General features: G+C 44.2%; 6 protein-coding genes, 1 long non-coding RNA gene and 1 pseudogene across 23 annotated transcripts; 4 read left to right on the forward strand and 4 right to left on the reverse strand.

The window, feature by feature from the left end:
• Positions 1 to 86169: 86169 nt before the first annotated feature.
• Cdonl1 (cell adhesion associated, oncogene regulated like 1) lies at positions 86170 to 91757 on the reverse strand. The gene is made up of 2 exons (XM_017596183.1): positions 91749 to 91757; positions 86170 to 87195 (listed from the first exon to the last, which is right to left on the reverse strand). The coding sequence occupies exons 1-2, from the start codon at positions 91755 to 91757 to the stop codon at positions 86170 to 86172; spliced, it is 1035 nt and encodes a 344-aa protein (XP_017451672.1).
• Cdon (cell adhesion associated, oncogene regulated) lies at positions 86671 to 173201 on the forward strand. Of its 7 annotated transcripts, XM_063266036.1 has the most exons (21): positions 86966 to 95019; positions 95439 to 95558; positions 117721 to 117853; positions 118300 to 118572; positions 120003 to 120149; positions 120977 to 121120; positions 122120 to 122410; positions 122969 to 123238; positions 128535 to 128888; positions 134513 to 134802; positions 135634 to 135808; positions 137861 to 137992; positions 141868 to 142071; positions 142789 to 142970; positions 143427 to 143532; positions 148111 to 148233; positions 151379 to 151600; positions 153503 to 153783; positions 156489 to 156568; positions 168778 to 169037; positions 169665 to 173201. In XM_063266036.1, exons 3-21 carry the CDS (start codon positions 117781 to 117783, stop codon positions 169826 to 169828), a joined length of 3771 nt encoding a protein of 1256 aa, XP_063122106.1. In that variant the 5' UTR covers positions 86966 to 95019; positions 95439 to 95558; positions 117721 to 117780; the 3' UTR covers positions 169829 to 173201. The 7 variants fall into 7 exon arrangements, 6 of the variants coding, with proteins under 6 accessions (XP_006242853.1, XP_006242855.1, XP_063122106.1 ...); XM_006242791.5 differs by lacking the exons at positions 86966 to 95019; positions 95439 to 95558 and adding an exon at positions 86671 to 86943; XM_006242792.5 differs by having other exon boundaries at positions 86966 to 95558.
• LOC102548010 (uncharacterized) lies at positions 156575 to 167162 on the forward strand. Its single transcript, XR_356173.3, has 2 exons — positions 156575 to 163943; positions 167014 to 167162. It is a non-coding gene; the product is annotated as an uncharacterized LOC102548010 (long non-coding RNA).
• A 1288-nt stretch (positions 173202 to 174489) lies between the features above and the next one.
• On the reverse strand, positions 174490 to 183680 carry Vsig10l2 (V-set and immunoglobulin domain containing 10 like 2). The gene is made up of 12 exons (XM_039082297.1): positions 183602 to 183680; positions 182212 to 182562; positions 181674 to 181949; positions 179851 to 180126; positions 179112 to 179360; positions 178280 to 178540; positions 176574 to 176864; positions 175950 to 176246; positions 175192 to 175314; positions 174918 to 174942; positions 174712 to 174764; positions 174490 to 174587 (listed from the first exon to the last, which is right to left on the reverse strand). Exons 1-12 carry the CDS (start codon positions 183678 to 183680, stop codon positions 174490 to 174492), a joined length of 2379 nt encoding a protein of 792 aa, XP_038938225.1.
• A 10740-nt stretch (positions 183681 to 194420) lies between these two features.
• Positions 194421 to 195547, forward strand: Eno1-ps15 (enolase 1, pseudogene 15; annotated as a pseudogene).
• Positions 195548 to 205795: 10248 nt separating this feature from the next.
• On the reverse strand, positions 205796 to 222385 carry Ddx25 (DEAD-box helicase 25). 5 transcript variants are annotated; one of them, XM_063266048.1, is made up of 12 exons: positions 222367 to 222385; positions 221106 to 221172; positions 220809 to 220853; positions 220195 to 220330; positions 217836 to 217928; positions 217589 to 217691; positions 216047 to 216161; positions 215077 to 215254; positions 210483 to 210720; positions 209376 to 209538; positions 207249 to 207437; positions 205796 to 205998 (listed from the first exon to the last, which is right to left on the reverse strand). In XM_063266048.1, exons 5-12 carry the CDS (start codon positions 217895 to 217897, stop codon positions 205937 to 205939), a joined length of 1110 nt encoding a protein of 369 aa, XP_063122118.1. In that variant the 5' UTR covers positions 217898 to 217928; positions 220195 to 220330; positions 220809 to 220853; positions 221106 to 221172; positions 222367 to 222385; the 3' UTR covers positions 205796 to 205936.
• On the forward strand, positions 221944 to 230277 carry Pus3 (pseudouridine synthase 3). 6 transcript variants are annotated; one of them, XM_017595618.3, is made up of 5 exons: positions 221944 to 222291; positions 222720 to 222951; positions 228083 to 228490; positions 228596 to 229161; positions 229557 to 230277. In XM_017595618.3, the coding sequence occupies exons 3-5, from the start codon at positions 228116 to 228118 to the stop codon at positions 230053 to 230055; spliced, it is 1440 nt and encodes a 479-aa protein (XP_017451107.1). In that variant the 5' UTR covers positions 221944 to 222291; positions 222720 to 222951; positions 228083 to 228115; the 3' UTR covers positions 230056 to 230277. The 6 variants fall into 6 exon arrangements, with proteins under 6 accessions (XP_017451107.1, XP_063121494.1, XP_017451108.1 ...); XM_063265424.1 differs by having other exon boundaries at positions 221963 to 222094; XM_017595619.3 differs by having other exon boundaries at positions 221990 to 222193.
• Hyls1 (HYLS1, centriolar and ciliogenesis associated) lies at positions 224255 to 233323 on the reverse strand. 2 transcript variants are annotated; one of them, NM_001398961.1, is made up of 4 exons: positions 233103 to 233323; positions 231572 to 231622; positions 227402 to 227520; positions 224255 to 225518 (listed from the first exon to the last, which is right to left on the reverse strand). In NM_001398961.1, the coding sequence occupies exons 3-4, from the start codon at positions 227413 to 227415 to the stop codon at positions 224591 to 224593; spliced, it is 942 nt and encodes a 313-aa protein (NP_001385890.1). In that variant the 5' UTR covers positions 227416 to 227520; positions 231572 to 231622; positions 233103 to 233323; the 3' UTR covers positions 224255 to 224590. The 2 variants fall into 2 exon arrangements, with proteins under 2 accessions (NP_001385890.1, NP_001385891.1); NM_001398962.1 differs by lacking the exon at positions 233103 to 233323 and adding an exon at positions 232774 to 233072.
• Between the last annotated feature and the right edge of the window lie 47383 nt (positions 233324 to 280706).

Genomic DNA, 280706 nt, shown 5'->3' on the forward strand with positions numbered 1-280706 from the left:
CCAGCCTGCCCTCACTGGTGTGGCTGGAGAGAAAGGGTTTGGGTCTATTCTCATCCCCAGAAAGACCCTGCTTTCTCCTTCTTCCTCTCAGATGGCTAGAAAGTCTCTGCCAGGGACTAACTGTGGGGTCTGGGTGCATGTTCCAGAAATATGTTAGATTGGAATTGTTTGTCCTTTGTCGGGGTCTCTGACAGCTACAATCTCTCCAAGTTAGTCCCTGGCAGGGACTTTCTAGCCATCTGAGAGGGGGAGGGAGGGAGGATGGTCTTTCTGGGACGTCATGAAGTATGAGCCAGGTGGTAAAGGACAAAGACGCAAGCTTAGAAAACCTTTTACTAATTATTATTCGCAATAATCTTATTTATTTTTATTTTTATATTATGGAAAACCTGAGACCTTGAGGAAGAAGAGTGAACCCCCGGGTGGTTCTTGGGGTGAAGGGCAGAGCTAGATCAGAACCTCAACTTTTGACTCCAAGCTTTTTTTCATAGGGCATTTCTCTTTTGAGGAACGTCCCCATTTCCCCAGAGGGCTGTGAGACAGCAGCTGCTCCAGTAGTGCTGTGTGTCCCCAGAGCTCCAGCCCAGGGGTTCACTGAGGGTGAATGTTAGTGATCCCTTTATGTGAACCCTGGACTGCATAGGGGTACACTAGACATGCCCCGGGAAGGGTACCACTACAGGCAGCCTCTGGGAGTATTTATCACTCTTGCCGGCAGGTCCTGCTCTCTGTTTTGTTTGTATGGTGTAGGTTTGGGTATTTTTGAGACAAGGCCTTATGGAAACCAGGCTGACTTCCTGATCCTTCTGCTCCCGCTTCCCAAGAGCTGGCGCTGCGCTCGTGCGCCTCTATGCTGGCAGCCTTCTCTATCTTAAACATGCTTTGCTTTAAATAACTTTTCATTCTCATTTTATTCCGTCAGTTTGGGTGTTTTGCCTACATGGATGTCTTTGTACCACATGTACTCCTGGGATCCTTGGAGAGCAGAAAAATGTGTTAGAGACTCTGGAATTGGAGTTATAGATGGTTGTGAGCCACCATGTAGATGCTGGGAATCAAACCTGGGTCCTCTGGTAGAGCAGCCACTGCTTTTATCTGTTGAGCTTGCTCTTCAGCCCCTTAAACATGCTTTTTTCCACATTTATTTATTTATTTTGTATGTATGTATGCATGTATATACATGTATGTTGGGGGAAGACATGCCCCCACGCCTAAGTGGAGATCAGAGGATAATAGATCAGACTGAAGTTGTGAGGTTTAAATGTAAGGGCTTTCGCCACTGAGCCATCTGTCTGGCCCCTTCAACAGGCTTTTACCATGTATTCCATTCCTGAACCACAGCTATTCCAACGAGGAGCATGCTCAAGGCCAGACAGTGTGCTGGTCAGAAGCAACTATTTCATTTTTCTCTCTTAAGAATTTGAAATAATAAAAACAGAAGCAAACACTTACTGAAGCTTGGTGCTTCTTCTTCTTCTTCTTCTTCTTCTTCTTCTTCTTCTTCTTCTTCTTCTTCTTCTTCTTCTTCTTCTCCTTCTTCTCCTCCTCCTCCTCCTCCTCCTCCACCTCCTCCTCCTCCTGTTCCTCCTCCTCCTCCTCCTCTTCTTCTCTTCTTCTTCTTTTGGCATTAGTCTATGTTACAATGATCACATTTCATGTGTGCTCTTGGGAATGGCCTTCTGCCCCTTGTAGACTAAAGCACTTTGGCCAGAAGTGATGAAAGAGGGAACTATTTAAGCACAGGACCCCAAAGAAGCCCCAGTCAAGAAAGGCTGGATGACTCCCAGGAGGGAAAAGTGATGTTCCCGCTCTGCTAAGGCAGAGATGAGACCTCTCAGAGAGAGAATTAGAAATTGAGGCTATCCAAAAGGATGTTACCAGGGGAAGACAGGGAAGCCACTGACAACAGCTCCTTAACTCTATCTTCCTTTAGGAAAAATTCTCAAATATTGTGGGGTAACTCCATTTTTAGAAGCCCTCTGTGTCACGAGTCAGCTCCCTGATAAGCATTGTAATGAAAGAAATGCATATCTGATGGGGAAAGGGCCAGCCAGCATGACCTTTACTATAACTAGCATTGTTCTCTTCTTGGGAGAGAGAGAGAGAGAGAGAGAGAGAGAGAGAGAGAGAGAGAGAGAGAGAGAGGAGAAGGAGGAGGAGGAGGAGGAGGAGGAGGAGGAGGGGAGGAGAGGAGAGGAGAGTATTTGGGAAGAATGTGGAGGTTACAAGGAATCATTAAATAGTTGCAAGTTCCAGGGATCAAAGGCACATCCAGCTGTAAGTTAGTTCTAGGATGCATGGTCAGAAGGAGACTAGGGATTCATGTATATTCCCATACTGGCTCCAAGAAGAGATAGCAGTTCCAGCTCAGGACTCCCAGGACTCTCCATCTGGAAGACAGAAGTGTATCTTGCAACAAAGCTCCATCTGCCCACCAGATGAGCAGTACCTGTAAAAACTTCCCACATCAAGCCTTGTGGGATTAATGCCTCTCCCAGAGCCTGCTGGGAAAATCTTCCCAGGACTGCACTTTCCAAAGGGCCCAGAGACTCCTTTGGGACAGGGAATGGGGAATGTGATGCTGTCTGCAGATGTCCTGGGAAGGTCAGAGGGAACAAGGTAGGCAATTATGTCATAAAAGCAATTCACAAACCTGTCAGTAGATATTGTTTAGGTGTTTAGTATTAGTGGCGACCTCCAAACACTTGCCAGGGCCTCCAGGATGCCAGGCCTTGAAAAGACACAACTTCATCTCTTCTTTCCACTCTGTACAGTATGAATTTCTTTCCTCATTTTACAGAGGAAGGAACTGCAGCTCCCAGAGGTTATGTTTTCAATGATCACAGGGCTGCCACCAAACCTGCCACTTCCTATCCGAGTGAAACAGAACAACCTTCCAGATATCAGGAATGGATAAAAGGAAACGGGGCTCAGAGAGAAGAAGCGAGCATTAGATTCAGTCCTGGTTCCTGGAACTGGACTAATGAGGGCAGAGAAGCTCAGCATACAGAGTTGCTGCAAGCACCCCGAGTATCTTTTTCAATAAGCACGCCAAAGCTTGACTTTCCAAAAATGCATGCCATGCCTTTGAAAGCGGGCCCCTTGGAAAGCTGTGTTCTCTCAGAGCCGCTCTTTGGCAATGGCCTTCAGGGCTCGAAGCACATTCCTTTGAAAAATCTTCAGTTGTAGCAAATCTTTCTTTTCATCCTCCGAGGCAGAGCTGATTGTTGGGCCAGGTTCCAGGAGTCATTGAAGATTTGGGTGAGTCATCAAATTGAGTTGTCTCCTTTGGGGTCCAGATGAGGTATGACCCTAAGGCAAAGGCATGGGGAGGAACACTGTGGGGTACTTGGGGACTGACTTGAGAGATGAGCCCAAGAGCCCTGGAGCAACTGAAATGATGAGACCCTGCAGGGCGAGGTGAGGAAGGCCACGAGCAAGATCTAAGGGTTCTTCATAGGGAGAGACTCGATCAAACTCAATCAGGGCATAAGTGGAAACACACACGGTCCCATAAAGTGGCCTGGGAAGGATGCCACATTAATAAAAGGGGAAAATGTAGAAGAATGTGTGAGTGAGAGGGGAGCTGTTGAGAAAATGCAAGTGCCTATAAACTCCATTCTGCAGCCCCCACCCAGCCATAGCCCTGGCTCCAACTTGTTTTCATTAGGACTTGAGAAAAAGCTTAAAGGAAACCAGCCTGCCCTGAAGGCTGCAGAGGATGGAGCTAGACTCTCGGCTTATGTCTGGTATTCGTTGACCATCCATATCGGTGCCTGTGGAAGACTCCCTTCCACATGCCTCCATGTCTGACTGCCACTTGGTTGTCATTGGACAGCCCATTCTCCTGCCCCAAAAGAGAAAAGACTAGAGTGGACTTGGTGGCAGCGAGGATGAGAATTCCTACCCTGGGCCATTTGGAAACATGGTTTCTGTCATAGGAGTCATTTCCCCCTACAGATCCCTAAATTGGCCTTGGGTTCCAACTGTAGCCAGAGGGTTAGCTCCCAGGTGGGACTTTGTAATAGTCAATAATCAGGAAGTAAGTATTCACCACAATTCATAGGGAAGAAGGAAATCTAGCTTACACCCTGGAGGGTCTCCCAGGTTGTGTTGGAGAGACAGTAATGAGAGGTGGGGGCTGGGGTAGAGACTGATGATAATCGCTGGACTTGCCACTGGGAGGGTTGGGATTCCTATGGGAATGGGAGAAGACACTTAAGCTTGGGGACCCTGAGCTCTAGAGGCAGGCCTTGGTGGAGGGTATTCACTAACACAAGTATTTTCAACAAATGTATGTGGGACAGTTGCTGGAAGCCTAGTGTTGATAACCCAGGAATCTATAAAATTACCTTCTAAAGGTTCCTGAAAGCCCAGCTATGCTTCTATCCCTGGGCCTGGCTGACATGTGTGAAAACAGAGACTCTTGGTCCCTGGGGTCCTTTCCAATGGGAAAAGTTTGGCTTTATGTTATGAGACGATGCTGAAACTCGTCCGCTCCCCCCAGCTGCTGGAGCTCTGGTTAGATGAAGAACCAGCTAAGCATCTTTGCTGAGGAATCTATGCCGAGGCTCAAGGAACAGGAAGCAGCTGAATGGCCTCTAGTTAATACTGCAATCTGAACAACCCTAAAAGGAGGCTCAGCTGGGGACCTGACAGGGTCTGCATTGTTCAGCCGACAGCTGAGAGCAGCTGCAGGACTCCCCTGGGTCTCCTTGGGCACTGGGGATTGTGACTAACCTTCAGCCCAGGACTGCAGACTTCCGGAAGAGATCAGCCAAGTGCCAGTCTGTCTGGAGTGTAACTGACTTGGGCAATAATCACCGGCTAGTGACAGTCAAGGACATAGGACTTTGGGAGCTCATCTTGTTATGTGTAGAAAGGAGGTCCCAAGGAATTGTCATTGAAGGTTGGGGAAAAGGAGCCAGAATGGAGGGGTGTCTTAGGTGGAAGTGAGGCTCAAGGTCCTCTTCACATCTTCTGAGGAGCCGACTAGGGGTCCTCGCTTCCTGCATAAGCTCCATATGGTATTGATTGTACAATGGCAAACCACTGCCCTCTGAGTTGGAAAACTGCCTCTTCCCAAGAGGAAACTGAATCAGAGGATCAAGGTTTGTATCGAGAAGTGACTCTGAAGGTCATCCAGTTTATCGGCCTCACCCCTTTTATCACTTATAATGAATGAGAAAGTGAAGACTCAGAAAAACGAGGTTGTCCCAGTAACACAGTGAGCGAGGGGGTCAAGCAGGACCCTCAAGTTTAGTCTCCTGACTCATAACCACAGACATTTTTTTCACCACAACTGACTCTCAAATCCACAGTGCTCCTTTGCCTCTCCCGTTACATCTCATTTGCATATTGATCACTTCCTGCTGAAATCTACTTACTCTTAATTCTTGCTCTTTGGCCAGTCAAACGGAGTAAACCACCCCTCTTCTTAGTAGCAGGCCCAGAACTTAAAACCCAAGTCTCCAGACTTGAAGACAGTTGTCAGTCCTAGCCACATGAGGCTGCTCAGTTCAGCTTTCTAGAGGCTGGCGTGGAAAGGACAAAGGGCAAGCATGGGGTAATATAGTATGAGCTGACGTGTTTTCATTTGATAAACGGGGCTAAAAAGCTTGTAACATTCTTGTGAGAACTATCGAATGTAAAAGTGCTAGACATCATAAGGAATGAGGTCGGCAAATCTCAGCTGTTACAGTTGTTGGGGAATTTGAAAGGATGGGCTGAGTTTGAAGGCTGGGATATGTTATGGTGGAGACACTGCTGGGGAAACTTACTATTGGATAAATCTCTGCTCCTTCTCCGGTGTGTTCACATTTTACTGTGGGAACGGAATGAAGTAGGATGAAACCCAAGACCCAGGTTGGAAGCTCAGCTTCAGGGTAAAGAGACTTAACATGAGGATCTCCAGTCTCTGGTTCTGCTTTGAGCACCCCAGCCTTTCCTGGAGGGTGCCCCTTATAGCACAAGTAAAACTTGCTATTGTGTCAACTGAACAAAGTCCCTCAGAACTGTCTATGGGAGAAGGGACAGGGAAGAGAAGGGGAGAGTCTACCAAAGCCACTTGCAAAGAGACAGTGAGCCTCACAGTATTCTCCTGGAGCCCTGACGATACTGTTCTCCTCCTGACTTTGAGGGATCCTCTGGCTCAGGCCCTGGTGGAGAGGGTGCAGCCTGAGGTATCTAGAAGAAGAAGGGTTTGGGGAAGGAGGCTTTTGTTGTTGTGATCCAGCCCAGAGCAGCAGCATTTCATAGGTAAGAACCCCGCTGTGCAGGCTGAGGTCATTTCTGGCAGGGCTCAGCGCTCAGTGCAGACGCCAGCAGGTCTGTTTTAATATGTGCAGCAGCCGCATTCCTAAGCAGGGTGGGTAAACCCTTCTGGACAAGACTGCTTTCCATCAGAAATCATGCCAATTCACCCGGATCAGATATTTTAGAGAGAGTTGGATTTCTTTTTCTTTTTAAATAAAAATTCAAAGAATGACTAAATGCAGGGAGCAGGGGGTAGGGACCTGGGGTCACAGATGAGAACAGGACAAAGATAAAGACAGAAGGCGCTAAGAAAGAGCCCTATTTTGGAACGAGCTGTTTAGACCTTTCTTGGGCTGGGTGAGTTTTCTTACTGTCATCTGCTCATGCATCCACTCAGTGCCACTTCTACTCTCTGTGCCATAAGCTATGCTAAGAACATAAAGAACTTGTACTGGCTACTCGTCTTTGTGTGCTAAATTACTATAGTGCATTACTAGTGCACATGTGTGCGCGTTCACACGAGTGCATGCATGTGTGCACTGAACGTAGAGCCTTGCATATTCGATCACTGAGCTTATTTTTTTGAGACAGGTCCTTATTAAGCAGCCCACATTGGTCTCTAGTTTGCAACTCTCATGAGGTGCAGATGTTCACCACCATGCCCTGTTTAACACACAGTGTTTTAAACCACACTCAGATATTATCAATTTCTGTGGCCCAGGAGTCTCGGTACAACTTAGCTAGATCCTCTGCCTTAGGATTTCTCACAATGCTCTAATCAAAGCTTTGGCCAGAGCTGCTGTCAGCTCTGAGGCCTCACTTGGGGAAAGACCCACTTCTGACGTCCTATGGTTATCTGCAGGATTTGGTCTTTGAGGGGCTTCAGTTCTTAGTTTGCTGCCCTCTGCCCTGGCTCCATGGGCCTCTCTACTGTGGCAGCTTGCGCCATTGAAACAGTCAAGGTGAGAATGGCAGTGGGAGAGTGTAAGACAGAAAGACAGACCGAAGTTAGGGCTGCATACTGCCTGATGATGAACCTATATTTGTCATACCTAGCTGACTAAGTTGCAGGTTCCACCCACACTCAAAGAGGTGGATACACAAAGGTGTAAATGCCCAGAGATAGAGACAGTCAAAGACCATTTTAGAGGCTACCTGTTCCTTAGGAACTCAGGAAACTGCCATAATGGAAATTAAAGGGTAGTAGTATATAGGATAATAGGATATACTACATATTACTATCCTATATACTAATATACTACATGTTACTCCATAATAATGGAAATTAAAGGGTAGTAGTATATTAATAATAATAGGAAATGTAATACATTGATTACTAACAGTGTCGGGAACTGTATGACTCCATATACATATAGATATAAGCATATGCATATATGCGTACATTGCATCTATATGCATGCTCTAGCCTTTATGTGCATGATTCTCCTCTTTCTAAGGAGGGGAATCTTGATGCTGAGCATTTAATTGTTCGCCCTTCAACTTGTCAGACATCAAAGGATTCTGCCTTTGTCTTGTGACTCCCAGATGAATGGCAATGAGACTTGGAAAATGCTGTAATGGTTCCTCTGCTAGGGGCTTTCAGAAGGCTTCTCGGAGGCATAGATTTGGAAGACTACTGTATGTACCAGCAGCAGACCCCGAGAAGGGAGGCAGGGGATGGAAGTGACACAATCCTTTGCTCTTGAGGAGCCCTTGAAGTTTAAGTGGGGACCAGCCCCAAGAAGAAGTCTTGGCACTTGCCGGGGCCAGCAGCAAGTGCAAAGGGAACAGCTGTTCCAGAGTGCTCTGAGAGGAGCCAGGAAGCCGGTGGCTGTTTAGATTAGTTTTCTAATTGGCCGAGTGTTAGCAAAGCCTCTTGTGTATACAATGGGGATAGTTAATCTTGTCTATTTGTATATCCACTCATGTTCTGTCACTCGCTGATCATAGCTGTCTGCCTCTCTCTGTCTGGTTTCCACCAAGGGAGGGTGTCAGTCCGTGGGTCTCTGACTTTCTTCAAAGTGTTTGAAGTGGGCTACAGAAGGAACCCTAGAAAGAGGGAGCAGCTCAACCACCCCTCAGGCTCACCTTATGTTTACCAAGCAACCGCTTCTCTCACCTCCAGATGTCCTCATCATCTTTCCGGCAGTGGCCCTCCTTCCAGCACACCCCCTTCCATCACTGGAACCCATACACTGGCATAAATTGGCCCTCCATGTCATGTCATAGTTTCAGGAAAAACCTTAAAACTAGGCTCCAAGCTTCCAAAAGGTCAACCCAATTTAAAAGTTGACTTGTCCAGTATTGCTCGGCCCATAAGTTGCTGCTGAGCCAAGACTTGAATGAAGGTGGGCCCAGTGATTGCTTTTCTGCATTGACTGTTGGTCTGGCATGGACGGCTCTCCTCTCCCCAGCATTCTGCGCCTTATTTCCCATGCAAGCTTCCCTTCACTACCAGGCTAATTCAGCCTCCTTGTGGCTTACCTTTTCTAGCTTTTCTTTTTTTTTTTTTTTTTTTTTTTCTTTTTTTTGGTTCTTTTTTTCGGAGCTGGGGACCGAACCCAGGGCCTTGCGCTTCCTAGGTAAGCGCTCTACCACTGTGCTAAATCCCCAGCCCCCTTTTCTAGCTTTTCAATACTTGTCTAGACCCTGCCTTAACTCTATAGAAGGTTTGAGGGAATGAGGACAGGTTTCCTGCTCCCCAGATACCCTGGGTCTGGTAGCTTCCTCTCCAATGAGACTGTAGAAATCTTTAGAAGAGGAGGCATAGTCTTCCGTCATCCCCAGGGACAGAGGAAATGCTTGTGGTTTAAAGGATAATAATGAGAGAATAGATGAAGGCAAGGCTGGGGGTTTGTAGAGATACTCATGTCTTTAGGAAGCCATAGTAAGCCCTGTAGATCTGAGGACCTCCTGCTTGTATCATTCTTTATTCTTCCCTGTCTTCTGAGACACTCCCTTCCCTCAAAGCCTCTAGGCCTTCAGCTGACTGCCATGGTTTCCTCTCCCTTCTTAACTCGAGCCTTCTGATTAGTACACCTCTTTGTGAGCCTTCTGATTAGTACACCTCTTTGTGAGCCTTCTGATTAGTACACCTCTTTGTGAGCCTTCTGATTAGTACACCTCTTTGTGAGCCTTCTGATTAGTACACCTCTTTGTGAGCCTTCTGGTTAGTACACCTCTTTGTAATCTCCCCAGTCTCAGCGGGTCGGGTATGCACAGTTTTGTAGGTAGGAAGGGAGACACTCATGAAAATGACTGAGGAGGAGAGGACAAAGAAAAGAGCTACTGCTCAATAATGCTCAACAGAAGGGGCTAATTCGAGCAGATGTTTATTTTGGGAGTAGCGTCCAGAGCATTACAAAGAGGCGATCACACAAACGAGATGCAAAGGAAACTAAGGAGGTCTCTGTGTTCCCTGTCTCTATTGGTCTTTGCTGTATCTAACTAGGGTTCAAGGGACAAAGCACTTGCTGTATGCCAGATACTAAGTGCTCTACACGAATGGCCATGTTTAGTCTTCAAACCAGTTCTATAAAGTACCATTTGCATTATCCCGATCAAAAAGCAAGGCTTAGCATGATGAAGCTGGCTCAAGATTGCACATAAAGTGTAAGAGTTGGAGACACATCCCTGGGGTAGAACATTTGCCTAGCATGGTGAGGGCCCTTGCTACATTTTTCTTTTGTTTTTGAGGTAATTGTGTTATGTAGCCTAGTGTAGCCTAGGCTGGGTCTCAAATTCCTGATCCTCCAGCATTTGATTTCCAAGCCTCAAAAATGCTAGGATTATAGGCATAATCCTATATATGTTTCTGTCTCTCCGCCTCTCTCTGCCTCTCTCTGTGTCTCTGTCTTTGTCTCTGTCTCTCTGTCTCTGTCTCTGTCTCTCTCTCTCTGTCTCTCTCTGGTATGTAGGTGATTAACATTTGCCAAGAGCAGTCCAATAAAAATGCCTGGTGCTCCTTCCAGATGGGCCCGGGGTTAGAAGGAATCAAATAGAGTATGGTTCCCTCCCACTTTTCAAGGAGGGGGCCTGGGTCTGAGGCACTTTCCACCTAACCTTTGCTTTGCAGCTTGCAGAAGTGGACAGCTGGCAGGAGAGCTACATTTTTCAGGCCCCGGGCTGTCTTCTTATCTGAGGAGCCTTGATTTACTTTCCTCTATCTAATCTCAGTCCCCAGCACTGGTGATGGATTTCACCTTCGGCACTGCAGGAGGAACCTTGCCAAAAGCACTCCCCACAACCCGCTGAGAAGAAGACAGCTTTGGCTTCAGCTTTGGGATCCACCCTTAACTTTCGCTCTCCCTCAGCTCAGGTGGAGACAGGAGGACCTTGTGGGGATTTTTTTTAATCTTTTATTTATTTTTTTGACAGTTTCATATATATATAATGTATCTTGATCACATCCACCCCCTACTCACCCCTCCTACTCTCCCAGGGTGCCCTCCAACATGTTTTCTTCACATATTTTTTCTATTATTATTTTTTGGGTTTGCAATCCTCTGAGCCCTCTGGAGCTGCCTGCTGGAATGCTGTCTGATCTAGTTTGCTTACGTTTGTGCAGTTGTGCAGGTCACCATAGCTGCAGTGAGTTCATGAACGTCATGTCCACCCCATGACTAGAAGTGTCCTAGGATGATTCTCTGGTCCTCCGACTCGTAACGTTCTTTTTGCCCTACTCCAATGATGTTCCTTGAGTCTTGGAGTGGGAGACCAGGATCGCCATGAAGATGTTCTGTTTAGAGCCGAGAGCCACTTATTCTCAGCACTTTGACCTGCTGTGAGTCACTGCCTTGACTCCTGCCCACTGTAGGAAGAAACCTCTTTAGCCAAGAGGGAGCACAACACCAATCTGTGGGTATAAGCATCAACACTAAGAAGGCGAAGTGACAATATAGAGTTTTGCTTTTGTGGCTTGGAGAGGATGAGGTGGAACAATACCGTTGCTTACTAAGAATAAGTAAAACTGCTTTTCCTCATCCACTCAGGCCTAGTAATACTTGAGATGTGTGTAGGAGACAAGAGAATAAAAAATAGGAGTATGTATGTACTGCTCTCCTCTTTGTTGGGACATTCATACATCTTCAAATTTCACCCTCATGAATGAAAAGAAAACCTTTGGTATTCCCATACTACAGATAAAGAAACAGGCACACCAGGGCTATGAGACACATGGGCAGAAGTGTACAGCTCTGGTACTTTTCTATCATGGACCTTTTTTCTTTTTTTCTTTTTTCTTTTTTTTTTCTTAGTCCAGTAGATTTCATTCAAGACATGAAGGGATGATTCAATATGTGGAAATCCATTGATATAATTCAGTATATAAAAACTGAAAAAAGTCACATGATTATATCATTAGGTGCTGAAAAATATCGGGAAAATTCCATCATTTCTTTTTTTTTTTAAAGACACCTTCACACTCTTTACTCCCTTTACCTAATACGTCCTTAATGCACAAACAACCTAAAGAATCCAATTAAAAGAATCGAAGTTTACAACACGGCGGGAGAGCGAGACCGCCATGGTTCTATATCATGACACAGTGAGTGAAGGGTTAATTTGGAATTTCTGCTCCATAAACTGTTCCCAAATGGTTTGCTGCACCCATAAGAGATAAATACACAATACTGCCGCTGCTGATCCATAGCTTGGCTTCTTTTCTTTTCTTTTCTTTTCTTTTCTTTTCTTCTCTTTTCTTTTTTTTTAAGCTGAGCACAACTATTATCATTTTGTAATTAAAAGCATAAAATATATCTAACACCCAGTCCAACACTATATCAGTTATACAGAATATTTAGTTATCCATTCCATTATTATCCATTATTTAAGAAAGGCCTAAAATCTATATTATATCTTGCTAGCTTGTACACTATCTGATAACTATCCAATAAAATATGTATTTTCAGAGTTAAACAGCCTGATAGGCTATGAAACTAGAATCAGTCTTCAACCCCATCAGAAATCTGAGAACGACCAAATATCTATACACATAGGAAGCCTAACATGGCTTCCAGAACTGAGGTTGTAGAGACAAATCTCCACTAGTGCAGTCACCTGTTAGGAACATGTGAGTGCAAGTCTTCAGTCTTCGGGCCCAAAATCAACTGACAGACTCTTGAAATGGAGATTTTGAAGGGCTAATCACCCTGTCTTGGCAGAGTTTATCAGTCAAATATTCTGCATAATTTGTCCTTTTCTGGACAGTATAGTCTGCAGATGAAACAGGCAGTTTTGTCAAGTGGCTGCCTAGCCACAAATTATTTCCTCACCTGAAGGTAGAGATGTTCACATTCTTCATTAAATCCACCAAAGGGGAACAGTTAGGAGCAGATATGTCTCAAAAAAAGATAAATAACTTTAAATCTCATACTTTGTGGATTTCTGACGTTTGTGAAAACCATCTATGTATATGAGACTATCTGGACTGTTGTCTTTATATCTTTTTTTTTTTCAGTTACTACTGTACTTTATTGTGTTCAACCAAATCACCATGTTACAAAAATAGCAAGCTGCCATAATAAAAAATAAGGCTCCTCTATCCAGCACCAGATAGCATCATTTTACTTTCAAGCCTAGAAATTGCACACTTGTATATAAACTAACCGAAGATGAGGATTGAGAGTTCATCTTGGTGGATTTTTCCTTTGATGAATATGAAGTGTCCTTCCTTATCTTTTTTGATGACTTTTAATTGAAAATTGATTTTATTTGATATTAGAATGGCTACTCCAGCTTGCTTCTTCTGACCATTTGCTTGGAAAGTTGTTTTCCAGCCTTTCACTCTGAGGTAGTGTCTGTCTTTGTCTCTGAGGTGTGTTTCCTGTAGGCAGCAGAATGCAGGGTCCTCGTTGCGTATCCAGTTTGTTAATCTATGTCTTTTTATTGGGGAGTTGAGGCCATTGATGTTGAGAGATATTAAGGAATAGTGATTATTGCTTCCTGTTATATTCATATTTGGATGTGAGGTTATGTTTGTGTGCTTTTCTTCTCTTTGTTTTGTTGCCAAGACGATTAGTTTCTTGCTTCTTTTAGGGTATAGCTTGCGTTCTTATGTTGGGCTTTACCCTTTATTATCCTTTGTAGTGCTGGATTTGTAGAAAGATATTGTGTAAATTTGGTTTTGTCATGGAATATCTTGCTTTCTCCATCTATGTTAATTGAGAGTTTTGCAGGATACATTAACCTGGGCTGGCATTTGTGTTCTCTTAGGGTCTGTATGACATCTGTCCAGGATCTTCTGGCCTTCATAGTTTTTGGCAAAAAGTCTGGTGTGATTCTGATAGGTCTGCCTTTATATGTTACTTGACCTTTTTCCCTTACTGCTTTTAATATTCTTTCTTTATTTTGTGCGTTTGGTGTTTTGACTATTATGTGACGGGAGGTGTTTCTTTTCTGGTCCAATCTATTTGGAGTTCTGTAGGCTTCTTGTATGCCTATGGGTATCTCTTTTTTTAGGTTAGGGAAGTTTTCTTCTATGATTTTGTTGAAGATATTTACTGGTCCTTTGAGCTGGGAGTCTTCACTCTCTTCTATACCTATTATCCTTAGGTTTGATCTTCTCATTGAGTCCTGGATTTCTTGTATGTTTTGGACCAGTAGCTTTTTCTGCTTTACATTATCTTTGACAGTCAATGATTTCTATGGAATCTTCTGCTCCTGAGATTCTCTCTTCCATCTCTTGTATTCTGTTGGTGAAGCTTGTATCTACAGCTCCTTGTCTTTTCTTTTGATTTTCTATGTCCAGGGTTGTTTCCATGTGTTCTTTCTTGATTGCTTCTATTTCCATTTTTAATTCCTTCAACTGTTTGATTGTGTTTTCCTGGAATTCTTTCAGGGATTTTTGTGTCTCCTCTCTATGGGTTTCTACTTGTTTATTTATGTTTTCCTGGAATTCTTTCAGGCATTTTTGCGATTCCTCTCTGTAGGCTTCTACTTGTTCTCTAAGGGAGTTCTCCACGTCTTTCTTGAAGTCCTCCAGCATCATGATCAAATACGATTTTGAAACTAGATCTTGCTTTTCTGGTGTGTTTGGATATTCCATGTTTATTTTGGTGGGAGAATTGGGCTCCGATGATGCCATGTAGTCTTGGTTTCTGTTGCTTGGGTTCCTGCGCTTGCCTCTCCCCATCAGATTATCTCTAGTGTTGCTTTGTTCTGCTATTTCTGACCGTGGCTAGACTGTCCTATAAGCCTGTGTGTCAGGAGTGCTGTAGACCTGTTTTCCTGTTTTCTTTCAGTCAGTTATGGGGACAGAGTGTTCTGCTTTCGGGCGTGTAGTTTTTCCTCTCTACAGGTCTTCAGCTGTTCCTGTGGGCCTGTGTCTTGAGTTCACCAGGCAGGTTTCTTGCAGGGGAAAAGTTGGTCCTACCTGTGGTTCCAAGGCTCAAGTTTGCTCGTGGGGTACTGCCTAAGTCCTCTCCGCGGCGGCAGCAACCGGGAAGATCTGCGCCGCTCTTTCAGGGAGCCTCCGTGCACCAGGGTTCCAGATGGTGTTTGGTGTTTTCCTCTGGCGTCTGGACGTGCGCAGAGTGCAGTCTCTTCTGGCCTCCCAGGCGCGCCCGCCTCTCTGAAGGTTCAGCTCTCCCTCCCACGGGATTTGGGTGCAGAGAACTGTTTATCCGGTCTGTTTCCTTCAGGTTCCGGCGGTGTCTCAGGCGCAGGGGTCCTGCTGCTCCTGGGCCCTCTCCTACGGGAACCCAGAGGCCTTATACAGTTGCCTCTTGGGCCAGGGATGTGGGCAGGGGTGGGCAGTGTTGGTGGTCTCCTCCACTCTCCTTTTTTTCTTTAAAGGCTGCATTTTCCACCCAGCTTCTCCCTTTGCTCTCTTTGAAACAGAAATGTGACTTAGATCAGAGCGATGATTCTGTCCATTGCAAGGGGGACTCAAAGGACAGAGGCTGAACCAGAAGGAAGGTTTGTCCTGCTGAGCTAAGGCTTAGGGCTCTGATTCAGATAGAGTTGAGTCAGGAACTCATACTTAGCAAGGAGATGGCAAGTCGGCTTCTATGTGCCCTGGAAGGGAATCAGCTAGGACAGTCCCTCAGTAGGTCTGTATCTGTCATGTTCTACATTGTGCCTGGTCACTTGAGATGAGCTCTCCAAAGGAAAGATGAGTTGGATTTACTGAAGCCTTCTGGGAGCCACGCATGGAGCCAAGGAGGTAGCAATTGTGTTTAAATTTCATGAGGTTTCACGAGAGTTTTGTAAAGTTTTGTGAAGGCTCAGCGAGGTGAGGCATTTTATCTACTCTCTTCTTGTTGAAGAAGTATAATTCAGACTGTCCTCAGGAACAGAGAGAAAAAAAAACAGAGAGCAAGATACACTGGGCATGACCCTAGTGGCTTATTGGCCCCAATTAAGCCCTACCTCCAACTTTCTACTGCCTCCCAATAATATTATCATAAAAGAATTCCATTAAAGGATGAATCCATCATTTCTCCCAAAGGTCTCAGGACTCACTCACTCATTTACCCATATGCCAGCGGCTGACACCCAAGCCCCCAAAACCTGTGCTTGTGAGAGATAGTTCATGTCCAAACCATAGCATAGTCTACCTGGGGTGGGGAGGTGGGGAGTGACTTCTTTCTGGAAGCCAGAGGAGCACTTTGCAGGTTATAGCTTACCTCAGCAACTTATACTGCCTAACCCATTTTGCATGCATTTTTAAACATTTGGGCATGGGTGTAGGGATGGGTATTTTTTAGAAACAACTTCAAACTTTCCTTGCTATCTTCGAGTAATCTTGAAGGTTGGGATCTGTGTCTTATTCACACTTACTGGAGGTTAACACTTTGCCTGACGGATAGCAGGGGCTCAGTAAGTATAAACTATGGTTTTGAACTGTGGAGACCTTGAGATTAAGGTACGGGAACTTTAAAGCCATAGAGGCTATGGCTGCTGACTGGTTGCATTTATGCAGATTCGAGACTCTGGAAAATAGTGCGAGAGGGGAATTGGCTTATTGGCTGGAAAGATGGCCGGGGGCTGTTTTAGGAGGCATAAGTTTGTCCTGGGATTCTGGGGGGCTGGGTTGTCAGCTTTGTGGCTGGTTGGCTGAGGGCTCTTGTTCTTCATCAGTCTGGGCTCATTTGTCAACAGAAAGCCTAGAACTACATTCTACATTCTACACTTTCAATGCCGGCATACTACGAGTTTAGGCCCCACCAACAGGTTCCTAGAAGACCAAAAGGAAGTTGTCTCTCTCCCCCCCCCTTTTTTTTGGGTAAAAACCATTCATATTTGTGGAGAATACATGACAGAATGCTTTGATACATGTATACATGGCAGCATGGCGGGATCGAGGCACTTGGCAAACAGATCCCTTCAGACACCTTTGACTGTGGTGAGAGCACCTGAAATCTACTCTTCAAGCAGTTTCCCAGAGTACAACACATTGCTTCTGTCATCACTACAGTTAAAGCAGATCTCTTGAACATCCTCCTCCCATCCTTTGACCTCAGTGCTTCCCATCCTCAGCCTGTGTCAACCACCTCCCTCCCTAATTCTATGAATTTGACTTCCCAAATGTTCCACATGTAGGAGAGATCACAAACTATTCACCTTCCTGTGCCTGGCGTACTAACCAACACACTGTCCTTTTGGTTCATTCCAGACTTTTCTCACAATGGATGTGAGATTCAGCTGCAGCAGGAGAAATGAGGGGCAGCCCTACCTGAAAGCCATGGGTGAGCTATGTGGCCTTTGCCAGACCTTCACAAGTACAAGGCAGTGGGTGGCCCTTGCATGCTCCCCCTAGCACCACCATTTCTAAGCCCAGGTCTCTTACAGAGTTAGACTCAGCCAGCCATCTACAGAAGCAGCCCATCCCAGAGGATGAAGTAGGGCTGGGAAACCACTGCCTTTGTGGGCTATTCTCAACTCCCCAGTGTACTGGCCATTTCCCACCCAGGCTTAATTTGCACTACTAATCTGTTAGTCTTTCTTGGTTATTTAGCACTTTCAGACAGTTATGATTACATTCTGTTTATTTTTTCTAAACCTCACAAAACCCCATAATACAGCAAGGGGGTGGGGAGGAGAGGAATGGGGGGAGGGAAGCCTAGAAATATAAACTCAAGACTTACATGCTCTTCCCCATCTGCAAGACAGCTGTTGCAGAGCCCCATCCAACCCCAAAGTTCTAGCATTCTGTTTCAAGGCTCTCTTTCTGGCCCCCATCATCATTCCTTTGAGAGGATGTAGCCTTGAGATCAAGGCGTGGAGAGCTGCCAGTTACTGCCACCTGACGTGAAGCCTCATGGCTCTGGACCATTTCCACCCCATACCAGGGTCAAGATGTGGGTCATTCCTTCCTTTTATCTCAGATAATATCACGAGAAGTGAGAAATGGGAAGGAGGCTTCACAAAGTGACAGATTAGGAGGAGTTGGGGGCTTCACAGTTTAACCAGCCCCTAACCCTATTGTTTGCTCAGTCCTTTGGCCCCTGGGCTCTTTTTTCCTGTAGGAGATTGCTGTGTGTCTCTTCGTCCAGTTGTAGATGAGTGTTAGAAAGAAATTGGTGTCAACAAGTATGTCTGCTTGATGAATTAATGGTAGCTTAGAGATCTGCCCAAAGTTTGAGCAAGACATGCAAGAAAAACATCAACATCTTAGTTCACCTCATGCCTTTGGGAGAAAAAGACGAGGGTGGAAGAGGCCTAAAGGACCTGGACCTACCAGAGGAAGGCCAGAAAAAAAGGTCAGATGTCATCCAATCCAAACCTTTAACCTTGCAACAGATGACACAGGAAGCTTGTGCTAATGGTCGCCTCCTTAACATCACAGAGTCAAATGAAGAACTATGTTAGCTCTCTGCATAAGCACGTGTGTATGTATATATGTATGTATGTATGTATGTATGTATGTATGTATGTATGCATTTCATCATTAATTACATGCACACATATGTGTCTGTATGTGGACTTGTGTACCTGAGTGCTGGTGTCCATGGAAGCCAGAGGCATCAGAGCTCATGGAGCTGGGGTTACAGTCACTGCATGCTGCCCGATGGTGCTGGCAATTGACTTTGGTCCTCTGCAAGAGCAGTAAGCGCATTTAACTACTGAGCCATATCTTGAGTCCTCTTGATTCTTTATTGTGTTACTCTCTCCTTTGCACTCACCTTAAGTTCATTTGTTGGGGGTTGGTCTGGTGCTGCTATGCATTCAAACGCTAAATTCTGTACCCCAAGATCTGGTTGCCTCAAGATGAGCAAATTCTCATGCATACCAGCTTTTGTGTGCAAACCTCTCTCCCCTGTGTAAAAACTATTGGTTAAATAAAGGTGGCTCTGGCTGGGGGGGTCACAGGTAGGGACCATGAGGAGAAGAGAGAAGGAAGAAGGGGGGTGAAGGAGAAAGAAGACGGAGGGAACAGGAAGTCTCCATTAGATACGATGGACTAGGAGCACATGCCCAAGCAAAATGGACTCTAAGGACAGACACAAACAGCAAGTATTTGAGGAGCACAGCTGGGGAAGTAGCCAGTCCGGCTACTAGAGAATTAGATTAGGGGACATGGCCCAGTAATTGTGCTGGATAAATAAATCTCATTCATTTGGAAGCTAGACAGGGATAGGAATAATTCATTTACATTCATTAATTTAAGAAAAGCCTTGTTTTGGGAATAAAAGAAGGAAGGAATCTAAACTTACCAGGAGCCCACTGTCATTTTGACGTTTTCCTAATTGCCTCAAGCTGCCCCTCCCTCTTAAACAGGAAGGGTGAAGGAGGACAGCAAAGCCAGCCCTTGCCCTGAGATAGCCCATGGAAACTTGGGCTTGGGTTTTCACCTGGGTGCCCAAGTCTTATGTAGTAAGAGTGTATCCCAGTGGTCCTTAGTCTGGACAATTTACACAGCCTTTAACAGAAGTTTTTAGAACTTGTACAATGATCCGGAGTTGGGAAATGAACACAGGTTTTACTCCCTTTATTACAACTTGGGTGTCCCGAATGGGACCCATCAGTTCCAAATCCCAGGCTAGGACTTTCTAACGGAGTGTGTAGTTAGAGGGAAATTTAATCCACATGTATCTGACTCACTGATCTCTAAATCATTCTGAAGTTTGATTCTGGGAATAAGTTGATATGTGCTCTCTTTTTTTCCCCCTTCAACATTTGGATGGCTGCGTTAGCCAAGTCTCCATAAATAACCCTGAGAGAAAAGGAAGTTTCAAGTAGAGGCATGACCTGCAGGCCCCTCCCTAGGCCTACCTCGGGACAGGGAGCTTGCCAGAACCTTCAAATGCAAACTTCTCCCTCCCCCAGCTGCTTTTAGTTCTAGGCGGCCAAGCCTTACTCAGGAAAATAACCCTGCCTAGAAAGAAGTTGGTGACATCACAGATGACATCTGGTCTTTGTTGGAGTCTCAAGAAGATGCAGTGACTCTATCGTGTGACCCGAAGCTATTCACAAGAGCCTCAGCCCTCTTCTCCCTGCTCTCTCACAGGAAGCATTTCCAAGATGGTGGCACCCTAATAATTCTCATGAAAATCTCAGCATCTTAGTATTTCCCAAGGGAGCCAAACCTAAAAACTGGCATTTCAGGCAGAGGTAGCATGTCATCAAGATCCTATCTGGGGGATCTTTCTGGCTTTTTTTTTTTTTTAACTGTATCATCAAACTCCATCTCTCCTTAGCATATACATATATCGACAACTTTTCCATACTAAAAAACAACATTAAACCTTCCTTCCAGTCCAGCCAGTTTACCTTTGAGCTAAGCTTCTCCAAAGAGTAAACTGCACTTTCTCCTTTGATCTTGTGTTCCTCACAGTGGTTTGGTGTGGGTTGGCCCTGCCCAAAGGTGAAATTATGAGGGAACAAATGTAGTCGCTTTTTTAGGTCTTTGTAGTTCAGCCCTGTTGACTTTCCTCCCACTCTGATGGGATACATTTCTGGGTCTTTTCCTGCTACTTTTGGGGATTCGTTGCAGTCTCCTTGTGCGTCCCCATCTCTGCTAGATCCATGTCCATTGGCTGGGACTTCTGATAGCTGACCCTGACTTCCCAACCCTGCTTTCTCTCCTCGAATGACACACTTCTCCTTTCTGTCTCAGCTATACTCTCAATCACCCAGATCCGTACTTCTGGCCAGTGTCTCTTCTGACCTTGTCCTTTAACAGGACTCATGAGGCAAGATCCCTTGTACTGTCTAAATTCACTGATATCAGCATATATACTTTGATACACTTTCTCTGAAGACCTCATCTGAGAGAAGGGTGCCAATATTTCCCTGGACTTTCTCCTTTCCCCCTACTATTCTGTCGTCTACCATACCTTGCTCGTGTCATTACTGAAACATTCATCTGCTCTGCCCCAGGCCCAACCTTGCCTCCTTCCTCGGGTTCTTGTTTCCTGCTATTGCTCTAGTCTCTTGCCTATTCCCCTCCAGATTCCTTTAACCCTCTGAATCCATTGTACACACAGCAGACAGCATGATAATCCTCTAATACAAAACTCTCCCATTGTTCCCTTGCTTAAAATTCTTCTCATCACTCACGGGAAAGAGGACATTTCTTTTATGACTCAGCCCCCGTCTAGAATCTCTATGTGTGATTTTAAAGAGTTACATATTTTTGTTTTACACTTGTCTTTAAATATGATGAGAGTAAGTCGTCCCACAATGCCCACCTGCAGGATAAAGAACCGATGAAGCTAACACTTAGCTACTCAGTCCAACACACTGGAGCCGTAGAACAGAGTGAGTGACACGAGCTGACTGACTGTCCAGAAGGCCTTGGAGAGTCACTGATGTGAGTCTGCGTTCAGACTAAAGGCGCTAGAGTCAATCACCACAGGAGGTGGCCGGGGTGATAGGTGCACCCTCTCAGGAAGATTCAAGCTTGGATATGCTCACAAGCTTCCTTCTGCTAGTCTCCTCCATCCTGGGACAGCCTATTGATTGGTACCGTCTTCCACATTCAGGATGTGCTGTCTCCTATCTCTGCTGCTGTCCCACACACCAGTGGTTTCCGGAACAATCTTCAGAGATACATTGAGAAGTGTGTAAATTGATCAATTCTCGAGTCTCTCTCAAGACAGTCAAGTTGGCAGTCAGGCTCAGCCATCATGTCCTCGGTTTCCCTCTCCTCCGTGCCCCTCGTATGCTTCCGTCACGCTAGCAGGTTCTTATGACTCTTGGTTCTCATTGCTTCCTCCTATGCTGCCTATTCCCGAGTCTTCCAGAAGAACTCCATCCTTCCTTCCAGGCTCAGCTCATGCCTTATCTTCTCTTAGAGACACTTCCTGATTTCTCAAGACAAGCTAGCATAAGCTCTCTTCCCCCTCCTCGGCCCCACACTGGGCTCCATATTGTGGAAATACCATAATTTTCTAGAGCTGTTCATTTGAAGCAGGAACCTCTGCTCAACCCTCAAGGTCTAAACTCCTTGAGAGTGAGACTCACATCTTTTCATCTCCAACATAAAGCACAGGGTGTGGCCTAGAATAGAAAGCCAATTACTGTATAATTGGTAATAACACCTAGCTTTTATTATACACTTTCCATAACGCTAGGCCAAGTTCTTACACTTTCCTAATCTATGATGCCATTTACTCCACTCAACCACAATTACCCTATTAGCTAAGTGTCATTATCCCTATTTTAAAGATGAGAAAACTGAGGCATAGATAGGCTAGGTAATTCTTTTTTCCTCCCTGAGATGAGGGCTTCTCTTTCACCTGTGTAGCCCTGGCTGTACTGGAACTTGCTTTGTAGACAAGGCTGGCCTTCAACTTACAGATTCGGGAGTGGGTTTTTTTTTGTTTTTTGTTTTTTGGTTTTTTTTGGCCCGGAAAGGCTGTGACTATGGCTCTTAACTCTGAGGGTATTTGGCTCTCTGCAGTCATTTACACTGATGTGGATTTAGAGAAGGAGCTTTTAGGTGGAGGTTGCAGGAGCTACCTTATATGTTGTCTCCACAGCCCAGTCCATACTGTGGCCGCTCAGACCTTTAACCATCAACTCAGACCTGGAGGCAGAACTTGACAAAGTGCCGGCGTCCCTAGTCCATCTGGTCTCCCGCCCTTTATTAAATCCTCACTGTGCTGCTAGGGTCCCACAGTGGCTCCTCAGATCCTCCCTAGCTCTGTGACCTGGTCTCCTGGCTGTGAATTCTGCTGTGACTGAGCCTTACCCAGGCAGGCTTGTAATCAGCTATACTCTATCACAATCGGTTTCTCCTACTTGGTTAGCCAGCCCTCGGTTGAGCCTCCAGTCCCAGGGAGCCGGCCCTGTCTCCACACTCCGCTTGGAACTGGCTTTTCTGTGGACCCAGTATCTCAGTATTCTGGTGTCTTGCTGGGTCTCCGCACACCGAGTGCACACTGTGCTACCTGCTGACATGGGTGGCAGCTTGCACGCCATGCAACTGGAAAAGACAGAGAAGTAAAGTGACCTCAGCAAAGGTTCTCAGTGTCAGTTAGGAAGGACTCGGAGCGTCCAAGTTCACCTCTCCCTCTTCTCTCATCTCACCTCTCAAGCTTGCCCTGCTCTTTGAGTGACATGCCTAATTTCCTATGTGATGTCAAGCGTGCCCAGTGTGCTTTCTGAGTGGCCACTCTTAGTTTTCATCCTGACCAAGGTACTGTGTAAGTAAAAGTGACACTTGATTTACTAATTGGAGAAAGATAGCACTCTGCTTTTGTTCTTATAGTAAAGATCACTCTTATTTATTTGTCTACAATACCGTCCTTTTTGTCTACGGGTTCCAGGTTCAAGGCTTACCCACTTCCGGCGGGAACTGCATTAGTACTGAGCATGAACATACTTTCCCCCCTCAGCACTATTCCATAAATAATACAATACAATTATTTATCTAACATTTGCATCTTATTAAGTGCTTAGAGGTAATTTAGAGATGATTAAAAGTATATGGGAGGCTATGCATAGTTTATACTCGAATACCACTCCAAATTTAAAAAACAAATGACATGAGCACCTACAGATTTTTGGTATCTGTTTAGGGCCTGGAACCAATGCCTTTTATATTAATATGTCATCATTAGTAAATGGGGCTTGAACTGCAGAAATACATAGAGGTCAGATTAATCCAGACAGTAAAACTGTTTTAAATGGAAATGCCTCAGGTTTGCAAATCATTTTATCATGATGTACTTTCTTACATACAATCTTGTTTCAACCTAGAAAATATGCTTTCCACCTAAGCAAAACGTGTGTGTGTGTGTGTGTGTGTGTGTGTGTGTGTGTGTGTGTGTGTGTGTAAGTATACCATGACAGGGCAGATGACAGGTATGTCAATCACTGTGAGGACAGCAGTGGTAGTTCTAGGGACATTATATACCACATTTTGCTAATCTTCACAGCAATCACAAAAGATGGGCATTTTCTCCACTTTGGAGACAGAAAAAAGCAAATTACCAGTGTCACAGTTAATAACAGAAAATGTGAGCTCTGAAACCAGATATGCCTGGTATGGAGGCTTGCACACTGCTCTGCCCAGCACTGGGCTGTCTGGTCTGTAAACATTATAAACATTCCGCTGGTCTTCCTCTGTGCCATGGACTCCAGCACTGGATTAGCCCTCCCACCTCAGCAATCCTGCATTGATATACAACCCTGGGCTTGGCCTCTGGTGCTTGTGGCCTACCATGGCTGTCTTTCTCATTGCTCCACAGGGCAGGCTCTCAGCAGCGGGTGTTCCCACCTGACTTGCTAGTGGGAGCCTACTGGATGTCACGAGAAGCCACCCCTTTCCAGGGAGAAGACAAAAGCAGATCCTGGGAAACTCCCCGTGCCAGTAGGGACTTGCTGAGAATGTCATTCTAGAGCTAAATAGAAGACTTCACTATCTAACTAAAATCTCTCGGGAATCTGCCATTTGCAGTAATGGTTGCTGAGAGAGAGAAAGAGAAAGAGAGGGGGCAGCATATGTGGGATAGCTGTGGGTAGCCCAACAGTCATGCACATATGTAGCACTAATTGGAGCCAAGAAGATATTAATAAACAATGAGAAGAGGACATGGAATCGGGAGAGTGTGGAGGCTAAGGGAACTGGGGGAGGTAATGGTGGATCATATGATTAAAACATATTATATGGGGCTGGAGGGATGGTTCAGTGGTTTAGAGCACCGACTACTCTGCCAGAGGTCCTGAGTTTAATTCCCAGCAACCACATGGTGGCTCACAACCATCTGTAATGGGTTCTGACTCCCTCTTCTGGTGTGTCTGAAGACAGTGACAGTGTGCCCACATACACAAAGTAAATCTTTAAAAACAAACCCATATTATATGAAAAAGTGTGGGAGTTTCAAAGAACAGGTAAAAATATTTTAAAGATCCTATTTCGTTTTCGTTCGTGCGAATATGCGTGTGTTTATGTGAGTTTCTATACAGGGCATACATGCAAGGTGACAGAGTGTGTCGGGACCCTTGGAACTAAAGGCATGGGAGTGGGCTGCCTGACATGGGTGCTGGGAACCAAACCTGGGTCCTCTGTGAGAGCTATCTCTCTGGCCTTGAAAAAAATATTATTTTTAAATATTATTTTTAAAAGAAAAGAAAACGTATCTTCCACCTTGATGAATCAGCTCCCCTTTTACTGATCTCAACCACAAAGAGATACAGCTAGAGAAAATTGGAGAAGCCTGTTGTAAAATGGGAAGGTTTTTAACTCTCTGTAAAGTTTGTCCTTTAGGTTTTGGGAAAGCCACATCTCTCCCAGGATTTGAACCAGTTACATGTCACCTCCTTATTTACAGAGCGTTTCCAATGTCCAGTGTGTCATTTTGTTTGTCCCTTTGGAATGGTTCTTTGAAGAGAGGGTCATTCTGCAGGCCCATGGGCTGCTAGAACAAGCCTGGGTCTGAGGCCTGACTCTGCCCCTGAGGTATCAGGTCGTCACACCACCCTGGAAGGAGGGGACAGTCCCCGATACAACTTGGACTCTAGCCTGTTTGAGGCTGGGGCTGAGGGGCTTACGGGGCTGTGTGGAGGGCAGGGAGCAGGCTCTGCTTCCAGCTAAGATCATGAGCAAGGGTGTTTTAGTGTGAGTAAGCATGCCGGGGCACTGTTTATTTATTCTGGGAGAGGTTGCTAAGTTGGAGGTGTTTGCCAACAGAGTGCAGCCTGAATGAGTTTGTTTACATAGAGGTGTGCAGAGAAAAACTTAGGGAGAGGCAAGCATATGGCTGTCTTGGGGCCCACATGCACAAGAGTTTCTGGGGGTCAGTCTCGAAGTTTGGTGCAGCAGAGCCCCTGTTGGGATGGAGTCTCTGATCCCCTTTCTAACCCTCTCTTACTGAGATTCTTCACCCGTGGACAGTGGAATCGCTTAGTGTCCTCAGGTGGCTGCCCTGTCTTCCCTCCTGGAAGACTGTCTGGCTGGTGAGTGTCTCTGGTTTCCACTCACTCACTCACTCAGGTGCCTTACAGTCAAACAAGTTACTCAGCCTCACTCGACCTCCCATTCCCTGACTACAGACTGAGGTTGCTTTAATGTTTCCTTGGCTACACAGTTTCAAGACAACTCAGAGAGAGTGGGTTGCGACTCAGTGGGAGAGAGATCTTAGGTTTAACCTTCAGTACTGGAGGAGAGAAGGGGAAAAAGGATGTCTGGAGGTAGATATCAGCTTCTTTGCACCCCAATGGGACCTGTCAGTACAGATCCAGCTGTCATCCCAGTCCCCTTCCAGTCCAGGCCCCAAAGCACTTCCGCCCTTGGCTCAGACTCAGCCTTTCTAATTGGTGATCTGGTTTTGTTTTTGTAAGACTGAAGCCGCTGTCTCTGTAGTATCTCTCCCACATTACAGATCGCTATATGTTCCCTGTCTCCAGGTGACACTCTCCTAACTCTGTATCTAGCTTCAGCCACAGGTCCAGGGCTGGGACAAGCTAAGTTTCAAAGTCAGTCCTTCTCAGCTGGGTGGCTTAGGGACTCCCCAAAGGTCTCTCCCCCTCTCCCCCTTCCCTAGGGCCCCAGCAACCCGCCTGCAAGTCTCTGAGGGAGCACTGGCTCCCAGACACAGGCTGGCTGGCGGCCAAGGGTAGTGCTCTGGCTCCAGTACCAGCCAGATGGGGTGGCAAGAGTGCTCTGTTAATCCCCCAGGAGAAAGCTCCTTGGTACACAGAAAAAAAAAATAGAGCTGCCAGCACTGGGACCCTAGAGCCATAGCACGACACACCCCAAAGTCTTCCTGGCAGGCCTTTGCCTCTGCCTTTTGCCTTTACTGTTTAGGGAGCATGGGCTAGGGTCCCGGCTGGGCACACAGAGGTCGGGAAGGGAGACTGAGTCCCTCTTCTCGGGTTAAGACTCTTACGTTAGCTTTTCTTCTTCCTCTCAGAACTAGATAATCATGAAGCCAGGGAGAAGATCAGCATTTCGATCCCTGCACAGGCTAGAGACTTCATGGGCTTGGAGTAGCTTGCAGATGTTTGGGGAAAGAAGTGGGGTTGCTGGGCTCAAGGCTACTAACTCCTTCTCCTCTCACCCCCTCCCGCCATCATCTTTCTGCTCATGAGGGACACATGCGTGCACACACATCTACACAGCCAGCCTTCTGCCACTGAGGCTGCCTCTTTCGGTGTCATATAGAAGTGGATGGAATGCTGGAAAAATCACCCCAAGGCCAAAGAGACTCTGTGGAAACACTGGAAAGGAGAGTGAAAGCAGATCTAGAGAAGGCAGCCAGCTAGGGAGGTGGTGCTCCACTCCGCCCAGCAGACCTCCTGCTATCCCCCTTGGAGCCAGGGATGGCTGAGGGGCTCTGGCCCAGCCTTGGCCTGTGCTCTCTTCTGCATGCCTCCCTGGCATGTCGTTTGCAAGGGGCTGCCAGCTCCTACTTCTCTAGGGGTCTTACTCTAGTTCCAGGTCTGGTAAATGATTCCTGACCCCAAGCCAATCCCTCCCTGCGTTTGGCTGTTACCCATGTGAGAAGCATCAAGGATTGAGCCATTTCTTTCTTTCCTTTTTCTTTCATTCCCCCTTCTTATCCCTGCCTGCTTTGCCTTCACCGTCATCCATCACAGCGTGGTACCAAAGAACGGCTTTGAAGTCTGGATGAGTGGGGCGGATTTCACCCTTCCCAACAGCCAAAAAAAGAAGCAAATCTGCTCTGGATTGGTAACAGCTCTGGGACCATGAACATCATTAGGGCCTTAAGCGTCGTTTAAGGGTCTCTTCTGTGCATGAATCTGTGCAAGCATCGTGGTAGCCCTCTACTACCCAGAGAGGGTAGGCAGTGAGAGTCCACAGACGCAACTGCCCTACCATGTCTCCCCAGGTCATGACACAGTTCTGATATTCTGTAGCGGAACGCTCCAAGCCAGGCCAGGTCCTCAGTGTCCAGGTGGATCCTTCCCAAACCCATTTTTATCACGGATCATTTCACAGAAACTTTCCGCCATGGGAACTCGCAGCCGAAGCTGGTTCTTTAGAACGGAAAATTTGGGTGTAATAGCATTAGTGAGACCAGTCTCCTCACATGAACCTTTGCCTGCAACATCTCCCTGCCCCCTGGGCCTGTCCACTCCTCTCTGCCTGAGTCACGACAGCAGTCAACAAGTTGGACACACAGGTTCTCGATGTGCCAAGTGCTCCCATGTGCACCATGGCATTCACTCCTCCTGAGAGTCTTGCCAGATATGTAATCGTTAGCTCCACCCGTCAGAGGCCAGCACAGAGGCTTCAGGAGGTCATGGGGCCAGATCAGGGAGCCAGGCATCAGGACCTCTAACTTGTGACCTTATATTCTCTCTGTGGAATCTGCCAAGAGGAATGCGAGAGCTCTGAGTAGTCTAGCAGGCAGGAAGGGCTTGACAGAACCGGTTCCTAACTGGACTTTAAGTGGGGACCTTGCTGGGGCAAGGAGCTGGTAGGGAATTCCCTCTTGAGAATCTCGTGAGATGCTTTCTGATTCTCAGGTATAAGCAGTCACCCCTCTGGATACAAACCAGGCCTAAGTTTCTCCGCTTTTACTTTTTCTCACCTGCCTGTCTTCTCTTCATTTTGCACTTCCTCCCCCTGGATACTCACATCCTTGCTATGCCTATGGGGATAGGATGTACCAGCTCTCCTAGGAGGCCTCACTGTAGCTCTGGCTTTTGCTGTGGACTCTGAAGACCCCTGGGGAAATTTCCTGGGCCCCTGCTCCATTCTCCTCAGACTGATTGTGTGACATCAGTCAAGAATCCAGATACTTCTTGGTTCCTTACTGCAGAACAAGCATCCAGGTGCCCAGATCTAGACTCAGTGACACAGCAAGGGAGAAACAGAATGTATACCTCTGTATCCTGCACGGACTCAGCCACATGCCCTCGGGGTTCCCTAAGAGTGAACGATCTGTGGCCTTTAACTCCCAGACCCAGCGTCTCAGAGAAGGTCCTTGTATGGAAGCCAAGTTTATGCCCAAAATGTGATGGATACATGGGAGGGGGTGGGGCAGGGGAAGTTTTATCCAAAACACATGTTATTTCCACTATTCTACTTATCTCAGATATTTCCTGCATGTTTGTCACCATGGCAACTGACTCAGCACGAAACCTCGTTTGCTGGGCCCTGGGGTCCGGCTTGGCGGCCATGTGGTGTCAATTTGGGCCTCTCAGTGCATTTTGGTCTCTGTGTCTGTCTTCCCAGGTTTAGGTTGTTCCTCTCCCTTCTTGTCTCTGTTTCTGTCTTTCCTTAGCCTTTCTCTGGCTCTCTCCCTTTTCTACTTTCAGAAAATAACTGCTTCTGGATGATACAGTGTCATGGGTAGAGAGAGTGGCCTGCTCTTTCTGTCTGAAACCCTCCCTTGACTAAGCCTTTGCTTGAGCCTGCCCAGGCCACAAGAAGACTGCTTGTAGAGGAAGGGCTTTGTTCAGCTAGCCATGCTACCTCAGGGTGAGGAGCCAAAGGCCTCAGGGAAAGGTGGGTTAGGGATTTGGGAGAAGCATGCATGAGGGTATGAACACCTCATCTTGCTTTCCTGGTGGGTGGATGGGGATCTACCACTCAGTGACTTGGACATGGGCATGAAGTCAAGAAAGAGGCTCAGACTCAGTGAAGTGAAGAGGGCCAGGCCAGGTCCTGAAGGGCTTAGGTCTGTAGGCACTCTGGTCTGCCCCTCCCCCTGGGGGGCATCATTTCTGTCCTCTCTCATTGGACATTGGAGTATGGCAGCTCTGTGTCAGACGGCAGTGTCCCTCCATGAAGCTCCAGGCAACAGAAAAGGTGTTGACAATAACAGCATGTGAGGGAGCCGGGCCAGCAGTCTGGAGAAGGCACTGTGCGCAGACAGAATGTAAACAGGCTGCTTCGTGGGAGGCGAAGATCTCTGCTGGCCCTCTCTGCTCCAGGTCTCGTCTCTCTTCTTGCCTCAAGCCAGGACTGGACAGTTCTTGCCAGTCACATTCTACCAAGTGTCTGGCATCCATACCCTTGGGGGAGGCCTACTTAGACCACCTTTCCAGCTTCCACATTGTTCTTTAGCCTAACTCCCTAAACAAGGTAGGGAATTGCCATTAAGGCTGGTAGCCTGCACAGAGAGGCCTCTAAGGAAGAGGCTGAGATAAAGGAAATAGTGCCTGGAACTCGCATTAGGGCACACACTGTCTTCCTCAGGGCCTGTAGCCTCGACTTAAGGCATGGTGAGGCCTGGGGAGTGAAGTGAAAAGCTGATCTAGACAGCCCCTGGGTGGACCTGAGAACAGTGTTCTGTGACTCCTGGCCAGCATATCAACCTGCCTTTGAGACAGCACCATTTCAAGGCGGTCCAACCCAAGGGATAGAATGGATTAGTAGCAAGGTAGTCAGGAAGGGCAGTTGCAGAATGGATCGTGGGGCCAGATAATAGGGTACAGAGACCCTGTGGGCTCTGGGGACCATGGGAGGCAAGAGGAAGGACTGTTGAGAATTAGGTGGGTATGGTGGGGATCCAGGCATACTGGAAGACGTCCTAGCCTGAATGTCTGTGTATCCTCAAAATTCCCGTGTTGAAAACCTGATTACCAGTGCGGTGCTTGGCCTTTGGGATGTGGCTATGCCATGATGGTGGAGCTCTATTGAATAGGATTTGTGCCTTTTACAATGGAGGCCCAAGCTAAATGTGGTAGCATAAGGCTATAATTCTAGCACTTGGGTGTAGAGGCAGTTAGGTCAGGAATTCAAGGTTAGCCTCTGGTGATACAGTGATTTCAAGAGCAGCATAGAGACCTTGATCCTCAATTAAAAATAATTTAAATAAACAAATGGACTAACCCTGTGGGGAGGCAGAAACAGGAGTATTCCTGAGCTTTGCTAGCCAACCAGTCTAGCCTAATTGGTGAGTTTCAGGCCAATGAGAGACTCTGTTTCAAATGGTGATGGTGTTCTTAAGGACGATACTTATATGCACACCTTTATGGACACATACGCAGCATAAATTAGTAGCTAAGCAGCTAATTAATTAATTAATTAAGTGCCAATTCTACAAGGTCGTTGTGGAAAACAGACAAGAGATTCCATGATAAATTTCTAGAAATAGTGTTTGACAGAAGATGCTTAATATAGTTCTCCCTAAGAAGAAAGTTTCCAGACTCATGGAGGGCTGATGTACTTATTATTCTCTGGAAAGTTCCAGATCTTGTCAGGGTAACAGCAGGAAAAGGATGGTGATAGCTGAGGAGAGATACCAGTTTCGCAGACACTGAGTCCTCAGAGCAGAGAGAGGCAGTGGGATGTTTGGTGTAGGTTGGGAACACAGTGGGCAGCTGTGAGTGGGAGGGGTTAGGAAGAGTTTCTGTTAGCATGCTGAGAACCACATCACAGGGCAGAACTTACTAAGTGGGTGTGACTTTGTCTCCCTGTTGCCTCTAAGTCTAGTGTGGATTGGCCACTGGTCCTGGCTTTGTGGACATCCAGGACATCTCTCTCTCCAGTGCCAACAATACATTTGGGCTCAGCAACTCGAAGTCCAAGCAAAGGACTGTGGTTCACACTGCTCTGTCACCCAGTGAACCAGATGACCCCGCATACTCAGAATCCCCGTTTAATGAGAGGAGAAAATGGATGGTGAGGAGGAAGAAATATATGCTCTGAGGAAGATGGTAGGACCTGGGGGATAAAGGGCAGGGAGATGGTCATGGAGGACTGCAAAGCTAAGGACACAGGCCTCTAGCTCCTGTCACAGTAGGTCATTGAGGACTCTGGAGTGGAATGAGGACATTCTACCAGGCCAGACTCTTAGCCCTCCCCACAGAGACCACAACCCAAGACTCATCTGTCTGGTCGAGTGACTCAAGCTTTTGACTGGCCTCCTACCCACACCCTAAACTGTCCAGTGACCTAGAACAGGAAGGACTGTGGCACTGGTGTAGAGGAGAAGGCCCATTCCACCAAGACCTTGGCAGCCAAGGAATTATCTAGGTGGAGAGTCCCTTGCATCCAGGATCACCTCAGGGTTGTGGTGAGGCCTTCTTCCTCTGCCTTGAGCATGGCAGGCTTCTACTCATTTCTCACTACCAAATGGTTGGACATCACAACCATAGAGTGGATGTATACTTTTGTTCTTTTTCCTGGATGGTGGATAGGCAGTTGTGGGATCATATGGGCCAAAACAGGTGACAGAGGAAGTGAAAAGAGCCAACCAGCACCTGGTGGGGCCCAGGATGAGCTGTGGCTCTACAGGACAGAGTCATCTGGAGACTACAAGATAACCACTGTGGAGAAGACATGAAAGCAGTCAACCGAGACAGGGTGGCTGTCATACTGTACTAGCAGTCAGGAAACGGAGGTGACAACATCTATATTCTTTTTGAAATTTTAAACTTATTTTGGTTAGCCTTCATGGTGTCATATTTCATCATGGTGGCCTTGCTCAAAATTTATTTTTATTTTTGTTTTTGTTTTTGTTTTTTTTTAATTTGTTGTTTTGATTCTGCTCCCTCGTTTCCTTCCCGTTTCCCTGAACTCATTCTGGACCTTCTCCAACCCCAACCTCCCTTTCACTTTCACATCTCACGCATCTGGTTTTTTCCCCCTTCCCTAACACCTCTTTCCTCTCTCTTGGGGTCTCTTTCTGGGTGTGGTGCCCATCACTAAACAAAACCCAGGGACTATATCTTTCTGAAGTGCTTTATTCAGAGAATCAGCAATTTTGGAGACCAGAGTCAGTCTGCCTTGCCAAATCCTTTCTCTTGTTACAGAGAATCAGAACTGATGATCAATCAATTCAAAGCCTTTTAGCCAGGTAGGTGCTGTCTCTGAAATGTCAATCTCTCTCTCTGTCTCTCTGTCTCTCTGTATCTCTCTCTCAGCTTGCAAAGACACTCACTGAGTCCTGCATACATTTAAGGTTAACTCAAAACAAAAAACTATTAGCAGTATGTGTGTGTGTGTGTGTGTGTGTGTGTGTGTGTGTGTGTGTGTGTGTGTTTGGAGTTCTTCCTACAGGCTGTGTGTGCACAAATGGACTCCTTCCTACAGAAGCTCAAACATGCTGTTATGCTATTGGGTACTCAGTGTCCCAGTCACTGTGCCCCTATTCCTTTCACAGTGTCTACCCACAGTCACTCTCTCTCTCTCTCTCTCTCTATATATATATATATATGTGTGTGTGTGTGTATGTGTGTGTGTGTGTGTGTATATACACACATATATATAAACATTGTAAGTTAGATCTGCATATGAGAGAAAACAGGTCGTCTTTGTCATTTTTGAGGCTTGAGTTAGCTCATTTAACTGTAATTCTGTTGATTTTTCATAAATTCCACTCTTCTTTGCAGCTGAATAAAATTCCTATATTTTTAATTAAAGGAAATGTATAAGTCGGAGAACAGTGAGAATAAAGGTACACGTTTGCCCTGCCATGACGTCAGAGGGAAGTTGTCCCAGGTTGGGTGGGTGTGTTGGACAGGCTCTTTGGAAGCTTTCTTGCTTCACTGGAGGGGACATGGAAACCATGTTCAGGCTGAGACTCTGGCAGCGGGGGCCATTCCAGTGACTCTGCTTCTGGTTCCAGCCTAGTCTACCCGGTGACCTCCCAGAGACTTGCTTTCGTGACTTTGAGATACAGTTATGTTATGTAGCCTGTGATGTCTTCAGACTTTCTGTCTTTCTGCCTCACCCTCCTAAGTGTTGGGGCTACAGGACACCACACCCAGTTTACTCCTTAAGATGAAAAGCAATGACAGTTGGCAAATAAAACAAGAAAAGTCCCAGTTCAATTTTAACTAGAGATTTTTCAATGCCCTCTGTGACATTCAAGACACCATTTCTTCTATTGCAGTTAAACAGACTCCATAGCTCAGACAGCCCTAGGTCAGAAGCTGTTCTAGGCAGACTGATCTGGCTCCTTGCTCAGTTTTGCAAGCAGGAAGGGTGGTATTAACAGTGCGCTGTAACCCTTTTTGCAGACCTGGGAGTATATCTATTTCTTAGCTTTCTCAAGTTCTTGGCCAAACTCAAGGTCTAGTTGATATTGGACTGAGGCTCTTAGCGAGGACCCCTCTCAACTCCTGAGGCCATCCACATTCCTCACCAAATGTTTCTCCATCCTTACTCCAATGCCTGCATGTGGAACTCTTGCCTGGGAAGTCCTATTCATGGCTAGAGAGAGCTCTTTGTTCATGAAGGGCTCCTGAGATTGAATTGCGCTCAGCTAGATCTTTCTTTTTCTCCAACATAATATAATCACAGGAACAATGCTAAGAAGCTGAAGACATGGGTCACCTTAAAGTCTACCAAAACTACAATCTCTCAGGGCCTCGAAGGCCATTGGCAGGACAGCTGGGGATCTTGAAAAGGGAAATGCAGGAAGTTGTCTTTAGAGCAGAGCCAGGACAAGAAGTGATTTAAGCATTAAATGGCTCAGTGGGGCCTCTCCATGCTGGGCAGTGCCCACAGAGTATCAGAGAACCATAGTGTTAGGTCTCTGCAGGAATGTACTGTGTCTTAGGGGTCTAAGATAGGGCAGTGGCAGAGTAGATAAGGCAGAAAACTCCAGATTCCAGTCTCCTGCTACCCCTCCTTAGCCTAGAAGGCTACCTATGATCTCAATTACCTTCCTTGACACTGATGAGCTTACAGCCTGAGAAGGTTATGGTGAGCTGGCTCATTCCAGAGAGGTAGGCAGAGAAGGCCCAGTGAGAAAGAGTATTTGATGTTATTATTTAAATAATTTAAATAATAATGGGTTCACACACTAGGTGTGTGATAAGTGCTAATGGGGTTGGAGAGCAGGAACTAGGGGGTGTGAGATAGATGGGAAGAGGAAGGCATTCAGAGACCAGAGATGGAAGGGATAAGCCAGGGCTTCTCTACAGAGGGTGAGGTCAGCATGCAATCTCAAAAGGAAACCCCAGAAGCTGGAGGGCAGGGAGGGGGGAGGCAGGGCATGGGCAGGTGCTGAGTTCAGCTGGTGGGAAGGTCCCATTCTGAAAAGCATGAACATGAATTGTCTAATTGGAGGTGACAGGGAGAGGGAGAGGGACTGGATGGAGTGGGTGGGAGCGTGACAGCCCTACTTCCCAGCCCTGTTCTTTCCTGTCTCCAATTGGGTTGGGAGACAGTGGGCTGGGGTGGCCCCAGCAGGTGTCCAGGCACTCAGAAGCCCAAGCCTGCAGGCAGGAGGAGTTAGGCTTGCTTTTCCTGAAACCCAATCTTGCAGGCAGCTGTCCCCTTCTGCCTGATGGACCTCAGGACATTCCTTTCTAAGGCACTATTCCCACCAGACTCTAGCCAAGCTAGTTCTGAGGATGGATCTGGGTAGGTGGGTGGGGATTCCATTCATGTCATGGGAGAGTTAGAGGAAGGTGTGTGTGCGTGTGTGTGTGTGTGTGTGTGTGTGTGTGTGTGTGTGAGTGTGTGTGTGTATGTGTGTGTGCGTGTGTGTATGTGTGTGTGCGTGTGTGTATGTGTGTGTGCGTGTGCGCGTGTGCATGTGCCTGCGTGTGTGTGTGTGTGTGTGTGTGTGTGTGTGTGTGTGTGTGTGATAGAATATAGCCTTTAGTAAGGTTGCCCACCTTCTCTCTTCCTACTTAGGGTATGACTTGGGGGTGGGTGGGAGCCCATACGTTGGTCTGTATATCTTTGACCTTTCTGCTAATGATTCCTAACTTGGACATACCCAGATTCTAAATGTTCATGGAGGAAACAATGATAATTGGGGAAGTCCTTTCACATCTATTTTTTAAAGCTCATAGGAATCATGTAGGTTTTGCAGTGTGCTCTCTCCTTGTTAGAACAAAGCATCCCACAAAGCAACTTAAAAAGAAAGAAGGGCATATTTCAGCTGACATTTGAGGAAATAGTCCTCTGTGGTGAGGAAGGCCTGGCACCAGCAGCTGATCACTTTATGTCCACAATCATAAGCAAAGACAAAGGAATACTAGCTCTTCGTTCACTCTCTCCCTTTTGTGCAGTCTGAGTCCCCAGCTGCCCACACCCAGGGTAAGTCTTTCCACCTCAGCCAAATTTTTCTGGAAACAACCTTATAGATGCACTCAGGGGTGTGTTTCCATGGCAACGTTACATCCAGTCATGTTGCTGATAAACATTAACTATCAGAAAGCCATCCTACTCACCCTTCAACTTAAATGCCAGCCATTTAGGACACTTTCCTCCACCTCTTGTGTAAGTCACATTCCCCTGCAAACAGGTGACCCACTCAAACAGGGGCATGAAGGGGAGGAACAGGGATGTGCTGTTGTCAGGATTCAAAGGCAGAGGGAAGGTAGACACCACCAATGGCAGTGTCTAAAGCAATGGTGCACAAACAGAGCAAAGCTGTTGAATCACTGTAGCTATAAGAAATGGACAGGCGCCCACACCCGAGGATCCCGGCCCCCAGCAGCTCTCTGCTCCCAGACCCCGTGGGAAAGAGACCTCACCGCCTGGTCAGGTGGGCACTCCTGAGGCTGCAGAGCAGAGGAGACCACCAACACTGCCCACCCCTGCCCACATCCCTGGCCCAAGAGGAAACTGTATAAGGCCTCTGGGCTCCCGTGGGGGAAGGCCCAGGAGCAGCAGGACCCCTGCCTGAGACACCGCCGGAACCTGAAGGAAAGAGACCGGATAAACAGTTCTCTGCACCCAAATCCCGTGGGAGGGAGAGCTAAACCTTCAGAGAGGCAGACAAGCCTGGGAAAACAGAAGAGACTGCTCTCTGCACATACATCTCAGACGCCAGAGGAAAACACCAGGGGCCATCTGGAACCCTGGTGCACTGAAGCTCCCAGAAGGGGCGGCACAGGTCTTCCTGGTTGCTGCCGCTGCAGAGAGCCCGTGGGCAGCACCCCACGAGCGAACTTGAGCCTCGGGACCACAGGTAAGACCAACTTTTCTGCTGCAAGAAAGCTGCCTGGTGAACTCAAGTCACAGGCCCACAGGAACAGCTGAAGACCTGTAGAGAGGAAAAACTACACGCCCGAAAGCAGAACACTCTGTCCCCATAACTGACTGAAAGAGAGGAAAACAGGTCTACAGCACTCCTGACACACAGGCTTATAGGACAGTCTAGCCACTGTCAGAAATAGCAGACCAAAGTAACACTAGAGATAATCTGATGGCGAGAGGCAAGCGCAGGAACCCAAGCAACAGAAACCAAGACTACATGGCATCATCGGAGCCCAATTCTCCCACCAAAATAAACATGGAATATCCAAACACACCAGAAAAGCAAGATCTAGTTTCAAAATCATATTTGATCATGATGCTGGAGGACTTCAAGAAGACGTGAAGAACTCCCTTAGGGAAACACAGGAAAACATTAATAAACAAGTAGAAGCCTACAGAGAGGAATCGCAAAAATCCCTGAAAGAATTCCAGGAAAACACAATCAAACAGTTGAAGGAATTAAAAATGGAAATAGAAGCAATCAAGAAAGAACACATGGAAACAACCCTGGATATAGAAAACCAAAAGAAGAGACAAGGAGCTGTAGATACAAGCTTCACCAACAGAATACAAGAGATGGAAGAGAGAATCTCAGGAGCAGAAGATTCCATAGAAATCATTGACTCAACTGTCAAGGATAATGTAAAGCAGAAAAAGCTACTGGTCCAAAACATACAGGAAATCCAGGACTCAATGAGAAGATCAAACCTAAGGATAATAGGTATAGAAGAGAGTGAAGACTCCCAGCTCAAAGGACCAGTAAATATCTTCAACAAAATCATAGAAGAAAACTTCCCTAATCTAAAAAAAGTGATACCCATAGGCATACAAGAAGCCTACAGAACTCCAAATAGATTGGACCAGAAAAGAAACACCTCCCGTCACATAATAGTCAAAACACCAAACGCACAAAATAAAGAAAGAATATTAAAAGCAGTAAGGGAAAAAGGTCAAGTAACATATAAAGGCAGACCTATCAGAATCACACCAGACTTCTCGCCAGAAACTATGAAGGCCAGAAGATCCTGGACTGATGTCATACAGACCCTAAGAGAACACAAATGCCAGCCCAGGTTACTGTATCCTGCAAAACTCTCAATTAACATAGATGGAGAAACCAAGATATTCCATGACAAAACCAAATTTACACAATATCTTTCTACAAATCCAGCACTACAAAGGATAATAAATGGTAAAGCCCAACATAAGGAGGCAAGCTATACCCTAGAAGAAGCAAGAAACTAATCGTCTGGGCAACAAAACAAAGAGAATGAAAGCACACAAACATAACCTCACATCCAAATATGAATATAACAGGAAGCAATAATCACTATTCCTTAATATCTCTCAACATCAATGGCCTCAACTCCCCAATAAAAAGACATAGATTAACAAACTGGATACGCAACGAGGACCCTGCATTCTGCTGCCTACAGGAAACACACCTCAGAGACAAAGACAGACATTACCTCAGAGTGAAAGGCTGGAAAACAATTTTCCAAGCAAATGGTCAGAAGAAGCAAGCTGGAGTAGCCATTCTAATATCAAATAAAATCAATTTTCAATTAAAAGTCATCAAAAAAGATAAGGAAGGACACTTCATATTCATCAAAGGAAAAATCCACCAAGATGAACTCTCAATCCTAAATATCTATGCCCCAAATACAAGGGCACCTACATATGTAAAAGAAACCTTACTAAAGCTCAAAACACACATTGCACCTCACACAATAATAGTGGGAGATTTCAACACCCCACTCTCATCAATGGACAGATCATGGAAACAGAAATTAAACAGAGATGTAGACAGACTAAGAGAAGTCATGAGCCAAATGGACTTAACGGATATTTATAGAACATTCTATCCTAAAGCAAAAGGATATACCTTCTTCTCAGCTCCTCATGGTACTTTCTCCAAAATTGACCATATAATTGGTCAAAAAACGGGCCTCAACAGGTACAGAAAGATAGAAATAATCCCATGCGTGCTATCAGACCACCACGGCCTAAAATTGGTCTTCAATAACAATAAGGGAAGAATGCCCACATATACTTGGAAATTGAACAATGCTCTACTCAATGATAACCTGGTCGAGGAAGAAATAAAGAAAGAAATTAAAAACTTTTCAGAATTTAATGAAAATGAAGGTACAACATACCCAAACTTATGGGACACAATGAAAGCTGTGCTAAGAGGAAAACTCATAGCACTGAGTGCCTGCAGAAAGAAACAGGAAAGAGCATATCTCAGCAGCTTGACAGCACACCTAGAAGCTCTAGAACAAAAAGAAGCAAATACACCCAGGAGGAGTAGAAGGCAGGAAATAATAAAACTCAGAGCGGAAATCAACCAAGTAGAAACAAAAAGGACCATAGAAAGAATCAACAGAACCAAAGGTTGGTTCTTTGAGAAAATCAACAAGATAGATAAACCCTTAGCCAGACTAACGAGAGGACACAGAGAGTGCGTCCAAATTAACAAAATCAGAAATGAAAAGGGAGACATAACAACAGATTCAGAGGAAATTCAAAAAATCATCAGATCTTACTATAAAAACCTATATTCAACAAAACTTGAAAATCTTCAGGAAATGGACAATTTCCTAGACAGATACCAGGTACCGAAGTTAAATCAGGAACAGATAAACCAGTTAAACAACCCCATAACTCCTAAGGAAATAGAAGCAGTCATTAAAGGTCTCCCAACCAAAAAGAGTCCAGGTCCAGACGGGTTTAGTGCAGAATTCTATCAAACCTTCATAGAAGACCTCATACCAATATTATCCAAACTATTCCACAAAATTGAAACAGATGGATCACTACCGAATACCTTCTACGAAGCCACAATTACTCTTATACCTAAACCACACAAAGACACAACAAAGAAAGAGAACTTCAGACCAATTTCCCTTATGAATATCGATGCAAAAATACTCAACAAAATTCTGGCAAACCGAATCCAAGAGCACATCAAAACAATCATCCACCATGATCAAGTAGGCTTCATCCCAGGCATGCAGGGATGGTTTAATATACGGAAAACCATCAACGTGATCCATTATATAAAAAAACTGAAAGAACAAAACCACATGATCATTTCATTAGACGCTGAGAAAGCATTTGACAAAATTCAACACCCCTTCATGATAAAAGTCCTGGAGAGAATAGGAATTCAAGGCCCATACCTGAACATAGTAAAAGCCATATACAGCAAACCAGTTGCTAACATTAAACTAAATGGAGAGAAACTTGAAGCAATCCCACTAAAATCAGGGACTAGACAAGGCTGCCCACTCTCTCCCTACTTATTCAATATAGTTCTTGAAGTTCTAGCCAGAGCAATCAGACAACAAAAGGAGGTCAAGGGGATACAGATCGGAAAAGAAGAAGTCAAAATATCACTGTTTGCAGATGATATGATAGTGTATTTAAGTGATCCCAAAAGTTCCACCAGAGAACTACTAAAGCTGATAAACAACTTCAGCAAAGTGGCTGGGTATAAAATTAACTCAAATAAATCAGTAGCCTTCCTCTACACAAAAGAGAAACAAGCCGAGAAAGAAATTAGGGAAACGACACCCTTCATAATAGACCCAAATAATATAAAGTACCTCGGTGTGACTTTAACCAAGCAAGTAAAAGATCTGTACAATAAGAACTTCAAGACACTGAAGAAGGAAATTGAAGAAGACCTCAGAAGATGGAAAGATCTCCCATGCTCATGGATTGGCAGGATTAATATAGTAAACATGGCCATTTTACCAAAAGCGATCTACAGATTCAATGCAATCCCCATCAAAATACCAATCCAATTCTTCAAAGAGTTAGACAGAACAATTTGCAAATTCATCTGGAATAACAAAAAACCCAGGATAGCTAAAGCTATCCTCAACAATAAAAGGACTTCAGGGGGAATCACTATCCCTGAACTCAAGCAGTATTACAGAGCAATAGTGATAAAAACTGCATGGTATTGGTACAGAGACAGACAGATAGACCAATGGAATAGAATTGAAGACCCAGAAATGAACCCACACACCTATGGTCACTTGATTTTTGACAAAGGTGCCAAAACCATTCAATGGAAAAAAGATAGCATTTTCAGCAAATGGTGCTGGTTCAACTGGAGGTCAACATGTAGAAGAATGCAGATCGATCCATGCTTATCACCCTGTACAAAGCTTAAGTCCAAGTGGATCAAGGACCTCCACATCAAACCAGACACACTCAAACTAATAGAAGAAAAACTAGGGAAGCATCTGGAACACATGGGCACTGGAAAAATTTTCCTAAACAAAACACCAATGGCTTACGCTCTAAGATCAAGAATCGACAAATGGGATCTCATAAAACTGCAAAGCTTCTGTAAGGCAAAGGACACTGTGGTTAGGACAAAACGGCAACCAACAGATTGGGAAAAGATCTTTACCAATCCTACAACAGATAGAGGCCTTATATACAAAATATACAAAGAACTCAAGAAGTTAGACCGCAGGGAGACAAATAACCCTATTAAAAATGGGGTTCAGAGCTAAACAAAGAATTCACAGCTGAGGAATGCCGAATGGCTGAGAAACACCTAAAGAAATGTTCAACATCTTTAGTCATAAGGGAAATGCAAATCAAAAGAACCCTGAGATTTCACCTCACACCAGTGAGAATGGCTAAGATCAAAAACTCAGGGGACAACAGATGCTGGCGAGGATGTGGAGAAAGAGGAACACTCCTCCATTGTTGGTGGGATTGCAAACTGGTACAACCATTCTGGAAATCAGTCTGGAGGATCCTCAGAAAATTGGACATTGAACTGCCTGAGGATCCAGCTATACCTCTCTTGGGCATATACCCAAAAGATGCCCCAACATATAAAAAACACACATGCTCCACTATGTTCATTGCAGCCTTATTTATAATAGCCAGAAGCTGGAAAGAAACCAGATGCCCTTCAACAGAGGAATGGATACAGAAAATGTGGTACATCTACACAATGGAATATTACTCAGCTATCAAAAACAACGACTTTATGAAATTCGTAGGCAAATGGTTGGAACTGGAAAACATCATCCTGAGTGAGCTAACCCAATCACAGAAAGAGATACATGGTATGCACTCATTGATAAGTGGCTATTAGCCCAAATGCTTGAATTACCCTAGATGCCTAGAACAAATGAAACTCAAGACGGATGATCAAAATGTGAATGCTTCACTCCTTCTTTAAAAGGGGAACAAGAATACCCTTGGCAGGGAAGAGAGAGGCAAAGATTAAAACAGAGACTGAAGGAACACCCATTCAGAGTCTGCCCCACATGTGGCCCATACATATACAGCCACCCAATTAGACAAGATGGATGAAGCAAAGAAGTGCAGGCCGACAGGAGCCGGATGTAGATCGCTCCTGAGAGTACAGCCAGAATACAGCAAATACAGAGGCGAATGCCAGCAGCAAACCACTGAACTGAGAATAGGACCCCCGTTGAAGGAATCAGAGAAAGAACTGGAAGAGCTTGAAGGGGCTCGAGACCCCAAAAGTACAACAATGCCAAGCAACCAGAGCTTCCAGGGACTAAGCCACTACCCAAAGACTATACATGGACTGACCGTGGACTCTGACCTCATTGGTAGCAATGAATATCCTAGTAAGAGCACCAGTGGAAGGGGAAGCCCTGGGTCCTGCTAAGACTGAACCCCCAGTGAACTAGACTGGTGGGGGGAGGGCGGCAATGGGGGGAGGGTTGGGAGGGGAACACCCATAAGGGGGGAGGGGGATGTTTGCCCGGATACCGGGAAAGGGAATAACACTCGAAATGTATATAAGAAATACTCAAGTTAAAAAAAAAAAAAAGAAAGAAAGAAATGGACAGGCCCTGTGGTGTTTTAAAACAAGAACACAGTCACAGACCAGAGAAGGAGCTGACCCCTTCCTCCCAATAGTGAATCAGGTTAGCAAACCCCCAGCAGAAAAAAGAGGGCAGAGAAACTCTATTCATGTTGTCCTGCAGCTCTTCGGATTGGCCTGGGTACAGAGTGGGGATAAAGGACATGGAGGGTCAGAAGGGAGCATCCAGCACACTCTTAAGGCTACGTGGGATGCTCTTGGCATGCTTATCCATCTCAGGCTAACTGAGAAGATGACATCATCATCATACCACTGGAGGGTTTTACCCAGGCATCAAATCATCTCCACGTGGAAATGGCGTTAATCTCCTACAACCCAACCAGCTAAGATCAACAGTTTCCTAGGCCTGGGGAGTAAAACATGAAGCGACAGAGTTAATTAGTAATTTAACGAATTTGGTTTGTTTGGTAATCAACAACTCTTATCATAACTCAGGGAGCTAAGAGAGAAAGCAATTAAAATGGGTCCTGGGTTCTGAGAATCTCTGAAACCGCCTGAACTGGCTATTCCAAAGGTGTTTGGGTCTCTTGCTTAACTGAAACCAGGCCAGTTCGTGAGTGCCAGGCCAGCAAGGCCCCGCTTACAAATGGGTGCCTGGTATGTCTCTCATCTAAACTGCTCTTAGGAAGCCAGACTGAGACAAGCAACATACCCAGCGTGGATTTGCCCAGCAACACACCATGTTTCTGCATCTTTCTTGGTCACCAGACCCCCTCCCAGTTCTCTGCCCAGTGACTCTGGTCCGTGTTGTGGTCCTTCTGAAAGCCTCACAATAGCTTTTAATTTCATTTCGAACATGGTCTGGGCTCCTCACTGGCCTGTACCCTGCTTCCACTTTAGGCTCCGGCAAAGACTATTTCCTTCCTATTTTGCTCAGGTGCCCTGACACCACTGGTCTCTGCTTAGATACACATTATTCAGAGGAGCCTTCCTGGAGCCTCCTGTTATGGTTTTTTTTTTTTTTTTTTTTTTGATGACTGACATTTTCCACCCTCTTGCTCATTGCAACTGGAAAAAAAAAGATCACTATTCTAATAACTAGAGCCTCTGTCCAACCTGGACCACTCTCTCCACTTTCTCTACCACTGATCCTCAGTAGCCTGCACAGCCCTATTGAATTCGAATCTGTTGAGTGACTAACAGAATCTGAAGGCCTTTTCTGAAGGGTTAATGCGTTTGGAAAGGAGACAAAGATTGAGACACACAACTACTCAGAATGATATAGGAGACTGGAGCACAGCTGATTCCAGAGAGCTTGGCTCTGATTCTTAAAGGACTTCAGAGAGAGCTGGAAAGGGAAGGTAGAGAAAAGTCTGTTTGGGGCCATGTATTGGGGGAGATGGGAGGGAAGAGAGCAGGAAAAGTAACTCTGGTCATGTAGCCATGACACCTCAGGAATTTATGACAGAGTATCTTCTAAAGAAGTCTGTGTGGGTAAAATAGTTTTGAAACAGAAGAGACCAAAATCCAGAGAAGTTCATCGAGTCAGCCGAGGTCACACAGCAGAGCCCACAGTCCAACCAGGCAGGTCAGAAGATATCACTCCTGGGCCAAGAGGGCAGTGGCTTCAATGGGGTACAGGGGCACAGTGAATAGACAGTATCTTCTCCTTGGTAACACTAAAGCTGTCCTTCTGGCACTGATCTCACTCTGAAATGCCAGTTAATAAGTGCAGTTCTGAGAAAGAGGGGACGTCAGTCCACCTCAGAGCTGCGGAGCCGTGGAGATGGCTTGAAACTGGACCAGCTTTGGAATCAAGGTCTGAGTACTACTCTTGGCATCTCATTCTGGGCGAAGCAGCAGAAGTAAGTTCATGAATAAACTTAATCACTTACTTCCTCCTCTATAAAGGCCCAACCTGAGCTGTTATGAGAAGCCAGAACAGGTAAGGACAGTGGGGTAAGGTAGGGCTCTGTCTCGGTGAGGTGGGGGAGGAGCAGGAGTGGGTCATTCCTGCGGGGCTGACCTCAGCTGGGTAATGTGATCAGCCTGTCATGGTTCTGAGCCCTGATTTGGGAAGAACAAAGAGGCCAAGGCCCTCTGCCTCCTCGAGCGCAGGAATGCAGCTGGGGGCAGGCCGTGACCAATCGGGAATGCAGGTTGGGAGCGCAGCGAATGTGGTTTGTCCAGCAAGGCTTTCATGCATTGATGGGAGTCCAGTTCACAAAGCTGGGCTGACATGCCCCCGCACTTCCAACTTTGATATCCCAGCCCCGCCTTGCGGGGAGCCACACATCCCCAAGCTGTCTAGTCTGCACCGCCCTGCTGTGGCCCTCGAGGTAGTGATGGGTGGAGAGTTAGAGAGCTCAAAGCGGTGCCCCTCCTCATTCCCGCAAATACTCTTAGGAGACAGCATCCCCTGTCTATCTATCTATCTCTACCCTGGGAAGACGTAGAACCAGGCAGCGGGGATAGAAGCAGGCTCCTGCTGAGCTTCCTTTCTGTTCTCAGGGCTGGGGGAGATAGATGGATAGACAGGCAGATTCACCATGGGAGAGGCTGCCGGGATGCAGACAGCTACTGCTCAGGGTAGGTCAAAGAAACCTCCACCACCTCCGGGGAGATGAATAGTGCTGGGGTTGGGGGCCCTGACTCCAGGCACGGATGTATGAATCTCACTGCATTCCAAGCTCCTGGCCCTTCTGCCCTGAGCCCCAGCATCTTTATCACGTAGTGTGGGGTCCTTAGGGCTTGTCCCATCAGCCTTTCCAACTACCCCACTGCTCCTTCCCACCCTTCTTCTCTGCTCCCAGCATGTCCTTTCCTAGTGGGTGTTATTAGTGATAGGTCTTTACAGGTTGAAAACATCATTGATTCATTTGATCCTCACAAGTTCCCTATGCAAGGGGACCTCCCCGATCCTTGTATGCTGAAAGGAAGATGGCAGGCAGCATGTGGAGGCTCTGGAAGAAGGCCTCAGGTGGGGTGGAGCTGGGGAGCTGTCGTTAATTAAGGGGGTGGAAGAAGCTCACCAAATGGGTGGTTGTAGGGGGTTGGAAGATCTGTCAGTCTTCCAAACCCCATTTTCTAACACGGGGCCTGGAGCAGTGAGGGTGTTTGAGGAGCCCTTGTGGACTACTTGAGTAAGCACTTGAGAGCCACAAGGAAATACAGAGGCTCCCTCCTGGTGATACTTCTCCGAGAAAGGCTTAATAGTTCTTATATTGCGGGTGTGATTTCAGAGAGGAGAGGCTTTACCATTTTGAAGAGCCACACATGAAGACTGAGGATGGAGAAAGGCTTCCCTCATGGGGATCCCTGGTCTTCTGAGAGTTGAGGGGTGTTGGCAGGATTCAGAGAGAAAGGGTTAAACAGTAGGCAGGAATGGGCCCATCCTCTGACTTCCTCTCTCATAGTCAAAGAAAGTTAGATCAGAGGGGCCTTACCAATAAGTCTCCTTCTGGTTCAAAACAGACACCGAACCAGTTGTGGTGGCACATGCCTGTAGTCCCAGCCCTTGAAAGGTAGATGATGAGTTATAAGTCAGCCTGAGCTGTATAGTGAATTCCAGGCCTGCCCAGGCTACAGACTGGGACCCTGTCTCAATAAAACAAAACAAACAATTTGGGACCTCGATGTGGCTTACTGATAGAGCATTTGTTTAGCACGTATGGAGCTTTGAGTTAGATCATAGCACCATTTAAGTAAATGTAAACTAATTAATTAGTTTGATTTAATAAAGATATTGTCTCATTCTCAGCTGTTTTCCAGGTTGGCTTCATTCTCTTGCCCTCTGTCAGCTCCTAGATTTTTGTTATCCTAGCTATCTAAAAAGAAAGAATAAGCTGGATACATGCAGGCTTACACCTGTAACTCCAGCCCTCAAGAGCCAAAGGCAGGAGGATTTCACGAGTTCAAAGCTAGCCTGGACTACTTAGAGCATTGCAGACTATCCTGAGCTACAGTGTGAGCCCCTTCCTCCAAAGGAAAGGAAGGGAAAGGAAGAAGAGGAGAGAGGAGGGGAGGAAAGAAGAAGAGAGGAGAGGAAAGGAAAGGGGAGGAGAGGAGAGGAGTGGAGAGGAGAGGAGAGGAAAGGAAAGGGTATTCCTTGTCCTGATTTGGTGCAAATGTTCCTGGGAAGGATTCTGCCTTGGCCTACCCTTGGACCAGTCAGGGTAATCCTGGAAACAGGATGCCTTGGTGAATATCTGGACTACAGGTTAAGGAATTCTGAAAGAGAAAAAGTTTCCCCAAGACATTTCCCACCAAGAATATCATGAACTGTAATATTGCTCCAATCTGAGTCTACCACAAAGCAAGTTCACCACAGCGAGGCTTATATCCTAGTTTGCTTTCTATTGCTGTGATAACAGCATAACCAAAAGCAGCTTGGTGATGAAAAAACTTATTTTTTAACTTTTTATTGATCCTTTGTGAATTTCACACCACGCAACCCAATCCCACTCACCTCCCTTCTCCCTGTACCTGCCCTCCACCCTTGCAACCTCGCCCCCAACAGAGAAAAAAATTCTTGTTGTAGAAGGTATAGCATGTCATAGTGTGTCTCACACTCTATCTTTTGACCACATTTCTTTGCTCGAAAATGTTCATTGCAACACCCTGTTGGTCTGGTACGAGGCCTCTGGCTTCTCTACTCATCAATAGTGGAACCTCACTGAGGTTTTCTTGTTGTTGCCCTGTGTCATGGAGATCCTGTAGTTTTGAATCTGTAGAACCCAGCCTCTTCATGCACTCCAGCAGTTCACTGATGGAGGAAATTTTGGATGGGCCAATTCAAAGTCCTGGATCTGGGCCTGAGAGATACCTGAGTTAGTCAGCTTGCTGGATCTCCCACTCTCATGCCCCCAGGGCCGCTACCAAGGCCAGGTCTACACTGCTGCCCAGTTGAGGTACAGGGCCCATTCTCCCAAATGCTGCAGTCGCTGAGGAACGTGGCTAGTTCTCTCACTCTAGTGACCCTGCCATAGATGTAGAGGGACAAGAAAGGGGAGGAAGGCATCTTTCCTACCTGCAATCCCCACACCCAGAGCCAGCTCTACTATGATGTCCAGGTGAGGTGTTGGGCCTGCTCTACTGAGTGGTGCAGCAGGTGAGGCGTAGAGCCAAGTCTCCCAGTCTGCTGACCTCAAGGCTAACTCTCCTGCCTGCCATAGGTGGGCATAGAGATGGGATTCATCACGCTCCCCTGCTCATGTTATGGTAGATAAGTTGCAGAGCCAACTCTCCCATGCTCACACCCTTGGGACTGACTCATCCCTGGCACTTCCCCCTCCCCCCTCCATCAAGAACGGAATTGGGGAACAAATTAGGTGTCGATGTCTACTCTGCTCTCCTGAGTGCTGCAGCAGATGAAGAGCAGAACCAGCTCTCATTAACCCAACTCTCCCACCTGACAGCACTGCATAGCAGACAGGAAGTAGGGCCGGCTCTCCCACACTCACACCCTTGGGGCTGGCTCATCTACCACTCCCACATCTAGGGCCAGCTCTCCTGGCAAGGGATGTGTGTGTATAAGGGTGTATGTGACATCTTTCCCTCATCCACATCACCGAGCAACAGAGCAGTGGTGGGGCCAACTCTCCCATGCTTATGCCCTCAGGCCGGCTCGCCCATGCCCGTGACACTAAGCTTAGTTCTACTGTGCTGCCCGGGTGGGTAGGGGGTGTGTCCCTGCAGAAGGAGCAATGCCTGGGATTGGGGAACAGATTCGGTGTTGATTTTCTATGTTTTGCTAATGCTATGAGCACCTCCCATTACTCCCACTCTGAAAACATGTGCTGGCATGGGAACGCAGATATCTGAGGGTCAGGAATAGGTTAATCCAGACCCTTGGCAGGAGGGAGAGATGACTCCGGTCTCTTGAAACATGAAAAGGACTCAGTGACTCCAGGAGGTAATGAGAAGTGAAGAGGCTCAGGTCAGAACCAATTAGAATCTCTGCCTGAAATACAAACCAGTCTAACCCAATGCCCTTTCCCCTTATTCTGGTCCTGGAGTCCCAGAGGAAGGGAAAGACAACAAGGCAACTGTTAGACTTGTGGGAATCAGAACCATTTGCTTTGTGGGTTGGGAAAGGCCCTGTGTAGGAATGCTGGTGGCTAAACCTAGCTCCTTCTTGCCCTTTGGTCTTGCTGACACTGAACCCTCAACAGTCAGGGTGGCTGGCATATACTAAATTCTTCTGGTTTTAACCAGGTATTGTGAGACTGGGCATGGGGAGATGGTGGCGTGGATAGGCCAAATGCTTGGAATTGTGGATGGAAGTTCCCAACAGGATCAGATACTCAGTCCCTCTCTCCACATAGCATCACCCAGCCAGTCCAATGTGGCTCTGATCCCATCACAATTAGACTTTTCCTGGGCCCTGCTGGGCCTCCTTATCATGAGCCTTCCTCCTGAGCCCTTGCTGGAATCCTATCTCGTTTTGATCTGATCGCAACTGCTCTGAAACCAGATGTGAAGGGAAATTCCAGTTCCCACATTTTCTGGCAGTGACCTTATGGCATTTACAGCAGGTGTCTTAAGAAGCCATTTCTGGGCTTGAGTTTCCCACCATATAGGAGTGGTTAGAGAGACGAGTAACTGAAGCCACATCTGCACTGTTCAGCTTGCAGTAGAGAGCTGAACATTTGGTCCTTACCTCTTCTGCCCCTATGGGCCTCATTCCTCAGTTAATGAAGGGAAGGAACCTGCTGAAGGACAGGGCAGTGGCTGGAGAGAGATGGCTGAGAGCTGAAATCAGGGGATTTTACTGTGAGAGAAAACAGGCATCTGGCTTCTGACACTCTCAGAGGAGGCTACCCAGGAAGAGGAAGCATGAATCAGGGTCCATCTCCACATTCGCCAGGTGGAAGAATGCAAGTCAGTGAGGGGCCAAAGTGAGCCGATTACAGTTGATGTGTCTGGCTTTGAGCTCAGCGCTTGGGTTGTATCAGGCGTTACTTGTGAACTGGAGGCTCTGGGGCCTTAACTGTGGTGAAAACAGGATTTGGGGCCAGGGAGAAAGGCAGGACGCTCCCACATATCCATAATGACAGCTTGAGCAAGAACTCCTGACTTTTCCCCTCCAGAAGTTAATATGAGGCATGTGGTCTAGCGTAGTGGTTTGGGAATTAGCCCTTGAGGGACTCTTTCTGCAACATAGACACATATTAGATTTCTGCTACTTAAAGGTGTTTGAAACCACCCCTTCCCAGAAGCCAGGAACAAGGAGTAGGAGAGAGTCCCATGGAGGAAAAAAAGGCATCTGTGAGAATGAGAACAAACTGGTCAGTGGGTTGGTGATAGAAGAGGCCAAATGGCAGATGGCAGGCAATGGAGGAAAATGAGGCCAGGCTTGGTTCAAAGCTGTATCAAGTCACCTGTTCCAAGCCCTTACTGTAACCATGTGACTTAGCATCTGTTAGCTTCTTTCCGTGCCTCGGTTTCCTTATTGCAAAGGGAGGTAAACAACTGTTCTTGGCCACACTGGGCTGGGACTTGGGTCAGCGATTCACTCAGCCATGATTAGAGACACTTCCTCTTGTGGATGATAAGAATTAACACAGAGACCCACAAGTACATACCATGCAGAGAGTAATAAACTTCGAAACACTCAGTCTTACCTGAGATGTCTTTATTGGATCCTTCCTCTCGTGGCTCAGGGGTCTAAGTTGAAGAAGAGGTGGAAAGACTGTAAGAGTCAGAGGTGATGGTGACTCCAAGGAAAATGTCTTCTAGACACAAGACTGACCCACATACGAACTCATGGACACTGTGGCAGCACACACAGGGCCTGCGTTCAAGCCAGACAGGGTCCCATCACCGAGAGCAGTAAGAGGACACTCACCCTACGACATGCAGATGATTTCTTGTGAGGAGGGTCCGCTGTTCTCTTGATCCACTCCTTTGCCTCCTGGATGTTCACCATCTGCTATACTCCATGCTGAGAGCTCAGTTACGAATTCAATTACTACATAGACTACACGGAATCCAGAAAAGCAAGAGACATAATTTAGTGACTGCTTTTCATCGGGCTAGATACTCAGCTAATAGAGGCAAAGTCAAAATTAGAACTTGGCTGGGAGTGTTGCCTGCTCCACACTGTGGGAGCACAGACAAGAACATTTTCTGCTGGTGTTTAATGCGAGTGTGCCTGTGTAACACACGCAAGCCCCTGGGTTTGATCTTTACGCTGGACAAAAAAAAAAGTCCCAGTATCATTAGCATTAAACATCCTCTTCAGGCTTTCTTGGGACAGGGGAAGGTTCCAATGGGCCACCAAGCTTTCACAGGAAACCATCTCTTTGGCAAAGGTTAGTGCCCACCGGCTTAAAATAGCATCCAATAGATCATAACAGCTTCACAATTGTTTGTCCGCAGTGTATTGTTGTATGGGTCCTCTTCTTGGGTGGTGATATGGAAATGGAGTTCAAGTCCAAGCACTGGAGGGAACTTCTGGTCAAAGATCACCAAGGGCGCATGCCCTTTAACTTCCTGAAACCCCAGAAAAGCAAAACAAAAGGAACTTTAAGAGAGACAGCAGTCACAGAAGTCTGGGAGCTAGAAATCACATGTAACAAGAACCATAGCAACAAGTGGGAGCTGACCTAGCAGGCCTGAAAACGGTAAGTCCAAAACTCAGACATGAACAGCCAGAGAAGCATTCATGAACAGACATGAATCCTGTCTCAGAAGCTTGAAAGACTCAGGAATAGTGAAACTGACACTTTTAGAAGGGGGAGGTGAAAATTAGTACCCGAACCAAGGTTGGCGGAATGTTCTCTCAAAATGCAAGTGGACATCGGGTCCTTTCCAATCCTTCATGTTTTCATCCCTGGCAAATCTAGATCCCCATTCTCCAGTGATGGTTATACAGGTCATTTCAGACCATGGACTAGAAGGCGTAACTGGAGGTATGGAATTTAGAGAAAATATTGGACCTAATAAAATTTGCAGAGCAAATACTGAGCCTTTTATCTCAGAGCTACACCATATGCTACAAGCGGGAGGCTGGATAAGGTTTTCATAAAGATTAGATCCAATAAAAGATGCTTGTATCAAATGCATTCAAGAGTTTCCGGAAGAATGGCCCTGATGACCACAGTTTAGTGAAACTAATAACTGACAAGGCCTTCTTCCCTAGTCAGTACCCTAGCCTTGTTGGTGTTCTGACTATAAGCACTTGGCCAAGAAGCACCCAACTTTAAAAAAAAATGTATACTATGAAAACAAGGTCCACTCAGAAGGTAAAGATATTGGAGAAAGTAGAGAATGTGCATGAAAAGAAAGCTCATCTGTGCATGCTGGCTACTCTTTTGTCAACTTGACACTAGCTAGAGGGAACCTCAATTGAGAATACTCCTCCATCAGGTTGGCCTGTCGGCAAATATGTAGAGGGCAATCTCTAGATTAATGATTGATGTGGAGAAGCTTAGCCCACTGTGGGCTGTGCTACCCCTGGGCAGGTGGTCCTGGGTTGTTGTAAAAGTAAACTGAAAGCACCAAGGAGAGCAAGCAAATAGCCAGCAGTGCTTCTGGGTCTCTGCTTCAGTTCCCACCTTAGCTTCCCTAGATGATGCTCTATAATGTGGAACAAGCCCTTTCCTCTCTACTTTGCTTTTCATCACAGTCTCATCAGTAAAAATCAAACTAATACAACAGACTTAGAGAAAGGTGATATTATTGGGCTAGCTAGGTGGGTTGGCAAGTACAGTAAGCCTGAAGTGAGAACTGGATCCTAGGACCTCATGATAAAAGTAGGGAATTGACTCCTTTGACCTCTGCACATGTACTATGTGCACATGTGTACACACACACACACACACACACACACACACACACACACCAATAAGAAAATTACATTTTAAGAAAAGAATGTAACATTGCATCAAAAACTCAATAATGGAATGCTCTTAAAAAGAAATTCTCAGGGAACAAACAAACAGCTTTTGTGAACCAAATATGATAGAAGAAAAGATTTAAATCAAATCAAAATTAAAGGCTAAGGTGAAGAAAATTCCTCAGGGTAAAGAGAAGAGGGCGGGTGGCATGATAGCAGGAGATAGAATGAGGAGGATCAAGAGTCTGGGCTACAGTGTAAAAGTGTGTGTGTGTGTGTGTGTGTGTGTGTGTGTGTGTGTGTGTGTGTGTGTGTGTAAAAGAACAAGATAAAAAGGTATTAGACTTGTTCATGAAAATCATCCAAATTATGGGAATTCAAACATCAAAGAATAGAAAAGACGAATGGTAAAAAATAATTCAATGCATAATCCAAGGAAATTTCCCCAGTCTTAAATAAATAAGTTTCCAGGTTAAAAATCCCCAGAATAACTGATGGGAAAAAAAACCCAAATTCTGTAAAACAAAGGTTTATCACTATGGTATTTTAGTAACAGTGAAGAGAAGATACTACAAGATACCAGAGAAAATAAGCAGGTTTTACATGAAGAAACGAGAAGAGCAGATGACATTTTCAACAACACTGAAGGCTAGAATGACTTCCACCTTAGAATTTCCTGCCCACTAAACTCTCAATTTGGCGTGAGCATAGAACGGAGATGTCCTCAGAAATGGATAGTCTTAAATTTTGTCTTTCAGGGGCTCTGTCTTAAGAAGCTATTCTGGCAATATCACAGATTCAACAACAACACAACAACAACAACAACAACAACAACAACAACAACAACAACAAAAACAAGTCCCTGGGGAAGAAGACCGCACACAAGAAGGGAGACAGACATGGTTTCTGGAAAACAAGGCTCCATACGAGAGACGAGGCAGCTCCAGTCAGTGACAGAGGAGACCTCAAGTCAGCAGCTATGCAGCAGGTTTCAGGAGCATCAACCCAAACTGGCCCAGCCACGGATCCTGGAACTGTCTCTTCAAGAAAATGAAGTGGCCAGAGCACCAAAGACATCAGAATATTCCAGAGACTTGGGAGAACACATTACACGCTCAATCTAGGGAGATTTGAGGTATAGATTAGTGTCGAGTATATAGAAAGCTAAGCAAATAAACACAACTGAAATGATTTTCAACCCAGGAAGAAAATTTAACGAGAAAAGAAAAATAATCACTATACATTCACGAAGGACTTGGCTGTGAAGTATGCTTATGTATTCTTGTTAAGGTAAATATTGAATGTTGATCTAATGAGAATTATGGTCTAATTATACTGGGGAAACTACAGGTTGAGCAGGGGCAGGAAATGTGTGTGGTGAGGTCTAGAGTTTTGGAGAGGCAGAGATAAATCCTCTTCTTCCATATGGGAAACAAAGAAATGCCTAAACTAAGGAGCTCTAAGAAACTGGAAACACTGGAAAATTAACAAACAGAAGCCTGCTGTACAGCATTTGGGCATTATGATATATTGTAATTCCAGTACTCAGGAGCTGAGGCAAAAAATGACTTCGGAGTTCAGGACCAGTGAGACTCCGTTAATGGAGGTGGTAAGAAGGAAGGAAGGAAAGAAGGAAGGAAGGAAGGAAAGAAGGAAGGAAGGAAGGAAGGAAGGAAGGAAGGAAGGAAGGAAGGAAGGAAAGAAGGAAGGAAGGAAGGAAACCATTAGAAAGGGCTAAAAAAATCAACCTGAGGAGCCGAGGCTTAGAAATTGAGGCTGGAGTGATTGTTGTTTTCCTTTCCTGATCTTTCTTTGTCTGCAGAACTCTTGGTGGCCTTAAGTTTCTGATTTAAACAAACAAACAAACAAACAAACAAAGAACAAAGGTTGAGCATGCAATGGCGGCTTGGACCAGTGTCCCTAAAGAGCCAATGTGCTCCACAAAGAGACAATGTGCTAAAAGTTCTTGTTTCTATGGCCACACTGGCAGGTGGTAGAACCTCTCAAGGTGAGGTCAAGGTGGAAATCTTCTGGTCACATGGGGATGCACTTTGTAAGGGACCGCTGGGACCCTAGCCTCATCTCATCTCTCCCTCATTCTGACTATCCCATGAGTAGGCTCCCTCTGCTGTGAGTACCTATTGTACAGGATTGGAAGCAAGGGGTAAACTGGAAGTAGACTGAAGAATATTGTTTTTATTATATGTCTCATAAAACAAATGAGTTTAATATACACATAACTTATTTACTACAGGTCCTAGTTTTATTTTGTTGTGATAAACACCATGACCAAAAGCAACTTGGAAAGGAAAGGGCTTATTTCTGCTTACAGGTTACAATTTATTATCAAGGAAAGCCAAGGCAGGAGCCTGAAGCAGAAATAGAATCAGAGGCCTTAAAGGGACACTGCTCCTTGGCTTACTCAGCTACCTTTCTTATTACACAGTGAGAACCCAGTTACTTACTGCCCACAATGGGCTCAGCTCCCACATCAACTAACAACCAAGAAAATGCTCAACAGACATTCATCAAGGCCAATCTGAAAGACATAATTCTTTCTACCAGGTGTATCACATCAACAACCAAAATTAGCCATAACGTGCTATAAAGAGAAGCTTTAGGTATATAAGTGGCTATAACTCAAGGACAGATTTCCTATCCGGGAGGAACAAAGGTCCTGACTTTTTTTTTTCTTCCATTTTTATTAAATCGGGTATTTTTTATTTACATTTCAAATGTTATTCCCTTTTCTGGTTTTCTGTCCATCAGCCTCCTAACCCCTCCCTCTCCCCTTCTATATGAGTGTTCCCCTCCCCATCCATCCCCATTACTGCTCCCCCAACATTCCCCTACACTAGGGGTCCAGCCTTGGCAGGACCAAGGGCTTCCCCTTCCACTGGTGCCCCAACAATTCACTGCTACCTATAGGTCCTGACTTTTAACCTTAGCATATATATTTATTATATGTGTATGTGTATATGTATGATGTAAATATAATTGATTAATATAGTGTTTTGTATTTAAAATATAATTATATACTGATTTATGTAATGTTTTATATACATATATTAAATAAGTCATTTTATACACAAAAATATAACTATACACACATACACACACACACACATAAAGAGAGGGGTAATTGCTCTTTTAAAATTTGTGTGTGTGTGTGTAAGGTTCACTATGGGAGGCTAGAGGTTGATGTTCAGATGCCCTCAATTGCTTCTCTGTCCTATCTATTGAGATAGGGTCTCTTATTAAACCTGGGGTTCACTGTTACAGCTAGTCTGGCTACCAGTGAGGTCTGATGATCCCCTATCTCCACCTGCAAGTGTTGGGGTTACAGGCACTTCCTATCATACCCCGATTTTACATGGGTGCTGCAGATCCTAACTCAAGTCCTCATGCTTGTGCAGTAGGCAAACTCCACACTGAGTCATCTCCCCAGCCCTGATAAGTGCCCTTTATATGGTATATAATAACTGTCAAATAAAGGGCAAACATGGATTTGGAAAAGATAGATTTTTTTTTCCAAAACAGGTTCTCATTGTATGGTTCTGGCTGACCTCAAATTCACAGAGATTTACCTGCCTCTGTCTCTTTGTGTTGGGATTAAAAGCAAGTCTGTCACCATGTTGTATCAAGATAGATTCTTTTTTATTTTTTATTTATTTATTTTTTATTAACTTGAGTATTTCTTATTTACATTTCGAATGTTATTCCCTTTCCCGGTTTCCGGGCAAACATCCCCCTAATCCCGCCCCTCCCCTTCTTTATGGGTGTTCCCCTCCCCACCCTCCCCCCATTGCCACCCTCCCCCCAACAATCACGTTCACTGGGGGTTCAGTCTTAGCAGGACCAAGGGCTTCCCCTTCCCTGGTGATCTTACTAGGATATTCATTGCTACCTATGAGGTTGGAGCCCAGGGTCAGTCCATGTATAGTCTTTAGGTAGTGGCTTAGTCCCTGGAAGCTCTGGTTGCTTGGCATTGTTGTTCATAGGGGTCTGGAGCCCCTTCAAGCTCTTCCAGTTCTTTCTCTGATTCCTTCAACAGGGGGTCCTATTCTCAGTTCAGTGCTTTGCTGCTGGCATTCACCTCTGTGTTTGCTGTATTCTGGCTGTGTCTCTCAGGAGAGATCTACAACCGGCTCCTGTCGGCCTGCACTTCTTTGCTTCATCCATCTTGTCTAATTGGGTGGCTGTATATGTATGGGCCACATGTGGGGCAGACTCTGAATGGGTGTTCCTTCAGTCTCTGTTTTAATCTTTGCCTCTCTCTTCCCTGCCAAGGGTATTCTTGTTCCCCTTTTAAAGAAGGAGTGAAGCATTCACATTTTGATCATCCGTCTTGAGTTTCATTTGTTCTAGGCATCTAGGGTAATTCAAGCATTTGGGCTAATAGCCACTTATCAATGAGTGCATACCATGTATGTCTTTCTGTGATTGGGTTAGCTCACTCAGGATGATGTTTTTCAGTTCCAACCATTTGCCTACGAATTTCATAAAGTCATTGTTTTTGATAGCTGAGTAATATTCCATTGTGTAGATGTACCACATTTTCTGTATCCATTCCTCTGTTGAAGGGCATCTGGGTTCTTTCCAGCTTCTGGCTATTATAAATAAGGCTGCAAAGAACATAGTGGAGCACGTGTCTTTTTTATATGTTGGGGCATCTTTTGGGTATATGCCCAAGAGAGGTATAGCTGGATCCTCAGGCAGTTCAATGTCCAATTTTCTGAGGATTCTCCAGACTGATTTCCAGAATGGTTGTACCAGTTTGCAATCCCACCAACAATGGAGGAGTGTTCCTCTTCCTCCACATCCTCGCCAGCATCTGTTGTCCCCTGAGTTTTTGATCTTAGCCATTCTCACTGGTGTGAGGTGAAATCTCAGGGTTGTTTTGATTTGCATTTCCCTTATGACTAAAGATGTTGAACATTTCTTTAGGTGTTTCTCAGCCATTCGGCATTCCTCAGCTGTGAATTCTTTGTTTAGCTCTGAACCCCATTTTTTAATAGGGTTATTTGTCTCCCTGCGGTCTAACTTCTTGAGTTCTTTGTATATTTTGGATATAAGGCCTCTATCTGTTGTAGGATTGGTAAAGATCTTTTCCCAATCTGTTGGTTGCCGTTTTGTCCTAACCACCGTGTCCTTTGCCTTACAGAAGCTTTGTAGTTTTATGAGATCCCATTTGTCGATTCTTGATCTTAGAGCGTAAGCCATTGGTGTTTTGTTTAGGAAAATTTTTCCAGTGCCCATGTGTTCCAGATGCTTCCCTAGTTTTTCTTCTATTAGTTTGAGTGTGTCTGGTTTGATGTGGAGGTCCTTGATCCACTTGGACTTAAGCTTTGTACAGGGTGATAAGCATGGATCGATCTGCATTCTTCTACATGTTGACCTCCAGTTGAACCAGCACCATTTGCTGAAAATGCTATCTTTTTTCCATTTGATGGTTTTGGCTCCTTTGTCAAAAATCAAGTGACCATAGGTGTGTGGGTTCATTTCTGGGTCTTCAATTCTATTCCATTGGTCTATCTGTCTGTCTCTGTACCAATACCATGCAGTTTTTATCACTATTGCTCTGTAATACTGCTTGAGTTCAGGGATAGTGATTCCCCCTGAAGTCCTTCTATTGTTGAGGATAGCTTTAGCTATCCTGGGTTTTTTGTTATTCCAGATGAATTTGCAAATTGTTCTGTCTAACTCTTTGAAGAATTGGATTGGTATTTTGATGGGGATTGCATTGAATCTGTAGATTGCTTTTGGTAAAATGGCCATTTTTACTATATTAATCCTGCCAATCCATGAGCATGGGAGATCTTTCCATCTTCTGAGGTCTTCTTCAATTTCCTTCTTCAGAGTCTTGTAGTTCTTATTGTACAGATCTTTTACTTGCTTGGTTAAAGTCACACCGAGGTACTTTATATTATTTGGGTCTATTATGAAGGGTGTCGTTTCCCTAATTTCTTTCTCGGCTTGTTTCTCTTTTGTGTAGAGGAAGGCTACTGATTTATTTGAGTTAATTTTATACCCAGCCACTTTGCTGAAGTTGTTTATCAGCTTTAGTAGTTCTCTGGTGGAACTTTTGGGATCACTTAAATACACTATCATATCATCTGCAAACAGTGATATTTTGACTTCTTCTTTTCCGATCTGTATCCCCTTGACCTCCTTTTGTTGTCTGATTGCTCTGGCTAGAACTTCAAGAACTATATTGAATAAGTAGGGAGAGAGTGGGCAGCCTTGTCTAGTCCCTGATTTTAGTGGGATTGCTTCAAGTTTCTCTCCATTTAGTTTAATGTTAGCAACTGGTTTGCTGTATATGGCTTTTACTATGTTCAGGTATGGGCCTTGAATTCCTATTCTTTCCAGGACTTTTATCATGAAGGGGTGTTGAATTTTGTCAAATGCTTACTCAGCGTCTAATGAAATGATCATGTGGTTTTGTTCTTTCAGTTTGTTTATATAATGGATCACGTTGATAGTTTTCCATATATTAAACCATCCCTGCATGCCTGGGATGAAGCCTACTTGATCATGGTGGATGATTGTTTTGATGTGCTCTTGGATTCCATTTGCCAGAATTTTATTGAGTATTTTTGCGTCGATATTCATAAGGGAAATTGGTCTGAAGTTCTCTTTCTTTGTTGGGTCTTTGTGTGGTTTAGGTATAAGAGTAATTGTGGCTTGTTAAAAGGAATTCGGTAGTGATCCATCTGTTTCAATTTTGTGGAATAGTTTGGATAATATTGGTACGAGGTCTTCTATGAAGGTCTGATAGAATTCTGCACTAAACCCATCTGGACCTGGGCTCTTTTTGGTTGGGAGACCTTTAATGACTGCTTCTATTTCCTTAGGATTTATGGGGTTGTTTAACTGGTTTATCTGTTCCTGATTTAACTTCGGTACCTGGTATCTGTCTAGGAAATTGTCCATTTCCTGCAGATTTTCAACTTTTGTTGAATATAGGCTTTTATAGTAAGATCTGATGATTTTTTGAATTTCCTCTGAATCTGTAGTTATGTCTCCCTTTTCATTTCTGATTTTGTTAATTTGGAAACACTCTCTGTGTCCTCTCGTTAGTCTGGCTAAGGGTTTATCTATCTTGTTGATTTTCTCAAAGAACCAACTTTTGGTTCTGTTGATTCTTTCTATGGTCCTTTTTTTTTCTACCTGGCTGATTTCAGCGCTGAGTTTGATTATTTCCTGCCTTCTACTCCCCCTGGGTGTATTTGCTTCTTTTTGTTCTAGAGCTTTTAGGTGTGCTGTCAAGCTGCTGACATATGCTCTCTCCTGTTTCTTTCTGGAGACACTCAGAGCTATGAGTTTTCCTCTTAGCACAGCTTTCATTGTGTCCCATAAGTTTGGGTATGTTGTACCTTCATTTTCATTAAATTCTAAGAAGTCTTTAATATCTTTCTTTATTTCTTCCTTGACCAGATTATCGTTGAGTAGAGCATTGTTCAGCTTCCAAGTATATGTGGGCGTTCTTCCCTTATTGTTGTTGAAGACCAGCTTTAGCCCGTGGTGGTCTGATAGCATGCATGGGATTATTTCTATCTTTCTGTACCTGTTGAGGCCCGTTTTTTGACCAATTATACGGTCAATTTTGGAGAAAGTACCATGAGGAGCTGAGAAGAAGGTATATCCTTTTGCTTTAGGATAGAATGTTCTATAAATATCTGTTAAGTCCATTTGGTTCATGACTTCTCTTAGTCTGTCTACGTCTCTGTTTAATTTCAGTTTCCATGATCTGTCCATTTGTTGTAAGACTGGCAAAGGGAAAATGACTTGAAATAGGGAGTCAGCTCTGACCCTTAAAGCTGCAAGTGACTTAAGCATTGGGTAAAAGGGCTTTTCTTTTGTAGAGGAGCAAGAAGTGCTAGAAGAAGCTAGGGTGAGGAAGTGAGGTGGATGAAAATGGAGACTGATGAGTGTTTATATTTAACAGGTTTCAGGGTTGGGGATTTAGTTCAGTGGTAGAGCGGTTGCCTAGGAAGCGCAAGGCCCTGGGTTCGGTCCCCAGCTCCGAAAAAAAAAAAAAAGGTTTCAATCTGTGCTCGCTTTGGCAGCACATATACTAAATAAAATGTTTCGATCCTAGGAGCTAATTGTGGTGGTTTGAATACGCTTGACCCAGAGATGGCACTATTAGAAGGTGTGGCCTTGTTGGAGGAAGTGTGTCACTGGGGGGGGGGGTGGGCTTTAAGATCCTCCTCCTAGCTTCCTGAGGATGCCAATCTTCTGTTTGCCTTCAGAACAAGGTGTTGAACTCTCAGTTCCTCCTGCACCATGGCTGCCTAGATGTTGCCATGCTCCCACCTTGATGATAATGGACTGAACCACTGAACCTGTAAGCCAGCCCCAATTAAATGTTGTCCTTATAAGAGTTGCTTTGGTCATGGTGTCTGTTCACAGCAGTGAAACCCTAACTAAGACACCTATGCTCTGGGATGCTATGATCTGGCTTGGACAGAGGATGGGACACATTTTGGGGCCTCAAGAAAGAAGAAAATCTTAACTGAAATTTGGTTAAGAAATATACTGTTCTGACTGACCGTGGGGACAAGGAGTTCAAAAATTCGCAGGAAAGGCTAATGTAAGGGGGTTTAGAGTATCTGTATCTGCCTTGTCACAGGTAACAGAGAACACACAAGCTAGAATCATCTGCAAGGAGGGAACCTCAACTGAGAAAATGTCACTATAAGATATAGCATTTTCTTCATTACTGATTGATGGGGGAGATTTTGGCTGATTGTGGGTGGTGCTGTCTCTGGGCTTGGGTCCTAGGTTCTGTAAGAAAGCAGGCTAAGTACGTCATAGGGAACAAGCTATATGAAGCTGTACCTCTCCATACACACACACACACACACACACACACACACACAAACACACAAACACACACACACACACACACACACACACACACACTCATATCCTCTATTTTTAGTGTATTCACTTTCAGTAATGATGGTCACAGATCAATTACCTTCACATAACAGGAACCTCCCCAGTAGCTTAAGTGTCAAATTCATAGGTGATCCACTCATAGCCTGAAATTACTTCATAGTTTCACACCTTATCTTAAGAATGCTCTGATAAGCCCACCTCTAAGAGAGATTACTTTCCATTTCCCTTGAAGGTCTTTACTAAAAGGACCCCCTTAGAAAAAGCCATCTCTGACCAATGGCTTTATATACCCTCCTGGTATGTTGCCAGTGTCCCTCTGGCAAATGAACTCCATTTGCAGAGTCAGACCATAAAAGGGTGATGTGATTTATTTGGGCCTTGACAATGTCCAGAGGGAAAAGCTGCCAGTCAACTGCCACCCACAGTCACAGAAAAAAATCTAAAAAATTTCCCCTGGAGTACCTAGCTCAGAGCGGTGCTCTGATGACTCTAGGCGAAAATTAATTGTAAGTGTCCTCGTAATTGCTAAATTGATTAATAACCTTAGTCTTTTGAGCGTGATTACATATCAGGACCCAGCATCCCCTGAGTGTGCTCCTGGGCTGTGTCAAGCAAGAAGAATCACATCTCCGTTCAAAAGCCTCCTCAGTCAGTGATGAAAACAAGCATTTCCTTTGCTGGGCTCTGTGAACCGAAAACAGGACCATCTCTTTTTTTAATCCATGCAGTAGCTGTAGTCCCACAAAGCCTGAAAGGTTGTTGTTATCCTCCTTTTACAAGTTGAAAGGAAAGATAAATAATCTACCAAGGCTCAAGGCCGCCGTAAGGCCCACACCCTTCTCCTAGAATCAAGCTACCCTGGGCTTTGAGCATGGATTAGGTTTACAATCTGAGTTGTTGGTAGGCTCCTTGGTTTGTCATCAAACCCCATGGTCGTAGCCAACTGTGGGGAACTGCACAGTAGATAGCTCCAGAGCCGTCTTAAGTGAGTATCAGGTCCCAGACATTTTCTTCTAGTGAATGGAAGAACTAATATTTCCCACAGTGTCAAAGCCAAAAGTCTCTCTTTTTGTTGTCCTCCTTGTTGGTGGTTTGGCTTTTCAATACGGGATTTCTCAGGGTGGCCCTGGCTGTTCTAGAACTTACTCTGTATGTAGACCAGGTTGACCTTGAACTCAGAGATCTTACTCGACTGCCTCTGCCTTCCAAATGCTGGGATTAAAGGTGTGTGCCACCACCACCCAGCCCCCAAATTATCTTTGTACTGAGGAAACCTTGAACTTCTGGTCCTCCTCATTCTCCACTTCTGGAGTTGTGGGATTGCAGGTGTGTACCAATCTACCCCATTTATGCAGTGCTGGGATTCCAGCCTAAGGCTTTGTGCATGTTAGCATGTTGCATAAGTACTCTTACCAACTGAGCTATGAACCTCTTTTTACTCAATCTGTGATTTAACTATTCACACTACTATACTCACACTAATTATTATCAACTGGCATTGCTAACCAGTTAGTTCTTTATTCTCTTAGTGCTAGGGATCAAGCCCAGGGGTGTGTGGGTACTACATAGGTGCTCTGCCCCAGCACCGTCAGCTGTTTCTCTCCAGTGTTCCCCTTACTCATTTTGGAGAGCCGCATTGGATAATATGGAATATCTTCAAAATTTAAAGTAAATGGCATAGAAGGAAATTGTAACTGTGTCTTCCCCGAGGCCAGTGCTGTTGGCTGGGGAGCAAGTAGACTTTTCAAACAGCAATGCAACTGTTGATCTCTTGCTTGCTTTCAGTAGCCAGTACAAGATCGAGGTTTTATTATCCTTTGTCTGGCTCTGACTGGATGGATATGAACACAGTATATACTGATGATCAAGCAGAAATCTGTGATTTGATTAACATCACGAGATGCAATGTCCACAGGGATTATTTTCTGAACAAAGTGACAACGTGCGTGTTTAGAATAGTATAGACATACAGAATTCAGAACATTCTGATTCCTTTATGTTTTTATACATTCACTCTCTCCCTGCTTACATTTTAAACTAAAAGACGAAGCAAACTTTAATAACCTAGAATAAGGGTTGGGGATTTAGCTCAGCGGTAGAGCGCTTGCCTAGCAAGCGCAAGGCCCTGGGTTCGATCCCCAGCTCCGAAAAAAATAAAATAAAATAAAAAAAAATAACCTAGAATAGTGTTAACTATATTTAGATACTAATGCCTTTAGAAATTAAAAGACAAAAAGGTAAATTTCTTAGCAAAAATTCTTTCTTTTTCTGAAAGTATCTGTGATGGTTTGCATATGCTTAGCCCAGGGAGTGGCACTATTAGAAGGTGTGGCCTTGTTGGAAGAAGTGTGTCACTGTGGGGTGGGCTTGGAGACCCTCCTCCTAGCTGCCTGAGGATGCTCAGTCTGTTCCTGGTTTCCTTTGGGTGAAGATGTAGAACTCAGATCCTCCTGCACTATGCCTGCCTGGATGCTGCCCTGCTCCCCCCTTGATGATACTGGACTGAACCTCTCCACCTGTAAGCCAGCCCCAATTAAATGTTGTCCTTTATAAAACTTACATTGGTCATGGTGTCTGTTCAGAGCAATAAGACCCTAGCTAAGACAGTATCCCTTTAGCCTTTCTCTATGGTGAACTGCAATGGTCTCCGCACAGCTGAGAGTTCTGATCAGTTGCCTAAAAACTCATTTAAAATGCCGACTGCTCATCTGCTTTCCCAACATCTGTCCTTTTTCATCAAAGAATACCCGTGTCCCGGGGTCTCTCAATAGAATGTGATATTGAACCATCTGCCCATTAGTATCTATCAAAAGCAACAATTGTAAAAGATTATTTGAAGAATGAGGGATTTACCCATTTCACCAAAATTTTAAATCGTTATAATTTAATAATAATTTAAATGGTTACAATTTGGTGGGTGCTCTGTTCTATTCTAGGTTGTATCAACCACAGCAATTCGAGACGTTTAAAGACAAGTCTGGCACAGTAATGGAGCAAGCCCTGAATTTGCACAAAGGAGTTATCTTGCTTTTAGGAAATAGAGGCAGGTGTGGTCAAAAAGCTCTGGGGGAATGAGCATTTCTGAATGTGGCTCGTTGAACAGAAGCAAGGATACTGGGCAGAATATTCGCTGTGTTTGTTCCCTCTAAAGAGGAAGATGAGAAGCTCCGTATAAAAATCAAAGGTTCAGGGGTTGGGGATTTAGCTCAGCGGTAGAGCGATTGCCTAGCAAGCACAAGGCCCTGGGTTCAGTCCCCAGCTCCAGAAAAAAAAAAAAAAAAAAAGGAAAAAAATAAAATTAAAATAAAATAAAATAAATCAAAGGTTCATCATTGAAATCATGATCAACTAAATTATCAAAGAATAAATAAAAATATATTATTTAAAGAGTAAAATACTGACCAATTGGTCACGTGGTATGGAACCATACACCAGCTACTCAGGCTGAGACCGAGGATTTGTTGGAGCTCAGAAATTTGAGGCAAGATTGGGCTATGTACTGGGCCACCCCACCGCAAAACAGACAGACCGAAAACAACAACAACAACAACAACAACAAAAAAAAAACCCAAAAAAACCCAGCATCACTGTAGAGATACGGGGAGAGAAACATGTTCTCCATCTTAACTGGGAACACAGTGGGATGTTCTGAAGAATTCTGAGAATTCCATGTCCCTTTGAACTGTGAGGGGGACCGTGTAGAGCATGGGTCGTGATGCTGATCTATCTTGCTCTTACCCTGTAAGGGCGCCACTGCCTGGAAGAGGAGGCAGTTGACCTAGGAGTTAGGACAAGCTGTTTAAAGCAGGTGTCGGGGCCCAGTGGATGTGACAAGGTAGATGGCTCGGCTACTCTGTGAACAAATGGGAAGCACTCCCTGGGTTCTCTCGGGTGTGATTATGGATGAACTCCACAGAGAAGCAACAGTCCTACCTCAGCAATTTTGGACAAGAGCGAGGAATGTGTGGAACGGTGTCAGATGTGAGCAGAATGGGATCTCTCAGTTGATACTGTCAGTCTCACCACCTCTTGGTGACTTGCACTGCTTCATAGGATGCTAATTGACAATTTGACAACTGTACCTTCGTCTGTTTTACCTGCGGGAGCCTGCGCTGCCTACATACATAGTAAACTGGAGATATCAGGAGATGAATGCTTCCCCAAGTGGACCTCCATCAAAACTGGATGGTAACTGGTGAGCCCTCACCCAAGACTGACAGAAAGTGCATGGAGATGCCCCCAGCTTGTTTTCCTGAGTTGACCCTTAGCCTGTGGGAGGCTTGTTTCCTTCTCCTGCCTTGATTGTCTACTCTTCTACACATTTGCTGGAATCGAATCCCAGACAACTTACATTACAATCCTTTTCTCAAGGCTTGCTTAGGAAGTAACCCAAACTAAGACAGACGGGTGTTCTCGACTGAACCCAAGCAACGCAAGGCCACCCTTTTGAGTCTCATTACTTTGTACCCTCATAAAATACCCTGTTATTGAGTTCCTTTTTCACACAATGTCTTCAATTTTTCAACCTAGCCGCACAGTAAGCCACGAGAGTCTTACTGTTGTAAGTGGTCCTCTAAAGACATAGTCAATTCTGTTTCTCAGTTCATTGAGAAAGGTTTCTCCTAAAATTTACTGATGAAAAAAGTGCTTAGCTCCCAAAGTTGGCATATTTTGTTTTTCTGTATCCAGGTAAGAATTAGATATGGGCATGCTTTCTCCTTTCCCAACCCCCTGTATTGCTCTCTCCTCACCTCTCTTTGTCTTACACCTCCTACTTTCCCTCTCTCCCCATCTCCCCAGAGATCTGTCTTCTGAAAAGCCCAGAAGCCCATTTGGAGTCTATAAACAGAGAATAAGTGGATTTCTCCCTTGCCGGTGTGCGCTTCTCTTCCCTGACCTCAACTTCTCTTCATGTCTGTTTATTTTGGTTTGGTTACTTGTCTCTATTTCTACGGCCCCTGTTTTACTGTACACAACTCTTCACGAGCTGCTTCAAAGCCTCAGTGGAACGAGTAGGCATACAAATGAGGCGTTCAATAGGCACTCTGAGTGAATTAGACTAGATGCCAAGTCTGAGTGATACAGGGATGGAAATGGAGATCCAGGAACCTTCCCTCGCGAGCATCTTTCCATTCACTGGGTAGTGTCCTTTGGACTTCCTGGGTTATTTAACTGCTTCTTCAAATGAAGTCTTATAAGGAAGATACAGTAATAAAAAAATGCTGCAGCAGCTGAGATGTGCGAGTAAGAACACAGGGGACTCTCTTACCCAGCTTGATCCTAGCTCCTAAGTCTGATTGATGTCTGTAAAGGACACGGGAGAAGCGCTACTTACTCTAAAAACACCTTCAGGGCCTGAGCCTTCAGCGCATGGCAGCATGGGAGCTACATCCTGCACTGGGCCGTTCTAAAGAGGGACCGTTCACTTGCAGGCTGTCTGCCCACAGGCTGGGGGCTGCCCTTCTGTTTGCGTATCCCAGGCACTAACCTACAGGTCAAGAAGCAGCCTAGGGCAGGCTCATTCCCCAACCACCTGCTTGCCGTTCGTATCTGTCCAGATCCTCTCTGGCAGAGTGGACACATTCTCCCGCTCTCATTCCCCTTTAAACTGGGGAGGATGGGCCAGAGGAGGTTTGGGACAGAGATGGCAAGCCAGGACCTCGGTGATGGTGGCTAAACAGGCCTCAGACGGTACATCTTTTCTGGAAGTGCCTGTTCTAACCTTCCAGGTCCCAAATTCCAACCCTGCACGGTGCGTCTAATAAGGAAACCTTTTTGACCTAGTCAGTTAAAAGTCCCAGCCCTTTGCTTCATTACCGCCAAGCCTAGCACTAAAGAGGTGAACGCTGGCAGCTTTCGCAGCCTTCAGCTTGGCAACTGCCCCTCAGGGTCCGTGCCTCAAAGTCCCAGCTCTCAATAGGGCTGTGTTTTCAATCCTGGTTAAACAAAGCCCAGTGGTCTCGCTCAGGAGCTGAGAGCGCTGCTCTCATCTTTCCGTGGGGGATTAAGAGCTGCTCTCTTGTTTGGGTGTCACTCTGCCTTTGAACTGCTGGGGCTTCATCTGGTTTCAGGCTCAGCTTCCTGCCAGGAAGTGGATTTACCTGATTTGTTGTTACTCTCTCTGCAGGATGATGAGAGTCCCATTCTCCCCAATCTCAATTACTCCCTTCTTTCTCTCCATCCCTCTTTCTCAAGTTCCCAGCTACCTTCTGTTCCTTATTCAGACCAAAGGGAGGACTTTATAGATAGGAGCGTCTCAGCCCCCTGCGGTCTGGGAGCAAGGAGACAAGGAAGATAGCCTGGTGATTGCTAGGACTGCAGTAGAAAAAGATATAGGCCGCGGTAGAAAAAGATACTGACATAAGTGGGAGGCTGTGTTTTTCTCTCTCAGGGGCCAGAGAGCCATGAAGCAATTCTTGAAAATGAAAAAGGGACGTTATAAGGCAGACCTGAATGTCAGTCTCAGGTCCATCTTAACTTACTGCTTTAAATGTGTGCTTTTATCTTAAGTGATAGAAGGATCACAGATAGAGCTGTGTGTGTGTGTGTGTGTGTGTGTGTGTGTGTGTGTGTGTGTGTGTGTGTGCATGCGTGCACATGCGCCTATTTTAATACAGGAAGGAGACTGAACATCAAGGGTTAAGTACAGTAGCATCCAGGTGGATGGAAGAGACAAGATTCTTCTTGGAGGAGGGGGCTGGTGCAGTGAGTGGACAGCGCTGTCCAGTGGCTTCCACAACAACCTATATTTTCTTAACAACAGCTGGGTGAGTGGCTCCGCAGTTCAGCCCATCCACCCAGGCCTGTGCACAGTCATTCTTCTATACCTTTGTAGATCAGGAAGTTGGTGTGTGTGTGTGTGTGTGTGTGTGTGTGTGTGTGTGTGTGTGTGTGTGTGTGTGTACACTGTTCCTACACTACTGGGTGGAACAGAAAAACTCCCCGAATTCAAAGAGTCTGAGATGAGATTGAAACAGATTCAGCACACATGTGCAGGCAGAGGCACGAGAAGCCCTCGTCTAATTTCAGCCAATGCCACCCTCCAGGGCCTGGCCTTCCCAGCATGTAGGGTTCCTGGGCCCCGAAGGGCACTGGCTGGGGCCCTGTCTGCCGCTCTCCTCACAAAGCCTGGGTTGTGTTCTTGGCCATGCTGTGCCTCCCCACTACTGAGGTCCTGGCTGAGGCCTCTACCCTGGGAGCCTCCCTTCCCAGCCAGAGGCCCCAGATTTGTACAAGTGCCAATGGCTAATGAGGAGCTCATTTGAATCCATGCAAAGTACCAGGGAGCAAGGAGACATGCTAATTAAAGTGATTGCTGTTCTTTAATTAAGCAATAATTCCCCCAAAGAGGGCATTATCATGCAAATAGAGCCCTCACGGGTGAGGTAAGGGCTTTGGGCCACAGCTGAGGTCTGTTAATAAGGCCGCTGAGCTTTGGAAGGCAGGGATCCAGAATGCCCCATTGAGCTGGGTGATAGAGCAGGGGAAATAATGTCCCTGCACCATGCTGCCTTTTGTCTCTCCAGGCTTGGCTGTGGAGATCGGGGAGGCAGGGATCCCCACATCCCTTGCCTTCTCCCTTCTCTCCACTCTGCCTTCCACTCAAGAGACAGCTCCCAAAGCTGTGTGAGGTGGATTTGGAGGAACATGTTGAACTCAGTCCTTCATATAACCAACGCCCTGATCACCAGCGGTCAGAATGGGAGGATCAAAATGAGATGGGAAAGGTAGCTTAGAGGTGCATAGACATACACCATACTGTAAGAAGATGAGACCCTGGCATAACAGGTCCTGAAGAAGGCACTGAAATCAGTCATCCACCTGAGGGATTGCAAGCTGTTGCCCCTCTCCACGACTCAGTCTCCTCATCTTTAGAACAGGCTGCTCATAACTGCTCCACACTGCTATGGTGTGGGTGAGTGGGCACCAACACAGTAGGCATTTAAAAGAGGGCTTTGAACCCGGGATGACATTTTTACCTAAGAGGGGGGCAGGCAGATCATTTGCTGAGGTTGACAACCTATTCCAAGAGTAGTGTTTAGAGGACGTTTGTCACAACCGGAGGACCGGGTCCTGCTCATACCTGGCGAGTGGAGGCCATCTCCACAACAAATACTCTGTTGGAGAGTAACAGTAGCGCTGAGCTGCCTGATTCTTCTACCTAAATACTGCTGACTAAATCTGAGTTGGACTTAAAAGGGCCATCAAGATGCGGGTAATGTGGATAGAGTCACTTGTAACCAAGACTGGTGGCCTGAGTTTGACCATTGGAACACAGGAGAAAAGGAGACTGGACGACCACAAAGTTGTCTTTGCCTCTCTGCCCTCCACACATAAACCAGAGCACATGCACTCCCACTGCATACACAAGCGATCGATAAATACTTGACACATAGAGAGACGGCACCTTTTCTAGCAGGCTTATTACAGTGGGGTTCCAATTGTCTTTGCTCAAAAAGGAACATTTAGATTGCAATGGCTGAATAGACAGGGCCACAGGAGGTGCTGGGAGCCCACACCAGAAGCAGAACAGAGACAAGCTAGAAGGCTGGAGAGATGGCCCAGCAGTTAAGTGTACACACTCTTCTTGCAGAGGACCCGAGTTCAATTCTCGGCACCAGTGTCAGGTAACAGACACCCACCTGTAACTCTGGTTGGCAGGGATCCAATGCCTCTGGCCAATGCAGGAGTCTGGACTCACATTTACGTACCCACACGCAGACAACACATAAACACACTTAGTGGGAATGCCCAGTCGTGGTGTGCATGTCTCTTGGCCTGTGGCCTTTTAACATTCTGCAGACTTTCTTAAAACTGTTCTGGCCTTTTCTGAGCAAAGAACAATCCGAAGCAATACCTGTGCACAGACAGGAAAAACAAACAAACAAACAAACCAACTAACCAAACAAACAAAACCCAGAAGTGGCCAAGTAGCTAACACTTACATTGAGCTTGGATTCTCACCCTCATAATAGCCCAAGAGGTGGGTACTGTCATTAGTCCCATTTTGAAATTAAAGAATTGACCCCAGCACTCTGAGCCAGAGGTAGACAGACCTCTGAGTTCAAGGCCAGCCTGGTCTACAGAGTGAGTTCAAGGACAGCCAGGGCTAGCTACATAGAGCAAACTTGCTTAAACAGACAAATGAATGAATGAAAAAATAAGATTGAGGCACAATGAAAATTGTTTTCTAAAATTAGTAGAGCTAGAAAACAGGGACTTTGCCAGGGTCCATAGATTTGATGTGTTGTTGTTGTGCAATATCAGACCTGGGTTCTCAGCTACAGTGCTCCCTGAATCTTTTTCCTGGTCATCGAGTCCCTGTGTTGGGTCTGTTTTGGAGGACATTCATTCCTGGGCCCTTAGGTCTCTCTACAGACCACTAGAGGACAAAGGCAGGGAAGGAAGCCACCACCAAGTCTGATCTCCTTTGCTTCCTGTCGGCTGGGCTTCCTCACTGCCTCTGTAGTTTCCTAGGTCTTCCTTCTCAGCGGCACCACACTGTGTGTACCTCAAGGAAGAACTCCAGCTCAGATGGAGAGGTGGCAAATGCAAAGTCAACAAACCTAGGGCGAAGCCAAGCCTCCTGCTCCCAGAATTCTTGGTGGCTTTCAGTTTTGTGTTCATTGGGGGTTGGTCGCTGCAAAATAAATGTTTTGCATTACATGGAGAAGGAGATAGCATCCTGTCAAGTTAGCACTGTCAGGCTTAGCGCCGCCTTTGTGGACCTCTCACTCTGCATTTGGCAAGGGGGAAGGAACATGGGGGAAAAAAAACAGGACCTGGCCCTGTTTGCAGAGCATTTTCATCAGTCAAAAATCTGCCAGGCTCGTGAATATTAAATAAACCCTGACTCATGGAGACATATACCTTACTTGCTTTGCTGATCGGTGGGGCAACGGGAGTTACGTTACTTTACAAGTGACAGCTCTAACATTCTGCAGACTTTCTCAAAACTGTTCTGGTTTCTTCTGAACAAAGAACAATCCACAAAAACGCCCATGGTTTGTAACGCATAGGAGTCTGTTTACAGGACCACAGACAGCCCTCTGCCTCGGTCAAAAGGGACTCGGTGAGATCATCCATTTAATTGCCTTCCACCTCCAGGTGGGGCTGAGTGGCCCAAAGGCCTTCCGCCAGAGGGTTTAGAGAGAGTGGCTCAAGTCTCAGGCCCTTGAGTGAGTTCCCTAAGGGCTAGCTCCGTTTTTTCCATTGCAGAATTTATAAGTGGGGTTGAAATGAGAGCATGGAGGTGCTTTGGCAGGAACAAAGATTTTCAGTGTGTTTCAGTCACTAACCTAAGACACTATAATATAAGCCAGGCTCCTTTCTCCCCAACTGTAATGGGTCCTGAAACGAAGCAAGTCATCCAAGAACAATAATAGTAAGACAGCAGCCAACACCAGCCTAGAAACGACTTGAAATCGCTAGGTGCGTGGTAACGGTCTACGACTCACGACAACTGTGGGGCATGTTCGGAGTGAGAATCCCTTACCTGACATGTTTTGGATTTGGGCATTTGCATATACATCATGAGGTAGCTTGTCGATGGGACCCAAGTCTAAATATGAAGTTGGTAGGTTTTGCATACAGCTTGAAGGGAATATTCAGTGTGCCTGTGCTATGGTTGTGGCCCATCATTGGAGCTTAAGGTGAAATTACACACTCATAGCCTCACAACGATGATCAAAATGTTCAGGATTTTGGATCGTTTGAGACTTTCAGATTGGAGACAATTAACAATTGTCATTGACATTTCGCAGAGGGCAAATTTAACCTGGTTTCACTTTTCTCACCATAGGCAAGATGTCCACTCTGCTTCTCAGCTCCCTTTGCAGGTTTTCCATCCCATCCTACCTGCAAACGATGTCTTCAAGTCGCTTTTCAACAGTCCAAGCCTGCCCTTTCTGTACTTCTTTCTCCAAGAATGAGGTCTCGCTCGTTAAACCCATAAAAACCTCAGTCTACGCCGTAGACAGTGAGTGTTATGAAATTTATTATGCTCAAAATGGAGTCACTTATACCAAACCCTAGCCAAAACAAAGCCAGGAAATCGTGAAGGGGTGTAGAGGGGGCTCTTCATGTTGATAATAAGAGCTATCAAAAACATCCAGGGGCAGGCAGAGAAATGGCTCAGTGGGTAAAGGCTCTTGTTGCAAAGTTTGACCTTCTGGGTTCAATCCCCAGACCTATACGGTAGAGAGAAAGAAGTGACTTTTTCAAGTTGTTCTCAGACTTCTTCAGGCACTTTGTAGCTGTGTCCTGCCATTAATAATTAATAATAACAACAAAGATTCTTCCTAAACTATAATCTTGTACAAAGGCAGCTGAAGCCTTCCACCACCACTACCACCACCACCACCACCACCACCACCACCACCACCACCACCACCACAACAACAACAATAAAACACACTCTGCAAAGACATCCATCAGCCGCGGTCATTCATCCTATCAATTACTGTGGCAAGGCTGTTTCAAGAGTATTTAGGTGACAGCCCCTGCATTGCCTTTAAAACCACTGTCTCCTTTTGCCCTTGAGTTTTCCTATGCTGCTTATCCCTTCCCTTCTTACCACAGTCTGTCAATCATGCATTACCACCCCTCTGTCACTCCATAATGATTTCATTAGAGAATCTTTCCATGACATTCATTTCAGTGTGACTCTGATAAGGTTTATCTATGCTGGGCAATGCATAGGCTCTTCGTTGTTTTACAACACAATTCCTGAACAGCATGGTGGCTCCACGTATGTGGATGTTTGAACTTAACTGTTTGGGTTTGAGCCGAGCTCCCCACCATAGCTATGTCACTTTAGACAATTCAGTCAACCTCTCTGAACATGGCCCTTTTCACTTCAAAAGTAAGAATGACAAGATGCCTAATTCTCAGATTTCTCAAAAGTACAAAATAAATGTTTATGAAAAATGTCTCCATGCCTGATACTTAGTAGAGACTCCGAAAGTTCTCCCGTTTGTTTGTTTGAGACAAGGTTTTGGTATGTGGTCGCCGCAGGCTTGGAACTCATTATAGAGCCCAGACTGGCCTTGAACCAGCAATTTTTCTTCCTTCACATCCTGAGTTCTGGGATTACAAGAGTAAGCCAGCACATCTAGCTAGGTATGCATTTATCTCACCCAAGAGAGTAGGTGTGTCACAAGAGATGGTCTTGTAGCTTGTAGTGTCGAGCTAGTGATGAACAAAGAGAAATTTGATAAACACTTGTCTGAGTATTTGGCTGCTGAAAGAAGTGGGGTGGGGGTGGGGCAATATATGCTGAATCTTCTTGGAACAATAGGAAAATACGAGGTGAACAAAGGGGCTCTAGAAAAAACTACATTTTACCTCACAATTATCTGGAACACAATAGGTATTTAATAAAAGATAGTAACAATTTTTCTCTTCATGAGTGATTTTTAAATTTGTGTGGCTGTTTTGCCTACATGTATGTTGTTGGTATACCACATGTGTGCCCAGTGCCTGTGGAGAACAGAAGAGAGCATCAGCTCTCCTGAGACTGGAGTTACAGGTGCTTGTGGGCTGTCATGTGTGTGTCAGGAAAAGAACACAGGTCTTCTGGGGGAGCAACTGCTCTTCACGATTGGACCACCTCTCCAGCTCCATGTATCATTTTTTCTACTTTAGATTGTAGCAATTTGACCAGAATTAAGAACTATGGTGATTTCTGGGCTTTAAAGGAAGAAGAAGAGAACCGAAAAATAGGTTGGAATGTTGCCTTCTTTGGGGTAAGGACTCAGCTTGTTGACAACTGTCTAAGCCATTTTGCAGAAAGCCTTAGAGTAGAAGCCTGTACCTGTCCAGACACTGGAGGAAAACATGAGCCAAATCTCAGACAGTGGCTGTTAATGTTGCCAGAAAAGCCAGGAATAGGTACCCTTCTGGCAACATCTGTCCACAGACAGGAATTCAGATGAGGTGGACATATGTAAGAGGCTCTGAAACACCTGTGTTAAAAGATGATGAAGCCAGACTTCTGTGTCTCAAAAGGACTATCCAGGTAGAATGTCTGGAGAGGCGGACACTAGCATATGAGGGAGAAGAGAAAAGGCCTTCCGGAGTGCAGCCAGTCTTCCCTGAGCTCTCCTCACTCACAGAGGCAAGAGGCCGTCCTCTAAATCCCAGCTCCTGATGGTGGGTAAACAATTAAAATAATCTCACTCTGGAACAAAGTCCCATGTCCCAACCTTTTGTGTGAGTTTAGCTTCTTTGGGGCTTAGCTCATTACTCCATCACCTCCATTCCTTCCTTCTGAAGTTAGGGCCCCATTGCCTTCTGGGAAGAATGTTAAGCACATTCTCCTCAGGCACAGCCCTTTAATCAAGGTGGAAGTCCTTTGTGAGGGGCCAAGAGAAGCTTGGCTGCAGGAGGAATGAATTGGAATGTATTTAGCTCCTGACAAATCCATGAAATGAATACCATAGAGGAGTGGGACAGACGAGCGGGAGCCAGGTGGGAGTCTGAAAAGGAATGAGGAGGGCATTGACAGGCCCTTCTCTGGGTCTTCTCCCACACCTCCCACCCCCACCCTGGGGCCTTTCATACAGGCAGGGTTGCTCACTTCTGTCCTCAAAGCACTACTGGTCCTTAGGCAGGCTTTAGGGCAAGCTGTGGAAGTATCGTGCCTTTTAAATGTAGGCAGCACAGAAAAGAGGTTCTATGTTCCGCAAGGTGCTCAGAAACTGCCCATCCAAGGATCTACAATGTATAGAATTTACCCCTAAAGCGAACATCTATCTCCTCAGACGCTAGGAGTTCAAGTTGCAAAGCCATTAGCAGTTTTGTTAACTTCAGTTCTTTTATGTAAGACTTTTCAGTCAGAAAACAGGTTGAATATCCTATAGACAATTCCCAGGACTCTCCTGGAGAAATATTGAGAAATCTGGCTCTGTGACACTCCCCCTTAAAGAAAGCAGATCCTGACTGATGCAAGGGGACAAGGAATGACACCCATCACAAGGAGTGGACTGGAAGGAAGAGACAATAGAAGGCTATTCTTAATCTCTGCCACCTCTTGTTAACGTCCCTCATTCGGGTTCACGTGTGCACATATATGTATTGTAATGTACTTATGTGTGTATGCTCATATAGTCTTACTTCCCTTGCTCTCGCATGAATGTGAACAGAAAGGACGTATCCCAAACGTAAAATGTTAATTCATTTGGGTTTCTGTAGCAAAATACATGGGACGTGTGTGCTGTGCTGGTGCACACCCGTGATCATAGTACTCACGAGGTTGAGAGAGGAGGACCAGGAGTCTGAGGCTAGTTTGGAGTACGTAGAGTAAGATCACCTCTCAACACACATGAACAGTAAAAGACGACACGTTTCCTTCTTCCTCACATGGTTGTAGGAGAAAGAGAATTCTCCTGAACTTTTTTGTTAGGAAAAAGAGAGTTCACTTGAACTTCTTTTGTTTTTGTTTGTTTTTAAGTAAGAGTACTAATCCCATTCATTCATTCATTCATTCATTCACGAGACAGTACAACTTCTCAACTCACAACTTCTTCAAGGCTCCAACTCAGTTCTACAACATTGGTATTAGGTACCAATGTGAATTTTGGGGGACACTAGCATTCAGACCACACAGAAGAAGACACTGAGTCTGGAGCTTCACTAGCTTCTTGGGTCTGCCCCACCTTTGCCCCTGATGAGAGAGCCTCATGATCCTGAAGCATTCCCTCACTACCCCTCAGCCTCCAGGAAAGCTGTGTTGTTCAGAGGAAGTGTGAAGTTAGCAATGATGCAACACTTGCATTTCTCCAGGAAGAAACTCCATGACTGGGTTGATAGTCCCTGGGAAGTAGGTAGCGAGCAAGCAAGCTTCTCAGGGACCTGGTCAGAGAGGAGGAAACAAAAACCACTGGTAAGCGATGGGCTAGCTGGAGGGAATGGTGCAGTGGCAGGACAAAGCCCCTGGCTTGGGAGATCTATTTTCTTTTGCGTGTTCTTGGTACTGGTATTATTTGTACTGACATTATTCTCCCCAGAAGAAATACTTGGTTAAGTAAGGTAAAAACAAAACGAGTGGTGGAAATCCTTGAGACGACTCTTTGTATGTACGTGTACGTTCCTTTTGTTTTTAAGCACCTAAATAGCGCTTGCCACGCGTCATGCTTATCCAGCCTCCGTAGCTGCTAAGCTATGTCCTCCTTGGATTGATATTGCCAAATAGAGCAAACATCCACATTATTAATAGAGACAATGATTTTTTAAACCACAAGTGAGGATGGTGGTAATGGTAAAACCAGGGCGGTTTTAATTATTGATTAAGTACTTTTAAATGGATTGCTTTATTACTGATTGCATCTGGGCAACATGCTTCAGAAGTGTCATTGCATTCAGTTCTCAGGACAGTTATAGATGCCCAGTGCTGCTCCACAGAGGAGCACACAAAGCAGGTAAAGGGATATGTGTCCGGGATGCAACTTAGTTTTAATGGCATCCTTTGCTTCTGAACTAATATTCATACCGACTAAGAAACTGTGGTTCTGCAGACCAAGTAGTTACCAGTCAGAGTAATTGTTTACACTGTCTGTTACATCCTTGTATACCTCTAGCCCTCAAAACACACTGGCGGCCTACTGTATTTAATGAGGAGTAACTTGCTTGTGCAATGCAGTAAACGGTGGGCCCATCAGATGATCTCTGCTCCTCCCAGGGCTAGTATGGTCAGAACTTCCTTAGGTGGTGGATATCCCGAGTGCCTTACAATCAAATTCTCTAAGCACAGCTAAGACATCATGTCGAAAAGCAAAATCCTGTTGGTTCGGTCTACACTGGGGCCATTGTGGCTGTTGGAATTTTCTCTGACAATGCCAGACCCTTAGAGACGTTGATATACTGTAGCTCATTTTCCTTTTGGGAGGGAAGAAGGGGAAATTCTACCACGGAGACTAAGGGTTTGGCCCAAGTCCACACAGCAGACAGGAGGATAATGAGGGGGTTGGGAATAAATTATACCAGACAGGTTTCCCGATTCTCAGCTCGATGCTTTTTCTATGAGACCATCCAGCCTCAAGTAACTCATTCGTTAGCTGCCTATCCTTTACAAATATACCCAATTCCTTGCCGTTCTCTTTCAGGCCCTTTGCTTTCTTTCATATTTCAGACAGGGGCTCCTTTGCTGAACACTCTGAGTGACATGGAAGGTGGCATCCGTGTCTGTTCAGCCCCGGGCTTGGTTAGGGACCTGTCTTTCTCCTTCCTGTAAAACGATTAGCACATTCTTTGCTGGTGCAAAGGAGATGTGAAAGTCATTTTCTCCAACCTGGCGTATGGGTAAATTAATCTAGCATTACAAACCCATAACAGCTTTAGGTGAGCTGTGTGTAATCAGTTTAGGCAGTGAGTCTCTGGAGCTTAGCCTGTTCAGCATAAAAAAAGGGCATAGAAATCCCGCTCTCCGTGAAATCCTGCTGAAGTTCAGGAAATATACAGGACAGCAAGTATACAAGCCAACCTATTGGAAATTCTTTTGAAAAGAAGAAGGAGGAATAGGAGGAGGAAGAAGATGATGATTGCAGAAGAAGTTGATTGCTGCTCTGGCCTTCTTAGGAGGGTTATCCTGCAGTTAAGATTCTGCAGTCATTAGTCACGGAATTCCAATGGCTGGGGGTGGGAGGGGTCAGGTCATTTAATAACATGTCAATATTAAGTTACATCATAAATAATCAGAACTTCCTGCATATTTAGTAGACACTTTGTTGAATAAATTTTGGAAACTGTCCAAATTGGAGACAAGTGACTTCTGTTATTGTTTAGCCCTCTGGGTCCAACTTGCTGTGGGGTTTTGCTGTTGTTCTGAACTCTGGTACTTTGAGCAAAGAGTGAAAAAGAAAGGCCATAAACCAATTGGCTTATGGTTATTTTCCCTTCCCCCTTTTCAGCTTTAAATTGATTAATGCCTTTTCCCCCCTTTATATAAATAAGATCAAGTAAAATCCAAAGTCACGGCCAAGAGCCAAACACGAGGAACTGCGGTTTAGATAGGATACCGTTAGCAGACTGGATCAATTTGGTAATGATCACCTCTGACAACACTTGCTGTCACTAAATGGGGCACCTTCTGAGAGCTGCCACACACACACACACACACACACACACACACACACACACACACACACACACACATCCATCATTTATAGCTCAAGAATATTCCAAAGGCTCATGACATTAATCTGAATTGGTATCAAATTTCAGAGAGTAAAATTTGTATTCCTACTAGATAAGGGGGAACACATAGCCAAGGTTTCACAAGCTATAAGATGCAGTAGAAATGTAAAGGTTAGTAATGATTAGGACTCCAAGAATACTCCTGAGCTCTTACCCACAACTCAAAACTCCACTCTGTCTTGCTAACTTGTTTTATAACCTCTTCTCTGTGACCTTTTGCTCCAACCACAGGGCCACTCAGGGTCCTGAACCTTCACCTCCATCCACCTGTACTCCTTGGCTCCTATTGTTACCACCAGTCCTCCCTCTTTGAAAAGTTCCCCACTTCCCTCCCTCCTTGGTTAAAGTTAATTAAGTTCTCTTTCCTTCTTGGAGGCATTCCTCCTCCACTGAAGTCATTTGCTTGAGACCTGGCTGTGCTAGGAACCGGGTATGTTTACTTCATTTCAATCTTGAAAGACAGGCTACCTTAGTTTGGATCTTGGATGCCCAAAGGCTCATTCACATATTGGAGCTTGATCACCAGTTAGATGGCACTACTGAGAGGTGTTGGAGCCTTAGGAGGTGGGCCTAGTGGAAAGGAGTCAGGTCACTGGGGAGTGCCCTTAAAAGTGGCATTAGAACTCCTGCTCTTTTCTTCCTGTCTTTCTCTTTGCCTTCCAGCCACCACAAGGAAAACTATTCCATACCATGATGCAACCGTGTCACCACTGGCCCCAAACAACAGGGCCAAGTGTCATGCTTCACTGAAACCCCCAAGACTGTGAGGCAAAACCACCTCTTTCTTTCATTAAGATGATCATCAGGCATTTCTTTTGCCTGGTTCTCTAGGACTATCTTTTATTTAGATTTCACTTATCTGTTTGTCTGTACCTGGTTTCTTCCAGTTAGTTCTGCCCATATCTGTGTGAATGACAGGAATAGTCCTTTCTTTCCGAAAGTCTATTATGCCAGAGTGGTGTTGTATACCTTTAAGATCAGCCCTCAGGAGGAAGAGATAGGTGAATTTCTGTGCACTCCAGCTCAGCCTGATCTGCTTAGTGATCCAGCCAGTGATGCACAGTGAGATCCTCTCTCAAAACTAAGACAACACCAAAGGTCTACAAATTTAAAAAGTAATGTAAAGTACTGTGTTGTACTCTGTTGTGCACATTCGCCCATCTTTCAATTGATGGACATTGTTACTTCCACATCTTAACTATTAACCCTGTTGAATGCATGCCTGCGTGCATGTGCTCATGTGTGTAGATCTCTGAAATAAAATTGCATCTGTGTAAATTAACTGTAGAGAATGATGGCTTTCATCTGACATGTTTTACATGCCTATTATATATATATAAACACCCCTATTACCTCTCTTTCTGGTCCCTTCTCTAGTAATCTCTTCTACTTTCATGCCATCTCTTCCCCACTAGAAGCCAAAACAAAAGAAAAAAGAGAGATGATAATCTGTAATATTTGTGTTTCTGAGTTTTGTATGTTTTGCTTAATACAATCACCTCCATTTCAATTCATTTCCCTGAAACCCATGCCTGGAGGAAGGGAGATAGTGTCGTTTCTTTTTATGGCTGAATAAAGTCTACCCGTGTGTGTGTGTGTGTGTGTGTGTGTGTGTGTGTGTGTGTAAAAGGGGGGTACTGTTTATTCATACGCTTGGTATATAGCTATTGTGAATGGAGCTGCATTCATTGGTGTGCTGTTTTCTCTGCTGTGCGGTTAGATTGGTGATATAGCCAATAGTGGTTGGTATAGCTGGACCGTGTGGTAGTTCTGCTTGTACTTTTTTGAGGAACCTTCACACATACTTGTAGTGGTAAACAGAGAGGGGAGAGAGAGAGAGAGAGAGAGAGAGAGAGAGAGAGAGAGAGAGAGAGAGAGATTTTTAATATGCCTTACTAGCTCAATGGTTGGGTACTTTCTGAACCTGCCTGTGGCTTGCACACACTCCCCTCTAGTAATCCTTAGTTAACATTTTCTAAATCTATGTGTTATCTTTGCTGTCCCAGACCCAGTGAGGGGAGTGGCCCTTGTGGCCACTTACCCTGATTCTTAGATATCGGTAGGACCTTAAGTCTGATCTCTCTGGTCCTCCATCATGGCAATTCTGTCTGTTCTTCTTGCCGCTTTGTTCCTTGCCCTCACAACCTAAAAGTCCTGCCTCCATCTCCCTGCCCAGCCATTGGCTGTATGACCATTCTTTATCAGCAGTCAAAGCCAGCTGGGGGCAGGGACCCTCAGCGTCTGGAAGCGCAGCCACGAATTAAGACAACACATTAGAACCAATCCCTAACCAATACTTCCCTATCAGTTGAATGGATACCAGCATGTGTAAGAGTCCTTCCCTCCACCCTTCCCATTCCCCACCTTCTTACCGGCATTTGTGTTCATTTGTTTTCTTGATGATCACCATTCTTACTGGGATGAGATGGAATTTCAGTGCAGTTGGATTTGCACATCCCTAAGGGCTAAGGACATTTTTCATAGTCAATAAAATGTTTAATAAAACAATTTATCTGAGCTGATAGAAAAGGCATTCTTACTGTGGCGAGCCATTACTCCATGGTAGGAGACCAGCCTCTTGACCCTGATGTCCTAGGTCTGCATACCAGCTCTGACACTGACTAGCTCTGTGACCTAGTTAAGGGATCTCACATTTCCATGCTTGTTCTTCCAATCTTATATGGAGCTAATATTTAAGCTAATACTTGCCACCTACCGATGTATCTAAGCACCATAGCAATTATATCTAGCGTTTGAAGTCATCACTGTAGTGAGTAGTTTCTACTACCCCACTTTAAGCTCCAGGCAGATCGAGCTACCTTGGATCTGAGGATAAAGACGGACACACACATTAGCTCATTTTTGACCAATCTATGGCTCAGCAGCTGGGCTCTTCTAAGCCTCCCTCGGCTAACGTGCCCTTCTCTTTACTCCTTGCTCAACACTACTAAATCTGCCCTAGCTTAGTTACGCCTCTAAGCTCTGAGCTGCTATCTCAGGCCCAATCTGGGAAGCAGCCAATGGCCACTCCACCTGAGATCTCATATGGCTGGCGGCTCTATCTCCCTCTTAAGAACGACCAATTCTTTTTCCTCCTCCTGCATCTCCTAGCCTGCCTGTGGAAACCTGGGAGTCTCACCTCTTCAGTCATTGGCTGCTGGCATCTTAATTGATAGATCAAGAACTAGTTGGGAATCAGGACCTTCAGAATTCACACACAGATTCCAATCAAAGCATCAGAACCACCCCCTACAGTCACTAGTATGTCTAGCCTTTATCAGCCAAGTGTCCTATTAAATGCTTTTTTTGTGCGTCATTTCAATTTCCCATTAACTCTTGGTATCATTGTTATTCCTACTTGGCAAGCAATGAAATCATACTCTTAGGATTCAAGACTCTTTAGCAAAGGTTTTACCAAAGTCCAGTGAGGTAGAGTAGATAGAGGTTGGAATTGCATACCTTTAATCTCAGCACTTGAGAGGCTGACACAGGAGGGTCACAAGTTCAAGTCCACCTTGGGTACAGAGTAAGATCCTGTCTCAAAAGAAAACAGACACAAATGAGCACACAAAACCCCAAAGCCCCAGAAAACAAACAAATGAGGTAGAATTAAAATCTGATTGTAGTCGGTCTCTGATGTCATCTTTGGGGAACTGGGTTTAACTGGTCTCATCAAAGCACACAGGTCTGCCTAGAATTTCCTGGATGCACAATCTTAGCATCTGAATATCTTCCCACCTAATTCCTCAGCACCACCGTACTTGGCTCAAAGTCTCTTACATTCTTCTTGGTCTTCTTAGTATTCTCCCACTGCTTGATCCCAGTGGCCCCTGACTGTACCATTTGGACAACCTTAACACTAAGACATAGTTCGACAGTACCATTGATGTACCCTACTACTTGGCAAGCCTCTGCTTCTGAAATGTAAACTCTGATCATAACAAAGACCTTTTGTCCCAGTCCCCCGACAGTCCTGTAATAACTGCTTTTTTTTTTTTAACCTGAAAGAAACATCCATGTCTTTAATCTGCCATTTTCTTCCTGTCTTACATTCTTCCTTAACCTTTTCCAGCTCACAGTCTGGATTCTATGATTGATGATCTAATTATTTTCTTGCCCTTCCTCTGCCGAGTTCTCTTCCTACACACCCCTCAGGACAACTTTAAATTTGGACTGCTCTGTTTTCTCTGCCTGAGTAGTTAAACTTTGATGGAGAAAATCCACACACACATGTAGATTATCACTCTGAATTCATAATCCTCACTGGCAACCACAGCTCTAGTATCGGTAGCCATCTTGTGACCTATTTTTGGATTTCATGGGATTTTCAGATTTCATGTTTCAACTCTTATTTATCCTAATGATTGTTCTTTGACACCTTCCTCAAACATTATTCCCACAGCTTGAGTTCATTAAACAACCTTTACTTTAAATTCATTAGTGGGCTTTAGTTAGTGGAGGTTTAAGACCTAACACTGGCCAGAACTTTCTAGAACTCCATGTTACTCCTGAGTGGTCTCTTAAACTTTTGTGATATAAACACTATTTATACCATTTGTAATTTATACCATTCTATACTTGCTGTCGACTGGACATAGAATGCCCCTCAAAGAATGGTAGTACCACCTGTAAGAAGAGATAGGACCCAGTGACAAGTTTTTGGTAACTGGAGCAAACTGAAAAGAGAATTCTGGAACCCCAGTGTCTTCCCTTCCCAGTTTTGCTTCTTGGCCCATCAAGTGTTGCTGTCTTGGCACAGTCAATAGCAATGATGACCAGTCAATCATTGGTCGTAAACTGTCATTGTTACTTTTCTATTGCAACAAAAACACCATGGCAGAGGCAACTTAAAGAAAGAGAATTTTTAGTTTCAGAAGTTTAGAGACCATGATGGTGGACCAAAGGCAGCAGGAATAGTTGAGAGCTCCCAACTTGATCCACAAACAGTGGGCAGAGGGAAACATACTTTCTGTAATCTCAAAGCCCAGTTGACACACCTCTTCCGATAAGTCATAATCTTTCCTGAATAGTTCCACCAATTGAGAACCAGGTATTCAGACATATGGGGCCCTTCTCATTGCAACCATGCTGTGAACCAAATAGACTCCTCCGCCCTTTTAGAGTTCATTATTTAAGGCATTGGTTATAATAATGGAAAACTGCCTCATGCCTACTCATCACTTTCAAATTTTCTCCAGTTTGGATTTAGCCATGCCGTAGAAGCTTGTGTGTGGGGGCTCCACAGTACTATGATTTGAATGTTAAATGTGTTCCACAGAGTCTTGTGTTTGAACATCCGATTCCCTGGCTGGTAGCACTGTTTTGCAGAGGTTGGGGGAATCTGTTGGGACACTGGCCTAGCTGGCAGAGGTGGATGAAATTATGTCTACCTCTGGTTCTGACCCAAGCCTGCTATTTCAAATTTGCTAACAGGGCCACTCTGCCATGCCTTTTCTGCAATAACAAACTAAAATCACTCTGTATCTTGAGCCAAAATAAGTTCTTTTTTTCTTAAGTATTTTGTTAAGGATTTTTATCACAACAGCAAGGCTAGTAACTTACACATATAGGTTACCCCAAATGCAAAAGGTTAAAAACTGAGCCTGTTATTGTTTTCATAACACATGTGTTCTTCTGTGTGCATGTCTCTGGCGTTTGGGATTGAACCCAGGGACATGTGCGTGCTAGGTAAGTACAGTCCCTCGTTGAGACATAAATTTTTGCAGCTCTTTCTCTCTTCCCAGTTAGCACTGGGTTAGAGAGTATGGCCATGATCCACCAAAGCTAGCAGACCGTTGTCATCCTTCGGTTTTTCAGTTCTCCAAGATGGTCCAAGTTACATCAAATTTTTACCGTGTTTTTGGAATCTCTATTTTTTTTTCAATTATTTTAGTCCTGGCTCAGCCTTCTGTGATCAGGCTGCCTATCAGAACAGTCCATATTTGTTTTTATCACTACTAATAAAGAACCTCAGACTGGGTCTTTTGGCTCATGGTTCTGGAGTGTGACCTCTAAGGGCTTCATCAGGTAGGGTCCCCAGGGGGCACAGGGACAGAAATGTATGTTATACCTTTCTCTCTGATCTCTCTCCCGGCTTTCATGGACACCAGGTTAGTATCCAATCCTAACCACTCCCCAAAGCCCCCACCTATAAATACCAGCTATAATACACATTCACCCTAATACCTCACAAAAGGTATTAAAGCACAACACACGAAGCCTTGGGGTACACTCATACCATAGCAGGAAGCTTCCAAAGTCCCTCAAACCTGTTCCTGTATCAGTGTTAGATGATTGCTCTAAATACAACATGATTATATCTCTCCCTCACTCTAAACCCTGCATTGATTCCCTAATGCCTGGAAATAAGTCTTGTGTCCTTGGTATAGTCCCTATGGTTTGTGACCTATCTTGTGCTTTTTTCTGCACTGCCTTCACCGTTTCCTGCTTGGTTTCTTAAGTTTAAGCCACAAGAGAGCTTGAATTTCCTGAAATGTATTATTAGTACATTTATTGTTATTATTATTATTATTATTATTATTATTATTATTATTATTTGTTTACTCCTTTAACACTGTGCTCCCTGCCGCATCTTTGTTTTCTTTATCAGTTTTAACTGGATAGTTCCTTCTCTCTTTTAAGGCTAGTCCAAGATTCACTTCTTCTGGCTGGGAATCCTTTTTTTTTTTCTGGAAAGAGCCACACTCCCAAACTCTAGACAGAGTTGGCTACACTGCCCTTAAATGCCACAGTTCATTGTGTGAAAGACATGTACTTCTTTGTTTATAAGATTGTAAGTTCTCTGAAACTTGAGATATGTAATATTTTTCCACGTACTCTTCTTGTGTCTATTGGTGGCATGGAGTTAATAGTTAATAATAGTTAGCTGACATGTACAAATGAGCAAGTGGTTCATTAATGAAAAACTATTCTGTGTCTGAGATGACTTGTTCAATTTATGTGCAGGCAGAGGAATTGGATCTACAAGCTTGTGGCTGCCTCTTAGGTTTGATTCTGAGTAACAATGGGTATAGTGATATTGGAACAGAATGGTTGGATTTGGGGTGGGAGATGGCCAAAGTCAGTTGAACCCCAAAGAAGCTGGGGGCGTTTGTAGTGGAGCTAGTGTCTACGTGAAGAGAATTTTTTAGAACACACTACTTTGTGTGTAAACTTTAGTTAAATTTTCTCTTTTCTATAGGAAGGTGTTTTTGCTGAATAAAAATATTTTATTCTATACCTTACCCAAATAACTTAAAACTATGGAAAAAAAAAAAAAAAAGGGTAAGCCAAATTTAAAGCTTTTTTGCTTTTGGTTTTCTTTCTTATACCGATTTTCTTTCCAAGGTATTCAGAAAGACCCTGCACCCCAATCAAAGCCAGAAAAGTTCATTCTTTTGAAACTCAGTACCAAATATCGTTATTATTAAAACCTTTTGAAGTTAAATTGGCTGTGGGGTTAAAAACTACTACTATTAACAATTATTGTTAAAGGTTACAATCCCAAGATGCCCAGAGGGTGGTAGGTAATTCTCACAGACTATCATAATCACGCTTTTTCATAATTGTCCCCCCCCCCCCCTTTCTATTTGAACAACTAATGTCCACTGAACTCATAGCTTGGGGAAATGCCCAGCAGATGAGTTGGGAAGACTTCCGGGGCCAAAAGGCAAGATGCTTGCACCAGGCAACATAGCCTTTCCCGATCTTAGAATGTTGTCACCTGTCCCAGTGAAGGCAAAGTGGGTGAGCTGGGGAATCCAAGGAAGCTCCCTAAGAAACTAAAGCTAGGTATTTGTAAAAAGGTAAAGGAACTCGCAACCGCTAGGTCAACACCAGAGCAACAACACAAGGTGGTTTCTCAAAAGGTAGGCGGCCGGGGCGGGGCATAGGCGGGAACCCGGGAACGTGCAGAGGGTGCACCGGCCAGGAATGCCGCCTCTCCGGGGCGAGCGAAGGTGAGGGGAGAGTGAGTGCAGATCTGACTGGAGCCTCGGTGTCTGGCTCAGGCAACTCGCCCTCACCGGGTCGGCAGAACTGGAGGCTTCGGCCGCACTTGCCTGCAGGGGTGTCCGTGTGGAGCGGGCAGACAGGTGGCGCGTAGGCGCCAGCGCTCCGAGAGTCCCCCCTCGGTGCAGTGGTACAGCCCTGCCCGCCGCTGATCTGGCAGGCTGCGCGCGCACCCCGCGGCGGGGCGCGGGCGGGGAGCCCCGGCCTCTGCGGCCCGCCTCCGTCTCCGCCGGTGCCCTCCTCCCTCGGCTCTGGTGCCGGGCGTCCGCGCGCTCCGCGGGGAGGAGCGCGGCCGCGGGGGCGCGCCCCGGGACTCCGCCCCCCAGCTCCCCTCCCGGAGCCCGGGTGCCCGGCTCGCGCGGCTCGGTACGAGACGGGGACCTCGCGCCGCCCCAGCGCCCCCGCCCCGCGTGAGAGGCGCCGCGCCCTCCGGCCGCCCTGCCCGGTGCATGGAGGGGCCCGTTCGGATCGCAGCCGCCGCCGTCGCCGCCGCCGCCGTCGCCAGAGAGCGGGGGGATGACCTGGGGGTGGCTCTCGGAGCCGGCTGCTGTGCAGGAGGTCTCGGGGCTTAGCCAGCCCTGCGGAGAGGTGCGGGGGTCCCTCGGCAGGGTCCCCCAGGGTGGCCCGGGATCGAGAGCTCGGGGGTCGAGCGGCTCGGGAGCGGGAGGTCCTGGGGATGCGGAGGCCAGCTTGCCCGTAGAGCGCTGGGGTCTGGGGTGGAAAGGCAGTTGAGGGATGCCCTGCAGTCGGCTCACCGCCGCTTCCTTGGGCGCGCAGAGCCACCTCGCAGGAGGAGGCGGGGTGAGGTGTCAGTGACACGCTGAGGTCTTCTTCGGAGATCTACCAGGGCAGGTGGGATGCAGCGTAGCGGGGAGCAGGGGCCGCCGGAGCTTTTCCCAAGGGAGCTTACTCTGTCGTCCCTCTCAATCCCCGCAGAGTGCTGGAGAGAGACAGTGATTTATGTGTAGGGAGAAGCAAGAGAAATTTCCTGCACAATGTATCTTTCTCTGCCTTCACAGACTCAGTGACTTCCCAGCCCCAGGGAGTGTATTTTTCCTTCTCTTCTGTAAAGCTTTCTGTGGCTCGCATTATCATTTACTAAATACTTTAAATACATCGCTATTTATTTCCGCCTGCAGCTTCGGACCTTTGTTGCTTTCTCTCCACTTTTAGGAATTTCAGTAATAAATCACCGAGGGGGATAGATAGGCTCCCTTGCCCTTCACTTTATTGTTCTCCCCTAACGCCACCAAATCAGGTGGAAGGCTCTGGGAGAAAGGAACTCTGCAGAATGCCTGCCTTTTCTCAAGGGGACCACAGAAAGTGGCAGGTGTTTTAAGGGCAGGCTGTTCTCCAGTTGGGCTGTTGAATTTAGGGGACCTCATTAACAGAAAGACAGCCTTTGTGTCCTAAATCAGACACCTTTGAAACAGAAGGTTGGACTAAAAGGTAACGTGAGATTTTTGTCTAAGGCCAAAACCAGGAATGCTGAAAGAGGCTGAGTTAATTCAGAGTCCATTCCTCACTGATACTATACCCCTTGGATTCCCAATGGACATTTAGCATAAGTCAAGAAGGTGGGTGGGGGCCGGAGAAGAGGTGCCTTAATTTTAATATAATTCTAGACATTCTGTTACCTTTAAATAACTCTTAGCTTTCCAGTCTATTTTTAGATGAAAAATGTGGGCTACAGATAGTTGAACTTAGGATACGATGAAAGAAAACCTTCAGAAAATTTCAACTTAGTGTTAAACTCGAAAGAATTCTTAGCAACTCAGGCACTGAATACTGCAGTCTCTGTTATGCACATGTTGAAGTAAACTGCCACATACTTTTAGTTATATGAGAAGGATGGAGAAAACCTGTTTCATTTCAGAAAGATATGCCTCGGGTGTGCGTTTGGCGGTGTGTAAAGGAGAAACATTTATATTTCTATAAAACGCACAAATGTACATTGTTTAAGTTTCTTGCAAAGACTCGGATATAGTGTTTGGGAAGTCTTTCTTTGAATGGTTTAATCACCTAGCAAAATCAGTTGCTAGAGGTGCTGTGCTATTGTTTGTGTAGTAACCCACTAGGGATGCTTTGATTGACTGCTGAGGTTCCCATCAGCCTCTACTGTGCAAAGTACTTAAACAGCACAGACTTTTAAGCAGGAAGCACAAAGAACCAGAGGACCTGACATACACTAATCTTAACTTGTGTAGGTTGCTTCCTGCATTTCCCTTACTTCTGGCGGACTTTGCAGGTGGCTTGACTTTTTGTGGAAGGCTTTAACTTCCCTTGGAGATAGGACCCTCCCCTATCCTCAGGGCATATATAGAGCAGTGCCCAGGGATAGAAACCTGTGTCATAGGGCGGTGCTCCACCAGGGTCAGGTAAAATTTAATACTTGGTTCTTTTGCTTTCCTCTGGTTTTCCCACTTTGTGTGTGTACTCTCGTGGTTCTCTAGACAGTCTCTCTCTCTCTCTCTCTCTCTCTCTCTCTCTCTCTCTCTTTCTTTTCAATGGCAGTAGGATTTTTGTTCTCTTGGGATTGTTTCTTTGGTAAACATGTAGATAAAATTTGATGACTGTTCTTAAGTAAAATGCTAGGGAAGTGATTTCAGGACTTAAACAATATCTTTGCGAAATCAAAAATATAGACAATAATGGGTTAGAAAATTTGTTGTTTCAATGTGCGTTAATAGTTAACAGCATGTGATCAGCATCTCCACTATGTAGAATTATAGCTAGGTCAGTACAATTATCTACCAGATTGTCATTCTTTAGCTCAATGACATTAATACTTATTAGAAACTAATTAAAATAGGAATTTGAACTCTAACTGTACTTCTTTGATAGAGTTGCTTTTAATATCTGGCTATTTTATTTGTTTGTTTATGACTGGTGCCTTTTTCAAGAGGTTTTTTTTTTATTCACCTAGATTGAATTAGAAAACGTTACACTGTTTTTATTGACACTTTCATATTGTATCCAAACATTCCACTTGATAAACTTTTGTTGTGTAGGTGGCCTGCTTCCCCTGTGCACAGGAGAGGAGGGCTGTATTTGTTTACTGTTAAAATTAAGGGATGGGGCACAAGAATATACTTAATGTCACTTTCAAATACTGGGTTACATTGAAATGAAAAGCTGTGGGTTTTTTTTTTTTTTATTGTTGTTGTTTTTAAATCCTTCAAGTTTTCTCTCATTGTTTGGGCACTCTCCCTCCATTGTCAGGCTTAAAACATACAGTATCTTTGTCATCTGTCCCTTGAATAATGGTCCTGAGGTGATATTATTAATGTGGCTTTTTAAAATCAAACTAATTATACTGGCCTAAAAGAGCCACATGTGTGTGATTCTAGCTGCCTGGTGCCTTTTGAGAGCCCTGGAGACAAGCTAGTGAATAGAGCTGAAAATTCATGCTGTATTTGATTAAATGGAACAGACTCGCTGCTCCTTACCCCAGCAGGGGCTGTGAGATCTCTTGATCCCCGAAGCGGCTCCTAGACCCTGGGAATTCCATTAGCGAGCACCTGAGGAATTTCTGCCCTGCAGTGCCTTTTTTGTATGTGTGTATGTGTATGTGTGGAGAGGGAGCAGATCTGAGTCGTGAATGGGAGGGGGAGTTGAGGGGGCGGAGAGCAGGCTGCATTAGACGGCTCCATATGTTAGCAGATCTAAAATCAAGGCATGACTTAACAGCTTATCTTGTAAGAGAAAAGCCCAACCCAAAGGCAGCCGGCACTGGGGACTTTATTACAGGCAGGGCTGTGGTGCATTAGCACTGAAGCGAACCCTAGTGTAAGTACAGAGAGGTGCTGCTTTCTGCTCTCCTTCTAAGTACAGGCGTATGCCTATTTGCAGCCTTGGTAAGTGTTTTTGAATGCTCTTTGGATAAATATGTGAACGTGTATTACAGTGTGCTCTTGCCTGGAAGGGCCGGTGTGTATTGTGTAATAACTTAAAATTTGAGAGCAAAGTCAGGCTTTTTATGACAAGTCATTTGCCTGTGCAGAAATGAAGTGCTTGTTTGAATAGGCATATTTTAGTTTATAGCTTTGTTTCCATATGTTCTTGTTCTGTGTCTTTTTATTATAGAGTTTAAATTCATTTTCTCTCTCATTTCTGTTGGCATTTAAAACGATTCTGTTGGCGTCTTAGTATTTTGAGCCATCGCTCTTCCGACTCTCTAGCAGCTCCAAGTAAATGAAAATATAATTTCCAAAACCATTCTGGAACAGATTTGTGGAGAAGCTTTGGTGTATCTCCTTCTGCCTGCCCTGGGTGTACTTTGGAAACAACTTTTTTTGCTGAGTCCTATCCCAGTTCACTTATTGTGTGCCCTTTCCACAGAGGACTGGTTGTAGTTTGTGGGTGGTATCGTTAATTGATTCTCATCTTCTGGGAATGTGAATCACAATGTGAACAGTTTTCAGCTCATTTAGAATGCAGTGGCATGTTTGATGGCTGCCGCGATATATTTTATTGCTAACTAAAATCATGTAGACAGTGCCGTTCTTTTCTTCCCACTCCCATGTATTCCTGTCGCAGGTTCTCACAATACAACATGTTACTCCTTTTCCTCTGACACCCCGGACACGCCTTTTAAGAAGTAGATTAAACCCTGAAGTCAGTTACTGTTTGCCTTCACGGTTTAGTTGCTGTATAATATATTTTGATGGCCAGAGATAATTAAAAAACAGACAAACAAAACACCCTCATAGAACATTTTGTTCTGCTGTATGTGAGGTGGAATCTGAGTAGGCGCTTTCAATTCTTGAATGCCAAGGATGTGCTTTTTAATAGAGAAAAAGAATGTGTAAGCTGGTTACATTATTGAACCTAGGTTACACATTCTACTCCTTTCCTTGACGAAGCTGTGTAGTTGATTTTTATTTTTATGGCACTGTAATAGAAATTGAATTAAGGGGTTGACATGGAACTTGCTTCAGTCTACTCCTCTTATTGTTTATTTGAGCTTAGGCCATGGGCTTGACCTAGCCTTGGATCCTTTATCTGTAAAATGGGGATTAAATGGATAGGATATCTTCCCTCCGTGGGATTAAATGAGTAAGTGAAATGAGTAAAACATTTGGCAGATAGTAAAACTTGTATAAATGTTAGCTGCTGTCATTTTTATTGATTCCTCCTGGGCCTGTTTGTGTGCTTCTTTGGTCTAAAAGTGAATGCTTTCAAGTTCTAAATAAAGAGGAAGTCTTGTAAGTTTGTAACAATGTGTCCCGTGTAATCGCTACAACTTCATCTGTTGATATTTCTTCAATCTCCATTTGAAACTTAGAAAGCAGTTGGAAACAATGAGTGGAGCTTTTTCCAATCTAGGCTAACGTCCACACTAGGGTACACCCCTGAATGCAGCAGGTAGCCAAATGAACTTGAGCACTCACCTGTTCCATCACTAGCGATCCAGTTGCATTCACTTTGCCTAGGAAGGCTCTCCCTCAGCCTTCCTCTCCCGCTGCAGGCTCCAGCTATGCAGATCAGTCTTGCCATAGGATCATTTTGCCTGTTCTTGAACTTGGTGGAGTAGAGTCTTAAAGTGGTGGCATTCCTGAACGAGTCCTTCTGCCTGTGCGATTTACCCATGCTGTTGTGTGCAATTCTTATTCCTGTGTTTCAAGTTGTTACGGTCTTTGTGTGTTTTGAAATTTCTTTTATTGGCACTTGGGGTATATGGTCATTGGCAGGACAAAAAAAAAAAAAAAGAATAACATTTCTTCACATATTATTAGAACCCAGTGGCTATTTTAGAAAAAATAACCATGGCATCCTTTTTTTTTTTTTTTTTTAGATGTAAAACTGAGTTGGAAGTAACTCAGTTATGTTTGTTTCCAGTTCCATATACCAAGTCCTTTCATAATACATTTTCTGTCTCTGTCTCTCTCTCTTTTGGAGGTAAAGGAAGGGCTTCAAGATAGAGAGAAGGGAGTGTATGAGATAGCTTATGATTTTCATGTTTGGAATGAAGTTTACTGATCAATACTTAGAATTTGGTAGGAATAACGACCAGCTCAACTATAGTGTCCTCTCGTTGAGTTGGAAACGTAACTGCAGACTGTTTATACACACATATACACGGCTTTGTGTGCAGATACTGCTCTTTGATTTAAGAGAAAGTCTATCAGAAATTGAGGGGAGTAGAGCAAAGAAGCTCTGGTCCAGGGAGACATTGAAGAACAAGGCCACACAGTTCTGTTGTGGAGAACAGTTTTACCCAGTCTGAACAATCACTGTACATCGAGACTCTCTGTTTATGTGCGTTGAAATTCCTTAATATGGGGAGTGAAATTTATCTCACAAGGAGTAAAACAAAAAGTAGAGTGATAGTGATGGGTATAAAGTTTTTCTGTTTTGTCCTTCTGGGTTTTTTTTTGTTTGTTTGTTTTGTTTTTGTTTTGTTTTGTTTTCCAAAATTTGTTGGGGACTGTAGTTGATATGAATAGTTTGTACTATGTTATTAGAAATGTTGATCGAGGGTTTTCTGGATGGTTTGCTTGGACATTTGCCAACCTTTCCCCCTCAGGAGACATTGTATTTTTCAGCATTAGTAAGTTTATTAAATCTTTCTATTCATAGCTCCTTGACACAGGTCATTTTTCACGGACAGTCATGGGTAGAAAAGGATCCCCCTGACTCCCAAGGAGCCCATTATGGCCAGGGTGTCATTAGATCTGGGGACAGCTGTAGTGGCCATGTGTGACTCATTTATTTAAAATTATGTTTTAGAGTCATTTTATGTTTTTGGAATATAAATGTTTTGCTTGGATGTATGTATGTATGTGCCCTTGGAGGAGGTCGTAGATCTACTGAACTATAGTTATCAATGGTGCCTGTGAACTACCATGTGAGTGCTGGGAACACACGCAGGTCCTCTACAGAAGCTACAAGTGCCGTCTCTCCAGCTATAGCTGTCTGAGCTGTCTCTCCAGCCTACATCTTTTCTTGTAGGGGCAATTATAGGTGTAGATCCATGTGCAGCATGCTGTTTGAAAGGCTGTGGGTCCTTCTGGACTGTTCTAATTGTATAAAACGTCTTTTTTTGTGAGTGAGAGACTGGATCAGTGACCTCTTAGAGCCTTTGTGCCAAGGTTCCATGAAATAGGTTTTCATGGTATAGCTGGGCCAGATACTTGTCATACTATGATTGCAAAGGGGGAAATGTATCCTGTTCCCAAATCAATACATTTCCCCAAACTAACCCTGGCATAAAATTGAGACTGCTTCTACTTGGCCTGCTTTTTGCATTTCAAGTGAGATTCTTAAAGTATTAGTAACTAGTATGTCAGTTATTCTTCCTGGCTTTAAAATAATATCGCAATGATTTAATTTACAGTAATCTAAAAGAAATATTGTAAGGGAACATAGGGAACCACAGGGGTCTCTGGTACACCTGTAAGTCAGCCTCAGCAGTGTACTGAAATACAGTCTTTAAAAACAAAATGAAGGAGCTGGAGGGATGGCTCAGTGGTTAAGAGCACTGACTGCTCTTCCAGAGGTCCTGAGTTCAAATCCCAGCAACCACATGGTGGCTCACAACTATCTGTAATGGGATCTGATGCCCTCTTCTGGTGTGTCTGAAGACAGCAATGGTGTATACATACACATAAAATAAATAAATCTTAAAAAAAAATAAACAAATGAACAAAAATGGAGATAAAATGGGGTTTTCTAATGCTTGGAGTTATCAGTATCAAAACTGATGGTACTTGGCAGATACAGAATATCTGTATTTCGGTCAGTCTACTTGTTACGTATTTGCTCCTACAAATTAGACGTAAAGAGTATCAAATACTCCTCTTGTTTTTCTAGCATCCAAAGTTCTCTAAACTTTAATTTCAAGGGAAAGAAAGGGGAAGAGGCCAGAGGTCAGGCCCAGTGATGTAACAGCAACAAAACTATGTGGGCTTGGCTGGGGTCACACACAGTTACTCTTCACTGGGTGTAACTCCTTCTACAAAATGGCATTTTATGTTATTAATTGGTCTTTAGAAGAGTTGGCAGTTCTGTGTGATCTTGAATCATCGAAGTAATATTTTTTCTTTTATAAAACAGGAAAGTGTATTCAGTTTTTACTCTTAAATTTAATTGATGATGATGGTGGTGGTGGTGGTGGTGGTGATGATGATGAAGAAAATGGTGATTGCATGTGAGTATCTGTGAATTCTGGGATGGAACCTTAGTCTCCAGGTTTGCTCTGCCATCATTTTGATCTGCTAAGCCAACTCCAGCCCAAAGACAGTTCTATATTTATTGTGTGCACATAGCTACCCTCCCTCCCTCCTCTCCACTCATGCTCTTTTCTCTGTGGGTATGCCTTATCTCTCCAGCTCCATTCCCAAAATCAGGAGGGGGAATAAAAATATAAGGGGACCCCCCCAATAAAACCCCCAAAGAAATAAACTTCACGACCCTTTCCTAAACAGTTACTAGCCTATCACCATGTTCCTGTCTTCAAACAGTCTATCGTTTGCTTATGATGTTCCTCAACCCTACGTTTGACCACGTTCCAGCTCCCAGTTTTGTGTCTGTGACTATGCCAGGCTTCAGGATCTCTTTCCCCTCCCTTTTCTGAGCCAGGGTCTCTCATGTCCTAGGCTGGCTTCAAACTCACAGACTTCTGATTTCCCTACCTCCACCTCCCAAGTGATAGAATTGCAGGTATGTGCTATTATGCTGGGCTTATGGGGTTTGTATGACTACTAGGCAAGCACCCTGCCAGCTGAGCTAACTTCCTTAGCTTGGCGACTATCTTAACACCCTGTAATTGTGTACAGTGCTGTCAAACTTGCCCTGTAAGGACAATAGAGTTTTCCCCCACCATTACCTGTTCTCACCCTACTGACTGTGCCCTGAAAACCCCGATGCACATTTGAATTCTTGGGCAAATTCTAGTTCGAAGGTTTGCTTGGACCCTGAGGAAGCTAACCTTATCTGTGGGTTAATTCATTAATAGAATGGGTTCTTACAGAGAGGGCTAGGAGGAGGCAGGGCCTTGCTGGAGGAAAGTAGGTCACTGGGACATGCCCTTGAAGAATGTAGTTCTTGGGCTCTACTTTTACCTCTCCTCTGCTTCCTAGCTGCTTTGAGATCACAGACTCCTGTGCCATAGGCATCGACTGCTGAGTTCTGCTTCACATCAGGCCTGTGGAAGTGAAGCTGGTCACCATGGACCAAAACCTCTGAACCATGCACCAGAAGTGAGTCTCACTTGTGTTCTGAGGTGTTTTGTTTCAGCGATGGGGAGCACCGTGTTGAGGAGTTAGGGGTACTAGGCTCTTTCCTCTAGATCCTTGAGTAATCTCCACACAGAGTTCTTATAAAAACCAAGTGAAATCATGGGAAGATCACATAGCTCCCATTCACGAAGATCGAAGAGAGTTTCGGAAAATAACAAAATATAGGTGAGTGTCAGGAACAACTGCTGGGACTCCCATTTAGGTCAGTTATTTTGAACAGTTTAACAATTTTGTGTATTTAAAAACATGCTTCGTTCTGTGTAACATCAGTGCCTGGGAGCTGAGGTCATGTTTTGCTTGCTTGTGTGTTAACTGGTTATTATTCCAGGGGTTCCCTTCAGTATGTAAATAGCAAAACCGACATCCCAGCTTCTGTCTATTTGCCAGGGCAATTTCTGACACTTACTAGGCTTTTGTGGTGTCAGAGCAGCAGTAATTAGTGTTCTCTGCTTCATAATAACTTGGTATCTGTTCAGTGAGTAATTGTACACATCGCCTGACTGGAGGTAAAATTGGCAAGGGAAACGGGTGTTTAATGGGTAAAATACTACTTTTATCAGGCCATGAGGTTACTCTAGTGACATCAGAACTTGGCAGCCCCTTTTCAGTCCAATAAAGAGAAAAGGCACCACGATAGGGGAAAGACATTTCCCCCTGCCCATTTCTTTTGGCTTTCTCTTCCTGATTTTGGCCTCAGGGAGTGTGTATAACAAAATAACAACACGGTGAGTCACAGGCGGAAGGACTAGGGAGTGAAGGAAGACTGTTTTAGCTGGAACAGAAGGACTTATCAGTCAGTACCCATGTTCCTGTCATGATGGAGACATGGAGGGTGGGAGAGGAGCCCCAGGAACCCACACTCATAAAAGGGGTTCCGGAAGACTCATGGCTCGACATGTAGCTGGCAACTTGACAGCACTCGGCGCATGGGGCAGGGCGTGGGGAAGGGAAGTCTGGGCACAGGGATGGAGACGATTTCCAGTTGTTGGTGTCCTACCATCTGAACATTAACTCCAGTTGACCTCGGGGCCAGAAAACCCCAAGAAGAAATGTTTAGGTTCTTAATACATTTAAAAACTGGAGTGGTATCCCACCGAAGACCCACTACTGTGCTGGGGCCATGACTTCCTTCATAGTTATATGATACTGTGCAATTGCCATTTTGCTATTACTACAGTATTTGGCATGAGTGTGTGTGCGTGTGCGCATGTGCGTGCATGCAGGTCTGCAGGAGCTGCGTCAGGCATGCATTAAGGCAGAGGACAGATGGCATCTCTTTCTACCTTGTGGGATGTAGGACTGAACTCAGGTCTTCGTGCCTGTATACAAACGCCTCTACCGGCCGAACCATTGGTCAGTTATTTTCGGGACAGGATTCTGTTGTAACCAGGCTGGCCTTTGACTTGTGGCAGTCCCCCCACCTTCTCCTGAGTGGTGGGGTTCCTAGGAGCTCTAAGATTCCATTTTAAAAGAAACGTTCTAGCCTCTTCTAAAGCCTCAGATGCCCATGAAGAAGGAGATGCACACTGTTTTGTACTGAGAAGCACACATTTTTGCTGAGATGGCGCAGGTAGTCTTCCTAACTTGGTTCTACATATGTGCATCTCCAGAACATACTTTCAAGCTGTATTCTGATGGGATTTGCTCTGATTTCTAAATTGGCTTACAGTTATTGAAAAATAGCACAATTTAAAGGACAACACAAGCCCCTTTTGATTCTATAACAGAAACACAACATCCATTTTTCTCCCCAGTCCCGATTCTAAGCTCTAGTTACCATATTTTAAATTATTTCGTATTTTAGTTGGATTTTTCCCTGAAAATAAGTTTTATTAATCTTACTCTGACTGTCATTATCTATAGGTCTTTCATATAAATTTCATCATATATTTGAGTTAAATTCTTTTTTTTTTTTTCTGAATTTCCTGGCTAGCTGAAGTTAATTTTGAGTCATTGTAACCCTGGTTGTCAGCCATGCTCTCCTATTAAAGCTAGCAAACACAGTTGTCATGATTTGTTATTTCTTTTGTGTTTGAGGATGTATTTTAAAAAGAACCATTGTCATAGTGGTTAGGTCTTAGAATAATTTTACATTTGTTGCTATGACAACGGCCACAGTGGGGTTTTAAATTATACAATGCAGCTTGCAGAGGTTTGCTATCAGGCTTTTGTGGCATCACATAAATTTTAGCTCAGGGATTTGACCGTGCGCATATTACTAATGTTAATAGGAATATTTTAGTTAACTCCCAAAGTCGGCTTCCTAAATGTGAACTTTCTTTCCCCACCCTTGGAAATGATCATAAAAATTATTTAAAGGAGCCTCTGAGTGCTTTACTCAGTTTGAGATTTCTCTTCTCAGTATAGTAGATTACTAGGGGAAAGATAAAGAAGTGGCTAACCCCACAGGCAGAAACTATGGCATTTAGTTAAATTCTTGATTTCTTAGCTAGCTGCGCGCATGCGTGCTCACGAACACACGCAGAGTTAGGAGAGCATGCTTCATCAGTTGGAAGCCTAGATGTTAGCAGGAGGCATGGGCCCAAAACAGGAAGGTCCCACATGCTAAATTCTATAGTTCTTCTGGAACCCAGAGTGAGGAACTATTCTGAGCAGTTCTCGTAACAAATACGGTTCCTTTTTTTCTCTTCATGTTGAAATGTGAGGGTTTCAGTGCGGGCGTGGGGGGTGCTTTGACATTTAGTAGGCAAGCAAGGTCTCCCCATTTGCTTAGAAAAGTTCTTTCTAATTCACTGAGAACTACTAGTGTCCTTTGTGTCTTAATTGCCCTAGAGTGAATGCTGCCTGTGCACTTGAGGAATCTGACAATAAATAATAGGGAGAGAAAGGAGTGAAGTGTTGCTCTCACAGAGCACGGCTCTTGTCTGTTGGGGTACCCTGCAGACTTCCAAGAATGGTGCCTCTAGGAGATTGGGAAGGAGAGGTACTGACCTAGTCTGGTCATTGCATGCGCAGACAGGCCCAGGAGGAGTCACAGACACCCTGTCCTTAACCTCCCCTTGAGCAATTCCAAACTGTTGTATTGTGGTCCTTTTTATTTCTTATATAGCATACATTTCTCCTTCCCCATGTTTCTGATGCTGATATCACTTCTTAAATAACCTCAACAGAGCCCTGCTTTACACAGCATTTCACAGCTGTCTTTTCTGCCTCTCTGCTTATCAGAAACATGAGATAATACCTTTTTTGTGAGCAAGGAAATCATGAAGGCCATCCACGAGCACTGGTGTCAGGTACAAGAATTGCGATCCAGCTCGAAGTCAGGTAGCCTTTTAAGCCCTCCCTGTTGCGCGCTGGAAAAGTGTTATTTGAAATTTCTACCTTTCTTTTAAAGATTTATTTTTAGGTCAGTTTGTATGACCTCAGTAGATGAAAAATTTTAAATTCTAAGTTTTCCTTGTACCTTTGATAATTCTAAACCTCAATTTCTACATTCTAGAGTCACTGAAGTGAGTTTTGCTTCTTGTATTTTATGTTCCTGCCCGGATCCTGGCTTTCGAACCTTTTTCTTTGGAGCAGGGAAAATACTTGGATGCTCAGACATTCTTTCACAATATCATTTTGACTGAATGTGAAACTCGAAAGGCTTTCCCAGTTGTAGTAAAAGCAAAAGAAAAGGGGACATTTTAGAAATTCCTTTTTTTCCCCCTTTATTATTTGGTTGTGGCACAAACACAGTCTCTAGAGAGCTATGTTCTGCCTTTGATCTTACCGATCATCCTCTGGTATTCTTTATATCTAAAATGTGACTGGTGATATTGGGGCTGGGGATATTGCTTTTCATCTCTTGGTTATTCGAGGTTGGGGTTTCAAGCCTGGTGTGCTCTGAGTGTTTTAGTGTCGCCTTGGACAGTTGTTAACAATTTCTGTTTCATAATGCTGGCTAAGACAGAAGTCAGCGTCGAAGCATTTCGCCGTGTCTAATTTGTGTTATTTTGGTGTAGATCCTCAAAATACTCATTAGCTGCTTAGTGACGTGGTTTAAAATGATTGAGAGGAAAGGGACAAGTAGAGACCCTTAGGGCTCAGCATTGCTCCTCCTCCTCGGCAGAGAAGCCTGAGTTGTAATCACTGCCCAGTGCAGCTCCCAGAGCGAGGTGTGAGGCTGTTTATTTTCACTCCAGAGATGTATATACTGCAGAAGGAAAACTCTGGCCTGGCTTAACCTAAGCAAGTCATTACTTATCTACGATCTGGCAGGCAATTTGATTAAGGCTGACAGAGCTCATATAATATCAGAACCAGACCCTCCCGGTGATTGATGATGCTGCTCTGTAAGGTTTTTTTTTTTTTTTTTTTTTTTGTTGTTGTTTTTTTTTTTTTAATTTAAAAAGGAAAAAAACTGAACAAGGATGAATACTAATTCTGATTCATATTTGGCAAGTATAGACTGCCTGATATAATTTTATCTATACTAACATGCCTAAGTATGACATATGTTAGGTGACAGTTAAGTGGTTTTAAGAGTGTCTTAGTTTTCAGTCTGCAGGTAACTTGGCTGTGTACTGTTTCTGGGGCTGGAGATTGGCCTGGAGCCTTGTGTGTTGCTCTTTGTGTATCCCCAGCCCTTTCTTTACCTGAGGTCCTGCTTCCTAGCATGGCGTCTTTAACATGGCTTGCTTTGATATTATATATTCCTTAGCATAATGGGATTAACTTAGAAAAGAAAAAAAACCCTAATAAATCCATTTGGAAATGTTTGTCTTTAAGGCATTTTCAACTCCTTGTTTTCTGATTATAAGAAACCGGTTTGACCTTTGTAATAGCACATCTGGGCCATGGAGTGTAGCTACTGGCCTCTGCACTGGTGTACAGGTTCTGTGTCTCATCCCTATTGACATGGTGTGACTAGAATATGCCAGAAGTTCTACCTGCATTTTTTCTGTGCAGAGCGTTGGGTCTGGGTACACTCCCATTCCCCAACCCCCACAACACACAGAAATTCAGGCGTGCACACTTGCAGGGCAACATTGTAATTTTTGCAGTGGTATTAAGTTTGGACTCTGGAGAAAACATTGTACCACCATTCTACCAATGCACAGGTTTTAAGATACCTGTTTGGGGCCTATAAAAGAGAGGATAAAGCTTGCCTCTATTGCATTTACAGAGTTCGTGTAGGGATGTCGTCTTGTGGCTTTGGAGTTGGGTAGCATTTACAAGATTATTTTAGCTTTTATAGTCTTGGGAATGTACATCTTGTTTTTTTAAAAATAAAATTCTCGCTTCATCTCCTAATATCGTTCTCAACCTGAAGTTGTGAAGTTGTGTGTGGTAGCTCCACCCCCTCCATCCGTAACCCACAGTTACCTCTGGGAAGGCGCCATAAAAACCCACCGAGAGCTACTGACCGAAACAGTTGCATCTTTTCTCTTTTAGCTCTGATCTAAGTATTTTAAACCCTAATTTCATGCCCACTCATGAAGATGAAGTTTATTTATGTAAATAAATCAACAAAGTGGTGCTGCCTCCATCGGCAGAAAAACAACCAAGTCCTCACTTTCAAGTCAAGTTGGGGTTGTAGAAGACCGTTTCAGAAACGTGCTTGGTTTTTCTTAGATATTTGCCCCATTAGAGACTGAACAGCAGATGTTGGTAAATAAATCGACCCAGTCACATATTCTAGTCACGCCGTGTCGGTAGGAGTGAGACATTTACTGTTTTTGGAATTTTATGTGAGTTCCTGTTCCCTTGGGTACTAGTGCCACCACGGAGCTCTTGCTGCTTCCTGACTGTGGCTTAGTTCATCTTGGAAGCCTGGCCGTTGGCGTGTGCTACAACCCTGCTTTTCACCCTGTACTGATGATCCCTGTCATAAACATCTACAGAAAGATAATCATATGTGCACCAAGTGTCTTTAACTACAAGGCCTTACGAGCGATCCTAATGTTGAGGTTTCCGTGTATCCATGGCTGTTTCTGAGCCTCCTGGCCCTGTTCTGTAGACTTAGTGATTGAGGTGCTCCATTGTTGAGTCTCTGGCCTCTGGGTTTTCTTCAGTGCCTTATTATGTGCTTTGCTAATCAATCCTCTTGGCACCTGTCTTAAATTATATGTAATGAGAATGTTGGCTGTGGGTATTTAGAGATTGATATAAAATAGATGGTGAACACTGGTATAAAAATAAGCAATGAAGAAAATATAGATCCTTATTAGAAGACACAAATCAGTGGCGAGGTCCAGATTCTCTAAGCAGCTAGCTCTCTGACAACATGCGGCCATTTTTACCTTCTTGTTGGCTTAGCAGAAGTGTTTTTAAGGGACGGGAAATTGGTAGTTTGTCAAGTCATTATGTCCCATACTGGATGCTTATTCATTTATCAAGTGTTTGAAGACTTACTTTGTGACAGTTTCTTCCCTGAGTTGGACTTTACAGTAGTGAGAAAAACAGATAAATTCCTCTAGCATTGAGCCGACAGAGGGGTTAAATGGACCCACTAGAAAATGGTTTTTAAAAGCTCTTTATTTTTAGAGCCGCTTCATGCACAGGTGAGTGGAAGGGATAAGGATTTTTGACATACTCTCATCCCCAAATAATCTAGCCTAGGTCCTTCCTTCCTCTTGCAGTGTGGTGGGTCAAGTAAAGTGAGGGCCATATGTCCCCTTCCAGACTTCAGTTCAGCTACAATTTTTATACGTGGGAAGTCAGGTGAAAATAAATGTCAAGGACATTGTTGAGAAAGGAAAGTTGAGAAACTGGAAATCTCAGATCAGTGTGTAGGGAGATTGAGTGGGTAGTGGGGGCTTATTTAAGTTGAATGTAGGGTTGGGTGTGGTTGATGTCCTGCCTTTGAACCTTCCCTGGAAGATGCTGGGAAAGATAAGCATGAAGGTGATATGGCCGGTTCTTTATGAGTGGTAGAGACTGTTCTTCTGAGGAAAGCGGTTGGTGCCAACACGAGGGTGAAGGCCTGTGTGTGTAGGGGAAATCGGGCATCCTGTTTCATAAAGAGTGGCATTGAGCTGTTAAATTTATAGTGATTTAAGGCATGGAAAACGTAAGTCTTTAGCTGGTTCTTAGCATTGATCTTGAAGCCAGCTTGGTTTTTAGCAATAATTTTATACCGACCTGGAATAAAAATGAGAAACAAAACGAATAGCCAAGACATAAAGTGATTGCTTCTGAAGCTACATTCATTGTGCATTCACTTCCTGTTTGTTTTTTATTTGGTCTTGTTTGAATGATACAATCATAACAAAAAACGGTTCTTAGTTAAGAAAATTAATATTCTTGCTTGGCAGATTTTGTCATTCATACACAGGAGGTTTAAATGTCTCTCCCCTTCCCCTCTCCCCTCAGCATCCTCTCCAGGGTTGTGGATTGAACCCATGGCCACGTTTACTTTAGGCAGCTGTCCCGAGACTGACTGAGCCACTATCTCAGCATCTGGGCATCTCCTTTTTCTCGTGGCAGGCGTGGCAGGCGTCGGCTGTAGTGTAAATTCAGCAAGTCATCAGCACATTTGCTGGTGCTTGCATGTGGCTTCTTTGCTGTTCTGCAGGCTATGTGTTTGTCTGCAGACGCCTGTCAAGTCAGTGCTATGCCTTTGTGTCACCTTTGGTTCTGCTCCAGAACCAGATTTAAGTTGCTCCTTTACTCTCCTCCAGCAGAAACTGGGATCCCTCCACTAGTTCTAACAACATGCTGGTTGTTCAGTATCCTGAGGTTAAGAGGCGAGCCCCTAAAAAGCTTCTCTCTGTAAAATAGTTGCTTTTCAGATGTTTTATTAGTACTGCTGCTGGTTATTTTAATTAGCAGTATGTTTTATTTGCACCCCTAGGTCATTTGAGCCAAGATTGTAATTCAGATAAACAAAACAATATCTGATGTTCTGGAACACCCACACCTGCCACCTGGGCTTTGCCCCTGAGCTGCTTGTGTTGGCAGGGGAGCCAGCACAGAGAGAGGAGGCAGTTATGTGGGGTGATGCGATGCCTCAGATGTTGGTTCCTGCAGTGCCTGATACCTAAGTACCTTTCTCCCCCACCCTTAAGGCTACCTTCTGCCACCTTTTGAAAACTACTATCATTTGTTTTTCTTTCTTTTATGATCATGTATTGGTTGTATTGGCTGCATATATTAATGTGGTGCTGGATGGTATTTCTCTGCAGGCATGTGGCATGCATGAATTAAGCCCAGCCTGCTTTCTCCCACCTGAGTAGTTTTCAAATGGGTACTATTCTTTTACTCAGTGATTTTCTTTTTAAAAGTGACTCCTAAGTCACGAGAAGAACTTTGTTCTCACTACACACACATTTCTGACAGGGCTTGCAGAATTCCATGGATGCCTCACTGATGGTTTAACTTCGAAGTGGTGGGTTCCACTTACAAGAACAGGGGTTTGGCAAGCAAACGTCTACAAGGTTTTTGTTTTTGAGTATAAAGTAAAGGGCTTCCCTTCATTTAAACTCTAACAATGAAACTATGAACTTCATGTCTCAGGCCTTAAAAATAGTTATTATTTGTTTCATGAGTACATACAAACTCTCTGTCTTGTTCATGGAAGTGCTGCATTTGAGTTTAGGGCTAAGGTTTTCCTGTCTCTGGCTTGCTCTCCCCTTTCTCCTATTCAGCACAGATTTGAAGTTTGCAAAGGGTGAGGCAAGATACATTGTGACAGGTGAGAGCTGCACTTCAGACTTCCCTGTTCTCTTTCCTGTAGGTAGAGAAGTTACAAGATGTTTGCTATAGAAGTCTGAGGCTGGAGAAATTATGGAGGTTTTTTTTTTTTTATTTTTCCTTGCAGAGAGAACTCCTGTCCTATTAAGTTAGGGAATGACTAAATAAATTTAGGTAGTGATGTGTGTATATGGGTGTGCGTGCTGTGGTGTGGCTGTGGAGGTCTGAGGACAACTGCGTGGATGGCTACCTTCTTCCACCTTTACCAGGTTCCAGGACTTGAACTCAGTGGCCTGACTGGCTGTGTAGCAACTGCCTTCATTCACTAAGCCATGGTACTGTTCCCTGCCTGGACATGCTTTGTTCTTTTATTTAAAAATGTTTTACTACATTTATTTAATTACACAGAGAGAGAGAGAGAGAGACAGAGAGAGAGAGAGAGAGAGAGAGAGAGAGAGAGAGAGACAGAAAGAGAGACACAGAGAGAGACACAGAGAGAGACACAGAGAGACAGACAGAGACATGCACACAGAGACACAGACCTTTCAGGTCTGTTCTCTCCTTTCATTATGTAGAATGTGGGACCTAGGATCAAATTCAGGTTGTCTGGCTTGGCGGCAGGTACGTACCCTTTCCCCTCTGAACCATCTTGCCCAGTCCCTGTGTGCACATAATTAGCACACTACTAGCTTAGTCTATCAACCAATAATTTTGTTTTAAAATATTTACGAATGAAATTGTCCCTTTGATTTTGTTTTAATAATAAAAGCCTTTGAAATTCCCCTGATTACATAAAAGTGTTAATGTGAGATGTGTAGCATTTTAGGAAATGGGGTCCTTATTACCTATATCAGTATGTTGCCCCATTCTTTAGCCATCCTTTACTTCTGAAGTTCTTCGACTATAGACACTTGATGTGGTTTAAATATGTGCCCAGAGTAGCACAGAACAGCGGGCTCTCTAATGGGTGGTTAGATGGTGTGAAAGCTCTGCCCCCATGAGTGCACTATTGCCACCCAAGGTCTGAGTTATCCTTGCTTCTGTTGCTCCCTTGTTTTTCTTGCCTTTTGTCATGCAAGGCTACATCACAAAGAGCCCACCAGATACCACACCGATCTCTTGTCTTTTCTAGCCTTCATCTCTGTGAGAACCCAATTATTTTGTTATAACAACAGAAACAACCTCTTGTTGTAAAAATTATTGAAAGAGAATTTAAAACATTTAAATGGATTGTGTGTGTGTGTTTGTGTGTGTGTGTGTGTGTGTGTGTGTGTGTGTACATGATATATTCACACTGGGCCACACATGTCACAATCTGCAAGTGGAGGTCAGAGAACAACTCTATGGAGTCTGTTCTCTCTTTGGACCTTTATTTGTGTTCCAGGGATTGATCAAACTTAAGTTGTCATGTTTGTGCTTGCCTTTATGGACGGAACCATCTCTCTCACTCTGACCCTCTTTGTGGTTGTGGTTTTTAGTCTACAAATTACAACCCCACTCAAACTTGTCTTTAAAGTAATGCTTTACATCAAGAGATATTGGAAGAGTTAAATTATCAATCCAATGTACAGCTTTCTTGCTATCCCCACCCCCAAAGAAAAGGAAAAGAAAAAACTTTGTAAGCTAAAAAATTCACTCCAAAAACCCCAAAAACAAACAAACAAACAAACAAACAAAAAACCAAACCCCTTCGTGTTGTACTTGAAAGTCAACCATGGCAAGAAGTGTCAGAACCCACAGGACTTTCCGTGTATAGTGACATGTGAAGGAATGTTCTACAGAGTAAGGCAGCCTGACTCAGCACTGCTGTGAGATATCAGTAGTGGATGCTAATTCTAACATTTCATTTACTCTCATATTGTCGTTTCTGCTCCAAGGAACTTGGAGCTTATCATGCTATGTTCAAATCTTTATATTCTTGGCTGATTTTGAACTATCCACTAGTGAAAATACTGGCTCACGATATTGAAGTTGAGGCCTTATGGCATTAAACAGAGGTATAATAACGAGGACGGTTTTTGTACCTCATTTATACATCGATGCTGACAATTAATAGAGAATTTTAAGAAGTGTCTTGCACCCCGTAGCATCCTCGGAATGTTTGCCTTCCATGCTGGCTCATGTGTCTGTGTCTGTGTGTACACACACTTGTCTCTGTATCCAGGTGTGTTTCTTTTGGCTACCTTGTTTATTGGAGCCCGATGTAATATTAGGATGCAGTACCATCTGGTTGGTTTAGGTTGAGTCTAACAGAGTTGTTCCAGCAAATCACGCTTCATTTCTTGTAGACTGGCTGGTCCTGTGTCATTGATGAACTTTCAGGCTTTTCTGGTTGGATAAAGACTTCATGCTCTGTGTAAAGTGGTATATTTACAAAGATACTGTAAACTTAATTGACCTGATTTCCTATTCTCTTGTTCATCAGGGCATTGTAGATTCATCATTGTTTTGTTGTTAACTGCCTGTGATGGTATAAGGTTTTCTAAAGTGCAGATTTTCTTGGTGTGGACCATTGTGCTTTTCCGTATGTTTTGGCTTATCCGTCACATTGGCCCCCTTATGTACTGACTAGGTGGTAATCTGTGATTGACTTGTGTGTCAACTTTTGAATGGGCCTGGAGAGCCCCATTATCAGTGCACAGCTGCTCATCCATGGTAGAATGGCAGGTTTGATGAAGCTGTGTCTGACCTAATTCTCGTCACTCAACAGAGCAAAGAAATCGAGGGGTCTTGAGGTCTTTCGTATAGCCGAGTTTAAAGAGGAAAGAGAAACCCTGAAACTGAGATCAGTATGATTAGATTCTAGAAAACATGTAACTCAACAGGTAGAGAGGTGGAAAAGTTACCGTGACAGATCTGTCCTTCACGGGCACTGACCCAAGTTTTCTAAGAATTCTGGCTTTCCCCCTTGTTTGCTGTTTCAGCAGAGCTTTGTGTGTCTACGTTAGTATACACTTTATGGACATCAGTTTCTCCTTAAGCCCCCCTCCCCACATTATCAAAATACAATCTAAATCCAACTCAGTAAGGGTTGTGTCTTATAACTGCAAGGGCAATTCTCGGCTCAGTGTGTCATTTGGTCTAAGTAAAGCTCTGGGCATTTAAACAACAGTATTAATAAGATTACCTAAGCATTCATTATCATCTCTTTCCATGTTCTTCCTTCTCGTCCCCCATCAAATGAGGCTGGCCAAGTGTCTGATGGTAACATTACAACACCACCCGAGCCTGTTCTAGTTTTTTACCAAACTTAAAAAACCTTGCCTTTGAGCATTTATTTTGCGGTTACCGTAATTCTGTTACTTTTTCCCACGAAGCCAGTGCCAACAATAAACTTGAAAATCCACTGAGCGGCGCATTTATGGCAGGGTTCGACTCTGCAGTTGAGCACAGTAATTCCTTGAAATTTGCTGTATCTCGTCTTTCCATTGATCCTTCCCGAGTTGCTTTTTACCATCTCAGCATCTGTAGGCAGCTATGCTGGTTAAGTATTCGTAACTCTCCCGTACAATTCATGATGGATGCCAGAATTACCTGGGCTCCACAGCTCTCGGTTTCCTGTGCTAAAAAGCAGTAAGGAGTCATCTGTTAGAATGAGGGAAAGGGACTTTTTAAAAAACACACAGATATTGTGAATAGAGCCGAAGCCTGTGCTCTGAGCTTCTTTTGGTGTCTAATTAGGACCACATTGACGCCTGTTGCAGCTGGCTGCTCCTAGCTGTTGCCTTTTTTTTTTCTTCCACTGTGACCCTTGATCCTTGTGACCTTTCCTGGGGTTAGGCCTAGGCCCTCTCTATTGTGTCGGTGCTGGAGTGGCTCATGTGGAGTTGATTATTTCTTTGCTCACTTGGCCTTTTTGGTGCCACGGCTCCTGCGTAACTTCCATTTTTTTCCCTCTACTCTTGCTGGTCATCAGTGGAAGGAGACACTTCTGCAGGCAGCAGGGTTGTTCAGATGTTTGGCTGGCTCCATCGAGACACAGCGGAGGTTGGGGGGAAAGCTGCAGTATCTGCGGGTGCCAGCCTTTAAGTAGAAGGTTGGTCTGAATGATGTCGAGGTCATGAATCAGTGCGCACAAATGCCACTGTCAGCATTCCACAGAGCGCTTCGCTCCCCGAGAGAGCAGAACTCCAGAGTTGGTGGCTGGGAACCTTCCTGTGGGATTGGCAGTTCCTTCTCCCATCTCCAGGCTGTGCAGCAGGTCACAGAATAAGTACATCATTATCTGTTGCACACAACTGCTTTAAGGGATGCTTTAGTCTGTAAGTTTATTTCCTCTCTCAGCCCCACGCCAACCAGGATGGCGGACTATTAATGTCTTTGTTGTGACCAAATCAATGGCACTTTCTTTGCTTCTCCTTGCCTCGCCCATCCTCCAATCCCTGGTGTAAGATCACTGAAAGATGAATGCTAGCTGATGTCCCATTTTGGGGGCCCTCATGTACACAGTGAGGACACTGATCCAGCAAAGCCTTCAGTAGTTATGAAGGAGTGACGGTCTGGTTACCTCACTCACAGCACCTTTCAGAGGTAGGTGAGAGGTGTGTTGAGGGTTGAGGCTGATTTAGTGACAGTTCAGGACCGACTTTCCATCAAGCCTCTTCAGTCTCATCCCTGGATAATCGCTTCTGCCTCCCCCTTTAAGTTCCTCCAGCAGCAGCTATGTCGGGATCCTTAGTCTTTTTTTTTTTTTTTTTTTTTTTTTTTTTTGGTTCATTTTTTTCGGAGCTGGGGACCGAACCCAGGGCCTTGCGCTTCCTAGGCAAGCGCTCTACCACTGAGCTAAATCCCCAACCCCGGGATCCTTAGTCTTGAATGAGGAGTTGCTGCTTCTTCAGACGGGGAGCCTTTTCAGGACTCAGCCTGCTGAACACCCTCTATTCAGGCCAGCAGCTCTGTTTGCTGCTGACCCCCACATTTCTGCCTTGCTCCACAGGTATAATCAGATGTCTAAGATCCCCACTTATGTCCTGCCCTCCATCTCTGTCATGCACCCCATTCCCTGCAGCTCCTTCCGGACAGTCAGCACAAAGGCCCTGCTGTTTCTCATGGGTTTCCTGTATGAGAAAATGTAGACCATTTACACAGCCACTTCGTAATCAGAGGTGTAGACTGCCACTTTGGTGCCTTCTTTCTTGTCAAAGCAGCCAGGAAACAGGAAGTGGATAGACAAATGGATTCCGGTGATGGCTGAGCTGTGCATTCTCTCCCAGACCGGATCGCTTGTGACCTTCGTTCTGTCAATTTTACCGCTCAGATCATTTGAATATGTCCAGATGTTACGGGCAACTTCTCTCGTGCGAGTTCCTTTCTCTTTCATACCTGCCTCCTAACTTGTCTTCAGCTGTTCTCCACATTGCAGTGTGGATGGCATTTCACAGGTGCAGGTCTGAGCATGCTTTCTCCTGTAGAAAAGAGTCCTGTCAGGATGAAATACCTGATGTGATGAGATGTGATGTGATGTGATGTGATATGATGAGAGTGTGCATGTGTGTGTGTGAGTGTGAGAGTGCGTGTGTGTATGTGTGTATATGTGTGTGTATGTGTATGTGTGTATATGTGTGTGTATGTGTGTATATGTGTGTGTATGTGTGTGTATATGTGTATGTGGTGTATGTGCTGTGTGTATGTGTATGTGTGCGCATGTGTGTATGTGTGTATATATGTGTATGTATGTGTTTGTGTGTGTGTATGTGTGTGGGTATATGTGTGTGTATATGTGTGTGTATATGTGTGTATATATGTGTATGTATGTGTTTGTGTGTGTGTATATGTGTGGGTATATGTGTGTGTGGTGTGTGTGTGTATGTGTGTGTATGTGGGTATATGTGTGTGTATGTGTGTGGTGTGTATGTGTGTGTGGGTATATGTGTGTGTGTGTGTGTGTGTGTGTGTGTACTATGCTCTAGTTTCTGTGTACCTGTGTACCTCTCCCTCTCTGAATACAGTACCCCATGCTCCAGCCCCTATACTTTCTTACTCTGCATATGTCGATTCTGTGCATACACTGTCCATCCTTTCTGCTTAGAATGCCCTGTTCACTGTTCTCCTGACTGCATCCCTTAATTTATTACTTTGATTTCATCTAACATATTTCATCTTTCTGCAAAGAGACCCAGTCCCCTTATTTAAGTAGCCTAGGCTGACCTTGAACCTGCAGCATCTCTCCTGCTCCCTCCGAGAAGTGCTAACCCCAGGTCTAGGTGAAATGAGCCTTCTGTCCTTCCTGTGTCACCTGTACAGGCGAGTCTGTCACTCATCTATCTCTTCCTTTAGTGTCTTTATGTGTTGATTCCATTGCTCATCTCTCTTCACACTTACTGCTTTACACCCTGAAAACTTTTTATTTCTTACAGACTCAGTCACTTATTGAAAGTGGTCTTCACTGACTGTAGTGGAAACACTGTATTAGGCTCCATCTCAATAAAAGCCAGCTTTCACAGATAACAAAAAAGCAAAAATAAAACAAAAAAGCCGAAATGCATCTACTAGGCACTGGAAATCACTTTGTAGGAGTGATAGACAGTAAGGACGATGAAGAAGTTGTTTGAAGGGTTTTTGTTTGTTTGTTTGTAATGGTTTTAGCCTTCTTGTGTTCCTAGTTCACGTAGAGTCCCAGCAGAGAGAAAAGACAGCAGATGAAATATGTTTCATGACACTTAGTAGTGGGGCCACAGCTCTAGACAGATCAGAACACTCTCAACTACCTTCCTACTTGGCACCATCCACAAAGCCCCTGTTACAGAGGACCATCTAGTCAGCATGCGATTCCGGTCTTTAGTATGGTGCTTATGACTAGATTAATCATAAGCTGGTTGTTGTTTCTTTAAAGGTGTAATGCCAAGACATGACTTTTTGAAGGGTTTTGCTTTAGCCTCTTAAAAGACACACCGCGGGGTTGGGGATTTAGCTCAGTGGTAGAGTGCTTGCCTAGGAAGCGCAAGGTCCTGGGTTCGGTCCCCAGCTCCGGAAAAAAAAGAACCAAAAAAAAAAAAAAAAAAAAAAAAAGACACACCGCATAGAATGAAACCATCCACAAAGTGGGAAAGCTGTTCAGCAGCTACTGTGACAAAAAAATTGCTGCCTGAACCAGTTGTTGTGGCACAAGCTTTTAATCCCTGTCCTCGGGAGGCAGAGGCAGGCGGATCTCTGCGTTGGAAGCCAGCCTGGTCTACAAGAGCACGTTTCAGGATAGCAAAGGCTACCCAGAGATGTCCTATGTGTTGACTTGTCAATTGCAGGAACTTTGCTACAAGAGAAGGAGTCTGTGAAAACTTTGTATAGGAAGCGATGTTAGTATCTTCACTGAATTATTTAAATATTTTGAATGAAGAAAATTTGACAGGAGACTCAGAGTTGTATATGCTGAATATGCAGGTAGTTAAATGTGGCCTCGTGTTTGTTTTTTAAATGTCTTGTGTTTGAATTCAATGTAACTGTACTGGATTAATCTTCCAGCATGTATCCAAGGTTTCCCCCTCAGCATATTCTAGATTTTAGTTCGTGCAGAAAAATGTTTTTCTTTTGTCTCAACAGTTGCTAAACGTTACATTTTGAAATTGATTGAAAATAGGAATCAGTTTTCCCTTTAAGATCACATTTCACGAAGAATAAGATTCCTTTAAAATGTAAACCAACCTAAAGAATTTCCTATTGTGAAAAACCATACTGATCCTAAAGTTTTTGTTCATAATTAGGGCAAGAGAAGGGGAGGAGGGGGTCATTCAGAAAGAGCCTTGATCAGCGTTGGGGGACTTGGGGTGTGCTAGGGAGTGGGGTAATTCAGAAAGAGCCAATCAGCCTTAGGAAAGCAGAAATGATGCTTAAAAAACAAAGTAATCAAATCTAAAACTCAGGAAGGGCTTTCCCCAAAGGACTATTCTGGCAGCATGTTGAAGAGGGGTTATAAAAGCAGTAAGTTCAGAACCTGAACAATGAGTTAAACAAACTTTAGGGAAGTATTTCCTTTCTGAGCTGAGATGAGGCATACCTTTAGCCCCCTGCTGCCAGAAGAACCCAGCTGAACCCAGCAGGGCACAGAAACCATGGCTGTTACACACACAGTCACCTATGTGGAGGGGAGAGAGACTTAAATCTCCCAGGAGCAGAACTGTGCTCGATGATGTCAAGCCTGTCTGCAGTGTGGAGGAAAGAGAGAGAGGTAGAGAGATGGTTCCGCTTCTTGTAGCTGCCCTCCCTTCCTTTGGGTAGTCTGAAGTCTGTGGGAGCACCCTTACTACCAGAGCCTTTCCTGGGAGCACAGAGACTGCAGAACATCTCTTCAGACTGCAGTGGAAGGATGTGATTACTTCTGGACACACGGAAGTGATGGAAAGATGTTCTCATGGTCACTCAGTTCCTGAGACCAGGCACACGTGTGTGTGTGTGTGTGTGTGTGTGTGTGTGTGTGTGTATTTGCATGGGCCTAGATTATTTTACTACCTCTTTAGGAAAATAGTTGCATGTACTTCTATTTTATATATATATGCTGGATAGACAAAAATAAAAGCAGCATGGGAGGGAGATTATATTCTTGAATAGTAGTTTGAAGTTTTGAGTGCCAGCAGACTTTGAATATAATTTTATTTTTAGAGAAATACATGTCGTAAATTAAAACTACAGAGTAACTACAGTGATTCCTTGCCCTCTCTTTTCATGGGTTTAGGGTAAAAGCAGATTTTTATACCCATGATCTTTTTGTCATGTAAGGCCAAAGATCAACAACGTGATGATGTTCTTGTATACTTCAGTGAGTTGATCTGTTATAGTTTATATCCACATTTGGCTTATAAAGTACATGGATCTGCATCTTAAACTGAGGAGACAGTTACCTTACTGTGCAGATGGTAGTTGTTAGGAATGGTGCTGGGCACTGGCTTCTTTTGAGGAAAACACCTCGATGATATGTATTTAAAAAAAGAGGGGGTTGGGGATTTAGCTCAGTGGTAGAGTGCTTGCCTAGCAACCGCAAGGCCCTGAGTTTGGTCCCCAGCTCCGGAAAAAAAAAAAATCTTGGGGCTGGAGAGATGGCTCAGTGGTTAAGAGCAGTGACTGTTCTTCCAGAGGTCCTGAGTTCAAATCCGAGCAACCACATGGTGGCTCACAACCATCTGTATTGAGATCTGGAACCCTCTTTTGGCCTGCAGACATCCATGCAGGCAAAATGCAGTATACATAGTAAATAAGTAGATCTTCAAAACAAAACAAAACAAAACAAAACCCCCAAAACTAAAATGTCCATATCCATGATGTGGGAATTCTACTTCCAAGAATATAACATCAGGACACATAATTAAAAGAGTATCTAAAGATTTATGAACAATATTCACTCCTATGCATGAGATGTATGTGCATAATATGACTTAAGTAACTTTATGTGTAACTTAAAGTTAGTTTTTATTAAAGTAACTTTATTTGGATATTAAAGTATTCAAAAGGATAATTTAACTAGATTAAATATATCCACTCAGCACACTATGTGGTGGTTTGAATGAAAAGCCCCCCATTGACTTATAGGCAGTGGCATTATTTGAAGGATTAGGAAACCCTCTGGGTCTTGAAGTAGGTGTAGCCTTGTTGGAGGAAGTGCTTCACTGGAGGCGGGCTTGAGGTCTCAGAAGCCCAAGCCAGTCCCACTGTCTCCATCTCTCTGATCTCTCCTGCTGCTGCCTGCCGATCCAGATGTAGCACTCTTGGCTCCCTCTCTAACACCATGTCTGTCTGCCTACAGTACCGTACTCCCCCACATAATGATAAGGGACTACATCTCTGAACTGTAAGCCAGCACCAATTACATGGTTTCTGTTTTGTCTTGTTTTGAAATAAGAGTTGAGGTGGTCACGTGTCTCCTGACAGAAGTAGAAACTCTAACCAAGCCAGAGAGTGTCTGCAGGTGTTACAGGGGATGCTCACGGACGGTTTTTAGTAAGAAGGAAGATCACTAGATAAGAACTTATTAAAGGAATTTAAAGCCATTATGCATTCTGATCTCAGTTATGTTTGCACGCGTATGAGGAGGACTGGGAGGGTGAGTATCAGAACGTGCTCTGTTATCACTGCCTGCTGGGATGTTCATTTTTGTTTTCCTTGTATGTTTTTTGTATATCCCAAAATATTCTATACTGAATGGTTGTGTGTGGGTGCTTTAAATCAGTGTTTATAGAAGCTTTCTCTTAACAATTTTCTTTTTATAGAACTAACATACTCATTGCCAATTATGTGGAGAAAAGACATGGACACATTTTGTCTAACACAGCATTTATGTTAATACTGGGTGTTTTTGAACAGTGTTACATGCGATAAATGCTGAAGTTAAACAATAGTTTGATTTTAATCAGAATTCTGTTCCATATGATATGACTTAAGTCTGAATTCTGGTTTTAATTTTTACAGGAAAACCCTTGGATGTTGTGTATGTTACAGTAGAGGTCAAAGAAGCTTAGGCAAGCCATGTTCAAGAGCTGTGTGGTGGAGGAAGGAGTGCTGTGTCTCTGGACTTCCATCCTGTTGGTCACTGTTTTCGTGTTAGCAGAGAGGGTGAGAGGAAGCTGGGACAACAGATTGTGTTGTTGAGAGAATGAGGGAAGCTTTCTAGCCAAGGCAAATGTAAGTCTCTGTCGGTGAGAGAGATGACATCATGGTAAGGCCACTTGTGTGCAGCATGGCAGGAGGAATGCAGGGGAAACTTTGTGCTCACGAGCGTGCGTGCGTGCGTGCGTGCGTGTGTGTGTGTGTGTGTGTGTGTGTGTGTGTGTGTGTGCGCGTGTGCGTGTGTGTGTGTGTGCAGAGACAGTAACAACAGTAGTAATGCTAATATTAAGGGTATTATATTTTTGACAAAGGTGATACTTTTGAAAGTGACAAGGCATTGGGTGATTTTTTTTTTTTTCTGTGCTGCTCATGGGTGTCTGGTTTGTACTGGTCTCACCTGTGTCGTGAGTAAGGTCTAGTGGTGGGGCTGAAGTGAGATTCTGTGTCTTCTCTCTTCAAGTCACCTGTCCCATAGATTACATTATCCTTACGGTCCTCTATCCTGAGCTGTGCACACACAGAAGTCAAGTCCACAGATGTTTAGTAAGTGCCTCTTGTGGACCTAGGTTCTCTCTAACTTCCAAAATCACCTAAGATCACGTTAAAAGTAACGTCATAGCCAGGCATGATGGATCAAGCCTGTAGTTTGAGCATCAAGGAAGTAGAGGTAGGAGGATCATTGCAAGTTAGAGGCTAGCCTGGGTTACATAGTTAGAGGCTACCCATCACTACACAGTGAAACCTTGTCTAAAAGTGTAAAAAGAGCAGCGCAGTGGGCTTCATCAAGGAAGCCTCCATGTGATCATGTTTAGGTAGAAATAATGAACTGTGAAACTTTTAAGAGCTGCTATAAATTAGGCCATGTGCCAGGGTTAAAGTTCACTGTAAAGTCCGTGTCACTGCCTTTTAATAAATAAATAGTTGAAGAAAGATTTGGCAAGAGGAAGAAACAATCCTCCACGTCCACATTTTCTCGGAGTCTCCTGTTAACAAGTCAGTGAGTGTTTAGTTAGCCTCTACCACGCCATGTCTGTCTGTAGCCTTAACTAGGATGGTTCAAATAAACCAAAAGAGTCTTCACACAACTGACCCCTTCTGCCAGTACGTCTGCTCCCACTTCTTAAAGGGGTCACCAAGAAAAGACGTGGAAAGGATGTCAGAGATGGGTCAGCTTGCGCTTGAGAGCTTTCAAGCCTGAGGCTCAGATGAGCAGATCCTGAGCCACTGACTCGCACACTCACTGCTTTGCTCTCTTCCTCTGCCCAGTTTTGTTCGTAGTAAATAAGACCCCTCTTTGTGTAGACGGCTGCGCCCATAAACTTCTCACTGCTGAGGTGAACATACTTAATGCAGTATCAGTTTTTATTAAATATGATTGCACACCTGGGATTTCATCATATTGAAGTGGTCCTTTCGCTTTAAGGGACATGATAGAATGCTTTCTTCTGGAAAATAGAATTTTACAACATTGAATATGCTTAGTTTTAGGGAGGATACAGCACATCACCAGATATGTTAATTAGAAGCAAAGCAGAAGGGTGTCCAGGGTTTAGAGGGAGTTCCCCATCCCTAGAGGATGTTGTTAAACTGACTGGTTTTATCAGTATCTCCTCATTGTCTTCTCTCCCACTAGAAGGTAAGGTTTAAACTTACATCTGTGTTATTTTATTTCTATGTTTGCAATAAAAGTTGCCCCATGTCTAGCCCTATAGTAGATGATGTCTACTATATAATGAATATCGGAAAAGAAAAAACATTTGCTTCATGAATGAACAACTTTGATATGTAATTTTTAAATTGTCTTCCAAAAGAACTTCCTGTCTGGTCCTATCTCAGCTATCATATATGTGGTGGTTTGTCTCCATGTCCTTGCCAGTCCTGGGATTTATGGACTTCTTAAAAGTTTTCTAAATGTACTCTACTGTCTCTAGCTTGAAAACAACAATTAAAAATCAGATCAAAGAAAGCGCCTTTCCCTCGGGTGACATCTGTCACAGCCATTCATCTGTCTGCAGCCAGTTTCCCAGTTTTACTGCTGCATGTCAGAATTGGGGAAGTGCCTGTCCTTCTTTTGTCTCCTGCTCTCTACATAACCTCTATTCCCATTAAGTTAGCCTCTCTCTGCTGAACCACTCTTGTCAACATTGTTGACTTTCTGCATCGCGCCCTTTGGATAGCAGCTAAGCTTACTCTGCTGACCAATAGAACTTTACCCTGGGTTTGTCCCATTTGTTGCTTCTTTCTTTGCATCCCCATTGCTTCTTCTCTGTTCAGTCTCTCAGGGTTCTTGTTCTCCAAGCATATTCGCCATGGAAAAGGCTGAGATGGTGTCCTATTTTCTTACATCTGAAATCTACATTTCCAGCTCTGACTTCTCCCTGTGATTCATTTCAGCAACTTTGGACCTGATGGTAGCAGCAGGATGTCCTAGTTGATAATCTGAAATGTTTCTCAGGCACACAGAACCTCTTACTCCCCCTTCTCCACTTCGTGTCGTGCTCTCTAGGTATTTCTGCTTTAGTAAACAGGCATTCTTTACTCTTTTACACCAAAACCCGAGAGTTACCCTTGGCATGGCTCTGCACCTCACACTTTATCTCCTGGCTTCTGCATTTCCTTTGGTTCTGCTTTTAGATTGTGACCTGAATAAAATCAAATTTCATTGTCACCCACCGTGCCCTATCCGTTTTTCCAGGACTCAGTGTCTCTTGATGGTTTTCCCTTTTCCATTCTTGACCATTTCAGTGTGGTCTCCATCAGCTCTTAGTAGTTCTGCAGTAATGGTGTATCCTAGTTCCCACAAGGAATAAAGCTTCTAAGCCTAGTTTAGTGTCTAGTCTATATGTGGGTTGAGAAGATAGGGATCATAAGGAACCTAAGATAAGGTGATCAGTTTAAAGATGCCAGAGGTTCTTAGGGTCTAAGTTTTCTTTCTTTCTTTTTGAATGTTTTCCAGTAAGCTGAGGCCTGAGCTTTCTCGGAAAGTCTTCCCAGCCTACTTCTGTAATTGGGCGATATGCATCCAGACCTCGGACCCTTATGGAAACTGCTGTATGTTCTTGTGATTCTGTGTTCTTCTGTGAGCTCAGGTAAGAGTGGAATGATGGGGTTGGGGCTGAAGCCTTTCCTCTTCTTAATCTTTTTGCCTTATACTTATGTGAAGATAATTCATTGTGTGGCATTTATTACTTGTTTACAAAGAACTATAGGGGTCTGGCATAGTGGCACACCTTTAATTCCAGCACTCAGGAAGACAGAGATAGGTGGATCTCTGTGAGTTCAAGACCAGCCTGGTCCACCAATCAAGACCAGGACAGTCAGGGCTCTTACACAGAGAAACCCTGCCTCAAAAAATGGGGGGGGAGAAAGATGGACCTATGATTTTTTTAAGAGCATTAAGAACTACCACATATAGAAATGAGAGACTTTCTTGGTTATAGATGCAGATGAAATCTATTTAATGCATTTTTTTTCTCTGCTTTCTCACCCCTCCTCCTTCTCTCTCTTTTTTACACCCTGGAATGTTCCACTGTAGACTTGGCACCTTATTTTATTTCTGAGCCACTCTCTGCTGTCCAGAAGCTTGGCAGACCCGTGGTCCTACATTGTTCTGCTAAACCTGTTACTGCCCGAATCTCATGGTTGCATAATGGAAAACGATTGGACAGAAACACAGAACAGATAAAGATCCACCGGGGGACTTTGACCATTCTGTCTCTCAACCCTTCCCTTTCTGGTTGCTACCAGTGTGTGGCCAACAACAGTGTTGGGGCTGTTGTCAGTGGCCCTGCCACAGTGTCCGCTGCAGGTGAGTGTAGTCTGAATCTTGTTATCTGTCGTTTTTCTCGAAATCTATGGGCTTTCTATTCCATGCTGCATTTTTTTGATAGCGGGAAAGACTTGGGCAGTGACACGAGACATGTGTGCATCTGAGGAGTTCTTATCTTAAGCTTGCTTTGATTTCGGATAGCTGGGAGAAGATCCCGGAACCTCTGTAGCCCAGCCTAGTGGCTTAATCTCAAGTCATAGTGTGGACATTTTTTTTTTTAAAGTTAGCATAGGACAGTTTTCTAGTGTGAATTCCAGGCAGTCTCTTTGTGTATCCTTTAAAGCCCTTAATATCAATACAGACAAATCAGTTGGCTTTGACACTCGTATATCTCACACAATCCTCCATCTTTCTTTTACATCTAATTGTTTTATTTCCCTCGATTACCAGGGGATTGTAATTTATATAATTTAAACCAGGCTAAGGAAGCCGGGGGAGGGGGGGGATAACCGACTGTAAAGAAAGGAATGCGAAGCATTGAACTTATGGAAAATCTGGAATGCGTGGTTTTTCTTAGGAAGTTTGAGCCATCTGCCTCTCAAAACGGCGATGGCTTCCAGTAATGGAAAACGGCTTTGTGAGGGCACCCCTATTTACAGAACAAATCTGGATTCCCCCGGAGTAGTGAGTTTGTCATAACTGAGAAGAGTAAATGTTTTTGTAGAGCTGTGACCCATGCACAGCTCCAAGACACACAGTGGAGGGTTGATTTCCTGGAGGCAGGCAGCTGGCTTCCTTGGGCGGTGGGGATAATGGAGAGCCTGCTCAGTCCACAGTGCGCTGTGTAAACGGAAGGGAGCAGCGGCAAGCTGGTGAATCCGGGCGCCGTGGGCTGCTGTGCCTTACATCATCCTGGGTTCATTCCCCCAAGCCGTTTCATGGAAGGGAAAGCGAATTTTGATGAACATCCCTCTGATGGGAAAGGGTTTATCCTGACAGAACAGGAGTCTGTCAGTATGCTTCCCAGTTCTCTTTGGTGTTCGGAGCAGTTTGTTTTCCTTACGGCTCCCTGAAGGCAGTGATTTTGAAAACCTGTGTGCCCTGACGTAGCTGTCAGTCCTCAACACCCCCCTCTGCCTCAGAGGCTTTCTCATGAAAACAGTATTATTGCTGGCAGTGGGGGCATGCACCTGTAATCCTAGCAATGGGAGGCTGAGGTAGGAGGATCACAAGTTCAAAGCTAGTGTCAGCTACATGATGTTGTATAATGAAACCTGTCCAAAACAAACAAACAAACAAACAAACAAACAAACAAACCCAAAAAGCTGGAAACAAAGATCCTGCCATGCTCAGGACTGCTGGGACCAGCTGGCACAAAAGGCCATTTTACATTTTACATTTTACATGTCTGCAAGCTTCCCATTTCCTTTGAATTGTCTTGCATTCATTCGTTTGCCTGTTTATTTCAGCCCTGGCTGATTTCGATTCATCAACAATGCATGTTATTACTGCAGAAGAGAAAAACACGGGTTTCATTGGCTGCAGGGTACCTGAGAGTAACCCCAAAGCTGAGGTGCGCTACAAGATCCGGGGAAAGTGGCTGATGTATTCCACAGGTGAGTCCTGTTTGGGGTATGCTCTCAGAGGAGGGAGCTGAGACAGGGGGTTACCTTCGACAAGTTACTCCACGGACTCGCTCCTTAACCTCCCAATGCCATATTTAAACACCACTTTTCTGAGAAGATGGCCCACAGGGGTGTGCATAAATAGGGTGACCTGTCACTTTCTGTCCCCTTTATTTGGTAGAGCGTACCCCACCTGTGTGGGCCGTATATACTTTTGTTTGTTGGGCACCCCTTTATCTGCCACCTCACACTCCATACCTGGAACGTTACATGTATTACTGCACGGTCTGCTCTCTGCATGGCCATGCCACGTGTGCCCAGGCCACCACTGGCAGTGACGGGACACCACTGTGGCTGTAGCTTGCGAATGTAGGTTGCCCAGATGGATCTATGCTCATTGTGTCTTGGTCCCAATAAGGTTCTTGGGCTTTCTGACTCTGACCGTCTGCTACAGGTTTTCTAATTGGGGTTTTGCTACATGAGGATTGTTGGGCTTGGCCTTCTTTCTCGCTTGTAACAAAGTTTCCTTGGCTGTGAATTTACTGCTGGTCTTCTGTGTAAATGTCAACTGCGTCTGTTGGTTCCAGTTGAGTTGTGGGGGTCTATAGGAAGGGAGAGCCTGGAGCTCTGTAGGCGAGGATAACTTTGACCTTCTGACACGCCTCTCTCTGCCTCCCAATGCTGGGATCATAGGCATGTGCTATCCGTGTCTGATATGTGGTGGATGCTGGCGCTGAATCCAGGGCTTTGTGCCAGACAAGATTCTACCAACTGAGCTGCATCCCCAGGCCCTCACTACATCCCTCTACCTTTCCCAGGGAACTACATAATCCTTCCCTCAGGAAATCTTCAGATTTTGAATGTATCCTCGAAGGATAAGGGATCCTACAAGTGTGCTGCCTATAATCCTGTCACCAGTGAACTGAAAGTTGAACCCGCTGGCCGGAAGCTCCTTGTGAGTCGTAAGTATTGGCAGGACGCTGGCGGCTAGGGAAGGAAGAGTCCTCACAAGGCTGGCTCACGAAGCACTGGCAAAGGAAAGCTCAGTATGGTTTTCAATCCTGGTTTTGTTTATTTATTTACTTTTAATGGTAAATTTATTATTATTTTTTTATGCACGGGTATTTGCCCGCATGTATGTCTATACACAGGGTGCACACCTAGTGCCCATAACGGCCAGAAGAGGCAATCCTATACCCTGGAAGTAGAGAGTCAGATGGTTGTAAGCTTTCATGTGAATGCTAGGAATAGAATCCGAGTCCTGGAAAAGCAGCCAGCGGCCTTAACCACTGAGTCCTATCTCTGTCCATCAGTGCATTATAGAGTGGTCCTATCATAGTTTTTAAAGGTTTATTTATTTATGTGTGAGAGTTTTGCTTGTATATATGTATATGCGCTGTGTGTGTGTATCTGGTGCCCAAGGAGTGCATCAGATCCACCAGCACTCGATTTATGTGTTGTTGTGAGCCAGGACATGGGTGCTGGGAACTGAACCCCGGTCCTCTGCAAAAGCAGCAAGTGCTCTTAACTGTCGAGCCATCTCCCCAGCCCCCATGTTTTAACATTTTAAAAAATATAACAATCTCACAGCAGTGATATGCAAATTGGTGGTTAATTAACTGTGGAGTAGGAAACTGAGAGATAATGTGCTTTCTATCCGGTGTGACAAAAGCCATGGCTGACTGGGGATTGTCACTGTTGAGCTGAGGAAGAGCGTAGTAATGGGTGGCTTTAGACTTGCAACCCCCACATTTCCAAAATGCCAGTTCAGAAAAATTTTCAAAACAAATTACAAAATAGTTTTACTTTGGCTCTCACAGAAAAATGGTTTTGCTATGCATAGGGCCTTGTCACATGAGGGAGAAATGGAAGCAGTTCCCAGGGGCATTCACGACTCAGCCAAGGGAGAGGGTGGACATGAGTCATTTCTAACGTCATTTTGTGTTCCCTTCCTTTCCCAGGTCCTTCCTCGGATGGTTTTCACATTCTTCACCCTGCTCTTTCTCAGGCATTAGCTGTCCTTCCGCACAGCCCTGTTACCTTGGAGTGTGTAGTGAGTGGGGTCCCCGCCTCACAAGTGTATTGGCTGAAGGACGGGCAGGATGCTCTGTCAGGAAGCAACTGGAGAAGGCTGTACTCTCACCTGGCCACAGCTAGCATCGACCCAGCGGATTCCGGGAACTATTCCTGTGTGGTGGGCAACAACAGGTCCGGAGATGTTAAACACGTCACTTACACAGTCAACGTACTGGGTAAGGTCTTACCTGCTCAAAATGGAGTCTCATCCGAAATCGGGTCATTTGCCTAGTCTAACCGATGTTTGGGGGATATTTGTGAGCTAAAAATGAGACACAGATATCAAGAAATATCCACATCAGTAGCCAGAACTGGGCTCCTTTCTGCAAAGGGATGTTGGATAGACTGTATCTCTGGGTGGCTTAGAACATTTGACATAACGTGTTCTTGGGGGCCTCATCCTCAATACACGCAAAGCCGGGAGAGCTCGGGGCGAAATGCGTGCGTGCGTGCGTGCGTTATGCGTGCGTATTCATAGGTTTGGAGTATATAATGGGTTGACCCACGTGAAAAAGCAGGCTCTAAGCTACTAGCCACGTATTTATCCTGCTGGTGAAAGTTAAAGGCAGATCTCTCAGTGTTTCTTGAGTCCTGCAGATGGAAGGATGTAAGTAAGGAACACAGAGATTTTACTACTCCGTGCTCCTTACGCGTGTTACATGCGCCCACATTATTTTCAGGGCATGCTTCTCTGTGCCTTCTGCGATAGTTACACGTGCCTGCTTTATTTTCAGAGCACGCTTCAATTTCTAAAGGGCTGCACGATCAGAAGGTGTCCCTGGGGGCCACCGTACGTTTTACCTGCGAAGTTCACGGGAACCCAGCCCCCAACCGCACCTGGTTTCATAACGCACAGCCCATCCGCCCCTCCTCACGGCATCTGACGGAAGGAAGTGTTCTGAAGATCACCGGGGTCATCATGGAGGATTCTGGGTTGTATCAGTGCATGGCAGACAATGGGATTGGATTTATGCAATCTACTGGAAGACTTCAAATTGAACAAGGTGTGCTTTGAGGTCACGTAATCGCAAGAAATTTTACTTCATGGGTAGGCCTTTTCAATAATTAGAAATGAAGCCATGTTTTTGGAAGAAAATAACCCTATGATTGTACAAGAGCTGGGCTTGTTTTCCATGGTCCTTTATAGTGACAGACTGGGATTTCCATGATGCAGCTTCCTTACTTCATCTAGCGCATAGAAAAAAATTGTTTGGGGATAGACAGATGGCTTAATGGTTAACAGCATTCATTGGCTGAGAGCACCAAGGCTCAGTGACACCCGTATGACAGTTCACAACCCTCTGTAACTCCACCCTCCGTGGATCCAATGCCTTCTTTGTGCTACATGGGCACCAGGTGTACAAGTAGTACATAGACAGACATGCAGAGAAAACACTCACAAACATAACAAAATTTTAATTAAAAACCTGTGTCTAGGCTCCAATGGAATAGCATGTGCAACTGACTGGGTTCCTCTTTTAAACACTTTCTACATAGTTTCTAAAGGTGTACATTAAAGTCTACAGTCTCTTGCCCTCTCCCCTCTCCACCACCATCCAAAATCCACTATTTTTCTTTAGAACTAACTGGTTTTATCAGTTTCTTGAATAGACTTCTATTCTTAAAAGAATTATATACTCTTTGTGTGTGTGTGTGTGTGTGTGTGTGTGTTTGTATTTTATTATCCTTTAAAAGATTAAATTGAGCTAGAAGTGTTTACTTTATAATTTTTGATTAACCTATAATTTGAATTTCTTCTCATATGGTACACCAAACCACATTTTTATTCTTTAAGAAAAATGACTGCTTACCATCTCATTTTATTCTGCAGTAATTTGACTAGCGTGTTGTTGACAGCTGTTTGAGATATGATGAACATTTTGATTTTTCTCATATGTGAGTGTCTCTAAAAGAAATTCCTAGAAGTGACCTTGTAGTATAAGCCTATGTATACATTAGGAATTTTAATAGATACTGTTGACTTTCTCTTTACAGTTACCATGAGTTCATACTTTCATGAGCATTTTGTATATCGTGTTTCCTCACACTCTCACCAAAACATAGTAGGATCAGTGTGTGTGTGTGTGTGTGTGCGTGTGTGCGCGCGTGTGTGTGTGTGTGTGTATGTGTGTGCGCGCGCGCGTGCGCACTAGCCAAAGTCTTAGTTACTGTTACTATTGCTGCAGTGAAACACCATGAGCAAAATCAAGTTGGGGAGGAAAGGATTAATTTTGATCACAGTTCCATATTAACAGTTAAAGCAGTGAGGGCAGGAACTCAAGGGCAGGAGTCTGGAGGCAGGACAGATGCAGAGGCCATAGAGGGTGCTGCTTACTGGCTTGCTCCACATGGCTTGCTCAGCCGATCCTCTTATAGAGCTGAGGACCAACAATCTGGGTGGCACCACTCAGAATGGGCTGGACCTGTCCCATCAATCACTAATAGAGAAAATACCTTACAGCTGGATCTCATGGAGGCATTTTTCTCAACTGAAGTTCCCCCTTTTCAGATGACTCTAGCTTGTGTCCAGTTGACATAAGACTCACCAAAACAATCAATCATGTCCAGTGGGAAGGTGGCCAACATGGAATTTAGGACTTTTATAGCCTTATGTGCTTACCAAAGAAACAAGTAAGGTTGAAAATTTTTGAGTAAATGAACATTAGAGTAGATTGGAAGAAATCAGGAGGCAAGGGAAGAAAAGCCAAGAGCAGAAAACATCTAAGAAAAGGAAGGCAAACACGAGATGAAAAGCATAGAAATTGGTTCTTGGGAAAGTCTAATAAAGTGCACCAACCTTGGGCAAAATCAAGTGAAAAAGGTAGGTACAAAGGGACAGTATTAAGGGGGAAGGAAATCGTAAGTCTCAATGGAAAGATTAAAAGTATTAAAGTAACAAATAGGACAGTACAGTACAAACATAAACAGAGCTGTGGGATTAGCTCCTGCCACTGAATACTTGTGATGATCAACTGAAAATGAAGAAAGCTTTATTCTAGCTCATAGCATCAGACACAGTTACTTGGGCCTGTTGCTTTGGGCCTATGGCAGGCACCATAGTGAGAGCATCATGGCTAGAATAAGTCTAGAGGAAACCGACTTAGGTCATGGCTTGGAAGCAGAGAGACAGAAAGGGGACAAGTTCCCAGTCTCCCCTCAGCTCAACACCCCCGGAGATCTAACTTCTTTTTCAGTTAGGTCCCATCTTGTTAAAAATGTCATTATCAATCAAGCAGCATGGCAGCCGTTGACCAAGCTTTCAACTTGGCTTTGGTAGGGAACACCAGATTCAAACTATAACATGGGTAAATTCTAAGGGAAAATAGAACGTAGAAAAGCTAACTTAAAGTAAATAAAAAACCTGAGTACAGCTATGGCAGAAATTGAATTAGGAGTTAAGTTTTTCCCACAAAGAAAACATCAGGCCAGATGGTTTTGTGGAGTAACAGACTTTTCCAGATAGTACACAATTCTCCCAGAGAGAAGGGGAAATGGAAAGTCTCTACTCAGTATAATCTCAAGTCCAAAATTACAGAAGGTTGGGATCAAAAAGTGAGCTAAAGGCAGGTCTTATTTTTGTGAAGATAGATATAAGAATCATAAATAACATGCCATCAAGCCAGGAATGTATAAAAAAATACCTATCTTGCTGAAGCAGATATTTCAGAAGTCTGCCATAAAATGGATGGTTACCCTATTTACTGTATGACAGAGAAAAACCATGATTATCTCATTAGAAGTAGGAAAAATGAGACAAATCTATGCTAGACAGTCAGAAAAATGAAATAGAACTTGATAAAGGGTATCTAGTCAAGACCATGAAAAAGTAAAAGGTATTCTCTTTAAAATTCACTCCAAGTTTCTATGTGTGAGAGAACCCAGCCAGTACAGAAAGACACAAAGAAATTAGAGGAAAGTAATCTAAATAGTTATTAATTTATAGCCAATATTGCTATTATACAATATCCAAAGTGCTTGCTAGCTTTTCCTTATCATATATTTTATTATTAAAATACTAATATTTAGCAAGAAGCTAGGTGAAGACCTAAATGAGCACAAATAATTGGCCTTTCTGTATACCAGCAACAAACAGGAAATACTATTTAAAAATCACTTTTTATATTGGTAACAAAGTTACATATAAAGATACATTCTAGGTTATGGTTAGCAACATTTGGAATTACATGGTAATCTGGTCTTTTCAAACCTTTTCTGTAGATCTATGCTGCTCCAGGTGGAATCTTACCAGAATATTTTGAAGACCTTAGCTGGGCTCTAATGGCACCTGTCAATAACACACCAGTACTTGGAAGGTAGAGGCAGGGAGATCAGGAATTCAGGGCCAGCCTTTGCTTTGGTAATTATTACACCGTATAATCCAGCCTGGATTATATGCTCTGTGTGTGTGTGTGTGTGTGTGTGTGTGTGTGTGTGTGTGTGTGTGTGTGTACCCTTGAGAAAAATGATTATAAAGTTTATAAAGATAGGCAGAGGCCCCAGAATAACTGGAGTATTTGAAGAGCATGGGGAACTTGATGTAAGCATAAAAAGCCAGTAGTAATTTCAAAAGCATGATATCGCTGCAGGAACAAATAGACTCTTGGACACCACAGACTGTGACAACAATCTCTTCACACAGAAAGACCTGAATGAACTGGCATTGTGCACTCCGTGGAGGAGGATACCTGTTTCAAGTTTTGACATGAAATTATCATCAAAGTGAAATAGAAAGTAAAATTGAATCTCGACCTCAACATGGTACATAAAGATAAATCCACAGGGTTCCTGTGTGATCTCTGAGTCATTTACGAGTGGCACCTAAGTCTGCCAAGCGCCATTCCGCTTCTTCAGTCCTTGGGGATGTACATAGTATAGCTAGGGAGAGCCGTTATGCCCATTCACCGGGAAAACTTTGGACATTGTTGAAGATCCAGTGTCCTTGGCTTTATAAGAGGTGATAAATAGGTCTAGAGAAAAAGAAACGTTCTGGAAAAAAGTCTTCTGTGTTGACCAATTTTTCCCCCCCTGTGGCCTTACTTAAAAATCCCTCCAGAAAATAACCAGGAGGAAAGATTTGGTACCATTTTGATTTAGAAACAAAATGGTGTTCATGTCCATCGTAAAAAATACTATGTCAAATTGAATTTAAAACAGATTCATATTCATTCTCTCTCCCCTCCACCCTCTCTTTCCTACGCTCTTGCTTTCTCTAATGAGATTTCCCCAGAACTGATTGTTTTCTTGAAGGACTATTATCTACTTTTATGTTTCTTTACCCTTTGCGTTCACCCTAATGTATTTACAGCAGTGTAGTGGGCATGGTATACCTATTGGAGTCTCAGTAAGCTTGTTTATATACACTCCTTTCAGAAGGACAAGATGAAAAATCCTACTTTTTAAAAATTACACTCTCTAAGCTGAGTGTGATGGTGCACCCCTTTGATCCCTGAGTTCAAGGGTACCCTGGTCCACAAAGCAAGTTCCACAACAACCAGGCTACACAGAAAAACCCCATTCCAAAACTGCTTCCCTCACACAAATCAATTGCACAGAATATCCTGCATGGCTTGGTACTGGAGCAAATGAAGAAAGGGCAGGCACACACGCAAACACCGGAAAAGCTCTCATTGGCTGGGCTGTGCCCACTCTACTGGAGGGCACCTAAAAATGCAATAACCTGGCTGGTCTCAGGAGGATTTCCACGAGCAGACTCAGGCTGTAGTCATCCTGGAGGTCAAAGCCACTATTGTTTTGTGTTGGTTTTGTTGTTGGTGGTTTTTTTTTTTCTTTTCTTTTCTTTTTTTTTTTTTTTTTTTTTTTTTGCATCCATTGTCAACATTCACACAGGTAGCAGAGCAAGGCTTTGCCAGTTCCCTGGGCCTAACTCACCTGGGAAGGCTTTGCAAATTCCTAAACATTCCCTCAGAACTTCATCCTCCCCTTACACATTTACTTGCGGCCTTTTCTGCTTCTCAGAATCATGTAGTTGTGTGTGTGTGTGTGTGTGTGTGTGTGTGTGTGTGTGTGTGTGTGTACACATGTGTGGAGGTCAGAGGACAACTTGAGAAGTTAGTTTCCTTGCAACCATGTGGGTTTCCAGGATCGAACCCATGTCATTAGTCTTGGAGGCAAGAGCTTCTGTTGGCTCTGGAACATTCTGCTTCTAGTTGTCAGTTTTACAGGGTGAGAGCCGAGATAGCTAATCGGAAAGGGGATGTCTTTGCCGTGCGGTGGAGTCACTCTGCAGGGCAGATGCTGTCGTGTAACCAGCTTTGACGATGTGAATTGTGTTTCTAATAGACAGTGGACAGAGGCCTGTCATAGTCACCGCCCCAGCAAACGTAGAGGTGACGGACGGAGACTTCGTGACTTTGTCTTGCAATGCCACAGGAGAGCCTGTCCCGGTCATTCATTGGTACGGCCGCCATGGATTGATAACCAGCCATCCATCTCAGGTCCTTAGGTCCAAATCTCGAAAGTCCCACCTCTTCCGACCTGGGGACCTGGACCCGGAGCCTGTCTACCTCATCATGTCCCAAGCGGGCTCGAGCTCTCTGTCCATCCAGGCAGTGACTTGGGAGCATGCTGGGAAATACACTTGCGAAGCTGTGAACAAACATGGCAGCACACAGTCAGAAGCGTTCCTCACAGTCGGTGAGTCGTGTTTAGCGTTTTTTTTGTTTTTTGTTTTTTTTTTCCCTCAGTAGAACAGAGCCCTTTTGTAGCAGGAGAAAAAGATGATTTGAAAGGTTATTTTAATGCGTGTATGTTTTCCCTGTGGCAATGAAACATAGGACTGTGTTTAGGGTTGTTTTGCTGTATGGGAACCAGGTGGGCCTTGGTCTCCATTTCTCATTTAATTCTTAGGAATGAGCTCAAAATACAGTCCGTCTTTGTTATTAATGGCTTTGAGTTTTGAGGGTACTGAAGGGGTTTTTTCACATAGTCTTCAGAGGAGAACATGAGGCGCAGGATTCAAAGTCTGAAGGGTTAGCGCGTAGGGAGAAGGTAGACTGAGGGTCCTATCAAATGCCTATATGTGGCTATCTCAGTTATCTGACGGGATATGGAATGGCTTTTATATCCCAGTGATTTGACACGATGATGACAACAGGTACATACGATGTTTGAAGTATTCCGGTTCTGACCTCACGTCAGTGGCATGTGGAGCAGCGCTCCCAAGGTTAGGGCAGTGGATGGTGGAGTGGTTTGTTAAGCTGGTTATCAGTTGGTTGTCAGTCAGCTGAGTAGATTGTTGCTGTGTTTGCCTGCTGAGGTGTGGGGTATCCAGTACTGTTTCAGTATGGGGACACTGAGGTTCCTGCCTTAGATACTCCTAGCAGGGCTGTATGTGAACTTTTTCTTCCCGGGTCCTCCGACGTCTCCACTGGTCATAGAGCCTGTGGGATCCAGGCCAGTGTGTATCCCAAAGTTGACATTCTTCTCTCTGTATAGTGGCTCTGGGGCTCCGGAGTGCCCTGCTTTAGTTAGCTCAGAGTCCAGGCTTTCATGGGTGTTCTCGCCTGTCCTGTCCTCCACAGATGTCCTTAAAGCAGAGGAGGAGCCTTGGGTGGTCTTGGCAGGAAAGCACTGGTGCTAGAGTTGGCTGTTAACATCGCCGTTTGTTTACTCTGGTAAATAAGGCGTCTCTAGCTCTGGGTAAAGCTAGAGGCCAGAGGCGATGTGTGCAAAATCTAGGGAACCTGTGTTCTCGCATGTGCTGTGCTGACTGAAGGATGTTAGTGGGGCACACTGTGTGGACGTGTAGCCTGAAGGCTGTGCTGAAGTGATGCCTGGTGTGCCAACCAGAGGCCAATTGCTGAACTCTGCTTCCTCCTGACGTCACTAGAGTGCTGTTCATAGGATTTATAGCAAGTCCAAGAGGCCAGGACAGGAAGGCTATGACAATGGTGCCTGGTAATAGAAAATATTTTGTAAATTTAGCATATTAGGTTATGATGATTGCTGTCTAATTACTGACAAATTACCATTATTCATTTTGGCAATGTGGTTATTCATTGTGGCAGGAAGAGGTAGTTAATTGGCTTTAGTAACTTTAGGAGTTTCAAAGAGAGATGGTTGAGTATTATTAAATTTAAATATATGAACATATGACACTATATATGTATGTATGTGTGTGTATGTATGTATGTATGTATGTATGTATGTATGTATGTATTCTACTGGGCAAAATAAGAATGGCACAGTTTAGTATTATAGCTGCTAGCAGGTCTATAGGAGATGCCTGGGTAGAACTTGGCAGGCCTGATTATTGTATGCAAATATACAGCAGGACAAAAAGATGTAGATGTTATGGTTATAACTGACAGAACTAGCTATTTTTTCGTTCTCATTTCAAGTATGAGAAATTGAAAACCCTTAAATTCCATTATCTGACTTGCTTCGATGAGATCTTTAACATTCTCCTCTGTTCCAGAATCCTGTCCGGGTAAATGCCATTTTAATGAGCAATAAACCCTGCAAGCCACAACCTACCCACATGGTCTTTTTTCTGTGTTCTAGAAGAATTATTAAGGCCTGGTTGAGTTTATTAAAGCTCTGATTGTACATAGTAGTGCGCTTCTTTGCAGAGAAACCTGACTCTCATTAAACTCTAGCAGTAACTGTCAGTTCCTTTTTTTATTATGGGGAGGGTAAGCCAGATCTGAAAGTGGGTGACAACTCCCTCTCCCTTCTTTCCAGAGACCTTGAGCTTCTGAGCTCCTGGATGTATAGCATTATAGAGTGAGTTGTATCTGCTCAAACTCTAATGGGGGCTGGCCTAGGTCCCCTGCAGTGCGGTGTGGCTGTGAACAGTCACATGGTGATATGTTGGTCAGGTATAGTTGTATCTCACATTATATTAGTTTGTACTCAGACTTACTAAATTTAGTAACATTGCTGTATTTTTTCCTAATTCAAAAGCAGTCTACCTTTAAGCTTCCCCAATCAGCAGTTGGGGAACTGAGGCAGGAGGAATATTGCTGCAAGGTCAAGGCTAGCCCAGACTGTGAGTTGAGTAAGAACCTGTCTCGAAGAACCAAACCAAAGTAAATCTTTCCTTAAAATAAAAAAAAAGTAGAACGTGAAGTTGGGAGAGAGACTGGGGAGGGGACACTGAGAATGGGAGGGAGGTAATGATGGGCCAGTGTGATCAGAACACAATGTATAAATGCATGAATCTTACAAAGAATAAACACGGCTTTCAAGATACAGACCTAGACTTCTGCCTGTTACAGAATCCTTTCGAAGGCAAACTGAGATAGACATGCTGTCCGTGAGCACTTTTGAAAATCAAGACAGTCCCCAATCTAAGATGATTCCTCTTGAAATTTTTCGATTTAAAACAGAGGTAGGAAAGTGATACACATTCAGTGGAAACAGCCCTTTGAATTTTGGCCTTTTCCTGGACTGGCGAGAAGACCTTTGACGTACTCTAGAGACGCTGGGCAGTAGCAGAGAGCTGTTCCTCCCAGTCAACCATTCCAGGCGAGGGAGACATAGCTGCTGTAGTATGCTGATGCCAAACGATGGCGCCCATGGGAATATTAAACGTACTCTCTCAGCTTAATATTTTTAATTGATAATGAGTTTATCGTGATAAAATGAAGAGCCAAGATCTTCAACCAGTATCTAATACAATTTTTTGATTCGCACCAGTAGAGATTACTCAGTTTCCCCCATTTTGAGAGTTGTGGCGGGCCGCAGTGCACCTGGAGTAACAGAAACGGAGCTGTGATGCTCTTTCAGGGAGGCAGGCTGTAGACTAGCGTCCTTCCTAACACTTCTTTATAAACTGAGGCATGCGGTATGGACACTCCTTTGTGGCCAGACACCACTTCCCAGTGGTCAGCTGCTGGGAGGATCCAGGAAACTACCAATGAAACAAGAGCCCTTCCCCACCACCCAGGCCACAGCTAATCCCCTCTGGTTAGAGCTCATTTTTCATCACCAGCAGGCACAACATCCACCCGAGTGTCTCCTCCTCGCTGACTCACTAGGTAAACACGCCCCGTCCAGGAGCAATATTTTCAAGTTGTCTCAGTGAACTTAATTAGTTTTCTTCTGCACTGTTTCACACTGGCTTCTTATTTTCTTTGGTGGAGGATGATTCTAGGACATTCTTTCATACACTAACAGGGACCTGACCTTACACTGTTAGTCTGGGTCTTGTGGGATTTCTTGTTAATGTGTCGTGGTTCTAAAATCACACCCACTATTTTTTTTTTTAAAGCAGGATTCTGACCTCATCGTAGAGGTAACTGCTGTGTGTCGTAGTCTCTGCGGTGTCTCCGTGTCACGCCTTCCCCTTCCTCCTCGAAGGAGTGGATAACAGGGACCTTTTGTTGCCAGTATTAATAGCACTGGAGAGAAAGCGAGCTGTCAATCCTTAGGTTTTATTACAATGGCATTCTGTCTGTCTGCACAGAGATCTCTCGCACCTTCCCCGCCCTTCTCACAGCTGCCCACTAACATTCTTCTCCAGCTCTCGGCTTGGTTTGGAACCCCGTCTCCTCATCTGTAAAGCAGGAGGAAGTCCTCCGCTCCACCCGAGAACTAAATGAGATTATTAAACATCTTACACAGTTCTTGGTACAGAAATTTCTGTACTCAGTAGTTTCGGGTATTTGAATCCCCCCCCTTTTTTTTTTAAAGTGAAAATACATTATTCTTACCTTCTAAATGATGTTGCAAGTCAGTGTTGAGACTTAGCTAGCGATCTTTAGACTGGCAATTTTTTAAATGATATTTTAATTCCTTGAGAACACCACACCATTTATTTTGAACATATTTACTCTCCCTTCTCCAACTGTACCCATAATGACCCTCTCTTCCTTACCATCGCTTCCCATCAACCTGAAGATTTTTTTTTCCCCATGAAGTCCAGTTTGCATTACCCAGCTAGTTTCGGGAGTGGGGTCTGCTCTGGTTTGTGGTTTACCTACCAGAGGCCACATCATTAAAACCAAGTCTTCCTCTCCCAGCAACTGCCGTGGCAGAGTAGCTCCTTGGCTAGCAGGGGGATTTTGTGCCCGTTTTACTTCCTCCGGGCTGGGATTCTATCTGGTCACATCACTTCTATAGCCAAAAAGCAGAGAGGCGGAATGTGGTACACAGCTGGCTTTCTCCTTTTCTTTCAGCCCAGGATCCAGCCCATAGATTAGTGTGAGGTCCCCACCTCAGTTAATCCAGTCTAGAAAGGGCTTCGTGAACGTGCCCAGAGGCATGCTTCCGTGGAGATTATTAATCCTGCCAAGATTCCCCCTCATAAATTGGATACACATTGATGAGTACTGACTGCCCAAAAGATTAGTGACACGGCCCCTTTGCTGTTTCGTCCCGTTCTGTTCTGTTCTGTTAGCTACATGCAGCTGGGCCGTTCTTTCTTTTGCCTCGCTTGCTCGGGGTTAGCAATTGGTAACTTGGCTATCCCAAGGGATGCAGCCAAAGTAGCCTCGCTCTCCTGTGGACGTGTGTAGAAGTGGCACCTCATCTCCATCCCTGTTTGGGAAATCTCTACACAAGACCAGCTGGCACATGCCTGTGTGGTGGCCAAAGCCTGAGGCAGTGTGAAGTGGAAGAACCAGGACTTCCTGAGGCTTAGGCTGACACGCAGGGCCGGAGGGCACTGTGTAAGTGGGAATTCTGGGAAGGAACTTTGGAAAGTAACTTCCTGGAGCGCAAGAGAGCAATGCTGACCATTAGAAAACAAACTAAACCAAACCAAGCCAAAAGCAAAAACCCACCACATTTATTTATGGTACATGGGGAGGGACGTACATGAGGAGGTCAGAGGGCAACTCAAAGGAGCTGGTTCCAGTCTACTCCGTGGGTTCTAGAGATGGAAAGCAGCTTGTCCTGTGTGGCAGCAGGTGCCTTTGTCCACTGAGCCCTCACACCATCTCCCATGTTCTTCTTCAGTCTCTTTGTTCAGTGACGCTCTGTTCCATGCACTGTCCATTGTGTTAAACTCGCCAAGTCCTTTTAAATGGGGTTGGCAAATTGTTACTGTAAAAACTCAATATCAACGCAGAGCTAAGTGAAAATAAGTCTGTTCACCAGCATCATGCTGCTAGTTTCCCAGACAGCCTTTACTTTCCAGTGAGCTGACAGGTTGACAATAGACATCGGATGTCACTCTGTACGAAACGGTGAAACGTTACTAGTTTTAAGTTCTCAGATTCACGTTTGCTCCTAATGTCAGCACTGGGTAGAAGATGCTGGGAAAGTAAACTTCTTTAAGCAGTGTCCCCTTATCCCTCTCTCCCTCTATGCAGTTCCTTTTGAAACAAACACAAAGGCAGAGCCAGTCACACCCTCCGAAGCTTCTCAGAACGATGAACGAGACCCACGAGACGGTTCAGAGTCCGGCTTGCTGAACTTGTTTCCAGTGAAGGTGCATTCCGGTGGAGTGGAATTGCCAGCAGAGAAAAATGCCTCTGTCCCCGATGCTCCTAACATACTGAGCCCCCCACAGACCCACATGCCAGACACATACACCCTGGTGTGGAGGGCGGGGAGGGATGGCGGAATGCCCATCAACGCCTATTTCGTGAAGTACCGAAAGGTAATTCATTCTTCTGTTCTCATTTTTTAACCCTGAGTATGATGTGGGACATTTACTTATTCTGTTGTACGTTTATGGTAGAAAGTGAGAGTGTTCCGGAATATGTTTGTCAGAGGTAACCTCACTAGTCATTCTGGATTGACAGATCTTAGGAAACCATTAAGGATGGAGTATAAATAATTTTTTCCCAAGTTGAAGTCTAATCCAGAGTAACCATAACATTTTTTCTTCCCTCCCTCCCTCCATCTCTCTCTCCCTTCTTTCCTACTTCCCACCCTGGGCTGGGGATGGAAGGTTTCAAGCTAGGCTAGCGATTGTCGCTGAACTCTGTCTCTGGCCTCCGTCACTTAACATTTTCTATCAAACCTCCTGTTTTTACACACTGGGCCTCAGACACTGTAAGCTCCTTTGAAAGCCGTAATTCTGTTGTTTGCTAAGGTTGTAGAATACTCATCAAATAAAGAGTGCCTGTTGGGGCAAGGTCCTCTGGCATCATCTGGGACCGTTGCATTGTGGGCTGGCCTCTTACTAGTACTAGAATCTGAAATGGCTTGGCTATTTATTTGGTCATGCTTGGGCCTCTATGTGTCGATTCTTTGGGTGCTATGATTTCTTCTGCGGGTTTACACTAAAGCAAAATTTAAAAGCTCCTCTTATAACCCTAATGAGATCAATGCATTTCACAAGATGAAGGGCATTGCATCTCTCACTCACAGTGACCAGATCACATCTGCAGACTCCTCCGGAGTTAGATAAGTGCTACTTTGTGTGCTGTTGGGAAGGAATGTTTTCTGTCACCCATCTCCCGTCATTCTGGTTTCCCTCGAGCAGCTGGACGACGGCAGTGGTGCGGTAGGCAGCTGGCACACGGTTCGCGTCCCAGGGAGTGAGAGCGAGCTGCATCTAACCGAACTGGAGCCTTCAAGCCTTTATGAAGTTTTGATGGTGGCCAGAAGTGCAGTCGGCGAAGGACAGCCTGCCATGCTTACCTTCCGGACCAGCAAAGGTGAGTGCCTTCTTCCGTCAGAGTGAACCGGCTTCTTAATGCCAATGTATTAGCGAGAATCCTGTTGGATAGTAGACATCCTAAGACATAAGTCTGTTATCTGTGCACACTGTAGTACTTTTCCGGGGGGCTGCGTTTAGGTGTTGCATTATTGATACCAGTGTAATATCCCATACATATTTTTGCAACTTCACAATGAGCAGCATTCAGATGGCTGAGGCAGGGGAATCAGACAGGTTGAGGTCCAGCAGTGGAGCATACACTCTGATGAGAAGGTAAAAGGCACACTCAAGTAACAACTCTAGACAAAATTCAGTTTGGTTCTGGGTTTTATCAAACCCTGCCATGCACTAGGCAGTGTAGAATGTCAGTGAAGCCGGTCCTCATGGAGCTCATAGTCCAGATGGGAGGAGCACACGCTTAAGTTCTCAGACGCTACGGGGTGGACTTAGGAAGTGTCTGGGTTGGAGTTACTGTAAGTAGGTGTCCAGGGAGGTGTTCGGTATCAGTCAGCAGCAAGATGTTTAAAGAAGGGGACGTGGAAGGTCTCTGTACATCAGGGAGGGTTCGTTCTTGGCAGACAGACTAGGGCACACAAAGGCACAAAGAATGATGTGCTAAGTCAAGTGTGCACACCAGGAACACCAAAGGGGCTGCTGTGATGTGTGATGGAGCAAAGTGGGAAGACGTCTGTGTGTGGGGGGTGGGGCTCGGGACCTCGGTGGCTCAATACTCTGTGGAACTTGCTAAGTCTTTTCTGGTGACGCCTTATGAGCTAAGAGGAGATGGAACATTTGGAGTCAGGGGTAATGGAGTCAGGGGTAATGGAACAGGGTAGGATAAGGAGAAACAGAACAATGTGAGCAGTACCATGACAGATGCGTTCCTGATGAGCATCTGGGGAAGGGAGTCCATGTAGAAGAGGCTATGTCAGAGTGGCCCAGATAAGGGAAAATACTTCAGGGGTGAAGAGGGGAACCCTGAAGAAGCCAGTGCTGGAAAAGAAATGGCCTCTGAAGACTGACATGGGTGCATTCGGTGACTTTGGGAAATGACGTTCATCTACGCACTATTCAGCAGAAATGAGTACTTCCCATTTGAAATGAGTCCTCAGTCAAGTTTTCACTACTAGTTCCTAGTTGTTCATAGTGTGACCTAGAACCATTGAAGAGCTGTTTCAGTTTAAAAACTAGAAAACAACAAGGAACAAACTTCATTTTTGCTTGTTAAAACATTAAAATTAGTGTATTATTTTTCTGCAGAACAGCTTTAACAGAAACTCCTTAATTGTGATTATTATTTTGGAATGAATATGTGCAACAAAAAGTAAATGGGCTAACCAGAGCCTCTGCTCAGGTCCTCATTCAGGGTTCCTGCTCTGGTTGTTTTAGTAGTCAGGGTTCTCTAGAAGAAGAGAACCAGTACAGGTATAAGATAAGGACGTAGACAGACATAGACACAGACACAGACACAGACACAGACACAGACAGATATAGGCAAGGATATAGACAGACAGACACAGATACAGACACAGACAGATATAGGCAAGGATATAGACAGACAGACACAGACACAGACAGATATAGGCAAGGACATAGACAGACACAGACACAGACATAGACATAGACAGATATAGGCAAGGACATAGACAAATAGACAGACACAGACAGTTATAGGCAAGGACATAGACAGACAGACACAGACAGGGCAGCTGATTAAGTAAATCTGGGCTGCTACCAGGCCTCAGGGTGGGTCCTCAGCTTCTCACACAGTGCGCCATTCTCAGGTGATTCTAACTTGTGGCAAGCTTACATCAAATCCAACCATCACATGTGTCAATTAAAGTAGTACCACGAAGACACAGCTAGAGCTCTCTTAACAGTACCAGAGAAAGACAGCGTTTGTCCTAGTTCCTGACACCAGCTAAGTATAAGGGAGGTACTGTGTTTAGACACAGACACATGTATCTTCATAGCTAGCTATGTTTCACAGTCATTTTGGTTTTTATTTTGCATATATAAGCTTATTGCCTTTTAAAAAAATACTTTACAGAAAAGATGGCATCATCAAAAAACACCCAGGCGTCCTTTCCACCTGTGGGCATCCCTAAGCGGCCTGTAACTTCGGAGGCTTCCAACAGCAATTTTGGAGTTGTGCTTACGGATTCCTCTAGGCATAGTGGAGGTAAAGAATCTTCATCTTGTTTGTTTATAAATGCCACTGTTCTTTTTCACTTTGGGGAGGTAGGATAGGGACATTTGTTATTAAGGTTGTGTTCTATGCTGCCTATCTATTTTTTATATGTGTTATGTATATGTGGTGTATGTGTGTTGATTGTGTTCGGGCACGTGTGTGTGTGTGTGTGTGTGTGTGTGTGTGTGTGTGTAATGTTGGGAATTAAACCCAGGGCCATGTGTATGCTAGGCTGGCACTGTACCACAAAGCTATATACCCTGCCTTCAAATCACTTTTTGTAATTATGCTAACTCAGGACACGTACAGAACATTAAACATTTGCTTCTATGATCTACAAGTTTCCATGCTTCCCCCTTAGGTTTTTATAGTTTACCATGAATTGATATCAAACAAAACAGTCTAGTACAATGAGCTGCCCTCTTCAGTGCCATGAACTTTCCTTACCTGAGGATCCTCTCTTCAGATCTGCTTGTCAGTTACTTAAACACAATACTAAGTGAATGCCAGCGCTTTGAGAGTAAAGTCGACAGCTCAAAGGCGAATGCTTTACTATTTACCTAACCCAACATGTAGAAGTCACTAGCTGCCAGCACAGCGGGGATGAAATAATCCATGATCTCAAAGATTTGAAGTATAGTGAGTGATCCAGACATCTAAACACACACCAGGGAGTTGACTCCTAAAAAGAAGAACCCACTAAGCCCATAGAGCAGAGTGTGTAATATATGCAGGCACACCTGGGACAGCCAGCTTGTCCATTCTGCCTTTGCTTATACTCCTGGGATTCCAGAAGCAATGGAGAGATACCCAACTCACCCACTTGATGCAAAGGAGGGCATGTAATGGTTCACACAGCTGCTTGGCAGCTTGAGTTAAGCCTCAGAAGAGAACACTGCCTTCAGATGAAGAAGATACCTCAAACAGCAGACGGACAGATGATGCCGAGCACTCAGTGTAGAGATTAGATCTTGTTTGCTGTGAATTATTACAGGTGGCAATGATGATAGTATGAGGTACAGGCAGATGCCCATGTCTTCTATGAACTCTTTAAAAGAATAACCTCAGGCAGCAAGTAAGGACACTCATTGCCTGATAGCCCAAGGACCCACATGGTGAACGAAGAGAAAAGACAGTTTGTAAGAACACACTGTCCTCTGACCTTCATGCGAGTGCACCTCCACATGTGTGCTGTGTCATATGTCTCACCCACAACAAATAAACAGACAAATACATAAAATAAGACTTTAAAAAAATGTAATCTTTTCCTGAGAGCTATGAAGAGCCCTAGCAAGGGAGATACCCCAGGAGCATGAAGGTGGTTTTCCCCAGGGCAAGGTTCCTTTATTACACTGGGGATGGGTTGACCCCTATGATTTCTCCAAATGTTGGAAACTTGACTGTATAGTCTTGTGGTAGTGGGGGACTGCATTCATGTTACCTCCTCAAAAAACAAACAAAACAATACAATACAAAACAAAAGAAAAAACCGAGATCCTAAAGGGACTTAAAGAGGAAGAAATACAGGGACTTAAAGAGGAAGAAATACAAAAGATGTATCTAGAAAACATGAAGATGACATCAGCGAACGAAAGAGGAGGTGAGAAGACAGCTGAGGTTAGACTACAGGAGGGAGAGGACAGCTGAGGTTAGAGTACAAGAGGGAAGGGACAGCTGAGGTTAGAGTAAAGGAAGTGGGTATAGCTAAGGTTAGAATAAGGAAGTTGAAGTACAGCTGAGGTTAGAGAAAGGGGGAGGGTTACAACTGAGGTCAGAGTTAAGGGGGAAGGGTTACAGCTGAGGTCAGAGTTAAGAGGGAGGGTTACAGCTGAGGTCAGAGTTAAGGGGGAAGGGTTACAGCTGAGGTTAGAGTAAAGGGGAAGGGTTACAGCTGAGGTCAGAGTAAAGGGGGAGGGTTACAGCTGAGGTCAGAGTAAAAGGGGAGGGTTACAGCTGAGGTTAGAGAAAGGGGGAGGGTTACAGCTGAGATCAGAGTAAAGGGGGAGGGTTACAGCTGAGGTTAGAGAAAGGGGGAGGGTTACAGCTGAGGTCAGAGTTAAGGGGGAGGGTTACAACTGAGGTCAGAGTTAAGGGGGAAGGGTTACAGCTGAGGTTAGAGAAAGGGGGAGGGTTACAGCTGAGGTCAGTTAAGGGGGGTTACAGCTGAGGTCAGAGTAAAGGGGGAGGGTTACAGCTGAGGTTAGAGTAACAGAATCTGCATGAATGAGGAGGAGGCTTGGGTGCAGGCAGTAAGGAAGCATTTACAAGAGGCATGGATGATAAAAGCTTGTAAGTGAAGATTATGGATGTAGGTGAATATTATGAGTCTGGAGTTCTCCAAGCTGAAATATGCGTATGAAATTACTTGCTTTCTGGTTATAACACCTTCTTGAGGAGGAGACCATGTCTGCCCTCCAGATAAGAAAACGGGCTCCGAGGTTTCAGCGTGACAGTGGTGGAGCTGCTGTCGGAGTCCGCAGTGTTTCAAATGTAGCTACTGTTGTTGCAGAGACTGTCTGTCTTCTCCTCTGTAGACATCTTCTCAGCGACCTTTTCCTCTCTGACCTGTGGCATTCGGTGAGGTCGCATCTTGCACAGTCACCCTGAGACAGTCGTTTGATTTTTCTGTAAAGACCTGCATTAACCTTTCTGCCCATTCTGTTTCCATTGCTTTCTAGTGGAAAGGAATATAGTAAGTATCACCCACAGTTGCCTGCTAATGCCTTCTTCTGTTTATCCCTTAAGCCATTTGTCTTGTAAAACGCCCTGGTTTTCTGCATACAAGAACCATGTTCAATGTGATGTCCTTCTTACAACTTTCTTAGAAGGGAGGGTTAAAGAGATGTTGAAATAAAACAAGTCCATGCTTGGGAAACATGGACTCAGAATAAAGATAGGCTTCTTTCCTTAGTGTCTTCACCAATACTGTGGCATTGTGGCCCAGGTTGCCCTTCTGTGTCCATTTAAAAACCTACTGGCCTTCTGAGAACTGGATTCCACAGGGTTCACAGGAAGCTGATGGGGAGGCAGAATGGCAGTTTACTGGAGTGTGTGCAACTATTTTGTGGGCCATCCTTGTAGGATTCAGGAAGGAAGTCAGTAACAACCACTAGACTGCTGGTTCAGCAAGGGAAGTTAGGCCCCTGATTTAAATGCAGGTGACCTTACTCCCAATGTCACAGGGTCTAGTCCTTCTAACCTGTCACGTAGGACAGCATTGTGCAAGCTGTCCCTGCAAGCTGTTAGCCGTGGCCCTCTGAATTAATGTTCTGTGTTTGTGCCACGGTCTCTCTGTGGCACTGTTCCTGTCTTCTTCCCTTGTTACCTTGTTAGTATTGATTTCAACACACTATATCCATGCATGGGCTGACAGACTTGGTTTCAGACCAGCAATTCCTGAGACCTTGAGGCACCTGTTAAAGGGACATAATAATGGTAACAGTGTAATAATCAGTAGGCTGTTGGCTCTAATTTGGAAAAGGTTTCAAATGAGAAAACATTTGTTAGCATTGTTTATAAGTCATAGCCAAAATCAAATAATTACGTGTAGACTGCTTTAGCCATAAATCTAAAATAGTAAAGCAGAAACCATCACATTCATTAACTTTCCTTCTTCGTAAGTTAATTATATATGTAATCATTTTCCTTTCTTCCTTCCAGTTTCCTGTGTTTCCTTTCTTGTACATTTTATTTCCCACTAGCTTTTAGACAGGACAGGGAGACAGGCTGTAATATTATTAGCAATGACAAAAAACATTGATGAGGGACCTTTAACACCGCATTTGGGGTTTACCCCTCAGAGTGTTTTTAGGTTATTCCTGTCTCTGACATCATGGTGCTGGAAAAATGAGTGTCCCAATTTTCAGTCCCAGAGGCACCAGATCGACCTACTATCTCGATGGCATCGGAGACCTCAGTCTATGTCACCTGGATTCCCCGTGCAAATGGCGGCTCTCCCATCACTGCCTTCAAGGTGGAATATAAGCGGATGAAAAGTAGTGACTGGCTGGTGGCTGCTGAAGACATCCCTCCTTCCAAACTCTCTGTGGAAGTCCGGAGTTTAGAGCCAGGTAATAATACTTTGTTGTTGTTATTGATACAATAACAGTTTCACATTTTGAAAATAAAATACAAAGAAGAGAGTCAGTTAGGCCAACTATACCCATCCATACATTCTGTTTATATTTTGTTATATTTCTTCCTGGCCTTTTTCCCTCTGTGCCTTCAATATGCTCTGGAATCTGATCACAAATACAGTTTTACACCCCTCATTGTGTCTAACTTTGTGGGTGTCAGACTCTGCTTAACTATTTTTGTTGGCGTTACTTCAGTGGTGGAAACTGAAGCCAAGGCCTTGTCCACGCTAAGCAAGGGCTCTACCGCCGAGCCACATTCCCACCCCTTAACCATTCTCCATTTCTAGATTTTAAACTGCTTCTCCAATCCCAATTCTTGAGTCTATTAAAAATATTATCTGTAAGAGAGCAAAAAAAGTATAAATAAATAAGCTTAACTTTTGTTTGGGCTCATGGCCACTTTTGCTTTTGGAATCTTGAATATACGAAAGTTTTGTAGATGTCTGTGTCTAACTTAGTTGGGACAAGGCAGCAGTTTTAGATATGGGTGGAACTAAGTAACATTTTCTGAACTGAAAACTTCCCATCGGTTGCATTTGAGTGATATGGAAACTTGGTTTAGGACTTTAATTTGTTCTTTAGATGCATCATAGCCTTGTTACAATTCTTTTTAAAAGTTACGTGTGTTTTGGTTTTGCCCCATCCCCCAAGGTTCGATATACAAATTTAGGGTCATTGCTATCAACCATTACGGTGAGAGTTTTCGGAGCTCGGCGTCCCGTCCCTACCAGGTGGCTGGCTTCCCAAATCGCTTTTCCAATCGCCCCATAACTGGACCTCACATCGCATACACAGAGGCTGTCAGCGATACTCAGATCATGCTAAAATGGACGGTACGTGAGTGAACACCTTATTAGTGAGATTTCACGTCAGCAGTGCAGTGTTCTTGCAGTGTGATGCTCGGAGCTGTTGAACGTTCAGTTGCAGAGAAGTGGGAGGGCACTGAGGTTTGTCTGCAGCATGTTATGCTCAGACATAGGGTAAAAATGGCATCATTGTTTGTTCTGCTCTCGTCCAAATGTTAACTTAATTAACACTTTATGCTTTATTCTTTTGGAACCAGTATACATCTATTTTTTTTAAGCTAATGAAGTACATACTGTTTTATTTATATTTAGTTCCGTAGTAAGCTAATTGCTCATGTACCTTTGACTATCTCTGAATCGGGTTCAAAAATGGCCAGTACATATATTGCCAAACCAAGATAGAGAAACATTGCCCTATAGATAAGGAAATCAGGATGTTGCTTTTATTTTTGCCTCTGACGAGCCTTTGCTTCTGTTTTCTAGTATATTCCATCAAGTAACAATAACACTCCCATTCAAGGATTCTATATCTATTACCGGCCAACAGACAGTGACAATGACAGTGATTACAAGAGGGATGTTGTGGAAGGTGAGTCTCTGGGTAAGCTGGGACCCTCGTCCGGATGCTTTTACGGGGAGGGGCTAAACATCAGGAACCCATCTTCCTAGGCTGAGACCGAGTTGGAAAGGAGCTGGTATGGGCTACTAAGTTTGTACTCATGTAACCCAAATTTCCCAGTCTCTCCTCCCCTGCAACAGTGCCCTGACCTCGTTGCAGAGACAGTTATAAAAGTATGGGACAAGAGACTTTGTCAGTAGTTCTCTGAAAAGGATTTTGACCTTGTTTTATTTGTTTTTTTTAATGACCAGTGACCTGAATGTATACATCAGTTGCAACTTCTTACTGTATTAAAAAAAAAAGTCTTGCTCAAACAGTCTGTAGACCTCTGTGCTAGGACAATCACATAGTAAGCACACTATCCACCTTTAGAGATATCGAGGAGTTGGAGCGTTGTGTAAAGGAAACAAGAAACAGCCCAGATGTGAAGGGTGTCAACTCTGTTCCTTGACTGCATTTCCAGTACAATCTCGGATGTTGCCTGTGGCCTGGTAACTGCTGTGACCTGCTGACCCACATCTCTACCCACAGCCATGCCTTTTGTATCTTTCTGCAGTGCCAATGTTGACACCAGCCTTAAGTCCTCGATGCAGGATAGTTCTTGGTGCCCACCATTCCCCTTTCCTAATGCCTCCCATGGGTTTCTCATGCTTCTCTCTTGGGACTTTGTGTGCCTGTTGCTCAGACCAGATCTTCCTCAAAGTTCTAGCCCAAATTAAACCCTCTGTGCTTCTTTCACAGCGTTTAATCTAAGTCTAGATATATGACTACGAGTATCTGAAATTATATATTTCTCTTACTAAATATTAACTTACTTTAGACGTGGGATCCTTGTTCCCTCAGCTGAATTCCCAGCCCTTCAATGGTGAGGCATTCGGTATTGGATGAGTCAATGGACATGTGAATGGAGCCCAGCAAAAGTGCACTGGAGTGTCTGTGGGTGGGGTAGAAATAGGCAGAAGCAACAGGAGACTGTGTTCAAACTTCTGTGTGGGAGGGGAGCTGCTTCAATCGAGACAGATGGTTATAAGGACATGATATAGAGGAGAATTTTCTTGCAGAAAATTCTAGGTTCCCTCACAGGGTAATAGGTTCCAGCAAGCATAAACCTGATGCTCCGTTCTTGGTACTATTTTAGATGGGATTCTTGGTGCGAGAGGAAAACTTCTTCCCAGCTCTGTTGTTAGTCCAGAGGTGGTCTGATCCTTTGAAATAGTGAATGTCTTGGTTGGGTTTATCATTCAGTGGTAGAACATGTGCGTGGTATGTGCCAGGCCCAGAGTTCTATCTCATACGTGTCTCTGTGTGTGTGTGTGTGTGTGTGTGTGTGTGTGTGTGTGTGTGTGTGTGTGTGTATCCCTGCATACATAAATACATGGTATAGCAAATCTTATCAGCCTAGGATTTGCCATATGACTTCCTGCCACTAAATGCGTAGTTGTTTAAAAAAATCAATTTTAAGTATGCTGTCTCATATCAAATATTACAGCGTTAGGGGGGGATCTTATTTTGTATTTATGAGTACTTTAACCACATGTGTATCACATGTATGCCTGGTGCCTACAAAGTCAGAAGAGGGCGTCAGATCCCCTGGCATTGAAGTTGTGGATCGTTAGTTGCAAGCTGCCACGTGATGGAAACTTACCGTGTGATGGAGCCAAACCAGGTCCTCTAAAACACGATCTAGTTCTCCTCACTGTTGAGTGATCTTCCCAGCCGACGTAGGATTTCTTTTAGGACATATTCAGTGGAGTTACTTTTGTAACATAATAAAAACCTTACAGTCTGAGTAGGGTGGCTGCACATGTCTTTTTTGAATGAAAGGATGGTTCTTTCTCCTTTTCTGTAACTGTCAGTGGCAAGCTTCTTCTGTGCTCTCAGCAGTCAAGGTGGCAGCCATTTTAGGGGAGAGAAGGAGACACAAGGAGCAGCAGGAGACAGCAGGATGCAGCGGTGTTGACTTGGTTGTGTAGACATCCGTGCCTTGGGTGTCTGCTTTGTGACCATTCAGTGCAGTGTCCTTAGAGTATGTGGCTCTGCAGTTTGCATACTTTCTGTCAATCAAAAGGCTGTTAGAAAAAACAGAAAGATAATTATGACCTCTGCATTTTGTTCTGCCCAAGACTTTGTTTTAGTTTAGATGATTTAGAAGAATGGGGGTATCAGATTTTTATTTTTGAAACTTTCGACATAGGTTAAACATTCAGTATAAGATCGTTCTAAACAAAGCAGATGTTAGGTGACATGAGCAGCTCTGTGTCTCTCCCTCGTCCTTGCCTTCCTTCTGTACTTTCTAGTAATCCCTGTGCGTTAACAGTTTTTAAACTCTGCTCTTGAGAGGAATCTGGACTTTTTATAAACCTCTGTGATGGGAGTGAGAGCCTGGGACTAGAAGAGCATTTAACAGCACGTCATGGATAGCGTGCTCAGGGATGGGCGGCTCTCTTGGCTCTCAGCAGGCTTGTTTATAAATGTAGCACACTGAGCAGTTAGATGTTTAAGTGGGAGCCGCTGTGCTGTGTAATTTGCTTATTGCTTATTTTCATTTTGAAATTCTTTCTGTGGCAGTTGAAGGCTATGGGTTTATTCTTCCAAAACCAGGAACAAAATACTTCTTTAACGTATGTACCTAAAACGCTCTTAAAAGGTTTGGATACTTATGTGTGGATTGATCCAAAATTTAGGTCCCCCCTCCCTCTAATGAGTCAGTTATAAAGACTACAATAAGAACACTTAGGTTTCTTACACTCTCTCATCTTCTTTGCCACACTTAGATAACTACAAATGTTCTCAGCCTGACAGTGTTTTTCTGTGGAGTATTTTTATCTTGTTAAATGGAGTTCCAGATAAATCGGTGTCTAAAGCTCTGGGGTTCTAATTGTGAAGCCTAGCAGAGGGTGTACCCCACTGACTGGCTGTAGACCCAACATAGCTGCCTTACGTATTAAATATAAAAATTCCTCCTCTTTGCCAACCTATAGTTTTTGCTGTTGGAAACATTGGACAGAGCAAGGAAATATAAATCTAAGAAGGTGTATATTGTAACCATTTTCTCCTAAAAACCATTCAGAAGCTTAACCTCCACTGTTACTGGTTCTCTGAAGTCTTAACTAGTCCTTTGGGTCTAATGGAGATGTTTGTAGGTGGGGTGTAGAAGCAGGAAAGCCCACAAGGTAGAGTAAGAAGTAGTCTTATGGGATGTTTTAGTATTTTAGAAATAGGCTCATTCTAGCTTCAACCAGTTCTTAAATGAAAGAAAAATCAAGCAGCTGACCAAAACAAAATCAAAAGCAAGTTGGGACATTGGGCCAGAGGAAGTCTCTTTACAAGCATATGTGTGTGTGTGTGTGTGTGTGTGTGTGTGTGTGTGTGTGTGTGTGTGTGTGTTATATAATATATATTATATGTATATAATATACACATACAAATATGTATGTATAAGAATATATACAGAGTCTAGAACCCACTCCTATAGCCCCTCAAAGACACTCGATCTGAGACACTCGATCTTAGACAATCTGATTTTCTCCCCTGTGAGATGCAACTCTGTGTGAACGAGGGGTTTTTGTGCTAGTGACTTGGAAAGGGGCTGAAATGTTTTTGTCTGCGTTGAATTAGAAAGGAGCCTGTGATTCTGGTCCTGTCAGCCAGGCAGATTTGAGTTATGCATGTGGTGTGGTTTTTTGTTTTTTCTTTCCCTTTAATTAATTCTTAAACCGGTTGGTGGTATGCTTGGATTTCTAGGAAACATTGGAGACAGTCTGAAGAGTCGTTTTCTAAAAGGGATTAAGAGTACTTGAAGAGTTAATTAAATCTGGCGAAAGTGTCCCTGTTTATGAAACTTTGTCACAGATCCATGAAAGTGAAAACGGAGGGTGATTTACACTCGAGTGCTCGGTTTGGGAGTGTTTCTAAATGAAACTTTGGCCGTGTGCCACAGATAACAGAATCCTAACAGTGGAGACACTCGTATGGGTCTAAGACCCTGACTCGGAAGAAACGTGGCCTCAGGAGCGGAGGCTGAGGGGTGGTTCCCACTGCCGAGCTTGCCTTCTGTGGATGCTCAGCTCTTTATTGAGGTGTTTGACTGTCAGCCTGTGATGTGTCAGCGGTAATGGAAGGGAGGTCTGTGAAAGCCTTTTCTGCAGCTGGCCACCTTCTGAGGGCTGGGTACTGCTTGCTGTCATTTGTACCGTGGTTTTTTAGTGGACCGGCATAGTGACTGGACTTGCTGGACTGAAATGAGGATTGAGATGTTTATCCTCTATGCCACTAATTTTGAATAAAACAAGTATTGCTACCAACACACAGATACCCTTTAACTGAGTTTATCTCCTCACCTCCTTTAAATGCTACTTAGTAGAAATGTTACTCATCGTGATGCAGTGAGAAATGCCTACGTGGAGTGTGTGTATATACATGTTTTTAATCTCATAAGCTGTATGAAATGGCAAGGGATTCTGCAAATCTCATTCTGAAAATACCAAATAAGCACGTCGGTGTCATCCAGGCTCTGTGACTACAGCCAGTCCCTCGTCTCCTCTCTAGGTTCAAAGCAGTGGCACACCATTGGTCACCTGCAGCCAGAGACCTCCTATGACATTAAGATGCAGTGCTTTAATGAAGGAGGAGAGAGTGAGTTCAGCAACGTGATGATCTGCGAGACTAAAGGTAGGCGAAGCCTGGGCCCTTGTGTCCCCCCCTGGCCAGTTGCTAGATTTCCAAACTCTAGATCACGTCTTAGGATTGCTGATTTACTTCTCTGTGGGGATTTCTGCTTTGGATGAGTTCTTAGGTGTATGAATTTAGATTGTCCCTATAGAAGTCCGTGGTGTTGGCTAGGGCATTTATCTAAAAAATGTCTTCGTGAACGTTAGTGGGAAAAGCCCGTTACTTTCCATGTGACTATATGCAAGTCACTTCTTTTTTCTTATTCTCCAAGAAGAGAGTAGAGATTTTTTGCTAACTGCTTTCTATGAAAATTGAAATATCAATAAAACTATTGACGGTTAACGGAAAGTACCACACCTGCGTTACAGTTCTGATGATTCAAGTCCGAGGCTGGGAACTTTGTAAGGCAAGGGGGATCTGCTGGCTCTCAGCTCTCCACGTCAAGGGCGTGATGCTAACTAGTGTCAGTTCAGCTCTGTGAAGACCTGTGACAGGTGGCTTCACCACCATAGGAGTGCAGGAAAGAGGGACTGATGAGCTGGCAAGCCCATCAAAGGCAAAAAGGCCAGTCAGGGGCCAGACCTGTCCTTTTTATAACAGCTCCCTCATGAGAATCAACTGAAACCTTAGCAGTTCTCCTCTAGGCTCTCTACCTTCTTAAAGTCTCACCACCTCTTACCATGGCCACTCTGGGGACCAAGCTACCAACACAGCAATCTGCTTAAAGCAGTTTCTTGAATGGCAGATAGCTGTACTAGCCACATATTTAAGTATGTGCTGTGTTATGTTTAAGGTAGCAGTCACAGATTCTAAATTGTCACCCTAACCTCTACCTGCACACACAGCATGACTGTACAAGGATCTTTAGAAGGAGAAGACACACATGAGAATAGGAGAAACAGATAATCTGCATGTTTATCAAGCAGAACTGAAAGTCTGTATGTCACCTTGAGGCTTCTCTCAACTGTCGGTAACCCTGAAGTCCCTGCTGCGGATATCTGTTGTCCTGATGCTTAGTGAGAAGTAGGAAGCCAGTTCTGAGGTCATGTAGGACGCTCTCTGTCTTCTCTGTCCTCTTTGCCTTCTCCTGGGTGTCAGCGAGGTCCTGGGTACAACACTGTTTACAGTGAGCAGGTCTGGTTTTACATGCAGTCTTGGAGTCAGGCTGAGATCTGGCAATGCCTGTTTCTAAGTTGTTGTTGTTGTTCTTCTTCTTTTCTCCTTCTCCTCCTCTTCTTCCTTCCTTCCTCCTCCTCCATCATATCGTCCTCCTCATCATTTTATACCAAGCCTTGAACTTCTGATCCTCTTACCTAAATGCTGAGATTATAGGCATGTAACATCATACTCAGTTTATGGTGCTGGCGCTCAAACCCAGGGCTTTGCGATATACTCTATCTCCAATCCTTAAGGGGGATCTTTTAAAGAAGACTGAGGTAACATGGAAGAAGGAAGTTGTTGAGTATTCAGGGTAGCCATCAGTGTCAGCTACAATTGTTTTTATTTGAAAGTAAGGAAAGGAATACTGGAGACCGAGTTGCGAAGCCAGGCTTACTTCACTCTCATAAAGTTTCAACCATGAGTCTTTCTGCTGAAAAAAAGTGTCCATTAAATCCACATTAAACATCTGTTCACCTGGTCCTGGTCTTAGATTTCATGCGGTTAGCCTGTCAGGGCCGGAGAGCTGGCTGTTCTTGCAGAGCACAGCAATTGGCTCCCAGCACCTATGTAGGGTGACTCACGGGTGCTGTAACTCCAGCTCCAGAGGATCCAACACTGTCTCCTGGCTTTTAAGGGCATCTGAGCACACATGTGCATAGATACACACACAAAATTATATATGTAATTCTTGCCAGGCACAATAGGAAACAATTCTGGTATAGGGTTGCGGCTCTGAGAGAAGGCACCTGCTTAGCATGTAGAAAATGGTGCATGCCATCGCCAGCACTACACAGAGGAAGGGACTAAAACAGTGTTGTAATGTGTTTCCTAGTCTTACAGCCACGTTCAGAACAGCGTGCCTCATTATCAGCCGCAGTTTACAGCCAGGAGAGATGTATTGACTGGGGGCTGGGAAGCACAGTGCTGACAGTCTGGCAAGGGCCTCCAAGTGCTGGATGGTGGAAGAGCAGAGGAATGAGACCAAACCAAAAGGCTCCAAACTCAAACCTGTTTCCATATGAGCAGCCCACCCTGACAGTAATGACGTTGCCCTGTCAGTGGGGATAAAGACCTTCTGACCTAATCCCCAGCTCCACTTCCCAATGCCGTTACCATGATGGTTACGCTCCTACCTGGGTTTGGACACAGCCAAACAAGCATAGGACTCTGTTACAGCCTTAAGCTGGATCCCTGCTGTGTGGTTCATGGGGGTGAAAGTGACGGAGTAGTAGAGCTCATTTTATATCCAGGGATCCTGCCTCCCGAGAATGGGCTGTCAGCCACTATAGTCTGCTCGTGACAGAGTGGGACTTTACTCTGACATTTAGAGCAGTAAGAACATGTATGACTTGCAGACAGGAGAATGGGATGTGTATCACACTTGTGAAATAGCATTTGGGATCACAGTTTCCCAGAATACCCAGGAAGTAGCTAAGAAGACCGTGGACTCTAGTACGTTTCATTGGAGATGCTTACAGGACGCATGCAGGTGTTTTGGAATATATTTAGATGCCATAGTAGTTCAGAGCTAATTGTTTAATATGTGTTTTACAACTTCTTTACATGGTGGAAATAAGACACTAATTCCCAGTCTTATTGAGAGAAAAATATATCATGTAGAATAAGAGTTTTTGGTTTTTGGTTGTTTTGGGGGTTTCCATCCATAAGTTAAGGTATTTTATTTCAACCCTGGAAGTTTCCGCGGGTACAGTTCAGCAGGTCATCATACAGCTGTTTAGGTCAAACCAATTTGTATGTTTCTTGGCTCCTAGAATTTCTCAAAAATGTGTGGACCAAAACTCTGGCAGATCCGAATTTCCCATTTGGATCCTTCTCTCTGACTCACTGGTGGTCAGAGCGTCTCTGTAAAGAGCCTAAACAGACTGGCTTGCATTCCTAGCCAGACCTCCTTCAGAGAGTCGATTTCGTAAGCTCTGTATTCACGCTAACATATTTTTTTTTCAAAAAAAAATATTCCATGCAGTGAAACGAGTTCCCGGAGCATCGGAGTATCCCATGAAAGAGTTGAGCACTCCTCCCAGTTCTTCAGGGAACGGAGGGAACGTGGGGCCTGCAACCAGCCCTGCCAGGAGCAGCGACATGCTGTACCTCATCGTCGGCTGTGTGCTTGGGGTTATGGTCCTCATTCTTCTGGTCTTCATTGCACTGTGTCTGTGGAAGAGTCGCCAACAGAGCGCCATACAGAGTGAGTCATTTACAAGTATTTCCTTGTATTTTTCTAAAGATGGGTAGAAAAAATATTGTCAGAATAAATATTGGTTCCTAACACTCTCACATATTTGTGCCATGGAATGGAAAGCTGTTAGATACTCTCTCCACTCAGGGGAGGTGACTTTAGAACCATTCATGCTGCCAGCCAAAGCATGTGGAGCCTCAAATTAAATTGCCCAATAGAAATAAACACCGAGGCCAAAGCTAAGCAGGTCTCCAAGTAAATAGCTGTGTTGGTGCTGGCTTTGTCGGACCACCAAAGAGGATGAGTGCTTGAGCATCAGCTCTGGAATCCACTGTAGGAATGTCTTCAGGCTGCTGACAGTCTAGTCAACAGGAAAGAGAAGTGACTTGATGGGAAGGAAAGTAGCAAAGACTTTTCTAAGTTACCGTCATCTTGTGTCACGAGCTGCCCCTGTAACTGTTATACCCAAACAACTCTGAAGTTTCATACTGTCTCCCAAATACATCAAGTAAGAGGTGTGATTGTGAGGGTGACGATGTTACTGTTTCAGTACCAACAGCCTTCCTTTCCTGTCCTTAGCTATCTGAAACACTGTGACCAAATCAAGCAGGGATATCAGACTTTGGTGAGGAAAAGATTCTCCTGTTTGGCCCAAGAATAAGGAAATAAAAGAAAAGCAAAGGGAAACAAATAGTGACAAGTATTTCTAGGGACACTGTCCAGCACCTCCCCCCCTTTTAAGTTTAGAAGCTCATAAAAAATGAAACCATCCCTTTTGATCAGGCAACACCTTCCAAAAGTGGTGTGACCGGAATGGAGATGTCAGGCTGCAAAGTTTGGGCCATGTTCTAAATGGTTCTGTTGTGTTACTTTAAATTGTATGTGTGTTGAATAGTAGAGCATTTGTTCTAGTTATCTGAGCAAGACTGATCTGATGAGAAGTAATTTTCCTCAGTGATGATAATATTTTTACGAAATAAAAAGTCCTCATGAGAGCGCTTATTCAGCCATTTATGCCGCCAGAAGAAACCCGTTGTCTCCTGCTTGTCAGACATTGCTAAACAATGCCAGTCAATGGGCGAGGGCCTTCTCTGAAGGAGCACAGATGAGCTAGCACAGGAGGAGAGAGCAGGACAAGGAGGAAGTTGGAGAGGACTTAACAAGAACCAGGAAGCAGATTGGTATAGTTTTGAGGCTAGGATTCTTAGGGTTATCATATCTGGCAAATGTGCCTCTGGAAATCAGAATTTAAGAACTGCCTTTTCTGCCTTTGGTACCTCACACCCTAGGCATGCAAGATGAGGAGGCTCCCTCTGAGGAGGGAGCAAATGGACAGGCATCACGCTGGTTTCATTAGAAACGTTTTCCTAAGATTTATTTATGTATACGAGTGTTCTGTTTTGCATGTATGCCTACATGACAGAAGAGGACATCAGATCCCATTACAGATGGCTGTGAGCCCCTATGGGGTAGCTGGGAATTGAACTCAGGACCTCAGGAAGAGCAGCCAGTGCTCCTAACCACTGAGCCATCTCTCCAGCCCAAATGTTGGTATTCTGACAGTTGTTTTGAGCTCTTGAAGTATGTAGGAGTCTTAGGCACTCTTACTTAACTGTGGCATTGTTTGGGGGATTTGCTCCTGCACGGTCTAGTCCCTTGGGAGTGATTTCTCCCTGGTAAACTTCCTTCTGTTAGCAGAGTCTGAGTTAACTCAGCATCCCAAGCTACTCCTCATTGTAAAGAAAAAGCAGCAGCAATGTTACCAAAAGCTCTGCGAGAACAGTTTGCCATGTTTTTAGTCTTGCTGGTAGTTTCTTAGTGATTTCACTGATAAACATTTTCAGCAGAAAGATTTTTCCTTCAGTATCTGACTTTGCTTTCCCTTCTCGATTTGTTTGTTCTTTTTAACAGAATATGATCCTCCAGGATATCTCTACCAGGGGTCAGAGATTAATGGGCAGATGGTAGAGTATACCACTCTCTCAGGAACAGCCCGGATCAATGGGAGTGTTCACGGAGGCTTCCTCAGCAAAGGCAGTCTCAGCAATGGCTGCTCTCACCTCCACCACAAAGGCCCCAACGGAGTCAATGGGATCCTGAATGGAACCATAAATGGGGGGCTTTATTCTGCACACACCAGCTCCCTAACCAGGACGTGTGTGGAGTTCGAACATCCTCACCATCTAGTGAACGTAAGAGATCTCCTTATAAATGTTTGCTTGTCTGGGTCCCAGTGTGGGAGGGTACAAGGACTAGTGAGCATGCCTGACTTCCTTTACCACAGACACCCCTACGTCCTGCATGTGGGCACACTGTGTGTCTCTAGCAGCTCCAGATCCAGAGTAACTCTCATTGGTTTTTCTGTCATCAGTAATAGCTGTGTTTGTCAGCTTTTTCTAGCTTTAAATTATATAGCACAAAGTGGAATGAGGGTCAGGACTCACTGAGAGTTATTCTTGAGACAAAACGGAAATCTGGCTGAGCAGAGACCAGCCCAGATGGTTCGTTCACATTTGATTTACCTGGAGCAGAGTCTGAGAACTCAGTGCTCTCGTTCCGTCTGGTAAATGGAGGGATGGACTGCAGCACGTCAGGGTGTCCCTGGGGAAGGAGGTGGTAGCTGCTGCCCCCCACTGAAGAGGCTGTTCTAGTTTGGCACCTGCTGTTGTGCACAGTACAGGCCCTGGTGCTGCTAAGCTGCTTGATCTTTCAAAAACCCTTGTAAATACAGGGGGAAATCACCAGATGCCAGGACAGTACTGATTCTCTTTTCTTCTGTGCTGGAGATGGGACCTGGGGCTTTTTCCATAGTAGGGGAGTGTTCAACCACTGAGTCAAACCCCAGATTATGAAGACCGTGCAAAAGTTCTCCACAGGCTGCCAGCTTATGACTCCCGACGGTCCATCATGAGTCTGTTTGTTTTATCCACTATTGTTTTTGTTTTTGTTTTTGTTTTTTTTTTCGGAGCTGAGCACTGAACCCAGGGCCTTGCGCTTGCTAGGCAAACGCTCTACCACTGAGCTAAATCCCCATCCTCCACTATTGTTTTTAAACCCTGTAACTCAGAAGCTTTTCATATTTCAGAATATTAGCATTCTAATGCTAATAGCCACAGGAGCTCTGCTACAAGCCCTTGAAACTTCTTTATGAGACAAATATCACGGTTTTGTTTGTGATGGGGCTAGAATGACTGGCATAATTTAAATAATACTGCTAATATTATAATTTAAATATACTACCCAAGGAAGATTGATTTATTATATTCTCTGGCTGGGCATCCATTTTACCTTTTAATCAAATAATTTGTTCAGTCGATCAAGTTAATCTTTGTTTTAGTTTTTACTGTTATTCTGATTGCAAAGCCATTTGCCACAGTCTGGAAAAGTTAAGGTTTTTTTTTTTCTTTTTTTTCCATCTTTAATTAATTTAGTGAAGATATTGAAATACTAGATTTACAAAACAAAACTTTTTAAGGTGAATTTGTATCATAAAACTAAAAAAAGAAAAACAAACCTATGGCTTTGTGTAACTGGATTTTTGTACATTCTACAAAGTGTGTCATTGCCAAGAGATAATAATTTCATTATTTTGGGGAGCAGCTCCTGGCTTACCTTCAGGCTTCTTAAACAGTTATGTTCCTGTTCCTAGTCCACAGCCAGCTCAGTCAAGGACGCTGACGCACATGGCGTTCGACTTGGAACAGCGTGTGCTGTTTCTAACAGGAGGGACCCTAAGGCAATGCTACCCACGGGACTGACTTGCCACTTAGATGATGGCCGCCCCATTAGGTGACAGGTTTAGAAGTTGTCAACTTTGGTTCAAAATGTTCCTTTCTTGCTTTTCTCAAAGGGAAAAAGATAGAGAAGCTAAAAGTCTTACCAGTCGTCATGAAAATCACTGATTTGACTTTAACAAATTCAGCAATTCTCATAAATGACATCATTTCTCTGAACTTCCGGAGTTGGCCCACATGTACTGAATGTAGTCTAGGGATGGTCTTTCTCTGTTTTCCTAATCATTCCCGTTGTTAGGCGGACCAGGGTTACTGAATGAAGTTTCTGGTCTTGCCTTGCTTAGGTTCTGGCTGTTGTTATAAGATAAACGAAATGGAAAGTGTTCTAGCAAAAGGAATTGCCCGAACCTTTTCTAACCTTGAAGGCCTGCTCGAGGTTTGGAGTACAGTGTGATAATACCACCTACCCCTCAAACTCAGCTCTGCTTTAGAAAGCAGAACCCTAAATCTAAGGCCAGTCAGTCTTTAGCTTCCTGTTTGCCATTCTGTATGTCAAGTGAACATTTTACAATGAGGTATGTGTTAATCTGGGCATTTTCCTTAATTGCTGACCGTTTTCTGCCAAAAGCAACATCAGAATATTAATATTCCCTCCAAGTCATGGCTGGCAGAGACTCTGCTCCATCTGGAAAGACATGACGTCTTAGAACAGTGCAGTCAAGTGAATAGACCCAATCGAATAATTACAGGAAAGCGAAGATGGGTTCGTCTTGTGACATCACTCAAACAAACTTTACACCCCATCTCCCTAACGGGCATCACATAAGCTTTTTCCATGACTGCTAGAAAAGAAAACATACGTGGGTGCTTATGAGGTATAATATGTTTCAAGGCATAAATTTGAAATACTAAAAGGAAGTGACTAACCTCCCTCCATTTAGTTGCCTTTTTCCAGTCCAGAGGTTCAGCTTAAGGGAAATAGTGTAACATTGTGTGGGTGGGTTCACTTGTGAAGAAGTAGTATATGTTATATGGCTCAGGCTGTGTGTGGAAACACACCCTACACCCACTTGTTATCGGCATGTATTTGAGATTATTTGGTAAATGCTCTCTGCTTCCTTCAACTTCTTTCCTTCTTTCTTCTTGAATGTTGTCCTGACCAGGGTGGAGCAGTGTACACGGCTGTCCCTCAGATGGACCCACTGGAATGCATTAATTGTCGGAATTGCCGGAACAACAATAGGTATGTTGGCACGAGCCCAGCCACGGTGCTGTGACCGGCGCATTCTGCACTGCTGCCTCAGTGGTTTCCTAAACTTTACCTCTGACACAAAGCTTGACCACCCGCAGTGTAAGATTGTTAATATTGTTTTTTCCTGTTCTGTAATTGTCATCTTTCTGTGTCTCGGTTTCTTCAGACATGTAGTGACCATACTAGAGGCTTTGTTTCTTAACAGCATTGTTGAAGGGCAGGGTTCTTCTGTATATAGTTTTTGTCTTTTCACATTTCTTATTTTCATGCGTGTGTTGGGATGAGGATAAATGCAGTTGATCATGTTTAAATAGTATGCAAAACAAAACAACATAACCATTTCTTACCTCTATGGAAGGTTTCCATAATAGTGCTGAAATTTTCCTACTAGATTATGCAGTCTTTCTTTCTTTCTCTTTCTTCCTTCCTTCCTTTCTTTCTTTCTTTCTTTCTTTCTTTCTTTCTTTCTCTCTCTCTCTCTCTCTCTTTCTTTCTTTCTTTCTTCCTTGCTTCCTTGCTTCCTTCCTTCCTTCCTCCCTCCCTCCCTCCCTTCCTTTCTTCCTTTCTTTTTCTTTAATTCTTAAAATCTTAAAATACTTAAGAATTTTTACTTGGACCATGGTGGTGTGTGCTTTTAGTCCCAGTACTTAGACATAGGCAGGTGATCTCTGTGAGGTTAAGGCTAGCCTGGTCTACCTAGCGAATTCCAAGACAGTCAGGCTACATAGAGAGACCCTGTCACAAAACAAAACAAAAACTTCAACAAAATTTTGTGTGTATGTGGGGGGGGGGGGCTGTGTGTGTGTATACACATGGGCATGGATTCATGTATGAGCATATGGAACTTAAAAAATAACATAGAAAGTACGTAAGGTGGCACATGTCTATAATCTCAGCAACCTGTAGTTTCAAACTTTGAGAGCTGTGATCAGGAGAATTACAAATTCAAGACCAGCCTGGGCTACATAGTAAGACCTTGTCTCAAATACAAACAAATGAAAATTCACCAACTTTGATACACTGAATAGCAGAAAGATTTAATACTGTTTCCTATAGCAGACATTTGGTTAAGAATCTTGGGGTTTTTTTCTTCTTCTTCTTTTTCTTTTTTTCTTTTTTTAAGTTGTACCTGGTAGTGTAAGTCTTTAATACCAGCTATTTGTGAGTCTGAGGCAGGAGAATTCTAGGTTCAAGACCAGCATGATATGGAGGTGAGGGCTCTAAGCTCTTTCATATACTTCTGTCTATATCAGTTCCAAAGGATTATTGAAGTTGCGTGAAAAAAACTTAGTTCTTTTCCATAATGATGGGAAAAAAACCATCCCACTGCTGAAATCCTCTAACTAGAAAACCTAGCCCATAAAATAGCTGAAAGTAGCTTGACATTTGAATCATGCATTGTCCAAAAGGGTTCATTCTGTAGCTTTTAAATGAAGTTTAATTTTAAGTGTTGTCCTGGGAGTTAGTGACGTCAGAAAGATCTAGCCAATCATGCAGTCTAAAGGCAAGCTGAGCGTGCTGGGATGAGAGAGGCCTGGGCTATGCAGTGAGACCTGTCTCAGAAAACAAAAAGCACACTGTGTTAGAAATTCTCAGAACAGAGCAATGAATCATTGCTACATTTTGTTATTTACTTACCACTAAAGGCTTATATATTATCCAGAGCTGTCTGGCTATTTTGTGTACTAAGAGTATTTCAGCTCTAAGACACTCATTATGAAAATGTTCATCTATCAAAGCTGCAGCTTTGTTCAGAGCTGTCACAAACTGTCACAGTTTGTTAAGAAACATGTGAAATAATTGGTAAACCTGGATGGGGTGGCTCTTGCCAGTAAACAGGTATGCGAGAAGCTGAGATGGTCAGATTGCCATGGGTCTAAGGTCAACTTGAGTTACAGGGCAAAGATCTTTTTTCCAAAAAGCACATGGAGGAAGTTCGTGAAGCTGTCCCACATACTTGGCAGTAATCAGGTGGGTTAATGTAACAGTGGCAGGCAGAGGTTTTGTGTCTTGAGTTGTCCTTTGTGGTTCTCGGGGTCATCACAGAACTCAGCTCTCCTTACAAATTAGAGTCTTGTAATTTGGTCTAAGAATAAGGAATCCTGTGCTTTGTCACTGCTCATACCTGTAACCTTGGGAAATTTACTCAGGACCTCACAGTCAGCGCCCTCATCCGAGCAGTGAAGCTGTGCTCTGCGTATTGGAAGACCGATCACAGAACAATATCAAGGTTCATGAAGTGTCTTTATGATGAGATTCCATTGCAGGGTCCAAAATAGATCCTGTTTCTTTAAGAGAACTTAAATGGCCTCTGGCAACTTGAGTTTGACCATTTCTATGCAGAATCTTGTGGTTTTTATTATAAATTGTAATTGTATTTCTTTGGTTTTGAGGTTAATAACTTCCTGCATTTCAAGTTTGTTTCACTGCTATCTGGAAACAGGTGAATTCTCTTCAGCTGTGTTTTTCCCTGGCTTAAATGTTCTTCCTGTATGAAGGAACACACACAGACACACAGAGAGACATACATACATACATACACACGTACATACATACACACACATACAGATATACACAGACAAACAGATACACACACACACACACACACACACACACACACACACAGATACACAGTTGTATTCATGAATAGCTACCTTCGTCTTTCAGAAAATAGAATCATTAACTTCCCATTTCTAATGCTATGGATGTTGTGATTGAGACTAGGTATCTGGTCTGTCAGCCTAACACTTGTATGACAAACACCTAAGGGGAACAGTTTTTAAAGGAAGAAAGGAGACAGGCCTTGCAGACCTGTAATACCAACTACTCAAAAAGCTGCGGCAGGAGGATTGTAAGTTTAAGCCTGCTTGAACTACGGAGTGAGTTCAAGGCCGGGTTGGACAATGTCATGATATTTCATCTTAGAAATAAAAATTTAAAACCCCAAAGTCTGGGGACAGAACTCAGTGATGGGTTACTTGCCTGGTGTGGGCAAAGCCCTGAATTAAATCAATAACACTCTCTTCCCCCTTTAAAGTGAGGAAATGTATGTCTCAGCTCACAGTCTTAGGAGAGTCTTCACTGCCGCTTGACACCGTTGCTCCTGGGTGCTGACGGCTGACGTCCTTCATGAGAGAAGGATGTGGTGGAGCTAAGTAGGTCATTCGGTAATGAACCATGTCCTCCAGAGCCACAGCAGGCTAGCGAAAGACGACTTTAAGCAGCTCTTTGACAGCTAGAATGATGCCTTCAAGAACACTGTAGGCAGAGTTTAGAAGGGAAGTGAGAGGCATTGTGGGTGTGAGATCTTATAACTAAGAAAGATACTGTTGAAGAGGCTGGGGAAAGGGTACGTCTCTATCACCGGGCGCAACCATCTCACTAGGAAACAGAAAACTAGGGTTGAACAAGCTCCTTGCCCAGCAGTGTGCTGTTTGAGAGCAGAGGTTAGCCCTGGAATTTTCTTTTTTATTCCACAGGTACCCAAGAACTGGGCAGGGCTTCCTTAGAGTCTATGTATCACCTCACCCGCCCTGTAACTTGCTCCTTTTTCTCTGCCTTCTCAGATTTAACACCCAAATGCGTTTCTTAGAGTTAGGAATCAAATTGTCGTTCACCCTCCATTTTAGCAGTAATTGGCAAGACTGAGATCAACTCTATTGGCATAAGTGGAGTACTGATATGAAAAGATTGGGGACAGACAGGATGTGGTGACACACACCTCTAATTCCAGTACTCAGGACACAGAGGCAGGAGGATCTCTGAATTTGAAGCCAGTCTGGTCTGCATAGTGAGTTCGAGGACAGCCAGGGCTACATTGAGACAGCCAGACCCAGACAAACAGCTATAACAACAACAACAACAACAACAACAACAACAACAACAACAACAACTACAACAACAAAACAAAACAAAACAAAACAAAACAAAAATGTGAACAAGCAAGATGAAAGACACCTCTAGCAGTCTAGGGGGAATTGTTACATCTCAGGACAGTCTAGGAGGAATTGTCACACCCTAGGGCAGTCTAGGGGGAATTGTTACAACCAGAGCAGTCTAGGGGCAGTCTAGGAAGAATTGTTACATCTCGGGGAGTGTAAATGACTGCCAGGCCTCCCCTGTCCCTCCCCCCCCCCCCCGCCTGTCCCCCTCCTTGAAGCTGAGGACTGAACCCAGGTCCTCTGTTCTCTCTCTCTCTTTTTTTTTTTTTTCCTGAGCTGAGGACCGAACCCAGGGCCTTGCACTTACTAGGCAAGCGCTCTACCACTGAGCTAAATCCCCAACCAGGTCCTCTGTTCTCTTAACTGAAAAATAAAACCTCAGGATTTTAGCAGCCTGTAGAAAGAGGCCTGTTGAATGCAGCCCTGTAGGGAGCCAGTCCCCTCCACTGAAAATGTAATTGAGAAACCACTATGCTGGTCAGCATCCCTTCCACTAAAGACATAATTGAGAAAACGTTGTGCTGTTCAACATTTCAAGAGTTAAACAGCTTGTAATCAAATAAATCAAATTCTTTCTGCCTTTCTCTTCTCCTCAATTCAGACAAAACAGTACAGTTCTGGATATGCAATCAGATGTGGTTTGTTAGCTGCTCGGCTAGTTTAATGGGAAGGAATTAAATTGGGTCTATTTGCCATCAGTCTTGATAATTTGTAAGAGAGAGTAGAGAAGACACTGATGAAATTCACAGACGAGTGAATGGAGGTCCCATCAGGAAAGAATGAGAGATTAACTTTAAGGGTCCTAGGGAGACTGGAAATGGGCAGGAAGTAAAAATCAGCGTGGAAAAATGTCTGTAGTTCATCTGGGGAAAGAAAAAGAAGTCCGGGCAGAATGGCTGATAATCAAGAGAAAGAAAGCCACTGGGGATAGTGCCTAGGAAATCAGATATCACAGATGGCTGCCAAGTTTGTGTGGAGTGATAATCCTGAATGTCCCTATGTTCTCTGTCTGGGAGTGTCCTTCCGCGGCTCATGTCAGATGTGCTCGGATGAAAATGAAGCGAGGATATTAAGTTATAATAGGAGTCTCCGGAGAGGGCTTGATGGACCCAGGTGGCTGTTAATTGTCTAGCACACTTAAACATGTCCTCTGCGCAGGCCGCTTTTTCATAACCCAGTCCTTCTCTTCTTCCTGACCACTTAGCAACTTCAGAACTATCCATAATGCCAACAGAAGAAAGCACAGAGTCCAGGGTTCAGCTTTTCTCTCACCTACGATGATCTGTCTACTTTGAGGAGATGGAGTTATAGGCAATTGTGAGCCATCTGGTTTGATGCTGGGAACTCAATAGCAGCAGTGTTTGTTTGGTGTGTGTGTGTGTGTGTGTGTGTGTGTGTTTGCTGGTTAGTTTTTGGGTTTTTGGGGGTTTGAGGTTTTTTTTTTGTCTTGTTTTGGTTTGGTTTTTTTTTTGTTTGTTTGTTTTTTGTTTTGTTTGTTTTTTTGTTTGGTTGTTTTTTGTTTTGTTTGTTTTTGTTTTGTTTTTTGTTTGGTTGGTTGTTTTTGTTGTTTTTGTTTTTGTTTTTGTTTTTGTCTCCCAGCACTCACTGCCACCCTGCCCTGTGTGTGAACATAACTGATAAACTAACTTCTAAAGGAAAGTCCCATCGTGATGATGGGCTCATCACAGAACCTAACCCTGTAGACAGTGAGAGTGGTCATGGTCATGGAGGAAGGTCATGAGGGTTCTGTTGTACAGCAACTTATCTGTTCCCACAAGCAAGAAATAGAGCAGCCAATAAGAGAGCTAGCTGTGATCAGAAGAAACAGCAAAGATTAACTAAATATAAAACAAACATCACCAAGGTATTATTGCATGGTATGTCTTCAGGGCATGTGCGCGAAAATAAATGTTGAATGTTCGGGTGGCTCATGGATCCTTACTCCTTGCCTTCAAGGATAATGAAGAAAGAGAGAGGGCCTGGCTGGCTTAGATTATTTATTTACCTGGCATCCATGAGGTCTCAGGTTCAATCCCCAGTACTTCAAAAAAGTTGGGGAAGGGGCTTTATGTAAAACTTGTCCCCGCATCTGATCAGAATAGCCATTATAATTCTGCTTAAGTGTATCCAAGCATGTAATCAGAAGGGAAAGACTCATTCAGGAAACATTTGTCTGCATAATTTACAGAAACACCCAAATTATGTTTAATCGACTACCAATACCCCATGGTCTCCCAAATGCAAAATTAAACTTCTGTTCAGTTCTCTTTTTCATTCCATTCTTGCTGTTCAGATTGCTGGTTACAGAATATTTCGTTATTTTTGTGATTCCTACACCAGTCATTCTTCCGTCTCATAAGCTGACAGGTAAAAGGTCTTGTAAACTGACAAGTCCTAGACCTCCGAGCTCTTACAGAATCACCCACTTTGTATCTGATGGGACGCTCAGAGTTCCGTTTACTTGGGTGTCTATAGAATGAAGAAGAGGAGTTTCCCTTGGGCTGGTGACAGCCCTGCAGAAACATTGACTGCACAGTCTGCCCGCAGGCACTGCGTTCGAAGGTTGTGAAGCCCCAGATTGTGAAAGTTACTGAGTCGGTGTGAACTGTAAAGGCCATTCTGAGTGTCTTACGGAATGTTCTGTTCTTCCTCACTCCGTGAACATTTGGTGTCTTAATTTACATAGTCACAGTCTCGTTATTGCCTTAGAAAATGCCCGAGTGCATTATCAGCGGCAGACTCGCTCCCTTGTGCTCCTCCTGAGCGCATGCAGAAGAGAGGTCATAGCCCTCTGTGGACCATGTGCTTTCATCTCCACACGCCCAGCCCGAGTCCAAGCTGGTTTTCCGCTGGTGCCGACATCTGGAAGTATACAAGCAGGGAGGCGGTGCAATCACTTACATTTGGTTAGCTAAGTGGCTAATTGCAGATCCTCAGTTAAGATTCAGTGTACTAGAAATTTTTAAATCATTATGGCTTATCATGGTGAAGTCTGGGTCATAGCTACTTTACAAATGTAAATGATATTACCACCCTCCCTTCTCTGATCCCTGCTAAGGGAGAGGAACAGTTCGAAGGAGTGTCTACTTACCTGAGAAGCAGATACTAAAGAACTCTTACAGGAAGTTGCACGTCCTCCTGCCCAGAGCTGTCACTTCCGAATGTCTTTAATATGTGTTCCTGGCACATTAGCCTACATCAGCGGCCATCCCTGTAGAAGCTGGCCCTTGCTCTTCTGTCTCACCGGTCCCCAGTCCTGCCCCATGAATGTAACTTCAGGCCACGCTGACCAATGTCCTTTAGAAATCGTGATGTTGAAAAGCCCTCAGACTTCACTCAGAAATCCCATCTACAACTTGCTTTAAATTAAAGAAGAGCACAGGACAAGAGAAACCAAGAGGAAAAAAGAGGCCTCTCGCTGTCTGGTGAGTTCCCGGCACTTTGTTATTTCAGCGTGATGAAATTCATTCAGTTGCTGTATGAATTCATTTTATTTGTAGTGTTTCTGTTTAGAGAGCCCTGCCTTGCTTTTATTTATTTTTTTTTCAGATTCTGGCAAGTATACTTTTTATCATCCCCTCAGCTTAACTTTGATTCTTTTACATGAACTTTTCTTTCTCCTCTAAGCTCAGGCTCCTAGCACCTTACATTACCTTCAGATTCCCAGTCATTGCTGACCTCTAAGAGACCGACGTTTAAGCCAGCTAACACTAAAGGCAACAGATATTAGAAAAAGGATCTAGCCACAAATCAATACTGAGCAAGGATGGATAACTAGTATTGTGACGCAAACAGCAAAAGGAAAGTGGCAGGCCCTCCGGCTTTAATATCCCTGTCTTATCTCATGTTAGGTATGGGCTGTGAGAATAGTCTTGTACTATTGTTCCTTAATAACGTACTTGCTTTTTAATGCTAATAATTTTTTATTTATTTTACATTTTTAAAGTCCTACTGAACATCACTTAAGGGTTTGGCACTGGGCATTATGACTTTAGCCAGAGTCTGATAACACATTAGAACTCATACAAGAGGCTGGCAAGATAGGCTCAGGGGACAAAGATATCTGCCTGGCAACCAAATTAGTTCCCAGAATCCACATGGTAGAAGGAGGGAAACAACTCTAGCAAGCTGTCTTCTGATATACACGTGCGTGCGCGTGTATCTGATATACACGTGCGTGCGCGCACACACACACACACACACACACACACACACACACACACAAACACTAAGCAAACAAACAAATAAGAATTCAACCTACTTCCCATATAGTATAAATGCTGTAGAATAGTTTAAGTCCATTTCTTCCTGAAATGAATCCTTTATGATCTCTGTAAATATGTTTTTGTTCTAAAATGGTTAAAACCCTCTAAGGCTTTATAATTGATGCTTATTAGCAGGCAGTACCAACTCTAAGTTTCTAGGCCAGCCTCTGTTGCTACTTGTTCATGTCTGTATTTTCTTTCTTCTGTCTGATGCTACTCATTTGTTGCTTTTCAACCTGGAGACCTTTACCAACACACTATTGTCACTGTCTACCAGAAGTCAGAAGAGGAGTCCCTTGGACTGATGTTCTGGGTGGTTGTGAGCCACCAGGTGGATGCTGGGAACTGACCCCTGCAAGAGCAACAAGTGCTCTTAACTGCTGAGCCATCTCTCTACCCTCAACTTGCTTTCTCTCGTTCTTGTTTTAATACTTGTTTTCTGTTTTTAGGAATTGTTTTCTGCGTAACTTGTGTAAACTAGTATAAGCTCTAGAAGATGTTTTCTTCCAGAAAGGGTTTACTTGTATGTTTAGCCACACAGCTGGGCGAGGGCCAGATCACTCGAAGCCTAACTGGAGTCGAACTGATGTAATGCGGAGGTTAATTTAGGCTTTGTAAAAACCTCGTCCAAGGGCTGGGGGATGGATCAACAAGTATCAGTGTTCTCTATACAGGCATGAGGACCAAGTTCAAATCCCTAGCACTCGTGTAAAAGGCTGGACACAGCTGCAAGTGTACCTATGACCCCAGTGCTATGCAAGGTAGAGACAAGAGAACTGCTGTGGTTTGCAGGCTGCCAGCCCAGCTCCAAATTCAATGAGGAACCTTCTCTCCAAAGAAAAGGTGGAGAGTGATAGAGCAGGCACCAGATGTTGTCTTCTGGCCTTGACATGCACAAAAGGCCATGTGCACCTGCACAGACAGCTGAGCACACACCACACGCTCCCACACGTGCATGTCTTTTTTTAAGGCCCAGCCTATTCCTGTTTCAGTCTTCCCTTTAGGATGTAGCCCTTTGAGGGCCCCAGTGAAAAGCCTGTGGGTGTTTCCTCGGCCTTTTCCTCTTCACAGGCCCTGAACTCCAGTGTTACCCTCCGAGCCCTGATGCTTCCAGAAGTTCTGCTCAGGTTCTTAGCTTCTCAGTTCTTGAGCTCACAGAGTTTCGTCAGCACTGAGCTGAGCAGATGCCTCAGGAGCATCTGACCTTCTGGCTGACAGTCACATTCACCGTCTCTACACCCTTAGCCACATAAGTACTTTAGTAACTCTCAATGCCCTGAATAGATTAAAAGTAAAAATTTTCTAACCTTTTATCAGTTATTAGCAGGACAGATATTACATTATAAACTAAACAACCAGGAGCCTGGAATATAAATTTTAAGAAATGCTTTCAATAAGTCACAATAGCATTCTAATTTCCCTGACCAGTGATATTTCTGAGCTTTTTAAATTCCCCAATTTCATAATTAATACTAATGCCAGGTCCTCAGCTATGAAGTCCCAGCGCCTCCTACCCTTAGTCCTTTGCCAAGCCCCAGGTTTCCTCTACTTCCTTCCATATCCCGACATGTGGTCGCATCTGTTTATCTCTGCTAGTCTGGGAACAGGCCCTCTGCTGTCTTTACCTTGTTATGCACAGTGCCTACCACAGCCCTTGCCAGTTGGAGCAGTCTTCCATAGGAGCGTATTTATGAAGACCCATACACTTGTTGAATTCTGTCTGATAGTAGTTTGAAACTAGAATGGCTTCCACCTTTACATTACCCCGTATTTTAACATATTCAGAGCCTGCGGGTAGCATGTACTGAGTCCACAGGGGAACTTTGGGGTCCACTGAGTACGAGAGTGGGAGATGCTAACAGCAAAATGCAAAGTGGCAGGAGACACTGATTGTGTGAACACTGTTAAGAGTTCTGAGCTGAATAAAACAGCCACGGGAGAAAACCAGAAGTAACGCCCTACTCTGTTGAGGCGTGACGCGCCCAAGCCAGGGCTCCGGTTCTAACTCCAGCGTATTCACGTCTGTACCTGCTGTTCCTTCAGCTGGACCTGCATGGAGAAAACATGGGCCATGTTCATATTTTTGTCGTACCATCTAAAGTTAAAATTAGATCCCTGATACCTGAATTCCATTAACTGTATAGTTAGTGTGCTTTCTTACTTGACATAAAAGTTGGATTTATTTAAGTTAATGACTCGATTTACTAACAGGTGTCTGGTTTTCTTTCAGACTCACATCTATCTTCTTGCTCAGAGCTGGTCTTTCCGATGACTTGAGCCACCAGAACCGAACTCCTTTCCTAATTTGTTTGTCCCAGAAACCTGCCCTCCCATGTGTTAAAGATGGAAATAAAGAATTCCGGTCTCTGTTCTCCCTAACGGCCTATCTCAGCCACGCAGCTGCTCGCCTCTGTCCCTCCCCGCCCACCTTACATTAAAGCCTAGCAGAGCCTCAGCTGTAAACTTTTCTTAGTCCCGATTTTAGAAATTAAAAAGAAAAAGTGACAGTAACATAGGAACGGCTTGATCTTCAACAGATGGCAGTGATGAAATGTAGACAGTTGAACCATGTTTCAGGCAGAAACTAAACTAGAACCCACTCCTTCAGAGGCACTCTGGGTTTCGCCTGAGTCTCGGGGTAGGGGCTCGAGAAGGAACGTGTCAGAAGACTGAGTTCACCGACAGTAAAACAAACAAAGTTCAAAGAGAAGTCGAGTTTGAAAAAGAATTACTGTACACCTAAGGAAACAGAGTATGGTGCTTCCTGGGGTGCACAGCAGGGCAGGAAAAGCAGATCCTGACATGGCCCAAGCCTCACCGTTAGCACGCAGTGGCATTAAATAGATATTATAAATATGTTTGGGACTTACAGGAAAATAAACAATCGGGAAATGAACATGTGGGCATTTCAGCCGAGGAAAATCCAAATAGAAACTTCAGGTCTGAGAAGGCGTGGTACGTGAATGGGAAGTGTGCAGAGTGAGCTCGACAGCCATTGGAAGAGGCAACAGAAGAACCAAAGACCTAGGAGGCGGGGTCACAGAAATTACCCAGGATGAAACTGGAGGCAGGAAATAAAAGTAGAATGGGTTTGAAATGAAGTAGTACTGATAAATTCCAGGGAACTAATTTGACAATGGGGAAAAAAAATCTTAAAACTGCTTGCTTCCAAATGTCTAGTCTGAGTTGGGGAAAGCAACTGTGAGGGGTTAATACTGACTGTCAGGTAGCAGGGCCTAGAATCACCTAGGAGACAAAGCTGTAAATGTGGCTGTGAAGGAGTTCTTGGACCAGGTTAACTGGAAAGTGGAAAGACCCGCAGTGAGTGTGGACCCGAGTCCCAGACTGAATACAAAGGAGAAATGGAGCACCAGCTTCTTGACTGCAGATGCAGTGTCACCAGCTACCTCCAGTCCTGTCACCAAACCATCCACACGGTGGTGCATCACACCCGTGAACTTGGACCTAGAGTGGACCCCTCTTTCGTTATGTGGCTGTTGTTGGGATTCTGTCGTAGCACTGAGAAAGGAAACCAGTGCGCCACCTGACCTCACGGGTCCCCCCCCCCCCCCCCCCATACTGACTGTTGTAAGGCCCATTCTCCCGTGTGGCCGCCGTGTGCCCAAGCTTTCTTTCCTTCGTTTCTCCCTCAGTCCTCGCTGGTGTTTCACTTCTGCCTGCTGTGTTTAGGGACTAGTTAATGACATGGGAGTTGTTTCCTGACAGGGGCGTACAGGAAGTACATGAGTTGGGTTATCGTGGAAGGTTCTGTCCTTGGGTGGTTTTCCTTCGGAACATTTTCCTATCATCGTCCACTACAACCGCAGTTTTCAGGGTCTCGGTATTTCTCAATCCTAATGAGTCAATTAGTTATTTTTCAAGCATAATTCTTAAGAGTTAGTGAGTACAAAGCATTCAATATGTTTAACTTAAGCCTATTTTAATTATTGATGCCCCTAAACACTCAGTTCTGTTTCTCGGCTTAAATCTGCAGGTGTTTCACCAAAACCAACAGTCCCCTTCCTGTGGTCCCAGTGGTAGCCTCTTATCCTCAGGATGGACTGGAAATGAAGCCCCTCGGTGTCATGAAGTTCCCAGTGTGTCCAGTTTCCACAGTTCCTGATGGTGGCCAGATACCTGAGGAGTGCCTCAAGGACAGCGTGGCACCAGCACCTACCCAGCGTACATGCCGCCAGGACAACACAAGCGACATCAATTCTGATTCCACAGAAGACACAGCAGAGTTCAACAGAGGTACAGGGAGCCATTTTCCTCCTTCCGTTCCTGGTCCCCGGTGGGCTAAAAGCTGTGTCAGGAAAGCCACACCTGTGCTCGGCTCCCAGAACACTTAGAAGACTGGGTGGGAACTTTGGGCACTGGACAAAAAGATAAAGGTGGATAAGAGATTCTTGGAACTTCTCTGTCATTATACCCATCAGCACAGCATCTAAATACTAATCAGAGCTGACCCTGCTTAGCTTCTCAGATCCCATGAGGTCCAACACACTCAGACTGCAGTAGCAGCAGATGGCTCAGGTTGCTAATCCCATTGCATCATGGGACGTTATCCAAACAGGTGTGGACTTATTAGTACCAGAACAGAGAACCTGCTGGGATGATGCGTTTTGTGAGCATGGGCCCTGCGTCTCTTTGCATTGTCTATAGGAATATAAACTTTCTTAGGGGTTCGTAGGGGAATCATTATACTTTCAAATGACTTACATAGGTTTTTAAAGTGTTCTTTCTTCCTCGGATCCAAACCACACGTAAGCAGGACTCCCTTTTGTATGTTTCTCTATTATTCAACATACTGTTTTCAGAAGCAGCTGTATGAAGCCCGTTTATTAATCCGCAATGTACCCAAATCTCCCTGTTTTTCAGGAGACAGCAGCGGTCATTCAGAAGCAGAGGACAAAGTTTTCAGTTGGAGTCCTCTTATTTTATCACCTGTCTTGGAGGACTGCAGTGAGAAGACAGCGTGGTCTCCTCCTGGCCCCCCTCTAGACGGGCTGTCAGTGGTCCTTCAGCAAGCCCAAGAGACCTGAGAGGAATGTGAGCAGGCCTCCCACTGCAAGCCAGTAACTGCACCACACAGGCCTGGGGACAAACTGTGTGAAGGACATTAATTCAAATCAGAGAAAACCATTATTTATTTTTTGGTAGTAGTAATGTCATGAATGTATCTTAAAATGTGCGCCCTTTTATATTATTTATGCCTTATGTTTTCCCTTCCCCATTTCTTCCTCCCCCTATTTTTTTTTAATGCAGAGTTTTTTTAATCGTCTGGAGAGCAGGGGATCATTCTGTGTCTTCTGGGGCCTTCAGTTGGCAGGCTTCCATCTTCTGGCCTGTTCAGTTGTGGGGAGAGGATTGCCCACGCCATTTCACATTTGTCACCAGTCGTTCCTAGATGGAAAAACTGTTACCTCTCCCATGTCGTCAGACTTTTGGGAACATTTAAAAATCAACCATAGTTGTGATCATATGTTTATAATAGCCAACCCAGCTGACACACTTTTGAGTACCTTCCAGAAAAATACTAATACTGACTTATTTTCTCTCTGTGCCTGGGTACAAGTAGCGATCAATCTTCTAGGTATCAAATTAGCCAGTGTTGTTATGAACACAGAAACATGTAAAGTCTGTTTGGATTATTGTATTATATAGAAAGGGAACCAGATTCAGAAGGAAAAGTAATGCCTTCATGGTCCACTGCTCCTATTATCTTAATTTACAAAATGGCCACCACGAGTTCTTCGCACTACTTGCAGAGGTATATAATAAATACAAAAGTAAGGCCTTTAAACTGATAGTTTGAAGAGAAGGATATTACATGCCTCAAGAAAGAGGAGGGCTGAAGGGACCTCTAAGTGAAGCTCTTCCCTCTGTCCCATACTGCTTGTGGTGTTTACACTACCTGAAGGCTGACATTTTTGTCACTTCCAGTGTTGACAGTATCCTGGGGGATCTGAGTGAGCATGTGTGACTCAGCCTTCTGCCACTAGAGCAGAATTCCTGAGGTGATTGTCTTATAACACAGGGTTATCTTGACTCCCAGTTTTAGAAGTTCTAGTTTGTGGCTGAATAGACCTGTAGCTTTGGACCTGTGTTGAGGAAGCATATCATGGTGGGCATGCATAGCAAAGCGAAATAGCTTAAACCGTAAATCGGGGGGGGGGGGGAGCGGAGTGTTCAAGGCTCCACTGAGAGCACGCCTCAATGGTCTGACAACCTCACACTCCTCCCTCTTCAAGAATCTGCCACCTCCGAAACATGCTGCCGTGGGAATCAGACTTCGGACACACAGATAGGCTTTGGAAGATAGTATCCAAACTGCAGCAGAATGTCAGGGAAGGCTTAGCTGTGAGAGAGGGTTTAAGGGCATTTTTCTGACAGTCTTTCTGGCCGCCATCACTATGAGCAGTAACCCTGGCTTCAGTCAGCGGGGTTCACGCAGTCAGTTACTGTTCTCTGAGCAACAAGAACATTGCAGCTGTCTTTGGAAGGCTTACATGCATTTCAACAGCTTGAACCAAGCCCTAGTGGATCACAGATCTGCTTTTGAATGGTGTATCCCTTAGTGGGGCAGGGGGAAGGGAACCAACATTATTTCTCTTTATGCGGAATCAAACAATTCCAGGATACGTTTTGTTTTCGTTTCCCGCAAAGCGAAAGAGAATACGGTACTGTACTGATCAACTCTATATACATGCGTCAGTATTCCCTTACATATGCCTGTGTCTTTTATAAATAGAACTGCTAGTGGGAGTGTGAGCTGTTTCAGCAGAGCCACTGCGCTAGAGTTCCTTCTGTAAAATTGCAGTAAATAGAATTCCATAGATGGGTAGCGGGGTGCTATAGAAGCAAGTTCTATGATCCTGGGGTTCATGGCCATAGTGTAAAACATCCGCAATTAGTTTTGGAGGTGCTTAGCTGTAGCCTTACATCTTGACTTGCCAAGGATGGCGTAGAGACCTACTGTGCGCTTTGCCAGTTGAGTCGGAACTAAGCCGTCTCGGAGCAGGGCGTTTAGGAAAGCAGGAAGCAAATGTCCGTGGGCAATCAGTTGTTCACTGAGACTCATGAAACAGGTAGGTCGGCACGAGCCTTGGGTCAGAACTGCTTTTAAAGATTGAGTTTGACGTGGGGCTTGCCCATGAGGATGATAAAATTCCCTTACCTTTAGGGCAATCTCATTGTGGACTGCTTTATTTATGATTAGTAACGCTGTTTTAAGTGTTAACCCTTTTATTGTATTTTATTTATAAAAAATGGCTTTATATATTGAGATATATAAAATATAAATATAAATCTATATAATTGCCTTTATATTTAGGAGTTTGAGTTCTCCTTAGTGTGAGTTTCTGTGAACTTTCATGTTCTGCACAGTCACCAGAAATGGTTGTAGCAAGTGTCACTTCCCCGGGAATCAAGAGGACATAGGAAAAATGTGTGTGGGTGGGTGTGGGGGGGTCACCAGTCATTCCTACGTGGAATGGCATGCACTTGTGGAGGGACAATTGTTTATTGAGTTCCCTGTTTATTACTGTTATCTCATCTGACCCCCACAGCAAATAGACAGAGTAGGCATGAAGTTCTCAGCCCATGAGTGAGCTAGAGCCCGCACTGGAGCCCAGTTCACCTGTCCCGTCACCCATGCCCCATTTACCTGCTTTCTGGAAGTGTTATGGTTCACCCTCCATGGAACCAGTCCAGAACGTGTGCATTGTCCACCCCTGCTGCGAACTTTCTCTGTGAGGCTCCAACTGCAGCTGGTGGGGCTTCCCTCTGTCCACCCTCATCCCAAACTGACAGGGCTCTTACCAAGTACATCATCTTCAGGAATCTCTCTTTGATACCCTCCCCTTACCCTCACCCAACTCCTACCCTCTCCTAACCCTGTGAACATTTAACCTTCAACTGGCTCACTGGCCATGAACCTGGTAGGGGCCTCTTCATGTATTGGGTGAGTCTTCCTTTAGCGTTAAACTTCCCTAGGCCTAGTAAATTGTGTCACCTTTCCCTGGTTGTGTTCACCAATTACGTAGCCGACTCTGGTGACAGGTGCTATACAGGGTATAGGTTAATTGCGTCACTCTAAACCGTTGAGGTGATCTCACTGTTGAACGGTTTTTACTGGGTTCTCTTTGTACAGTTGTTATTCCAGGCTGATGACGTCACTTCTCTGTGTCAGCCCCAGCACTACCAGGAAACTGTGTGGAACTGTCCTTTACCTGTATTGCTCGCTCTGACCGTGTTGACCCTGAGATGCATGTTTTGTACTATATTGAAAAAAAATGTTTATTTTCCTTAAAGTTGTGCTATTATGTGTGAAATTGTACATACTCTAAGTGATGTAGTTTTGACCGGTTTTATTTGGTTGACATGATTTTATATTAAAAGAGAATGCTGCTTTCACACGCAGTCGCCTGTGAAGAGGGATACACACACACACACACACACACACACACACACACACACTTGTGGGCACAGAGTGGCATGTGAGTAAGAGTGTATAGTTGTCCCATTTCTCTGCCTTGCTCTGCAAAGTCCCTTAGAGCACCCAAGGACCCAGCCACCTCTCCCTTGTTGTGGCTGCCAGTATTAGGAGGGAGCAGGACCACAGCAGCTGTCTACGAGGGTCTGAGGGACCCCAACAGGAGCTTAGCATGAGATAGAAGGATGGGAAAGAAGTAAGGAGAGAGGAGGTTCTTCTCCCCATAGTGTCTGTAATAGCACCCCCAAGGAAACTCGCTTTACTCCCCTGAATAGTAGAAGTCAATTACCTTCCCTGACAAGAAAACCAGCAAAATCCTTTCTATAAGGTGTAGACATTTTGTATTTCATTTCCCATACTTAAATAAGCCACTTTTAACCCTTAGGCCCCACCCTGAGGGCTGCGAAGAAAGCTGAAACCAAAGAAGCGTCTTAGGTTTCTCCCAGTTTTCTGTCTCCCGTCAGGCGCCACTTTCTGCACTGCTGGCAGATCAGCCCCTTGCCTCTGAGTCCTCTGCAGAGCAGCTCTGAGTTCTGACTCTCCCCCCTCTGTCAGCCAAACAAGCGCTCACTTGTGCCTCGCCCAGATCTCAGACTTGCACTGGCAGCTGTCAGAGTGTGATTTTGGAACAGCCTCTGCTCTCTGTCAGCCAACTCCCCCAGGCCTGGTGACTGGAGTGTTGCTGAATACCTCTGCTGGCACAGATTCCGGGAGTCTGACCGCTGCACGGTCAGCGATGTTCCTAAGCTGCACTAGGCACCTGATTCTTCTCGCCAATAAGCAACCAGCTCGGGAGTTGTAATTGAAATAGCTCTGCTAGACATCAGCTGTAATTGAGTTAGGGGTTACTCAACCCAGTGTGTCCTCCCCCCCCCATTTCTGAAAAGAACTCAGCTCTCAATTCCCTGGTATCCGAGAGCATTCCCTGTGCTGTTTTCAATTGCTCGCAGATGGCTTCCCGGTTGTCTCCAGTTGTGGGTTTTTCTTCTATCTGCCACAAGCCGGACCAGTGCTTCTTGTGTCGTGTGGAGCACTGTAACTGGGCCATGGACCACTTCTTGAGTCTGGATGTCGGATTGGAAGTAGTTGATTCCTGGGTGTTGGATGGGGAAGGAACAATTGCCTCCTTAAGTTTTAAGACCAAAGTGTGACGGGGTCGTTCCACCCTGCCTGCCTGCCTTCCCTCAGCCCATTGCACCTTTACTGATCTTACGGTGTTGCAGTCACTGTGATGGTGACGTTTACTGGAGCATCGATGGATTCTTGTATAGGGTCTGGACTTGAGGTGATAGATGCTGTTTCCGTGCCTAGAAAGGACATAAGTGGACAGAGAAGAGCAAGTGGGGATGTGGGGCCTGCTCTCAGACCACTTGACATGCATGGAAACCAGCAGTGGACTCTTGCGTAGTCATCGGCACTGATGGTGCCTACCTGCTGGGGCCTCAGTGCTTTCCCTGGAGGCCCTCTGTTGCAGCTCGTGTTCCCTGGGGTGGGAGAGGTGGGAGAGGTGGGGGGAGGGAGGGAGGGAGGAAGGAGAGAGAGGAGGGATAGGGATGTTTTAGACATCTGCACCTTCCTAGCCTTCCTTCCCAATTAAGAAAAGTCTGAACCCCATAAAGATAAAGTTGTACACTCACATAGGAATAAGCAGTCGCCTCAGGCCTGTGAGAAGAAATGAAAGGGCATTACTTGACCAGTGCAGTGTGGACCCCAGGAAAATGGCCCTCCCCTTCCTAGTGGGCTCCATACAGAGTCTAAGGGGAATGGCCCCAATGCCTGAAGCTGCCTGGGGTCTTGACCCTCAAAGGATGACATCACAGCAAAGGAAAGAGTCTAGCTTCTCCTGTAGGTAGGTCTACACTTGGCCACCCTATGGGGTCGAACAGCCCATCCTTTCAGATTCCCACTCACAGGGGAAAGTGTGTGGGTGCCGGGCAGCATACTGGAACACCAACAAAGAGGTCGCCAATGCCACCACCGCTCCTGTGCCTGCAGCACCCAGTACAGCTGGGTAGGCACTGAAGGCAGGGTCCACTAGGAGGTGAGAGCATGGATGGTATTAACTACCCCCATCAATGAACGTAGGCAACAGTGACTCACAGGGGGCAGAGACGGTGCCCTGTGCCTCCCAAAGGCTCTGCTGCCTGCTGTGGGTGGGGGACCCTGGGAATGTGGAGTTCAGTTCTTTCCCATCGTAAGAGGTGTTCTGGCTGCCTGGTGCTGACGGTTTGCACCCCCAGCCAAATCCCCACTTCTGGCAGAAGATACATAAGGAAACTACTTATTTTGGCAATCTTGGGGCTGAAGGAACCAGACCATAAAATAAGGAATAGAAGGAGCAACAGGACACTGAGCCCTCCTATTTCAAGATGGAGGACTGAGGCACAGAATGGGTTCCTCATAAACCCTTAGCATCCGTTCCTTCTCCGGTGCCTTCTGATTGAAACTGAATTAGGGGTCTGCTCCTGTGCCTGGGGCCTCCTGAGCTGCCCTAGGAGAGTCAGGAAAGAGCAGTAGGAAAGAACAGATAGGACTCGTGCACGATAGGCTAAAGGACGAGGCAAAGGGCTGGAGCATGGTACCCTGTGGAGGGGAGCATGGGGCATGTTTCAGTTTTCTGGGGGGTGGGGTGGGAGGAGGTGAGTTCTTCCCTGCAGCTAGCCCAGCACCTGGTGTCTTCACCTCTGAAGGATGTCCTGCCGTGTGGTGATTCATAGCCAAGATACGGAAGGCATAAAGGACCGCTGGGTCCAACCCTCCCAGATGCCGGTCCCTGCTCTCCGGCTCAATGTCACTAGCTGCTACCTCCCAAGCACCATCTTCTGAGCTGGGGACACTGGCCCTCTGCTGCACCAGAAAGCCTGTGAGGTTGCCAGGGCCGTAGATGGCCCACTGCAGCTGCACCTCTCTCCGCTGTCGCCTGTAGGTCAGTCGGCTGATGGTGACGTTGGGAGGAGCTGGATACCCTGGAGGGAAGATGGAGACACAGACAGTCTGCCTAGCAACAGTTACATGGCGTTCCCCTGTGGATAGAGAGTTTGCAGAGAGGAAAGATAGACGGGATGGTGTGTGTATCCCCGAGCATCTTTAAACCACACTTTCTCATTGATAAAATGAGGGAATGAGGACTTCTGTGTGCCTGGATTCCAACAGATTCATACTCACCTGGGTCATGCTCTAGAAGGGGCCCAAATTTTGGAGAGGGTAATTTTCAGAGCTTTCTGCGAAGCTCTCTGCAGCCATTGAGCACCTACATCTCTTGCCACGGGAGCACACACATCCTTTACACTTACTCAGGATCTCCAGCAGCACACTCTGGCTACTGTTGCCCAAGGCATTGCGGGCCACACACTGGTAAGTGCCCCTGTGGTGTGCTGGGTCAGCATCTCGGACTTGAAGGCGCAGGTGGGTACCCTCAGGGTGTAGCGTGAATCCAAAAGTACTTCCTTCCAGCTGCTGTTGCTGGGGTCCCAGCCAGAGGAGCTGAGCAGGTGGTGTGCCCCGCTGGAGAGCACAGCCCAGCCAGGCCTCTTCTCCCTCCAGCACTGACACTCGGGGTTCAGTCACTGTCAGCTGTGGGACTTCTGCAAGGACAGAGAAGGTAAGGCTGAGTAAACAGCTGCCCCAGCTGTTGAGAAGGTGGTGGCCCCCATTGTTGGGAAAGTGGTGGCTGGAGTGAGTAGAGAAGGCAGCTCTTCTTAGGCTACTCAGCCCTCCTGTTCAGACTCCTGATGTGGTCTTCTCTAGGATCTGCTGGTCATTGCAGTGTTCCCGAATGTTCTCCCACCTTCCCATCCCAGCCTCTCCTACTTCAGGCAGGGGTTGTGTTTACTCACTTCCCTACCAGCACCTAGCAGGGGCCTCCTTCCTGTACTGGCCTGCCATCTCCTTGCTGGTACAATGCAGGACGTAGAAGGCACTCAGCCTCTACAGTCCCCAGACTGTCAGGTGCCATTGAATTTTTTACAATGGAATTTCTGAAACCAATTAATCAGAAAGGAATTATTTTGGGCTGAGGGTCTCCTTAAAGCCCCCAAAGTATGCTAGCCTCAAAGACTTTGGAAAGTAAGTGGGAAATCCTTTTGTGAGATCTGTTGCGTGTGATAACTCCTGTTTGCTCTCCCAAAATCTTAAACCTTGGACTCTTTTCTTTTCAGTTGCTCATAGATTGGAAAGGGGGTGGGTGAAGACAGAAGGAGGAACCAAACTGTAGATAAAGCAAGGGACACAGGTAGAGAGAGCTTTGCTACTTGAAACATCGAAAGCCAAGAGTATGGTCAGGCACCTCTCTTCTGCAAACGAGGAAATGAGACTTGCAGCCAGTGTCCCCACACCATTCAGTACTGCCCAGTGGTGTCCAATACAGACCATAGCCACCAGCCACATATGACCACTGAGCACTTGAAGTAAAGCCAGGACACATTGAGATGCATGGCAATCTTATAAAGAGGCTGCATTTTCAAGATGGTGAAAAGAATGTTAAATAACTCATAAATAACATTGTTACATGGGAAAGAATTTTAACTATATTAAATTAAATAAATTACATCTAGCTCATATTATATTTTTATTGGACATACTGACCTCAACCAACCTCTCTCATTTTATGGATTAAATGGGGGTGTGGGGGAGTGCTGGTAAGATGTCTCTGTGTAGAGGAGCTTGCCACTAAGCCTGACAACCTGGGTTCACATGGAGTCCTCAGAATGCACATGGAAGGGGAAAATCACCTACTAGATTTCAGACTTCTACAAACAGAGTGGTAAGGATTCATGCGTGCATGCATGAGCACGTGTGCACGTACACACACACACACACACACACACACACACACACACACACACGCACCCCAAGTAAATAGTTTGAGCTCCTGGAAAGTGAATACGTCTCTCTCTTGACTCACTTCTGCAGCCTAGCACTGCCCACCAGAGCCCCTAACCCTAGTTCTGAAGAACTCCCCCTGTCCAAACCCCAGAACCATGACTAGTGTCCTGCTCACCCAGCCTTAGCTGGCAGTGGGAGCCAGGCGCCTTGAGTGGGTGAGAACCCTGGCAGGTGAACTCTCTGCCTGCCAGTTCGCTCTGAGCCTGCAGGAGGTAGACAGCCTGGGAAGGGCTCAGGTCACCCAGTGACTGCTGCTGTCTGTCCAGCCAGCTCAGCATTGCGGGAGGTTCACCTCCAGGCCACTCACAGCTCAGCATGATAAACTGGTCACCTACTGTGGCTGTGGTCCAACAAGTAGGACTCCCAGAAGGTTCCCCTGGAAAGAAATAAGATCAATGTGGCTTCGTGGGAAGGGGAAGGGCTTGGCAAGCCCACCTCTCCCCTAAGTTACTTCTCCACTCACTCTCAGTCTGCATCCCTTATCCAGGGCTGACCATGGGGCAGCACAAAGGTGGGGGACAGACACTAAGCAGCTTCTCTATAAGTTGGCAAGTATTAGCTTATAGGTAGACAAACAGACAGTCTGGGCCCTTTGAAGACAGAACCACATTGGAACTCTGTCTTTGGCATGGGTATACAGAAGAAGATACATTGGAAGAGACATTGGCAGAGAGAGCTCTGAAGGTCTATTCCAGATCAACATATAATAGGCAGAAGCAGAATGTGAGTGTGAGGATGTCACAGGTCAGGGCTCAGGGCAGAAACTGAAAAGAGCTGAATCCATGATGGGCAGGAAGCTGAGAACTAAATGTCACCATCTCCTTGTTCCCTGAAATGTCTGTGAGTCAGAGCTTAATTTCAGACCCCAGGACCTTCTAGATGTCCCCTGATTTGTACCCACACTGCCTAGAATACCAGCATTCTGGGTGGTACCTGTGTCTACTTACAGAGAGTGACCCTACAGAAGATAGGTATAGCCAAGGTTGGGTGCTGTCCCATACAGGTGAAGACGCTACCATTTGGAAGTCCGGTGACTGTATAACTCCAGGTGACGTTGCTGGAGGCACTTGGGCCAATCCCCTGGGGCCCTTCCCAGTGAAGTTGAGCATTTGGAAAACCCCCAGGCCAGGCACACAGCAGGGTCACACCCTCGAGGGTGGGGAGCACAGCGCAGGAGGGCTGCCCTTCAGGGGGATCTGGGTAGAGAGGTGGGTGAGAAGGAGCTGAAGAGGAGTTCTTTGCCAGTGCCCAGCAGGCCTGACCCAGGTCAGGATGTGGAGAACAGGGTGACAAAGGAGGAGGAAATAGTCAAGAAATGTTAAGCCTTTGGGTCCAGGAACAAAGGGTTAAGGGCAGTTCAGAGCTCCTGCAGGATTCCAAGGGCCCCATGAAAGGCTCTTGGTTTTCAACTTTGCCCCGGGCAGCTGGCCTCTCTGGCATTGCAGTACCCCTCTCTGTGCCTCAGTCCAGGTCTTGAGAACATGGAGACAATGACTTTGGGAAGAACTGGGGAAGACTAGGATCTTCCCGTCCCCTAGCCTCTTCCCATGGTCTCCCTTAGCCTTTCCCTAGTTCTCCCCCGCAGCCAACAGCTTTGACCCTAGGTTCCCCAAGGGAGGCTGGAGGCTGCCTGACTCGTGTGTGACTAAACTCCAGATTCGGATGCTCTCCCCACCCAACACTCACAGTAGATGGTGAGCTGGACTGTGGTCTGGGTGTGGGTATCTAGGTGTCTGTTGTGTGCCAGGCAGGTGTACAGGCCCGTGTGGGTGCGGCTAGCACTGGCGATGATGTAGGTGGGCCCGGTGTGGATCTGAGAGTTGTCACGGAACCACACGTAGTGACTAGGTGGATTGGATGCAGCCAGGCAGCTCAGCGTCACCTCCTCCTTCTCGCTGGCCCAGATCCCATCTTCAGAGAGTCCCAGCGGTTCCACAGTGATCACAGGCTTGTCTGGACCATCTGGAGGGCAAGGAAGGTTCATCGCATCACTCCATCCTCGCCCTTTCATCCACTCATGCTATTGTTGCTGGTTCTCTTCAGCCATTCCAGGAGCGCATGGTGCACACTGGCTGTCTGTAAGCCCTGTCTGTGCTGGAGCCTCCAGTTGCTCAGAGACTGGGAAGGATGGGTCTCAGGCACGGTACAGAATTGAGCGGGCAAGGCTGCTGGAGGCAGGAGTCTCATGTTGTGAGAACTGAGCTTGGAGTGCAGGGTTGGGCTGAAGCAGGGGCCCTACTAGGCAGAGGAGAAAGAGGTCGAATGAGGAGCTTACTCTAGGTGTCTGGGACTGAGGAATTGCCTGAGGAATGGTTGGCCACTCCAGATTCCAGAAAGGAAGAAAAAATGGCAGGCCAACATTCTAAGCATAGACCCTACAGCCAGTGGTAGTATTCACTTCGTTGAGTAGCTGCCTTGTCCTCTCCTGTTCTCCAAAATTGGGTTCTCCACTCCTGACATTCTCTCCAAGTCCCAGAGGGTTTGGAAGTCTCTGCCTGCCTTCTTTCTGCTGCTACCTCTTTCCCCAGATCTCCTGCTCACATCACTGCTCCATGTTTTCAGTCTATAATCCCCACACAGAACCTAGTTTATGACTAAGGGAGCGCCATCTGTTCCTGTTCCTTAAAACCCTGGGGCCACTGGGCAAGCTAACATATTCTTGAATATCAAGAGGTAGAGGCAGGAGGATCAGGAACTCAAGACCAGCCTGGGCAATGCGATGAGGACAACCTAGTTTGGGAAAAAAAAAAAAAAAGAGCAACTAAGCAGACTTCTCTAGAGCACCATGGCTCTATAGGTGCAGGGGGGCACTGTGTGGATTTAAATTGCTTATAGTCAACCTTAGTAAAAATAGCAAATTCAATCAAACCACACACTGGTCTTTACTTCAATATTTACATTATCCAAATAGATCCCAAACAATATTTCAACAGCTACTGAATTTAAAAGTTATTGTGATGTTTTGCATTTTCTTATTTCAAGAAAGTTTTCAAAATCATGGGTGTACTTTGCCCTTATTCATAGAGCTCAAATTGGCCACATTCTCAAGTGACCAAAGACACACATATGGCCACCAGTCTGGACACTGGAGCAGCCTTCTCCTCCTCCAGAGTTGACCTTCTGATTTCTAACTGGTGCCCTCAGCCTTGTCTTGTGGACCAGCTTGCTGTCCTCTCTGCATTATGGTCCTTCCTCCTGATCCTCCAAGGGGTCTGCTGCTCTGTCAGAGCCTTACATACTCAACATAAAGACCAACTTTTCAGGCCACTCCCCAAGTGGTATGTAAGCTCATGAATGCAAGTAGACACTCCTTTTCCTAGGAAAGGGAATTCATGACTTTCAAAGGTTAAAAACCTTGACATGAGAGACATGTTGGGTCCCGATGGGGAAAACATCCTCTACTACACACCTTTTGGAGTCTCTGGAAGACTGGAGGACTCTTGTGAAAAAATGTGGGGACATCAGGAATGGGAGCAGAGGCAAACTTGGGGGGGGCAAGTCCAACTCACAGACGACATCTAGGAAGGCTCCATCACTCTTGAGCTCGTTGACTGCATTGCCCACACTGCACATGTACCAGCCTAGGTGGGTCCGGTTGACAGGATCTAGCTGGAGCCTTGGTTGGGAAAGACCCACCAGGACCTCTCCAGGGCCTTGGGGTGTATGATGGTGCCAGGAGAAGGCCAATGGCTCTGTGCCCTCCCTCACAGCACAAGTGGCCACCACGGAGACGCCTTCCACTGGAGACAGGTCATTCAGTTGCACTCGAGGCTTAGACACAGGCACTGATGAGAAGACAGAGAAGCCTTTGGTTTGCTACATAGACCGATCAGCGTTCAGGGACTCTTGCCCTGATGCCCATGGGATTGTCTGGACACTTGATCTGGAACATCCCTTCCTCCAAATCCTATGTTTCCTCACTTCCAGGAGTCACCCTTTAAATCTGGGGCTCACCACATGCAATGAGAATGGGAAGTGCATGCAAAAAGATAGAAAACAGGAAGCAGGTTAGCCAAAGGCTGGTGACAACCAGACTTGGTGCCTCACCCAGCACGGTTAGTGTGAGGTACGAGTAGGTGGTGTGGACCTGGCCACCTGACATGAGCAAGGTCTGGCACAGGAAGTGGCCACAGGCACTCTCTCGGAGCTCCTCTATCACCAGGGTGCTGTTCCTCAGACTCACGACCCCCAGAGCTAATGCCCAGGACTCCACCTTCGAAGAGACTCCATTGGTGACTGCCACAGGCCGGAGAACCAGGGAACCCAGTGGAGCGAAGCTCCAGAGGACTGCCACCGGGGCAGCCCCAGTTCTGCACTCTAGATCCACAGATTTGCCCCGCACTCCTTGGATAGACGAAGCCTCCTCCCCAGGGGTGTTCAAGGTTGGGTAGGGTTGGTCTGGGAACACAAGAGACAAGCATGATATCTGTGTTGCTCTAGATTCCAGGGTGCATTCCACCCCATAGCCTGGAGCCTTTTATGCATTCTGTAGGCTCAGGTAGTCTAGTGGACTACTGTGGCCAGTGGGAAAGACAGTCCCTGAAGGAGCCTGCGGGGCTCCCTATTTAGATGCACTGAAGAGAGCTTAATTGTCATAGAGGGGCATCCTGGAGCAGAGCCTCCCCTCTCCACTCTTGCCTGCTTGCTGCCTCCCACATCCATCCATCCATCCATCCATCCATCCATCCATCCATCCATCCATCCATCCATCCAATCATTTGCCAAAAACCACCTCAGACTAGGGAGTTCGAATTCCAAAGTTTGAGAAGGGGTCAGAGATCAGAAGTCTGTCTTTTGTTTGTTTGTTTGTTTGTTTGTTTGTTTGTTTTAAAGATTCATTGTATTTATCTATGTGTTTGTATGGACCTGTACACATGTGTCTGTTTGAGTATATGTGTACTTGTGTGTATTCGGATGCACATGCAGAAACCAGAAGAGGATATTGGGTCCCTCAGAGCCCTCCAGGAGAAACAGGTGCTTGCAGGGATGCCTAGTTTGTTACATGGACTCTGAGATTCAAAGTGATCTCCTCATGATTGCTTAACCATCAACTCCTCTCTCCATCACCAAGACTCTGTTTTCAACAAGCATCCTACAGTGAGTCTGATTAGGTGGATGACCATGGCGGTCCTGGGGACACAAGAGAGCTACACAGAGTCTGGAGGTTTCCCTGTAAGGATTCCAGACTAGGACTCTAGCTTCCTCAAATCCTACTGTGACCCAGGGGAAAGAGAGAAGTTTTTACCTGTCCACCCAACTCCATTGATTTATCAACTAACAATAGAGCAGCACATTAAGTATTAGAGCTAGTGAGGCTAAGTAAATGTTGGCAGATAGATGGCGTGACTGCATGCTATTAAATGACTATGTGAATGCAGAAAGGGAAGAAATAATGGGATGTGGGGAGGGGATGGAGAAAAGTCTGAGTGTCACTCACCTGAGGCCCCTGGATGCAGTAGGCAGAAGAGTATCAGCAGCCGGCAGCTGGGTCTGTGATGGGCGCTCAGACACACCATGGCCCCATCAGGGCATCTGAGGCTCCTGCCTAATTCCCGAATCCCTCTCTTCAGGGCACAGGAATCCTGGGAGGATGGGGATCACACTCAGGTTGCCAACCTCAGCCATCCTGATACCCCTGCTCTCCTATTACCCTCGCTGCCTGATAGCTCATGAATTATTTACCTGATAATTCACTCTATCCATAAGGTGGAGTTAGGGAGGGGGTATAGGGAGGGACAGGCCTAGCTGAGAGGACGGGTATACCCAACTGAATGATATTACAGCCCCCATAGAATGTGGTGGTGAATAAGGCCTCCAACCTAAAGATCTGCCACCTGCCCAACATTAGGTTCTAAGGAAAGGCACTAAGGTTCAACACACTGATGAATGACCTTCATCCCTTCTAGGTTGTGCCCCTCCCCCCATTTTGTGAGCAGAGGCTTAGTAGGAGGAGTCAAACATAGGCGAAGGAGTATGGGATTTCAAGAAGTTTCTAACTTCTCGGAACTTTGGTAACTTCATAGATAGAATTACACTCTAAGCTATGATACATTGTGAACATTGCTGAAAATTTACATTAGTATGTTGTGAACATTTGGATTTTGGTAATTTCCTATGTCTTGATTTGGGTAGGGCTGTAGTTCATAAAGCCTTAAAATGTTATGTACTCTATGCTGGATATGACTCCCTCATCTATCTGTACATGGGAACACATACACATATACAGGTGAGCCTTGCCTAGTAAATAGTAGGTGCACCATTTGTGCTCCTGACAGGGTTTAACTGATGAAGTGTGGCATCTGGAGCTGCAGCACAACAGCATTTTCTCCAGAGTTCTCTTATACCTCATCTTGGATATTTGCTATCATGTCCTGTTGCCTTCATGGTCTTTGAGTGACAGTCTGACATGGGGTCAGATTTTTCCATCCTCTTTGGCAGGGTTGAAGGGAGGGTGAGATTCCTGGACCCCAGTGACACAGGAGATCTGATGTCTGGTGTCAAGTTCTGGTGACAGGATCGCTGTCGAGGTAAAAGAACCTAGGCAGGTTCTTCTTGGGTTCAGAGACGCTCTTTGACCTTTTTTCATTTTGCCCTTGGACAGTAGCCCTGAGGACAGACTCTATCTCCCTCTTTCCCAACCCATGGCCAAGGTCTCCCATGTCCTCTTGGAGTCTTGAGCCCCCAATTCCCTCAGCTCAGATGGAAAACAGAAGAGAAGGTGGTCCTTAAGACTCAGATTCTGACTATGTAGTGGGGACGGATCCTAAATATCATTCGTTTTGATCTCCATGTTTCTCAAAGTTGGAACCTTCAGAACCTCCTTAGATGTTGAAGAGATGGCTTAGTGGTTAAGCACTTGCCATGCAAGTCTGAGGACTGGAGTTTGGATTCACAGATGTCATATAGGCAGGGTGGCCCACCTATAATTCCAACCTCAGAAGGCAGAGACAGGAGATCCCCAGAGCAAGCTGGCTAATGAGATGAGCTCCGAATTTGACAGGGATTCTTCTTCATTGAATAAGTGGGAAGAGTGATTGAGGCTTACTCCTAACAAGAGGCTCGGGCCTCCATATACACAGGCATTGTCCCCAGTATGTGTGCTCCCTCAAATGCAAACATAAGCACACACATGCAACTAAAATGGATAAAGAAAAACAATTAGATGAGCTTTGAGGATGAGTAGTGGAGGACCTTGTACTGCCTTCCAGTCAAGGTATTCAGTAGCCTGTCTCATGGGAACTGAGCCAGTCTCCAATGTATAACAAGGGCACATGCTTTACTATGTTCATAGCAGCCTTATTTATAATAGCCAGAAGCTGGAAAGAACCCAGATGTCCTTCAACGGAGGAATGGATACAGAAAATGTGGTCCATCTACACAATGGAGTACTACTCAGCTATCAAAAACAATGACTACATGAAATTCATAGGCAAATGGATGGGACTAGAAAATATCACCCTGAGTGAGGTAACCCAATCTCTCTCTCTCTCTCTCTCTCTCTCTCTCTCTCTCTCTCTCTCTCTCTCTCTCTCTCACACACACACACACACACACACACACCCCAAAAAAACAAACAAACAAAAAAAACCACACGTGGTATGCACTCACTGATAAGTGGATAGTAGCCCAAAAACTCAAATTACCCAAGATACAATCCACAGACCACATGAAGCTCAAGTAGAAGGATGACCAAAATGAGCATGCTTCAGTCTTTCTTAAAAGGGGGAACAAAAATATTCATAGTAGGAAATATGGAGACAAAGTTTGGAGCAGAGACTGAAGGAAAGACCATCCAGAGATTGCCCCATTTGGGGATCCAGTCCACATACTCACACCAAACCCAGACAATATTGCTGATGCCAAGAAGTGCATGCTAACAGGAGCCTGATATAGCTGTCTCCTGAGAGGCTCTGCCAGAGCATCACAAATACAGAGGAGCCAACCATTTGAGAATGGAGTCCCTATGGGAGGAGTTAGAGAAAGGATTGAAAGAGCTGAAGGGGTTTGCAACCCCATAAGAACAATAATACCAACCAGAGCTCTCAGGGACTAAACCACTACCCAAAGAGTATACGTGGACAGATCCAAGGCTCCAGCTGCATATGTAGCAGAGGATGGCCTTGTTGGGCATCAATGGGAGGAGAAGCCCTTGGTCCTGCCAAGGCTGGATCCCCCAGTGTAGGGGAATGTCAGAGCAGGGAGGTGGGAAGGAGTGGGTGGATAGGTCAGGGAACACCCTCATAGAAGAGGGGAGATGGGGGATAGGATGAGGGTTTATGGATGGGAAACCAGGAAAGGGGATAACGTTTGAAATGTAAATAAAAAATCGAATTTAAAAAAAAAGAAAAAGAAAAGAACTGAGAAAGTATGAATTAGGAAATTTTTACAGGAAGCTCCTACCTGTAAGAAGGGTTTGTCCTGCCCTAGAAGTTACTCTATGCTGCCTGCAAAATTAGTCCCAATTTCTCCCTGTTATCTAGGGGCAGCAAGATCACAGAAGATTCAGGTGCGTTTCTCAGTTCACACTTTATTTTTAAAATAAGGGACACCCTAGGAAATAAAGTTGGGAAAAGAGGGATATTCATCAGTTTTCTCCAAGGAAATAGGACCAATAAAATGTGTGTGTTTATTTTAATATAAACTGTTGTGCTGGGGATGACACAGGGCCTTCCACATACGAGGCAAGTGTTCACCATTGAGGCACGTGCCAGCCCCTCAGGACGAGATTTGTTATAAAGACTCTGTTCGTGTGATTCTTTGCATGGATAAGCTGTGGTACCCAAGGGAACTAGTTTTTCCTTGGGAGACTGAAGGTAGGAAGAGATGGATGGGGTAGGTGTCTCAACAACTCCGTGAGGAAGTCTGCCAGGCACATTTTCTAAACATGCTCAAATTCTCTCCACCTTTGTTTTCTGTGTGCCATATAGCTCTCCAGGCCTGGGTATTTTCCAGTTTGTCTCTGTCTGCTCTTGCACCATGGGTCACTCTGCCCAGCCAGGGGTCTGCGGGACTTCTGAGTTAATTCTCTTCTGTTAGGAATACTCAAAATCCTTCAGCTATATGCATGGGGAGGGTGTTAATTGTTCCTGTTAGGTCATGTGTGTTGACCATTAGGAAACGATTGCACTCTTAAATCTTGAGCCCTTAACCAACTCATGAGGAGGACTGGGAAGACCTTCTTACATCTGAAAGGACATGGTTCTTCAAGCATTTTCTTGTGTCTCTTGACCATGTAGCAGTGTGAATGACACAGACACCCAGGTTTCCTACTACTGCCTCCCCATTCCCACCTCTGTGCTGCCACAGGCAAAAGCTACACTGGCTGCTTGTTAAACTCTGGGTCAGGTAACTCTCGCCCTTTGGCTTCTTGTCTTATCCTCACCTCCCCGCCTCTTAGAGACAACTGCAGACTCAGCCTTTTGTGCTGTGTGCCTTAACCCAGCTCTCCGGCCTGTTGTAGCCATTTTGGAACTTGACTCTTCAGTATCAGGGCTTTAGAGGCAGAGTGTGGAAGACTGGGGACAGCTGGAGTAGAGGAAGCAGATGCTTCTGGACGTTGATAGCTTATCCATGTGCACCTCCTGGAGGCCAACATGGGCCCTTGGGGACACCAGCAGGAGATGAGTTGGGGAGCCGGAGAAGACGAGGGTCAGAGGCTGCACAGTCAGCACGCCCTCGCTATGCTCAAAATGGAGAGAAGGAAAGGAGGGGCAGAGGACCAGCTGGGGTCACCAATCAACCACTTTGTAAACTGTCCCTTGGAGACTAGAGAGGAAATGAAGGAGGCCCTAGCTGGGGTGGGGGGAAGAGAAAGGAAAGAACAGCGTTGTCGAGGGCGTGACAGGAGCTAGTGCACCTGCTGGGGTGGTGGGACAGAAGGTCTTGTTTGTGGTGCCAGAAGTGTCTGGAAATTAATAACCTTCCACCCGCTTCGCTGTTCCAGGGGCCTCTTCACACCAGGCCTTTCCTGGGTCAATTTATGGAAAGCCTTCCCTTTCTCTCTTTTTCTAAAACTTGCATTAAAGATAAACAAAGGTATATTTTTGCACACATAAGTTAAAAAGAGGTAAGGTTAAAATGTGATTACAGGGCTGGTGGGCGACTCAGCAGTACAGAGTGTGTTTAGCTTATGTAAGGTTTTAGGTTCTATCCTGAGTAAAACACACACACACACACACACACACACACACACACACACACACACTTCATTTATTCATTTTTCCTGTGTAGTCATTTATTAGATGATATCAGAAAATTATTGCTATTTTGATTATGTGATGTAATACTTTCAGGAATATGCACCGTGCTCCTCTTTTAAAACCAATGTTAAAGTACTCAGTGATGAAATATAATAACGTAATTTATGAACCTTAAAATCGTATGCAAAGATAAAGTCAGCGATGCTTCAGCCATGTGTCCAGTTCGACATTGCCATAAGGATTAGGAACAGAGGCTAACATTTTCCTATTTTTTTATTTAACAGTCTGAATTTATGGAATAGGTGTGTGTGGTGTATGTAGGGGTGGGGAGAGTTAAGGGGCAAGGCCTGTGGTGGTGGTTACAGCAGAGACGTTTTCTTCCTCAGAGGTCAGGAGGCACCAGCAGAGGGAAACCCTAGGGCAGGCATGGCCCAGGAACTGAGAAGTGAATGCTACCCTTAACGCACAGGTCCCACCCCAGGCAGGGAGGAAATTGTCAGTAAGTCCGGAGGTGGGGCAGGTGGGGGTGGGGTTAGATTACCCCCCAAACACCATTTTTGTTGTGCCTCCCAAGTTTCTTAGTGTGTTGGCACGGAAGAACGGAGATGGCAATTAAAAGCAGTAATCTGGGGCTGGGCTGTTTTAGACTAAGGTGCTGGCTGGGTGGTGGTGGCTCACACTTTAATCCCTTAGGAGGGAGAGCAGGCAGAGCTCTGAGTTTGAGGCCAGCCTGGTTTATAGAGTGAGTTCCAAGAACATCCAGGGCTACACACAGAGAAATCCTGTCCTGGAAAACTAAATACTGAAACAAACAAACAAAACCCAAACAAACAAAAGATCAAGTTGCTGGAAGGCCAGGCTGACAGGCTAGGACTGCTCTCTGTTTCTAAGACTGTGCTCCTTGATGCTTCTGTTCTAGAGGGGGAAAACACCATGTCCTAATGCGGCAGATAGGCAAAAAACAAATGAGCTCTCTTCACCAAGGACACCAATTGCCCTCCCAGCGAAGGAGTCCTTACTGCGTTTTAAAAATCCATCCCCTAATTAACGTTGCCTCAGCAACATGTAACTTTTGGACAAATGAACCTCCTTGATTCTGGTGGACATTGGAAGGGAGAGGAAGCCCCTGGGACCAACTCTGATTCTAATGAAATAAAGATATGTGTATTTCTGCACGCTTGAGTTTGTAGAGTAAGAGTCACCGCTGTTGTGATTGGCACTGCTCTTGTCACTATCAAACAGAGCATGGGCTGTGTGACATTAGGACTCACTGGCTGTTAAATGCTGCTCAGTGCCAACAAAATGTCCAAGTTTCCTTCGCCAGCCTTCAGTTGCCAAGTTCTTCCCTGGATTTTCCCTAGAAAATCCTACCATCAGGGACTTCTCTTAGGCTTGAGGTTACAGTATGGGGACCATAATTTTCTGGTAAAAGACCTGTTTAGAAGACGCAGGTTACACCTGAACTAAATCCAACAGGTATCTCTGTGTGCAAAGCAGAGGGGGCATCCATCAAGAGCAGCCCTCAAACTTTGACTGCAGGCCAGGCACCTGGGATCTGTGGAGAAAACCAGAGTCCACAGAAACCTCCAGTCTCTCTCTCTCCCCATCTTTCAGCACTGGCTGGCTTCCCTCTCCTCCTTTCAAAGCCCTCCACCCCAACCTGGCCCGGTGTTCTAAGTTTTCTGGCCAGGGCTCAGGAAGGAGTAGGGAGTTCCCAGAATGTCTCCATAGGCTTCAAGGGGAGGCTTGGCAACTGGAAATTGTCAGCCGTCTCCTTGGCAACTAGCAGCCAAATAATTCTGGGAATGGAGAAGGGAGCAGAGCTGTGTGCAGGGCAGCCAAGAGAAGCAGCTTCCAGCCCCTGAAAAACCTCAGTCCCTCATTTTTTGTGCCAATTGGGTCCTGTTGGGAGACAGAAACCATGCATTAGCTGAAAAAGAACATTTAACATAAGGAATTGACGACAAAGCCCAAGGTTAATTAGGCAAGGAGAGGGTAATGAGAGAAGCCTATACCTGCAAGGTCACCTTCCACTCTCAGGGCTGGAGAAAGCAGAGAAGAAAGGGACCTCTGAAGAGGGGACACCACTCAGTATGTGGCAGGGTCCTGGAGTGAGAAGGAAGGGCTTGTGTACCCAAACCTTTGCGTAGCCAGCACCCGCAGCGGCCTCTGGAGTCTCTTAAGCAGGAGTATAGAAATGGCTGTGGATAGTGGGGTAGATGATGATGTTACAAATGCGGAAGGCTGCAAACGATGCACCTGACCTTGCAGGATGGACCTGCCACTGCTGGGAGGAAGGAGGCACCATTTGGGTGCTGCTTGCTGGGAGTACTAGGCTTGTCCACTCCAGCATACACACTCCATCTAGTGGCTGAGACGGAAAAGGAGCAGCTGGGAAAGCAGAAATAGGTTTACAGGGCTGAAGCCTGTTACAGAGTTACAAAGTGTTACAAAGCTGAATGTAGAGACTATGATCCCGGCTGAGAAACAAGAGCCAACTATTTGCCAATGGCGGGAAAGTTGGGACTCCTAGCCTTGTTGCTAATAGAAAGAACAATGCTTTCCGTAGTAGGTGTTGATTCTGGAAAAAGCACATTAGTAGGTATGGACAGTACCCCCACTCCCCTCCCCAGTCACACCTTTATGGCCTGAATCTAGCTTGTTTTGAAGGGTTACTGACATTCTCAGGCTCTGATAGCTGGAAAGAATTTAAGCTGGTTTTACATTTATTTATTCAAAGGGTTTTTTTTTGGGTTTGTTTTAAATCGTTTGTGTATATGTATGTGCGCATGTGTGCAGGCACGTATGCACATGTGACACACATGAATGCAGGTACTCTCAAAGGTTAGAAGTGCCAGCTTCCCCTGGAACTGGACATATAGACAATTGTGAACTGTCTGATATAGGTGCTAGGAACTGAACTTGGCTTCTATGGAAGAGCAAGAAGTGCTCTTAACAGTTGGGCCACACCCCATATATATTGTGAGTGTGTGTGTGTGTGTGTGTGTGTGTGTGTGTGTGTTGTACACCTGCACCATGGCATGTGAAAATTAGAGGACTAAACTATAATATACTGGGGCTGGAGAGATGGCTCAGTGGTTAAGAGCACTGACTGCTCTTCCACAGGTCCTGAGTTAAAATCCCAGCAACCACATCTAATTCACAACCATCTGTAATGGGATCTGATGCCCTCTTCTGGTGTGTCTGAAGACAACTACAGTGTACTTATATATAAATAAATAAGTCTTTAAAAACAAAAAACAAAACAAAAAAACTATAATATACTAAGTATAATAAAACTGTAATATATTAATTATGTCAGTTTAAAAAGTGGTTGAGCTTTCTACTTCCTCTTATTTTAAAGAGATGCAAGATTTAAACATAACATTTAAAACATTTTCATGAGAAAACAATGTTAGGAGACTATACACTCTAAAATCCGAGATTTTTCTTAACAAAATAGAAAATCTGGGCTCTACAGAGCAAAAGGAAGATAGCAGATACAAATAGAGCAGAGAAAATATTTCAATATATATCACAAATAAAGGGTTCACATCTGTAATACACAATGCAGTCCCCACCCATCCATAAGAAAGAACTATAACCTAGGAGAAAGGGGACAAGAGACATGAATAGATGATTTATAGACAAGAAAACTGAATGACCAATGAATTTATGAAAAGGTGCTTCATGAATAGTCAATGAGATGCATATTTTAAAATGTGATAATGCTTTGCATGTACCAGGAGACTCAAACTTCAGAACGATCGCACCTGATGCTGGGGAAGTCGAAACAGAAACAACCCTCTTAGGAGTTATGGGCAGTGCTTCAGCCTTTTGAGAAAGGTGCCCATCAGGGCATATAAACACTAAAGATAGGAATTTCTTCAGCCAATTTAAACAAAGTCTGGGAATTAAGCCATAAGGAGAAAAAAAGCAAGAAATTATATGTGGAGTGTACTCATGTATATATATTTCATATAGTAATGGCAGATATATATATCCATATAATGTAACATTTTGTGTGTATGCATATGCATGATTACATGGCACATGTATGTGCATGCGGGTATGTGTACCAGTACCTCAAGTGACATCCACCTTACTTTTTGAAGCAACCTTCCCACTGGCGTGGGGCTCACTAAGGAGGCTAGACTGGCCAGCCTCAGAGTTCCAAGGATCTGTGTCTGTGTCTGCATCCCCAGAGGTGAAATTAAAGGGACAGCTTTTTACATGGATTCTGGGCATCAAACTCAGGCTCTCATGTTTGTGCTGCAAGCACTTTATTAAGCTATCTTCCCCCATAATATACTATTATGCAATTATTAAAACAATAAATCACAGAAAGACCAATCCTGTATGATTTCACTGATATGAGGTCCCTAGAGTAGTCACAATCACAGAAATGGAAAATAGACTGGTGCTTGCCAGGATTTGAGAAGAGGCAGTAGGGAATTGTTTAACTGAGAGAGAATTTCAGTTTTGCAAGAGGGAAGTATTTTAGAGATGAGTTATATTACCATATGACCATATATATATATGTATATATATATATATATATATGGAAATTGAAGAGATTTTTTTTGTTAAGTGAGAAAACCAGCTATGTGGTATTTGTAAGATAGCTGACAATAAAGATAAGCCAATGCCGGCTGGTAGTGGAGACCCACCAGTCTTGAAGGTGTCCTCTGACTGCATAGTGCTCTCTGCTTTTGCCCCAGCCTGAGGCTTCAGGCAGAAGCTGGTGTTGGTGTGAAAGCTTGCTAACTCTGTCTGCTTTGGTGGCTAAGCACCTTTTCACACAGACCCTTGCCCTGATAGTCTGGCACATCAATCCCCTCCCCCTACGCTGGCCCCCACAGGTTCTACAGGGCCAGTGGAGGCCCACAGCTGTTTCTAATATTCTACACAAACTTTATTGAAATGAGAAGCCCCGTTTATCATCCCTCAGGCCCAGATGCCTGGACAAGCTGTGGGTGGAGCTGGCAATCAAAGAGGAGATTGTTTTGAGCCAGGAGGTGAAAGGGGCAGGAGTCTGGGGAGCTGAGGAGAACCCAAAGGGAGTGCCAGGCAACCAGTTCAGGAAGGGTGGCATTGTCTATCTGAGGAGAGAAAGGCATGGTGGGGTTCAGGCAATTCAAGGGCCACTGTTTGGTGGCTTCTCTTTTCTGGCTGTATCTCCCATTACTGGCCTCCTAACCTCTTTCAAAAGGTATTTCCTATGTCAGCAGCATCTTCTATTTCCACACAACCATGACCACTTCAGCTTTATGCTCTGCCAGAACCCCTTTTTGCGTGTGTATGAAAGGACATGTTTCTCTATTTGTTCTTTCCATGACTCCACTCAAATACTGAAAATAACCTAGGCAATAAAGGTCTGAATGTGGGCTTACAGGGACACTGGGGCATACTGTTGGAAGTATAGAGTTCATTATAAGAGTTATTAATGCCACAGAGAGACAGATAGACAATAGAAAGAAGGGAGAAAATCAGGATCCATGTGGTAGGTGTGTGTGTGTGTGTGTGTGTGTGTGTGTGTGTGTGTGTGTGTGTTCTTATATCTTTCTCTAAATGGGGGTCGCTTCACATTAGAGGGCTGCAGCCAAACCCTCTATTCCCCAGGCAGGAAGCAGGGAAGGTGGGAACAGGGGAACATGAGGAGGAGGTATACCACCAATACTGCCTACCTTTGGTGTAAACTCACTTCCCCAGCTGAGAAACCCTGGTGCCCGGAGGTCTGTTAGCCAGAGATTCAAAGATGTTTTGGTAGGGTGTCCATCCTGGTATCTGTGAAAGGGAAAAGGCTGCTGTCGAGGTATTGTGGCCTGAGCCTGGAGCAGATACTGTATTCTAACAATACATTCCTTCAGACGGGTCCTATGTGACATCTGCCTCTCAAAGTGGCTGTAACCTAGTTTACTCAAGGACATTCTATAGCACGCCGTTGTTGCGCGGTAGTCCCTCTCCAGGTACTGCCATTTAAAATGAAAATGGAAGATCCAGTGGTGTAGTGGTGCGTCCACTGGCGTCTGTGGGGCCCTAGAACTCCGAGACAATGAGAAGAGCTGCTTCATGAGGAAGGGTGTCTCAAAGGCTGGTGAGCACATCAATAACACTATCGCACCTGCTCTGGTTAGCAAGAAATGAGTGTTGTGGAGCAAGAGGAGATTGACCAGCTGATGAGTGAGATGAATGGCACTGAGAATAAATCTAAATTTGGTGCAAATGCATCCTGGGGGCATCCCTGGCTGTCTGCAAAGCTGGTGCCTTGGAAAAGGGGGTACCCCTTTACCGTCAATTGCTGACTTGGCCGCAACCCTGAAGTCATCGTACTGGTTCCAGCTTTCAATGTGATCAACAGCATGCTGGCAACAAGCTGGCCATGCAAGTGTTCATGATCCTGCCTGTGGGGACATCCTGTTTCCTGGAAGCCATGGATATTGGAGCAGAGGTTTACCACAACCTGAAGAATGTCATCAAGGAGAAGTATGGGAAAGACACCACCCATGTGGGTGATGAAGGTGGATTCGCACCTAACGTTCTGGAGAACAAAGACGCACTGGAGCTGCTCAGGACTGCAATGGCAAAGGCCGGACACACTGACCAGGTTGTTGTCGGCTGCCTCCGAGTTCTACAGGACTGGCAAGGATGACCTGGACTTCAAATATCCAGATGACTCCAGCCAGTACAACACACCCAAGCAGCTGGCTGACCTGTACAAGTCCTTCATCCAGGACTGCACAGTGGTGTCCATTGAAGACCCCTTTGACCAGGATGACTGGGATGCTTGGCAGAAGTTCACAGCTCGTGCAGGCATCCAGATGATAGGGGATGACCTCAGAGTGACCAACCCTAAGAGGATCGCCAAGGCTGCAGGCAAAAAGTCCTGCAACTGCCTCCTGCTCAAAGTGAACCAGATAGGCTCTGTGACCGAGTCTCTGCAGGTGTGTAAGCTGGCCCAGTCCAAAGGCTGGGGTGTCATGGTGTCCCATCGATTTGGGGAGACTGAGGACACTTTCATGACCGACCTGGTGGTGGGGCTCTGCACTGGGCAGATCAAGACTGGTGCCCCTTGCTGATCTGAGCACCTGCCCAAGTACAAGAAGATCCTTAGAATCGAGGAAGAGCTGGGCAGCAAAGCCAAGTTTGCTGGCAGGTCCTTTAGGAACTCCCTGGTCAAGTAAAGCATAGACTGGGGATCCCTGGAGCCACCAGGTCCTCTGTCCCTGATGTCATCCAGGTGGCTCAAGGATGACCCAGTGCTTGCCCCTCCCATGTCACTGCTACCTTAGACGTTCATCCCTGACCACCTGTAGCCCTGCTGGAGCCCCCCAGCTTTGTAATCATGTGATTGGTCTGAACCATTGTTTCTGTCACCTGACTTTTCAGCTAGTGTCTGGAGCCCTTAGAACTCCAGTGTGATCTCTAGGGTGCCCACACCGTCAAGACTCCCACAACGGTTTACATGCAAAAATAAAAGCCAACCTCCCCCCCAACCAAAAGAAAACAGAAGATCCAATGGTGTAGTCATGCTCAGCTCATTTCTAATGCTCAGCGGTTACAGCGTAAATGACGAGTAAAGAAGTAGAAGCCAGGCATGGCGGTGCACACCTGTAATCCCAGCACTCCGGAGGCAGAGGTCAGCAGATCTCTGTGAGTTCAAGGCCCAGCCTTGCCTACATAGTGAGTACTGGGACAGCCAGAGCTATGAAGTGAGACCTCATCTCAAGCAACAACCAACCAACCAACCAACCAAACAAACAAACAAACAAACAAAAAAACAAACAAATGAGATAGGAAGCATCTTTTGTTTTACCCTGATTGCAAACTAGCAAGTTAGTCTGCTAGTTTCAGGGATGCTGGGGAAGACACTCCTGGGCCATAAGGAAAGGACTTCCCAGGATAACCAGCAACTAGAAATCAGCATTTTCTTGCTTACTTCCCTGAACTCCATCCCACTGGGCAAGGTGAAAACAGCCGGTCCCTGGCCAGACATGTGATGGAGTCTACTACTAGAAAGGACGCCTGAGTTTAGGAAACATGGGTCTATTGAGGTTTGGGTGGTGCTGAGTCAGGAGAGATCTGAGCAGGCCACAGTCTACATGAGGTCGCTGGTTGCCTCAATTGCCTTTGTAAACTCACAGGAACTCATTCATTTTCTTCTAAGATGGGGCACTTCTTTCCCTTACAGACATGTCACAAGGTCAGTTAGATATCCAGGTGCAGACAGCTGTTGCAGTTCCACAGTCTTCAGAGAGGATCCTGGGAGGGGGAACTAGGCTCAGCATGGGGGAAGACTGGAGGGTTTTATGGGAGTGTTCTTGGATGGGCAGGCGTAGAACCTGGGCTGTAGCTTGCTCTTCTTTTTTCTTTTAATGTGCATGGGTGTTTTGTCTGCGTGGATACCTGTGAGCAGTGTGTGCACCTGTGCTCTCAGAGGCCAGAGGAGGGTATCGGACCTCCCAGGAATTAGACTTACAGATGGTTGTGAGCCACCACGTGGGTAATGGGAACCCACTCCGGGTCTTCCACCATGTGGAAGAGCAGCCAGTACTCTTACCTGCTGACTCATTTCCCAGGCACCTTCTATGTGCTTTTCTGGTCCTGCTTCCTTCAGATGACAATAGAGGTGCTTGGCAAATCCTTTTCTGTTTTATTTATTTATGTATCTATTTATTTATTTATTATTTATTGGGTCTGTGTGTGCATGTGCGCCACTGCCAGCAAGTAAAGGTCAGAGGACAGCTTGCAGGAGCCATTTCTCTCCTACCTTGCAGTTCCCAGGAGTTCAGATCACCAGAATGGGTGGCAGGCACCTTTTCCCTCCAAGCCATCTTGCTTACCCATATGAGAGTGATAGCCTTGCTCTGGCCCAAAAGTCCAACTAGGAAGAATTCATGTCCCTTCTTCTGGGGCTACCCACCTTGTTCAGGGGTTTAGTGTTAAGACAGGTCAGCAGGAGAGAAGGCAAGATTTAGCCTGGAACTTGTGGCAGCCCCCTGCCTCAGCTGCATGTCAGGTGTTCTAACATGTGTAAATGTGTGCCCGGTGCCCAGCTAGGGAGAACTTTCTGGAAGAGCTCTCCTGAAGCTAAAACTCAAAGCAACCAGCCTTGCTCCTGTCTCAAAGACTGGTGACTGGGAGAGAGAGGGTAAAGCAGACAGCCTTCTGAGCCCCTTATCCACGCTTTTGGCGGTGTCCCTTGACACCCGCTGGAGTTTCCATCACACCATTCATTCCTAGACTCTGTCCCCTGCCCACCTCGATTTAATGATCTCAGATAGACATAAAATGGGCTGAGCTCAGAGTAAGTGACTGAGACATGAACATTGCCTCAAGTCCCCACAGACCCCAGCTGGGTACCAAGCTGCCCTGGGCTCCACTTCGAGAGGATAAAGTGAACTCATTTACTCAGTTATTTCAAGTGAGCTAACAGGAAGCGGTGCCAAAAGACCAAGACATAAATCTTTCCTAGAACCCAGATTCCTGCCAAACAGCTTGGATAAAATTTTCTGCTTGCTCAAGAGAGTTTTCCCTCCCCCGTAAAAGTGAGGAGAAAAAGAAGTACCAGAGAACTAAGGCAAGGGGGGTGAGGAGAGAGGGGGAGGCTTGTGCCTGCAAGTTCTGGGAATGACCAAGTTGTCAACACTTTAGTCTCATAGAAATTTTTCCAGTAAGAAAAAGGCTTTTTTTTTTTTTTGTGGTGCTAGGGTTCGAACTCAGGTCTTTATATTTAATGCACAATCACCGAAACTCATTCCTCAGAGGGTCCCCCTTCTTTCTTTTTATCAAGGTCTCCCTATGTAGCCTAGACTGGCTTCAAACTCATCATCTTCCTGTCTTAGTATCCCAAGTATTAGGATTAAAAGTGTATGCTACCATGCTCAACTTGAGCTGTGTGTGTGCATTCAAGCGTGCATGTGTGTCTGCCTGTGCGCACGTGTGTTGCTTGAGTGCATGTACATGTGTGCAAGTGTGCGCTCCTAGAAATTGAAGCTAGGCCCTTCTCACACATGGTAGGCTCTACCGCTGAGTTCATTTCTTTTTACCTCCCCCCTCCCTTTGGGACAAGGTCTAACTGCCCAGGTTGGCATTGAACTGGTGTGCCCCCTGCCTCAAGCTCTTGAGTAGCTAGGATTATAGCCCTTCATGAACTGGTCCAGCACTCTGGTTTTTAAAATAATGCTCTTGAAAGGTGTTGAGGTATCACTGGTTGATTTAACTGTTTCTTCTGTCTTCAGGATTTTTGGGTCCTGGTAGGACAGTTTGTCACATGTAAACCTCTGGGCTGATTGCAGTCTTTATTGTTTGAGAGAAGGTCTATATAGCCCCCTAAAACTCATTTTGAGTTAGATCACTTTGACCTTGAACCCCTATCCTCCTGCCTCTACCTCCTGAGTGCTGGAATTAAAGGTTTATGTTACTATGTCCAGCTGTGATCACAGTCTTAATGCTTCCAAACTATAGTAAAAGTCAAGCAGGCTGTTCACAAACACTTAGAAACTCTTCTTAGATAGAATATCCCCCTGAAGAGCACAGAGTAGCTCAGAGCCAGGCTGTTGAGTGCTGTGACCTCAAGGCTTCGAATGGGATCTGCCGTTTTCTCCTCTTTGGGAAGAGTTTCCTTCAAAGTTTCTAATCTCTGCAGTAGACAGCAACGAGCGTGTAGGAAATCACCCACGGCCACACAATTCCCACAGTGCAACAAGTGGTTTTGTGTTTCCAAGAATGTCTATACCCAAATACATGTGAAGGCTTTAAGTATGATTGTGACCAGCATTGTTAGCCCCTTCTTCCTTTTGCAGTCTTACCTGGGTAAACCTGGAATTGTATGGTCCAGAAGCTAACAGGATCCCTGAGATCCCTGTTTTCACACCAAAGTCAGTGCTGCAACATGTCCTGGCCCACACAAACCTCTTCTGTACACAGGGGCTACCTGCTTTCCCTTTTTCCATTCTCTTCTCATGTCTGCAGAACACGTTAGGTGCCCAGCACTGGTAAGAGAAAGAAATCCAGTAGACAAGGCTCTGCTGTCTGCAGACTGAGGAAGAAGCAGAGGTTGAAGCTGCTGGCTCAGAGGCATCACAAATGTCAAGGACTGCAGGGCTGCGTAGGACCTGGAAGACAGGCCACAGCAGGTAAAGGGCCTTCATCAAGCCAAGAGCTTACTGTTAGGGACTATTTCCAAGCATAACCCTCTATAATGAGATCTGGTGCCCTCTTCTGGGCTGCAGGTGTACATGCAGATAGAATGCTACATACATGATAAATCAGTCTTAAAACCAAAACCAAAACCAAACGAAAAACTGGCACAAGAAAAAAACAAATTCATAGATCCCCAGAATCTTTTGAGCTTAGGAAATAGAAACCAATACGAAAAAGGAGATAGCCAGAGAAAATGCAAAACAGATTTCTTAAAGGAGGTGTTAGAAGTATTAGAACTGAGTTCTACCCCAATCCACCCTGCCCCAGTGTGTTGCAGGATATTGAATCTCTCCCACTGAGCTAACTCTGCAGCCTCATAGTTAACTGTATTTTAAGAGGAAAACGTAGAATCAGTTTGATATGCCTCACACTACAGTGTTTCAGATGGAGTGAAGTAAAGCCAAGGCGCTGGCTGCCAGGCTGGTTATCTTAGTTCAGTGCCTGGACCTGAAATGGTTGAAGGAGAGAACTGAATTCTGAAGATTATCCTCTGACCTCCACACCCATACCGGGGCATGAGAACACACAAACGCTAAGTAAATAAATGTAATATTAAAATAACAAAGTAACTTAGCATAACATTAAAATGGTTTTAGAGTATTGTTAACACTTTAGAATAGACCCAAAAACCAAAAGATTATGAGCATATTACAAGATTAAATAATTTAAAAATATTTTTAAGAGAGAGAGAGAGAGAGAGAGAGAGAGAGAGAGAGAGAGAGAGAGTGCTTGTATACTTGAGTTCAAGTACCAAGGTAGTTCAGAGGCATTAAAACCTCTGGAACTTAAATTATAGGTGAGCTACCCAGTGTACACGCTGAGAATAAACTCACGTCTTTTGCAAGAGTAGTCTATGTTCTTAACCTCTGGGCAATATAATTTTATGTGGGTCTATAATCTAAAATTGAAAAGGTAGGTATATGGAAAAATATATTCTCAATAAAAAGGTTAATATCTTTATTGTATCTGAAAAAAAAAACCCACACATGTATTTTACACAACTTGATAAGGATAACATTATGGTCTTACAAGACAAATGGTACTACAGGTGTTTTTCAAATGACAAACCACATACAAAGAGTTGATCTAGTTTGCATGGGAAAAAGTGTGAATCCAAACAAGGGAACATGCAGCCTGCAGTGAAAGTATCATCTGATGGCAAAGAAAGGACAGACTGACGGCGATGGGAGTGAGGCCAGACTGGTGGCGTAGTTTGGGTCTCGGGAAGTAGTCTACTGACAGTCATAGCTTTTTGATATGGCACTCAACATCTTTAATCCTAAGAAATAATCCGAAATATTGTGCAGCATTACTTATCATGTTGGAAAGCTGGATAGCGCATGATCAACAAAGATTTAGTGCATATTTACTGGACAGGGTAATCTAGCCAACTATTAAATGATAAGCCCAACGACTGGGAACAGCAGGGCAAACACGCTTGGTTATTTTGTTATCAGACATGCGCTATGGTGGACTCTGTTCCTATGGAGATGAAGAGGGTACATCCAGTCAGTATGTGCTGTGTCTGAGGAGAGTGTTCTATGACGTGTTTGTTACTAGCACTTGCTGTTTTATTGCTTTTATAACAGGAATAGTAAACTAATTTGTCTTCTGCATAAGCCGATGGTGCAAGGTGTAAAGACAGTCATGCGGGGAAGAAGCCAGTGGATCCGGAAGGGAGGACAGTGGGATTAGAAGCTAATCCCCACCCTCCCCTGCCATTTGTGAGCCAGTCTATACAAAGCCTCCAGGGCTTATATATATATGTATATATATATATATATATATATATATATATATATATATATATATATATATATATATATATTCTTCACGTCTATTGCTTCTTTGTGGCATCGTGGACACATGGTGTTTTAGTGGGCCGAGCCTCAGAGATCATCTTACGCCAGATTTGCACTGATTCTACAATCCCGTACAAGTCACCATTGGCTCTTTACTCATTTTAGCTTAGGAGATTAAGTTCAAAAGAGGATAGCATCCCTACTCCTTGAAGAAACATTTCAAGACTGAAATAAACAGTTATTCTGATCAGGGAGAACAGTAAAGACCTTGGGTTACCATTTAGAGTCTCGCTGGAGCCCATCTTCCTTATAGGATTAGAGCTTTCTGCTTGTTTCCAACTCTCCCAGAAGAGGAAGGCTGAGACGCCAGTCAATGTGGGCTGTGCATTGTAGAGCTGGGCCCTGGGGCCTTCTGTGGGGCAGCTAGACAGTTATTCCCACTAAGTTCTAGGACATTTCACATGCACTTCCTGTTATTTTACCAGAAGTGTGTTAAATTCTGTCTGAAGCAGAAACTGTACATCAAAAACGGAGCCCATGCCTTAATCTTACTCAGGAGGCAGAGGTGGATGGATGTTTGTGAGTTTGGGGCCAGCCTGCTCTAAATAGCATGTTCCAGACCAGCTAGGGCTGTACAGTGAGAGCCTTCTCAACACCACTCCTGCAAACATGGAGGGGGTGGGGTTATGGCCCAGGGAGATGGCTCACTAGCAAAGGCACTTGCCACCAAGCCTGCTAGCCTGAGTTCCATGTCAGAGACGACATGGTGATAGGAGAGAACCAACTCTGAAAGTTGTCCTCTGACCTCCACATGTGCGTTGTGGCAGGCACGTGGTACCTCCCACATCATTGTAGAAAATGTGCTAAAACTGTGAATAATGCTTCAGTCTCTCACCTATAAGCAATAGTTTGCAAAGCAACAGGAGAAGTCAGAACAGTGTCTAGAGAGAGTGGGTCAGGCAACACTATATGAACAGGCCAGAGCATGGCTCAACTGACCTGAGGTACCCATGGCAAATAGGAAGGAAGAGTCTGTATAAAAACATTATCCCAGGAAACAAGGGGCAGCGGGAGAGGGGGGAAGCAGCCAGCAGATAGGCCGAGGGGACGGAGTGATATATAATTCTCCCAGTGTGGATTTTAAAAGTTAGCATTCCTCAAAGCATATAGCTAGGCTGTATTTGACGGGTTGTGGAGCAAAATGACACAGGTCTCAGCTATTCCTGATTATTCCCTGGAAGTGGCTGAGGGATGGAGTGGTCAGGACTGAAGAGGACAGAACCTTCTGCAGCTCCCTTGGAAGACTAATAGACACCCAGTGCTAGTTCCGTGAGGCCCACTGAGATTAGCGTGCATAACTGACTGTTTAATGGTGCCAGACAGAAGGAGGACCAGGCCCAGCCTGAGAGGCCCTAGGTCCGCACTTGTATTTCTCTTTTCAGCCCGGCAGCAGAGCTCTCTGCTTGGGTTCGCTTTCTAATCTAGGTACCTGCATGAACTAAGAAGCCCAAGAACCAAATGCAGGTCTGGTACAACCAGCGCTTTCCTGTGTCTTGTAAGGAACTGCTCACTTTCCCACTCCCAACCCGCTCCCACAATCCCCTAAGGCCTCCCATCAATGCTCATATGTGCAGACTGTCAGTGGCTTTCCTGGTGACCAAGCTCCACCGAGGAGGATCAACACTTTCCCTAAAGATAATACTGTGCCTTGAGCTGTCCCTACCAGACCATGGGCAGCTCTTTTACCTCTCCAATTAACAGCTGCCTTGGATCCTGCACCTCACTTCACGGCAGCAGAACCCAGGCAAGGTGATCACTCACCGGGCTCCGGCAAATCACAACCCTGCCACATGTAATCACCAAGTTCTGTAGGCTAACAGTACTGAGCTGGCCAACATAAACCTCCTGGGTTTGGTTCAGTCTCTGGTGCCAAGGAATACACAGCTGATTAAGCCGGCTTACAGATGCCTGAAGACCATCTGGCTATTTCTTGCTTCTCCGTTTATTCCTTCCTCTAGCCAGCATTCAGGGAGATGACCTTGGCCATGCCATTGGGGTGGTGAGAAAACTGTTTACAATTCTGAGCAAGGGGCCGCTCCTGCAAAACAGTCTCTGGATTGTGGACTCACAATGACAGTTTAACAGAGCTGTGACCTTGTTGCCTCCTAGGTGGTGAGACAAGGGGGTGGGAGGAGAGGGACGAAGGGCAAGACAGAAGACTGTCTAGTGTTTGCAGACCCTGTGGGAAGTGCTGCCGCTGAGCTTACCAAAGGCTCTTGTGGTTATGGGGACCTGCTCTGAGATCTACACTGGAAACAGTGTATATGTGGGGTTTATACAGGATACACCAAGGCTGAGCTGAATAGGATGGAGAGCCCAACTCCTTTCTCAAATCCTAAGACAAAAATACCGTATTATGTGTCTCATGCTTATCATGTCTTACTGTTGCGGTTCAAACTAGGAAAAATGCTAATGAATGAGGAGACGGCAGAAGAAGAAAAAATGTTTCCTTATTAAGAGAGTGATGCTCATGGATTTACTATCGTGGGTGCCATCTTGCGTGAGGTACTGAGTTCACAGGAATGACAGTTTCTAATCATAGAGAGGAAAGCAGATCCAGTGTAAATAGTGGAGCGGGGATTCCCGAACCATGATGGCTCCCTTGGCAACCTGTTTCTGAGAAGCTCTCTGACTCCACGTCTTTAAGTTAGACAGTGGTCTTTCTACTCATCAGTCTGCCAACTTTCTGCTCTCTACCTAAGCACTTCCGGATCCTGTCCTCGGCATCTGGCTTTGTTTACCCAGGACAAGGGACTGGTAGGGTTTTCCTAGGCTCTCTTAGTAATTCCCAGAATGAGCTGGTCTGGAACATTGCCCCAGGAAACCCATAGTAGGAGACTGACATTACTAAGTATGTCCCACACCTCTGTTGGAGGCCTGGTCTAGTCTATCTACAGCTGGCCTAGAGGCCGTGAGGGAACCATCGCTGTGACGTCAGATACATGCTCCTCCCCTTTAGCTTTTTTGATGCTGGCTTATACTGGGTCCCTGCCATCACACTCTCTCTGCTCTGGTGTCTTCTGTCTTGTTCATTCCCCTTTCTGTGCTGGTTAGCACAAGGTTGTACGATACATACCAGGTGTTCATGAGGAGTCTGAACCTTAGGGATTAACTCAGGCACATCGATGTCTGAGTGGACCATCCCAGGAGGGTGGCAGTGACACCCAGTGGAGGTACTACTGGCAGTTTGGGGTACGGTGGACCTGTAGGTTTCTGGCACACGTGAAGTGGCTTTGTGAGAATCTAGCCGTTCATGTTTTCAGGCTCATGATTTAATTTCTAAGTAGCAAATGTGGAAACTAAGAACATTTTTGCTCATAGAAATATGTCCATGGAAGATTAAAATTTTTTTTGAAACTAGCTTTTTTTTTTTTTTTTTAAATTTTGGGACAGGTCTTGCTGTGTTGACTCTGCTGGTCTCAAACTTGTGGGAGTCTGCCTGACTGGGCTCTCTAAATGCTGGGGTTACAGGCACACCTCAGCATGCCTTGCTACCATAAGATTTTTATACACAAACTTCTGACTCCCTTCCGTTGTACTCTTAATTTTTTGGTGGATTTGTGTGATGCATGCATGTATGTAGGTGTGCATGTATGTGGGTGTGCATGCCTGCAGGTGTGCAGATGCTGTGGGGACGTGGAGGGCAGAGGCTCATGTCACCGCTCTTGACCTTGTTTTCTGGGACAGTGTGCCTCACTGGCCCTGGAGCTTGCCCTATCGGACGCACTGACTTGGTCTCTGGCCCCCAGCTCTGTGCAGTGCTGTTCTGCTAGGTCTGGCTTTTCCATGTGTGCTTGGGATACGTACTCGCACACTCATTCTCGCACCACCGCTGCGCCGTCTCCCCAGGTCCTGCCCTGTTGCTTTTAAAACCTTCATTGCTCACTTTTTGGAACTATCTAGGACAAAGCCACATTTTTAAAGACTATGAGATAACATGACAAAATGGATCTTCTTTTAATCTGAAGTTAGTAACAAGCAGAAGAGGGAAGTATTTAGAGGTTCTGATGTCACCCGAAATATTAAAAGACAAAATGCTCCCTCTTTCTCCAGATGTTTTAGAGTATGCTCTCATCTGAGAACACGGGGTGGGGGTGGGGGAATGAAGATGCAGAGAGGGTGGTCTGTGAGTAAGGCCTGGAAATGAATGGCTTTTCTATCTAGCCTGCCTGGTTAAAGTCTAAAAGTTGGTGGCATTCTACTGCCCCCTCGTGGCCAGATTTATAAATAGGAATGATCTACGAAACAGAAAGCCCTGTGGAAAACACTGTTACCTAGAAACAGGTTGGAAGGACTCTTGTGCTCTCATTTAAAAGGATCCCATGCTGCAAATCAATTTACTTTCAAAGAGGCCCAAGTCCGAGGTGAGGAGAGCCATGGCATTTATTTGTTATCTGTGACAGTTTCACGTGACAGAGCCTCAACATAGACCATTATCTTCAAACTCTGCTCAAACATTCTCACATCAACTAGGACAGCCCACAAACAACAAAGGCCTCTCTCTCTTCAATATTCGATCTTTTCAATCTCATCCATGTCTTCTGGGTCCAGCTGCTTAATACTGCTATCTGAAAGGATGAAAGAGAAGGAAACCAGTGTCATCCTAGCTCCCGGACCTTCATTCTGCCAGTGATGTTTCTGAAGAGAGGGACCCCTTTGAAAATACATGTTCTTAAGCAGGGTGCCGTGGTGCATGTCTCTAATCCCAGCACTGAGGAGGCAGAGGTGGATCTCTGTGAGTTTCATCTCTGGTCTACACAGAGTGAGATCCAGGACAGCCTAGGCTACACAGAGAAATCCTGTATAAGGGGGGAAAAGGCTTCTGTGAATTTTGTATAGACATCCCAAGATAAGTAAGGGACACTCACCAAATAGCTGGCCCTAATAAACTAAAACAGCATCAAATGGACTGAGTCCGGCATGTACATATCTAGACACCTTGTACAAAAGACAGGCTCAGAGAAAAAAGCTAGTGAGGACTAGGCCTATTCACTGTAGTCACTTCCCAGGGCTCAGATAACAGTAGTGGCCTTCACGGGTACTTCTCACCCTGCCACCCCAAGTAGGTTAAGATGGTGCCCAGGCCTGTAAACCTTTATAAATTCCATTCCAAACGCTCTGTGAATCCACTTCTTGGGGAGCATTTCCACTGCTTCCAACAGAGTTCCATCTGAGAAGATGGTACCTAATGCCTCCTTGCCATGCTCCTACCCTACATCTGTGCTCTCTTGGGCTTGGGGGGATTTTTTGTTTGTTTTCTTTCAATGCAGAGTCTCAGTATGTAGCTCTGCCTGTCCTTGAACTCACAGACTCCTGCCTCTGCCTCTTGAGTGCTCTCATTAAAAGCCTGTGCCACTACACTTGGCTTTTGAAAGCACGTGCAGGGGAGGAGGCAAGCTATCAGGTGGTGAAAACCTTGAGGCTCCCATGTGTGCATTCTGCCAGTTTGGGGCCCCAGAAGGCCAGTTGAACCTGCTTGTTTAGGTGTGGGGCTTTAAAAGGGTTGCAGAGCTCAGAAGTCAGGCCTGTCCTATCTGAGAGGGTTAGACAAGAGGAGGGGAACTATAAATGAGAGGAAGTTGGGACACAATAAATCCTACTTTGTAGTACCATTCACTCTACAGGCATAAAATTCTACAGATTGCAGAATGAGCTTCTGTGAATTCTACTTGACCCTTACCTTCTATTTAACAGGCAGAAAGGAATCATGTAATCCCTCGGCCTGTGCTATGGCTCTGAGCCTATGAATTAGCAGCGTTTCCCTCACTGTCCGCACAGCCTCTGAGCTCCTCCTGGGATGTGCAAGCCTGCTACTTACTGAAGTGGTCTTGTATTTTCATGAGCAGGGGCAGCTTATCCACTTCAATCATGTTGAAGGCGAGACCTTTTTTCCCAAAGCGTCCCGTCCGCCCTATACGGTGGAGGTAGGTCTCATAGTCTGGCTCTTCTGACTGGTTTACAGGGAGGTCAAAGTTCACAACGATGGTGACCTGCTTCACATCGATTCCTAGGGGAGGAAAGACACTGTGACGTGTTGTGATATTTTCTTTAGGACAAATCCACCAAGAACTGGATTTGCCAAAAGAATTTTTGCTTGTGGGAAAAAAAACCTGGAAATCAAAACTGGTTTTATGACATAAAATATGTCAGTTTGCTTATACACTATAATGTCTGTGATGCTGGTAAGACTGTTAATAAAGGCTAATTCTGCAGAAATCTAAATGGGTACAAAGCACGTTATACATATAAATGAACGGGGACGGGGGAGAAAGAGGGGACCCCTCACCAAGCCTACAGGCCAAGCTCTTCCCTACTTCAGTGGGGCTGAGCCATGGGTCCAGGGTCTTCTCATCCATTTCAGGGTGCGGCTCCCTCCCTTCCATGGCTAGGTTCTCATCAGGTCTTTTATTTATATTTTAAATCTCTTGCCTCCACCATTACAACTTCCAGAATGTTTCCCCCACTATCTCTTCTCCCACTCTTCTAAACGTCTCATGGGATGGTCACCACAGCTAAGGCCAGGCCACTTGGGCTCAGGACCTAGGTTACAAGTTCCTCAAGCCACCTCCGGGCTCACTTCTTCATGTTCTTCAGTTACAAGGGCTAGTCACGTTCCTACCAATTGAACTGTTCTCCTGGCTAGGGACATTGGATATGTGGTCAAGTGCCCACCTAGCAAGCACAAGGCCCTGGGTTTTGTCCCCAACAGAAACCAAAACCAAAACAAACAACAGCAATAACAACAACAACAATAACAAAAACAACAACCAAACAACAAACCCCAAACAAACAAACAAAAACCCCTGAACTGTTTTCCTTTCTTCAATACCTATCCATCTAATGCTGCCTAGGAGACTTCCTTGCTCTCTGAGCCTCCCATCCCCACACTGACGGGCTACCCATGTAAAGATCCTGCCCTCTCTACTGTCAGCTTTCACCCCACCTTTTACCCCAGGGTCTGAGATTGTTCTGTCCAGAAAGGAAACCATGAAACTTTATATGGCCATTCACATTTAAATAAGTCAAACTTAAAAAAAATCCAGTTCCTCTGTCATACTATGGTTGTTTCAAGTGGCCAAGAGCTGATATAGTTAATGGCCACCATCTGAACAGCCCTGAGTCCCTCTGGAGAGCCCAGGCAAGAAGTCCAGCCAAGGGCCATGTGCTTCACCCCTTTTCAGGCAGGCTATGCTTCCAGAAGACAAAGGCTGTACCTGCTGTGAATACAGCAGGCCTTTCGTTCTGCTTGTTAAACTCCCAATGACCTAGAGAACATGGTTTGAGTATAGGGTCCAACCAAGGACATGGGAAGGATGAAGAAAACAGCCATTCCCTTTCTTAACACTCCCCGTCCCACGGCTGTAGATTTAGAACTTGAAACTCTGAGATACTAACAATGTTGACATTGTCAGTGAACTGCAGATCAAACCATGTGGACATACTATACATGTCCATCTGAATGGATGAAACAAGGAGCTGATGTGCTTAGTGAGTGCCAGGGATGTGGGACGACTGCTATGGGAGAGCACAGTGGTGGAGACACAGTCAAGAGCTGTGCAGTTTCTTAGAAGGCCGTCCCACTGCTGGTATCCACCCAAGAGAAGTGAAAACGTGTGGACACAGGACCTGCACATGAGTTTCCATTACAGATGCATTCAGAGTTAGCCCCTTGCTGTAAGCAACTCCAACAGCCAACTGGTAAGTGACTGAACTATCAATGGAATCCCAAGGAAAGACAACTGTTCCATGTAGCAAAGCTGGGGAAATTCGGCAGCAGCATGTCAGGTGAAGAAGTCAGACACACAGGCTGTACACTGTGTGAAAGGTAAGGCAAGGCAGGGGAGGCGGCAGGGCTCTGATTACAGTTGTGTCACACGACTGCACGGCAGTCAACTCCAAAGGGCACTGTGCATACGTTTCACGGCCGCGCCTAACTCTGACATACCTCGAGCACAGACATTGGTTGTTATGAGAACCTTCTCTTTGCCATCTCGGAACCTCTGAATGATGGAAGCCCGCTGCTCCACCGTGAGTTCTCCACTTAGCAGGGACACCTGGTGGCCATCCTGCATCATCTCCACTGTCAGCCACTTGGCATTCCGACGCGTCTGTGTGAGAGAGGCAGGCAGTGGTCAGAACTGGCTACTCCTGTTCTGCCCATGGGTGTAGAGCTGTGGAAGGATTTTTGCTTCCTCCCTTAGCTTGCCAAGAAGTCTCAGATCATTGCACGGGATTCGCCAACTGTGTTTCTCAGAGTCATGTTCTCTTACACCCGGACAAGCTTTGGCCTTCTCTTCCACAAGCTGATGACAAAACCAAGCCAACAAACACTGCAAGAGTTCTTTGCAGGAGCCATCTGACTGACATCTTTATGTACACAATGAAACAGCTACTCAACTTCCGGCTCCTGCTCCTGCTCCTGCTCCTGCTCCTGCTCCTGCTCCTGCTCCTGCTCCTGCTCCTGCTCCTCCTGCTCCTCCTGCTCCTCCTGCTCATTCTCCTGTTCCTCCTCCTGCTCCTCCTCTTCCTCCTCCTTCTGCTCCTCTTCCTGCTCCTCCTCCTCCTTCTCCTCCTGCTCCTCGTCCTTCTCCTGTTCCTGCTCCTCCTTCTCCTGCTTCTCCTCCTGCTCCTGCACCTCCTCCTCCTGCTTCTCCTCCTCTTCCTCCTCCTCCTTTTGTTAAGTGGACAAAAAAGAAGACAATTCTAAAGCTAAGTATCTCTCCTAGTTTACATGGCTATCCAGGAGCAGAGCTGACCTTGTTTTTATGCTACAAAGGATTTCAGTTCTGTCCACATGCCAACAGATGCCAGTCTAGTGCAGGAATATGTCTCCAGATCCTGCTTATGAGGCTTGGCATGTTCACGTGGTAGGGACAAAACCAAAACATATCAGCATGTGACATGACACCAAAAAGCACAGCACCCCTCAAACTCACATAAAATAAAGATGGTGGGAGGTCAGTATTAAGCAACATCCAGGAAACCTTGATAGGAGCAGGAGCTTCAGTTTAAGGTCCTGTCTCACACTCCCACTTGTCTGCGGCAGGCTTACCTGGCAGAAGATGATGGCTTGGCCAATGGTGATGCCACCGTAGATATTACAGAGGGCTTGGTATTTGTCTTTCCTGTTCTCACACAACACGTAATACTGCCGGATGTTGTTCAGGGTCAGTTCCTCTTTTCGCAACTTGATAACATTGGGGTCAGGAATGATTCGTTCAGCAAACTGCCACACAGAGTCCTCAAAGGTTGCTGAAAAGAGGAGCATCTGGCATTCAGAGGGTAAAGCTCTGAAAGAGAGGAAGGAAGATGGCTGTCACCAGCTACCAGACAGTCACTCTTCGGCCACTGCCATTAGCTGCTCTATGCAGACTTGTGGATACGCAGGGCTGTGTGCTGCGATCAGCTCCATGTTCATGCACAGCGTCAAACGTCCTGTCAACCACCCTGAATGTGAACCTCAGAGCAAAAAGCTTAGGCAAACATTCTGGAAAGTCAGCAGTCATTCAAGTCAATCTCCTCCTACTGTACGATTTAGCAATCTCACCCTGGATATGCATCCAAACGGAATGAAATAAATCACTTATTTGTTTTACGCAAAAGGAAGGAAAATGGGATGGGGTGTGGGTTGTGCAGCCAACATAAATACTTGTTATACAGTATTCTCATGAGTAGAAAGTAAAAGGGACCGATTCTGAAGCCCCCCTTGACTCTCAAACCTTTTACTCTAAGCTGGACCACACTAACTTACTGGTTAGAAGACGGCAAGAGGGGAGTCACCCTTGACCTCTGGCCATAAGGAACAGCTGGATCCCTTACACTGGGCAGCTAAGGTATGAGTGGCCAATGACCATCAATTAATTCAAAATCAAACATGTAATGAACCAAAGGTGTTTCTAGCAGATCCTGCCTGTGTTGCATAGTGTGACTTCACTGGAGTGTTTCCAAGCACGTGGAATGTGCACTTTTGTGCTGTGTGTGCCACTGAAGCCATACGAGGTGCCTACGCATGCTACTTGAGGTGCTCAGCTGGAACTGGTCACCACTGTATGTGTACGAGCTCTTACAGAGATTTCTGCTCTTATAGGAACATCCCTTAGCATGTTCTCATCAAATTAGCATGTTGTAATTGCTGCACTGTTTGATTTTAAAACTGCCGAGTTGCTGATTTGAGTTTCATGAGAAATCATTCTAGCAATTTCCAAAATGGTATGAGATACATTCCTGCTATTTGTACCACACACTTATACAAAATGTATGTCTAGCACTGACAATTTAATAAAAAAAGCAACTGATCCCAGAAAATATTGAATATATTCTGTTGCAGACAAGATTAAATTCCTGATATAAAGATAGGAGGCATGTCCATCTCATCATTATGTAAATTGTCTCATATGCACTATTAACAAACTGTTTAAAATAAATCTGTTTATGGTTCATTTTCAGTAAATACTTGATATGCATGGTATTATGTATGCCATGTACCTAAATATCTGGGAGTCATATAAAATTTTCTTTGGTGAAAATGAGTCCAAGTAGAGAAAGTCTAAGACTTGGTTCAAACTCTTAAGTGGGACATCTCCATCAAATCTGTCAGCTCGGAGTTTAGGGAACATTTCAAGAGAGGATGTAGAAAGAATGTAAGGCTGACAGGGACAGAGGACACCGGGAGAACAAGGCCCTCTTGAACGAGGCTCACATGAACTCAGAGACTGAAGCAGCAAGCAGGGCTAACACGGGTCTGCTCCAGCCCCTCTGGGTGTGTATTACAGCTTTCGGCTTAGTGCTTTTAATGGGACCCCTGAGCATGAGGACAAGTGTCTCTGGTTCTTGTGTCTACACTTGGGACTCTTTTCCTTCTGTTGGGCTGCCTTGCTTGTCCAGCCTCGATGTGATGTGTTTTACTTTATCCTATTACATTTTATTTTGTCCTGTTTGGTTGTTCTCTCTTTTCTAATGAGACAGAAATGGAGTAGATGGCCGGGGGTGGGGGGCAATGAACTGGGAGGGGTATATAGGGGAAAAACTGTCATCAGGATAGACTGTGTGAGAAAAGAATCATTTTCAATAAAAGGGAAAAAGGAGACCTGACTTATAGGTCTAAATAAAATGTCCTTCGAGTAAATGCAGAAGTGCTGGTAACAGATGGCCCAGGTCTTCCAGTGTGGAAGCTGACTCTTTCAAATCTATACTCATCAATAGACCACACTTCAGACATGCTTATCTCATGCACACATATCCCAGCAACAGGCACATGCCCATGTCAAGCATACTGGTTCATGCCTGTACTCTTAGCCTTAAGGAGGCTGAGGTAGGACTGCCATGAGTCTGGAGTCTGAGGTTAGGCTGGACTACATAGTTAGTCCTGGTCAGCCTGGGCTACAGAGAAAGAGTCCTTCTCAATGCACGTATGCATGCACGCACAGTAAGAGACTTCAGCTTTAAAAAAATGGAGATGATAGCTATGAAATTCTCATAAAGTAAAATAAAACACAGATCTGCTCATATCTTATCCAAATATAGACTAACAGTAGATTATAAATATAAAGTCTGGCAAATTCTATTTGTCCCATAAACCACTTATCAAAACAGAACAAAAATGGTGCCAACAGCTCCATGGTTTGCATACTTTACAGCTGACACCTTACAAAGCAAGTAACACCCAACCCACATTCCCCACAGTCCTGAGCCTTTCATTAGCAACGTCTTCGGCTACTTTCAGGTTTCAAGTCTGCTCTTTGTAAGACCTTTAGCTATGAAGACATGTGCTCGTATGGTGACCATCATTGTTGGTGGCTCTGGAAAGATGCACAGCAAATGAAAACCCATGTTGTCATCCACACTGGAAACACGGAGAGATGAGACTGGAGAACGGAACAGCAGAACTTGCACCCTGCCTTAGTACCAGGTGCATAGTTACTTCCATTTCAGATGCTCATTGCCTGTGCTGACTGTGCCTACGACTGGCTCTCTCGACAGGTGGTCACTCAAGGACAAGAAACAACTCAGAAAACTTCCAAAACTTGCAGGCACAAGCTTTGAAAATGAAGGCCCAACAAATGTTAGTGGGAAATTGCAGGACATGGAGAAGCAGGGTACCCCAACAGTGGGCTAAAACACTCAAACCCGGGAGAGCAGGGTGACATGAAACCTCTCAGTCACAGAAGTGGAAGCTAATAGTGTTGCTTGCATATAAAGTAACCGAGGAAAAACTTTTGTTTCCAACACTGCAGGGGGGAAAAGGAAAAGGAGAAATAGTGTAATTATACTATAATCTCAAAAATAAAAGAAATTAAAAATTATAAACATAATAATCCATGAATTGACTACATGAAGAGACCACTTGATGTGATGAAATGGTTAGGGAAAAGCTACAGATCCCCACACAGGGTAATGCATGGGAAAGGACAATAGAGAACTCTAGAGGAAGAGTGTGTAATAAACACTACACTGCTTGGCCCAGAAGTGAACAGTGTGTTTGTGGGGGAGGGAGGAGGGGTGCACGCACACACGTGCACGTGTACTCAGAACGATATGACCCGTGTCTGTGCAATCAAATTCTTATGATTTAAGCACTGAGAGGAGACAGAGGGAATGGGTAAAGGCAGAGTGTAAATGAACTCAGGCCTACTTTCTAAACTGGGAAGTCAGGGGACAGTAATGTGAGCATATTATTTAAGGTATGAAAGGTCACCATCAGAAAAGACGGGCGCGTTCTGGGAATGGGCAGGGCAGGGGATCACTGTTCTTCAGTATAAGCATTCATTACTCTTGAGTTTAACATTGAGTAAATACTACTTCATTTAAAAAAAAGAGCAATGCGGACTGCTAACTTCCTTCCGCAAACACCCTTCAGTGCATGTGAGGAGGGGCCCAGAAACGTGTTAGCTGAAGACTTTCAGGTGACTTGAGTTGAGAAACCTGGGGAACTGGTAAGATTTACTCACAAATTAGAAGTAGATACAGGCCTAGACCTGTTCCAACAGCACTGTGTTTCTAGTCTACCCCATTAGCCATCACACCTCCAAGGCAGCTATGATGGTTTGCATATGCTCGGCCCACGGGGTGGCACTATTAGAAGCTGTGGCTCTGTTGGAGTAGGTGTGTCACTGTGGGTGTGGGCTTTAAGAACCTCATCCTAGCTGCCTGGAAGTCAGTCTTCCACTAGCAGCCTTCAGATGAAGATGTAGAACTCTCAGCTCCTCCTGCACCATGTCTGCCTGGATGCTGCCATGTTCCCACCTTGGTGATACTGGACTGAACCTCTGAACCTGTAATCAGCCGCAATCACGTGTTGTTGTTTCAGGAGTTGCCTCAGTCATGGTGTCTGTTCCCAGCAGTAAAACCCTAACTAAGACGCAGCCTTCAGCAGATCCTGCCTAGGATGTAAAACATGATTGGCAAATCTTGGTGTGACTCGGGACACACCTTCATCTGGAAGCTTGTGCTGCAAAGGTAAAGCCAAGAGGCAGGAAGCACAGTGGTCTGAAGGCTCCCTGGGCTAGGGGAAATGGTGTCTACCCACAGTCAACGTGGAGGTGAAGACAGCAGGAACCTTAGCAGGGAACACAGTTAGGAGGAGTGGAGACCCACAGTTCGTCCTTTGGACTGGAAATCTGGGAGGAGAGGATAGATGTGAAGATTACCTTTGGATACGGATGCTCTGATCGGAGAATCCTTGGGTGTCAATCATCACATCTGCTTCATCCAGGACAAACACACGGATCTTTGTCAAGTCAATCAGTTTCCGCTTGAAGCACCAGTCTAGGACAGTCCCAGGAGTGCCGATGACAATCTGTTTGGTGACGTCGGTGCCCCTAGGAACTGTGGAGAAAGAGGTTTTAAGTCTCCTGTAGATATAAACAGACCCCCTCGCTCTAACAGGACATGGGCCAGGGTGACGCGACGTATTCCTTGGTGACAGGATCATAGTACAGTATCATTTTCAAGTGCAGACCCTGAGAGTCATGGTTGTATTTAGAGTATGCAGAATTTCAGGCTAGATCCCAGAGTTCTAGGTGTATGGTGACAATGGCTATATATATTATATATATAAAATGGTACTCTCTGTGCTCTTTAAAAACTGTACTTGGCTGAGCTGGATTCAGTGCAGTCCTATGGCTCAGGCATTTAGGAGGCAGAAGTGAGATGATTGTGCTCACGTGAGTTCAGGACCAGACTGGGCAGCATAGTGGGACACTGTCTAAAACAACCAACCAACCAAACCAAAGCAAACAAACAAAACCACAGCCAGCATTTCTGTTGGCCCATGGAACAATGGCACAGTCGTGGTAAAACTGGTTAGGTGTGGGAGCACAGGCAGGGACTGGCAGGGTGGGTGAAGCTGGCCCTGCTATTGCATGAGCTGGGCCAAGTCTCAAAAAGCAGAATGTAAAAAAAAAAAAAGGCCTCTTCTTACAAGATGTGGACATGGGACATGTTGTACTGTTTGCTGTGTCCTCATTATATTCCGGCCTGCACCACTGCTTAGCCTGGACCACTTCCTTTACTATCTCCCCCACTTTAGAGATGAGAAGGCCAAGGAGTTACAACAGCCTTGTTAGGTGTGAAGCCAGGATTTAACAGAGAGCCATGACAGGCTAACTGGGTACATACTTCGGTTTCCTCGAATGGCGTACATCACTTCAACATCCACACAGAATTTCCCCATTCTTTCAACCACGCGGCCGGTCTGCAGAGCCAGTTCATAGGTGGGAGCCAGGCAGAGGCACTGGGAGATAGAAGAGAGGAGGAAGAGGAGGGTTCATACAAGCTGCTGTTCAGATCTGAGATCAATTAAATGTTGCCCAGGAGGAGGCATACAATTGACGTTCAAGATTTTGGCTGAACGAAACATTTTAATTTGAACATAATTTGGCAGACTGGAGATGGGAGGTGCTGAAGGACTAAGAAATAGTTACTTTATTTTGGGCTATATAGAAGTACAAGTTACCGCTCACTGTCTTTGGTTGGAGAAAGGGATAGAGGAAGCTAGGATATAAGGAAGGCAAGAGAAATCACAGCTGGTACAATATATATCACTTCTTGCTTACTCTTAAGAGTCTGCCTGCTTCTAGCATGCTCTGCTCAAATCATATTACGAAGATATACGATCCTGCTAGAATGATACACGCCCCCCCCCCCCCATTGGCTAGGCCATCTCCCACAGAAGCGGCGATTGTTGAATGAAGATGCTGTTGGTAGAAACTCGAGATACTTAATGGGTCATGCGCAGGATATACGGTAGAGAAGGCCACTACAAAAGTGCTAAAAATAGTTTCCACACATTTTCAACACATGGGCTCAAGCACGGCTCTCTTGAATAATTTTGATCGACACCACACTTGAAATATAAATTTCAGTAGCCTTATCTGGAAAGTATATTTTGTGCTTGGCCTCCGCCATATGCATCTACAGTCTATGGGAGTCACCGGAAGCTTCTTGAGAAAGACTTTTATTTATTTATTGTTTTAAGCACATGTGAAAGTCAGCCTGTGAAAGAGCTTGATGAGTGCCCTTTGGAGGGAAGGAGTATCAGATTGTTTTTGTGAAAAGAAATGAGGCCAGGAGAACGGTGAGTGGAGTGCCTTGACCAGCCACTCTGTGTGACCTCAGGAAGACACTTTTCTCCCCAAGAGCCTTTGACAGAGCAGTGGGGTGCACTGGATGCCCTTCTTGCCCTGGAACCAAGCAGTCACCATCACTATGTGCTTACTTATCCCAAACACAGTACTGAAACTGTATGTGGCTTCTCTGAATCCACACGCTTACCTTAGGAGATGAGCATTCACTCACTCATTCAATGCCTAATGAATCATCTACAATGTCGGCTCTCTGCTAGGTGTGAGGAGTGAGGTGTGAACAGTCAAGGGTGAGCCATGCCTTTGGAGTGCTGTCTTTACAGACAGGAAACAGACTCACATTTACTAACGTGCCCCAGACACTTGGCTCAGTGGGCAGTGGTGGCAAGGCTGGGATGGGAGGCAGTGGTACCTGGCCAGCGCTGGGTACCACTATCCCATATTCTACCCAGTGCTCTGGGATTTTATGAAGCAAGGCCTATTCTACATTTCACTGCAGTAATCATATATTTGTAGAAGGACCAGGCCTTGCTTAAACATTGTAGTTACAATCATTTCCACCACAGCCCTTCCTTACCTGTGGAAACAATTCCAAGGCATTCACTCTGCTTAGCATCGCTAAGACAAAGGCAGCGGTTTTTCCTGTGCCGGACTGGCTCTGTGCTATGAGGTTCTGGGGACTGTGAAAAAAAGAGAGAGAGAGAGAGAGAGAGAGAGAGAGAGAGAGAGAAGACAACTGGGCATAAACTGAATACAAGATCCTGGCTATAAACAGAAGAAACGAAAAACAACCAACTTGGAAGACCACTACCCTGTAAACTCACGGATGTGCGAGCATCATGGGGAGGGCCATCTCTTGGATTTTGGATGGTCGGTTAAATCCCATTGCATAAATCCCTTTTAGTAACTCTTCCTTTCTGTAAAAATAGGTAGGTAGGTAGACAGACAGACAGACAGACAGACAGACAGACAGACAGAATTAATTCCTCAGCACTTGAAAGGTGCTCTTCTGAGGAGCCACTTTGCAACTGAGCATTGTCACTGTTCTGTGACACCGTGCCTGACACTTAAGAAGGAGCAAAGTAGGGCTGGAGTGATGGCTCTGGTTAAGAGCACTGACTGCTCTTCCAGAGGTCCTGAGTTCAATTCCCAGCAACCACATGGTGGCTCACAACCATCTGTAATGAGATCCAATGCCCTCTTCTGGTGTGTCTGAAGACAGCTACAGTGTACTTATATATAATAAATGAATAAATCTTAAAAAAAAAAAGAAGGAGTAAAGCCCACTGCGGTGGGGAGAGCGTGCTGGTGAGTGTAAGGCTGCTGGTCTCATTGTGCCTGTGGTCAGAGGACGGAGAGCGACTCTGCTTGTGCTCGGCTTGCTTCCTTCCTTCTTGTGTTTTACTCAGGCAGAGACTGCAGGCTGCAACAGTGGCAGCCACATGTAGGATGCCCTTTCTTCCTCACTGAAACCTTACTGCAAACACCCTCAGAGACACACCCAGATGTGTGTGACCTGGGCCATTCCAAATCCAGTCAAGCTGGCCATCAAGATTAATGCTTTATAAGCACGGAAAGTAATGCTTAGAAATACATTATTTATACATCAGCCCTGTCCCCAACTATATACAGTCATGCCTCTAAGTTGGACTACTAAAATAATGACGTAGGCTAGAAGCTTTGGTCAAGGGAAGGAGTAATGGCCGGAAGCAAATGTTCTGTTAAAGAGATGTGGGGGGGGGGGAGGATGAGGATTCATCTGATAAAAGGAACATATCCATTTACTGCAAGCGGTTTTTTTTCCCATTAACCTTGGAAACCAAGTGGCATTTTTGGTTTAATTCCTTTTTATGAATGACAGAAATTTTCAGAAAAGAAAAAAAAAGATCAAGGTGACTCTTTTATCGTTTCTCTTTGATTCAGTATCCTATAATCCCATATTGCTGATGCAGAAACTTTTAATGCCATCATTCCTGTGCTCTTCTGCAAAAATGTGAGAACAGCCCAAATGGGCTGGAACGTTTACACTTTTCATGAGTCACTGGTACATCTGGGTGTTCTTTTCTCATTTTTTTTTTCTTTCTAGATAGGGTTTCTGTGTAGCCAGTCTGGCCGTCCTGAAACTGTCTGTAGACTGGTCTGGCCTTGAATACAGAGATCACCTCCTAAGTGCTGGAATGAAAGGAATGCAGCACCATACGCCTGGCTACATTGGATGTTCTTAATTTGGTATACTACTTGGTGGATGACTGGAAGCCATGTTTGAATCATAGGCCTCTCTACCACTTAGAAAACATCTGGGCATCGGGATGTTGGATATTTTCCTTTATATAAGTTCATATGTTACTATATCTTCCTCTTGGAAACCAAATATTGGGAGTTCGTGATTGAGAACCTCGCAACAAGGGTCAAACAAGCATCAGAAACCCAATCCTTCGTAACCAACGAAGACATCCATAAACCATTTGTCTACTACAAAGTACAACTGTGTGCTATGTACGGATAAGTAACACTGAGCCACAGCAAAGTCCTGGGACGAGTACTCCAGAGCCGTTCACTCACAGGCTCTTGACTCACGCAATGGGCAAAGGGGTTGTCTAGAGTTGTCTAGGGTAGCTAGCTGGCTGCTACTAACTAGGTCCATTCTGCCTAGGTACACAGCAAGCAACGTAAGCCAGGTTTGGCCTCACATATCTGTCGCCTCTTCTTTTCTTTTCTTTCTTTTTTGTTGTTGTTAGAATATGTTCTGTTCATGGCAATCTTAACCCGAGGGGATGAAAACTCATTTGAGAAAGTCACTCATTGTAATACCACTTGGAATAAAGTATGGCTGGAAAAGTAAAAGCTTGTCACTTTTTAAGAAGTGCTAAGGGGATAATGTTTAGGCCATCGATGCCTGTGTCTGGATTCTGATATGCGGAGAGTGACTCCATGGCTGTGCTTGGCTGGGTATCCCCAACTCCTGCAAGATTAAAATATTTTCTACCCAAAGGTGCTCAGGTTGCTAGACAACCTAGGTATCCAAGGGTTCCCTGAGATATACTTTAATTGCATGTAAAATTATACCATCTACTTTAATATGACATGCTAAAAATGAAGGAAATGCTGATGGTAAACTAGCAGAGTCATTTATTAATGTTAGTAGCATAAGCATACTTCTACACCGAGAATTAAGATACTCACAGTCGTAGCTCTTCAAATGTTTTCACCGAGTAGAGTGGAGAGCTGGGATCCTTTTGTAAGACTTCCACTCGGTGGCTGGATTCTACTAAGGACTGGCGGATTAACTTGTTTAAGAGTGAATTGGCTGCCAAATCCACTAAAAAAAAAAAAAAAAAAAAAAAAAAGGAAGAAAGAAGGGGGGTCATCAAACCTCCAGAATATCATCTAGTTAATTGTTATCTCCTATTGAGTAGCAGTATACATAAAATGACAGCAGCCTACTCTCATCTTCCTTACAAAAGAAAGTCCTAGAAGGAATGCCATAGCACCGAGATCGTTTTGTAAAGATTCAGTTTCTTATGCTTTGTCGTACCAACCCCTGACTTTGTGCAAACCAACATCTAATTGCAACATTGTCCTTGCCAAACTGAAAATCCTTAATCTACACCTTGCAGTTTTCAATGTAGTCTAAAGAAATATACCCTCTCCTAGTTTCATTTTTTTCTCCGATAGCATTCATTCAGAAAGAAAACAAAAATAGTGCTTTCTCAAGGAAATTCTATTAACACCGTTAGCGCGATCATAAAGTAAGCAAGCGAAGCTAGTAGGTACGTTCAATCAAACTTGCGTCCTACCTACATCGTCTTCGTCATCATCTTCTTCCGTGTTAAGAGAGCCGTCTAAGAGGGTAAAAGAGAAATAAGAAGCATAAAGAAAAATGTTGAGCAAAAAATATAAAATGCACTCTTAGAATGTCCCACAGATTCTACAGCGTATGCAAACAGAGCCATCTCCTGGAAGAATAAAGTGACTTGATCGAGGAGGTGGAGGATTTTCAGTGTAGAGTAACGAAGCCAAAGCTATTTCAGCTGGCAGACGCATGGGGAAGGCAAAAAGTGTTTAATTAAGCCAGGCTTGCTTACAACACTCACCTATGTTTGGGACTGTGGTACTCCTAATACCACGAAGGTTCTTCCTGGGGTGGACGAGATTTGAAAACTATTGAAAGGCACAAATTTCAACCAAGGTTAGGAAGCAGGACATCAAGCAAGAAGCATGGTGCTATCCTACACCAGGGGCCGGGAAGACCACCCCAAACTGCTTCCTTTGCAATGTTAGGGATTAATGATTTCATTTTAGGTATCCTTGTAATTTTATGAATTATCATATAATTGGATGGGAGTTATCATAGTCTCTCTTTTTAAGAGCTCTTAGTCTGAATATGGGCAATATCTGGGTGATGGGTGGTTTACAACACCTAAAAGGGATAGGAGGCTATGAAGATGAGAAGCCTGCTAAATGGTCAAAAATCAGGATAGGAGAAAACTCATTCCAGCCAGGACTAGCAGCTGCGCATTCTCTCAGGATTTCCAGGGGTCTCTGCCCTTTCAAATCAAAGGTTGGTCCTTTTTGGGAGTCTCCTCTTCTATGGCTCTTCCACCCCAGCCCCCCATCACTTGACACCCCGCTCCAAATGCCAGCGGGGCGCTCCCCTTCCCAGGGGATTTCCCTCGGGAGTCCCTGTTCTAGCCCCCGCCCCTGGGCCCTCCCCTGCTCAGCGGCAGTTACGTGGCTGTTCAGCCGCTCGCTCTCCGCCGCCCCAGCGTCGCCTCCCCAAAGTAACGACGCCATAGCTGCGGTCTCTGCTCTCGCCCCCGGCACGTGCTGCCACCCCCGCGCGGGGTAGCGCCGGCTCGGCTCAGTGGCCAATGGTCAGGCTCCGGGACCGGCGTCCGCCTCGCGACCACCCGTGGCGCGGCGCAGTGCGCAGGCGCGGGCCTGGCGCGGGGCGGGCGGAGGGAGAGAGGTGCGGGGCGCAGCTGTGCGGGACACCCGCGAGCTTTCCGTTTGACCAGTCGGCCATCCGCACAGCAGAGAGAAAGAAAGTGGGCACGGAGGCGGTAGACACACCGCGCTGCAGGTTCTCTCTCATGCCGCTATTTCTCCTGACAGCCCTGCTTGGGCATCACAACGTGTGAGATTGCACCGTGGAGGGGCAGATGGCCTTGAGCAGAGAGAGGTTCGGAAAGAAAACAGAATTCAAGTGCGGACATCTGTTTCAGTCCTGGATACCGGGGATATGCCCACATACACGCGTATTTTAATTTTTGTTGTGAGGTGTGGAGCCTTTTTAAAGCAACCTGGACCACCACTACCTATGACGTACATTGCACACAGCTCTGGGTTAGATACCTTATGCTAAGTTTGAACCAAAGAACCAGGATTTTCAGTTTTTCCGACTGGAATTTTAAGAGTTGGGGTAATATTTCTAGAATTGTCAAAAACAGAAAATCAAAACTGTAGCCATGATCTCTCCGTGGTGCTGAAGCAAAATTCCTTGTCCCTGTACCGTCGTAAACTTTCAATGTTTTCAGGACATAGAATTTCCCTGTAGCCCTTACATTACATTCTAATACTAAATATTTTCGACTCTCAAGGTTAAATATCTGGTAATTAAACGATGTACAAGGTTGGGACAGGATCCTCAGTCTCTTAGTTTTCATATAGGATAGCCAGCATTTCAAATCGCTTTTCTCTCATTTTAGACCAGATTATAATTTCGCCATTTGTTCCTTATTGATTTTGTCTTGCGGTGAAGAGGAAGCTGCATCAGAACCCTGCGCATTCCGTGGGTTTCGGCTTAAAGCCCACACCCGGCCTTCGGAACTACATTTCCCAGAACCGCAGGCGCACTTTTAGTGAGGCTGCGCATGCTTACTGGAGGCGAAAAGTAACAGCTTCCGGCTAGTCGCGTGGCCGCGCACTGAGGATCGGGAGGTAAGTATGGACTGTGAAGTGGGCAGCTTTGAGTTCTAGAGAGGAATGAACAGATGGAGGCTGAACAGCCACCTCCTACCCCCCGGTACTTAAGTGCTTCAAGAAGGCCTTGGTGCATAAAGTGGGACTTAGGCCAACGTGTGTCGTGTCTGAAACTTCTTGGAGCTAAGGAAGTCCCACCGGCGGGGCTTAGATTCTGTAACTAGTTTAGAGGGCCTTTACTGCACCAGAATTGCCCAAATATATACAGTAGTAGCCCATTGAAGATACTATGGGATGAAGGGGTGGCGGGAAATTATTCTGGGGTTTACACGATACCTTTCAGAGTTAATGATTGAAGTGGGTTTTGAATCCTTTATTACAAAGGAAATGTGTACCCTTACCATTTTAAAAAATTTTTAAAGAAGTTTTGTACATTTGGGGCTTGTTATTTTAGGGTGGATGCTTAGTGCGCCCAGGAATTGCCTTTGTGGGTATTTGGTCACCGCCACAGTTTCTGCCAACCATCTGAATCTCACTGATAAACCTAATGTGCTGGAGCAAACAGGACTGGGCCACAAATTTTGGGGTCTGGTAACTGATCCCAAATCCGTGTGACTGGATTTATCTCCTGCCCCAGTTCATGCTTATAAGGATACATAGTAATACTGGGATTCTTACCTTGAAAAACCTTTTGATTTTGGTAATTTGAACTCTGAAGTCCTGGTAAAGGTAAATCTTTTTTTTCCAAACCAAGTGTTTTGAAAAACTAATATATGTTTAATCCTACACCTAGAATTAAGTTTTAACTCTTCCCTGTGCTCTACATGTATGACAGATCTGGCTGTTTGATTTACAACATCTTTGTACCACTTAATATGCATTCCCAGGCATTTGTGGCAGAGTTCTGGCTCTGATATACCATTGAGTTTGCAGTTTTTACTTTCTTGGAGTGAATGTACTCAACAAGCAGTCCTGATTATATTTTCCTCTTAATGTGTTTAGAGGTGCATGGAACTGGGTAAATATATTCTATCTATAGCATTAAATATTCAGAAAATGTTTTAGCAGCTAGTAACTGCCAGTGCTAATCACGTGTTTCTCCTTCTTACACAAGCAACTCTTTCAGGCCTAAATTTAGTGCTTGAAATAGACAACTGACTTTAAGATATTCTTCACTGGATTGTACCCAGTTTAGTTCATTTTTGTATCTGTTTTCATGTCAGGCTGCATACAAAACCTTTTTGAGTATCATTAGATGGTGAGAGAGAGAACCATGGCCTAGATCTAAGTTTTCTTATATTGGAAAGTACTTAAAACAAGGTTCATTTTTCAAACTTCTTTAATAGATGAGCTTAATACGAAATTAAAAAAAAACAAAACACCACAGTTTACAAGTCTTTTTAAAATGGCACTTACTGGATTTCAGTAGTTTTTGACCTCCCCGCCCCCATTGCTGTATTTGAGAATGGCAATTTAGAATTCAAGTGGTGTATGAAATCTATGTGACATACCAACAATACTAGGAAGAACACTGAAGTCCTTATTCTGTGTTCTGCCTGCTTTTCATGGTAGTTGTATTTAAAGGAGAGATAAAGAACTAGGTTATCCTAAATCCTTTGTTAGGAGAGACAGGTTTTTTAAAAAAAAAAAAAATGACTTAAGAAGGAGAAAGAGGGAAGGGAAGCTTCTTGGGTATGACACCATTTGCAAGGTCACAACGGACACCCCAACGAAGGGCAGATCTTTTCTTCTCCGTTGGTACTAGATAACTGTTTGGAACATATAAGTGTTGAGGCTTGGACTGAGGTTCTGGTCGGGAAAGCATTTGCCCTCGGACACTCCAGCGTAACTCCTTTCTGTTATCTTCACCAGGAAACCGCATTGAATCCCAATCCCTTTTGTACTCAAAATATCTGGCTACTCTGTCTATCTTGCCTCGGTTGCGGCTTAATTGATCCAGTCTGGGGAGAATAAAGGACTTGGGTCTGCTGGCAACAATCAGGTCTTGTTCATAAACAGGAGGGCCCATTTCTTCCCTTTGTAGATAGCAAATGAGCTGATCTTGTGAAATTCCTTGGTATTCACATGGTAGGTTAAGTTTTTGTGAAGTGTCAACTGGGGATGCTGTGCCTTCTTGGAATTGCAAGTTCATCAGCCTGTGTCTCAAGTCCCAGAGATCCAAATCGCTTTCTGTACCAGACTCAGACTCACTGATAATAGACTCATCTGTCACCAGCACTTCCCCATCTGGCTTTCTACGCAGCACCTTCCTCTTCATTACTGGCTTTCTGCATTTTTGGGAAGTCTCTGAAACTGTTGATGAAGTGACATGGCTTCCTGTATATGGGAAGTGCAGGTGCATAGGAAGAGCAGCTCTTTTTCCTGGTGTTATTGAGGCTTTACTGTAGGGGTCATACTGGCCAGCCTGCACTTCTCTCCTTGAATCTCCTTCACCCTGCCCTGCACAGATATGTGTAAATGCCGTAGCAGCAGCTAACATTCGCTCTTCTGGATCCATATTGGACCATTTTTGTCCACCTGGTCCTTTCAGTTGCTCCATTGCTTCCTCTACACTATAAGCTTGTCTGTAAGAGATAATATGGGTCAGTTTCTACCTAATTGCTCTTTGTCTTGATCTTACAGTTAAATGGAAAATGGCAGATAGTTGTGGAAGAGAGATATTTTATTTCTTACATTCATTTCTACTCATTTTTTATACTTTCTATTGCCTTATCACATTTAATGGTTCCTATGATAAGGGCTCAGTTCTGCATATGTAAAGCTCGAGACTACATGTAATGGAGCATGATGCTTAGTGAACATTATATAACATGCTTAGAGAATGCTGTAATCCTTTTATTTTAGGCTTAGTTCCTTTTCACAGGAAGCTCCATGAAGTTAACTTTCCAAAAGGTAAATAGCTCTAGTAAATAGCAGAGCTGGACTTGTAGCTCAGGCAGTCTGAATTACACTTAGTCCTTGCTTTTATTCCTAAGTAATGTAACCCGAAGACCACAAGAGTAACATTATACATGCATACAACACACATGTGAATGCATATACTATGAGATAAATCTGTTCTAATAAAAATAACTTGAATATACATTATCTTCAGCATCCAGTGGTTGGTTTCCTGACTGCTTTTAAGGTAGGTAATCTATTGCCTGCTACTTGGTTTCCTTTTTCTCTTGAAATTGAAAAATCATGCATAATTTTAAGCCTGGATTTCCCCACCCTGATGAAATTTCTCTAGAAGGAAATTTCTTAGTAGTTTTCTAGAATTTTCCATATTCAGACTAAATTTTTTGCCCCACTATAAAGTAGCATGGTGTAAGGCCTCTCTGAACTTTAAAGACTTGTGATTTAGCTGTCAGTACAGGAAAACTTACTTCATGTTTTGCCAAATTCATTTGGTCCCTTATTGATATAATCTAGACCTATAATCACTTGTTAAAAATTAATGTACAATGAGTATCTTGTAAAGTCTTACATACTTGCACAAGCGCAGGTTAAATTTCCAGCATGAAATTACCTCTAAAGTTTTCCACCCCTTCCTCCAGTGGTGTGCTATCAAATTTTCTCATCCTTGTAGACTGTTCCATAATCAACTGTCTTCTTATACTGGAACATATTTTCATAAACCTTTCCTCCTTTTGCACAAAATAGCTGGTCTTTGCTCCTTTACCTCTCAGTTTGTTAACATTTTATTATCTTTATATTAAAACTGATTATATTTATAAACTAATTTTATACAAGTTCTAAGTGAAATCAGGCAGGTGTTCTACTGCTGTGCTGCACCCTCAAGTCGTGTTTGTGGCTGACCTTTAAAATCTATTCTTGCTAGCCTAAGCGCTTTAGTTTTTAGGTAGTCACTTTTCTTTTTCTTATAGTTCTTGGGTTTTATGGTGTTTTACTTAGAAATTACTTTCCTCTAGGGTAGCTTAGTGACAAGAGTGATTGCCTAGCACACAGGAGGAGGCTGCAAGTCCAGTTCTTCGTATTGCTCTCCCCAAAATCTTTCTCATGATTTATATAAGAAAAGGCTTCCTTTAATCCCAGCAGGAGGCAGAGGCAGGTGGATCTCTGAGTTCAAGGTCCGCCTGGTCTACAGATTGAGTTCCAGGTTAGCCAGGGCTACACGGAGAGAATACTGTCTCAAAAACCAAAAGGGCATTTTCCTATCTTCTAGTAGTTTTAGTTTGACTTACAAGATTTAAATGTTTAACCTTCTATCATAAATTAATTCCAAGGATTAAAATGGAACTTTTAGACAGAGCCTTAGATGCTAACCAAATAACCACAGTCACAGATTAATTAGAACCACCTCAGTGTTGAAACTACCCTTTGGTTACTGAAATGCATCAGAAACTTCACCTTCTAGATCCAAATTATGTCACACTAACTTAACTGTGATAGAAATATTTTATAAACACATGAAATTTGGTTGTAAAAAGTCAGTAATTATTACCTTTTTTCTGCCATTAAAACTGCTTAAAGCAAGGAAAATTTGTCTCCCGGTTCTACTCCCAATGGGAAATAAAGTCATGGATAGTATTTCTTCAATTAAGATAGCTTCTACTGTGCCACCTTTAGAACAAAACAGAACATTAGATAACAATGTATATAGGCCACGTACTTGAAATATTATAAACAACAGAAACAATCATAAGTAGCCCACATAATTCTTACCATTAAAAATACTGGACAAATATACCAAGAAATCATGAAGAAATGTTATAGGGAGAAAACAGCTAACCTAAATGTTATAGGGAGAAAATAGCTAACCTGAGTCTTCAGTCATCTTGGCTAGTGACAAAGAAATGAATTGAGACATTTCTACAAATTTAAAAAAATTCAAAAATGGGTGTATGTTTTTCCTTTTATGAAGTGGCCATATAGACTATGACAGAACAGAATCTGAGCGATGAATCTATAATAATTATTCTAGTAATTAGCCCTGGCTAGCCTCCTGGAACTTGTCCTCCTGTCTCTTCTGGAACTTGTCCTCCTGTCTCTTAAGTACTAGGACTCTAATCTTGCACTGCCATGCTTAGTCTAGATATTTAGTCATGTGACACTGACATTACCAAAGGAACCAGCACTGAAAATGATATATTACTTCACTATCTTTTCCACTATCTTTCCACAGGGTGGACCTGCATGATTTCTTCCTGGGGATGCCATGGCTGAAACCACAGACAGAAATCAGATTGAGAAACTTCTAAGCAGAGTAAAGGAACTGGAGCAGGAAGTGGAAAGACTTAAGAAAGAACAAGCCAACAATATAAAAGACACAAGTGTCAGAGAAAATTCTTTAGGCTGTGGAAAAGCTAAGCGTGCTTTTGATTTTAGTGCTCATGGCCGTAGACATGTAGCTCTAAAAATAGCCTATCTAGGCTGGGGATACCAGGGCTTTGCCAGTCAGGAAAACACAAGCAATACCATTGAAGAGAAACTGTTTGAGGCTTTAATAAAGACCCGACTAGTAGAAAGCAGACAGACTTCCAACTATCACCGGTGTGGTCGAACAGACAAAGGAGTTAGCGCCTTTGGACAGGTAAGGGCCAATACATGGTTTCTCAGAGCCAGTAATAACAGGGAAATCTGAGTGTACATACTGAGTCTTGCTAGCTCTGCAACAGTTTCTCTCTGAATTCCACAGGTAATTTCTCTGGACCTGCGTTCTCAGTTTCCAAGGAGCAGGGATTCAGAAGATTCTAATTTAAAAGATGGAGCTGATGATATTGCTAAAGAGATCCGTTATGCTCACATTCTCAATCGGGTGCTTCCTGCAGACATCAGGGTATTGGCCTGGGCCCCTGCAGAACCTAGCTTCAGTGCTAGGTTTAGCTGTCTTGAGCGGACCTACCGCTACTTTTTCCCCTGTGCTGATTTAGATATTGCAACTATGAATTATGCAGCTCAGAAATACGTTGGCACTCATGATTTCAGAAACTTGTGTAAGATGGACGTGGCCAATGGCGTGACTAATTTTCAGAGGACTATCCTGTCTGCACAAGTGCAAACAGTGGCCCAGAGCCCAGGTGAGGAGGGAAGGCAAGGGCCATTCCAGTTATGTCAATTTGAAGTGATTGGCCAGGCATTCCTGTATCATCAAGTTCGGTGTATGATGGCTATCCTCTTCCTGATTGGCCAAGGAATGGAGAAGCCAGAGATTATTGATGAACTGCTGAACATAGAGAAAAATCCCCAGAAACCGCAATATAGGTAAGTTAAATCAAACTAGTATATCCTTGTCCCTCCCATTATTACTCACCGATCACTCTGCCCTCATTAAACTTTATACTTTTTGTCTACATGTATGTCTGAGAACTATCTATGTATCTGGTAACCACATAGGCCACAGAAGGTGTCAGATATTATGAAACTGGAGTTACAGAAGGTTGTAGGTCACTATGTGAGTACTGCGAATTGAACCCAGGTCCTCTGGAAGGACTTAACCACTGAGCCATCTCCCCAACTTTCTCTATAAATTTGTAATTTATAGAATGTTATGAATATGTAAGAGGGGGTGCTATCTACTAGTTTTCTCATTGTTTTTTTCCCTATTAGTAAGAACCACTGGCTAACTGCTGTGTATTCTCATACTTGTTTCTCTTTAGCATGGCTGTTGAATTTCCTCTAGTCTTATATGACTGTAAATTTGAAAATACCAAGTGGATTTATGATCACGAGGTTCACGAATTCAATGTTACTCACCTACAACAGCTATGGGCTAATCATGCTGTTAAAACTCACATGCTATATAGTATGCTACAAGGACTAGACTCTGTTATGGTAACATGCGCAGCAGGAACAAAGACTGGTGAAGCAACAGAATGGAGAAACATTCGACCCTCTGTCATAAAGCACACTAGTGCCTTTGTAGAAGGAGTGAGAATGCGCACATATAAGCCCCTCATGGCTCGCCCCAAATGCCAAGGACTGGAATCCCGGATCCAGCATTTTGTACGAAGAGGACGAATTGAGCACCCACATTTACTCCATAAGGAAGAAAAAAAAGCAAAGAGGGACTGTGCTGACAAAGAAGAAAATATTGTTTTAGAGAATCCAACGAAGAGGGTTTGTATAATAGATGCAGAAATTAACAGCATTGTATAATTCCAGGAAGCTAGCATCTCTAGCAGGATCCAGGGAGCAACAACGAATTAAAATTTTAATGACTAGCAAAAGACCTAACAAGTTCTTAAATATTAAGGGTGTATTCTTTAATCCCTGTCCAAAAATATTAGGAAATGAAAGACGCAAAGACCACTTGTCAGTTATATGCACCTGGAAATCTGTGTTTTTCGTTCAAATCCATTAAAGCCTGGTCTACAAATATATTTGTTGTTCTTTTTCAAAGATCTTTGCTAAAAGTGTCTTTTCTAAGAATTCATAAATTATAGATGTGTCTGTGCCAGGCATAAAGCTGCCCAGAATCCACCTAACTCAAGGCTACACAGCATGTTTTAATGAGACAGCTAAGAACAGAGGCTGACAAACCTTCTTAAGGGTAGAAGTAAATATTTTTAGGTTCTGAAAAAAATGATATATTGAACCTATCTTAGGATCCTTTGAGTTGTAAAAACATTTTAGGTTCTTGTTGACCAAGTTCTGGAAGGTTCAACCTAGCAGAACTTGAAGACAGAGGAAGGAAAAAAGTTTTGAACCTCGTGGTGTAGATGCACACACTACTCCCAGCTTTTGGGTGGACACAGGATCTAGAGTTCAAAATTTTCACCACAGAGTGACTTAAGGCCAGCCTGGGCTATTAGAAACCCTTTCTCAACAACCAAACATGAAAAGGCTTTGAGTCTAAGGTGGAAAATACAAGTTAAGGGTTGGAAATTAGCAAATAGTATGGTTAGAAATTGACAAAAGCTTAATTTAGATAAGCATTGTGTCATATTTTCTAGAGCCACTGAGAAGTTTTAAAAGAAAATTATGTAGCAAAAGCATTGCTAATATTTAGAAATGCTAATATGTATTCAAGCATACCCAATTCTTGTCCTTTGTAACAATAAATACCATAGCAAAATTACTTAGGCTTCTACCTTAGTAACTTGTCACTACAGCAGTGTTATGCAGATTTACTAGACAAAAGCATTTTATTACCAAGCAACAAGTAACTACTTCTTATGTTCAAGACCCAAAACACTGAAACTGCTAAATAAAGGAACTTGTAAACAGGAAAACAGTATTTACAATATTCTGGTGCTGCCTAAGTGCCAGAGCCCCTAGGGTGGAGCACAGTATAGAATCAAAGACTTCAGGGTAAGAATCCCAGTTTAGAAGATTAAAGAGCTTAAGTGAGGTAGCTTGTGCAGAAGTGACACAATACAGTACTAGCTTTCACAGCCCAGCACAGGAGCCAGGAGAGCAGTGACACAAGTCAGTTGTCACATAACATTCTAAAAAGGACTGTTTTGTCCTTTTTAAAATTCTGAAAAATTTTATGTGCCGTGTGTGTGTGTGTGTGTGTGTGTGTGTGTGTGTGTGTGTGTGTGTGTGTACATGGGGGTCTACAGGGGTCAGGAGAAGTAATCTTTAGATTTCTTGGAGCTGGAATTAGGCATTTGAGAGCCATCCATTGGGTGCTGGGATCCCAACTCTGGTCGTCAGAGCAATTTCTTACCTTATTTTGGTTTGCACTGACTGGCTGTATTTGAGTTAACAAACGGGAAACCTAGAAAAGAAAAACTGACTTTAAGAAACATTCTTATTTAAAAAATCAACTCTACATTGAGGGAAAAACCCAACTAAGGAGTGTTATATTCCAGGAGGCTATAGAAGCAAGAGTTCAAGGTGAGGCAAATCCTTTCAAGAGGTTCTCTGGGTATGAATATAAAGGAAAATGGAAAAGTTATCTTATTGGTTGTCAGTCACCACAGAAGCAGCAAATGACAAACTCCTAAATGTGTCTTTACAAAATTACTTCAGAGGGGTAATATTCATCTAAAAAGTGGAATTATGGGCTGGAGAGATGGCTCAGTGGTTAAGAGCACCGACTGTGCTTCCAGAGGTCCTGAGTTCAAATCCCAGCAACCACATGGTGGCTCACAACCATCTGTAAAGCTCACAACCATCTGTAAAGAGATCCGATGCCCTCTTCTGGTGTATCTGGACAGCTACAGTGTACTTATATATAATAAATGAATAAATCTTTTTTAAAAAAAGTGAAATTATTTCAAAAGGTTTTGAAGTTTAATTGAGACATGTATGTATCTCTTCTGGAGTTGGCCTGGGGTGATTTTAGACTAAAGCCAAGATGATTTTTAATGGCATCCTTACAGTGATTAAGTCCTGTTCCTTGTGTTTGAATTATGTCGTCTTCATTTTTACACTTCAAATATACACTTACAAAGTGAAATGTGACTTTTCACTTCTACAGGTTATTCTCAATCCTTTTGCTTTCTAAATAAAACAATCTCACGAGAACGGTCTTATATTTTGTGGATAAATATGTGTAATATTGACTAAAATACCTCTTATCTTTCCTTGAACAAAACGAACGAACAAACAAAACCAAACTCAGTTTAATGTTCCAGGATTACCTAGTTTCAGCTAAAAAGATTCAGAGGGTAGGATATTTAACCCTTTAAATTTCTGGATTTGTATACAACTGAAATCATGGTGCAATTTAACTTCTAAGTCAAATGACAAACTGCTCTCTCGAAAAACTCATTACCTCGACCCACGCGTTAGAGTGCTATTTTCTCACTTTCATCAGCACTGAAAAAACTAACCAACCTGAAAGAAAGGGCACTGTATTATATTTGTATTGTATAGCTTTTATCCCTGGGTTAGAATCACCCACAGGGGTTCCTTCAGTTTTACCTGCTATCCTAAATCCTAAGCAAAGGGTATGGACAGCTGGTTGTACGCATGAATCCACGGAAGGTGAAACCCAAACTTGAGGCTACTTCCCTGCTCTTCCAACAATAACACCAGTCGCACCATCTGGCCATAGGCGTGCTGGGAGCTCGTCTTCCCCAGGGACCCGTCCCCACTTCCACGCTAGCAGGGAGGGCTCAGTCCGCTCGCTTGCCCACCGGGCAAAAGTGGCGCAGGCCGGGTGTACATCACATTGTGACCTGCAAGGGTATGAGCGGCCTGTATCCCGGCAGCAGGTTAAAGGCGTCCGAGCAGCTCACGCCGACATTTACCTTGAACGCAAGAGCCTGGAAGGGAAGAAAACGCGAATCCACGTGCAGTGGCCGAGGGAAGGAGCGAGGGTCTCCGCTGCACCCTCTTTCAGGAAAAGTCCACCCGCTTCGCGATCCTCACCAGCCTTAGCCGCTGCAGCTGAGGGTCTGGCAGTCTTGTCGCAGCTCACTGCGAAGCACTGCCTCCAACCAGCGCAGGCGCACAATTCCAAGCTCTGAGTAGTCGTTAACGGTTCACTGTTCAAGTTTAAATCCCGGAGCGAGCCCACGCCCTTGGCTCCGCCCACCAGCTCTCTCGTTGGTCCAGAGGCCAAACGTTCTCTACGTTTACATAAGGATTGGTGCACATTTTCTTTAAGCCCTCCCCCTCGGGCCCGGAAGCGGGGCTTGAGGCGTGGAGCTGAAGTGGGATCCCGCCATGCTGTGGCGCGGTAGCTGTTTCCTTTTTGTCTGAGTTAGTCTGGCGGTTGGGCGACGGGCTGTCCTTGTTCCGTGCCGCAGCCGCTCTTGGTTGTGGTCGGAGGGGAGCGGAGGGGAGCGGAGGGGAGAGTTCTGGGGCCCGGCTGGGCCGGCTCGTGAGTCGGCTTCCTCTGCAACCCGCGGTAGGACCGCCTGACCAATGCCAACTGCAGCGGTCCCGCGGCACAATATGCGCCCTTCCAGAATGCACTATTATTATTTTTCTTTTCTGAGCGTACTCTTAAGAAAAAAAATATATGCCTGATGTTTAAAATGTTTTGTGTACGTACCTGGAAAAAAAGTGCCCTAGTGCTTTGGGGATTGTTGAGGGTAAGATTGGAAAAGAGGCCCCCATAGTTTAGCTTTCTAGTCACTGGTATGCATCGAATCTAGAGAATTTTGTCCAAATTCTAACGGTTGTATTTTCTAACACAGATAGGCAGAAATGTTTATTTCTTAAAAACCTAGAAAGCTGGGCTCATAAAGGGATCTTATGCCCTCTTCTGGCATCAGGTGTTCATCAGACAGAGAATACATACCCCCCCACCCATCCTCTCCACCTGCCCCCCCTCCCCCCCAGGCTAGAATGCTTAACTCTTCCCAACATTCTTCTTTTTCTCAGGCCTTTGCTCTACCTCTAGGGCAGTTGAGGACTTATTGAAGAAAACTGAATGGCTGCCTCTTGATGGACAATTTAGCACACATTCTTTTCTTAGGACTTATTACATGAATATCCCGTCTTCATGTAATGCTTGCACGGATTTTTCTTTAAGTATAGAACCTCTGGCTAGTGTGTCATCAAACAAGTTTAGATGATTCATTTTCTTACCTACTTTTGGGCATTCAGCTTTATTTCTATATCTCAAGTTAGGAGCGTGTCATGTAGCCCAGCCTGGCCTTGATCTCAAGAGCCTTTTCCCTCTGGTCGGAGGACTGCTTTGCTGCCCAGCAAAGGAAGATACATGTAACTATAGTACTATAACTACACTTGCTTCATACTCAATAGCTCATATGATTTAATATCCAGTGTCTAATTTTTCACTTGCTTCTCCGAGTCAGAATTCAGAGTTGCACATTGTGATTGGTCAGTTTATTCCCCTTATAGTTTACTTTTAAAGGAGCCAAGCAGTTGGATTTTGACGAACCCCTCTAGCGAGTGTCTTCCTTACCTTTTGACTGCCGAATAGTTCTCTTTTTGGTTCCCCCTAATTAGGTGTAGTTAATTTTAACCCCTCAGCATCTTCATTTATAGGTTTGGATATTTTCAACTGGTTATATATAGGCCATACTTAAGTTAACCAGTCTTTGGTGTTATCTTTGCTTACCTTACCCCTTTGTTGACATTTTAAATCCCCCCCACCACAGTTCTCTGATAATATCCTGTCTCTGTAATTTTCAGTTTTTTTCTTCTTTGTCTTCTCAGTACAGGGGAGTAACAGTAAAGACAAAAAACAGAAAAATGAACATAAGCAACTTTCTCTCGACACTGCTGCTGTGTTCTATCGACTTGTTTGCCCACACATTTATTTCATTCTTTTGCTCAGTTGCTCCTTAAGTTTCTACATTCTGAATTCTGTATCATCTGTAAACACAGTGCTACTTTTGATGGTCACCAGATCTTAACAGTCATCAACTTCAAATATTCTGTTTAGTCCTATGAGTATCTTATAATTTATCCAATTAAATATTTATTAGGCACTTATTTTTTGCATTTTTATTAAATATATTTTTTTTTGTTTTTGTTTTTTTTTTTTGAGTCTATTTTTTTTCCATCTTTATTTTTTTTCTTTTTTCTTTTTTTTTCTTTTTTTCGGAGCTGGGGACCGAACCTTTTTCCATCTTTATTAACTTGGGTATTTTTTTTTCTTTATTAACTTGAATATTTCTTATTTACATTTCCATTGTTATTCCCTTTCCCAGTTTCCTGATCAACATCCCCCTAGCTCCTCCCCCTCCCCTTCTGTATGAGTGTTCCTCTCCCCATCCTCCCCCCATTACCGCCCTCCCCACAACAATCACATTCACTGGGGGTTCAGTCTTGGGAGGACAGAGGGCTTCCCCTTCCACAGGTGCTCTTACTAGGCTACTCATTGCTACCTATGCGGTTGGAGCCCAGGGTCAGTCCATGTATAGTCTTTGGGTAGTGGCTTAGTCCCTGGAAGCTCTGGTTGCTTGGCATTGTTGTTCATATGGGGTCTCAAGCCTCTTCAAGCTCTTCCAGTCCTTTCTCTGATTCCTTCAACGGGGGTCCTGTTCTCAGTTCAGTGGTTTGCTGCTGGCATTTGCCTATGTATTTGCTGTATTCTGGCTATGTCTCTCAGGAGAGATCTACATCCGGTTCCTGTCGGCCTGCACTTCTTTGCTTCATCCATCTTATCTAGTTTGGTGCCTATATATGAATGGGCCATGTGGGGCAGGCTCTGAATGGGTGTTCCTTCTGCCTTTGTTTTAAACTTTGCCTCCCTATTCCCTGCCAAGGGTATTCTTGTTCCCCTTTTAAAGAAGGAGTGAAGCATTTGCATTTTGATCATCTGTCTTCAGTTTCATGTGTTCTGTGCATCTAGGGCAATTCAAGCATTTGGGCTAACAGCCACTTATCAATGAGTGCATACCATGTGTGTTTTTCTGTGATTGGGTTACCTCATTCAGGATATTTTCCAGTTCCCACTATTTGCCTATGAATTTCATAAAGTCATTGTTTTTGATAGCTGAGTAATACTCCATTGTGTACATGTACCACATTTTCTGTATCCATTCCTCTGTTGAAGGGCATCTGGGTTCTTTCCAGCTTCTGGCTATTATAAATAAGGCTGCTATGAACATAGTGGAGCATGTGTCTTTGTTATATGTTGGGGAATCTTTTGGGTATATGCCCAAGAGAGATATAGCTGGGTCCTCAGGTAGTTCAATGTCCAATTTTCTGAGGAACCTCCAGACTGATTTCCAGTCTGCAATCCCACCAACAATGGAGGAGTGTTGCTCTTTCTCCACATCCTGGCCAGCGTCTGCTGTCACCTGAGTTTTTGATCTTAGCCATTCTCACTGGTGTGAGGTGAAATCTCAGGGTTGTTTTGATTTGCATTTCCCTTATGACTAAAGATGTTGAACATTTCTTTAGGTGTTTCTCAGCCATTCGGCATTCCTCAGCTGTGAATTGTTTGTTTAGCTCTGAACCCCATTTTTAATAGGGTTATTTGTCTCCCTGCGGTCTAACTTCTTGAGTTCTTTGTATATTTTGGATATAAGGCCTCTATCTGTTGTAGGATTGGTAAAGATCTTTTTCCAATCTGTTGGTTGCCGTTTTGTCCTAACCACAGTGTCCTTTGCCTTACAGAAGCTTTGCAGTTTTCTGAGATGCCATTTGTTGATTCTTGATCTTAGAGCATAAGCCATTGGTGTTTTGTTCAGGAAATTTTCTCCAGTGCCCATGTGTTCGAGATGCTTCCCCACTTTTTCTTCTATTAGTTTGAGTGTATCTGGTATGATGTGGAGGTCCTTGATCCACTTGGACTTAAGCTTTGTACAGGGTGATAAGCATGGATCGATCTGCATTCTTCTACATGTTGACCTCCACCATTTGTTGAACCAGCACCATTTGCTGAAAAGGCTATCTTTTTCTCAATTGGATGGTTTTGGATCCTTTGTCAAAAATCAAGTGAACATAGGTGTGGGGGTTCATTTCTGGGTCTTCAATTCTATTCCATTGGTCTATCTGTCTGTCTCTGTACCAATACCATGCAGTTTTTATCACTATTGCTCTGTAATACTGCTTGAGTTCAGGGATAGTGATTCCCCCTGAAGTCCTTTTATTGTTGAGGATAGTTTTAGCTATCCTGGGTTTTTTGTTATTCCAGATGAATTTGCAAATTGTTCTGTCTAACTCTTTGAAGAATTGGATTGGTATTTTGATGGGGATTGCATTGAATCTGTAGATCGCTTTTGGTAAAATGGCCATTTTTACTATATTAATCCTACCAATCCATGAGCATGGGAGATCTTTCCACCCTCTGAGGTCTTCTTCAATTTCTTTCTTCAGAGTCTTGAAGTTCTTATCATACAGATCTTTCACTTGCTTTGTTAAAGTCACACTGAGGTATTTTTATATTATTTGGGACTATTATGAAGGGTGTTGTTTCCCTAATTTCTGTCTCGGCTTGTTTCTCTTTTGTGTAGAGGAAGGGTACTGATTTATTTGAGTTAATTGTATACTCAGCCACTTTGCTGAAGTTGTTTATCAGGTTTAGTAGTACTCTGGTGGAACTTTTGGGATCACTTAAATATACTATCATATCATCTGCAAATAGTGATATTTTGACTTCTTCTTTTCCAATCTGTATCCCCTTGATCTCCTTTTGTTTTCTGATTGCTCTGGCTAGAACTTCAAGAACTATATTGAATAAGTAGGGAGAGAGAGTGGGCAGCCTTGTCTAGTCCCTGATTTTAGTGGGATTACTTCAAGTTTCTCTCCATTTAGTTTAATGTTAGCGACTGGTTTGCTGTACATGGCTTTTACTATGTTTAGGTATGGGACTTGAATTCCTTATTCTTTCCAGGACTTTTATCATGAAGGGGTGTTGAATTTTGTCAAATGCTTTCTCAGCATCTAATGAAATGATCATGTGGTTCTTATCTTTGAGTTTGTTTATGTAGTGGTTTATGTTGATGGATTTCCATTTATTAAACCATCCCTGCATGCCTGGGATGAAGCCTACTTGATCATGATGGATGATAGTTTTGATGTGTTCTTGGATTCAGGTTGCAAGAATTTTATTGAGTATTTTTGGGTCAATATTCATAAGGGAAATTGGTCTGAAGTTCTCTTTGTTGTTTCTTTGTGTGGTTTAGGTATAAGAGTAATTGTGGCTTCATAGAAGGAATTTGGTAGTGCTCCGTCTGTTTCTATTTCGTGGAATAGTTTGGACTGTATTGGTATGAGGTCTTCTATGAAGGTCTGATAGAATTCTGCACTAAACCCATCTGGTCCTGGGGTCATTTAGGTTGGGAGACTTTTAATGACTTCTTTTATTTCTTTAGGAGTTATGGGGTTGTTTAACTGGTTTATCTGTTCCTGATTTAACTTTGGTACCTGGTATTTGTCTAGAAAATTGTTCATTTCCTCCAGATTTTCAAGTTTTGTTGAATATAGGCTTTTGTAATAGGATGTGATTATTTTTTGAATTTCCTTTGATTCTGTTGTTATGTCTCCCCTTTCATTTCTGATTTTGTTGATTTGGACGCACCCTCTGTGCCCTCTGGGTAGTCTGACTATGGATTTATGTATCTTGTTGATTTTCTCAAAGAACTAGCTTTTGGTTCTGTTGATTCTTTGTATAGTTCTTTTCATTTCTTTTTTTTTTTTTTTTTTTGGTTCTTTTTTTCGGAGCTGGGGATCGAACCCAGGGCCTTGCGCTTCCTAGGCAAACGCTCTACCACTGAGCTAAATCCCCAACCCCCAGTTCTTTTCATTTCTACGTGGTTAATTTCAGCCCTTAGTTTGATTATTTCCTGCCTTCTACTCCTCTTGGGTTTATTTATTTATTTTTGTTCTAGAGATTTTAGGTATGCTGACAAGCTGCTGACATATGCTTGACATGCTCTCTTCTGTTTCTTTTTGTAGGCACTCAGAGCTATGAGTTTTCCTCTTAGCACAACTTTCATTGTGTCCCATACATTTAGGCATGTTGTATCTTCATTTTCATTAAATTCTAAGAAGTATTTAATTTCTTTATTTCTTCCTTGACCAAGTTGTCATTGAGTAGAGCGTTGTTCAATTTCCATGTTTATGTGGGCTTTCTGTTATTGTTTTTGTTGAAGACCAGCCTTAGTTCACGGTGGCATGGGATTATTTCTATCTTCCTGTATCTGTTGAGGCCTGTTTTGTGACCAATTATATGGTCAATTTTGGAGAAGGTTCCATGAGGTGCTGAGAAGAAGGTATATTCTTTTGTTTTAGGATGGAATGTCCTACAGATATCTGTTCAATCCACTTGGTTCATAACCTCTGTTCATTTCTCTATGTCTCTGTTTAATTTGTTTCCATGATCTGTCCATTGATGAGAGTGGGGTGTTGAAATCTCCTACTATTATTGTGTGGGGTGTAATATATGCTCTGAGCTTTAGTAAAGTTTCTTTTATGAATGTAGGTGCCCTTGCATTTGGAGCAAAGATATTTAGGATTGAGAGTTCATCTTGGTGGATTTTTCCTTTGATGAATATGAATTGTCCTTCCTTATCTTTTTTAATGACTTTTGGTTGAAAGTCAATTTTATTTGATATTAGTATAGCAACTCTAGCTTCTTTCTTCAGGCCATTTGCTTGGAAAGTTGTTTTCCAGCCATTTACTCTGAGGTAGTGTCTGTCTTTTTTCTCTGAGGTGTATTTTCTTCATGCAGCAAAATGCTGGTACTTTTTATGTATCTAGTCTGTCAGTCTGTGTCTTTTTATTGGGGAATTGAGTCCACTGATGTTGAGAGATATTAAGGAATAGTGATTGCTGCTTCTTGTTATTTTCACTGTTAGAGGTGGAATTATGTTTGTGTGTCTCTCATTTGGTTTCGTTGCAGGAGACTATTTTCTTACTTTCTGTATGGTGTAGTTTTTCTCCTTGTGTTGGAGTTTTCCACCTATTACCGTTTATAGGGCTGGATTTGTAGAAAGATATTGTGTAAATTTGGTTTTGTCATGGAATATCTTGGTTTCTCCATCTATGTTAATTGAGAGTTTTGCTGGATATAGTAGCCTGGGTGGGCATTTGTGTTCTCTTAGGGTCTGTATGACATCTCTCTAGGATCTTCTGGCCTTCATAGTCTCTGGTGAGAAGTCTGGTATAATTCTGATAGGTCTGCCTTTATATGTTACTTGACCTTTTTTTTACCTTACTGCTTTTAATAGTCTTTCTTTGTTTTGTGCATTTGGTGTTTTAACTATTATGTGATGAGAGGAATGTCTCTTCTGGTCCAATCTATTTGGAGTTCTGTAGGTTTCTTGTATGTTTATGTTAACCTCTTTCTTTAGGTTAGGGAAGTTTTCTTCTATAATTTTGTTGAATATATTTACTGGCTCCTTAAGTTGGGAGTCCTCACCTTCTTCTATACCTGTTAAAGGTTTGATCTCATTGTATCCTGGATTTCCTGGATGTTTTGGACTAGGACTTTTTGCATTTTACATTATCTTTAACAGTTGTGTCAATGTTTTCTATGAGATCTTGTGCCCCTGAGATTCTCTCTTCTATCTCTTGTATTCTGTTGGTGATTTTTGTAACTATGACTCTTTGCCTCTTCCTTAGGTTTTCTATATCCAGGGTTGTCTCCCTTTGTGCTTTCTTTGTTGTTTCTATTTCCATTTTAAAACCCTGAATGGTTTTGTTCAAATCTTTTACCTGTTTGGTTGTGTTTTCTTGTAATTCTTTCAAGGATTTTTGTGTTTCTCCTTTAAGGGCTTCTACTTGCTTAGTTGTGTTTTCCTGCATTTCTTTAAGGGAGTTCTTTATGTCCGTCTTAAAGTCCTTCATCATTATCATAAAATGTGATTTTTAAATCTAAATCTTGCTTTTCTGGTGTGTTTGGATATCCAGTATTTTCTTTGGTGGGAGAACTGGGCTCTGATGATGCCAAGTAGTCTTGGTTTCTGTTGCTTAGGTTCCTACACTTGCCTCTAGCCATTGGGTTGTCTCTGATGTTTGCTTGTCTTGCTGTTTCTGAGAGTGACTTGACCCTCCTGTGGTCCTCTGTGTCAGCACTCTGGTAGAATGGTTTCCCTGTTTTCTTTTAGCCTTTTCTGAGAACAGGTGTGTAGGCGCTCCTGGAAACTGTCTTCAGCTTTAGGCATGGGCAGAAGGGTCCTGCCCCTGATTGCTCCTAGTTCCCTGCACTCAGGGGCCTCAGTTGGCACTAGGTGATTCCCTGTTGGGTCTGGAATGTGGGCAGAGGGTAGTCTCCTCTGACTTCTCAGGAGTGTCCACACTTTTGAGGTCCCAGCTCTCTCCCCCACAGGATTTGGGTACAGGGAGCTGTTTGGCCGGTTCAGTTCAGTCCTGGGTGCAGACCAGAACTGCAGGAACCAGTGGCTGACTGTTCCTATATTTCTGTGTCCAGAGGCACTGTGCAGTTTCCCCTTGGACCAGGGATGTGGGCAGAGGTCTGCAGAAGTGGCGGTCTGTCCTGCGGTCTCAGGATGTCTCTTATTAGGCACTTATACAGTTTACTTCTATATGTTTTGATGATTTGATAATTGAATAAAAATTCCAGCAAGTGGGAGACTGATAATGCAGGATCTTGAGTTTGAAGCAAACCTGGGCTACATAGTAAGACTGTGTCTCAAAACACATGAGGCTGATAATATAGCTCATGGTAGAGCTCCTGCCTGGCATGTACAGGACTCCCTTTGAAGGTTTAACCCTCAATACCGAAACCAAAAGACATGCACTCAGTGCAAGTGAAACTTCTTCTTAGGAGTAATTGACATTGGGCCAATCAAAATTAAAATTATAGTCCATCAGCACTGAGGAGAGGCAAATTGTTCAGAGAGAACTTCTTAAGCAAGAAGACTAGTGTTATGTCCTGGAACCAAAAACTAAAGGAGAAGTAAGGAAAAGAATGTGGAAGGCAGAGATATGGCGAGAAGTATCTTATAGGTAGTTGTAAAGCATATGCAAAGATCTAGGCAGTTGGCAGACTTAGATTTGAGAAACAGAAAGAGGACCAGGAAAAAGGTAGGTAGTAGAGATAAGCTTAAGAGGAAGGTCATGTAGGCCAACAAGAGTGAATCTGACTTTATCCAAAGACCTATGGAATTGTGTATCTGAAGCAGAATTGGGGCATGCTATGAAACACTCAGGTTTATTCTTGAAATTATATTCTTTCCTTGAGAATAATGGATTAGAGGAATGCATGATTTTATGTAAAATCTGAATGGGAGATAATCGCATATTCCAGGCTTAGGTTGTAGTACTTTAGGCTAGGATGGTAATGGCCAGGATATTAAGAAGGGGAAAGATAGATATATTTTGTGTCTATAACCGGAACATATATTACATGAGTCTGAGGTATGAGAGAGCAAGTGTGGTTTATTTGTTCATAGGTTTCTGGTTTGTGCAGCTCAAAGCTCTCTTGTGGTTCCAAGTTTGAGCTCATATTTATTGAGCTCTACTGTTCTTGGGTGATGGCAGGGCAGAATATCATGGTGGGTACACATAGCAGAACATAGCTCATCTTATGGCAATGGGAAGCAGAGAGACAGAGGGGCAGATAAGGGGTGGTGGCAGGGGTTGGGGATTTAGCTCAGTGGTAGAGCGTTTGCCTAGCAAGCGCAAGGCCCTGGGTTCAGTCCTCAGCTCCGGGAAAAAAAAAAAAAAGGAAGAAGGGATGGGGGCATATTTGATTACCTACTTCCTCTAACCAGGCCCCACCTCCTAATAATGCCACCAAATTATGAACCTTCACTGGGTTAGTCAACCAATGAGGTTGGAGCTCTCTGATCTTGTCACCTTCCAATGAATGGATTCATCCACTGGGGACCAGTCCTTCAAATCATTGAGCTCAAGGTGGGCTGTGTATCCAGAAGATACCCTGAGATATCCTGAGGAAAGAAGAGTGAGTAGTTAGATTTAAAGGAAAAAAAATGTGTTGACAGAGAGTCGACTAAGTGGTTAAGAGTACTTTTTGCTCTTGCAGAGGACCCGGGTTTGATTCCTAGCATCCATGTTCAACTATCTATAACTTCAGTCCCAGGGGATCCATACCTTCTTCTGACCTCCGCAGGTATCAGACAGACATGCACATACACACACCAGGCAGAACACCCATATGCATAAAGTAGTAAAATAAGTAAATGATAGTGTGTTGAGTAATGTTTGAGCTGAGAGAAAACTTGCTTTACACAACAATCTTCATCTGAAATCTTGGGAAACTTGGAGTGATTTGTAAGTGAGAAAATGCACATTAGCATAGCACCTACCAAATAACCCAACACATTATACATATGTTGCGGTATTGTTATTCTTTATTCTCATTAGATAATGGCTCCATGCTTTTTCTTATACTTTGAATCAATCTATCCTCAACGTCATTGCTACATGAGGTTTCCTGAAATTATAATCAAGTCACTCTGTGTACATACCTGCAGAGTAAGCTCTGTGCCTGGATCCTATATAATCTGAACCCATGTAATGGTTTGAATAGGAATGGCTCATATATTTGAATGCTTAGTTACCAGGGAGTGGTGCTGTATGAGAAGGATTAGAAGGTGTGGCCTTATTGGAGTAAATGTGAAGTAGTTGAATGAAGTGTGTCTCTGGGAGTGGGGTTTATGGTTTCAAAAGCCTATGCCAGGCCCAGCGTCTCTTTCTTGGCTTACAGATCAGGACCCAGTTACTAACTACTTCTCCAGCACCATGTCTGCCTGCTCTCCACTGTACTCCCTACTGTGACATCAGGGTAACATTTGAAACTGTAAGCAAGACACAAATGCTTCAGTAAAATGAGTTGCCTTGGTCATGGTGTTTCTTCACAGCTATAGGACAGTGACCAAATGTAGAGGACTTGAAGTTCACTGACTTACAGGTAGCAGTAGAGAAACCAGGAGTTTTTTTTTGGTTGTGAGCCTAGCCTTTTTAACGGCTGAGCCATCTCTCCAGCCCGAGAAACCAGGAGTTTTAAACAATCCTGTTCTTTCTTTTTCTTTTCCAATGGAAGAAATTGACACCTGTTCATCCAGAAGGTCAGAGTGGACGTTATTTATTACAAGTGACTGTGTGATGCCCAACATGGTTGCCATGAACAGGACTCAGGTTTTTAAAAGAGTAGTATGTGCTTTTAATCTTACAGCCATCTCTCCAGCCTCTAGTTGTGTCTTTTAAAAAATTATTTTTTTTACATATTCACTTTACATTCTGTTCACTGTCCCTTTCTCAGTCACCCCCTCCTGCAATCCTTTTACCATCTCTCCTCCCCATCTCCTTTGAGTGAGCGAAGGTCCTGGGTTTCCCCCTACTACGGTACTTCAAGTCTCTGTGAGGCTAGGCACTTGCTTCCTCTCTCACTGAGGCCAGACAAGGCAGCCCAGCTAGAAGAACATATCCTACATACAGGGAACAGCTTTTGGGATAGTCCCCATTCCAGTTGTTTGGGACCCATATGAAGACCAAGCTGCACATCTGCTACATATGTGTGGGGAGGCCTAGGTCCAGTCCTTGTATGTTCTTTGATTGGTGGTTCAGACTGAGAGCCTTAAGGATCCAGGTTAGTTGAATCTGTTGGTTTTTTTGTGTATCTCCTATCCTCTTTGGGGCCCTAATTCCTTCCTCCTATTCTTCCATAAGAGTACTCAAACTCCATTCAGTGTTTGGCTCTGGGTATCTGTGTTTGTCTGAGTCAGTTGCTGGGTGAAGCCTCTCAGAGGACTACATATTCCTGTCTGCAAGCATAATAACATGTCAATAAGAATGTCAGAGGCTGGTGTTTGACTGTGGGTTGGGTCTGAAGTTGGGCTGGTTATAGATTGGCCATTCTCTTCATCTCTGCTCAATCCCCTGTGCCTGCATTTCTTGTAGATAGAACAAATTTGGGGTTGCAAGTTTTGTGGGTGGGTTGGTGTCTCTGTCACTATACCAGAGTTCCTGCCTGGCAATAGAAGGTGGCTTTGTCAGGTTTCATATCCCCAATGTTGAGAGTCACATCTGGTCATCTCCATTGATTCTTGGGTGCCTCCCTTTTCCCAGGTTTCTGTCTCATCCTGGAGATATCTCCCACCTCCTCACCTCTATCAGTTGCAGATTTCCATTCGTTTTCATGGCCATCTAGCCATCTCTCTTGTCCTTCCCCAAACCTGATCCTGACCACCCCATTTCCCTTTCCTTCCCTTCCCTTTCAGTTCCATCCCTCCATCTGCCTCTTATGACTATTTTATCCCCCCTTCTAAGCATATTTGCTTGGGCTTTCCTTTTTGTTTAGCTGTTTTAGATCTGTGGAGTATGTAGCATGGTACACGTATTTTATGGCTAATATCACTTATAAGTGAGTACATACTATGCATGTCTTTTTTGGACTGGGTTACCATACTGTGATGATTTGTATATGCTTGAGCCAGGGAGTGTCACTATTAGGAGGTGTGGCCTTTTGGAGTAGGTGTGTCACTGCAATTGTAGCCTTTAGTACCCTAGTCCTAGCTGCCTGGAAGTTAGTCTTCTCTTAGAGGCCTGCAGATGAAGATGTAGATCTCTCAGTTCCGCCTGCACCATGTCTGTCTGGGTGCTGCCATGATGACACTGGACTGAATATTTTAACCTATAAGTCATCCCCAATTAAATGTCCTTATAAGAGTTGCATTGGTCATGGTGTCTGTTCACAGCAGTAAAACCCTACCTAAGACACTCACTCAGGATGATATTCTCAAATTCCTTCTATTTACCTTCAAAATTCATGATATCTTTGTTGTTTTTTTTTTAATTTTTTTTTTATTAACTTGAGTATGTCTTATATACATTTCGAGTGTTATTACCTTTCCCGGTTTCCGGGCAAACATCCCCCTCCCCCTCCCCTTCCTTATGGGCATTCCCCTCCCCATCCTCCCCCCATTGCCGCCCTCCCCCAAACAGTCTAGTTCACTGGGGGTTCAGTCTTAGCAGGACCCAGGGCTTCCCCTTCCACTGGTGCTCTTACTAGGATATTCATTGCTACCTATGAGGTCAGAGTCCAGGGTCAGTCCATGTATAGTCTTTAGGTAGTGGCTTAGTCCCTGGAAGCTCTAGTTGCTTGGCATTGTTGTACATATGGGGTCTCGAGCCCCTTCAAGCTCTTCCAGTCCTTTCTCTGATTCCTTCAATGGGGGTCCTATTCTCAATTCAGTGGTTTGCTGCTGGCATACGCCTCTGTGTTTGCTGTATTCTGGCTGTGTCTCTCGGGAGAGATCTACATCCGGATCCTGTCAGCCTGCACTTCTTTGCTTCATCCATCTTGTCTAATTGGATGGCTGTATATGCATGGGCCACATGTGGGGCAGGCTCTGAATGGGTGTTCCTTCTGTGTCTGTTTTAATCTTTGCCTCTCTATTCCCTGCCAAGGGTATTCTTGTTCCCCTTTTAAAGAAGGAGTGAAGCATTCACGTTTTTTTTTCTGTATATATATATTTATATTTATATAAAAAGACCAATAATAGCAGTGTGTTATGCATCAACAGCAGCAACAGCTTTTCCAGATTCTGCAGTCATCTGAACAAAACTGTAGAGACATCCAGCACACTCCATTAAAAAAAAAAAAGTAAAAAAAACAAAACCCGAGAAAACAGCACAGTTCTGTTACTCTTGTGGTACCTGGCACCATTTTTTTTTTTAAAATTAGCTTCTCAATCATCATCTGGAAAGAAAACATTCTGAGCAACATCATTAAAAACAGCTCTGATAAAGCACGGTCACTACTACGTATCATAAAGCAGGTACAAGCTATTTTACATCCACAGAGGTATGATACATTACTGTCCTACAACTATAATACTAGAGGATACAATTTAAAAGGCATTATTTGAGACTTGATTCTACTTTTCCAGCAGAGGGCCCAAAGGATGGTGTGACACAGCTTTGTAAAGAAACATACTCTAGACAGGATTTCCTTTCACTAGTGGCACAGTTCTAAGGATTCATTCTCTCCATGAATGTCAGCTAAAACCGTTATTAAAAAAATGAAATATCCCTAGAACAAAACCGTATAACCACCGGATTCACATGAAGATGACCTAGTGGAGACAAGCTGGACCTCACCTTACCAACAAGCTATCAAATCTGTTATGTTTAAACAGTGAGACCTCCAAGGAAGGAGATGCCAAGTAGTGCTTCAAAGCTTCGGACCACAATCAAACACAGCATCCTTTTCAACAGAAGCAGAAGCTCATCTGAATATGCTCAAGGATGCTGACATCAACATTTAATCATCTCCTCACTCATCCAGGAAGAAGGGGAGATCAGTTACTACTGTACTTTATTGTGTTCAACCAAATCACCATGTTACAAAAATAGCAAGCTGCCATAATAAAAAATAAGGCTCCTCTATCCAGCACCAGATAGCATCATTTTACTTTCAAGCCTAGAAATTGCACACTTGTATATAAACCAACCGAAGATGAGGATTGAGAGTTCATCTTGGTGGATTTTTCCTTTGATGAATATGAAGTGTCCTTCCTTATCTTTTTTGATGACTTTTAATTGAAAATTGATTTTATTTGATATTAGAATGGCTACTCCAGCTTGCTTCTTCTGACCATTTGCTTGGAAAGTTGTTTTCCAGCCTTTCACTCTGAGGTAGTGTCTCTCTTTGTCTCTGAGGTGTGTTTCCTGTAGGCAGCAGAATACAGGGTCCTCATTGCGTATCCAGTTTGTTAATCTATGTCTTTTTATTGGGGAGTTGAGGCCATTGATGTTGAGAGATATTAAGGAATAGTGATTATTGCTTCCTGTTATATTCATATTTGGATGTGAGGTTATGTTTGTGTGCTTTTCTTCTCTTTGTTTTGTTGCCAAGATGATTAGTTTCTTGCTTCTTCTAGGGTATAGCTTGCCTCCTTATGTTGGGCTTTACCCTTTATTATCCTTTGTAGTGCTGGATTTGTAGAAAGATATTGTGTAAATTTGGTTTTGTCATGGAATATCTTGGTTTCTCCATCTATGTTAATTGAGAGTTTTGCAGGATACAGTAACCTGGGCTGGCATTTGTGTTCTCTTAGGGTCTGTATGACATTTGTCCAGGATCTTCTGGCCTTCATAGTTTCTGGCGAAAAGTCTGGTGTGATTCTGATAGGTCTGCCTTTATATGTTACTTGACCTTTTTCCCTTACTGCTTTTAATATTCTTTCTTTATTTTGTGCGTTTGGTGTTTTGACAATTATGTGACGGGAGGTGTTTCTTTTCTGGTCCAATTTATTTGGAGTTCTGTAGGCTTCTTGTATGCCTATGGGTATCTCTTTTTTTAGGTTAGGGAAGTTTTCTTGTATGATTTTGTTGAAGATATTTACTGGTCCTTTGAGCTGGGAGTCTTCACTCTCTTCTATACCTATTATCCTTAGGTTTGATCTTCTCATTGAGTCCTGGATTTCCTGTATGTTTTGGACCAGTAGCTTTTTCTGCTTTACATTATCTTTGACAGTTGAGTCAATGATTTCTATGGAATCTTCTGCTCCCGAGATTCTCTCTTCCATCTCTTGTATTCTGTTGGTGAAGCTTGTATCTACAGCTCCTTGTCTTTTCTTTTGATTTTCTATGTCCAGGGTTGTTTCCATGTGTTCTTTCTTGATTGCTTCTATTTCCATTTTTAATTCCTTCAACTGTTTGATTGTGTTTTCCTGGAATTCTTTCAGGGATTTTTGCGATTCCTCTCTGTAGGCTTCTACTTGTTCTCTAAGGGAGTTCTTTATGTCTTTCTTGAAGTCCTCCAGCATCATGATCAAATATGATTTTGAAACTAGATCTTGCTTTTCTGGTGTGTTTGGATATTCCGTGTTTGCTTTGGTGGGAGAATTGGGCTCCGATGATGCCATGTAGTCTTGGTTTCTGTTGCTTGGGTTCCTGCGCTTGCCTCTCGCCATCAGATTATCTCTAGTGTTACTTTGTTCTGCTATTTCTGACCGTGGCTAGACTGTCCTATAAGCCTGTGTGTCAGGAGTGCTGTAGCCCTGTTTTCCTGTTTTCTTTCAGCCAGTTATGGGGACAGAGTGTTCTGCTTTCGGGCGTGTAGTTTTTCCTCTCTACAGGTCTTCAGCTGTTCCTGTGGGCCTGTGTCTTGAGTTCACCAGGCAGGTTTCTTGCAGGGGAAAAGTTGGTCCTACCTGTGGTTCCAAGGCTCAAGTTTGCTCGTGGGGTACTGCCTAAGTCCTCTCCGCGGCGGCAGCAACCGGGAAGATCTGCGCCGCTCTTTCCGGGAGCCTCCGTGCACCAGGGTTCCGGATGACGTTTGGTGTTTTCCTCTGGCGTCTGGATGTGCACAGAGTGCAGTCTCTTCTGGTTTCCCAGGCGTGTCTGCCTCTCTGAAGGTTTAGCTCTCCCTCCCACGGGATTTGGGTGCAGAGAACTATTTATCCGGTCTGTTTCCTTCAGGTTCCGGCGGTGTCTCAGGCGCAGGGGTCCTGCCGCTCCTGGGCCCTCCCCTACGGGAACCCAGAGGCCTTATACAGTTGCCTCTTGGGCCAGGGATGTGGGCAGGGGTGGGCAGTGTTGGTGGTCTCTTCCGCTCTGCAGCCTCAGGAGTGCCCACCTGATCAGGCGGTGAGGTCTCTCTCCCACGGGGTTTGGGAGCAGAGTGCTGCTGCGGGCCGGGATCCGCGGTTTGGGACTTCCGGTAAACACAGGAAGTGCCCAGTCCTAGAGGAACCCTGCCTCTGTGTGTCCTGAGTTCACCAGGCAGGTCTCCTGCAGGGGAAAAGTTGGTCCCACCTGCGGTTCCTAGGCTCAAGTTTGCTCGTGGGGTACTGCCTAAGTCCTCTCCGCTGTGGCAGCAACTGGGAAGATCTGCGCCACTCTTTCCGGGAGCCTCCGCGCACCAGGGTTCTAGATGGCGTCTGGTGTTTTCCTCTGGCGTCTGGATGTGCACAGAGTGCAGTCTCTTCTGGTTTCCCAGGCGTGTCTGCCTCTCTGAAGGTTTAGCTCTCCCTCCCACGGGATTTGGGTGCAGAGAACTGTTTATCCGGTCTGTTTCCTTCAGGTTCCGGCGGTGTCTCAGGCGCAGGGGTCCTGCCGCTTCTGGGTCCTCCCCTACGGGAACCCAGAGGCCCTATACAGTTGCCTCTTGGGCCAGGGATGTGGGCAGGGGTGGGCAGTGTTGGTGGTCTCCTCCGCTCTGCAGCCTCAGGAGTGCCCACCTGATCAGGCGGTGAGGTCTCTCTCCCACGGGGTTTGGGAGCAGAGTGCTGCTGCAGGCCGGGATCCGAGGTTTGGGGAGCATTCATGTTTTGATCATCCGTCTTGAGTTTCATTTGTTCTAGGCATCTAGGGTAATTCAAGCATTTGGGCTAATAGCCACTTATCAATGAGTGCATACCATGTGTGCTTTTCTGTGATTGGGTTACCTCACTCAGGATGATATTTTCCAGTTCCGACCATTTGCCTATTTCATAAGGTCATTGTTTTTGATAGCTGAGTAATATTAGTTCAGAGACAGACAGATAGACCAATGGAACAGAATTGAAGACCCAGACATGAACCCACACACCTATGGGCACTTGATTTTTGACAAAGGAGCCAAAACCATCAAATGGAAAAAAGATAGCATTTTCAGCAAATGGTGCTGGTTCAACTGGAGGTCAACATGTAGAAGAATGCAGATCGATCCATGCTTATCACCCTGTACAAAGCTTAAGTCCAAGTGGATCAAGGACCTCCACATCAAACCAGATACACTCAAACTAATAGAAGAGAAACTAGGGAAGCATCTGGAACACATGGGCACTGGAAAAAATTTCCTGAACAAAACACCAATGGCTTATGCTCTAAGATCAAGAATCGACAAATGGGATCTCATAAAACTGCAAAGCTTCTGTAAGGCAAAGGACACTGTGGTTAGGACAAAATGGCAACCAACAGATTGGGAAAAGATCTTTACCAATCCTACAACAGATAGAGGCCTTATATCCAAAATATACAAAGAACTCAAGAAGTTAGACCGCAGGGAGACAAATAACCCTATTAAAAAATGGGGTTCAGCGCTAAACAAAGAATTCACAGCTGAGGAATGCCGAATGGCTGAGAAACACCTAAAGAAATGTTCAACATCTTTAGTCATAAGGGAAATGCAAATCAAAACAACCCTGAGATTTCACCTCACACCAGTGAGAATGGCTAAGATCAAAAACTCAGGTGACAGCAGATGCTGGCGAGGATGCGGAGAAAGAGAAACACTCCTCCATTTTTGGTGGGATTGCAGACTGGTACAACCATTCTGGAAATCAGTCTGGAGGTTCCTCAGAAAATTGGACATTGAACTGCCTGAGGATCCAGCTATACCTCTCTCGGGCATATACCCAAAAGATGCCCCAACATATAAAAAAGTCACGTGCTCCACTATGTTCATCGCAGCCTTATTTATAATAGCCAGAAGCTGGAAAGAACCCAGATGCCCTTCAACAGAGGAATGGATACAGAAAATGTGGTACATCTACACAATGGAATATTACTCAGATATCCTTGTTTTTAATAGCTGACTATTATTCCACTGTGTAGATGTACCACATTTTCTTTATCCATTTGTCAGATGAGGGACCTCTAGATTGTCTCCAGTTTCTGGGTATTGTGAATTAAGCTGCTATGAAAATAGTTGAGCAAGTGTCTTTGTGGGATGTTAAAACATCTTTTGAGTATGTCGCCAGGAGTTGTATAGCTGGGTCTTGAGGTAGAACTATTCCCAGTTTTCTGAGAGACCACCAAATTGATTTCCAAAGTGGTTGTAGAAGTTTTACTGCCACCAGCAATGAACAAATGTTCCCCTTTATCACATCCTTGCCAGAATGTGCTGTCACTTGAGTTTTTGATCTTAGCCAATCTGATGGGGGTAAAATGAAACCTCAGTGTTGTTTTGATTTACATTTCCCTGATGACTAAGGACTTGGAATATTTCTTTAAATGTTTCTTGGCCATTCAAGATTCCTCTGATGAGAATTCCGTTTAGCTCTGTATCTCACTTTTTTTTTTCTTTTTTTCAGAGCTGGGGACCGAACCCAGGGCCTTGTGCTTGCTAGGCAAGTGCTCTACCACTGAGCTAAATCCCCAACCCCTGTACCTCACTTTTAATTGGGTTATTTGGGTTGTTGGTGTGCAACTCTTGAGTTCTTTGTGAATTTTGGATCTTAGACCTCTGTCATACATACGGTTGATGAGGAGCCTTTCCCAATCTGCAGGCTTCCAATTTGTCTTATTGACAGTGTCCTTTGCCTTACAGAAGCTTTTCAGTTTCATAAGGTCCTATTTATCATTGTTGCTCTTAGAATCTGTGCCACTGGTGTTCTGTTCAGGAAATTGTGTACTGTACCCATGCATTCAAAGCTATTTCCTACTTTCTTTTCTATGAGATTTAGTGTATCTGCTTTTATGTTGAGGTCCTTGACCCACTTGGACTTGAGTTTTATGAAGGGTGATAAATATGGATCTAGTTTCATTCTTCTACATGTAGACATCCAGTTAGACCAGCACCATTTATTGAAGATGCTTTCTTTTTACCACTGTATGCTTTTGGCTTCTTTATTAAAAAATCAAGTACCCATAGGTGTGCGGGTTTATTTCGTGGTCTTATTCCATTGATTATCATGTCTGTTTCTGTACCAATACCGTGCAGTTTTTATCACTAGTGCTCTATAGTACAGCTTGAGGTCAGGGATGGTGATTCTTCCTAAAGTTCTCTTATTGTTCAGGATTTTTTTGGCTATCCTGGTTTTTTTCATATGAAGTTCAAGGTATGTAAAAATTGTATTGGAATTTGCATTCAATCTGTAGATTGCTTTTGGTAAGATGGTCATTTTCACTATGTTAATCCTACATATTCATGAACGTGGGAGATCTTTCTTTCTTCTGATATCTTCTTCAATTTCTTTCTTTAGGGACTTGAAGTTCTTGCCATACAGATCTTGCCCTTGCTTGGTTAGAGTTGCACCAAGATATTTTGTATTATTCATGGCTATTGTAAAGGATATTGTTTTCCTAAGTTCTTTCTTGGTCTGTTTATCATTTGTATAAAGAAAGACTACTGATTTGTTTGAGTTAATTTTGTATACAGTCATTTTGCTGAAGGTGTCTATCAGCTATAGTAGTTCTCTGGAAGAATTTTTGAGGTTGCTTTTGTATATTCATATCATTTGCAAATAATGATACTTTGATTTCTTCCTTTCCAATATGTTGTCCCTTGATCTCCTTTAGTTGTCTTATTGTTCTGACTAGAACTTCAAATACTATATTGTATGTATGTATATATGTATATATATATACATATATATATATGTGTATGTATATATGGTGAACAGCCTTGTCTTGTCCCTGACTTTAGTGGAGTTGCATTATGTTTCTCTCCATTTAGCTTGATGTTGGCTACTGCCTGGTGTAGATTGCTTTGATTATGTTTTAGGGATGTGTCTTGTATCCCTGATCTCTCTAATAGTTTTTTTTTTATTAACTTGAGTATTTCTTATATACATTTCGAGTGTTATTCCCTTTCCCGGTTTCCGGGCAAACATCCCCCTCCCCCCTCCCCTTCCATTTGTCGATTCTTGATCTTAGAGCGTAAGCCATTGGTGTTTTGTTTAGGAAATTTTTTCCAGTGCCCATGTGTTCCAGATGCTTCCCTAGTTTTTCTTCTATTAGTTTGAGTGTGTCTGGTTTGATGTGGAGGTCCTTGATCTACTTGGACTTAAGCTTTGTACAGGGTGATAAGCATGGATCGATCTGCATTCTTCTACATGTTGCCCTCCAGTTGAACCAGCACGATTTGCTGAAAATGCTATCTTTTTTCCATTGGATGGTTTTGGATCCTTTGTCAAAAATCAAGTGAACATAGGTGTGGGGGTTCATTTCTGGGTCTTCAATTCTATTCCATTGGTCTATCTGTCTGTCTCTGTACCAATACCATGCAGTTTTTATCACTATTGCTCTGTAATACTGCTTGAGTTCAGGGATAGTGATTCCCCCTGAAGTCCTTTTATTGTTGAGGATAGCTTTAGCTATCCTGGGTTTTTTGTTATTCCATATGAATTTGCAAATTGTTCTGTCTAACTCTTTGAAGAATTGGATTGGTATTTTGATGGGGATTGCATTGAATCTGTAGATTGCTTTTGGTAAAATGGCCATTTTTACTATATTAATCCTGCCAATCCATGAGCATGGGAGATCTTTCCATCTTCTGAGGTCTTCTTCAATTTCCTTCTTCAGTGTCTTGAAGTTCTTATTGTACAGATCTTTTACTTGCTTTGTTAAAGTCACACCGAGGTACTTTATATTATTTGGGTCTATTATGCAGGGTGTCGTTTCCCTAATTTCTTTCTCGGCTTGTTTCTCTTTTGTATAGAGGAAGGCAACTGATTTATTTGAGTTAATTTTATACCCAGCCACTTTGCTGAAGTTGTCTATCAGCTTTAGTAGTTCTCTGGTGGAACGTTTGGGATCACTTAAATATACTATCATATCATCTGCAAATAGTGATATTTTGACTTCTTCCTTTCCAATCTGGATCTCTTTAATCTCTTTTTGTTGTCTGATTGCTCTGGCTAGAACTTCAAGAAGTGTATTGAATAAGTAGGGAGAGAGTGGGCAGCCTTGTCTAGTCCCTGATTTTAGTGGGATTGCTTCAAGTTTCTCTCCATTTAGTTTAATGTTAGCAACTGTTTTGCTGTATATGGCTTTTACTATGTTTAGGTATGGGCCTTGAATTCCTATTCTTTGCAGGACTTTTATCATGAAGGGGTGTTGAATTTTGTCAAATGCTTTCTCAGCATCTAATGAAATGATCATGTGGTTTTGTTCTTTCAGTTTGTTTATATAATGGATCACGTTGATGGTTTTCCGTATATTAAACCATCCCTGCATGCCTGGGATGAAGCCTACTTGATCATGGTGGATGATTGTTTTGATGTGCTCTTGAATTCGGTTTGCCAGAATTTTATTGAGTATTTTTGCGTCGATATTCATAAGAGAAATTGGTCTGAAGTTCTCTTTCTTTGTTGGGTCTTTGTGTGGTTTAGGTATAAGAGTAATTGTGGCTTCATAGAAGGAATTCGGTAGTGATCCATCTGTTTCAATTTTGTGGAATAGTTTGGATAATATTGGTATGAGGTGTTCTATGAAGGTCTGATAGAATTCTGCACTAAACCCGTCTGGACCTGGGCTCTTTTTGGTTGGGAGACCTTTAATGACTGCTTCTATTTCCTTAGGAGTTATGGGGTTGTTTAACTGGTGTATCTGTTCCTGATTTAACTTCGGTACCTGGTATCTGTCTAGGACATTGTCCATTTCCTGCAGATTTTCAAGTTTTGTTGAATATAGGCTTTTGTAGTAAGATCTGATGATTTTTTGAATTTCCTCTGAATCTGTAGTTATGTCTCCCTTTTCATTTCTGATTTTGTTAATTTGGATACACTCTCTGTGTTCTCTCGTTAGTCTGGCTAAGGGTTTATCTATCTTGTTGATTTTCTCAAAGAACCAACTTTTGGTTCTGTTGATTCTTTCTATGGTCCTTTTTGTTTCTACTTGGTTGATTTCTGCTCTGAGTTTGATTATTTCCTGGCTTCTACTCCTCCTGGGTGTATTTGCTTCTTTTTGTTCTAGAGATTTTAGGTGTGCTGTCAAGCTGCTGACATACGCTCTTTCCTGTTTCTTTCTGCAGGCACTCAGAGCTATGAGTTTTCCTCTTAGCACAGCTTTCATTGTGTCCCATAAGTTTGAGTATGTTGTATCCTCATTTTCATTAAATTCTAAAAGGTCTTTAATTTCTTTCTTTATTTCTTCCTTGACCAGGTTATCATTGAGTAGAGCATTGTTCAATTTCCACGTATATGTGGGCATTCTTCCCTTATTGTTATTGAAGACCAGTTTTAGGCTGTGGTGGTCCGATAGCACGCATGGGATTATTTCTATCTTTCTGTACCTGTTGAGGCCCGTTTTTTGACCAATTATATGGTCAATTTTGGAGAAAGTACCATGAGGAGCTGAGAAGAAGGTATATCCTTTTGCTTTAGGATAGAATGTTCTATAAATATCCGTTAAGTCCATTTGGCTCATGACCTCTCTTAGTCTGTCTACGTCTCTGTTTAATTTCTGTTTCCATGATCTGTCCATTGATGAGATTGGGGTGTTGAAATCTCCTACTATTATTGTGTGAGGTGCAATGTGTGTTTTGAGCTTTAGTAAGGTTTCTTTTACGTATGTAGGTGCCCTTGTATTTGGGGCATAGATATTTAGGATTGAGAGTTCATCTTGGTGGATTTTTCCTTTGATGAATATGAAGTGTCCTTCCTTATCTTTTTTGATGACTTTTAGTTGAAAATTGACTTTATTTTATATTAGAATGGCTACTCCAGCTTTCTTCTTCTGACCATTTTCTTGGAAAGTTGTTTTCCAGCCTTTCACTCTGAGGTAGTGTCTCTCTTTGTCTCTGAGGTGTGTTTCCTGTAGGCAGCAGAATGCAGGGTCCTCGTTGCGTATCCAGTTTGTTAATCTATGTCTTTTTATTGGGGAGTTGAGGCCATTGATGTTGAGAGATATTAAGGAACAGTGATTATTGCTTCCTGTTATATTCATATTTGGATGTGAGGTTATGTTTGTGTGCTTTTCTTCTCTTTGTTTTGTTGCCAAGACGATTAGTTTCTTGCTTCTTCTAGGGTATAGCTTTCCTCCTTATGTTGGGCTTTACCATTTATTATCCTTTGTAGTGCTGGATTTGTAGAAAGATATTGTGTAAATTTGGCTTTGTCATGGAATATCTTGGTTTCTCCATCTATGTTAATTGAGAGTTTTGCAGGATACATTAACCTGGGCTGGCATTTGTGTTCTCTTAGGGTCTGTATGACATCAGTCCAGGATCTTCTGGCCTTCATAGCCTCTGGCGAAAAGTCTGGTGTGATTCTGATAGGTCTGCCTTTATATGTTACTTGAGCTTTTTCCCTTACTGCTTTTAATATTCTTTCTTTATTTCGTGCGTTTGGTGTTTTGACTATTATGTGACGGGAGGTGTTTCTTTTCTGGTTCAATCTATTTGGAGTTCTGTAGGCTTCTTGTATGCCTATGGGTATCTCTTTTTTTAGGTTAGGGAAGTTTTCTTGTATGATTTTGTTGAAGATATTTACTGGTCCTTTGAGCTGGGAGTCTTCACTCTCTTCTATACCTATTATCCTTAGGTTTGATCTTTTCATTGAGTCTTGGATTTCCTGTATGTTTTGGACCAGTAGCTTTTTCCGCTTTACATTATCTTTGACAGTTGAGTCAATGATTTTTATGGAATCTTCTGCTCCTGAGATTCTCTCTTCCATCTCTTGTATTCTGTTGGTGAAGCTTGTATCTACAGCTCCTTGTCTCTTCTTTTGGTTTTCTATATCCAGGGTTGTTTCCATGTGTTCTTTCTTGGTTGCTTCTATTTCCATTTTTAATTCCTTCAACTGTTTGATTGTGTTTTCCTGGAATTCTTTCAGGGATTTTTGTGTCTCCTCTCTATGGGCTTCTACTTGTTTATTTATGTTTTCCTGGAATTCTTTCAGGGATTTTTGTGTCTCCTCTCTGTAGGCTTCTACTTGTTTATTAATGTTTTCCTGTGTTTCTCTAAGGGAGTTCTTCATGTCTTTCTTGAAGTCCTCCAGCATCATGATCAAATATGATTTTGAAACTAGATCTTGCTTTTCTGGTGTGTTTGTATATTCCATGTTTGTTTTGGTGGGAGAATTGGGCTCCGATGATGACATGTAGTCTTGGTTTCTGTTGCTTGGCTTCCTGCGCTTGCCTCTCGCCATCAGATTATCTCTAGTGTTACTCTGTTCTGCTATTTCTGACAGTGGCTAGACTGTCCTATAAGCCTGTGTGTCAGGAGTGCTGTAGACCTGTTTTCCTGTTTTCTTTCAGCCAGTTATGGGGACAGAGTGTTCTGCTTTCGGGCGTGTAGTTTTTCCTCTCTACAGGTCTTCAGCTGTTCCTGTGGGCCTCTGTCTTGAGTTCACCAGGCAGGTCACTTGCAGCAGAAAAGTTGGTTTCACCTGTGGTCCTGAGGCTCAAGTTCACTCGCGGGGTGGTGCCCACGAGCTCTCTGTGGTGGCAGCAACCAGGAAGATCTGCGCCGCCGTTTCCGGGAGGTTCAGTGCACCAGGGTTCCAGATGGCGTTTGGTGTTTTCCTCTGGTGTCAGAGATGTGTGCAGAGTGCAGTCTCTTCTGGTTTCCCAGGCGTGTCTGCCTCTCTGAAGGTTTAGCTCTCCCTCCCAAGGGATTTGGGTGCAGAGAACTGTTTATCCGGTCTGTTCCTTCAGGTTCCGGCGGTGTCTCAGGCTCAGGGGTCCTGCCGCTTCTGGGCCCTCCCCCACGGGAACCCAGAGGCCTCATACATTTTCCTCTTGGGCCAGCGATGTGGGCAGGGGTGGGCAGTGTTGGTGGTCTCTTCCGCTCTGCAGCATTAGGAGTGCCCACCTGACCAGGCGGTGAGGTCTCTCTCCCACGGGGTCTGGGAGCAGAGAGCTGCTGCGGGCCGGGATCCACGGGTGTGGGACACCCGGTAAACACAGGAAGTGCCCGGTCCTAGAGGAATTCTGCCTCTGTGTGTCCTGAGTTCACCAGGCAGTTCACTGGCAGCAGAAAAGTTGGTCTTACCTGTGGTCCCGAGGCTCAAGTTTGCTCCTGGGGTGCTGCCCACGAGCTCTCTGCAGCGGCAGCAACCAGGAAGGTCTGCGCCGCCGTTTCTGGGAGCTTCAGTGCACCAGGGTTCCAGATGGCGTTTGGTGTTTTCCTCTGGCGTCAGAGATGTGTGAAGAGTGCAGTCTCTTCTGGTTTCCCAGGCTTGTCTGCCTCTCTGAAGGTTTAGCTCTCCCTCCCACGGGATTTGGGTGCAGAGAACTGTTTATCCGGTTTGTTCCTTCAGGTTCCAGCGGTGTCTCAGGCGCAGGGGTCCTGCCGCTCCTGGGCCCTCCCCCACGGGTCTCTAATAGTTTTAACATGAAGTCGTGTTGGCTTTTGCCAAAGGCATTTTCAGCATCTAATAAGATGATCATGTGGTTTTTTCTTTCACTTTGTCTATATGGTGGATTATGTTGATGGAATTTCATGTATTGATCCATCCTTGCATATCTGGGATGAAGCCTACTTGATCATGATGGATGATGTTTTTGATGTGTTCCTGGATTTGTTTTGCGAGTATTTTATTGAGTATTTTTGCATCAGTGTTCATAAGAGAAATCAGTCTGAAGTTTTCTTTCTTTGCTGACTCAGTATGGTTTAGGTATCAGGGTGACTGTGCCCTCATAGAATGAGTATGGCAGTGATCCTTCTGTTTGTATTTGTAGAATAGTTTGAGAAGTATTTGTATCAGCTCTTCTTTGAATGTCTGGTATCAAAGTCTATTTTATTAGATATTAGAATGGATTCTCCAGCTTCATGGGTTCATTTGCTTGGAAAACTTTTTTCTAACCCTTTACTCTGAGGTAATGTCTATCTTTATGTCTGAGGTGGGTTCTGTTAGCCTTTTTCTTTTTTGGGGGAATTGAGTCTGTTGATGTTGAGAGATATTAATGACCAGTGATTGTTATTTCCTGTTATTTCAATGTTGTTGTCGGCGTTAGTTTGTGTTAGTGTGCGTGTGTGCATGTGTGCGTGTGTGCGTGTGTGTGTGTGTGTGTGTGTGTGTGTGTGTGCACATGTTTGTGTGTTTATGTGTGCTGTCCTTGTTTTTGCTGGTATAGAATTACTTATTTCCTGTGTTTTCTTGGATGTAGCTTTTCTCATTGGTTTGGAGTTTTCCTTCTAATATTTTCTGGAGGGCTGGATTTGTGGATAGATATTGTTTGAATTTGGATTTGTCTTGAAATGTCTTGTTTTCTTCATCTATGGTGATTGAGAGTTTTCCTGGGTATAGTAGTTTAGGTTGGTACCTGTGGTTTTTTAGAGGTTGCAAGATATCTGTCTAGGCACTTCTAGATTTTTTAGTCTCTGTTAAGAAGTCAATCATAATTCTAATAGGTCTGCCTTTGTATGTTACCTGGCCCTTTCCCTTGCTGCTTTTAACATTCTTTCTTTGTTCTATAGAATTATGTTCAATTGTTATGTGGCAGAAGAATTTTTGGTCTAGTCTAATTGTTGTTATATAAGCTTCTTGTATGCTTATAGATATATCTTTCTTTAGGTTGGGAAAATTTTTTTCTATGATTTTGTTGAGAATATTTTCTGGTCCTTGGAGCTGGGAGTTTTCATCTTCTTCTATTCTTATTATTCTTAGGTTAGGAATTCTCATGGTATCTCAGATTTTCTGGATATTTTATGTCAGAAATTTTTTAGATTTAATATTTTCTTTAACTGATGCATCAAATTCTTCTATTGTATCTTTTGCATCTGAGATTCTGTCTTTCATCTCCTCTGTTTTGTTGGTGATGCTTGCATCTGCTGTTCCTGTTCTCTTTCCTAGATTTTTAGTTTTCAGGATTTCCTTAGTTTGTGTTTTCTTTACTTCTATTTCTACTTTCAGGCCTTGCACAGTTTTATTTATTACCTTTACAAGTTTAATTTTATTTTTCCTGCACATCATTAAGGAATTTATTTGCTTCTTATTTAAAGACCTTTTTCTGTTTGATTATATTTTTTAAGGGATTTATTCGTTTCCTCTTTAAAGGCCTCTACCATTTTTATAAGATTGGTTTTAAGGTCATTCTTGTGTTTTGGTTGCATTAGGATAACCAAGATTTGTGGTAATGGAGTAGCTTTGGAGGTGTCATATTGACCTTTTTTTTTTTTTTTTTTGATTGTGTTCTTTTGTGGGCCTTTAGCCATCTCAGTGGTTTTGGTTCCTGGGTGTTCTTGTTGTAGAAGGTATTGGCAGGAGATGAACCACAGTGGTCCTGGTGTGGCAGGCCTCTGGTAGGTATCTTTGGGCTGTATGGTTCTGGGCATGTAGGTCTGTATGGTCCCAGACCTGCAGGTCTGATTTAGGTGCCTCAGGTCTGATGAAGTTGGCCAGAGAGGTGGCAGGAGAATTGAGGTCCCACTGGGTTAGCAGGCTGCTCAGGGCAGCGTGGCTTGTCTCAGAGGTCTCACTCAGAGAGCAGGGAAGATGAGTGGGGGAAGAGAAACTAACCTGTGTCATTCACGAGTCTCAGGTCTAATGAAGGTGTAGGGAGAGGTGGCAGGAGAATGGAGGCTGGAATAGTAGGCTGCTCAGGGCCTAGTTGTATCTTTTAGTGGTCCTGAAAAAGTCTTTTATTTTTGTATTGTTTTTTTTAATGCAAAGTCGACAATCATAAGTGACACCATAAAAATGGAAAGTAAGCAGCATTTATAGTCACAGTGTCATCTACTACCACAGTATAAATGGCAAATTTTGTTTGATAGATTTTTTTCCATCTTCTTCAATTCACCCAGCTAAAGTCTGATGAGACAAACTGCTTTTTATGAATATTGATTCTTTTTAACTAGGCACATTATCTTAGTCTGGGTTTTATTGCTGTGAAGAGACACCACAACCAAGGCAACTCCTATAAAGAAAAGCATTAATTGGGGATGACTTATAGTTTCAGAGATTTAGTTCATTATTGTCATGGTGGGAAGCACGGCAGCGTGCAGGCCAGCATGGTCCTGGGGCAAGCACAGAGTTCTGCATCTTGATTCACAGGCATCAAGGAGAGACTGAATTACTGGGTGTTGCTTAAAAAAATATATAAATTCAAAGTGTGCCTCCATAGTGATACACTTCCTTCAAAAAGATCATACCTACTCAAATAAGGCCATACCTCTTAATAGTGTCACTCCCTATGGGCCAAGCAGTCAAAAACATGAGTCTGTGGGAGCCATACCTATTCAAATCACCATACACATTATATCTGTGGTGCTCTTCATACATTGCATAATAAACTCATCATCAGTATAATCTTCCTGTTATTAAATATAATACTATATAACTAGCTTTTATAATCTGAATTGAATAACTGACTCAATATAATTAGAATCTCAATTGTAACCTTTAAAAAGATTATTGTTGGTGAGAAGACAAGTTTACTTTTCTGTTCTGCTACTTTGTCTTGATGATACAGTCTTTGATACACCAAATCTCTCATCATGTTATTGCATACTGCACATTTTCAAATGAGTCTTTGAAAACATGAACAAATTCCTTCCATACTAAGCAGAGTGCCTCATAATTTGCCTTGAAAAATAGTAGTCATCTGCCACGTTTTGTTGAATAATCTTTCTTCATCCATAATTTTTCTTTGTTAGAGTTCTGTTTTTTTCTTCACCCAAGTATATATTTAGAAAATACAAGGGAAATGATACGATTTTTTAAAATAGAAGTTCACTCAGTGATAATGTGCATTATATAATATAGTTTGCAGTGAAATTTACATTTGATAGTTTGACAGCCCTAAAATATGAGTCATACTATAGGACTGTAGAGGTGGGTCAGTGTGTCAGAGCATATACTGCTCTTGAAGAAGAAGACATGAATTTGATTCCCAGCACCCACACTGGGCAGCTTATACATGTAACACCAGTGCTAGTAGATCCAGCACTCTCTTCTGCACTCCTCAGGCACATTCATTCACAGGTGCATAAACTCACATGCACACATATACATAAAATTAAAAATGACAAATCTTTTTTGAAAATGAGTCATGTTTAGAAAATGAATCTTTAATTAGAAATTCATGGTTCACAAAAATCCATGCATTGTCGACGATGTGCCAAAAAGTACAGAACAGGGTGGAGGGGTACAGCAAAATGCTTAGTGTTAGAAAAGGTGTCAAGACTTTTTTTTTTTTTTTTTTTTTTTTTTTTTTTTTTATTAACTTGAGTATTTCTTATATACATTTCGAGTGTTATTCCCTTTCCCGGTTTCCGGGCAAACATCCCCCTCCCCCCTCCCCTTCCTTATGGGTGTTCCCCTCCCAACCCTCCCACCATTGCCGCCCTCCCCCCATAGACTAGTTCACTGGGGGTTCAGTCTTAGCAGGACCCAGGGCTTCCCCTTCCACTGGTGCTCTTACTAGTATATTCATTGCTACCTATGGGGTCAGAGTCCAGGGTCAGTCCATGTATAGTCTTTAGGTAGTGGCTTAGTCCCTGGAGGCTCTGGTTGCTTGGCATTGTTGTACTTTTGGGGTCTCGAGCCCCTTCAAGCTCTTCCAGTTCTTTCTCTGATTCCTTCAATAGGGGACCTATTCTCAGTTCAGTGGTTTGCTGCTGGCATTCGCCTCTGTATTTGCTGTATTCTGGCTGTGTCTCTCAGGAGCGATCTACATCCGGCTCCTGTCGGTCTGCACTTCTTTGCTTCATCCATCTAGTCCAATTGGGTGGCTGTATATGTATGGGCCAAATGTGGGACAGGCTCTGAATGGGTGTTCCTTCAGTCTCTGTTTTAATCTTTGCCTCTCCCTTCCCTGCCAAGGGTATTCTTTTTCCTCATTTAAAGAAGGAGTGAAGCATTCACATTTTGATCATCCGTCTTGAGTTTCGTTTGTTCTAGCGATCTAGGGTAATTCAAGCATTTGGGCTAATAGCCACTTATCAATGAGTGCATACCATGTATGTCTTTCTGTGATTGGGTTAGTTCACTCAGGATGATATTTTCCAGTTCCAACCATTTGCCTACGAATTTCATAAACTCGTTGTTTTTGATAGCTGAGTAATATTCCATTGTGTAGATGTACCACATTTTCTGTATCCATTCCTCTGTTGAAGGGCATCTGGGTTCTTTCCATTTTCTGGCTATTATAAATAAGGCTGCAATGAACATAGTGGAGCACGTGTCTCTTTTATATGTTGAGGCATCTTTTGGGTATATGCCCAAGAGAGGTATAGCTGGATCCTCAGGCAGTTCAATGTCCAATTTTCTGAGGAACCTCCAGACTGATTTCCAGAATGGTTTTACCAGTCTGCAATCCCACCAACAATGGAGGAGTGTTCCTCTTTCTCCACATCCTCGCCAGCATCTGCTGTCACCTGAGTTTTTGATCTTAGCCAATCGCACTGGTGTGAGGTGAAATCTCAGGGTTGTTTTGATTTGCATTTCCCTTATGACTAAAGATGTTGAACATTTCTTTAGGTGTTTCTCAGCCATTCGGCATTCCTCAGCTGTGAATTCTTTGTTTAGCTCTGAACCCCATTTTTTAATAGGGTTATTTGTTTCCCTGCGGTCTAACTTCTTGAGTTCTTTGTATATTTTGGATATAAGGCCTCTATCTGTTGTAGGGTTGGTAAAGATCTTTTCCCAATCTGTTGGTTGCCGTTTTGTCCTAACCACAGTGTCCTTTGCCTTACAGAAGCTTTGCAGTTTTATGAGATCCCATTTGTCAATTCTTGATCTTAGAGCATAAGCCATTGGTGTTTTGTTCAGGAAATTTTTTCCAGTGCCCATGTGTTCCAGATGCTTCCCTAGTTTTTCTTCTATTAGTTTGAGTGTGTCTGGTTTGATGTGGAGGTCCTTGATCCACTTGGACTTAAGCTTTGTACAGGGTGATAAGCATGGATCGATCTGCATTCTTCTACATGTTGCCCTCCAGTTGAACCAGCACCATTTGCTGAAAATGCTATCTTTTTTCCAATGGATGGTTTTGGCTCCTTTGTCAAAAATCAAGTGACCATAGGTGTGTGGGTTCATTTCTGGGTCTTCAATTCTATTCCATTGGTCTATCTGTCTGTCTCTGTGCCAATACCATGCAGTTTTTATCACTATTGCTCTGTAATACTGCTTGAGTTCAGGGATAGTGATTCCCCCTGAAGTCCTTTTATTGTTGAGGATAGTTTTAGCTATCCTGGGTTTTTTGTTATTCCAGATGAATTTGCAAATTGTTCTGTCTAACTCTTTGAAGAATTGGATTGGTATTTTGATGGGGATTGCATTGAATCTGTAGATCGCTTTTGGTAAAATGGCCATTTTTACTATATTAATCCTGCCAATCCATGAGCATGGGAGATCTTTCCATCTTCTGAGGTCTTCTTCAATTTCTTTCTTCAGTGTCTTGAAGTTCTTATTGTACAGATCTTTTACTTGCTTGGTTAAAGTCACACCGAGGTACTTTATATTATTTGGGTCTATTATGAAGGGTGTCGTTTCCCTAATTTCTTTCTCGGCTTGTTTCTCTTTTGTATAGAGGAAGGCAACTGATTTATTTGAGTTAATTTTATACCCAGCCACTTTGCTGAAGTTGTTTATCAGCTTTAGTAGTTCTCTGGTGGAACTTTTGGGATCACTTAAATATACTATCATATCATCTGCAAATAGTGATATTTTGACCTCTTCTTTTCCGATCTGTATCCCTTTGATCTCCTTTTGTTGTCTGATTGCTCTGGCTAGAACTTCAAGAACTATATTGAATAAGTAGGGAGAGAGTGGGCAGCCTTGTCTAGTCCCTGATTTTAGTGGGATTGCTTCAAGTTTCTCTCCATTTAGTTTAATGTTAGCAACTGTTTTGCTGTATATGGCTTTTACTATGTTTAGGTATGGGCCTTGAATTCCTATTCTTTCCAGGACTTTTATCATGAAGGGGTGCTGAATTTTGTCAAATGCTTTCTCAGCATCTAATGAAATGATCATGTGGTTCTGCTCTTTCAGTTTGTTTATATAATGGATCACGTTGATGGTTTTCCGTATATTAAACCATCCCTGCATGCCTGGGATGAAGCCTACTTGATCATGGTGGATGATTGTTTTGATGTGCTCTTGAATTCGGTTTGCCAGAATTTTATTGAGTATTTTTGCGTCGATATTCATAAGGGAAATTGGTCTGAAGTTCTCTTTCTTTGTTGTGTCTTTGTGTGGTTTAGGTATAAGAGTAATTGTAGCTTCGTGGAAGGAATTTGGTAGGGCTCCATCTGTTTCAATTTTGTGGAATAGTTTGGATAATATTGGTATGAGGTCTTCTATGAAGGTTTGATAGAATTCTGCACTAAACCCGTCTGGACCTGGGCTCTTTTTGGTTGGGAGACCTTTAATGACTGCTTCTATTTCCTTAGGAGTTATGGGGTTGTTTAACTGGTTTATCTGTTCCTGATTTAACTTTGATACCTGGTATCTGTCTAGGAAATTGTCCATTTCCTGAAGATTTTCAAATTTTGTTGAATATAGGTTTTTATAGTAAGATCTGATGATTTTTTGAATTTCCTCTGAATCTGTAGTTATGTCTCCCTTTTCATTTCTGATTTTGTTAATTTGGACGCACTCTCTGTGTCCTCTCGTTAGTCTGGCTAAGGGTTTATCTATCTTGTTGATTTTCTCAAAGAACCAACTTTTGGTCCTGTTGATTCTTTCTATGGCCCTTTTTGTTTCTACTTGGTTGATTTCAGCTCTGAGTTTGATTATTTCCTGCCTTCTACTCCTCCTGGGTGTATTTGTTTCTTTTTGTTCTAGAGCTTTTAGGTGTGCTGTCAAGCTGCTGACATATGCTCTTTCCTGTTTCTTTCTGCAGGCACTCAGCGCTATGAGTTTTCCTCTTAGCACAGCTTTCATTGTGTCCCATAAGTTTGAGTATGTTGTATCCTCATTTTCATTAAATTCTAAAAAGTTTTTAATTTCTTTCTTTATTTCTTCCTTGACCAGGTTATCATTGAGTAGAGCATTGTTCAATTTCCACGTATATGTGGGCATTCTTCCCTTATTGTTATTGAAGACCAGTTTTAGGCCGTGGTGGTCTGATAGCACGCATGGGATTATTTCTATCTTTTTGTACCTGTTGAGGCCCGTTTTTTGACCAATTATATGGTCAATTTTGGAGAAAGTACCATGAGGAGCTGAGAAGAAGGTATATCCTTTTGCTTTAGGATAGAATGTTCTATAAATATCCGTTAAGTCCATTTGGCTCATGACTTCTCTTAGTCTGTCGACATCACTGTTTAATTTCTGTTTCCATGATCTGTCCATTGATGAGAGTGGGGTGTTGAAATCTCCCACTATTATTGTGTGAGGTGCAATGTGTGTTTTGAGCTTTAGTAAGGTTTCTTTTACGTATGTAGGTGCCCTTGTATTTGGGGCATAGATATTTAGGATTGAGAGTTCATCTTGGTGGATTTTTCCTTTGATGAATATGAAGTGTCCTTCCTTATCTTTTTTGATGACTTTTAGTTGGAAATTGATTTTATTTGATATTAGAATGGCTACTCCAGCTTGCTTCTTCTGACCATTTGCTTGGAAAGTTGTTTTCCAGCCTTTCACTCTGAGGTAGTGTCTGTCTTTGTCTCTGAGGTGTGTTTCCTGTAGGCAGCAGAATGCAGGGTCCTCGTTGCGTATCCAGTTTGTTAATCTATGTCTTTTTATTGGGGAGTTGAGGCCATTGATATTGAGAGATATTAAGGAATAGTGATTATTGCTTCCCGTTATATTCATATTTGGATGTAAGGTTATGTTTGTGTGCTTTCATTCTCTTTGTTTTGTTGCCAAGACGATTAGTTTCTTGCTTCTTCTAGGGTATAGCTTGCCTCCTTGTGTTGGGCTTTACCATTTATTATCCTTTGTAGTGCTGGATTTGTAGAAAGATATTGTGTAAATTTGGTTTTGTCATGGAATATCTTGGTTTCTCCATCAATGTTAATTGAGAGTTTTGCTGGATACAGTAACCTGGGCTGGCATTTGTGTTCTCTTAGGGTCTGTATGACATCAGTCCAGGATCTTCTGGCCTTCATAGTTTCTGGCGAGAAGTCTGGTGTGATTCTGATAGGTCTCCCTTTATATGTTACTTGACCTTTTTCCCTTACTGCTTTTAATATTCTTTCTTTATTTTGTGCGTTTGGTGTTTTGACAATTATGTGACGGGAGGTGTTTCTTTTCTGGTCCAATCTATTTGGAGTTCTGTAGGCTTCTTGTATGCCTATGGGTATCTCTTTTTTTAGGTTTGGGAAGTTTTCTTCTATGATTTTGTTGAAGATATTTACTGGTCCTTTGAGCTGGGAGTCTTCACTCTCTTCTATACCTATTATCCTTAGGTTTGATCTTCTCATTGAGTCCTGGATTTCCTGTATGTTTTGGACCAGTAGCTTTTTCCGCTTTACATTATCTTTGACAGTTGAGTCAATGATTTCTATGGAATCTTCTGCTCCTGAGATTCTCTCTTCCATCTCTTGTATTCTGTTGGTGAAGCTTGTATCTACAGCTCCTTGTCTCTTCTTTTGGTTTTCTATATCCAGGGTTGTTTCCATGTGTTCTTTCTTGATTGCTTCTATTTCCATTTTTAATTCCTTCATCTGTTTGATTGTGTTTTCCTGGAATTCTTTCAGGGATTTTTGCCATTCCTCTTTGTAGGCTTCTACTTGTTTATTAATGATTTCCTGTGTTTCCCTAAGTGTGTTCATGTCTTTCTTGAAGTCCTCCAGCATCATGATCAAATATGATTTTGAAACTAGATCTTGCTTTTCTTGTGTGTTTGGATATTCCATGTTTGTTTTGGTGGGAGAATTGGGCTCCGATGATGGCATGCAGTCTTGGTTTCTGTTGCTTGTGTTCCTGCGCTTGCCTCTCGCCATCAGATTATCTCTAGTGTTACTTTGTTCTGCTATTTCTGACAGTGGGTAGACTGACCTATAAGCCTGTGTGTCAGGAGTGCTGTAGACCTGTTTTCCTCTCTTTCAGTCAGTTATGGGGACAGTGTGTTCTGCTTTCGGGCGTGTAGTTTTTCCTCTCTACAGGTCTTCAGCTGTTCCTGTGGGCCTGTGTCTTGAGTTCACCAGGCAGCTTTCTTGCAGCAGAAAATTTGGTCTTACCTGTGGTCCCGAGGCTCAGGTTCGCTCGTGGGGTGCTGCCCAGGGGCTCTCTGCAGCGGCAGCAACCAGGAAGACCTGTGCCGCCCCTTCCGGGAGCTTCAGTGCACCAGGGTTCCAGATGGTCTTTGGCTTTTTCCTCTGGCGTCCGAGATGTGTGTGCAGGGAGCAGTCTCTTCTGGTTTCCCAGGCTTGTCTGCCTCTCTGAAGGTTTAGCTCTCCCTCCCACGGGATTTGGGTGCAGAGAACTGTTTATCCGGTCTGTTTCTTTCAGGATCCGGCGGTGTCTCAGGCGCAGAAGTCCTGCCGCTCCTGGGCCCTCCCCCACGGGAGCCCAGAGGCCTTATACAGTTTCCTCTTGGGCCAGGGATGTGGGCAGGGGTGAGCAGTGTTGGTGGTCTCTTCTGCTCTGCAGCCTCAGGAGTGCCCACCTGACCAGGCGGTTGGGTCTCTCTCTCACCGGGCCTGGGAGCAGAGAGCTGCTGCGGGCCGGGATCCGCGGGTGTGGGACTTCCGGTAAACACAGACCGTGCGGGGTCCTAGAGAAATTCTGCTTCCGTGTGTCCCAAGCTCACCAGGCAGCTTTCTTGCAGCAGAAAATTTGGTCCTACCTGTGATCCCGAGGCTCAGGTTCGCTCGTGGGGTGCTGCCCAGGGGCTCTCTGCAGCGGCAGCAACCAGGAAGACCTGTGCCGCCCCTTCCGGGAGCTTCAGTGCACCAGGGTTCCAGATGGTCTTTGGCTTTTTCCTCTGGCGTCCGAGATGTGTGTGCAGGGAGCAGTCTCTTCTGGTTTCCCAGGCTTGTCTGCCTCTCTGAAGGTTTAGCTCTCCCTCCTACGGGATTTGGGTGCAGAGAACTGTTTATCCGGTCTGTTTCTTTCAGGATCCGGCGGTGTCTCAGGCGCAGAAGTCCTGCCGCTCCTGGGCCCTCCCCCACGGGAGCCCAGAGGCCTTATACAGTTTCCTCTTGGGCCAGGGATGTGGGCAGGGGTGAGCAGTGTTGGTGGTCTCTTCTGCTCTGCAGCCTCAGGAGTGCCCACCTGACCAGGCGGTTGGGTCTCTCTCTCACCGGGTCTGGGAGCAGAGAGCTGCTGCGGGCCGGGATCCGCGGGTGTGGGACTTCCGGTAAACACAGACCGTGCGGGGTCCTAGAGAAATTCTGCTTCCGTGTGTCCCAAGCTCACCAGGCAGCTTTCTTGCAGCAGAAAATTTGGTCCTACCTGTGGTCCCGAGGCTCAGGTTCGCTCGTGGGGTGCTGCCCAGGGGCTCTCTGCAGCGGCAGCAACCAGGAAGACCTGTGCCGCCCCTTCCGGGAGCTTCAGTGCACCAGGGTTCCAGATGGTCTTTGGCTTTTTCCTCTGGCGTCCGAGATGTGTGTGCAGGGAGCAGTCTCTTCTGGTTTCCCAGGCTTGTCTGCCTCTCTGAAGGTTTAGCTCTCCCTCCCACGGGATTTGGGTGCAGAGAACTGTTTATCCGGTCTGTTTCTTTCAGGATCCGGCGGTGTCTCAGGCGCAGAAGTCCTGCCGCTCCTGGGCCCTCCCCCACGGGAGCCCAGAGGCCTTATACAGTTTCCTCTTGGGCCAGGGATGTGGGCAGGGGTGAGCAGTGTTGGTGGTCTCTTCTGCTCTGCAGCCTCAGGAGTGCCCACCTGACCAGGCGGTTGGGTCTCTCTCTCACCGGGTCTGGGAGCAGAGAGCTGCTGCGGGCCGGGATCCGCGGGTGTGGGACTTCCGGTAAACACCAGGTGTCAAGACTTTAACAGGTCCTTGGTATGACCTCATGGCTGATAGGAGTGGGGAGGAGAAAGAGAGGGAGGGAGGGAGAAAGACATAAGGTGGGGGGAAAGAGGGAGAGAGAGAAAGAGGGAGAGGAAGAGAGAGGAGGGAGAGGGGGGAGAGAGAGAGAGAGAGAGAGAGAGAGAGAGAGAGAGAGAGAGAGAGATATTAATCAGACTATTTCATCTGTAGCAAAGTTCAGCAAGACAGTCTCCAGGTGTAGGAGATGTGTTTTCTCTTTAAGTATTTTAAGGATTATTTGCTGTTACATTAAAGATCCCAGTTAATCACCTCTGCAAAACACTTTTTTCCCCCTCAAATAAAGTACTTTTTGCAAGATACAGTAATAAATTTATACCACTCACTTTTCCATAACCTCTTCCATTTCTGAAGTTTCTGCCTGGCAGACTTAGAGTGAGAAGAGTTTCCAGCAGATGGCTCTGTGCATCTGCAGTGTAAGAGGGTGAAAAACCAGGGAGAATATCAGTGAAGATTCTGCAAACTTAGTGGCTCAACATGATTGTTTGTTAATGATTCATTAATTCCAAACCCAGCAATGACTGCGTTTCTTCACAGTGTGTCACTCTCACACTGTCTCCCTTCCTTGTTATTACATTGTGACCACCCACAAGATCTCCCCTAATCTCCACTTCAAGGCAGCTGACTAGCAGTTTTAAGTCCTACTTGTAATGTTAACTCTGCCTGTGCCACACAACAGGAAGGACACATAGGTAGTTGTTATATGCCTTCTTTCCTTCTCCATGATTACCTTACTAGAAATGTATCAGGTTTATGAATTTTAAACATTTCCCAAATCCAGCATTATTGATTTAGCTGTAATTTGTTACCTTGTTTAAAATTAATTTATCATTCCACTTTGCTTTTTTGTACTTTACCTTCTCTCTGTGTACAAGTACATGCATGATGGATGAAGCAAAGAAGTGCAGGCTGACAGGAACTGGATGTAGATATCTCCTGAGAGACACAGTCAGAATACAGCAAATACATAGGGTGAATGCCAGCAGCAAACCACTGAACTGAGAACAGGAGCCCCCGTTGAAGGAATCAGAGAAAGGACTGGAAGAGCTTGAAGGGGCTTGAGAGCCCATATGAACAACAATGCCAACTAGCCAGAGCTTCCAGGGACTAAGCCACTACCCAAAGACTATACATGGACTGACCCTGGGCTCCAACCTCACAGGTAGCAATGAATAGTCTAGTAAGAGCACCAGTGGAAGGGAAGTCTTGGTCCTGCCAAGACTGAACCCCCAGTGAACGTGATTGTTGGGGGGAGGGTGGTAATGGGGGGAGGATGGGGAGGGTAAGCCCATATAGAAGGGGATGGGGAGGGGTTAGGGGGATGTTGGCCCAGAAACCGGGAAGGGGAATAACAACCGAAATGTAAATAAGAAATACTCAAGTTAATAAAGATTAAAAAAAAAAAAAAGGGAACAAGAATACCCTTGGCAGGGAATAGGGAGGCAAAGTTTAGAACAAAGGCAGAAGGAACACCCATTCCGAGCCTGCCCCACATGTGACCCATACATATACAGCCACCAAACTAGATAAGATGGATGAAGCAAAGAAGTGCAGGCCGACAGGAACCGGATGTAGATCTCTCCTGAGAGACACAGCCAGAATACAGCAAATACAGAGGCGAATGCCAGCAGCAAACCACTGAACTGAGATCGGGACCCCCGTTGAAGGAATCAGAGAAAGGACTGAAAGAGCTTGAAGAGGCTTGAGACCCCATATGAACAATAATGCCAAGCAACAAGAGCTTCCAGGGACTAAGCCACTACCCAAAGACTATACATGGGTTGACCCTGGCTCCAACCTCACAGGTAGCAATGAGTAGCCTAGTAAGAGCACCAGTGGAAGGGGAAGCCCTTGGTCCTGCCAAGACTGAACACCTAGTGAACGTGATTGTTGGGAGGGTGGTAATGGGGCGAGGATGGGGAGGGTAAGCCCATATAGAAGGGGATGGGGAGGAGTTGGGGGATGTTGGCCCAGAAACCGGGAAGGAGAATAACAATTGAAATGTAAATAAGAAATACTCAAGTTAAAGATTAAAAAAAAACCAAGTACATGCATGTATATAAGACATATGTATGTATGTGACTATGGAGGTTGATGTTGGCTCTCCACCTTAGCTTTTGAGACAGGGTCTCTCACTGAATCTCAGGTTCTCTCATTCAGCTGAAATAGCTGGCCAGAGAGCTTCCCAGGAGCTGTCTGATTCCACCAGGGCCCTAGGATTACAATGTACTGTGATGCTTAGCTTTTACATGGGTTCTAGGGAACTGAACTAAGGTTCTCATGCTTAATCAGATACATTACCTACAGAGCCATTTCCCCAGCTTTTTTTTTTTTTTTTTTTTACTTTTCTGTTATTTTTTTTCCACACTTGATTTGATGATTTATTAAAAAACCCCAACAACTTATGAATTCTCAAGTTGTTGCCTTTTCAACCTTTCTTTTCTACTATACACAATGTAAACATCTTTCAATTTTGACTCTCATAAGTAACAGGTTTTTTAACATGTAATTTTGATTTTTTTTAAAAAGTTATTTATATAGATGTTTTGTCTGTGTGTGTTTCTGTGCACTACATGTGTGTCTGGTGCCCATGGTAGCCAGAAGAGGGTGTCAGGTCCCCTCAAACTGTACTTATAGATGGATGTGGATGCTGGGACTCAAAACACTGTTGCTCTGCAGGAGCAACAAGTGCCCTTATTAATGAGCCATCTCTCCAGCCCCAGATACTTTATAATCTCTCTTGTGGGGAGTGGAAGAAGCCCTGAATGAATGTGTGCTGTTGACAGAGCTGGCCATGTCGAAGACCTTAGCCTCAGACCTATGAGAAAATGGCAGAGCCTCCCTACCCCAGTGTAGTAGCTTGGATTAGAATGGACCTCACCCCCATAAGCTCAATAGATTTGGATACTTGGTTAACCAGGGAGTGGCACTGTTTGAAAGAACTAGGAAGTTTGACCTTGCCAAGGAATGTCACTGGAGTTGGACTTTGAGGTTTCAAAAAGCCTACTCTAAGTCCAGAATCTCTCTCTTCCTGCTCCCTTTGGATCTGCATGTAGACATCTCAGCTGTTTCTCTAGCATCATGTCTGCCTGAATGAGACTGTGCTTTTCACCATGATTACAAAGGAATCAACTTCTGAAACTCTAAGCAGGCCCCAACTAAATGCTTTTTCCCCTCCATAAGAGTTTCTGTGGTCATAGTGTATGGTGAGAATTCTGGAATTTTGGTTTCACAAACAAACAAACAAACAAACAAACAAACACACAAATAGAAGATTGTATTTTCATTTTAGTCCCAGCTGTGGAGATATTGGGCTGCTATACAGCAGCTATGATTTGCCTCCTGCTTTAGCAGGGGCATGGTTTTGCCGGCTGCAGATTGTTTGTGAGATTGTGTGATGTTTAGAATTCTGGGAGCTTTTCAGAGGTTACATAAATGTTAGAGGCCTGATGGGATGGGGTCATTTGGTGGCTGGTCATTCAGGGAGGTTGGCTGCACTTTGTTAGTAGTTGTGATCAAAGAAGAAACAAGAATAAAGAAATTAGGGGTTGGGGATTTAGCTCAGTGGTACGGCGCTTGCCTAGGAAGTGCAAGGCCCTGGGTTTGGTCTCCAGCTCTGAAAAAAAGAAAAAAGAAAAAAAAAGAATAAAGAAATTAGGTTCAAGGATCTCTGTCACTCTTTCTCCCCTCTATCCTTCTTTCCCTCCTATCTCGTGAGTGATAGGGGGTGAGATTGGGGTTGTGGGGCAGGGTAAAGTGTGGAAAAAAGAAGAACCTACAAAGAAACTAAGACCGACTACAATGGTGTCTCTTCATAGCAATAGAACACTGCCTAAGACACCCAAGGTGAGGCTCAGAAGGACAGCAAAACCTTCCTCTGGTCCATATGTGGATGTTGACGGTCTATGTAGAAAATGTCTGACATCGCTTTCTTCCCTAGGATGTTTGCAGCCTTAAAACTGCTGCCCTTTGGAGACTGCTCTTATAAGCTTCTATAAATCTGTCTCCTTGTTCACCTGCATTTTTATTTGTTAATCTGTTCTGTCTAGTAAGGGCACTGTTGGCCCATTATAGGACAACTCACAACTACATTTAAACTGTCTCTGTCTGTACACACACACACACACACACACACACACACACACACACACACATTTTAAAGAAACTTCTATATTAATAGACCTCTAATGACTTTTTCAAAAGGCCTCTAGTGTTAGATATTCCCCCCAACTAAGAAGACAGCAATAATAGACAGGAAGGAAACTGTCCATGTGAATAGGAAATACCCTACACAGACTGATATAGTCAAGACTAGGTTACTAGGGCAGGTCCTTGGGAGTAACTTGTCTCTTGACTCTTCCTGTCTCTTGATCTGCTCCTGTTTGCAATGAGATAAATAGACCTCTGTTACCATATTATTCATGGTTCCATGATGCTGTGTCTTATATGGACATCAATGAGGCCAAGGGTCTGTGGACCAAATCCTCTGAGACTGTGAGCCAAAATAAACCTTGTCACCCTTAAATTCCTATCATGCATTTTGTCACAGTAACACAGAACCTGACAGTAGACAAAGAGATTCCTAGCATGTGAGTGTTTATAATCAGATATAGAAGACATCCTCAGAGCCTCAGGGATAAAATGGTATAATAGTTATTTAAAAATAAAATTATCTTAAATGGCTTGGGCTGCTGTCACAAGAATATCAGAGCATGTGTAATATAGATAACACACATTTGTTGCTCTCAGTTCTGGAGGCTGGATAGTGCAAGATCAAGGCACAGCCAGGGTTCAAACATTCTTATGCCTAACGTGTGTGTGTGTGTGTGTGTGTGTGTGTGTGTGTGTGTGTGTGTGTGTGTGTAAGTAGTGCCTTCTTGCTGAATTCTGCTATGTTGGAAAGGACAAAAAGCTCCTTCTGGATTCTTCTATAAGACCACCATCCCTGCTCATGTAAACCCCACTCTTAAGACATAATCCCCTCCTCAACTATTATTGCCTACTAGGTTTCAACATATGAATTTTGACATGTTTAGACCACAGCACAAATAGACAATAGGACAAGACAGTGTATCTAGTGATACAACACAAAATCCATACAAATATTTTCCCATGCTTCATTGCTCAACTTAGGATTTTTTTCTTTACTGTTTGACAATGTCAGAAGAAGACATTTGATAGACATCCAACTTTGAATATTGAATATTGTTTCTCTGGGTGAATGACACAAACTTTAATACTGTTTTGGAGTGCTGAGCAGTAGCAGGAAATCATAGCCTCCAGCTAGCACTACACTTAGAAGGCAAATGTTGGACACTTTATAATGCACTGTGTTTCTGTTTTTGGTATAATTAAAAAGAGGCATGAACAATTCCCCCATGTCACCATTACATGCTGGGCCCTGGTACTCTCAGACCCAGGCAGCCACTCCCTGGTGTTAGTTCTGGCACCATAGGGCCATATAGAACTAACCTTAATTTATCTCAGTGATGGCTTCAGTGAGGCACCATGACACGTTAGCCTAGCTATCTTCTGGCCCCAGAGGTCTTTCGACTCCCATTGCTAGTCACCCTGGCCAGCTCTGGCCAGTCAGGAACTCTGGTCCCAGCTACCTGATAATATCAAGACTCAACAAACTGTAACCCAACAACCAGATTTATATGTTAAATGCTCAATGTACAATACATCTACACAATAAACTTACAACCAATTGATAAGAATATAAACCGCCCACCTAGATAAGATAAATTTGTCTACAGAAATCCATCCCAGCTGCCTTGGCAATTCAGGACCATCCTTCTCAGTCTCCATTTTGATTCCCCCCCTTCTTCTTCTCTCTCTCTCTACAAAAACTTTGTCCCTGCCTTATTCTTTTACTGTCCAATCATGGCCTTGATCTAACTTGTGCCAGCCCTCACCTGGATAATGACGTCAACCTACATTTCTGAGATGTCTTAGTTTGGTTCTACTGCTGTGAAAAGACATCACAACCACAGCAACTCTTATAAAGTTAATTTATATATTTAATCGAGGCTGGCCATTCAGAGGTCAGTCCATTGTCATCATAATGGGGAGCATGTCAGTTTGCAGGCAGACATGGTATTGGAGGAGCTGGGAGTTCTGCATATTGATCTGAAGGACCTCAAAGTCCTTGCTCACAGTGACAAACTTTCTCCAACATGGCCACACCTACTCTCACAAGGTCACTCCTCCTAATGGTGCCACTTCCCATGGGCCAAGCATATTTAAACTACCACATGAGCTATTCTGCTCATCAGGCTAGGCATAGTAAGTTCATTTTTAGCTGCATGATATTTCCAGTTTGCAGTAGTAGGTCTGTTGGGAGTGTTTCCTACTATAATTTGAAGAACAGTTTATTTTGTATTTGTGCATGTATTTGTACAAAATAAACTTCTATGATCTCCTAAGTGATAAAAATAGCAGGAATACTTTCGGTTACAGTATTTGGCCTTTTGTTCTCAATTTCTGAAACATTTCTATGTCTTTCACTATTCATGACAGACTTCAGTCACACCCTGAGTTTGGGGAATTACTTGGAAAACTGTAGAATCGGGATTGGTCATGAGGGAACCAACTAATATATGATTGAGATTTAGAACCTTCAGCCTTCTTCCTCCATTTCCAATCTCTGGGAAGATAGGAGAGGGACTAGATAATGAATTAATCATCAGTTGATGACTTATTTAAAATCATCCTTGTCTTATGAATCTTCCATTAAAATCCCTAACAAAAAAGTGCTACTTTGGGTGTTACTGAGCTGGTGAATAAGAATGCACTTGTGACCTGGCTTCTTTCACACACGGTAGGAATAGAAGCTGACAATTCATGTCAGAGTGAAATTGTAGGATACTCTACCAGTGTCCAGTGGAGATGTGGAGAATTCATTTACTCATACCTTTGGAACAGAAATTTTGTGTGAGAGAGATTAGTAGATAGCAGTGCATTTTTCTTTTTCAACATATTATAAAATAATATCTCAAAGTGATACATTCTTTTATAGCAAAACATATCAGATAAGTTTACTCTATGGAGAAAAATAATAACGGATATTTTTATTTAATAGCATATTGTGAGTGACTTCCCATAATAAACTAGGGACTTGAATATGCAAACACAACCATTGCAAAAATCAAACCAAAACTATGCATAGAAACTAACACTCAGGAGAGCTAGAAAGGTGCAGTCAGTATATGAACTGGTGAGAACCTGTGGATTCACTTCTTAGAATACATACTTGATTGCTTTAGAAAGTGGTAGGGTCAGGCTGACCTCAGTGGGAGAAGATGTGCTTAATCCGAGAGAGCCTTTAGGTCCTAGGGAAGGGGGAGGCCTGGTAAGTGTGTGGGAACACTCTCTCTGAGGCAAGGGGGAGGAGTAATAGGATGGGGAACTGTGGGAGGGGAACAGGGTGTGTTTGTCAATGACTGGAATGTAAATAAATAATATAATTTCAATAAAATCTATATAAAAAAAGAAAGCCATAGGGACTACTAGCTTCAAAGTCATATCTGCAGGGTTGCCTGCAGCACCCAGGTGGAACTTTCACCCACTAACCTTTCATTCACTCACAGCACTTAACTACACATTGCTTTCATTTTGCAGGACACCCTAAGTTTACCCTCCTCCCCTACCCCCGTTGGGGGTTAGGATTACCAACACTTTCATTTCCTATACACTTATTGGAATTTCCCATCACTGGTAGGACAAATGACTACAAACATAGTTGCTTAAAACAACACGCATTTATTCAATTTGTAGAACTCTGAAGTAAAAAATAAATCTGGTGAGGATAAAAATCAAGTTGCAGCGTGGTGGGTTTCTGGAGGCATTGAGAAAAATTAATTTCATTGCCCTTCTCAGCTTCTAGTGGCCTTTTATATCTCTTGGCTCCTGGCTGTTTGATTCCCCTTCAAGGGATATCACTCCAATTCTGAATCACCATTACACAATCATTTCCTCTTCTATAGTTAATTCACACAACCCCCTCCCCCCACATTTTATAAGGACATTTGTACTTAGGACTAAGACCCTTCCTGACAATCCAAACACAACCTTTCATCTAGAGATTATTCCCTTCTCCAATGTCTCTTTTGCCACTTACAGCAGCATTCATAGATTCTAGAGATTAAAATAAAAGTTCTTGGGACACTATTACAGGGCTTAGACGTTGAAAATTGGAAGAGTAAAATAACATGGTAAGCATGGGATTGTTTTTTCTTTTGCAGTGGTCCAATGGTGTGGTCGTTAGAAATGAGGACACAGCCTTTGTTGCTGCTGTCTCAGTGATCTCAGGTCGGTGTGGAAACAGAGTAGGAAGCAAGTTCCTCATCTCGGTTCATTTGTTAAGTTTGGATCTTGAACCGAAGATGATCTTCAAGAGATTCTTCTCCATCTAGAAACTATTACACAAGTTTTTGGAACAGCACATTACGTAAATCATGAAGTCTCCATTGTAATGCGGTTTTTCCTCGCAATGACCCAAGCACATTTGCTTTGAGAGTACATGCCGTTGTCCTAAAAATAGAGAAGCCTGTTATACATGTTGGAGGAATTTTATCACAATACAACTTTCTAAAAGTCACCACCAAGAGGAAAACCCCTTCGCACACTAAATTCCCTTCCTCGTCTTCTCAGGAGGCCACACTCCCATATTGACTCTGACTCTGGATGCCAAGCCTCTTACTGGTAAATTTGAAAGTACTCTTTCCCTCCCTTCTCAAATTTATTCACTGTCTTACCACTTATCAGGGGTAGACAATGTTACGTTCTTTAAGCCAGGCACTAGCAGGAGGAATAGTAGTTTGAAGGCATTTTCGGAGTCTGTATCGGCCCCACTTACCGTGATAGATTGATATGGTTGAACACGATCCACCTTCCGGTGCAGTGCATTGGCCAGTTCCGTTTTTACATTCTGAATTTTCTGAGCGATTACAGGTATTACAGATGAGATTTGTATTTGCTGGATAAGGAAAGAGTAGGATTTTTAGGATGAACTGTGGGGCTATGGGACAGTTGATTACAATGTCAAAGAGAGGCTCAGTGTTACGCATAGACTGTGCTGTCTGCTTACTTCATCAGCTGGTATTCAACCTAGCTCTGTGAATTAAGCTAGAGGATGGGTGAAAATAATAATGACGCTATTCATACTACCTAGTTAGTACCTACTTATATTTGAAGATGAAATAAAAACATATATATATGTATATATATATATAATGTATAAGACAATTCTTATCTCTCTATAACCAGATCACTCTATCATGTTATTCAGTTTGTGAATGTTGACTTAATATGTATTTCTCTTGCTATATAAAGAATGAGATTGAGCACATTTTTGTATATTTAATACCTACTTGTATTTACTCTATGGTGAAATTTTGATTTCTTTAGCTTATTTTTCTGTTAGATTATTAGTGTACTTAAATTTTACTGGAAGTCATTATAGAGTAGGAACATTAGCCAGTTGTTCATGACATGAATTGACTTTTTTGCTTTTTGCTATGAAGAATTAAAATTTTTTTCTTATATTTTTATTTTTTGAGATTATAACACAATTACATCATTTCTGTCTTCCCTTTCTTCCCTTCAAACCTCCTATATGGCCCCCCTTGGTCTCTTTCAAATTTATGTGCTCTTTTTTTTTTTTAGAACTCCAGCTTTTTGAGGTATAGTTAGAAACATCTTTTTCTAATAGGTGAAGAACCCTACATTTTCAATAATGCTTTATGACTTAATATTTCTTAGTATCAAAGTGGTCAAAATAGAAATGACATTGTACTTCAAGTCCATTTAACAAGTAGAAAGGGTAGGAACTAGCCATTAATTTTCATTTAGTATGAGGGAGAGTTATATGTCAAGGCTGACTTTCAAGGGAGGTGTGCATCCACTGATATAAGACAGAGGCAAAGAAGAGAGATCTCCCTGGGGAGTGAAGCTGGGTAT

This window comes from Rattus norvegicus, chromosome 8 (genome assembly GCF_036323735.1).
Source record: "Rattus norvegicus strain BN/NHsdMcwi chromosome 8, GRCr8, whole genome shotgun sequence".
NCBI classification, from domain to species: domain Eukaryota; kingdom Metazoa; phylum Chordata; class Mammalia; order Rodentia; family Muridae; genus Rattus; species Rattus norvegicus.

Coding starts and splice junctions, on each gene's coding strand:
- Cdon (XM_006242791.5), top strand. CDS start 117,781: ATGCATCCAGACCTCGGACCCTTATGGAAACTGCTGTATGTTCTTGTG. Junction 135,809..137,860: donor TACCTTCCGGACCAGCAAAG/GTGAGTGCCTTC, acceptor AATACTTTACAG/AAAAGATGGCATCATCAAAA. Junction 156,569..168,777: donor AATTGCCGGAACAACAATAG/GTATGTTGGCAC, acceptor TTAAATCTGCAG/GTGTTTCACCAAAACCAACA.
- Vsig10l2 (XM_039082297.1), bottom strand. CDS start 183,680: ATGGTGTGTCTGAGCGCCCATCACAGACCCAGCTGCCGGCTGCTGATA. Junction 178,541..179,111: donor CTTCTGTAGGGTCACTCTCT/GTAAGTAGACAC, acceptor ATTTCTTTCCAG/GGGAACCTTCTGGGAGTCCT. Junction 176,247..176,573: donor TGTGCTGCTGGAGATCCTGA/GTAAGTGTAAAG, acceptor TCTTCCCTCCAG/GGTATCCAGCTCCTCCCAAC.
- Ddx25 (XM_063266048.1), bottom strand. CDS start 217,897: ATGGGATTTAACCGACCATCCAAAATCCAAGAGATGGCCCTCCCCATG. Junction 215,255..216,046: donor CGCCATTCGAGGAAACCGAA/GTATGTACCCAG, acceptor CTTTCTCCACAG/TTCCTAGGGGCACCGACGTC. Junction 207,438..209,375: donor AACCAATGTCTGTGCTCGAG/GTATGTCAGAGT, acceptor TTCCTCCCCTAG/GAATCGATGTGAAGCAGGTC.
- Pus3 (XM_017595618.3), top strand. CDS start 228,116: ATGGCTGAAACCACAGACAGAAATCAGATTGAGAAACTTCTAAGCAGA. Junction 228,491..228,595: donor GAGTTAGCGCCTTTGGACAG/GTAAGGGCCAAT, acceptor TGAATTCCACAG/GTAATTTCTCTGGACCTGCG. Junction 229,162..229,556: donor CCCCAGAAACCGCAATATAG/GTAAGTTAAATC, acceptor GTTTCTCTTTAG/CATGGCTGTTGAATTTCCTC.